The 288,358-nt window shown below is 42.9% G+C and overlaps 5 protein-coding genes and 3 long non-coding RNA genes across 11 annotated transcripts; 4 read left to right on the forward strand and 4 right to left on the reverse strand.

The window, feature by feature from the left end:
- Positions 1 to 8,642: 8,642 nt before the first annotated feature.
- On the forward strand, positions 8,643 to 18,370 carry LOC309339958. The gene is made up of 3 exons (XR_014155699.1): positions 8,643 to 8,715; positions 13,985 to 14,106; positions 17,586 to 18,370. It is a non-coding gene; the product is annotated as an uncharacterized lncRNA (long non-coding RNA).
- An 800-nt stretch (positions 18,371 to 19,170) lies between these two features.
- KLF5 (KLF transcription factor 5) lies at positions 19,171 to 52,583 on the reverse strand. 3 transcript variants are annotated; one of them, XM_081858217.1, is made up of 4 exons: positions 52,337 to 52,583; positions 47,713 to 48,580; positions 45,955 to 46,014; positions 19,171 to 24,500 (listed from the first exon to the last, which is right to left on the reverse strand). In XM_081858217.1, exons 1-4 carry the CDS (start codon positions 52,514 to 52,516, stop codon positions 24,322 to 24,324), a joined length of 1,287 nt encoding a protein of 428 aa, XP_081714343.1. In that variant the 5' UTR covers positions 52,517 to 52,583; the 3' UTR covers positions 19,171 to 24,321. The 3 variants fall into 3 exon arrangements, with proteins under 3 accessions (XP_081714343.1, XP_081714344.1, XP_081714345.1); XM_081858218.1 differs by lacking the exon at positions 52,337 to 52,583 and adding an exon at positions 50,532 to 50,654; XM_081858219.1 differs by lacking the exon at positions 52,337 to 52,583 and adding an exon at positions 50,435 to 50,458.
- Positions 52,584 to 75,142: 22,559 nt separating this feature from the next.
- PIBF1 (progesterone immunomodulatory binding factor 1) lies at positions 75,143 to 160,794 on the reverse strand. The gene is made up of 18 exons (XM_081858104.1): positions 160,428 to 160,794; positions 158,236 to 158,531; positions 157,878 to 157,978; positions 157,064 to 157,262; positions 155,112 to 155,231; positions 150,858 to 150,991; positions 150,266 to 150,374; positions 148,465 to 148,646; positions 147,182 to 147,307; positions 139,602 to 139,700; positions 116,336 to 116,501; positions 112,346 to 112,496; positions 106,604 to 106,694; positions 99,598 to 99,700; positions 97,422 to 97,552; positions 94,023 to 94,107; positions 79,677 to 79,850; positions 75,143 to 75,391 (listed from the first exon to the last, which is right to left on the reverse strand). The coding sequence occupies exons 2-18, from the start codon at positions 158,485 to 158,487 to the stop codon at positions 75,335 to 75,337; spliced, it is 2,280 nt and encodes a 759-aa protein (XP_081714230.1). The 5' UTR covers positions 158,488 to 158,531; positions 160,428 to 160,794; the 3' UTR covers positions 75,143 to 75,334.
- A 305-nt stretch (positions 160,795 to 161,099) lies between these two features.
- DIS3 (DIS3 homolog, exosome endoribonuclease and 3'-5' exoribonuclease) lies at positions 161,100 to 187,244 on the forward strand. The gene is made up of 21 exons (XM_081858398.1): positions 161,100 to 161,420; positions 163,694 to 163,851; positions 165,286 to 165,479; positions 166,252 to 166,325; positions 167,788 to 167,952; positions 168,684 to 168,854; positions 171,179 to 171,292; positions 171,377 to 171,514; positions 172,343 to 172,489; positions 173,702 to 173,818; positions 175,146 to 175,247; positions 175,924 to 175,988; positions 176,352 to 176,436; positions 177,142 to 177,269; positions 178,248 to 178,334; positions 178,979 to 179,135; positions 180,472 to 180,686; positions 182,812 to 182,980; positions 184,329 to 184,487; positions 185,030 to 185,152; positions 186,794 to 187,244. The coding sequence occupies exons 1-21, from the start codon at positions 161,160 to 161,162 to the stop codon at positions 186,878 to 186,880; spliced, it is 2,916 nt and encodes a 971-aa protein (XP_081714524.1). The 5' UTR covers positions 161,100 to 161,159; the 3' UTR covers positions 186,881 to 187,244.
- A 2,589-nt stretch (positions 187,245 to 189,833) lies between these two features.
- BORA (BORA aurora kinase A activator) lies at positions 189,834 to 206,473 on the reverse strand. 2 transcript variants are annotated; one of them, XM_081858158.1, is made up of 12 exons: positions 206,333 to 206,473; positions 204,215 to 204,385; positions 203,088 to 203,194; positions 202,850 to 202,895; positions 200,972 to 201,053; positions 199,943 to 200,008; positions 199,122 to 199,178; positions 197,771 to 197,994; positions 195,035 to 195,188; positions 194,039 to 194,616; positions 191,524 to 191,655; positions 189,834 to 190,357 (listed from the first exon to the last, which is right to left on the reverse strand). In XM_081858158.1, exons 2-12 carry the CDS (start codon positions 204,368 to 204,370, stop codon positions 190,268 to 190,270), a joined length of 1,692 nt encoding a protein of 563 aa, XP_081714284.1. In that variant the 5' UTR covers positions 204,371 to 204,385; positions 206,333 to 206,473; the 3' UTR covers positions 189,834 to 190,267. The 2 variants fall into 2 exon arrangements, with proteins under 2 accessions (XP_081714284.1, XP_081714285.1); XM_081858159.1 differs by lacking the exon at positions 199,122 to 199,178.
- Positions 206,474 to 207,635: 1,162 nt separating this feature from the next.
- MZT1 (mitotic spindle organizing protein 1) lies at positions 207,636 to 215,449 on the forward strand. The gene is made up of 3 exons (XM_081858391.1): positions 207,636 to 207,760; positions 211,613 to 211,758; positions 214,127 to 215,449. The coding sequence occupies exons 1-3, from the start codon at positions 207,706 to 207,708 to the stop codon at positions 214,148 to 214,150; spliced, it is 225 nt and encodes a 74-aa protein (XP_081714517.1). The 5' UTR covers positions 207,636 to 207,705; the 3' UTR covers positions 214,151 to 215,449.
- LOC309339891 lies at positions 211,765 to 214,064 on the reverse strand. The gene is made up of 3 exons (XR_014155620.1): positions 213,461 to 214,064; positions 212,550 to 213,130; positions 211,765 to 212,057 (listed from the first exon to the last, which is right to left on the reverse strand). It is a non-coding gene; the product is annotated as an uncharacterized lncRNA (long non-coding RNA).
- Positions 215,450 to 236,678: 21,229 nt separating the features above from the next.
- Positions 236,679 to 237,785, forward strand: LOC309339962. Its single transcript, XR_014155703.1, has 2 exons — positions 236,679 to 236,769; positions 237,382 to 237,785. It is a non-coding gene; the product is annotated as an uncharacterized lncRNA (long non-coding RNA).
- The last annotated feature ends 50,573 nt before the right edge of the window (positions 237,786 to 288,358 follow it).

The following is a 288,358-nucleotide window of genomic DNA, read 5'->3' on the forward strand; positions in this document are numbered from 1 at the left end:
CAATTGTGTGCTATGCGCACTTAGTGAGAATAGACCCCAATGAGGAAATTCCTGCTGGGCCCCCAATTGTGTGGGTGTCTCGATCACCCAAAGCAGGGGCTCGTGCATAGGCTTTGTTTTCATGCATCCAGAAGCAAGACACATTTGTGGGGGGAAAGAGAAGCTCACGTCCGCTCCTCGATGCACACTTATCCCTTACAAGTGAATAATGCATGTACAGGACTAAAATATGTCCGTGTTGTGCAGACATTTTCTACATTAATGAACAAGAGACATTGTAATTAGGAGCCTTGGTGTTTTAAGTAAAATTTTATGTTAGTGTTCAACAGTGGTGTAATTTGACGCCATAATCTCATTCCAGCCAATATTCAATCCCTTTGCCATATCTTTAGGAAAGTTTTTAATGTTTGATGCATTACTGTATTTTAATATTGTGTTGGAAGCCGCCCAGAGTGGCTGGGGAAGCCCAGCCAAATTGGTGGGGTATAAATAAATTATTATTATTCTAATTATTATTATCATCATCATCATCTTCATCATCATCTCTGTTTGTTCCTCTCCTTTAATGACCTACTTTATGGTTTGTTCCACCCACTCTGTATACTCAGTGGGAAAGCTTGTACCTACAGTGGTGCAGTGAATACATGATGCACTTGTGAAGTTGCATGTGTCACTGGTAGTACACATATCTCTGAGCAATCCTTGGCCCTTTTCAGGCATTGCAAAAGTCGAACCACCCTCTCTACCCTCCGAACTTCAGCAGTATGGTCTGAATCCATGGGGTCCCTGTGCAACTGGGGTTAAGTGTGTTCAAGAAAACATACAGTGGTACCTCGGATTACAGACGCTTCAGGTTACAGACTCCGCTAACCCAGAAATAGTACCTCAGGTTAAGAACTTTGCTTCAGGATGAGAACAGAAATCGTGCGGCGGTGGCGTGGCAGCAGCGGGAGGCCCCATTAGCTAAAGTGGTGCTTCAAGTTAAGAACAGTTTCAGGTTAGGAACAGACCTCCAGAACGAATTAAGTTCTTAACCCGAGATACCACTGTATTTGCAAATTCCTTTCAGATCTTGCCCCTGAATGCTGTAAAGTCAGGGGTGGAGGGGTAGCTCCAGTCCATGTGTCCCTGCACCTCCAACATCGTGTGACCTGTTTTCCCCTCTTCGCCTTCAGAAAAGGGGGGCAAATCAGATGAAGTTTCATTCTACCAGTGTCACCCATTACTTAATGCATACTGTGAGCGTTGCAAACTTGTCCTCAGCTTGGCCCATTGACAGATATGTGTGAGCTTTTTTAATCTACGCAAAATGCATGGCAGAACAGCAACAGCTGAGCAACACTACCCCAATGGTGTAGAGAGCTTGCTGGACCTGTCTGTTCATCCAAACATTGGAGGATTAGATCTGTCACAGCTTTTTATTCTGAAGTCACCATTACAATGCTGAGCGCAAGTTTCAAGTTCCCAAAGGAGCCATTATATCTCACAGACAGATCTTGCAAAGAAACCTAAACAGAAACTTAATTTCTTCAGTTCTTGTAACTGGATGTTTCGGCGGCACATAAAGACAAAGGACCTAAGTACACATTACAGTTAATTGCATGAATGCAATCAACCTCCAGGTTTTTGTAATGTAAATAGCAGTCACAGGGAAGCCTGTGCAACCTCTGGACTGGGGAATGGGGCAGGGAGCTAATCCCCTTTACTCCCTGCCATGGTCCCAATAAAAAAACCACACCTTTGAAGCTGTTATTTGCATTTCAGGGGAACCCTCTATTTAGCACCAATGCCAGCTTGAGAGAGTTGACTTTTGCCAGGATCATGGCAGAGAGAAATGGCCAGCCATAGCCCAAGACAGAGGAAATTGACCAAAGGATGCATCTGAGCTGTCTCAGCACTTGAAAGGTTGATAGCATAACAGCATAACAGTGACAGAATTGGCATTTGTACTCATACCATTTACTAGTTGAACACACAGGCTGAGAAAATGCCAACCTTTGTGTTGCCAGCATGACAACACAAGCAATTTATTTGAGGGCAGCAATGAGGCAACATGCGATCTGAGGAGCATCCCAGAATCCCTTGCTATACCCCACAGAATGCTAAGGTGTGCCTATAGTTCTTTAAGTGCATTTGGCTGTGCGTGAACTGAAATTCATGCCCTAGCGTTTTCCGCCATAGTGTTCTCTGTAACATTTTGGGACCCTGGGTTGAGTCTCTGGGATCACAGCCATGTAGGACAACAGGTTGTCTTGGCCCAGCCTTGCCATATATATTTGAGTGAAAATGTAGCTTTCCTTATTTTGAATGGCCCACAACATTGACATTTTAACATTAAGTGTAACTTTACCGAATCTGCATATGGGTGTTGTTGATGATGAAAAATTGGGAACGACAAAATGTCCCATTCCTTTGTGCTTAGATAGATGGATGATATTTGAAAGGAAAAAGCACGCAGTTTTCAGAAGGTCAACGTTGGCTCTCTAATGACCAAGATAAAAGCAAACAACCAATTTTGAACTTTATTACGGAACACATCACTGCTGTAATAAAGGATATGCTCTACTTTTTGCAGAGTTTGCAGAGCCATTTGGAAATGGAAGAAAATGGCACAATTAACCATGTCTGCTTTTAGACATGATGACGACCTTGTATTGCGGGAGCGCAAGCAAGCAAGGATCCAAATTGCAGGAAATCCACTAGGCTTCGCAATTCTTCTCTAAGGGTCAAACATAGAGGAAGCACTTCACTGATAGTGCAACTGTGCAAACAGTTATGTGCTAACATGTTGACATTTGCCAGTAAATCTACAGCAATTGTATCATTTCAGGATATAGCACACTTCTTAGCATACACTTGTGAATTAGTCATTCATTTTATCTGTAAAGAATGATTTGCCCGCCAGGTCTGCGTTACCTATCCTTGGTTATGGCATTTCTGAGGAATAAAAGAGGCAGCCTTGCTCATTTTCAAATATTTGCATTTCTCTCCCCTTTCTCCTTGCTGGTGAATCAGTTTGCAGACATTTCCAACGGCTGTTCGTCCAAGCAAGGACCAATCTACACACTCAGTAGACTCAAGTGGTAGATACAGTGGTACCTTGGGTTACATACGCTTCAGGTTACACACACTTCAGGTTACAGACTCCGCTAACCCAGAAATAGTGCTTCAAGTTAAGAACTTTGCTTCAGGACGAGAACAGAAATCGTGCTCCAGCGGCACGGCAGCAGCAGGAGGCCCCATTAGCTAAAGTGGTGATTCAGGTTAAGAACAATTTCAGGTTAAGTACAGACCTCCAGAACGAATTAAGTACTTAACCCGAGGTACCACTGTATTTTATTGGACTGTTCCATCTTGGGCTGCAGCTAGGAGATTGCAGAGTTCTTATAGTTCCTCCAAGAAGAACATTGCATGTAGGCAAGAAGCATATCGGGAAGGAGGCTAAGCAGCTTGCTTCTCCCTGACAAGCTAGTTTCCTGTGTGAAAGGTTTCTTCTTCGTGGAGAACATTAAAACATGCAATTCCCCTTCCACAGCACCAAGTGGTACGGCCCAGGAAAAGCTCACCATTTGAATTTGCTTTGGACCGCAGCCATGGCGTTTGTTTGTAGAATCTTACTGGCTTCAAGCAGCAAAATGCTACTTCTATATTTTCGATTTCAGCAGGGAAGTGGGATGTATAATTTGTTGTTTTGGATACATTTCTATAGCAACCTTTTGAGGTTTCTTCCAGATTGTTCCCCCCCCCCCCGGCTATTTTGCGGGCATGCCTGCTCTAAATGGCCCGGCACAAAAGGCATTTCAAGACAATATCCCGTTTTGTGTGCATGTATGCCTTCGAATGCTAATAGCGGTAGGTGTGTGTGCATGTGTGTTCAGCTCCCCAGTGTAAATATATACTTTTCTGAAACCTGTTTTGGACCTTTAAAAAGCTAAGAGCAGCTCTTAAGACCTCATGACAAGCAAAACATTTGTTAATCAGAAAAATTACAGCCTATTCATCCTTACTGTTTGATTTATTTCCATACAGGCCTCACTGATTTCCATTGTAAATTGAGCTCATAATAGTAACGTCTATTGATTCTTTTTCAGCCAGACCTTATGAGTGCAACTCTCCTTATCGTCTAGTGATTTATAGGCATAATAAGAAGCTGTTGAATGGGTTGCTAGGCTGGCAGAAATGCTCTGATCACGATTAGTTAGTCTTTATCTGCTAAGAGCTGAGACCCGGCTGAGATAAGCACGGGGTCCCTCATAATACTAAGTTTTGACTTCAAGCGCGTCACTGCTTTCTTTCCTGTAATAGCTAAGAAGTGGCTCAACATCTTTGCTTTTTTTCGGTGTATCTTATTTAGCAAACCCTTGCCCATTCTTTGAAAGTCAAGTTATCTTGTTAATACATTCAAAGTGTTTGAGAGAAACTTGCAGCAATCACATGGACCTGAACTCAAACTGCAGCCAGAGAGTCATTGGCTGGGTTAGCACACGAAACCTGAATTTTCACTCCCAGCCTCTGTGTACTGTTCTTAACCCTTGGAAGCACAGATTCTGAAAATGTGTATATTATTATAACCACCACTGTCATCCTTTTCTTCACCCTACACTGGTATTGAACAAATGTGTTGGAGATAAACCTCAATGTCCTCAGGATGATTGGAGATTATTTACTTTTTCTTTTTTAAGATTGGGCAATCGGAATGAAACACAATGTTCCAAATGTAACGATACCAGTGTTCTTGCATGCATGTGTAGATTTTATAATATTTCTCACTGCAGCCCACCACACACAGCCTTCAAGATTTCATTGAGCACATCCCCAAGATTTCTTCCTAGGTTCGTCACTGCCAGCTCAGTCTCTGTTAATTTACATGCAAAACTGGGATTTGTTGCTCCTTTACATCATTTATTGGCCTTGAATGCAGTTTGACATTTTGTTGTCCATTCACCCATCTAGGAAGATCTTTTTCTGAGATTATTCATATAACGCTTAGGTTTTTGCCATCCTGAACAACATTGTGACATCTGGTACCCCTTATCCCTGGAGCCTGATCATTTATGAATGGATTAAAAAGCACTGATCCCATTTCAGATCTCCAAGGGACCCTGTCACTTGCTTCTCTTCATTGTGAAAACTTTCCATTCAGATCCTCTGCTTCCTATTTTTTACTTGTTAGTGATCTGCTTAGCCATGGAATTTGTCAAATCCTTGTTGGCAGTCCCAAGTATAGAATTGGGCACCATATCACCTCATCTAGATGTTTGTGGACACTGTGGAAGAATTATAAAAGGCTGAGGGGGGTCAGGCTTTCCCTTTGCAGAAGCCCTGCTGATTTTTCTTCAGCAAAGCTTGTTCTATTATACGCTTAATAATTTTAGATTTAGTCATGCTTTCCACCCAGACAGACAATAGACCAAAAGGCCTATAATTTCCTGGTTCCTCCTTGGATACCTTTTTAAAGCTTGCCGTTGCATCACCTGTCTTTCAAATCCTCTGCTAAGTAGGCCATTTTTAGCCACATTTTTGTTAGACAAGGCACAATTTGACTTTAGCTGTTCCAGAACTCTTGAGGGTGCACCATGCAGATTCCCAGTTACAGGTGAACTTCTCTGTTTCTGAGCTGTTCGCTCCAGAAATGCTGGCAGATCACCATGTAAAACCCAAAGGCACAATATCTGCTGCTACAGCTGGATCTCGTTTGACAGTGAAGGCCTGAAACCAGCAGCTGAAATGGTTTCTGGGAAGGAATGATTATTTGAGGGTGTCAGCAGAGAGACATGATGGCTGTAACTACCTTCAGAATCAAAGGGGTTGTGCCTCTGAATACCTACCACTGGGAACATGTCCTGTTTGTGAGCACCCCAAACACATCTGGTTGGCCACTGTAGATTTATAAGCCTTTGGCCTGAATCCAGAAGGCTCTTCATGTATTTTCCCTCATCCTGCATGGAGCTTTCCATAAGAGCTTTCCAGTAGCTGCTTCCTGAGAGAGACTCTCCAACACTCAGAAGCCTGTATGACCAGATTCTTCCTCTGATCTCAGCCCCAAGCCATAGAAGAGCTAGCTTGAATTCAGTAATCAAAATCAGAAGCATTTATCTACATGCTTATCAATGACTGGCATAACGGCCAACCCTGAAAGTGCCTCCAAACGTAAGGTCAGTTGCTCAGGTTCTTAAGCTTGTTGCCCCAAGGGTGAGCTGATGCACAGTCCATCATCGAAAAAAGATGAGGCTACACCAGTCTTGCAGAATGTTATGGTATTGAAGAGAGTACAAGCATATTATGAGAGTACAAGCATAGGATTGAAGTATAGAGCTCTGCCTTCAAGACATCATGACACCCTGACTCAAAGCCCATAAAACAAGTAGTATATATATGGGGTGGAGGGGCAGAATCCATCATGACCCTTAGTATTAGGAACATAGGAAGTCCTCTTATACTGTGTCAGAACATTGGTCCATGAAGCTGAAAAGTGTCTCTACTGACTGGTAGTTTCTCTACTGACTTTCCAGGATTTCAGACACTGGTCTTTTCCAGTTCAACCTGGAAATGATGGATCCCGAAGCTGGAAAACAAGCAGATAATTTGCCACTAAGCCACATCCCTTACTCTAGTTGGAATCAAATGTGACCTTGCAGTCAAGCAGAACTTGGGGTTATTATCCCATGAACTTGACTAGTGGTGGGTTCAAAATAGGCAATCGCTCAGTCCATATAACTGATGGCCACTAAATTTTTAGGATTAAGCAAATGCATGGTGTGCATTTGTGGGTAGCTGTTGGCCTGAACACTTAAGTGGAATGCCTGTGTGCAGAATCAGTATGCTTTGCAGCACAGGGGAAAACAAGAGAGGATTGTTGTTGTTGTTGTTGTTGTTGTTGTTGTTGTTTAGTCGTTTAGTTGTGTCCCCATGGATCAGAGCACGCCAAGCACTCCTGTCTTCCACTGCCTCCCACAGTTTGGTCAAACTCATGCTGGTAGCTTCGAGAACACTGTCCAACCATCTTGTCCTCTGTCGTCCCCTTCTCCTTGTGCCCTCCATCTTTCCCAACATCAGGGTCTTTTCCAGGGAGTCTTCTCTTCTCATGAGGTGGCCAAAGTATTGGAGTCTGTCCTTCCAGTGAGCACTCAGGGCTGAGTTCCTTAAGAATGGATAGGTTTGATCTTCTTGCAGTCCATGCGACTCTCAAGAGTCTCCTCCAGCACCATAATTTGAAAGCATCAGTTCTTCGGCAATCAGCCTTTTTTATGGTCCAGCTCTCACTTCCATACATCACTACTGGGAAAACCATAGCTTTAACTATATGGACCTTTGTTGGCAAGGTGATGTCTCTACTTCTTAAGATGCTGTCTAGGTTTGTCATTGCCAGGAGAGGATAATCATCATTTATACCATTTGATTGTAAAAATGACAACAACAAAAACCAACCCTCAAAGTCAGTTTGTCGGTTTCCCATCGGTACCTGGTAGGCCACTGTTGGAGACTAGAAGTCTTCTGCAACAACAAATCTCATCAACCAGGGACCATGCTGGCTGGACCTGATGTTGTGGAGGACCACAACATCTGGAAAATACCAGGTTAGTGAAAGTTTCTGAGTTCTTACAATCCTATACAGTTGTTTTTGTACACATCACCCTTCCTGAGAATAGATTCCAGGGCAGTTTGCAATAATTAAAAGTACAGAGTTAGATGTTAAAAAAATTATACGAATTAAGTTGTACAAATTAGGTAAATGTTGTTGTTGTTTAGTCGTTTAGTCGTGTCCCCATGGACCAGAGCACGCCAGGCACTCCTGTCTTCCACTGCCTCCCGCAGTTTGGTCAAACTCATGCTGGTAGCTTCGAGAACACTGTCCAACCATCTCATCCTCTGTCGTCCCCTTCTCCTTGTGCCCTCCATCTTTCCCAACACCAGGGTCTTTTCCAGGGAGTTTTCTCTTCTCATGAGGTGGCCAAAGTCTTGGAGTCTCAGGTACAAATTAGGTAAATATTGGACTGCAAATGTTGGATTACAGTAAATGCATTTTATTTAGTACATTTCCACCCTGTTTTCTTCCATCAGAGAGGCATGCAACCTCCTGTTCAGGCGCAGGCCAGAAAAAAACTAATTTGTTCTATGTGGTTGCAAATGGTAATCTGAATCCCACTTTGCATTTTGTTGGTGGCAAACAGCAGATTGCCCAAAGTAATGTTCCTTTCAGGTGTTCTCCTTTAGCATAGATAAAACAGAGCCCAAATCAGCAACCCCTCTAGTGCAAATTAGGCTAAATATCAAAGAATAAATCAAAAGAAAACTTTGCACTGCCTAATCTTCTTTCCAATGAAGCCGCCATTACACTCAGATTAGAGGAGGGATTTCCAAACGGCATGCTGTGTGCGGTCTGCTAATATGCTGCAAGAAGTAAATTATATGATTAAAGGTTCCTCTGGGCCCCAAGTCCTAATAGAGGAGGTGCCCACAGCATCTCTGCATGATTAATTGCTCTGGCCTTGCCTGCTCTCAGTCAGCCTCCACTGAGGGCAGCTAATTCTGCTGTACCTTTCCTGCAGGTGTGATGGAATCATGTAATTACTCCCTTGCAGAGACATAACAGCATTACCTGTCCTCGGAGGAACAGACTTTGCATGTGTCTACACTGTGGGCATGCCTCTCAGACAGAAGCCACACCCACAACAGTGACTCGTGCAGACACAATAAGGATGGGCTACTGTCCAGGTAGGTACTTCTCGCTGTTACACATTGCTAAAGGGGGTAAAAAGGTAAAGGGACCCCTGACCATTAGGTCCAGTTGTGACTGACTCTGGGGTTGCGGCACTGATCTCGCTTTATTGGCCGAGGGAGCCGGCGTACAGCTTCCGGGTCATGGGGCCAGCATGACTGAGCCGCTTCTGGCGAACCAGAGCAGCGCACGGAAACGCCGTTGACCTTCCCGCCGGAGCGGTACCTATTTATCTACTTGTACTTTGATGTGCTTTTGAACTGCTAGGTTGGCAGGAGCAGGGACCGAGCAACAGGAGCTCACCCTGTCGCGGGGATTTGAACCGCCGACCTTCTGATTGGCAAGTCCTAGGCTCTGTGGTCTAACCCACAGCGTCACCCGCATCCTCTAAAGGGGGAAATACGTCCATAATTCCAGGGGAAAGCCTCAGAAGCTTTGGGAAATTTGGCCTAGAGAACTGGAACATAAGAACCAGGCAGGAATAATTTCAGGCCTGAGGAATCTCTCAGCAAAGTGGACCTCTCCTAAGTTGGTGGGCTTACCTGTCAGGGGAGGTAGAGACGCTGGCACCACCAGACGCCATTTAAATTTCCCATAATGCCCCAGTGTGATACCAAACTCTCCAACATTTTTCTGATGAAAATAGGGACATCCTATTCAATAATAATAATAATAATAATAATAATAATAATAATAATAATTTTATTTATATCCTACCCATCTGACTGGGTTGCCCCATCCCCTCTGGATAGCTTCCAAAACATAAAAAAAAATGTAATAAAACATTAATCCTTTAAAAAACACACATCCCTATACAGGTTACTTGTCTCCTTGACCAGGGGGTCGCATAACTCTATGCCCACCAACATGTCTACGATGAAAATAGGGGTGTCCTAAGGAAGAGTGGGACATTCCAGGATCAAATCAGAAACTGGGACGGCTTCTGTAAATCCAGGGTGGTCCCTGGAAAATAGGGGCACTTGGAGGGTCTGTGACAGTATTTTACTAAAAGGGAAAGCAGAGAAAACACCAATGGTTGTCCCTTCGAGAGAAGTGGGATCCTGGCAGTTGCAGAAGGAACTAAGGATTTGATTATATGCTGCAGAAGAAAACACTCTTAGTCCATTCGAAGGGTGGGGTTTTTTCGTGTTTTTTGTTTTTTGCTCTCTCACCTGCCTTTCCTCCGGACGGCTTTTCAAGGACAATAAGTAATGAAAACAACTGATCTCTCACGCTGCTGGGCTGGGAGGCCATCTCATAATACCCAAGACTTCACATTAATATCGCCCTGTTAACTTTTTCTAAGGACCCAAATCTTCCTATAATAAATATCCTTCACGGTGACAGGTAAAGCTCAAGTCACACACTGCCTTTGAAGTTTTAATGGCCACTCCAGCATCTCGATAAAGCTACTCAGCCTTTTCGTTGGTAGTAATTTTGCAAAGCCCGAAGCGGTGCGAGTCATCTTTACTGTTCAGCTCCCAAGGACGGAGATCTCATAAAACGCTGGGCTTCAAAGAGGCTGCTCCTTTCCTTGCCCCTTTTAAAAAGGAAATTCCTTCTATGTTCTACACGGAGTCTACACAATTTAATACACGCCTCCCATATTTCGCCCTGCTCTTCGAACCATCGTAAGTGTCAGCATCTACTTACCCAGCCAGCCACGGTCCTGGCAGTTAAAAGGGTTGCTTTCGCCTTCCTTTCTTTTTCCTGGCAGGAATCCAACCTTCAACACCCCTCTGAAATGCTTGGGGTAGAATTATCTGCCTTTTACCAAGTTATTTTTTAATTAGTTCAGGGGTGCTATGGCAACTTGGACAGGGATCTATCTGTTCTAGGAATCACTACTCTTTATGGCTGTCATCTACAACCCATTTACTTTATGGGATCCCTACTTGCCCTGCTCTGAACATATTCATAACTGGAGCAAGGTCAGAGAACGAGAGAGATAGGGGGTTGCTTGCAAACACAGCAAAGTTGCACTGCTTTCGAGCAAAGTTGACATTCTGTTAGGTGAGCTCCTCTGCATTTAAGGATGCGGCAAGAAGAAAGGCAGAGGCAGTGGTGTCCTTTGGCTGCTCAGGCCAGGAAGGAAGTCTCAAAGAGGAAGTCATTATGAGGTGGGGGTCAAGGATTATCAGCTGACCTGACCTATAGGTGCACCGTGGCTTCCTTGTCTGATGTGAGCAGTCTCCCTCCAGGTTCCCGCACAGGCTGGATAAAGTACCACCAGTTCAAGACCTGTCTTCCTCACACATTCCTTGGGTAGTGTCTTCACCTTCTGAGGTGGAGCCCTGACTGACCCACATTGTTAATTAACTCAAAGAGGCAAAGAGAGGTTTATATCTGCCAAGTGTTGGTTTATGTTTTTCACTGAGCACCATAATGACTTTTAGAAGACACCTGAAGGCAGCCCTTTTTAGGGACGTTTTTAATGTTTGATGTTTTTAATGTTCTGTTTGGAACCACCCAGAGTGGCTGGGGAAGCCCAGCCAGATGGGTGGGGTAGAAACAATAAATTATTATTATTATTATTATTATTATTATTATTATTACAGTCATACCTTGGAAGTTGGACAGAATCTATTCCGGAAGTCCCAGAAAGCAAAGCACGGCTTTTAATCGTGTGCAGGATGCTCCTGCAGCCAATCAGAAGCCAAGGAAGCCCCGTCGGACATTCGGCTTCCCAAAATAGTTTGCAAACCGGAACAGTCACTTCCGGGTTTGTGGTGTTCGGGAGCCAAAACGTTTGACAACTAAGCAGTGCAACTAAGGAAGGCTGCGGACGTGCATGAGAAATGCACACACACACACACACCCGTCATGATTCCAGACTTTCTGTTACCCACACTGTCCAGTGCGCATGTGAAACATCTCATCTCTTAATCATGGCTAAGAAATTGGAAGCAAGAGATTGGGAATGCGTGCTCCCTGCCTCTTTTCTCGTCTCCTGTGCAAAACCTTCCCTACTTATCCTTGTTAGCCTTACCCATAGCTGAGCATCACATCGTCGGTGTCAGAATATGACCTGTGAGCAATATGCACTCCGACAGCCATGATTAAAAGGCCTTTAGGGAGGACAGTACTGAACAGAACTAATCAGCTGCAATGAAGCCGGAGTTAATCATGGCCAAAGGTCTCTGAAAGAAACAGAATGGGACTAACTAAATTCTTACTGGTTGCCGTCAAGTAACCTTTACTTGGAGTAAGTAGACCCCTCAAAATTAACAGACCTAAGCTAGTTGTGGCGATTAAATTTCAATACGTCTAACAGAACTCAGGATAGCTCAGTCGGTAGAGCAGGCTGAGACCCTACCTGCCCGCGGACTGTCTCGCCAGAATGGTGCATGCTCTAGTTATCTCCCGCTTGGACAATGCACTCTACGTGGGGCTACCTTTGAAGGTGACTCGGAAACTACAACTAATCCAGAATGCGGCAGCTAGACTGGTGACTGGGGGCAGCCGCCGAGACCACATAACACCGGTCTTGAAAGACCTACATTAGCTCCCAGTATGTTTATGAGCACAATTCAAAGTGTTGGTGCTGACCTTGAAAGCCCTGGACAGCCTCGGCCCAGTATACCTGAAGGAGTGTCTCCACCCCCATCGTTCTGCCCGGACGCTGAGGTCCAGCGCCGAGGGCCTTCTGGCGGTTCCCTCATTGCAAGAAGCAAAGCTACAGGGAACCAGGCAGAGGGCCTTCTCGGTAGTGGCGCCTGCCCTGTGGAACGCCCTCCCATCAGATGTCAAATCGATAAATAACTACCTGACATTCAGAAGACATCTTAAGGCAGCCCTGTTCAGGGAAGTTTTTAATCTGTGATATTTTGGTGTATTTTTGGTTTCTATGGAAACCGCCCAGAGTGGCTGGGGAAACCCAGCCAGATGGGCAGGGTACAAATAAATTATTATTATTATTATTATTATTATTATTATTATTATTATGAGACTGTTCATCTCAGGGTCATGTGTTCTACGTAGGGCAAAAACTCTTGTATTGCAGGGGATTGCACTAGATGATCCTCTCTATGATCAACTGTATGATTCTACACACTGCCCAAGCTTGTGCCCCAGAGAGGTCACTTTGGTATCGCTAACGCAGCAAAAACAATGCAGGAGGCAGCAGTTATGAGTTGCTATTATTACTACTAATATTAGCTAGGCATGGCCAAACTCGGCCCTCCAGATTTTTTGGGACTACAGTTCCCATCATCCCTGACCACTAGTCCTGTTAGCTAGGGATGATAGGAGTTGTAGTCCCAAAACATCCGGAGGGCCGAGTTTGGCCATGCCTGCTATTAGCGGTCTCTGCAGCCACTGCAGGTGCTGTGATTCTCCAGTGGTTTGACCCCCACCTCCCCTGCCTGGAGGTGCACCCTATTGTCTCTTGAGACAGACAGATGCCAACAATTCTCTGAGTAAAAGTCAGTTTAAATGCCATGGTGAATTGGTTTGTATTTAATCACAGCTCACTTCGGTCTGGACTGTGTCCTTTGCCTTTTTATATCTGGTAGGCCAGTGCTTCCGAAATGTCTGCTAGCTGACACACTGTTTATTTTTGTATTAAAGTGGGGGTTTTACCTTTAGAATGAGCAAGAGTGGAGAATTATCTGTACTCGGCGGAGCTCGCCCCTTGTTCTCCTGTGCAAGTCAAGATGGGAAGAGTGAGTCACGCCAAGACACAAAAGGGAGCCTCCTCTCAAGGGTGAGACACAGACACGTGACAGAATTATCTGCCCCTCAGATGGTGTGACTGGACTGAAGCAAGGGCAGAACAGTGAATCATGCAGAGAGGGGCAGGCAGCTTTCTCTGAGGGTGCATATTTTGGGCTTGCAGGATCCTCCAGTGGCTTACGGTAAGGTTGCCATATTTCAAAAAGTGAAAATCCCAACAGAAAAGTTGTCGAACTCCAAAAATCTCCTATTTTTTCAGGAAAGTGAAACTTCCAACGTGGACTGCCATACTTCCAGACATTTCTACATTTTCGACAAATGAATCCCAGTTTATGTGCTTCATTGTGGCACACATTTGGAGAATTGTGGCTCTAAGGGTACTGAACATGCTCACAAAATCTCACCACAGCGAGGGGAACTCATGAGAGCTCTTGGTGTAAAAGACATTAAAGCCCAGTTTCAAAGCATATATGGAACAGGTTCGGGGGCTACACAGTTGTCAGGCATTGCCTTAAACCATAAGGGCGTGCATAGCCCCTTTCAGCTTAAACGAAATAACATTTGGAATCACTGTGACTAATGTATTTGCAGATGGTACAAGCTGACACCATTTGATAATCAGGTTTCTCTCGTCTTTATGAGGATTTGCTTCTTTGAGGTTACTGAAAAGCCCTTTTATATCACAGAAATTAGCTGAAACGTCCGGAGGCATGGTATGTACCCTTCAAAATGCTCACATTTCACTTGATTGCTGCTGTTAATATTTCAAAGATGGAGTAAATCTTCTCCCCCCCTCAGGCCATTTTAGCATGTGTGAACTTTTTGCAAGGACGAGTGGATCTCAGTTCCATCTTCATAACAGAAAGGCTGGGCGGGGGGGGGGGGGGTGCGAAGCATTGATATACCCACCGGAGTGTGGAAAATGATAACCATATGGGGAAAGACTTTTACTTATGTTCAATTTAATATTCTGAAGAGACTGAACTAAATGTGTCATTTCATGTAATGTACACTCTTTAAAAATGCAAATAGCATGCAAGGGTGGGGAGGGTTGATAATTATAGGGGTTGAAGCAGGTGGGTAGGAGGAGCTTAACCTTCTTCTCCCTTGATGGATTAAAGGACTAAAGTTCTCCTCTCAGACTTTTACAATCCCCAATAATTAACCCTCCCTCCCTCCCTCCCTCCAGAAGCTGCTATTTGCATATTTTTAAAAAATGCATCCTAAGTGCAAACATGCATATGATGTCTAGTTTGTCTCAGCGCCTGCAGCAAAATACAGCCAAAGGGAAGCACTTTTACAATCTATTGACTTCAAGGGGAGACAGCTAAGCACAGGTTTGGTTCACCTATTTGCTCCTTTGCAGCCACGGCTTTGATATCGGGTGCAGGGAAGGTGAGTTTGGCTGAGGGGTTGGGAGATCCCCCATGCCTGATCTCCTGAATTCAATGGGATGCCCATGTTTTAACTTTGGCTGAAGTGGATTTATTTATCCTGCAGAGGATTTGCTGCCTTATCTGTTATTCTGGGCGCACTTAAGCTACAATCTTTTATGCACTGAAGGAAAGAATGCTCAGGATTGCCCTGTGAGGAGTAAGAACTTTTGACCAAATGTTGGAGAAAGAGAAGGCCACCCACAAAAACAGCAACAGCCCACGTACTTTTACTATCACTGAATCCTTCAAACATACATGCAGAGCTGATTTGAATTACCTTGTAGTCCTAGAGGATTTATTTATATTTTTTTGCCAGCCCCGCAGACCCCTCAGCTTGCTGTTTCTGTGAGGTGGGAGCAATTGTGGTGGTTTCTGCTTTCCCAGGTTCATACAAACAGGCTCTGCAGCTGGGAAACCTGCTGGTACAGAATACATTTGAGCCCACCCATAAAACCTTGGCCAACATGGTCTGGGGTCAGAAGCAACACTTCCTACTGCCTTTTCTCTGCTCTTTATAAGTGAATGAACACTTTCACTCTGTTTACTCTTGTGGGTCATGGGGAAAGAGCTGCAACTGGAAAAATCCAGGACGACGCACCGGCACCTTTCACTCAAACCCTACTTTCTGGGGTGGGGGGCGCAATAGTGCTTCTCCTTGCAAGTTTCCCTAATTATCCTGGAGCCCGCAGAATCCTCATGCAGCCATGGTACTGCTTATTGGGTCACCCTACTCCTGTGGGTTAAACCACAGAGCCTAGGACATGCCGATCAGAAGGTTGGATGTTCGAATCCCCATGACGGGGTGAGCTCCCGTTCCTCGGTCCCAGCTCCTGCCAACCTAGCAGTTTGAAAGCACGTCAGAGTGCAAGTAGATAAATAGGTACTGCTCTGGCGGGAACATAAACGGCGTTTCCGTGCGCTGCTCTGGTTCGCAAGAAGCGGTTTAGTCATGCTGGGCACATGACCCAGAAGCTGTACGCTGGCTCCCTCAGCCAATAAAGTGAGATGAGCGCCGCAACCCCAGAGTCGATCATGACTGGACCTAATGGTCAGGGGTCCCTTTACCCTTTACTCCTGCATAACTGGGAATTTAAGGCCAGTGTCTATCTACCCTAATATGTCATTTCCAGAATTGGTCAGTAGGCTGCCACCAGGAAAGTCCACAGGCAGATATCAAGGCAGCAACCCTTCTCTGCTGTTTGGCCCTTGGCCGCTGGAGCCTTGCTGCTTCTGAGCCATGGCTAGTACCATTTGATACATATAATTATACATATAGAGTCTAAGCATTGCTTAATGCCTGTGGCCATTGCAACAGCCTAGAGCAGCTGATTCCGTAAGTTAGTAGGCTATGCATTATGTGAAGAAGTACCGTACTTTATTTCACGTCACCTCACCTAAATATTGTCATTTCCCACAAACTGGTGAAAATGGCCCATTCCTGCTTTTGTTTCCAGTTACAGGAATATATAGAGAAGTTTTTCGTGTTTGATGTTTTATTGCGTTTTTAATATTCTGTTCGGAGCCACACAGTGACTTTGGGGCACGTCAGTCAGGTGGGCAGCATATAAATAATAAAATTATTGTTACTTATTACTCCACCCCTGCATCCATGTTGTGTGTGTGTACACCTAAAATCACAGACCTGAGGGTCATCTAGTCCAATGCCCTGCAATGCAGAAATCTTGACTAAAGCATCCATGACATACGGCCAACCTCTTGTTTAAAAACCTCCAAGGGAGAAGAGTCCACCACCTTCTGAGGGAGCCCATTCCACAGCCAAACAACTATTACCGTCAGAAAGTTCTTCCTGTTTAGTTGGAATCTCCTTTCTTGTAACTTGAACCCCTTGGTTTGGGTCAGGGGTCGGCAAACTAAGGCCCGCAGGCCAGATGAGGCCCAATTGCCTTCAGGATCCGGCCCATGGACTGTCCGTGAATCGGCGTGGGGATTCTGTTCGTTCGTACTACGCTGTTTCCCCCCCCTGCGCCATTCCATCCCCCCTCCCTCTCACACACCGCCGCGGTGCCTCCTTCCTCCCTCCTTCTGGCTTCTCCCCGCCCTGCCTAGAGGAGGAAGGGGGCTGGGCTGAGCCAAGCGCCATTTTAAGCAGCCCCTCTCTGGAGCCAGCCCTTTCGTGTCGCTCATCTTCCCTCTGCCGCCCTGGTGCTCCTGTGGGCCAGAGAGCGGATGAGCTCACTCTGCCTACCCACAAGCAGCAGCGGCGGCGGTGGTGGCGGTGGCAGCCCCAGGGAAAGTAAGCACAGTGGTTGGGGCTGGGGAGGACTACTTCCCCCCTTGCCTCGTCTTCCAGCTCCGCCCCCCGGTGCCACTTCTCAGCCTGCCACAAGTTCTGAGGGACAGTGGATGGGCCCGCGGCTAAAAAAAAAATTGCCGACCCCTGGTTTGGGTCTTGCCGCCCTGGAGCAGGAGAAAACAAGCTTGCTCCATCTTCCATGTGACAGCCCTTTAGATATTGAATCATATCTCCTCAGTCTCCTTTTCCAGGCTGAACACACCCAACTCCCTCAACCATTCCTCATAAGGCTTGGTTTCCAGACCCTCAATGCCTTCTGCTGGAAACATAAGCTGGGGAATTCATAGGCAGCCTGTTATAGCTTCCATGTGTGCAGGATTTATGACAAAAGCCAAAAATCAAGTATGAATCTTGGCCAGTCTCTCTCTCTCTCTCTCTCTCTCTGGTCAAGAGATGAAGTTTGTGTTGCTCTAATAACTGTTCCGTTTCCACTAACATTTAGGAGAATCACATGGTTGTTTTCCTGATGCGTTAGAGCAGCCGAGATTTGGGAGCCGCCTGTTCTTTAGATGATAAAACCTATCTGGAAATGTCCCACTAGAGCTTTCCAAGAGAATGTATTAAAAACAAGCCAGAGCCCTTTACAGCATTCCTGAAAATGGAAAAATCCTTCATCTCTCTGAGGATTGCATTAAAACAACTGTTGGAAGGCCTGTTAAATATGAAAAAGCCGGAATCCCGTGACTCCACGCTGCCTCGGTGTATGGGAACCCCCCCGGATATGGTGTACCCTCTGCGGGTTGAGGAAAACTCAAGCTGTGTGGAATCCATGCCTGAAATGTACAATTTGATCCACCTTTAGCACAGCATTCCTATATGGAACGAATGGAAGACTGACCCACAGTCATTGTACTGTATGTGTTTGTGGAACAAAACGCTTGGAGAGTCAAGTGAGCAAATGGAGAGGCAGAGTTTAAGACGTCAGGGGGATGACTGCATTCAGTTAACATCCCTCACTCTTGCACCTGTTGCTTATCGTCGAGGCAGCTTGCCAATCTGCAGGTGGTGCTCCAGACCCAAAATCTCCAGTATTATTAACAAATTGAGCAGGCATATCTTAGCAGCACTATAAAACATGCAGCCAGGATACTTTCTGGAAATACCTTCTCCCACGTGATCTGAAAATTCCTGGGTTAAAGTTGAGATGTCCTTGGTCAAGTTCCATTTACTTGAGATATTAAATCCATGGGAATGTAATTCTGGACGTATTTTAACAGAATTGTGGAACTCTACCTCGGGGGACATGGGTGGCGCTGTGGGTTAAACCACAGAGCCTAGGACTTGCCAATAAGAAGGTCGGCGGTTCGAATCCCCATGATGGGGTGAGCTCCCGTTCCTCGGTCCCTGCTCCTGCCAACCTAGCAGTTTGAAAGCACCTCAAAGGACAAGTAGATAAATAGGTACCGCTCCGGCGGGAAGGTAAACTGCGTTTCCGTGCGCTGCTCTGGTTCGCCAGAAGCTGCTCAGTCATGCTAGCCACATGCCCCGGAAGCTGTACGCTGGCTCCCTCAGCCAATAAAGCGAGATGAGTGCTGCAACCCCAGAGTCGCCCATGACTGGACCTAATGGTCAGGGGTCCCTTTACCTTTACCTTACCTCAGGGGCAGTCCAGCCAAGCTAAGCTCCCTCTGTTCAGAAGCTGCTAATTTCAGAGATAGCTCTTGACTGGGCCTAGAGCAGAAACTCAGAGAGAGATGCAGGAAGTAGCCATCTGTCTGAGAACACAAAACTCTAACTCCCATCTTCCCTGGCCATTGATCATGTTTGCTGAAGTTGATGGAACTGTAATTCAGCAGCCAATTGGAGAGCCAAAGCTCCCCAATATCTGGTGTCTGCATTACTGAGGTTGATGGAGCTATAAGCCTAAAGAAAATCCAGTCCGGAATAATAAAACATGCAGAGAGGTGGACTCACAATAATTTTCTATTATTTCTTATGTGTACCCCAGCAATTTGAAAATTAAAATTAAGACAGGTTTTTAAAAATCAGGAGATCTGTTCTTGAACCCAGTTACACACACAAACAAATGCTTTTAGGCACTTTTTATTTCCAAAAAAGGGGGGTCATATATATATATATATATATAAAGCATCTCATTCTCTTTCAGTAACGATACAGCTGTTTGCTTGATCATTTGCATAGGATATATCGCCATACAAAAATAAGGACAGGGAGTGGGGCAGAGTAGCAGGCGAAAAGCAGCAAAACAATATGCTTGTGTTTTTCTTTTCCAGGATTAAACATCTGAAGCCTTACAAAAAAAATATGTACATCTTTTCCCATCATCTATTTACAATTAAGAGCAATGCTTTTTTTTTTTTTAGAAAAAAGCTATAAACAACTTTAATTTATCAAGTTTGTGGAAAATTTTCTAAAAAAAAAATCTCTACCATATACCACAAAAATAAATAAAAGACGCAAACAATAGTTTGAACAAAGTTCTGCTTCGAGGCCTTTCTCCCCTCCCCCCCCTTTTTTGGCATGTTGATTAGTTAACTTTAGTTTCTACCCTTTGGTTGACAGCATGACATTGCAGCTCAGCGGCTGTGATGCAGAGAAGCCCCAAAACCCCATGCGAGGGCTTCTGAGCCCACACTGGGGTGTCTTACCTCGTGCCAAAGGCAGCACTGTGCACAACTTCAGAACCCTCTACCCTCAGATCTCAGGCTCCAAGACATGCACAATGGGAAAGAACAAGGAAATAGGCTAAAAACTTATTAAAAACAAACCAGAGTTTCTAAAGCAGCTTGTTAATTAGCTGTTAGGAAGGGGGAAAGGCTCAGAACTCTGCTGCAAAGGAAAGCTTGCCTCGCAAATCACCTCCCCATGTAACTGAATTACTTATCGTGCAATCTGACCGTATCTTACAACTTAATCTCCTCCTCTGTTGCTCGGAGTCCAGCATTAAGGACCTGGTTAGCAATGAAGGATAAGGCTCGGAATAATTTGTGGTTTTCTGGGGAAACCTGGAAGTGTATCAGGGGCTCAATCAGGGTGGAGATCTGTCGTGGTCAACAAGCTTCCTTAGAAGGCAGCTCATCTGATCATTACTAATCTTCCCTTGGGAAACACAAGGAATATTGGCTGTGCTTCAGGGCATTCAGAATTCACTTGAGCAACCAAGAGGCCAGGACAACACTCCATGTAAATTGGCTATGATCCCTAAACCATGCCCCAGGCTCTGCAATGGAAGAGCAGGGCTTCTTCAGCAGAGAAGTCAATGTGGCAAAGATTCCCTGATTGCTGAAGTTCACATCTCTCCTCTTTTACACTTATTTCTACTCTTAAAAGACTTTAACCCAGTCTTCATGAAGGTCTTCAACATTCCTGCCAGAACACAAGTGGCTCAGATTCTGCCAAGCATACTCTCCAACACCCAAGCTGGCCGTGCTACTTCTGCACAACTTAGCAGTGAACCTCAATCTGGTGTCAAGTGGAGAACTGATGGAACTGAACAAGAAAAAGAAATGTTCCAACGGTGTGTCTCCAAGGGAAATAATTTAACACATTCTCCTGTTTTGAGAAAGCACTCCCAAGTACTGCTTCTTTCAAAAGTGTTGCCTAAGATGTCCACCAGGAATATATATTGGTCAAGCAGGACTATGCACTGAATAGGCCAACCTGTTGACAGGTGGGGTTAGGGAAGATGGAAAGCCCATGAGAGAGAGATTTGCCCTTCCTAAAGAGACTAGAGGCCATACCAATAACAGTAAGTTCTGGTGTGCATTATGATTTACTCAGTTTATATCAGGCATAGGCAAACTCGGCCCTCCAGATGTTTTGAGACTACCATTCCCATCATCCCTGACCACTGGGTCCTGTTAGCTAGGGATGGTGGGAGTTGTAGTCCTAAAACATCTGGAGGGCTGAGTTTGCCTATGCCTGCTTTATATCCTGCCCTTTCTCCTGAGCAAGAGGCGGCACAGCAAGAATTCATACAGGATTTGTCTATGTAAATGAGGACCTGAATAGCAATCTCAGCTACAATCTAGTAAAGATTTTAGGTCTCAGATTCCAGGAAGAGACCTCAGCTACAACTACATTCACTTGGGAGTAAGCCCCACAGAATGTAATAGAACCTACTTCCAAGTAACTATACATAAGCACTGTTAAGAGCACACATTACTTTGTCCCACTGAAGCCAATTAGACCTGGAAGTGCTCAGCTTTTGTCAGGATTCAACCCATTATAATGCCTGAGGCAGCGGTCTTCAAAGCTAAAGTGTAAGAAGTAAATAAACAGAGTGGAACTTATTTGCAAGCCAACATGCACAGAATTGTTCCATGGGCAAACTGCTTGTGCACAGTTTACTCTTGTGTATCTAACCGCCTTGTGCTGCTTGCTAGTACTATTTCCATTACTGCCTCTGAAACAGATTAACCTGTGAAATTTTGTGTTGAATTAAAATTAAGTTTGAAAGGGCACCACTTGATTATTAATTTTTAAGTGGAACTAGTCACAGATCATTTTCTGAAACCCATGAGAATGGACAGAACCATTACATTTGAAGACAGAACACTGTTGAAAGTTAACACACCAGACTTTCTTTTTCCTGTTCGGTTCCGACATTCAAAATTCACCCTCTTTTGTGGTTCAACTCGTCTTGCCTTCATTGTCATTCTGATCTAGATAAGATGGTGGAGCCGTTGGTGTGGCGAGATGCTAGGCAGAAAAGGGAATTTCAGCAGTGGGGGCTCGTCGCCCAAAGGGCCACACAACACGGATTTTTTGCTCTAGGCAACAGAATTCCGATTGATAGTTCCTTCTCCTCAATTTAAAATGGGATGAGGTTTGAGTACGAGCAGGAACATGGCCAGCTCCACTCTCATCCTGTCCTCAGCTATGGTATATTGAGCTAGATTCCAGCAGCAGAGAACATTCCCTCTCAGTGTTAGAACTCCAATTTTACAAAACGTGTTTATGCTTTAATAAGAAAGGGGTGCTTGTTTTTTTTGGGGGGGGGGATTACAGCATCGTTTACATTTTGACTAGCAAGCTTTGGGGGAGGAGAAACTGCAGTATCCTTTGCCTTTGCGAAAGCTACAAGTCGTGTCCCAGCCGCTGCCGTCCCCCAGATCCATATTACATAGACAAATACACAGAAAGTTTCAGTACACATTATCACTAGCTGCACCGGGAATGCCACACACAAACAGGTGGTGTGCATTTGATACCAGAACCTGAGCTGGGCCTGAACATATAGATCAAGGAGGCTACAAACCACACCAACATCAGATTCCCACAGACCCCTTTCCATTCTCCAGACAGCTGATCAATACAGCTTGTTTGAAAGGGCTACATGCACACTCAATACAGTTGAATCGGGGGCAAAAAAAAAATCCACACAGAATTAGATTGTACTGGTGTTGAACCAGCTTAGTGTTTTGATATTCTAAACCCACATTCTAAATCCTTCTTTTTAAAGCAATATTAAGTTTAGCTTATAGTAAGAGGTTTAACATTATGTATCAGATCCACCCTTGTTATTTAAGCTCCTGGCAGTTGCTTAACAGTTCATATTTTGCAAATATTTTGTACTTGTAAAACATTTTAGGGGAGGAAGCGTGATCTGTTTTGAATTCTCAGTGCATCACTTCTGTGTGAACAATAACAAAAGCGATTGAATGGCTAGCTCATTATGTGAAACCAAGGCGGCTAACTTTTTTTGAGAGGTATTTTAAAAAGATGGTTCAATTTTTAAATGTGCCATATTAAAACTGTCCAAAGTAAGATGGTTGCTACTTTTCCCAGCTGATTTCTAGAAAATCCTTTTGTAAGAAAACATTATAAGCTGATCTGCATATTTACAAAATCTTTGTCATAGCAAACATGCAACTTACAGAACATTTTGTTCTATGGCTATTTATGAATTTGTATATATATATATATTTCATCTCCACAGAAAAAAAAACTTTTTTATAAAATATAACAAGTAATAAAACATCCAGTAAAATTCTGACAGAAAATAAATGGTGGCTTGTCCTCTTAGATTCACTTAGCTGTAAATTAAATTAGTTTTCCTAAACACTGCTTACCAGAGCAAGAGTGTCTTGGTCAAGGCCCCAAAAACATAGATTCCAGAGCTTTTGAGACATAATACTTACATTTAGGGACACCTCGTCATGTTATATTTTGCAGATGTGAGCTGGGGCATTGCTATGCAACATACTGTAATCAGCTCCATACCAATTAACTGTCATTGCTTTTCTCCAAGGAATCCTGGGGAGCATAGTCCGATCTGTCACAGATTCCCCATCACAAAATACCAGTAGTACCCAAGAGTCCCCAGGAAAAAGGTTATTGGCATTAAATACCTGTGGTGCAGATACATCCATAGACACTTGTTTACATCCACAGACAAGAAGAGCTTGCCAGACTGCATTAGCTGTATTTGTACTTCACAGTAAGCCATAAATCACAGCTTATCCTGAATGAGCAGAGTCGTTGTGTGTGTTTGTTGACCACTCCTCAACTGGCGCATGTGGGAACAACACAAACCTTGCTTACTGTGCCACCTGAAGCTGAGACCATGGGTTTGCAGGAACAAACCACGGTTCTGGGTTTGGAAAACACGCTAAGCCATGGTTTGTGGTTTGTTTCTTCTGCTCACGCAAGCGGAGTAGTGAAGCAGCAGTAGCTGGGAAGCAGACATGGCCACATTGCTTGCTCACGGCTTACTGTGATGTATGAACATAAGTCGCCATGTGGTAAAACAGGTAACAGCAAAACCCTGGCTTCCCGACACGTGTTTAGCCAAAATCTGGGAAATGGCTCCCATGACTGCACAGAAACCACACGCTTGTACAACCTGTTCTGGCAAAATGTTTTTGCCTATGCATATATGAAACCGATTAATCCTATCTGCAAAATATATACCATGGTAGGGAGCCCTGAGATGACATCTGTGAGGGGCTGAAGTCAAATGCGTGAAGAGTAGGTCACGTGGCCGTAACATGGTGAAACCATCAGTATTGTGACACAGTGTCTTCCCTGTTTCCTCATAAATATACAAAATATACACTTCCAGTTTCTTTCACAATTTTTCCTCTTTTAAAAATGGAGAGCAGTTCATATGCAGTCAAAACACTTAAGCTAATTCTAACTGAACGTGTATATATACTTTAACCGAGTCACTAGGAAGTTGCATAGATACCAAGAGCCTCATGGAAAAGTCCAGCCTAGTTCTGATGTCTCTTCATGTGCAGAGCCAAGTGGTCAGACCGAGAAAAGCTGCGACTGCACACGGCACACTGGAAAGGTTTGGCCCCAGTGTGCTTTCTGTAGTGGCGGGTCAACTCGTCGGAGCGCGCAAATCTCCAGTCACATCCTTCCCATGTGCATTTGTATGGCTTCTCTCCTGGAAACAAGAAAAAGGAAAGCACACAAAAAAATTAGTCACCACTCAGTCAAATACCACTAGCCAAATTCCAATCCAACTGACAAGGTAATAAAATGCTCCCTGCATATAGCGAGCTAGCACATCAGTGAGAGAGCTACGGCAACCTGCTTCCTTATGTGTTAGGTTTCCAGGTGCTGGGATATATCTACGTGGCAGAGCAGTCAATAATCTGGCACTCCCACTTGCGGTGAAATGTGGGAAGGTCCACTACTCTGTTTTGCACCATGTGTGGATTGATGCTCAAGGCTCCTTTTGCAGCATGGGAGCTGCTGCAGTGCTCCCACTTCTCACATTGCTCGAGTCATATCAGAAGCCTCCAAGCTTGAAACTGGGACACCCCAAAAGTGTGAGAAAGAGAGGCAGAAAGGACTCCTCCTCCATGTTCAGGGACTTCTGGCATTCTTCAAGTAGCACGGGAAGGAAGCCTCAGCTTCCACACTACCAACCCACCCATAAATTTCTTGAAGTCCTCAAGTGTCTTTTCACAACTAGTCCTGTGCAATTATGAGTACATTTAGTCAGGCAGAGGGCAACACAAGAACCACCCCGCTGGATCAAACCAAAGGTCATAGAATCAGAGTTGGAAGAGACCCTAAGGAACATCTTGTCCAGGAAACGGCCTTGGTCCAGTATACCTGGAGCGTCTCCACCCCCGTTGTTCTGCCTGGAAACTGAGGTCCAGCTCCGAGGGCCTTTTGGTGGTTCCCTCCCTGTGAGAAGCCAAGTTACAGGGAACCAGGCAGAGTGCCTTCTTGATAATGGCACCCGCCCTGTGGAACGTCCTCCCATCAGATGTCAAAGAGAAAAACAACTACCAGACTTTTAGAAGGCATCTGAAGGCAGCCCTGTTTAGGGAAGCTTTTAATGTTTAAGAGGTTATTATATTTTAATATTCTGTTGGAAGCCGCCCAGAGTGGCTGGAGAAACCCAGCCAGATGGGCGGGGTATAAATAATAAAACTAATTACTTAATAATAATAAAAATAATAATAATTAAACTTCTGCTTAAAAACCTATCAAAGAAGGAGAGTCCACAACCTCCAGAGGCAGACTGTTCCACTGTCAAACAGCTCTTACTGAAAGAAAGTTTTTCCAGATGTTTATGTCTATGCCAAGCAGCCAATGAAATGCCTACGACGAGGCTGCAATGCAAGGTATCATGGCAACAGTCTTCCTTTACTGGCTCTCACCATCTCTATCAAGACATACACAAATGTACACATGGAATGCCTCTACAGCCACCAATTTTTAATCATTTCATTGTCTCCTGTGTAAATGAGAGAGCCATGAGTGACAACAGGCTTCAAATCTCATCTTCACTACGGACTCTGTGAAAGCAACATGACACCTGAGAAGCTGGGGTCCAGATGCCTTGAAGCTAACTCTTTCGCAGGGCTGCTTCAAAGGCAAGCAAGATTGTAAAAAAATGTGCTAAAACACTTCTTAGAAATATCTAGATGACAGCCTTACGACCTCAACATCAGGGGACAGGTGTACATTATTCCAGTTATGTATACAGACACCTGAGATGTCCATCATACAGTTTAGCCCAAAATGTACACTAGAATTGCAGGCATCAACCCAGAAGAAAGTTTGTTTACTGAACATTTCAAGGAAGACAGAAGAAAAGGACGGAGGGAGGAGAGAAAGAATGAAAGACATTAAAAGACAAGTGTTACCAAAAGAGAAGTATGCCTTCCAGAAAAGTAGACGTAAACACAAAGTCCACAATCCAGCTAAAATATGTTATGACTAAATCCAATTGAAACCAGTGAAACTAGTTAGTTTCATAAGCCCCATTGAAAGCAATGGGACTTAAGTTAGCTGCAACGTTTAAAAACTTGTTCCACCGGTTCAGTCACAGCAAATTCCAGCTGAATTGTGTGTTTTGCGTTTACATCCACTTTTCTGGCAGGTGTACCTTCTCTCTTGGTATTGTGTAGAAAGAAAGGATGCGATGAAGTGGAACAAGGAGACCAGAATTTGTTTAACTAGGAACCAAGGAAAAGGGCACAAAAACTATGTACTCATTAGTCAAAGGAAGGCCTTTGTCTGTAGGACTTTTCAAAGCTTTTTCTTCCCTCCTGCAATCTAGCGACTTGTCTCAGTATGTGAAAAGCCAGATTCTCAAGCAAACCAGTTCTGGGCCTGATTTGACGCCCAAAACTTTTCCTGCAGCAATAGATTAGAAAGTGGGATTCATCCAGCCAAAGTATACTTTTAACAGGAAGAATCCGCTCCAAAATGTTTCTGATTGATGGCCTACTGTTAGCAACGCAAGTAGCCGGCTATTCTGAGGTGACAAGTACCTGCAATTCCCAGTGACTTCAACTGGCACGTATGATACTTAACACCTCCAAAATTTTGACCACAGATTTATGTAAGTGCCCAATATAGATTTAATTGCACGGCTTTACACAGTCCCTTTGGAACATGTTGTCGCAGATAGCTAAATATATGGCCATTTAATTTAGTACCCTAAGTGGGGTATTTTTAAGCACACCTATAAAATTTGTAACTATTTTTGTTGAAATTATGAGAAGAGTATTCATAGAAAGTTAGGCCAGGGAAAAAGATTTTTCCTCCTAAGTATGAAGGAATCTGTTCCAGGGAAGTTTTATTTATGTGGCTAAACCTTAGTCATTTGAAGATCAGGATCTTTCTATAGCTTCTGTTGTACATTATACAAAAGTGAACAGAGATTGTGAAAGGCTTTTTCTACGATGCAATTATCATCTTAGGGTGTGATCTGACAGCAGTCTACAGTGTTTCTCAAACTTCCGAGTCTCCAGCTGCTGTTGGACTACAATTCCCATCATCCCTAGGCTAGCAGGACCAGTGGTCAGGGATGGGAGTTGTAGTCCAACCACCGCTGGAGACTCGAAGTTTGAGAAACACAGCAAGATCTGCCAAGGTGAGTGGGTTAGGATCCAGCAGATCACTGGCTGTGCGGGAGGTTCCTGACACAGGTGGGCTATGCTGGCATAACTCCCTTATCCTCAACTCAGTGGGAGATATACCAGTTTATTCCACCCATCCTGCCACAGCCAGCACCCAGCTGACCGAGCTGAACAGGGAGGGTCTGAAGTGAACATAAGCCAGAAAAATGGGGTGTTTTATGGATGGGATTGGGAATGGAGAGGAATAGGCTGGATCCTAAGTCTTGGATACGTGACCTGGTAACCCGGCGCAAGTTAAGCTGGCAAAAAGGATGGTGTAACTCCAACATTATTTCCAAGGTTCATTTCCCCTCTGCCAGGCTTGGGCCAGCTCAGACATCAGCGCTCGCTTTACCCCAGCTTCTTGTGTGTAGGACTGATCCCTCAGGTCTGGTTCTCACAACAGCGCAGGGAACAATAAATCTCTGTGAAAGTGCGAGAATCACAAGACTGCCGTTTTCCTCCAGCCAAATAACTGCCTCCACGCTGAAAGCGAGCATGCAAAGGCAACAGGAAGGAGGCCAGGCTAACACTGTGGATTTCCAAGTATGGGGAATGTTTTGGGAGAACTCAGCCGCAAGTAGCCACAGAAAGGACATTCCGCCAAGTTCCCTACTTTTTCAGGGTGGACTCCTTTTTTTGCCCTCACTGGCTATACCCTGCGTTCCTCAAACCAGATACAGGAGCCAGAGGGAGGCAAGGGTGGGAGGTGGTGGCGAAAGAGGTAATGGATATGCGCAAATGCAGTTACATGTACACACGTTAGTCCAACTTTGGTCAGTGGGACTTATTTCCATCTAACAGTGTTCAGGATTGCTGTCTTGGTTGGGGATGAAAAACTACAAGATAAAAACCTCAATTCTTATAGAAAAGGTAGTTTATTTATTTAGGGGTAGGAAACAGCAGGACGTCCATCGGACAAAGAAAAGCTGTCGCCCTGATTTTCTCTGTCCTGGATGACTCAACTAAAATTATTGTTCTTCAATATGGCGGCTGCTCACACTGGTGTCCTTGGACTCTGAAACACTCAATGATTCGTGGGTGTTCCCACCTGTGGAAAAACTGCTCCCACCATTCAGAGGCACAAGAGGAGTTTCTCTCATTCTTGCGGTAGGAACACCAGAGAAGCAGCCGAATCGAGTTCAAACATTTGCACCCTCCACACAAAGGCAACATGTTGCAATGTGAAATGCATTTCTCTATACGACGCGGCACAAAAAAATCTGAGGGCTTGAGCAAGATCGCCAATTAATATTCTGCAAGCAAATTACACCTCAGAGAAGCCACCAGCATTATGCAGCTGCTTCTGGACAAGGTGTCCTCCAGCATTTTCGGTGCTAGAACAGCATTTTCTCCAGCTGCCAGTAAGGGAGACACACTCTGAATAGTTAAAAGCAAACCTTGTCAGGTTTGGGAGTTTCGTATGCCTCTGATTTTGAGTGGGTAAGAAGGACTTTTCTTCAGAAAGGTCCAGCCTCTGTATCTGATTGTGACATTAATAAATTACTACTACTACTACACTGGATAGTCACATGCAGGCCAGAATCTACCCCCACCCCCCCAAAAAACCACACAAAGGCTGAAAGCAAGCAAGACCAGAGCAGTGAACTGTCCATAGGACATCACGGGCGCTTTAATTCTTAGAAAGGAAGAACATGATTTGGGGATTACTGCACTAAAGCCACATAAATTATAAAGGCAGCTAATGTTGGCATGCCGTACCAATAATTAAAACCTCCATTGCAGAATTACTTTTGCACCAAGCGGGGAAAATAGCAAAAGTATGTTTGTGAGCAGAGTCAACTGCAAAATGGCGTCCAACATGCGATGGAGAAGAGGGACTACAACACTGAACTACAAAATTCTAGACCTTTGAAAGGACTGTGGACCTCTGAGTATTGTTTTTAACTAGCCAGGGCTAGTTCTCACTGAGCTGCTCCACTTTAGAAAACAGGGGCAGGTTTGCAGAATTCAATGCTTCTTCATACAAGGAAATTCCCTCTAATGAGGAAACATGTTATGGAGAAGGGTTTTAGCCTTCTGGAAACCTGGTTTGTTATCTAAGTGGATTCTTTTTCCATTTTTAGGTGGAGTTGGGGGGTGGACATTCCGTCCTAGGGCACCCTAGCCCAGACATGGGTTTTTCAGCTCAGTGAAAGGTAGGCCTTAGTTTTTTCTGAATTCCCACTTATATGGTGACCACAGAAACAAGATCCCAGGGTATTGTGATGACTCATAGCAACTGCTTGTTTTTTTTTTTTTTGTGTGTGTGTGTGTGTGTGTGTGTGTGTGTGAATACCTACATACAAGCCTGCTATACATATAATACAAATGGTAATACTGTTTAAAGCTATGTATACAATACATATTGCCAGATAAGAGTCAGGTAAAATATGTATTACTTGACTCATGTAAGTAACAGCATTTTCCTAAAAGGAGGATGGAAAACACTATGAAAGATCAGGTGACTATTTAGGTAGGTGAAATGAAACATCTAAGAACTTTTGAAAAAGAGCAGAAGAACATCACTCACATATCTGCACATACTTCTTGGCCATTTAGCCAAGAGAAAAATTTGACCCAAGTTCCACACACAAAAACTGCTTCAAGTTATTTTAAAACTTATTCCATTTCTTTGCTGTGCTGAGCTATAAGGGGCAGAGGAATCCGAGGTTAACAAGATTTGTTTGCTTAAAAAGCAAAGAGACACTGAACCCTTTATTCACTATTTTTATGGGTTACGCAGTAATGCAAGCCTAATGACTGCACAAAATACAGAAGCTGCAAAGTTTCAGAAAAATAGTTGATTCTTCTCCAGAAAATTTAGAATGAACGTCGAGAGGCTGTGAAACCCAAGAATGCCATCAGTCATCAAATACAACTGTGCTGGAACATGGTCTCTGTATTAAAACAGCTATTTCACTGTAAAAAGGATTAAAAAAGAAAGAAAAAAGTCTCTAAAGTACCAGCAGAACTCCTCCACTTCAGAGCAGCTTCCACAGAATTTGTTAAAATGTCAACACTGCTCAACTAAAACAGCATGGAGGAAACTGGTACCAAGTTCTGGCGAAGCGGCAACACTCCAGCCCTTTCTTCCCAAGCCAGAAATATTATACACATCACTTCTGGGAAAACAGAACTGCTTTCCTTTTAAGTTATGTTTCAAACAGGAGGGTTTTTCCCCCTCTCTTGCTCTCTTCATAACTTTAATTGGATTTTTGCATCATCTCACAGATTTCAAATATTTTGTTAGGCGCGAGTTGATCACCCAGTGTATTTTAAGCCCTTGAAATTGCTCATGTGCAAGTAGATTTATTTACTTTTATTTTTTAAAGAATACAAAAAACACAGTTTGGAAGGCATGTGGAATACATTTATGTTAAACTGTTGGTTGAACACCAACATTTGGTTTGGAATCACTTTAGAACAAGACCGCACCGTACAAGATAAGAAAAGGAAACTCAGAAAAATAATAACCATCTACATTCTCCTTATTGAGGGACTACTGGTGCTACAAATAACACACATCTTTCTTTTGATGTACCCTGATGATGAATGCTGAAGACTGCAGTGTCCCACATCCAGATCTTCCATTTTCACGCAGTATCCAACCCTAAAGACCAAAAATATCTTCTTGGTGCCATAGAACTACCCGTGCTCAGTTTCAGCTACTGAACCATGCTGAGATAGACTAAAAATACGTTACATGCTTTTGCCCTGTAAATGATATCACAATTTCTGCTAGGATGTTGTTTTATCAACAATGGATGTTGTCATGGGTGCTAGAATTCAAAATTAGGAGAAGCAAGTTCTGCAACGGGAAATTCCAGCTTTGGGGTGAAATGTCAGGTGTTTCTGCGTTCTTCTGGTCCCAAGATTGCATTTCTAGGAAATTTCTGTTGTGTGGTTTTGGTCTTTGCATTTTTTGGCACAAACGAAAGATGGGAAATTGGAACACAGATAGTGGAAGTGGGGAAAATATCAGGTACTTCTGGGGTAAAGGAATGCAGAGGCCAGGAAAAGGTTCCAGCTCAGCTTCTCTTCTCCCAACTATGAGGGCTGACTTTTGAAATAAGGTGTGCTTCTAATCTAGATTTAGAGAGTGGCTTTGTGGGGAGCAGGCGGAAGAGGCAGAATTCTGGGAAAGAAAAGAGGGGTGATTGAGGTGCCAGCTTAAAGCGCACAGAAAACACATTTGGGAAGTGTCTGGTCAAGTCTCCTTATTTCAGATCCCAAGATCAACTTTTTAAAAGTAGGGCTGACAATTTCCCCTTCCCTTTTCAGTTAGATTACTGATCTTTAATTATTTACTCTAATCTAAAATCGTTCTAGCTAGGTGTCTGGAAACCCCCCGTTATTCCAAAAGCTAAAGAATGGATGAATAAAGCTTTGGCAATTTCAGGAATGGATTCACAAAATAATGTTGTACATAGGAGGGGGGACAGGAGAGGGCTCCTGTACTATTAATAGTTGCATAGAAGAGGCAATTTCAGGAGGTACCGCTTACACCTTCTGAAGTTCCCTATTTTATACAATAAATTAAAGATACAGGAGCCCTCCCTGTCTTTTTTCTTCTGGTCACCCTCAGGGAAATAATCCAAGCAAATCCAGCTGTAAAACTTGTAGACTGCTGCGGAAAGGGGGGGGGGAATAACCTTGTTCAAAAACGTTTTTAAGACAGGTGGACCAGATTTAAAGTCCCATCTTAATGCAGTACTAGAAACTCCCATGGCAACCTAATCTTTGAGACAGGTTGAACTGGAAGCCCAAAAGTTCTGGGTTCAAATCTAGCCAGAAAGTTACGAGTTCCAATTTCATCTCTGTCATGAGGGAATACCAAACCTCTGCGCCTTTCAGCTTCTATAGCATAGGGATAGTTCTGACTTTGTGTGGGTGACAGATGCATGTGAAGTACTTTAGAGAAGCACTATTTGAATGTTAAGCATTGTTCCCTCTATTTTACACCACACCTGTTACATATCAAGGTAGATTGTGGAGCGTAATCTTTCGAAACACCTGTTGGCACTCGATGGTCTGTCTACCTCTGCTGAACTGGACTCGCATTTTCATTTTGGGTGGGACAGAAGAGCAACAACTCTGGCAGAGATGACCGGCAGAATTCGTGACCAGAGGAGAGAGACAGTGGAAGAGGACTGGAAAAAATTTAAAACTTATCTTAAAAATTGTTGTAAAATTTCGGAATGTTAAGATGTCAAGGGATTTGATATAAAGAATTACAGCTGCAAAAATTTAAGTTTAAGAAAATTTTAAAGAGAATTAAATATAAAAATGGATGAAGGATTGCTAAAAAATTTTAAAACAAGGATGCAGTGAAGGGGAGGTATGGGGAAGTCGTGTTATGTTTGTTTGTTTTTTGTTTATGTTGTAAAATTAATAAAAATTATTTTTTTAAAAAAAAAAAAAAAAAGAAGAAGAGCAACAACTCTGCTTCAGTCTCCAATCAACTGCTGCACCGGGACTCAGCGCTCTTATTCCTAGGGCACGGCAAGTACAGTGTTTTCTTTTTAAATTTTAAAAAAAGGATCGTGCTTTAAAATAGATTCCACAGGGTGGAGTTTTGTTTTCTAGCGGATTGAGAAAGGGAGATTCAAGAATCCTAAAACAAAACATTTCGCTCGCACACACACAAAGCAGAGTTGTACAAACAGGACCAATAAAATAAGTTGCATGGGCAACAGGTAAAAAAAGGGAAGTTTATTCTGTTAATAAAGACCAGCTTGTCTCCCCCCACACACCTCACTGCAGTTGTGAATAAAGTGTGTGTTCTGCTGAGAGGAAGAGGCTTAGAATAACTGAGTCACTTGCGTGACTTCTCTCTATTCTCTTCCTTCATTGCTGTGTTTTTCTAGCTGCCTGTCACTCGTTCTACCTCTCTCTATTCCTCTATTTTGTGTCTTCATACGCATACCACAAAGATGCTGTCCTGTACCCACATACCTGGGCGTGTGGGATACATCTGAGCAGACATTTAGAGGACTACACCACTGACTCATTTGTTTCAGCCACCTCCTGCCCTTATTTTGCCTTCTCGTAGTCAAGTTGTTAGCTTTTCGTTTTCCTTCTAAACTAGACCGTGAGCCCACTGAACGTGGCCTAGTTTTTCCAAGCACTTCTGAAATAACCAACGTTCATTGTGTCTAGCGCAGAGTGTGGGCACGAAATGAGGTTAATCCAAAATAGCATTCTCTATTCATATATCCAACAGGAGGGAAGAGAAGAAATTGCCTGAAAAGCCCCAGTCATGCTTGAGAATGATAGGGATTATTCTAAGGGATTTTCCAACTCGTGTGCCAAAGAATGCCCCCACCACACAGATTATTCTAAGGAATACTAGGATGGAAAACCACTGGCCTGCTAGGTGTTCTTGCATCATCCCTAGCCACTGACCATGATGGCTGTGACCAGAAGAAGTTGTCTCCCAACTTCTTGAAAGCTACAGGTTCCATATTGCCTCTTGGCTTAAAGGCCTCTGACCCAGGACAGCAGAAACCCTCCCTTCTTTCCTTCCCCTCCATCTAGAATTCAGCTGGGAGAGATGTCAAGAAGACATCCTTTCTCCTTTCACAAAGAAGAGCCCCTGACCAGTGATGGGGGAGCCATCCAGTTACATAAATGTATGGGGAAACTGTGGCCCTCCGGAAGATATTGACCTACAAGCGCCATCTGTCCTAGCCAGCACGCCCAACAGCTAGAGGACCACAAGTCCACCCCACCCATGTTAGAAAATGTCTAAGAAGAAGTCAAGATCCAAGTCTTACTGAAAAAAATTGTTATGGCTCCTACTTGTGTCTGTGTGTGTTTTAACTGCAATGTATTATCAACTACTGCAGGGATTGGGGGGCCTATAACTTGCCCCAGATGTTATGCTGGCCACAGCTGATGGGATCTGGAATCCAATAACATCTGGAGGGCCAGGGTTCCCCATCCCACCCCCGAATTACCATAAAGGTAGCAAAGGCCTTCCTGTTTATCTACAAGATGCTAATCTAAATCCCCAAACTCGGCCCTCCAGATGTTTTGGGAGTACAACTCCCATCATCCCTAGCTAACGGGTCCAGTGGTCAGGGATGATGGGAATTGTATTCCCAAAACATCTGGAGGGCTGAGTTTGGGGGATGCCTGCTCTAAGGTAACAAAATGGATGCAGGAAGACGCATCTTCTCACGAGTTAGCAGATCTTGTTTCCATCCCACTCACCCTGTTATTGTGCTACGTAATAATCCTCATGAGGAAGACATTCCCAATGAAATTTCTCCTGGCTGAAGTGTACTCCTGAAGCCATGGAAAGCCATAAACCGAGATGTGTCACAAGAGGAAATCTGCCACTTAAAGAAAGGCAGTGTGGTATAGCGGGAAGAGTGTTCATTCAAATTCCCTCTCAGCCACAGAATGCACTAAGTGGCCTTGGGCATGCCATTATCTCTTGGCACAATCCGCCGCATAGGGTTATTGCAACTGTAAAGTGGGATAGCCCCACAAAAGCCAAACTGAATTCTTAACAGGAAGGTCAAGAGACAAGTGTGATAAATCTTTTACAGTAACCTGACGAACACTTAGGTTGTCAGTACAATGCATACAAGGCAAGGGAAAGGAGTCTTGCACACACTTCTTATCAAGGTTGTCCACACCCATAGAGGCAAACAGAAACATTTACTGCAGTTATTGGACAACTAAGACAACAGAAGCCTATGGGAAATACGTTAGCCCTGAATGGGATCAGAAGCACCCGTTTCACCCAATTTACAGTTCACTCACAACACACACAAACCAACAGTAACCCAAATCATTTAACATTGTTTTGGGTCAAAAAGCAAGGCATAACTTTCTTGCTACTGGTGCATATAAAGCTTGAAACTACCAACTTTTGAGAGTCAGGGCCGTTCACAGAGCATCTCACCTTCTAGAAAACTCTGAAAATGTATAGAAATATAGGATATAGAGGGCATTGTCTTCAATCTGGTCTTGTCCGGGAACGAGTTTTCCTCAATGTTGCTCCGATATTGGGAGGTCCCCCCCCCCTTCCCATACAGAAGCATGAAAATATGAACACATGTTTTTGAGAGGGAGAGCTATTTTGGTTCCAAGAAATGTATCAGGTACACATTGTGGGACTCACAAGTAGTGCACATGGGAACGTTATTTTGGATTGTATCAAAGTCATCTTCATCAGAGTGATCCCAGGTTGCTGCACCATATAACCAAAGAAAGGTATAGCTTTAGCAACCAAAGCTTTTTTTTTAACTAACCCCCCCCCCGTATGTTCTAACGATGACCCTTAGTTTTTATAGGCCCCAATAAGCAGGCAGACAAAATTTAAACTGTCTCAAAATGAGTGCACCATAGAGTATTTTCACCCAAAAAAGAAATAATGCCTTAACACTTAAATTAAACAACACTGTCTCTATCCAATGATATGAGCATCCAGAACCCAGTTAGGCCTTTTAGCAAACAACACTTTGGTCTTATGGTGCAGGTGGGCCCAGTACAACTGGAACTCTGACGTTCTTTCATTCTCAATCCTACAGTGGCCAAATGACCAGAAAATGTCAGCAAGGCCTGCTCCTGTGCCATTCAATGCAGCTCAATTTGCAGAAAGCAAGAGGTGGCACAATGCCCTGTTACCATCTGCAGATAAAACTGCTGTTAAAATGCACTGGCCAACCCAAACGTTGGCACAACTGCTTGACAAACCATCCCCATGAATAAAATACCTGCTTCTCCATCATTCGATCAGATATTTGAAATCAGTCTCCCCACCCCTTTGGGTTTTGCATGTCCATCCTTTTGGAGTCGATTATTATCTCCATTTTACAGAAGAGGAACTGAATGAGGACCAAGCGGGTGAGATGTTTTACCAGTTCCCTATTCCCACCCACGGGTTATTTCTGTTATCTCAAAAACACATGCAGGCATATTGTCCTAAGCAGCCGACGAGAAGCCTGTCCCACTCTGAAGTCCCTGTTGTATTGAGAGTTGCCTGGAGAAAGCCTGGGATTATTGGAGAATCCCAACTGGCAGAAATTCTTCCCAGCCTAACAGTATAGTAGAGGCAAGTCTCTTTCCACCAGGCATACAAACACACAAAAGAGACTTGTCAAATTTTAAAAAGAGGATCTGTAATAAATCCACACCATCTGGCATGTGTATTTATATGTTCTGTATACAGGGAGAAGGTTTGCTCGTCTTTGGTTTGGGTTCCACAGCTGCTCAGCTGTGCTCTGCCATTTTCACACTTCACACTTCAAAGATGGCACTTTTAGGCTGAACACCATCCCCTTTTCAATGGCAGTGTTTATATAGTTAAGATTCAGAGACCACCACTCACTCGGTTCGAAGCAATAAAAAGTTAAGTCGAAAAATCCCCCTCCGATCTAGGCAAATCAAGAGCCGTTTGAGCACAAGACGTGCTTTCAATCAGAGATCATGTTAAATGTATTTAGCCGTCTAGGAGAGGGTACTTTTTAAAACTGGAAGAATCTTCTATCATATGTAGATGAGACTTAACTTTAGGGCAGGGCATTAGATAACTGCCACCTACCAAATAATGCTATTCCTTCAACTTCAACTAATAAAAAGACTGCTTTCTCACAAGAGACCTGTGTGTATTTTCTTTGCAATCTAGCCTGATGAAGAATTCTGCAGAACTTGGAAGCTTGCAAACGGCTGACATTTTGGCCGATCCTAATAAAAGTATTTCAGTACTTTGCTACTTATAATTTGATGGCCCTAAATATTTCAAATCTCTCCTCATACAGAGATGCAAATCAGCAAGCAAGCAGCCTACAACATTTGCTTTAGAACAAATGAGGAGGTGGGTGGGCCTTTGGCTTTACAGGTTATAGGACTACAACTCCCATCATCCACAACCACTGGGCTGGGAGAAGTTGGAGTCCAACAACATCTGCTTCAGAATGCAGAGCTGATAACAACAGGATCCCAAGCGAATTTGTCGCAGTTAAGGAGCGTCTGAGCAAATAATTGTGATTCCTCTGACTCAGTCCCCATTTGTTTTCGTGAGGCGCTTTCAGAATTAACCGTGTTTACAGCTAGCAACAGCCTTCCTTATCAGGCATCAAATATCCTGGAACTGAAGCTTAATCCCTCTGAGAGAACAAGTGACATGCTTTCAGCAGACATTAGGCATTTAATTAAAAACAAAGTTTTGTTGGTGGTCAGAACTAAAAAAAAGCCTCGTTGGTGCTGGCACTGTTAAATCCATGATGGCAAATAAAAATGAGACACATGAGCAGTTCGCTAAGCCTCCTATCCCCTCCGCAAACCCCAAATCACACTGGTTTCTAAGGCAATAACTGGACATAAAATGAAGAGCTGAAGCAGACACAGGGTTCGTCAGCATCTGAATTCTTGAGAGCCACTTTATCTTCTAGGGGTCCAGAGGCTGACCTCTGCTGCACCAACCCATACCAGCAGCTGGGATTTTTTATTTACTTTGATTAAAAATTAGATCAACCACTAGGAATCATACAAAAGTTTTGGGGAGGGCAAATTTGGCTCAGATGTTCCTGATCTTGGACAGCAAAAACCTGCAACCACACAGGAAACACTTAAAAAAAAACCAAAGTACACTGTCTATCTCATGTGTGCTCTGCTATTTTTCTCCCAAGGAAGGAATGGGTTTATAGAGCTCGTAAACATGGATGCCAAACCATTTGCCATTGTTGCCCAATTACTTTGTGTTCATGCCTGTTGCACCCTGTGCTCCCCTGATGTTATTTCAACTTATACTCCATTTTCACCCTGTTTTTTTATGAGGCAACAGACAGAAGGCTAGAGAAGTCCTTGCCCGCACCCAAAGTACACAAACCAATTGCCAACTGAGAGGGGAGGGGTCCGGCTTCCAGGTAAGAACCAGTGAGTTAGCAGAGAACTTTCACAGCAAGACTGCACTGCAAACACTTATCCGCAGTGAAGGGATATAACATCGTATTACACATCTTGTGTTCGACCTGTTAGTACTGCATACTATTCATTAGTTATCAGAGGTAGCCTTACTCCGTTCAGGAATGCATATTCGTTCCTCAAGGAAGGAGCTGTTCGATCAAGAAGTCCACATGTATGTTATTACTAGGACCTAAAATGAAGGCAAAGGGATGCGGGTGGTGCTGTGGGTTAAACCACAGAGCCTAGGACTTGCTAATCAGAAGGTCGGCGGTTCGAATCCCCTCGACGGGATGAGATCCCGTTGCTCGGTCCCTGCTCCTGCCAACCTAGCAGTTCGAAAGCATGTCAAAGTGCAAGTAGATAAATAGGTACCGCTCCGGTGGGAAGGTAAATGGCGTTTCCGTGCACTGCTCTGGTTTCGCCAGAAGCGGCTTAGTCATGCTGGCCACATGACCTGGAAGCTGTACACTGGCTCCCTCGGCCAATAAAGCGAGATGAGCGCCACAACCCCAGAGTCGGCCACGACTGGACCTAATGGTCAGGGGTCCCTTTGTTTACTTAAAATGAAGGCATGGCTCTCTCCTATACAGAAATTGCATTTCTGCCAACAAGTGAAAAGCATGGCTACAGCCAGAGGCAATTCATACTTATGTTTTAAGGTTCCTTGTCCCAGCTCATGAAATTAGGCTCTTCAGCACATTCACACTAAAGATGGTTTTTACAAAAGATTGACAGATTCAACACCTTTTGCCCCTGTTCTCAACTTACTTCCTGGTAACAGCAGGAATCTTGAATTTGTTTATTTTCCTTGCATCCCATCCCTCTGAAGGAGAGCGCCAGAATCCGCAACAACCTCCCCTGATGTGTCACGCAAGCACCACTAAAAATCGTAAAATACAGTTAAAATAGCCAGCAATGAGAGAAGCAGGTGCCATGACTGTGCCATTCGATTGCCTAATTTCTTGCAGTGCGGAAAACTATAGGACAGAGAAACAATCTCGGGAGGAAGGAGGCTGTTGGGACTGGCCACAAAATAGGGCAATAGGCAGCAGGCTAGACACCCGTCATATCTGAATTCAAAGCCTTCCTCCATGACACACACAGACCTCTGTGATATTTACCCTAGTTCGACAGAGCTACTTGCAATGGTATAAGCTTCCGAAACACATATGAAGTGATTCTGACTTGGATTGGGGCGTATCAGCGTTCTAGTTGCCCACCAGCCTTAAGTCTTGGGCTGGCCAGTCACTTGTTCTCATTTCATCCTTCTTCCTACAAGGATAAAATGGAGGAAAGGCAGGCCCTCTGCCTTGAGCCGGTTGCAGGAACGGTGTGATAAAAATAAACTTAAAAAACAGGTTGGATTCTAGAGGCTGTCTGAATAGTCTCTCCCGTCTACACTGGTTCTCAGACAACAGTTTCCTTTTAAGGTTTTTAAGAGTGCCTGGCTAGAGAAATCAAAAACCAGAGTTGGGGCAGAGGCAGAGGTTTTAGATGGGCAAGCCTTAAAAACTTTGGTAACCGGGATTGTACGCATCTTGTTACAGAAGTGCCACTTGGAAGCATTGAGGGGGCTTCCATTTCCCGGCAGCATATACAAGCTATATCTATAGATAGATGAAATAGTTTCTAGCATTAAGTGCAGAACTATTAATGGCAAGGCAAGCATGTGATCAACGAACATGTCTGCCCAGAAACTCCCAACACAGAAAGACCCAGAGGCTGCTCAAAAACATCTTCCATACCAGATAGGGGAGCTAAGGAACGCAAATGGCAGCTTGCTCGCCCCGTTAAACAGGAGTTCACAGTGCAATCCTATGCATGTCTACTCAGAAGTAAGCCCCACTGAGTGCATTACGGCTCACCCCCAGGTAGGGGAGGTTGGGGAGGACAGGGGTGTTGCAGGATGACGTAGGGCTGCACGATTCCTCCTACACCAGCAAAAGATAAAAGAAAAAGCCTTGCATCCTTGCTAGAGAGGTTTGCTAAATTTCTTGCTTTTTTATGGCTATTTGGAACCTCCAAGAACAGGGAAGGGATATTTGGTGGCAGGCCACAATATGTGGTTGGGGGACTCCGCTCAGCTTTGTGGGTGACAAAGTTCAGGCCTGGGAGAGCAAGCAAGAGGGAGAGAGAGAGACAAACAAACCTCCAGGCAACTTGACCGATACACCTTCTTTACAGAAATTAACCAGAGTGCTTGCAAAAACACTGGAGAGCTATGGGGGGGGGGCGTCTTGACTTATTTAGAAAGCTGCAGTTGCATTTCTATGAAATCTCTCATGCGCAAATGCTACGGCAGAAAAGTTAACTATTTATTTTTGAAAACCAAAACACAATTTGAATCCTTTTATTGACTTCTGGCAAGCAAGTTCAAGTCGGTCACTCTGCCAATAGCACCAGTTGAGGGTTTACGGCACAGCGGCCTATAATAAGGATTTCTGTCCACGAGCGTGAGGGTTGCGTAACGTCAGTTATGAAACTAAAGTTATTGCCCACAGCCAATGGAGAAAGAAAGCCTTGTTCTGTGGCTTTGGAGAAAGTACTTTAGCACCAATTTCCCTCTGAAGCTGGGATGAGAACCTATGGCCTCACGTAAGATCATTTTATTCCAACTCCAATTGGAAAAGTTGCCCATTCCTGCTCTAGAAAGCGAGGACCAGATTTAGATTTAGATATCACCAGTAGTATCTCGGCATTAGCATTAGAGAGACCGGGCTCAGGTGTGTCCAGCAAGCCAGTGGTTGAATGAGGCTCTGGATCCCATACAGTCGTACCTTGGTTTTTGAACAGCTTAGTTCTCAAACATTTTGGTTCCTGAACGCTGCAAACCCAGAAGTGACTGTTCCTGTTTGTGAAGTATTTTTGGAAGCTGAATGCCCAACGGGGCTTCTGCGGCTTCCGATTTGCTGCTGGAGCTTCATGCAGCCAATCAGAAGCTGTGCTTTGGTTTCTGAACATTTTGGAAGTCGACTTCCGTTTGACTTCCAAGGTATGACTGTGTTCTCCAAATTCCTCTGGCCTCTCGCTCAGTTTCAGGCATCAAGGCAGGTTGCGGTTTTGAGTTTTGGCGATTTAAACCCCCAGATTTCTACAGCACGAGAAGAGTAAGGCTTGCTTTCACCAGGCCTCCTTAGGGCATCCCACATGCAGTTACCCTTTTCAGTTACTTTGAAATAAGTCCTGTTGTGTTTATGGGGAGGGAGGGAAACAGTATACACAGGGCAACAGCCTTAAGCCCAAGAAATGGTGACTGGGCCAAGGTAGCCCAGTGAAGGACATCGTTCAGAAGAGACATGGACCCAGGTATCGCTGATTCAAAACCAACACTCTAGGCACCCTGCCTCACTTTAAAACCTTCTCCATAACTGTCGATTCCAACAAACCTTTGAACAAGTTAACTACTTCAGGACTGAAATTTTTTTTTACAGCAAACCATTTTTTTAAAAAAGATGTTAAGTCACATCGCTGCTGAAATCTTTATGAGCGTTGCCAACTGACCAGGATAAAAGGGCTGGCCTGTTCTAGCGCCTTTAACACCTGTGTGTGTGTGAGCATGGTGATAAAACCCACCCGTGAATCTCTGCAGATGAAGCCTGTTAAAAAGGCACGGCGACAGAAATGGAAAGGTTAGCAGCGCTAGACCCTTATTTGCCAAACAGTTGCGTCTCAGAGCCTGTTCCTACCACTCCCACATAAGCTGTGTATTTGTTTATTTTTTTGGTCCCTTGCCCATTTGTTTTATTTCTTGCAGTTTATAAATCCTACAAGCTTGCTCCTCTCTGAGCTGAGCACCTCTCTCTCACCAACCGCTGCTGCCTTTAAGTTTGCTCTGAAAAGAATGCCATTAAAGCTCCTGAAAGCCGTTCAGGTGGAGACAGGTTGCTAAATAAATACTATGAAAAGGCACAGGGTTTCCAAATACAAAGGAAGAAAGCATACGCTCTGTTTTGACTTCTAAAAAAGCAAGATTGCTGCTGCTGCTGCAGGCTTTTTGTATTTTAAAGTGACAGATCACAGAGAGGGGTGGATGAGAGTCAGTTTAAAATGGATTGTTAGGAAGAGAGAGAGAGAAAAAACAAGCAGTGGTCCTTCATAGATACTACAGAACAAGTTGAGCCAGATAAACAGGTCTGTTAAACCCCTAAGGGGATTGGAAAGAGTATCACACAAAACTTTAATAACATGCATTTCATGACCTACATTTATTAAAGCTTTCATGCTACAGTGTTTTTATAAATAGCTTTCTTGGGGGGGAGGGGTGTTCCTAAGCCAAATGAGTACAAAGAATTTAAGGAAAACAGCTAAATTAAGCTTCATAATTTAATATGGGTTTTGTTTTGGGGTTTTTTGTTTTTTTTGTCAAAGGGCTCCCAAAATCTTCTGGGAAAACTCCTTTCAGAATACTCAGCGCGTTACATCGACCAGACATAAACATTGGCAGCCTTGTGGAAATAGATCGGTCACCTTTTATATGCTTCCATTAAAAGCCTTCAAAAAAAACAATACATTTCAAGTTGAGTGTGTCTATCTCACCACGAAAGGGGTGTTGCAGATCATTGAACAGCACACCATATATAAACTCCAGAATGTTAGTACATATTATCTCCATGTCAAAGTACAACACTGACTTGGATAAGTATGTAATGTACTTAAGACGACCAGATTTTATTCAGAGTGGACTTCTTTCTATTAGAGTCATTGACCTGTGATGAACAGGACTCTAATCTACAAAAACTTATGCCAACCATAATAAATGTGTTAATCTTTAGAGCACAACACACTTGTTTCTGTGCTGATTTTAAATTACCAAGTAGTTGTGAGCTTTAGAACACTTTAAATATCAAGTCTCCTTCCATCTATGCAGCAGGATATTTTACATTATTGAATGCACAAATAGAGACTTAAAAAAACAGCAACATATTTTAACATTTGTAGCTTTAAGTCTTTTACTGTCATTCTGTCTTTTTTTTTTTTTTTTTTTTTTTTAGGAGAGCAGTTAAAGCCATCCTAGAAATTTTGGCTGCTTGAGTTCTGTTATTGTTGTTCATCGAGGTTTTGCTGCTCTTAATGCACACTGCTCCACAACTGCCTCCAGCAGGAACAGTGGGATATAAATTATTTTCCATAAATACCGCTGCAGCAGTGACATATGTCACATTTATTTATTTACAGATTTATATCCTGCCCTTCAAACAACACGTTTCAGGGTGGCTTACACAATTTTCAAGCTAAAATAACTTGAAAGCTACTGGCTGCTAAATTTAGCCTTCGAGAACTGATGCTAAATCTTGGATTAGCAAAGGCCTGGTGGCTATTCTGCCTAAGAGTTTATGAATTCGTGGCATACGCAATGTGCAACTGGTTTAAACAGAGAAACACAAATGGTGGGGTTTCTAGTTTTTGTTGTAGAAGTAAACTCTCTACTTATCATCTTCTCCAATGGGTACAAACCTTAGAACAGGACCTCCCAAACATCATTTTACAGCGGAGGTCTGTAGGGTTCAGTGGCAGAAGATATGCTTTGCCCGTGAATGTCCCCGGTTCAGTCCCTGGCGGGGCTGGGAGGGATTTCCCCCCACACCCTGGCCCCCATCGGAAAACCCTGGAAGCTGCTGGTCCTCACTGGGAGAAGGTGGTCTGGATTAGGAAGAGGCAGCTTCCAAGGGCAGGAGGTACCTACTCAAGAGGAAGCTGCTCCCACATTTCTGCAGAAGTCACTCATTTGGGTGTGCCCTGCAAGTGGAAGGAACCAAACTCATGCAGAGATATAGAAGGAGTGTTTCTCCCACGGGAGGGCAATTCTGTTCTGCCTTGCTATTGGGAGCGACTGAGTCGGTCAGAGATACTCTGCGCAGCAGAAATGTACCACTCCAAGCAAAAGATGGCTTGCAAGGAGGCAATAACAGGTTGGTGGTTGTGAGAGACAGCAGGCACTCTCTTCGGGCGGGTATACTTTCCGGCAGCTTGGGAATTCTTGCCTTACAATTGCTTTTCCATTTTTTGTTTTTTGTTTTGTTTTTCAACTGTTCTTTTAACAGATAACAGCTTCGTTTATCAAAACCACATTTCCATAGTAACACTTTTGCCCGGAGGCAATTCAGTCTTTTGACAATGAGCAAACGCTGAATCCATGCCCTTGTTCTGCAGGCGAAATGAGCCTCAGATCTCTCTTCAGGGTTTTTTAAGGGTTTTTTTTTTTTTTAAAATACTTTTGAATTTTAGAAGTATGAAGAGGCCATTTGAACCACAATCTCAATGCAAATGAGCTAGCCACCCCTCACACACACAAAAGCCCCAAACAGCAATGTTCTTTTGAAAACTCAAAGTACTTTGATGCATCTGTATGTAGAATTTTAGTTTACTCCGCATATTCCAAATGCATGCTCAGGAAAGACTATAGCATTTATTCTACACTCAGGCTGCTTTAAAAAACATTTCATTTTAAGTGCTGTGCGTCTACTTTTACATAGGAAAACATCAGAACTCTCACACTGTTTTATATCATGCCAGACTGTTAGTGCATCTCTTTCATTACTGTCTACACTGATTGACAGCTGCTCCTCAGGGTTTCAGATGGGAATTTCCCCTAGCCCTACCAGGACTTCTCTAGGGCTGAAGCCGCTACCTTTTGAATTCCAAGGCCTGTGGCTCCACAACCGACCCAGCTACAAACCTACACCAAATGCACCAATTAAAAATATTTGCATAAGGAATTTTGTTATTGTTATGAGTTCAGCCAGCAGGACCCAAGAAAGCTAAACAGTCATCTGCTTAAGAAACTCTACAGCTTGGAAGAACTCCGAAAACTCAAGATAGCAAAACAATAATAATAATAATCTAGTAAGCAACATGATGAAAGCTTCTGTGCTAAGCACAAAAGTGAGCTAACTGTGCCTTGAATAATATACATCAGAACCAACTTGTTCAGTTTAATAAACACACAATGTATTCTCTCTTTTTCAAAAAAACACAGAGCACTTCTTATTTAAATAGAACTAGTTGTCTTAAGAGGATGAATGTCCCATTACTTTCAGGTAGGTTACAACAGTCATTTGGGGACCACTTGGAAGAAAACAACTGTGTGGTTTGGGTTTTTGTTTTGTTTTTTACAGACTGAAATAGTACGAAGATTTCAGTGTTTTATAACACAATCTGGTTTTTAATTCCAGGTAAGTGTTACAGGACTGCAGCCTTAATATAGTTGAGCCGAGATCGAAAAACGTTTTATGTCCACGAAACTGAAACGCACACACAATGTAGGGGAGAAACCTCCAACCAAATTGCATCATAATTCTGTCGGAAAATGTTTGGAGGGGGGGCAGGATGGAATGATAGAGCTTCAAAGAAGGTATTTATTCACTGCCCAAATTAAACCTCTTATTTTAAGAAGTTCAACAAGTGTCCGTTTTCATTTTATTAACTACTCTGTTTGGCTGATTTATAACTCTCTCAGCTTGAAGCAAACCAAATGAAACCTTTCAGCAAAGCAGAGAAAGAAAGAAGGGCAATTTATATTTAGAGGACATTTAAAACACAGTAAACACATACCAGTATGAGTTCGCAGGTGCGCTTTTAAGTGGGAAGACTTCGTATAGACTTTAGTGCAACCTAAGACAGAAAACAGAAGAGACGTAAGGCTCATCTAGAAACATTTAACATTCAGCGCCATCACCAACATGCTGATCTAACTATATATTAAGAAAGTTACTCAAACCTGCCATATGTCACTTAGCAAATATGCTGTTAGTGGAATATGCTAACAGCAAAAGGGCAGATCCCGACGCTGGTTTATAACAGTAAACCCACAAATAGCACAATCAGACACACCCAGAATGTCAACTCCAATATCTATATATTCCTAAACACGTCCATTAATCAGACAGCATTGTTATTTCGCCAAAATCTCACTGCCATTTTCAACATCTTATCTTTCACTTATATGCAGCGAGTTGATAAACTATACCTTTCAATGTGTAAATAAGACTTCTAGCAGTAACGTATAGCGTATTATTATATTAGGAACTATACTAGCAAGGAATTACACAAGTGTGTGCTACGTGGCCGGCTGTACAAGAGCATCAAGCTCTAGAGCAGTGTTTCCAGCTGTTTTTGGACTACAATTCCTATCAACCCTCACCACTGGTCCTGCTAGCTAGGGATGATAGGAGTTGTAGTCCAAAAAAAAGCTGGAGACCCAAGTTTGGGAGACACTGATCTATAGTGTCTTGCACACCAGTTCAGCACAAGTGTTGTCACCATGTCAGAAGACAATCCTGCAGGTGTGTGGATTCTCTACAGCAAGCGAGAAAAACCAATGCAATTTAAGGGCCTGCCCTAGTCTCAGAAGGTATCTAAAACTCAGGTATAGCCTAGCTCTCCCTCAGACCACTGCATTGTAAAGAAAACAGAGCCAATGTTAAGTGCCACATCTCATGTGCCACCACACCACGGCATGTCATGCCGGCTACTAGGAGTGGAACGGAACACGATCGCAATGAAAACGTTCCTTAAGGAGACATGCGTGTACGCACAGGACTTCCTGCTGAAAGCAAAAGGAAGGAGTTGGCAGCAGACAGCAGACAGCAACTACCAGTGAGCTGTATGCCCAGCTGCTCCTGACTTCAGCCTCCATCAGCCCCAGGCAGCATGGCCAAAATTATAAGGGATTGTGGGAGTTTTGGTTCAACAACGTCTAGAGGGCTACCATATCAGCGCTAGAACTGCAGTTCTAAGCCCACGTACTTGGAAGTTAAGCCCTACTGAATAGGACTTACTTCTGAGAAGTCATGGTTAAGACTGCACTGTATCAAGTTCAATTTAGTCAAGAATCTGACCCAAGGTTTACATCCAAGGCCCAGTTGCTGGTAGAACTTCCAACATGGTTCCTGGGTTGTTACCACCTCAGGTGCTGGTGCGAATATCTCCCCCATATCTAATAACTCCCTCATATAGAAAAAATGTCAGGGATAAGTTCTAACCTAGACCTTGCCCTCCTCCCCACCACCATGGAAGGTGGCAAACATGCAGTTCCCCACTTGTGTGAAGTCCAAGTCAAGTAAACCTATTTCCCCACCATGGCCCACTCTTTTGTAAAAAGTTTGGTCTTTTTTGGGTAGTCTACCATGTTTGTTCATCTGTCGTTTCCATACAGGGCAAAAGGAACAATGGCAAGTGTTCCTAGAAAGGTGCTCAAATTTTTAATTTTTGCTCTGATCCATGCTGACAATGGTTCATATTTAACGCACGGTGAAGAAGTCAAGGGAGAGCCTTCTGGTGGTTTTTCCACCCCACCCCTTCCCAGCTTACCAGGATAATCACAGTAATGAATACGCCTCTTCTCCAAGTCTGGGTTACTCCTCCTGTTGTACCTGGGCGCTGGGATGGCTGGCGAATTCATGGGGATGTTTGCAGGCACACTGGGATTGTGGATTGCCATCTTGGAGGCAATCGTAGCAGCGTAAGACGGAGGAGGGGTCAAATTCTGCAGCATTTCCGCTTGCCGGTCTGGGCTGCCAGGCTCCGAGCTTGGGGGCGAAGGCGGGAAGTAAGTGGCTTGTTGCTGGAGAAACTGGTTTGGCATGGTGTACGTGCAAGGGGGCATCGCGTGAAACTGCTTCATGGTCGTCTGCGGCATAGCGGAGGACAGGGTGTTAAGGCCCGCCATGGCAGAGGACATGGAGACATTACTGAAGGAGTCCATCACCGCCGCTTGCGTAGTCGGGTTGGGCATGTCTAAATCGGGAGAGCTCAGGAGCTGATACAGCTGACCTTGTTGGGGCACAGAGACGTGGATATCTGGAGTGGGAAGCTCCTGCTTGATGAAGAGGTTGTTCACGTCGGGTGTCTGGTGGGGGCTGAAGATGCTTGTGAACTCGGGGAGCGCCTGGGTGGGGTTGGGGACGGGAGCAACAGTTTCACTCTGGTGGCTGAAGGCTGTCACGGGCTCCGTCTTGATGTGGGTGACCGGTGGCCTCTGCGATTTGTACAAGCCCGTTCTCAGCTGTGTGATATCAGGAAGGTAGATGTTCATGTTGACGCTGTAAGGCACCCCTTCACTGTTGGTGAAGAACTGGTCAACCACGGAGGCACTCTCTCGGCGGTACTTTTTATGCTCAGGGAGAACTGGGGCAGGAGGGAGCTGAGGTGTCAGATATTTCTCCATTTCACAGCGGGCCTGAAGAACAAGAAGATAAAAAAATTAGCTATACTATACTGTACAAGGGAATGCTCCTCAAAAGAGATAACCGGACCAGTGGAACTTTCATCTATTCTCCTTTCGTATATTACAGGTTTTAAGTCTGGATAGCTCAGCTGGTTAGAGCGCGGTGCTGACAAGGCCGAGGTTGCAGGATTGATTCCCGTATGGGACAGCTGCATATTCCTGCATTGCAGGCAGTCGGACCTCAGGCTCCCTTCCAACTTTACAATTCTGTACAAGTCCTGGTACTGAAAACCTAACAGGGCCGTTCCCCAAAACAAACCAACCAAAAGCATTTATCCATTAAAAAGTGAAATGTTGCCATTCAGAATCCCGGCACACAATCCAGACAAAATCAAGTTCTTATGTCCTATTGAAAAAAACAAACAATTTAAGGATGAGCCTAACTCTCTCTCTTTGAAATTAGTGGGGATTGGAACTTTGGCTGGATCGTGTCAGTTGTATTTTTCACAGTAACTACTTAAAGAGAAGAAGAGTAGAAATAGCAGTTTGAATTTTATATGAGAGTTCCTTTAGGTGGGAAAAAATGCAAACAGGTAAAAGCTTTGACACCAGAAGTTCAAATTACAACATTTAATAAAATGCTGTTCTCACTCTTCAGGACTTCCTGACTACAATAAGGCAATTCCACTAAAAAGCGTTTAGATTTTATCAACTATCTCTTGTTATCAGGACTGCAATTAAAAGCTGGGTGGTGCAGTTTTAATACGTGCTTTCCTACACGCAAATCCTGTACTCAGTTTGGTTAATTAAAAATTAGCCTCTTAAGATACTCAGAGTTTGAAGAAATTCAAAGGTGCAAATTTTATGGAGGGAATCAAGAGACTGCAGCAGATGTGAAAAACATAGACCTGACTGCATCCATATAAAACTTTTTTCCCTGGGCCCTTATGAGGTTAGGAGCTTCACTTTCCATTTTGATTCCCTGCCACACCTGCAGGATGAGAACAGCAGTGTGTGTAAATGCACTGGAACAAGTTAATTAGGAGCCTCCAACCTCATGCTTTGGAAAACCAATCCCAGAAGAACCAATAGAAAGACTTGCATCTGATCCCAGAATGAACAAAGCTATTTCTGTGTAACAGCCACAATCTAGGAAAGTTGTGGGTGGGTGGCTGTACCACTTCATATTGCAGGGGCGCAGCTCACAAGATCAGAACACTTCCCCCAATTTGCTGGCACCCAAATTCTCCAGTTTGCAAGGCTTCTAGGTGCAAGGGAAGGGTTTGTATTGGGGGTGGCGCTATTCGAGCAAATGAGCCCCCATCTGCAGTCTGAAATACTACAGCCCTGTGTTATACCAACTCAGTGAAAAGCCGGCACTTAACCTAAATCCAAGTCCCTATTTTTCAATGAACGCTGCTGGGCTTCAAAACAGGACACACAGGGGAAGGGACCTTAAAACCTGAGCTAGCTACCTGATCTCAAGATTCAAATGCAAAACGAATGCCATTTACACCTCCCTAAAGACGCACATTTGTTACAGACCCCCTTCCTGCATATGCATTTGCCACCCAGCCTGACTGGAGAGCAAAGGTTTCCCAACCTGAGTCAGCCTATAAAACCATAACCAAACATCCCTGTCCTTGAGGAGATCTTTAATTACCAGCAGGGAGGGAGCGTGCAAGGGAAAGAGAAAGGGAATCTTTTGCCTAGTTTAGCGGTGTGAGGGGATCCGTGGGTGGACGCAGCCCGATACATTACAAGCAGAGTCACCAGTAAAACATTTATCATGTACCCTCCAGTGAGCAAATGCTGCATTCTCCCTTGCTCTGTAAGGAGTCCATTCATGCCAGAACACTTCCATACCTCCAAAGTGAGGGTCTGCTGACCAGAGGAAGATTGGGCAAACAAGTTTATTTTCAGAGCCTCTCTGAAGCCACAGTCACCACCAAAAAGCCCTCACCAGAAAGGAGAAACAGCAGCCCCCTTGTCTGCGTTCAAGATCTGCACCAACATGCCAGGCGACTTTTTCCAGCTCTTGTTTACAACCCCAACCGAGCTTGCTTTGATGACAGAAACACTATTCTTGGGGGGGGGGGGCGGGCGGGTAGAGAGGGAGTATCGCTGAAACCAGGCTGCCTTCATTGCGAGGTACTCTCCTCCATCGCTCCTCCCACCCACCTTTCGGGGATTGCGACATTCTAATACATAAGATCCTTGTGCAAATCAATTAAAACCAATATTCCAGCACACACTTGGGCTGGAGATTGGGGGGAGGGAAAGAGAGAAAGAGAGAAAGAAGAAACATCGCTTTGTTTAGACCCACTTGAGGCTTTTTCCACTCATTATATCCACTGACATTTGGGTTTCTTTTCTTTTTTTTTTAAAGAAAGCTTGCAAAAGGATAAAAACGTAGGAGAAAACGCTCAAATAAGAACAACCCAGGGCTAGAAATAGTTGCAAATTAAAACCGGTTGCGTTCCTACAAAAAAAAAAAATAATGCCAGCGGTTTTAGCTTTCCCGTTTTAGCTCGTCCAGCTGTTTGCATGTGGATCCGTTTCCAGCCGGTTTTCTGGGACGAGGAAAAAGTCCCAGAACTTCTCTCTTCCTTCTCTCTTTTCTCCCCCCCCCGCCCCCGCTGCCCTTTCTCCCTCTCGCCCCATCTAAAATGACCGTGCGTGGGCGAGAGGGACAGGCAGCGACTCCAATTCGGCTGCTGAGCAAGTGCGCTAAGGTGGCAGCTGTAGCTTTCAACACAACTGCCCAGGCCAGTTTCTCTCCCCCCCCCTCCGCCCCCCCCTCCACCCACTTGCTGCCTGGGCACTGGCTCAGCCCCAGGGCTCTCTGCTGCCCGGGGGTGGGTGGGTGGGTGCGTGGGTGCTGCGTAACTAACTCCCACTCCCTCTCAGGGCGAAACGTGGAGCCTGGCACCAACTGGCTCGCTAGGCGGGGCGGCAACCCGGATCCCAAGGGTGCCTGGGGAAGGAAGCGGGTGCCCTGGCCTGGAAAAGGGACGGGGCGTCCTCCTCGAAGGGCAGCTGGCTCTGTTTGGTGGAGATGGGTCAACACATCTGCTCCAGGGAGGAATGGCATGGGGAAACTGTGAAGTCCGCGAGTTCCTAAAGAACTGCCAAAGCCGCCGCCGCCGCCGTCTAGGCTTGGCGAAGTTGCCGCCTGACTTTCCCCGGCACCGCCCAGAGAAGCAGCGGCCCGTCGCCGACGCTGCAGAAAAGGCTCCGGAATAACTGGCTCCTCGCAACTTCCTCGCCTATGCGCACGTAAGAGAGAGATGCGTGTCTTGCGCCGCGCCTTCGAGCGCAGCGGCGTGGAAAGCCCCGCCGTCCACACCGAGGAAACCCGCGTTCAATAATCGCGGGTCGTTAACAAGCGGAGTTCTGGGGAACTACGCGCTGCCCGAGGTTTCGCCCTTAAACGCAAAGAGCCCCTAAGAAAGCCATAAAAAGGACCCGCGTCCACCTAGGACGGGGCAAAGGCGAGGCCAGGCGAGCGGCAGCCGCACCTCGGAGAGCCCGAGTTGGCTCCCTGCCCCAAACACACCCAAAGCGAGCCAGCGCCGAGGCGCACCCAGCGCGCTCCGAGCCGGGGCTCGAGAAAGCCCACGATCCGAGAAAGGCGTCGCCACGAGGTGCCCCCTGCCCGTGTTCAGAGGCAAAAGCATCTATATTGTAATGCCGGGGGGAAAAGATGCCCGAGGCTCCTCCACTCCTGCTTCCCAACGGAGCGCGAGAGGCGCGCCCTGCGCTTACCTGCGCCATCTCCTCGCTGGGGATCCTGGCTGCTGCGCCCGCTTGCTGCTGCTTGATCTCCTCGGGAGCCTGCCCCGGGAACTGCGCGGCTTCCCGGCCGCCCAGCACGGGCTTGAGCTGCGCGAAGACGGGCTCCTCGGGCCCCAGGCGGGCGCTCAGGCTCAGCACCCGCGTAGCCATGCGGAAGGCGCGCCTCGGCGCGAAAGCGGCAGGACGCACGGAATGGAGCCTCGCCTCGCCTCGCTCACTCCCGCCCGACAGCAGCGCGCATGAGGCTCCCAAGCTCGCTCTACCTGGCTGAGGTCGCGCCGCCGGGCCAGCCCCGTCCCTGGGCCCGCCCTCCCGCCTCTATTTCACCGCCTCCGCCCCGACGAGGGGCCGGCTCTGCCGGGCGGGAACGCCCACGGGCCCGGGCAGCGCGCTCCGCCCCTGCTCGCCAGGCCTGCAGGGCGCACGGCAGGAGGGGAGCGAAAGCAGCCGTCGAGCGCGGGGCACGTTTCCCGGGGCGCTGCCCCAAAGCACCCCACCCACTTTCTTACCCCCCCAGCCGCTTTCTTCTCCCCCCCCCCGCCCGCCTCTGTTTCCCCCAAGCGCTGCTGCTAACTGCTCCACTCCTTCCACCGATTCCCTTTCCAGACTCCGGAGCGCAATGGCCCCTGCGCGTAAAGGGGAACAGCTGGCCTGAAGAGGCCGGGGCGATGAAAGGCCAAATCCGAGCTGTTCTTTTTCGAAAATAGCAGCACTAAATTCTGGAATTGAGCGCAGGCAGCAAACAAGCAGGGAGCGTCGCCACGGGGGGAGTGCGCGCTCTTGGCGACGCAAGCCCCCCTCGGCTATGGAACGAGAGCCGGCCCGTGGCGATCCACAAAGGGCTTAAGCCGGAGTCTCTCTCGCCCCTCGGGTCTCTCTCGCCACCGTATTGTAACAGGAGCCCGACCCCGATGGGGCAAAAATCACATGCGTTTAATGGAAAGTTCCTAAACTAGGGTTAAATGGTGAGATGTTTGCTTTCAGTGTGAAATAACTCATATTTTTGAGTGGTTGCTGGAAGGCCAAGTGTCGGCTTGCGTAGAGGCTCAGTGGGGGCAGCACTATTGTGACTTTGTGTGTTTCCCCTGTTTCTGCAGCCTCGTGCATGAACCAGAACATTCAGCCTTGGGATAGGATTAATAAGGAAGGGTGCTATTAGAGCAGTGGCGCTCAGACTTTTTTCTCCTGGCCACACTTTCCGAATAAAAATTTGCTGGCACCACACCGAATGGTCTTATCAATAAGAAATACATTATATTGATAAGAAATACAACTAGGATTGTCCTCAGTATCACTTGCTGCTCTTGCTTCATTTTGAAAAAATGTCTGTTCATATTCTGCAAGTTTTAAAAAAATAAAATCACACTACACTAAAGTGTTTAAATGTTTCATTGATTGTCCTTGTTTCAGCCCACCACTCTTGCCACCCTCTCCTGCCACACCCATGTGGCATGCCACGCCCTTTTGAAAACCACTGTATTAAAAGGTAAAGGACCCCTGGACAGTTAAGTCCAGTCAAAGGCGGCTCTGGGGTTGCGGCACTCATCTCGCTTTCAGGCTGAGGGAGCAGGCGTTTGTCCACAGACAGCTTTCTGGGCCATGTGGCCAGCAGGACTAAACCGTTACTGGCACACGGAGGACCATATACCTTTATGGTCTCTCTGTCCAGGTTTTAGAGAGTTCTGCACTTCAGAAAATTGACAATTCCATTTAATCAGAGATGACAGCAGGGCAAAATAAATTAGTGCAATAAAAAAACCATATTATTATTATTGTTACCACTACTTCTTGCTACTATCTCTAATAATACATTTGGATGCTACTTTTCCTCCAAGGAGTTCAAGGTATTATTATTATTTCAATAAATTTGTTAGCTGCTTTACCTTGAAAACCAACTAAGTTTGTTCTAGGTATGAGCTTTCGTGTGCATGCACACTTCTTCAGATGCACACGAAAGCTCATACCTAGAACTAACTTAGTTGGTCTTTAAGGTGCTACTGGAAGGAATTTTTTTGTTTTGACTATGGCCGACCAACACGGCTACCTATCTGTAACTGCTTTACCTTGCCGAAGGCAATCCAAACAAAAACAAACACCACATAGTACATTAAAACCAAGTGTGGAGAAGCCCCTGTTTTACCCTCAAAACAATCCTGTAAAGTAGGCCAGGCTGAGATTGTTGGTCTCAAATATGACAGTGTTCAATGAATGTAATACAGCAGTTCACACTTTGGGAGCACCTCTCAAGTATCTGAAGCGATTCACATGTGTTATCACTCTTTTAAGAAGTGTGCAGAATACGTAGGGCTTGACAATCCTGTCCCACTGTGCTGTCTAGTTAGAGATAAAAGGAGCTGGGTTTATGGAGCTCCTTGAGGGGACACCATTCAATTAAAGTAGAAGGAGACAATTGAGGGGGGAGGAGGACAAGATTTTCAACAGGGCTTGCTTAAGGATACCTTCAAGATTAATCTGCAAAAGAAGAAAGACAAGGGAAATAAAAGAAAAAGCAGTTTTATAAGAAATAGAGAAACTCAGTCTTGCGGCAGCATAAAACTGGCTGGCTTAATTAAGCTTTCATCTATATATATGCATATAATGAAAAGGAGGGAGGGTGTTGTAAACATGGGATCTATGAAATGCAAGAAGTAGACAATTTTGCTTAAAGCTAAGATGTATGCAAGTTACAGATGCTTAACCCACAAAAGAGTTTGCAACTGATAATTTATCTTTTGTTATGCTAATTTAACACCTTTGCTATGGGACAAAAAGAAGCCTTGTAAGGACAGAAAAAAAAACCTAGCAGGGCCAAAAAGCCTTTGTTCCAGTTAAGCCCTAGATGAGCTCAGTCAAACCTGTTGATAATCTAGTCCAGCAGTTTTAACTGGAGTCTCCCTTTGTTGAAGAAGAAGAATAGCCAGTTTCTGATGTCCCAATTTCTGCCCCTTTATCCCTTTGCATGGAGACTGTTATGGCAGGCAATGGCCTAAGAAGTCATTTTGTAGCGGGGGGGGGGGGAGGCCCAGGTGAATGAGCCTCTGATATTAGGAGCTGCAATAGTATTACCAAAGTGGACTGGGGGTCGGGTGACAATTTCCGCATCTGCAACATGTTGGAGAGCTGGTACAGTGGTACCTCGGGTTACATACTCTTCAGGTTACAGACTCCGCTAATCCAGAAATAGTGCTTCAGGTTAAGAACTTTGCTTCAAGATGAGAACAGAAATTGTGCTCTGACGGTGCGGCAGCAGCAGGAGGCCCCATTAGCTAAAGTGCTTCAGTTAAGAACAGTTTCAGGTTAAGAACGGACCTCCGGAACGAATTAAGTACTTAACCTGAGGTACCACTGTATAGCATAGTGATTGGAGAGCTAGACTAGAAAAAAAGAGAGCGTTGGGAGGCGAGGGTTCACTGAGGCTCAGCCTGGCCTCAGCAGCAAGAGGAGGAAAGAAGGGTTTGCTCCAGTTAACGGGAAGCATTGCAATCTGAAACTGTGAGAAGGATGCCTGCCTGCTGGGTGCTTAGTCACTGATGGCCAAACACAAGACACTCCAATATTGGGGAGGAGAGAGAGGGAGAATCTGCAGGAGGAGGGGAAATGTTTGAAGATAGGTACATGTTTCAGGATGCATACAGTTACGTACTTGGAAATCTCTGGTCATTGCATTCCACAGACTCCTGATCTATGAGGTAAGGGTGGGGGTGTCACAAAAAAAGGCCAAGTTTAGCCTTGAGGTTCTCAGTTCTCTCTCAACGGAGCTCTCTCCCAATGTTAGTGAGCTCTCAAGAAAGGCCCTCGGTCTGTAAATGATTTACCTTTCAGATTTTGTTGTGAGAGGTCTTGCGATATGCTAGCCAAGAGTAAGCTGTACAGGCCCCACTTCAAACATCACTTCAGCGCAACTTGGCAACTTGAAAAAAAAGACAGTGCACGTATTTTTGTAAACTAAGAAATCTTTAATAAAAATATTATATGTATGGATGTATGTACCGGTATGTATATTTATCACCTCAACAAAAGGTTCTGTCTTGGCCTCAGTCCCCCATCTGCAAAATAGGACTATTATGGTTGTATAGCATTCAGGAGGTGTTTTATGTGCTTTTCATTTCCATCATAAATTCCAGTAATTATTATTGTGTCATGGAAGGGGAGACATTCTAGAAAAGCATAAATAAATGATGGAGGCAAGGAAATGGTCAGGAGCCTGGCAGTGCAGCCCTTTACACGACTACTCAAAAGTAAGTCCTGCTCAGTTCAATGGCCTTAAGGCTTGTGGCCTTAATTGATTAAATTGGTAGATTAATCAATGGAACCTTGATTCATCAGTTGGAAACTGATTGATCTGATTAACTGAAGTCTGATTGATGTAGCTTGTTAATCTACTGATCTTAACAATTTAATTAAAAGCTAGTTGGTTCATCAGTGGAAGTCAATCTTAATTGTAGACGCTTATAGCTTTAGGCCCTGTTGGTGGGAATGTACTTTAATATAGAATGAAAAAAGGAAATATGAAATATGTCTGTTTAAAGTGAATTGATGAGCTGGTTAAAATACTGGTGCTTAATCAGCTCAAAATCCTTTTATTGGCCATGCTTTAACATTTAGATGACTCTTAGGGTGCAAGCATGTACCCAGTTATCTGGGAGCAAGCCCTATTGAACTTAAGTGAACTTACTTCTGAGAAGACAAGTATAGGATTGTGCTGTTATTCATGGATCTGTATTGGGACTATTCAATCCTGCTGAGCCAAGCACTTCTGTGATCTAAAGAAATGGAAAAATGAATATCTCCCTTATGTAGTTTCAGTAGTCGGCCGGCTTCTGGCCTCCCGTTTGACTCCACTTGTTTTGTACATCTGTGGAAGGGAAGGCACTAATATGGATTCAAGGAGCTGAAGTGCAAAATTGCTAAAGCACAGATGTGCAATCTGGAACTGCCTTTTTAAAATGGTACCACTGGGAGAAGCATCTACAAATCACACTTATGAAAGGGATCCAAAGGGGGAACACCACGCTTTCATGAAAATACATTTTCCTTCCTCGACTGTGCAATAAAATTGTGTGTGGTAACATTATTTCCTATTAAAGGCAATATGTCTATTAAATGGTGAGATAGAAACAAACAAAATGAAAGGCTGCAATTCTGAGCACACTTGCAAGGCGAGTAAGATCCATTGAGCTCAATGGGACTTACAGCCAAGTTTTTTTTAAAAAAGGTAAGGGTTAAAGGACCCCTGGATGGTTAAGTCCAGTTAAAGTACATATGCATTGGATTGTGCTGAAAACTGTTTCTGAGAGGTTAAGAATGAGCTCATACACAAGTTTACTCAAAAGGGAATTCATTAAATTGAATAGGATTTGTGTCCTGGAAAACGGGTTTAGGGTTGCAGCTTGAAATTATTGTAAAATAAAATAAAATGAAGGGTGGAATATTGCGCCTTATGCCAACTTATCCCCCCCCCTTTCTGGTATAAAAATAGCAATTTTGTCAAGAGCGAATGGTATCAATACTCATTTCTTTGGACACCCAGAAATACCAATACCCTAGACGAATTTCAGGATAGGGGTGATCTCTTTGGGGGGGGGGGGGAGAGTCAAATCAAAATTAGATGAGGGTCAGAGCATAGAAACCAGGCATCTCAGCATCCTCCCCAATGGCTCATGCAAGCAAGCCAAACAACATTCTTTTCTAGAAAATTCACCATAAAATGCTCTGTGGTGCAACTAAGGAACAGCTCCATCATTTCCACATCTGTGAGGCCACTCCTAATCTCAATAGCATGGCTAGATCCATGCTTGCAATAACTAAAGGAGCTCAGAACACCTATGGTAAATCTTACTGAAGGGAAGAACAACCCGGAGGAAGTATTTTACATGCACCAAGGTCCCAAGTTAAGCCTCTGGCATCTTCAGGTAAGGCTGGCTGGGTAAGATTCCAGAGTTTCAGACAAGAGTTGGTGCCCATCTGTGTAGACAATACCAAATTAACTGGACCAGTGGGTCTGGGCTGCTTCCTATTTTCCTAAGGTCTGAAAGAACCCACACATGTACAGGGAACATTCTCCATGTCTACATTGGCTGCAATTCTTTACACACTTATCTGGAAGCGAATCTCATTGAATTGAATAGAACTTCCAAGAAGACATATATAGTAGATTGCAGTGTTGATAACTTTAATATAGATTATGAAGCATCTGACTGCACAATTTACTTAGTGCTGATTTGTAAAAGTTAATGTAAAGAACAACAAAGCAACCTTCAATGAAACATTTAATCTCACGATGGAACTGCTTGTGCAGAGGATTGTGATTCAAACAGATTCGACGGTAGCATTTATTACATGGGCTAGAGGAGGAAGCTAAAAAGCAGAGACATCACCTTGCCTACAAAGGTCCGGATAGTTAAAGCTATGGTTTTCCCAGTAGTGATGTATGGAAGTGAGAGCTGGATCATAAAGAAGGCTGATCGCAAAAGAATGGATGCTTTTGAATTATGGTGCTGGAGGAGACTCTTGAGAGTCCCATGGACTGCAAGAAGATCAAACTTATCCATTCTGAAGGAAATCAGCCCTGAGTGCTCACTGGAAGGACAGATTCGAAGCTGAGGCTCCAATACTTTGGCCACCTCATGAGAAGAGAAGACTCCCTGGAAAAGACCCTGATGCTGGGAAAGATGGAGGGCACAAGGAGAAGGGGACGACAGAGGACGAGATGGTTGGACAGTGTTCTCGAAGTTTCCAGCATGAGTTTGACCAAACTGCAGGAGGCAGTGGAAGACAGGAGTGCCTGGCGTGCTCTGGTCCATGGGGTCACGAAGAGTTGGACACGACTAAACGACTCAACAACAACAACAAAGAGGAAGAAGCGGAGAAAGGGAAGCAGAATTCCGACATTTTTTGCCAATAAATGTGTCCACCTAACAAGCATGCTTCATGAGATGCATCCATAGACCGATTTCCTAACAGTGGAATCCCTGCATGTGCTTTAATTGTACACAGCCCCCCCCCTTTCTCTTTCTGTCCCTCAAATACAAACACAGAGCAAGCTCAGTTACTAACAGTTCCCTGCCCTGTAAGAGTATCCCAAATCTCTTACCTGAGATGGCCAACTTGCTCAGTTGACACAGAAGACAAAAGGCCATGGTGAGATGTCAGGCTGTTCCCATTTTGTTGCAGTTCTCCTGTCCCTGTATTTTTGAAGGCTAGCCCAAATAGAAATGTTCCTTGGTGATGATGTGTAAGTAAAGGCAAAAGGGAAAGGACCCCTGGACGGTTAAGTCCAGTCAAAGGCTACTATGGGGTTGTGGCGCTCATCTCGCTTTGAGGCCGAGGGAGCTGGCGTTTGTCCACAGACAGCTTTCCGGGTCATGTGGCCAGCATGACTAAGCCGCTTCTAGCACAATGGAACACCGTGATGGAAACCAGAGCGCATGGAGACGCCATTTACCTTCCCACCACAGCGGTACCTATTTATCTACTCGCACTGGTGTGCTTTCAAACTGCTAAGTTGGCAGGAGCTGGGACAGAGCAATGGAAGCTCACTCCATGACAGGGAATCGAACCACTGACCTTCTGATCGGCAAGCCCAGGAGACTCAGTGGTTTAGACCACAGTGCCACCGCGTCCCTGATGTTTAAGTGTGAATGAACCACCACAGATGACACTTTCAGATCATATCAGGTCAAGCACCATATTTTTCCAAAGGGGACAGTTCCAGTGGTGTTGTCACGGTAGGACTTTGGAACTAAGGTCCTGAGCCCCACACAGCAAAATGAGTTGCAGCAGAGGCATTCTGTCCTGTTTTGCCTCCTGAGGCAACACGGGGACATGTTGCTGTATTGCCCTATCCCAACACCCTTACCTGGGAATCCAAAGAAGTGGCTAATTCACCCTGCCTTGAATAGGAGGCCCCTCCAGAATGCAGCGGGTTTGGCTTACCACAATCTGAAGTACTACATATTGCCATCTAAAGAGTCCCCCAGGTAAGACTCCTAAGTACAGAGGGAAAAATTATCTAACTGCACCATTGGACAGTTGCCCCATGTGGCAGAGAGTCATTACAGCCCTGCAATGAGAGTTCAGACGATGTGTCTGGAATGGGCGACCGAGCCCTAGGATGGATTTTTATGTGGTGGTTTTATTTTCAACCTTACCCAATCCATTCTGCCTTGCATAGGATATCCTTTAATAAAGTAGTATACAAAAGCCAGATGCCAATTACAAAGACCAAAAAAACAAAAACAAAAACAAACAAACCCACCCAGGATGAGGCTCTTATGCACAAACAGCTTCTTAGTATTCCTTTACAGCAGCAGGTAAAGATTTGTCTGACTCAAGCCAAAAATTCAGAAGGTACATCTTGCACTGTACATGACCCAAATACAGATTATTCACATAGACATGTCTTTGCAGAGGTCTGTGCATGCATTTTCTCTTGTGTCATAAATTCAAGCTGAGTACGCAAGCATATCCCCACATAATTCTTCCTAGTTTTCTGTGACTCAAAGGCAGTAAGTGGGACAGTTAAGTAACATTTCAGCTCTTACCCATATTCAGATTCTGGAAGGCCAAACCAGTTTGAACACAAGCAGCTGAACCAAATGGTTTCCCCCCTTCTCTCCCTCCCCTTTTTTTCTTTTTACATATCTGAGGAAGTTTCGATCATTTCGATATGAATGTATTATTTTGCCAATGATGCAAACCCTGCTTCTAGGGCTCATTGCAGCAGAAGAGCCAGTGTGGTGTAGTGGTTAAGAGCGGTGGACTCGTAATCTGGGGAACCGGGTTTGCGTCTCCACTCCTCCACATGCAGCTGCTGGGTGACCTTGGGCCAGTCACACTTCTCTGAAGTCTCTCCGCCCCACTCACCTCACAGAGTGTTTGTTGTGGGGGAGGAAGGGAAAGGAGAATGTTAGCTGCTTTGAGACTCCTTCGGGTAGTGATAAAGCAGGATATCAAATCCAAACTCCTCTTCTTCTTCATATCCTTCTCTGAGAGTTGTAAACAAAAGAGAGAGAAAAGGAGGGGAGATGAAGAAAGTGACTTCAGGGCCCAGATGTGGTCCAAGCAGCATATATCCTTGGGCATCAAAGGAGATCTGCGGTGCAGGTAGTCTAGCCAGAGAAGCTTGGGTCACACTCTGTCTTTCCCACATACAGTATGTGTAGATCACCAAGATGAGAGTGCCACCATCAATGGGAGTGCGTAAGGAAGCTTTGCTTATTGCTTTGTACCCACCTTGCTTGCCTCATCACTTTCTTTCATCACTGCTTGAAAAAAGTTACTTTGCAAAAACCAAATGTTTTTCTTATCTGTAAATATTTCCTTCTGTTTGTTTGTTAGAAAGTAGTTTGGGCAGTGTGCGTTCAGTCTTTCACAGACTTTTAAAGAACAATCAGCAGCAACAAACTTGAATCTAACAACACATACCCTCCAGCTGTGTTTGGGAGCAAGTGTTTTCTCACTGATGTGTACCAACTAATGATCATAATTGTATTTGATCTCCTTAGTCCTCCAGCCAGTTTTTTTTTAAGCACACTACAGCAAATCAGGGACACGGGTGGTGCTGTGGGTTAAACCACAGAGCCTAGGACTTGCCGATCAGAAGGTCGGCAGTTCAAATCCCCACGATGGGGTGAGCTCCCATTGTTCGGTCCCTGCTCCTGCCAACCTAGCAGTTCAAAAGCATGTCAAAGTGCAAGGAGATAAATAGGTACCACTCTGGCGGGAAGGTTAATGGCGTTTCCGTGCGCTGCTCTGGTTCACCAGAAGTGGCTTAGTCATGCTGGCCACATGATTCGGAAGCTGTACGCCGGCTCCCTCAGCCAATAAAGCGAGATGAGCGCCACAACTCCAGAGTGGGCCACGACTGGACCTAATGGTCAGGGGTCCCTTTACCTTTTTACAGCAAATCAGTTTAGGCTCAGCATAACTTAGAGACTGCTTTCTTCCTTATATCCTGTTATAACATCCCAAACTCACGAAGCATAAAAAATGTGAGTTAAAATACAGGCCACCAAGGTCACAAACCTATGCACACTTAACTATCAGTAAGGTGCATTTAACATAGCGTGACTTTATTGTGAGTAAGCGTGCAAAAGACAGGGCTGTTCATTGATTTGTCTTTGCACCTTTACATTATTGGCACAATAAAGAGAGTCAGAATTGTTGAAATGTACATTTGGAAAATGCACTCTGCTGTTGGTCCATGTCTGAAGCAGTTTTGCAAAGATTTTCTTTACCAAAAAAGTAAGGCTTATTAAGCAAAGGTTGTGCACGTAGCCACTATCTATCATGTATATTTCTCTTTAAAAGTGGGGCAGGAAATAGTGGCAGGCTTCCAATCCTCACAAAATAATGTCCCACCATTTCATTTTCTAAAGCCTATCTTTCTTTTAAGTCATTTTTCTTCCCTTCATCCACAGTGAAGTCACTGTGACAAAGTCTAGTCAATTGGGCTGTCCCTTAAGCAAAGGAATAGCTAAGAAAAGTGGCTGTAACTAGCATTAAAAGGGTTTTGTGTTTTGATTTTTTGCAACAAGCCTTTCCACTTCCATCCCCTTACTTCATCTGGACTAGTACCATAGTATTGATAACAGAGCTGCCTCTCTCATTGCTCTGCAGAAATGAAAGTTTATTCTGTTAACAGTAGGAATGTACTTGGCTTAGCAGTATGGAAGCAATTAGCCAGAAACCGCTAAGTTTTCTCTTCCAAAATCTGGTAAGTGGATATTAAGCTTTTCAAAAGTATGAAGCAGCAGCTGAGTGGAAACGTGGTTAAACTTAAATTAGATACTAGGGAAAAGATCAGGAAAAAGAAATCCATCTTTAATTCAAGAGCAGACTAATGTTGCCTCCCTCAGAATAAAGTGGGACCACAAACAAGCACTATGAAGCAGGCTGTTGGTCTGCTGATGGCGGACTGTAATTGAACCACTGGATTTTGTACAATCATTAAATAATTATGTATTTAATTAATGCACATACCACTTTGCCTTTCAACAGAAATCTCCAAGTGGTTTACACATCCTAACAAAAAGGAATTAATACAAGAAATACAATACAGGCGTACCTTGGTTTTCGAACAGAATGCATTCCGGAAGTACGTTCGACTTCCAAAATGTTTGGAAACCAAGGCACAGCTTCTGATTGGCTTCCGATTGCGCAGGCTTCCAAGAAAACGTTCGAAAACCGGAACACTCACTTCCGGGTGTCAATCGTTCGGGAGCCGAAATGTACAAGTACCAAGGCATTCGACAACCAAGGTACGACTGTACAGATTCCATCTGCTACTCAGAATTCCCCATTTTCTCTCTCTATACAGTAATAGCTTTGCAAGGGAAAATGTTGTTATGCTGCAGTTCACATAATCGCCAATAGGTTGTCTCTGTGGAAAGGAAATTATAGGGCTTGCCGATCAAAAGGTCAGTGGTTCGAATCCCAGCGACGGGGTGAGCTCCTGTTGCTTGGTCCCTGCTCCTGCCAACCTAGCAGTTCGAAAGCACGTCAAAGTGCAAGTAGATAAATAGGTACCGCTCTGGAAGGTAAACGGCGTTTCCATGCACTGCTCTGGTTCGCCAGAAGCGGCTTAGTCATGCTGGCCACATGACCCAGAAGCTGTATGCCGCCTCCCTCGGCCTATAGAGTGAGATGAGCGCCGCAACCCCAGAGTCGGCCACGACTGGACCTAATGGTCAGGGGTCCCTTTACCTTTACCAGCTGCCTGGAGTCCTCTCGACCAGCCCGTTCTGCCATGATTGGTAGAACTAAATGCTGCAGTGACAAGAAATATACACAGTAGTCCCAGTGTGGCGGCACCACAGGTTCGTGTACTATGTTGGCAATTTTATTTTCACTCCCCCCTCTAATTTTTCTGAACATGGAATTTGCCTTTTTACTGCTACTGCTCACTGGGTCAACATTTCCATCCAGTTATTCACCAGGACCCTAAGATCACTCTCTTTTGGTCAGTTACTACCAGTTTGGACCTGAATAACTGCATTTGACATTTTAGTGCCTGCTCCTCTAGTTAAAAGAAACCCTTTCGGAGCTCCTCGCAATCCCTTTTTTGCTTTTAATACTGTGAATAATTTGGCACCTTCCTGCTCCTGATCATGTATGAACAAGTTAGAAAACACTGGTCCTCATACAGATCCTTAGAAGATTGCACTTCTTACACTCCTCAATTGTGACAAAATTACAGGCTCTCACCAAACCAACAGAGAAATTTCCAGGACCCTTCATGATGCCACAATTCCTGGAATTCTTTGGAGACAGCAGTAGCAGCATGGTATGAAACCGATTCAGGTTTGTTGTCTCCATTTACTGTTCAGCAACAATACACAGGTTTGCATTTGCAGATCAGCAACTCGCCCAGCTCCTGTTCCACCTCCTCTAATCTTCTCTGTGTGTTGTCATATAAGCCTTCCAGGAAATAAAGTCCCACGATGAGTGCATGTTTAGATATTACATAGCACACTGGATGTATTAGTCCCTCTACTGTACAAATAAAACTGCATTTACAACAGTTGCTAGAAAACAAATGGCGTGCTGGTTGGCTTGTTTTTATTAGCTTCTTTCCCACACAGAATGGTATCACGCTGAGGATCCAGCTAGACAAACGGAAAACAAAGCCCTTGCTTGGAGAAGAATATGCCTGCAATCAAATGCACACAGTCTTAATTAATTGTGCCAATGCTAGAAACAGGCCTTAATCAGAGGAGTCTGTGCTAGTAGCGTGCAAGAATGTCCCCTCTCCCAATTTTGGTCTTTATTTCATTAAATTTTAAGAAATCCATTCGTTTTGCAATTTATTCATAGAAATAATATATTCGTTCTTAACATTTGCGCTGTGGTGAGCTATTGTATTTTGCTCTTTTTTGCTGACATTTGTGGTGGCAGCAGTGGTGGTGGCACAGTTTCCCAGAAGGCCCTGGAGGGACGTAACATACAACTATTTTGTATGGTTAAGTGGGAAGCGGAGCAGAGTGTCTTTTATAGGCTTGTTTGAAGAAAAAGAATGGTTTTCTGCTCTTTGAGTTGCACGTAAAAAGTTAAATAATGACTTTTATTTATTCTAAATTAAATAATAAATGCGATAACACAACTCCAGCTCGCAAGGTCAGATTTGCCTCTGCAGAGGCTCAAAGCATTCATGTTGGCAGGGGGGAGAGCAAGGAAGCTGTGTGAGTTTGGGGGCAAGGTCAGCAGCACTGTCACTCCCTGGTCATCATGTGAAGATCCCTAGAAAGACATTCTGAAGTGTGGTTCGGCCAATATGCTGATGAACACAGAGACGGATCAGGAATATCCCCGTTCAAATCTTTTCTGTGCATATTAAGAGAAAATTTGATAAAAATGATGTATAAATGGTATTTAAGACCAGTGAAGTTAGCAAAAATGTATCATACTCATGATAATAAATGCTGGAAATGTAAAGAGAAAGAAGGAACCTTTTACCACATGTGGTGGATGTGCCCCAAGGTAAAAGACTTCTGGGAAAGGATTTATAATGAACTGAAAAAAGTGTTGAAAAACACATATATTAAAAAACCAGAAGCCTTTTTACTTGGCATAGTGGGGGGTGAAATCCCCAAAAAGGATGTTACTTTTTTCTGTATGCCACAACAGCTGCGAGAATATTGCTAGCGAAGAATTGGAAGAAACAAGATTTACCAACTATCGAAGAATGGCAGATGAAGATGATGGACTATATGGAACTTGCCGAACTGACCGGGAGACTCCAAGACCAGAGAGAAGAGATGGTGGAAGAAGATTGGAAGAAGTTTAAGGAGTATTTGAAAAAATATGTTAATATTTAATCTTAGAATAGCTTTGGAAGTGGATTTAGGCGGTAGGTAGAAGACAGTGTATTTTAAAACAGTATTATTTGTAAGTGATAAAATGTGAATATTTTTATGGTTAAAGTAAGTGTGATTAAAAAAATGGTTAGAAATTATGATATATGTAAACTGCTAAAGATGAGGTACAATGAAAATCAGATAAAGGGGGACTTGGGGAAGCCCACCTAACAATGTTTAGAAAAAATAAGGATAAGACAAGAATCTGTTTGTATTGTTTGTTTTTCTGTTTGTGTTGTTTATTTGTGTTATAATATTTTTTTTTTTGGAAAAACAACAACAAATCTTTTCTGTGCCACAAACTCACTTGGGTAAGGAGGCAAGTGACCCTATCTCAGCCTCTGTTCCCCCATCTACACAATATGCAACATAAGAATACTAAGCAAGAATATGTACTACCGAAGTATACTCAGGCAAGCAGGCAGGCAAAAAAACCCTACAAGGTTTTTTAGATAATGCCTACTCAAAGGAATTCTTTTTGCTCATCAAGCTGTTGTTCAAGGTACTAAATCAAACTAGGCCTGGGTTTCTTTTTCTTGGCCAGTGGACAAGCCTAGCCAATACTATTAAACAAAAATCAGTATATTTATTTCCTCAGCTTCCTAGAGTCAACGTGAAAGGTGTGCTCCAACAATCCCTGTTCGGAAAGGTAATTTTGCTGTCCTGATCTTGGGAAGGTATTTTGTAGCTGCCTTTTTAACGTGGAGGTTTTATGTAATGTTCTTGCTTCTAGTCCGCCAGTCCATATAACTGCCTATCCATATAGAGATGTTCTTTAAGATGTGCAGGCAGGTGGATTTTGAGATGCAACGTTCTACGAAGCCTTTCTAAGCTTTAAAAGAGGAAATGAATGTGTGCAGAGGAAGGCAACCGAGCTGATCAAGGGTCTGGAAACCAAGCCTTATGAGGAACGGTTGAGGGAGTTGGGTGTGTTTAGCCTGGAAAAGAGACTGAGGAGATATGATTCAGATATCTCGAGGACTGTCACATGAAAGCTGGAGCAAGCTTGTTTTTTCCTGCTTCCGAGGGTACGATCTGAACCAACAGATTCAGGTTACATCAGGAGTCAGCAAACTTTTTCAGCAGGGGGCTGGTCCACCATCCATCAGACCTTGTGGGGAGCTGGACTATATTTTTTTTTGGGGGGGGAATGAACGAATCCCTATGCTCCACAAACAACCCAGAGATGCATTTTAAATAAAAGGACACATTCTACTCGTGTAAAAACACGCTGATTCCTGGACCGTTCGCGGGCCGGATTTGGAAGGCGATTGGGCCGGCTCCGGCTCCCAGGCCTTAAGTTTGCCTACCCACGGGTTACATAAATGAGATGGAACTGACTCCCTTGGAAGGTGGTGGACTCTCCTTCCTTGGAGGTTTTTAAGCAGAGGTTGGATGGCCGTCTGTCATGGATTATTTAGTTGAGGATCCTGCAATTCAGGGGGTTGGACTAGATGACCCTCAGGGTCTCTTCCCCACCTCTACAATTCTGATTCTATGACTGTGGTTTGTTTCCCAACAGACTTGGGCTGCAATCATTCACTCACTCACCTGAGAGCAAGCCCCACAGAACACATAGGGAAAGCTACTTCTAAGCAGATGTGCCAAGATTGTGCCAATGTTAGCAGCAGTTCTTACACTTATTCAGTGGCCATTAACACTGGGGAGTTCGTTTCTGAGCAGAGATGTGTGGCACTGGGCTGTTAACCCCAGAAGCCACTGCAGGACAAACTATTTCATTAATTAAAGCAGTCACAGGCCTTGTGCAGCATGTGCGTGACTGTCCATGATTGTGTAAAGACAATGTTCTCCAGTGTGTAAGGTGAAGTTGTCATAGTGTGTGAAAACCACGAAAATCAATGAGGATCAGTGATCCCCCCCAATATTTAAAATTCATTTTATAACACAAATAAAAAACACAGACAGAAAAGACAAACAATACGAACAAATTCTTGTCATATCCTTATTTTTCTAAACATTGTTAAGTTGGCTTCCCCAAGTCCCACCTAACTGATTTCCATTTTACTTCATCTTTAGCAGTTTACATATATCATAATTTCTAACCATCTTTTTTTATCATACTTAAAATAACTTCACATTTTATCACTTATAAATAATACTATTTTAAAATACCCTATCTTCTACTTCTAACCCTACAGCCTATATCCACTTCCAAAATATTAACATATTTTTTCAAATATTCCTTAAACTTCTTCCAGTCTTCTTCCACCGTCTCTTCTCTCTGGTCTCGGAGTCTCCCGGTCAGTTCAGCAAGTTCCATATAGTCCATCTTCATCATCTGCCATTCTTCGATAGTTGGTAAATCTTGTTTCTTCCAATGTAGGAGGATCAGTGTTTTGAGCTGCATGCAAGATGATCCCCACTTTTTCCCTGTGAAATGTTGGGGGCACATGTATTATGGCCTGGCACTGTGTGAATTATAGAGGAATGACTACTGTAACTCAGTCCCATTCACAGGCCTTTAATTAAAGCAACAGAAGGTGGCTTTAAAATTATTGTCCCAATTGCCTGAGGTTCTTTAAAAAAGACCTTACAGATTAGATTAGATGAGGGCAAGAAGTCCATATGTGGTGGGCATTTTCCACAGGAGATCTTAATCAGGTTGCCCTTAGGGGAGTTTCATTCTGTGCTCATTGTGCGAGAGTGGGGGCCTGGGCTGCATTTTGAAGACACAAAGAAAGGTAAGCCCCCTCCTGGGGTTGGTAAACACGGCCATTGTTCCCTTACCCCTGCTGGTTGGAATGAATGCTAAGCACTCGGATAATAAATGAAATTCCTCAAACCTGCAAGGAATGTGTCCATTCAGGCAGTGTGTCAGCCACCTGTCATTTCCCTTTATTGCCATTAAAGGCCCATCTCTGATCTAATCATAGGTTTGGGGGAGTCTGGCTTTTAGAGACTAGGAGGATGGAGTCTGGGTTAAAATCCTGGAGTTAGCCCTTCATTTGCAGAGGTGTGTGCCTAAGAACCCAGATCCTTTGCAGAAGAGGGCAGGAGGGGAACAGTGATGTTTAAATAAAAATTCAAAGGACCGAGGACCTGGAACTTTGGCTAGCCAAGGTACGATGCATTTGTAAACTAAAACTAGAGACACAATTTACTCTTGCACCACAAAGCAGGTGTCACCAACACTTTTGGGCCCATGGACATATTTTGAATTGCAAGAGAGGGTTGTGGCCCCCCCTTTCTCTTTGCTTCTCTCTTCCCAGTGAGTCTCCAGGCAGGCAGGCACAGACATAAAACACTTAACTTTTCCACAGGGTCTGTGGACAAAAGCTGGATCATGAAAAGCACCCACTTGCGTTTCACACATGGCCCCCCACAAAACGGCTGTCAAATCGCAGCTTACTATGGTAGGCTGTGTCAGTGCAAGTCACAAAAGCACAGATCCACAGCGTGGACCCTCATGGATGTTCATTATATTTTTTACATATTGTGACAACAAAATTACCCCCAACACATCTGCATGCACAGAGGTGACCTATGGTTTGATGATGGTTTGGAGGGGAATCAATCCCTTGTAAAATTTCTAAGGATCCGTGAGAATCTGTGCCTTTGATTCATGCTTTTGCACTAGATGTGATTGTCAGCGGACAAAGGTGTGATCAGTGATTTTTTTTTGGAGGTGGTGGGGTTTAAGGGGAGATGATTGTGGGCAAAAGTATGCCATTTCAGAGAATCTGTTTTATTGGACCCAATTTGTGTTTGTGCATTTTTCTGTGTTCCCTCTCCCGCTCCCTCTCCTTCACCATCCTTACTCCTGTGGCATCCTCCTTTCTCCTTCCTTCTCCCTTTTCTTTCCCCCAGTCACCCAAAATGCTCTCCTTTCTCACTTCAGCACAGCACAACACAGCACACTTCAACATTTGAAGTGGCCCTGAGATTGCTATGAGTGCATGCTGGATTAGCAGAATTACCTCTTTCTTCCAATGGATGAGTAAAAGTAGACAAGGACGTGTAATCATGCAGAGGCACAACAGGCAAACTCTTCCTTAGTTGATACTTGGTGCTCCTGGGTTCCATTAATTCCATTTCCTGTCATGCTGGTTGTTCACTTGCAGCATACAATGCGCTCTGGCACACAGTGTGGGAATTGCTGCCATAAGGAAGCAGAACACTGTCAAACTGTTGTGCAGAAAGAGCGTGTATCAATAACGGCTGATGGAACGCAGGACAGAAAATGAGTTCTAGCTGGTGTGCTGGATCGTTTTAAATGAATCCCGCATTGTATAATGAAAGGAAAAATGAAATGATCTTCAGTGAAATGTGGTCACAGATTCCATCCAAGACTTTTCCTGCAATTAAGTTACATTTGCTGATCCAAGATGCCTTTAAGTGAAGCATTAATATAAAGGCTCTGATTATTCACAGTCAAAGAAAGTTGATTCTTTTACTTGGAAATCAAAGCATTCTTTCACAGTGGTTCTTTTAGAGTTGTCTTCACACAGGGATTCATGCGCACAAGCTATGCTTGCTGTCTCTGGCAAGATCGTCTTTCTACACTCTAAACAACATGGTCAACATTCAGCCCTTTGGAGCAAAGTTTCGTTCCCTGCTCACTTCCTTACACAAAATGCAAATGGTTTTTAAATTAATTGAGTTTCTGCCAAGGCCCCCCCCCCCCGCAAACATCCCAGCCTTCAGTGACAATCAGAACAATGTTCAGGATTGCGTATGCAAAAGTAGCCGCTTCTTAGCATTTCTCACATTTTGAAGGGTTGCAGATTTTGCCATGATCAGAGAGCTAAGTTTGTGAAGCCAACTGTGAGCCCTTAGACTTGTTCAAGCTCAGAGAATGAAGGAATCTTTATTTGCGTCAGCCATAGCAATAAAACAACAATACAAAGAATAGAAATAAAAAGTCAATTATATAAAATACATTTTAGGGTTTTGAATCAATAGTCAAATAGTGGATCTTATTCTGATTGCCCCAGCTAAAAACCTTGCAGCCTCAGACAGCATCTCCTTATAATCAAGTAGACTCCAGACTTCCTGAATCCGCTTAGTTTCTCCCCCCTTTAACTAAGATCCCAAGATCTACCAACCAGAGCCAGGTGCAGAAGACACAGAATGAGAATGGAAGAGCCCAGTGGAGAAATTCTGAATCAAATATGTTTTCAGTAACAGCCGAATTGGGGTGGGAAAAGTAATCTTCTCATCTTTAGACAATTGATAGTCAGAAACCCATGCTGATTTGCTGTAGATAGCCTGATTTATCTTCTGCCCCTACTCAGCCTAGATCACATAACAAATTACCATTCAAAGTGGGTGGTGGGAGTAGCTTCAAAAGTACTTTGTGACGTAGTGCAGTTCAAAGAAGAGAAAGGCATTGGTTTAGCCTGAAGAAAAAAGTCCTCTGTGAGAACACTCTTAAAAATTCCTGAAGGAATGTCTCATAGAAGAGGGCAAAGGCATGTTCTGGCATAAGTCACAGGGCTAGGTGAACTGCAATATCTGGATCAGTCTCTATACTATTCCTGTTTCTAGGGCTCCTTCCAGGGTGGTTTTTTTTCTTGACTATGTAATTAAAGGGGGAATCCAGGTCTTTTTTTCAGATGGGAGACGCTAACTTTAACATCCTATACCCTTTTAAATGTATTTGTGGGAGGGGATGGGGGAGGGCAGCTTATTGGTTTGTGGTTTTTTGTTCTTGTTTTTATTATGTATTTTGTGTTTTTATCTTGTATTTTTATGTTGTGAACTGCCCTGAGATCTATGGATGAAGGGCAGTATGCAAATTTAATAAAAGAATTTGACTTATTAGTCAGGTATTCTTTCTTTTCTTTTTTTAAACAAAAAGCCAACTCAAAGCAATTTACAACAGAAGACAAAAATTAAAACAAATATAAAACTAAAACAAAACAAAAGCTACAAACATTGATATATCCCACTGAAAAGGGCTAAATCTCTCCCAAGTTAAAGGCCATAAGCCTGGCTGAAAATGAATGTTTTCCTGGTGCTGAAAGGTGGCTGGTTATGGTGCCAGGCATGCTTCCCTGGGAATTCCATAACTGGGAAGCCACCACTGAAAAGGCCCTGTTCTTGTATTGCCACTCTCTGAATCTACCTCACAGATGGTACATACATGGAGAAGAACCTCAAATGAATCCAGGTCTAGGTTGGTTCATGTAGGGAGAGGTAGTCCTTGAAGCTTTGGGTCCAGGTCTGCACACACCACACTTCAAACTGCAATAACTCAGGGTGCATTGACACTGACTGACTAGGGCTGGAGCTCAAGGGAACTTCTAGTCTCTGGGCTTTGAGGATATTTTTGGAGAAAGCACCTCTCTCCTGCTACGGCTACTCTTGTCCTATTGCTTGTCTGTCTACTGCACAACTGAAAGGGGGTGAGAGGATTTCCAACTTTGAGTGAAAATAGGTTTATAGCTATTAAAAGTCTCCAACTTTGTTTAAAAAGAAGTGCCCCAAATTGCACTGTGAATTCATAGCCTGACTCCAGTCTTCAGCTTCATTCCAAATTAAAATGATACAAATCTATTGTATGACTGTATCTGGAATACTGTGATGAGTTCTGGTTGCGGCGCCATCAAAAGGATGCTGTAGAGTTGGATAAGGTAATGAACCAAATAATCAAGGGCAGAGTTAAAGTGTGATAATAATAATAATAATAATAATAATAATAATAATAATAATAATAATAATTTATTATTTGTACCCCCGCCCATCTGACTGGGTTTCCCCAGCCACTCTGGGCGGCTTCCATAAAAACCAAAAATACACTAAAATATCACAGGTTAAAAACTTCCCTGAACAGGGCTGCCTTAAGATGTCTTCTGAATGTCAGGTAGTTATTTATCGCTTTGACATCTGATGGGAGGGCGTTCCACAGGGCAGGCGCCACTACCGAGAAGGCCCTCTGATGTATCCAGCAGAGATTTCCTGAGCTTCCTGCAGGTGAGTCATTACGTTGTTCCTTACTCCCAGTTAAAGATAAACCTTGCAAATTAGATTTCAAAAGAAGGGGCTCAGGGAACAGAGGCTAAGAGCCTGTGATGTACATATGCATTATCTATACATTTTGAGATTTGACTTTGATGCTTCCAACTGCTTTGAGAAGATCTGAATAACATATGGCCTTATAATGTAAATCATATTGTTGACTTTTAAATGACTTAATCAGATTACCTGGGGGATACGAAGTGTGTGCCAGACAAACGAAATGATCAATAACAATGAGAGAGAAATGGACAGATTAACAGAGCTGAGACATTCAGTGTGTATTTGATCATTCCTTTCACTGGAAACAGCACTTTGATCTGATCTCAGGGGAATAGCAAGGAGGGTCTGTAGGAGGCAAAAAAGAGTGTGTAACATGGCGCCTTAAAGACAAACCCATTTATTGTGACATAAGCGTCTGTGAGCTCCGGCCGCTATTTTAACATTGCTACTCCAGATGCATTAACTACACTCCCCAAATCAGAGGGTGGTTTACAGATGCTGGCATTTTGCTCTGAACTCCTTCCCACCCGTGATTACACTAGAGGTTCATCCACTGTGCTCAACATTCTGGCAGTGGTGTTATTGAACAGCAGCTTGGTTCGTAATTTTGATCCCTGGTCTCACCGTGAGTGAACAGGCTAGCCTAGCATGTTTAACGCATGGGGGACCTGATGCCTTGCTGTGTACTGTGTCCAATACTAATCCAGACTAGAGAGTTTGTAGGGAAAGCATTTCATAGTTCATTCTCCCTCACTGAGAAGCCTCTCCTCTTAGCAGCTGGAGTAGAGGGCCTGTGTCTGGTGTGGCTGTACTGCCCACCCTGCTGCCCCCAAACCTCTCTGACCAAGCTGGCTGATGTAGCCAAGGACTCCTCAGAGGCAGCTCAGGGTTTCATGGCTTCCAAGCAACTAAATGGAGCTGCCCCATGAGTGTCAGCAGCTCAACATAGACCAGAATATACACATCTGTAATGGCTATAAGGGGTTGCTTGTTCGTAAGTTACTGTCACTGCTGGCTAGATTGCCTGGTTAACCTTGTCTCGGCTGACAGCCCTTCACTCCCTGGCCGTTCAGTCGCTCGCAGAATCCGTCAGTGGGCGTTTCTTGAGCCTCTTCCAGCAAAGAAGCTGTTTGACGCCAAGTCTCCTCCTACTCTCCCTGCGCGGAAATCTTCTGCGCAGGGAAGGAGTGGGCAGAGGTGTGCCCGTGCTCTCCCCACTAGTTTCGGGCGAAGAGTCTTGGAGACCCCTCTCCGGATCCTGCATCTGCCTCCCTTCTCTACTGGTGTTGCGCTGATTTCCTTCCCCTCTGCTGGGCCCCTCTCCTGCATCGCTCGAGAGCCTTGCCTCCACCTCTCGCTCCGATGTCAGTTCCCTGACAACATGCAATGTTCATCTCCACATTCACAGAGATTCATGTGCTTTGCTCACATGAATGCAAAGCCATGGTTTATGGGTTACATGAGCCCATTCCGCCTTCTCCCTGTGTACACATCGTTTCATCTACCAACATTGGTTCAAACCATAGTTTCCAATCCTGGGTTGGAAGGCAACAGCAAACCAGGATATAAAAGAATTGGAGAACATGAGAGGAAGCACATGATTCTATGAATTACTTGTAATTTCCTCTTGGCCACCAAGTTGAGGTTATGTCTCAAGTAAACCATGGGAAACTGTACTGATTGAATTTCTACTTTCCACAGTGTGATCAAAGGCACAAAGCCTGTCTGGAAACATGTGCCATCCCAGACATATCCAAATCTGAGTAACAGAAAATGCTTTCCTTGCAGCTGAACATAATTGCTTCCCAACAGACGGATGCTTAAAAATGATCTTCTACAAGGATATTCTCATGTTCCTAGAAGTCAGAGGAACACAAAAATGGCTTAGTACATAAAATTATTTTCAAATATGAACTCTTAAAGAAACACCAGTTACAGATTAACAAATTCAAATGCCTTTAATAGTCAACCTTTCAGCACAAGGGCTGATATATGAATTTTGAAATTCACAAAAGTGATTCAGAAAGTTCTCTTTAAATTTGAAATAAAGGGAATGAAAATAGAGGTGTGTAATTAAGAAGTTTTTAGAACACGATTATAATTATCAACATTTATTTCTTGAAATAATAACCTAGGATGCTTTTTTCTGCTTTACCTTCTTCAAGTATTGTAGTGGAGCTTCGTTTGTCTGTGAAATAAAAGAAACACATTTGTGTAGTTGAAGGAAGCAATAATAAAGCAGAAGTGGTGCAGCACTCGCCTAACACTGAACCTGCAACCATTTTGGCAAGTTTCAGTCCTACTGCTATAATTTCATTAGAGCTGCACATTTAACATGAATCAGGCAAGCAAACAAAACACAACCACCAAAACAAACAAGTATGCAATTCAAGATCTACCTCCAGAAAACCAGAATTCTGTAATCTCTGAACATTATGAAAATGAAACACATTTGCATACATTTGCTCATGTTGTATAACCTAGTCTGTTTGTGCTGGGCACTGAAAGAGCCAAAGAACTATGCAAATCAATGAACACTTGTTCTCTGTGTTCAGCCTCACCTTTAAGACCTTATGTAAGGCCTGCCACTACATTTTTCAAACCTACCTTTACAGTTTTAGGGTGCTTCTGCACTCTCATTTTACAGGTGGTTGGCACCATCAATCAAGGTGCTGTCCACCTAAAAGCCAAATATTCAATTGGGGCAGGGAGCAGCAATCTGTGTTCCAACCACTGTTAAGTCCACATCAATGAACATACTCAGCAGTTGGGAATGTTACCAATATTATAAAAAAACCTGATGGGTCAAAACGTCCATAACAACAAGTACCTTGTTTCAGAAGCTGTCTTTCTGCTCTTATCAGGTCTAGAGGTACCCTCATTATCAAGATCAGGGGTCAGCAAGGTTTATCTTGTTGGGGCGGATCGGTCCTGCAGAGATCCCTCAGTGGGCCTGATCGCCCACCCGCCCATGATTTTTGGCATCTGTGCAGATGTGATTTTTGGGGCCACGGAAGCAAGTCTCCACACTGTGCCGTGCCGGTTTAGTGCAATGTGCGAGTGGGCAGCTCAGTTTGGGGGCGGCTCGGGGGCCGGTCAAACAACCTCTGCAGGCCGCTTCTGATCCATGGGCCCTAGGTTGCTGACCCCTGATCAAGATGCTAATTTCAACAGTTGGTTAGAGCATGGTGCTGATAATGCCAAGGTTGCAGGTTTGATCCCCATAAGGGACAGCTGCACATTCCCGCATTGCAGGGGGTTGGACTAGATGATCCTCAAGGCCCCTTCTAACTCTGATTCTATGACCTGTTGCCTGGACAATTTGATCTCCCCCAGACCCCACTGCTCTGGGGGTTCTCCCAACCCTCCAAGGTAGACTTGCAGAAGGTGCAGGGGGCATGCATGGGGAGGAAGCCCCACTGTGCTAGTGGGAGTCCTTCTGCTAGTGGAATGAGTTACAGTGGTGCCCCGCAAAACGAATGCCTCGCAAGACGGAAAACTCGCTAGACGAAAGAGTTTTCCGTTTTGGAGGTGCTTCGCAAAATGAATTTCCTATGGGCTTGCTTTATTCCTTCCCCCCCTTTTTCTAAGCCGCTAAGCCGCTTATCCGCTAAGCCGCTAAAAGCCGCTATACCGCTAAGAGCGCTAATCCGCTAAGCTGGGCTTGCTTCGCAAGACGAAAAAACCGCTAGACAAAGAGACTCGCGGAACGGATTCTTTTTGTCTTGCGAGGCACCACTGTAGTTTAATCCAGCCCCATACTTTGTGTATGCAATGTGACTGGAATAAATATAGCTCTCTTCAGTGAAAAATAATGGCATACTATATATATTAAGGTGTTAAAAAATCCTTTCAACTCATGAAGATGCTAAAGAAGAGCTAGGGGAAACAGCAGCTGCACTAAAATATGGAGATAAGGACAATTAATTTAGTATTAGAGATGTTTGGAAAATAATACTTGAAAGTAGCGGTGTCAATTACATAAGGTTAACATCATCTCACTTGCATTCTGTCTTTAAGGCCCACTGACCGTATCTTCTTTTGCAGAAGATACACAAAAGAGAGCTGCACCAAATTCAAACAGAAATCTTGTGTTCAGATTGTGATTAGCAGATACGATTTCTCCCGACCTCCCTGCACCCTCCTCTCAAACAACAGCAACAACAGTACAAGGTTCTGCAGTCAAATCTTTGGAATAACCACGGAACAAAGACATAGGATGGTGTGACATGGCATCCATTTAGATTAGTCATTGCTGAAATGGATGTATGCCTCAAAGAAGCATAATGAAGTTTATTATTTGGAATACCTTTTCTTTATCCAAGACACTGCTCCATTGAGCATATTTATTATTTCTCAATCACCTTTACTGTCAAACCTGGAAGGTAATTTTCTCCTATTTGCATTTGTTGCAAAGCCATTTCCCAGGATTTCCATAAAGTTCTGTGGGCGTCTGCTTATTGAGAGCTTGTGTAGTTTTTAAGTTAGTGTCGGACTTAAGACTGGAGGGGCCAAATCGCCACATAGAGGAAATGTGTGATTCATGGTGACACTTAAAGATGTGTCTTGAGCAGCTATGGGAGCAATCCAAATCCAAGATCTGGAATTGGGTACAGGTGGGGCTCTGGCTGAGCCTGGGCTCAGCTGTGGCGACACTGGCTGGAGTCCCCCATTCTGGCTCAGCCACAGATGCACTGCCTCAGTCCTCCATCCTGGCTCCGCTGGCATAAGTCTCGAAAAAGGGACATTCCAGGAACATGGCAGGGGGAGACATTTCCCTCTTCTAATCTCTGTTTAGTTCAGTCATGTGACCTAGCAACACAGTGGAAGTGACACTGGCAAATAGGGTGGTGTAAGTCTAATTCTATCTTAAAGGTTTGCTTATTATTTTCTTAATTTCTTAATTACGGTATATTTGTATACTGCCCTATACCCGTAGATCTGAGTGTGGTTTGTAACAGAAAATCACATATAAAAAACAGAAAATACAGAAAACAAAAATAAAGGCAACCCTCAATCAGCCAAAGGCCTGGTTAAAGAGGAATGTTTTTGCCTGGGGCCAGCTGAACCTCCCTGGGGAGAGCATTCCACAGACGGGGAGCCAATGCAGTAAAGGCCCATTCCCGTGTTGCCACCCTCTGGACCTGTCGTGGAGGAGGCACATGAAAAAGGACCTCAGAAGATAATATCAGGGTCTGAGTAGGTTTAAACGGAAAGCGGTGGTCCTTGTTTTCCCTCTGCGAGACTCAGACCAGCTCAGTTGGCAGTATCCTTGCTCCTGAATTTGGAACAGGAATAAATTGCCCCAGGATAATTTACCCTGGTGTAACATATGCTGACGTCTGATAGCTTGGATTGCTCTGCACCTTAGGAACTACAGTCATACTTGGGATGAAGTAGCTTCAGGTTGAGCGTTTTTGGGTTGTGCTCCGCGGCGACCCGTAAGTAACAGAACACGTTACTTCCGGGTTTCACCGCTCGCGCATGCGCAGATGCTCAAAATGACGCCACGCACATACGCGGAAGTGGCGAATCACAACCCGCGCAGATGCGGGTTGCGTTCACGTCAGGATGCAAACGGGGCTCTGTAACGGATCCCGTTTGCATCCAGAGGTACCGCTGTATTCACTTCTCTCTTTATTAGGAGCATTCTGGTATGGTGGTTAGAGTATTGGATCCTGGTTCAGATCCTGACAGAGCCATGAAGGTCACTAGGTGATCCTGAGTCACCACCTCACAGGGTTGTTGTGAGGATAAAATGATAAGAAGAGCATGTATGCTGCCTTGAACACTTAGGTGGAAGGGTGGACTAAACATTTACCGTATTTTTCGCTCTGTAGGACGCACTTTTCCCGCTCCAAAAATGAAGGGGAAATGTGTGTGCGTCCTATGGAGCAAATGCAGGCTTTCGCTGAAGTCTGGAGAGTGAGAGGGGTCAGTGCACACCGACCCCTCTTGCTCTCCAGGTTTCAGGAAGCTATCCGCAAGCCTTCGGAGCGCGGCGGGAGTGCCCGCCGGGCTCCAAAGGCTGGCGGATAACAGCCTGCAGCCCGAAGCCCGGGGAGCACAGCACTGCGCACCCTGGGCTTCGGGCAGATATCCGCAAGCCTTCGGATCCTGGCAGGAGTTCCCACCGGGCTGAGAAGGCTTGCGGATAGCAGGCAGCAGCCCAAAGCTGCTTTTCTGTTTTTTTTCCTGTTCTCCCCCTCCTATGGTCCGGTGCGTCCTATAGAGCGAAAAATACGGTAATTTGTTGTGAGGATAAAATGGGTAAGAAGACCATGTATGCTGCCTTGAACACTTTGGTGGAAGGGTGGACTAAAGATTTAATTAATGAAAATAAAATACACATATTTTTATTTGAGAGCTCATAGTTCCAACATTGTATCTACCACACTGATCTACCAAGATCTAATAAAAAGCATAAAAGTTGCTGTACCATGAAAATAAATAAAAACTGTTGCTGTACTTACAAATAATGTTGGTTTGGGTGCAAAGACATTTCCTTCCTCGTGTTCAAAAGGCAAACTGACTGCTGGACTTGTTACGGCTTTTGCATGCAGATTTTGACTCTGTTTCTGGGGCAAACTATCTCCTTGGGGTTTACCATGAAGACGAATCAACATCTGTTTCATCACAGCCAGTTCCTTAACAAAAAAGAAGTCAAACTATAAGCCTCCATTACTAGTTATAGAACACCCATTTTCTATTCACCAAAGCATGGAAATGGAATCATTACAGTACAATAAGGATGGTTATCTCCCTTTCTGGTCTGATTACTTATTTGAAACCACTTCATAAAGGAAGTAATAAAATAAAAAAAGGCACAAGATTTATATAAATAGGAGCTCATCATTTGTGAAATGCTGTGACAGAAAAAGATTTACAGAGCACAGTTAAGCATCCCACTGGCTCTTTTTCACTTAAACTGCCATTTATTTTAAAACGATTCTTTTTAAAGGTTTGTTTTGAAAAGGCAGAGCACTGGCTTAATCCAATCTGCATGCTTACAAATAAGAGGCAGATGGCTGGGATAAGAGACCATGTCTTACAAAGGCAGATATAAAAAACACTTATTACTCCCAGTAAAGCGAGAGGAGTGGGAACAACCAGGAGAAGACATGCACACTACAAAGATCACAGTAAATATAGGGAAAAAATGTTGTAAAGAGACAAGCTTCCCTCTCTGAAACTGAAAAGCCATTTTTTGCCTCTCTCAACAAGTCAGTGCTCTGGACCTGGCTCCCAATCAGGAGAGATGCTCACTAAAGTAATGAAGAGAGAGACATAGGCCATGCTTGCACACTACATGGTTGAGCATGAATGCGCCCCATCGGTGTGCACCTCTCCCTTCCCCATGGCTTCTGCCAAGGCAGTGTTTTGCTTGGCAGTTAAAACATTTCAACTTAGTGCTATGTTTGAAGTAGTTATATCGGTTTAAGAGAATTATGTTAAATTATGCAACAAGTCAATGTCAAACCAAAGGTTATGAAGCTGGTTTGCTAAACAAACCAAAGTTTGTTTTAAAAAAGGTAAAGGGACCCCTGACCATTAGGTCCAGTCGTGACCGACTCTGGGGTTGTGGCGCTCATCTTGCTTTATTGGCCGAGGGAACCGGCGTACAGCTTCCGGGTCATGTGGCCAGCATGACTAAGCCGCTTCTGGTGAACCAGAGCAGCGCACGGAAACGCCGTTTTACCTTCCCGCCGGAGCGGTATCTATTTATCTACTTGCACTTTGACGTGCTTTCGAACTGCTAGGTGGGAGGGAGCTGGGACCGAACAATGAGAGCTCACTCTGTTGCGGGGATTCGAACCGCCGACCTTCTGATTGGCAAGTCCTAGGCTCTGCGGTTTAACCCACAGCGCCACCCAGGATTTTCAAGTAGTGAAACTAAACTCTACTGAAGCTCTCTTCCCCATTGCATGGGAGGAGAGGGGATGTAGTAGACGTAGTGATAAACCATGGTTAAATGTTATGTTTGAATACAACCACAGAGAAAATTCCTTCCAGTAGCACCTTAAAGACCAACTAAGTCAGTTCTTGGTATGAGCTTTCGTGTGCATGCACACTTCTTCAGATACACTGAAACCAGTGTATCTGAAGAAGTGTGCATGCACACGAAAGCTCATACCAAGAACTGACTTAGTTGGTCTTTAAGGTGCTACTGGAAGGATTTTTTTATTTTATTTTTTTTGACTATGGCAGACCAACACGGCTACCTATCTGTAACTACAACCACAGAGCTTTGTTGAGGGTGGATTATTCTCCCTCTTTCATACTTCATACTTCAACCAACCAAAGCAAACACTTTTAAACACAAGAATGAAACAAGCATCCAGTTTCAGTTCTGAAAATAAGTCTTCTTCATTATCTGAAGTTGGAAAACAGTAAATTAACAGAACCATCCTGGCATGTAAATTCTAGTTTGGGGTTCCGTTTGTCACTTTTCATCTTGACAGATAACATTTATCTATTTCACAATGATTTGGGCTTCAGGGAAATGTAAGGAGGCCTGGATAAACTCATGCAACAATGGTGTAAAAAATGAATGCTTGCAGTTTAATGTCAGACAACAAGAAGCAAGTAGCAGTAGACTGTAAGTTAACAATAGATTTCTTAATTCACATTGATTCACAGTTTTGGTTACAATTATGAAAATGAGCCTTGGAGGATGAAAGCATGCCATTCCTCAGACACAATTACTTATAAGCAGCTCTATAATACCATAGGATGTAAATTCTTCTGCTCAAAAGGTAAAAATAGGCACACTTTGTTGTACTGACAGTTACATCTACTTAATAAATGCCCAATATTCCAGTTATGGGCTTCTCATAACACTACCGCAAACCCTTAAAGCACACCAAACCACTTTATCCACTGGGTGCATTCTTCTTATTGCTCAGTCATTTAATATTGCAAGTATTTGCATAATTCAGCCATGTGCAGTGGCATGTCAAAACAGCTCAACTGCAGAGCAGCTGTTTCAAAGGGCTGCATAACTGATACCAACATGTTGCTGAAAGTTGTAAACTCTGCAAAGATGTTGCCAAAGCAATGCATAGACCAAATTTCTCGATGAAAATAACTTGGACAATTATATTACAAGCACATGCTTCATCTTTAAAGTACTGAGGCTGCAATCCTAAGCATATCCACTGGGAAGCTAAGGAAATAAGTATCCAGGCAGGTTTAGGATTGAGATGCAAATCATGTTTTCATTTTAGCAACCACTGTGAATGAGTACTACTTTGCTGCACCATATTCTGATTGAAGAGATGTTGAAATTGTACTCCAAAACATGACAGTGGTAGGCAATTCTCAGGCTGATAGAGAGTTTACATTTCAGAGAACACAAAGCAATCTTTTAGTAGTTATTTGGCCATCATATCTCCTGGAGAGAGGCCAACTCTCAGGCGAGGGGGGAGGAGGGAGGGAGAGAGAACATGCCCTCTCCAAATATCTTCCCAACTCCTTGTAAACCAGCACAGCCTTGCAATGAGGTAAGTCATGGTCTTAATTTCCATCACAGAACATGAGTAAATCACATTTGAGAAAGCAAGAAAGCCTTCCATGCACTTTTTTTTAAATTAATATTTTATTAAGGGTTTTCTTGTTTTACAGTGTAAGTGTAATGCCTCGTATTTCCCCCCCCCCCCATGTAACATTTTTACAAATCCATTTCATTTGTTGAGGCATTAGGGGGAGAAGAAAAAAGAAAAAAAGGAAAAAAAAGAAAGGGGGTGGAGGGAGGGGAGATGGATGGCGGTGGGGTCGGGTAGCGGTGTTTCTATTATGCTTAATGTATGTAGTTTGGTGTCAGCGTGTTTGTGTTGTTCACTTGTGTTCCTTTGGTGGTGAGAGAGGTTGGGGTTGGCCTAGGGTGTGATTGTTTGTTTGTGATTGGCTGTGGTGATCTTTGTTTTCGTGTGTGAGTGGGGTGGGTGGGTGTTTTGGATCAGGTTAGCCATATTGATTTGTATGCTGTTGGTGGAGCCTTCCATGCACTTAAAAAAAAAAGTTTTTATGAAAACCTCTTCTAGCCAATATCTAGGTGTCTTCCAGAAGTGATGCGAGAACCTTTTATTTAAATGTAATCATTTTAAGTGGGGGCTTTGAAGATTAGCAAATTGCTACCCAGCCAAAGCTTCATGGAACACGATATAAATTGAGCAATACAATACAATACAAGCACAACATACAGTGGATGCTTGGGTTGCGAACCTGATCCGTGTGGGATGCACATTCACAACTCGGAGTCTTCGCAACCCACAGCGGCGCATCTGCGCATGCGTGGGTTGTAATTTGGTGCTTCTGCGCATACGCAACCGCCAAATCCCAGAAGTAACCCATTCTTGGCAGGGGGTTGGACTCGATGGCCCTTGTGGTCTCTTCCAACTCTATGATTCTATGGTACTTCCAGGTTTCGGAGGTCCGTAACTCTCCCTCTCCCCCCTGCATTCCCCTTAAATCTGCTTCGCCCCCCCCAAAACCTTCCAGAACAGATTTGGGGATGGCGCTGAGCACACATGGAGGGAGGAGAAATCCTCTTGCACCAGTTCTAATCCTTGCGCTAGCGCAATATGTAACTGAATACTGCTCAGTCTGTTATAGCTCTCTAGTGCCAGTCTTCCCAAATAAGAAGGGAAATCAGACAAGGCAGTCCTTAATGTATCCTGGTCCCAAACTATTTGCAACTTTAAGGGTCTTAAATGACACTCTGAATTGGGTTGGAAACTGGAAGCAGTCTGAGTGCATCCATTCCCAGAGAGCTTTTCAGCCTTATTCCAGCATCAGTCTATGAGCTGGTTCAAACCACAGAGCCCTTGACAATAGCTTTGAAAATAATTTAGCAGGTTTTTTTTGGGGGGGAAGGGATGTTATAGTGCCCCTGTCATGGCAGTTGTGTGCTGCCTTTGGTCCCTTTAAGAGAAGCAGAGTTTGACAACACTCTGGCACATGTATCACGACAATGCTTTGTGGAAGGAGATCACCACCCATAGTACTGTACACCCTTTGCAAACAAAACAAAGAACTTTTTTCCGTCTGCTGGAGCAAGGGATTTTTTTGGGTAAACTCTGAATGTATTGTAAAATTTGGTTGACACAATGAACATAACTTTCAGGCAAAGTACACAAAGGTAAAATTTAAAATGTAAAATGCCACAATTTCCGGCATCTGCACAGACACGATTTCCAGCGTCTGCACATGCGTAGACACGATTTATGGTGCCACGGAAGCGAGTCCCCGTGCAGTGCTGATTAACGCAGCATGCGGAGACTTGATGAGTGGGCGACTCGGTTCGGAAGTGACTCATGGGCGGGTTAAACGACCCCCGTGGGACGCTTGTGGCCCATGGGCCTTAGGTTGCTGACCCCTGCTCAATGACATAAAGTGTACTAGAGCTTGGATATAGTAGTTCTTGGGATCCCAAGCACTGAATGCATCCCAAATTACTTATGCGATCTCAATGGGTCTACTCTGAGGAAAACAACCCATTCCTTAAAAAACAAAACAAACGTACAGAATATCTGTAGGTGTTTCTGCTCCAGAGCTATCTCTTGCTGCTTTGGTGGTTCATAAGTATGTTTCTGTTCATTTGTTATATCTGAATAGAGAACTAGAAGGGTTTACACGGCTGGACAGCTACTGCAACATGATTGAAAGATTCATAGTCACCTGGGAAAATGAATTAAGGACTTTTTAAATATTTGGATGATCTTACTGGCAACTGTTTCTTGCTAAAACCCCTATCCTTAATAATAATAATAATAATAATAATAATAATAATAATAATAATAATAATAAAACTTGGCTCTCTCCAAAGTACGTTTTGTATAGCGTGCTTGCCAGTTTGATCTTGCAATCTAAACAAACACAATGAATTTTGCCTATATTTCGTGGAACATTTCCCCTCTAAATCAAAATCCGAGGCGCTTACATTGCGTTCCTATCAATTTACATTACAATAAGCCTTGCTTATTTTTGTAGCACATGGAAACTTTGTTTCCTGAAAGCCAGATTTTATTCAGCACAAGTTTACTTTATAGGACACAATAAATGAAAATACAATTCTCAGGTGGGGGGGGGGGGCGTCTAAGAAGGAGAAGCAAGTTACTGAAAGCTGCCCCTTCTCACCCAAAATTGTGTGCATTGCTAAAAAGCTTCCAGGTGTTCTAAATTCAGTAGCCTTTTTGTATTCATGTTTAAATAACACAATAACTCAATAGATAACATAAAATAAAAATGAGAAGTGCTGATAACAGCACAATAGGAACCAGAACTGTCTTGACAATCACTTAGCAGTTTAATTGTTGCTTGCTTTTCTAAACTGCAGTTGAGAATAGCTCCAGGGCTAACTTGGGATACAGAAATTTCCCTGTAATCTCTTGTCTCTCTGTGTATGTGTGTGCATACACAAACAGGACATTAATAGAAGCAAGGATCTCAGAACAGTAACTTAGTGGAAGAAAAATGATAATTACCTTGTGGCTGAATGTTTGAAGGAACTGAGCATTGTTCAAGAGCAAATTTTTATTTAGAAGGTTGTAGCACATATGCAAAAAGGAAGAATAAATTCTCCCTAGAAACATAATTCTGAAATTGCCTTTTATAAAAAAAGCAAAACAAGGAAGGAACTTGGCTAAAGGCAGTTTAACCAAAAAGCCTGCTTTCAACTTTTCAACTAGAAAGATGTTTGCTGTTCCCTGACAAAACAGAAAACCAATGTTAATAACCTCAGTGTTGTAGGAGAGCCAGAGGCCTTTTCAAGAATGCCTTCAGTCTACTGACTAACTCAGGTAAATAACCTTTAGAAAGGTTCAGTAGTTTAATCATGGTCGAGAACAACTCTAGTAAAAGGAGATGCAGCTATAGAAAAGCTGACAAACACCTTCACATGCCATGGGATTTCAGTATCAGAACAGATAAGCCTTTTTTAGGGAGGTGCACAGTTGATTAGATTAAATACAATGCAGTTTGACAGCTTTAGAATTTCACAGAACTCATGACGAGACTGGATATTCATTTTTTAAAACTATTTTTCTTTTTCAGTTAATACAAAACACAAAATGGAACAGAATAAAAAGGAAATCCCTCAACTGACCCATCTCCCCCACCCCCAATGGGCTGGATATTCATGACAAAAAAGGAAAATATTTCAGAGATGAAGTAGGTATTTTGAGCATTGGCAATATTTAGTCCTGTTTATTCTAGTCTCCATTTTCCTTTTTTAAAACTCCCAAATTTACATACCGCTTGGCTGTAATAAAAGTGACCTTTATTGATCATTTTTTAATATTTCTTATAAAGCTGAACAAGTAGCAAATACATTTAAAAGATAATTAAAAGTAACAAGTTTAAACACATCTGCATCTACATGTCTGGACCTACAGTGGACCCTCTAGTTATGTACCACTCTGTATATGTAACTTTTTGGTTACGAACGCCACAAACCCGGAAGTGCATAATTCTGAGTTTCACCGAATGCTTTGCACATGTGCAGAAGTGGCGCCTCTGACTACGGACTTTTCGGGTTGTGGACGGATCCCCGGAACGAATTTAATTCGTATCTGGAGAGTCTACTGTATATGTTTTAAGCAGGTTATGGAAAAGGTTTGTCCATAGACAGCTTTCTGGGTCACATGGCCAGCATGCCTTTGACAATCCAGGGGAAAAGGTACAGTGAAGATGAGATGCCTGTCTTATGTCAATAGGCAAGGAGTTCCAAACTTTTGGTGCTGTCACATTGAAAGACTGATTTCTTACATGTGCGGAATCAATATTAGGTGCTACCTCTAAGTAGGGTGTGCTGAATTTTTCAACTTTCAAATTCCAGAAATAAGTGTTGTTAAAAAGTTGTATCATTACTTGGAAATTCAAAAGATATTCAATATAATTTAGTTTTGTTTGGTAAGTAAAATGCATGCACAACTGCACAGAAATCATTAAAAAATGATTGCCAAGTTCTTCCAGTTATAAGGCTTTCCAGGACAGGCAACTGGCCACTTTTTCAGACATTCACCCACAGTGAGCTTCTATCTCCCCAATATTCAGGCTCAGCTTATTTTGCATTATCCATAACACCACTGAATCCAGGCACCAGTATTGGACGGCCTCTCCTGATTCAGATATTATCCAGCTATTTCTATAGGGCTTATTATGGGGGATGTTTTTGAGTGAGAGCACCTTTGTAGAGGGTGCAGGGGACAAATGCTGCCCCACTTTCCTCTTTGGTATCACTGGAACTGGCTGTATTGGCTTGGTGGCTAAAGAGAGAAAAACAAATGTTGATGAAAAATAGCCACAGCCCCTTTGCTGCTGAGGGAGTCCTCTAAAGGACATGTCTCCTGTGGGCAAGGAGCTGGGATGTCCTTGTTGCCATCAGCTGCTCTGAGAAGTGGCTTTTCTATTCCTTTCCTTGGGAATGTCTTTATGTCTTTAAGATTGTAAGTAGGTCTGACTACTGAATTTTGCAAGCCACTCTGGGAAGCTTTTTGGCTGAAGGGTTGGGTATTGTCAGGGAACTGCCATCGGAGCCAGAGGAGGAGGGAGGGCTCCGGAGGGATGCCGGAGAGCGTCCCAGGAGGGAGAGAGGCAGCCCATCTGCCGGGGAAGGAAATCAGCGTAGCACCAGTGGAGAAGGGGGGCAGATGGGGGAATCGGCGAGAAGGCTCCAGGACTCCTCGCCGGAGACCAGCGGGGAGAGCACGGGTCCTCCGCTGCCCATACCCTCCCTGCGCAGAAGACTTCCGCGCAGGGAGAGTAGGAGGAGACTAGGCGTCAAAGAGCTTCTTTGCTGGAAGAAGTTCAAGAGACGGATTCTGCCAGCGATTGAGACAGCCACGGATGGGTGGCTGTCCGGACAGAAAGGGTTCACCCAGGTAACCCAGCCAGGTGTGGCGACGACTTACGCACGAGCAACCCCTAGAACCATTACAGGTATAAATGCTTTAAACAAATAAGCAAATAAAGCAAGCTAGCACACCAGTCCTGGAAACTTCTTGTGCTGCTGCTGCCCATTCTCATTCTTCTCAGGAAGTATTTAATGGTGTGAGCAAGGGCGATGACAAGCACCCCCCACCCAGTGGCCTCCAGAGAATGAGAAAATTAGCAGAAACACCAGAAGCATCCAAACACTGTTGTACACAGATCCTCCAAATGAGAGCAGCAATTGCAGCAGGAAGAGAAAGAGGGGAAGGATGAAGTGCAAGGGTGATCATGAGTCTTAGAACATAGCATATCTGGGGGGCGAGGTAGAATGCTTTTTAGAATCGTCAAAATAAGGATCACAGAAACAGCAGGCTGCCCACTCCACTTTCCTTGAATATACAACCTGAGAAACACCTGGAAGCCCATATCCTACATTCTGAATGTGAGTCGGCCTAATAAAATGCATTATCTCACATTCCCTGTGTCTTTTGTGAAATGCAGAGTAGTCTGTCAGGAGTTCAATAAAAAGGAAATGTGTGACTGGAAACTTATCAGACCACACAAGCCTCGGAGAAAGAAAGAAACACTTTTCAAGGCCTGTGAAACATTCTTGGATCTCACACAAAGGTTTATTTTAATTCAATCTGAATCTGGCCCTAAATTGCCCATGTAGAACAATATAAAAACATATGTAATCTGTCAAGTGTATTCAAGCAAGTGTATTATCCACTGTGTAGCCAGACAACGGTTCAAAAAACAGTGTAGCTGTGACTCTAGTATAGAAAAGGAAAAAGTCAAGAGGCAAGAGGTTTGCTGAGTGCCGTGGAAGGTAAGCTTTTTCAGACTGAGACCTTTTGCCTTTTGGCATGTATTTTATGTAATAAATACTGTTATCTGCACAGAGCATCTGGGACAGAATGAGCTATTATTCTCTCCCCAACTCTGCCCTGCTTCACTCCAGGGTTTCCTCCAGGAAACATAAACCACCCCAGTTGTGCCGAGCTCTGATAAGGCAAGAAAGGGCCGCTGGCAGCCTTTCTTGACAGTTTACCCAAAGCACTTCTGAACTTGCTTCTGCTTATCTGCCCCTTAAAACTACCTGCCTGCTTCTTGCATCTTTCTCAGACTCTTAGGGGGCAATCCTATGGCAAGATCTGCTGGGATGAACAGCTTACGATGGCTTAGCTGGATGATTCCTGTCTCAGCTGGCATTAAGTCATCAACCCTGGCTCAGTCAGAGACACGCCAGTGCAACTTGCTCAGCCAGGCCATTCTTAGGCAGAGCAACAGCAGCAGCTACCCCACTGCCCCCCCTGCGGAAGCCTCGCTTACTGGGGTCGCACAGTGGAGGCTTCTGGGAAGATCTTGCTGGAATTCTCACGAGAGCTCATTGCTGCCATAGGAAAAAAATTGTGCAGTAGCACCTTAGAGACCAACTAGGTTTGTTCTTGGTATGAGCTTTCGTGTGCATGCACACTTCTTCAAAAACACTGAAACAGAAGTCACCAGACCTTTATATATAGTGAGAGGGTAGGGAGGGGTATTACTCACAAGGGTGGTGGGAATGGGTGATTGGCTGATAGGTGTGGTAGACCTGTTGACGACTGTTGTTGTTTAGTCATTTAGTCGTGTCCGACTCTTTGTGACCCCATGGACCAGAGCACGCCAGGTACTCCTGTCTTCCACTGCTTCCCGCAGTTTGGTCAAACTCATGCTGGTAGTTTCGAGAACACTGTCCAACCATCTCATCCTCTGTTGTCCCCTTCTCCTTGTGCCCTCCATCTTTCCCAACAACAGGGTCTTTTCCAGGGAGTCTTCTCTTCTCATGAGGTGGCCAAAGTGTTGGAGCCTCAGCTTCAGGATCTGTCCTTCTAGTGAGCCCTCAGGGCTGATTTCCTTCAGAATGGAGAGGTTTGATCTTCTTGCAGTCCATGGGACTCTCAAGAGTCTCTTCCAGCACCATAATTCAAAAGCATCCATTCTTCGGCGATCAGCCTTCTTTATGGTCCAGCTCTCACTTCCATACATCACTACTGGGAAAACCATTGCTTTTACTATATGGACCTTTGTTGGCAAGGTGATGTCTCTGCTTTTTAAGATGTTGTCGTTGATGACTGTTAACGACTGCAATTGGTCTTACAGGAAAAAGCAAGGGATGAGATGGCCAAAAATAGCTTTATCATGTAAAATGAGATAAGAATCCAATGTCTCTATTCAGACCAGGTCTCTCCATGGTTTTAAGTTTGGTAATGAGTTGTAATTCAGCAACTTAATTCAGTTGTAATTCATTGCTGCCATGTGACTCTAACACAGTGGAGGGATTTTTAAAAGCACTGGTGATACAACTGTTCCCTGCAGTGGTGGTAGTGGTGTTGTTGTTGTTATTATTAATTTCATTTCTATACCACTTCATATTTTAAAGGAAAAAAATCTCAAAGCAGTTTACAACAACATTAAAACATCAAATAAAAAAATCCAGAGTAAAACATTACTGAAGAAAGTCAAATATAAAGTATACATTCAAAGCAACATAATTACACTGGTACCTCAGGTTACATATGCTTCAGGTTACATACGCTTCAGGTTGCATACTCCGCTAACCCAGAAATAGTGCTTCAGGTTAAGAACTTTGCTTCAGGTTGAGAACAGAAATCGTGCTCCAGCGGCGCAGCAGCAGCAGGAGGCCCCATTAGTGGTGCTTCAGGTTAAGAACAGTTTCAGGTTAAGTACGGACCTTCGGAACGAATTAAGTACTTAACCTGAGGTACCACTGTAACGGGAAACTAAAATATTATCTTAAGCATTTCAAATGAAAACTTTACTAAAGGAAGTAAAATATAAAATGCACATTTAAAACAGCACAATTAACAAGAGGATAATCTATTATCAATAACATAGAACGTATCTGCTGCTCTGGCTGCCAATCCTGCCATGGTGGTTCATGGCAGGCGGCGGCTGTAGAAGCTCAAGCCTGATGACCTGGGTCTGCACTAAGTGACGGCCAAGATGGTACATCACAGCATAAACACAATGGGACCAAGAAGATACAAAATCTTACTGCTTCATTAACAGTGCAATCCTATATATGTCCACTCAAAAGTAGGCCCGACTGTGTTCAGTGGATGGCAACCTAAGTTACTTTCATATCCGTAAAGACTTGTATGGTAATGGTGTGATACATTTTTTTACTGTAAGTGGTTACGACACAGAGTTTTTCAGGAGTAATAAAGGAAGTTTAGCTCGACAGTGTCAACAATATGGACATTCAATAACCCCATTATAAGGTACAACCTAACAGGAGTGCCAACTTCGCCCTGCGACCATGGGTGCCATGCAGACTGCATGGCCCTGGCACTGAAAATTGTGGGTGCCCGGCCCCTTCATGGGGAATTTTGTGGGTGCTCAGGCACCCAGGGCCCCATGCAACCTAACATGGGAGTCATGTTCCTTCTTCTAGTTGAAGGCATATAAGAATAGTTGCTAAGATGGATTTTGTTAATTAAGTTTCACGAAATGCCGCCAGATAAAAGAAGCACATTTAGAATAGTTAACATCTTGTTGTGGGAGAATGTACAAAGTCTTCAACAGTTTATATAAAGCTGATAACTTTTGTCTTTGCATGTATTTAAAGCTCTCTTCTTGAGAAACATCCTTTTTCACAGAGGGTAAAATGAATGAGTCCTCTGTTAATACTGCATGACACTATGTGTCAAGGACATAATAAAATGCTCTAATACACCTAGTGTAAGTACTAAAATATTTTTAATAGCATGTGTATCACAACTTAACCATTCATTACACATGCAAGACAATGGTAGCCAATAAATGTATAAAGAAAACAGCTGGTGGCATTTATAGAAATTAATGTACAAAGAGTTCTTAACACAAACTAAAGCTCTTTGTAATTTAATAGAACTTTTCATTTTATCATCTGAAAGTACTTTGCCAATGGTTAAACCTAGAACACGTTTGTAAAGCAGAATAAGGGGTGATATAATGATTTAAAAGAGGAAGAAATTAAGCGCACAGATATTAACTTAATTGCTCAAGTGAAGTAATACCCAGAGTGGCACCAAGGTACTAAACAAAGAGTTTAAACATATATATAAAAAGCATATCTCTGTGTTCACAGTTGAGTACAATTTTTAAAAGTATTCTAGCAAGGAATGCAATGCATCAAGAGACACACCGCCTCTTTCCCCAACTCCTCCCAATCAAAGATAGATCTTTCAAGCTTTTCTGCAGAAATGTTCAAGATCTGCATGGGTTTTGAAGGACCAAGTGGTTCCATTTGCTTTTCAGTTTTCTACCTTGGTAATCTCAGGACATTTCCAGTGAGGGGGGGAGAGAACAGCCTTGTTTTGATGCAACACTAAACTAAAGTGAACAAAACCTGGGAAGCCTAGGGCTCATGCACTCCCCCACCACGGCCCCACCCTTGTCCACAAGAAGATTGGAAGCTTTACTCCGATTCTCTATTAACCTCAACTAATAAAGAAGCTGGAGGCATAAACCACAAATTGACATTAACTACATTTCACAGAAAGAAACTAAAACTAAACACAGTTTGTCCAGATTCAGACGTAACATTGAAAATGCCTGTATCTGGAAATGAAAAACTTCAATTACTTCTCTTGTGGTTGCAATAGAGGAGGTGGGGAGAGATGGAGGGTGACACAAGACTCAGGCTCACTTTGGCCTGCTTGTGTAATGCTAAACCATGGTTTCAGTGACAGCAGCCCTCCTTTGCAAGTTATGCTGAGAACAAACAGTGTACAGTGGTGCCCCGCAAGACGAACGCCTCGCAAGACGGAAAACCCGCTAGGCGAAAGGGTTTTCCGTTTTGGAGGCGCTTCGCAAAACGAATTTCCCTATGGGCTTGCTTCGCAAGACGAAAATGTCTTGCGAGTTCCTGCGGGGTTTTTTCCCTCCCCCCCCTTTTCCTAAGCCCTAAGCCGCTTATCAGCTGATCCGCTGATAAGCCGCTTATCAGCTGATCCGCTAAAAGCCGCTAAACCACTAATAGCGCTAATCCGCTAAGCTGTCAATTGGCTTGCTTCGCAAGACGAAAAAACCGCTATACGAAGAGCCTCACGGAACAGATTAATTTCGTCTTGCGAGGCACCACTGTATTCCCAGTGGCCCTGTGATTAGAAGTGTGAATATATACTTTCCAAATAAAAAACAAATTCCATATTTTTCCATGTATAAGACCAGGTTTTTTCCCTAAAAAATAATGTCCAAAATTAGGGGGCGTCTTATACACGGATAGTGCTGAGGGTACATTTTCTTAAATCTGAGACTCCCAAAATGTCTTATACATTGGGGCATCTTATAGATGGAAAAATACGATAAATGCCAAGCAAAGAAGTAACGTGGCATGGCCTAGGTCAGTGTTTCCCAACCTTGGGCCTCCAGCTGTTTTCGGACTACAATTCCCATCATCCCTGACCACTGGTCTTGCTAGCTAAGGTTGATGGGAGTTGTAGTCCAAAAACAGCTGGAGGCCCAAGGTTGGGAAACACTGGCCTAGGTCACCATGCTGGGCTTGGGAAGGTGCAGTTTGCTGAACAAAGCAAGTCACACTGGGATGTGGCAGTACATTCTGTGGCTGGCATGAGTTAATTTATCCATCGAAAAGCTACCATCACGCAAGTTAAATTTCAGCAGCGAGAGCAACCTTCAACAGCCAACCTTATGAGGCAACTGGAGGGGCAGAGGATAAAGGGAAACAGCCTGGGAAAAGTGGTGAGGGAGGTGCCTGGATGGGCATTTGCTTTCAGTATATTTAATAACATGAGCGGAGAGAAAAACAAAACAGCCCCATGACTAACATGTTGGGAAAAACCCAATATATGGTAATAGCAATGCTAAAACAAGAAGATTACCTCACGGTGATTTAGAAGTCTTTCTAAATCTGCTGCCATTTGATTCTTGACACGCAGCAAAGCCGCCTTTTCTTTATTTAAAAGACTGGTAGAAAAAGCGATAGTATTAGGAAACACAGTAATAGCAAGGGATGATCTTTTCTAATCTTTTATTCTGGTTACAACATGAATTTGTAAAGCAATTCTTGGCAACCATGAGCATATGCTGAAGCAACAGCACACAGAAAAACTTTGTCCTCGTTAAAACCTGTATATTTACATTCATTTTCAAAAGGAAAACATGAATGCTATCTTTAGGCTGTGAGCTATAGACCATTTTAACCAATATTCAAACCACCCCACGTACCACTGATTTCAATGGGACAAACCACTGTAAACATTAAATATACTAGTTTAAGTAGTTCAGGCTTTGTACTATTAATCAAATGAGAGAGCTTAGTCAGCTGAGCTAATTTTCTTTAATATTGCTCTATACCGAAAAGCACAATAAATTAAATTCTGGTTTGATTTATTAGCATTGTTCAAGCATAGCACAAGCCATCAAAGTTCAAGGAGGCTGTTGAAAAATTGGATGGGATTCAGATTAAAAAACAAAACAAAACGATGTTGATAAAAATGCTGTAGAAGACATATGAGGAAAACGCTGGAACAACTCTATGTCTTTGTTCAGGTTTACGAGAAAACGGTGGAGATGCATCGTTTGGGGGTACTTTAAATCAGGGGTCAGCAACCTTTTTCAGCCGTGGGCCGGTCCACCATCCACCAGACCATGTGGTGGGCCGGACTATATTTGGGAGGAAAAAATGAACGAATTCCTATGCCCCACAAATAACCTAGAGATGCATTTTAAACAAAAGCACACATTCTACTCATGTAAAAATACCAGGCAGGGCCCCAAAATAACCAAGAGATGTGTTTTAAATAAAAGGACACATTCTATTCATGTAAAAACACGCTGATTCCCAAACCATCCGCGGGCCAGATTGAGAAGGTGATTGGGCCAGATCCGGCCCACGGACCTTAGGTTGCCTACCCCTGCTTTAAATAAAGAGATGAAGTGTGTCACAATGAGCTTCTCCATGCTTTTCTGCTTAAATCACCTAGATGTAACTGAGATTAAAAAACAATCAACAAAAATAAAAGGATGGAGCAGCATTACCCTTGCTGGTTTTGAATTAAGGTGAGACAAATTAAGAAATGAGGTCACGTGACAAGACGGAAAGTTTTAAGTCCCAAGAACACTAATCCTGGGAAGTTAAAACTTTACGTTACTGTGCTGAACTGTAATTATTGTATGTTTTTCTTTAAAAATGTTTTATATACACTGTTTGGAAATTCTGAATTTGTTTTGTTTATTGGATTTGTATACTTCTTTTTTTGCCAAGGCGTTCAAAGTGGTTTACAATCTAACATTTCTACTATTTTTTTGGTGGTGGGTGGTGGGGGTTGGTTGGTGATTGTAAATTTCAATAAAAATCATAAAAAAACAAAAAAAAACATTTCTACTATTTTACAATAACGCAAACAACACCCTCCCCAAGACCCTCCTCTTCCTCCTTCTCACAGGGCAATGATGTCTGTTGGCCCTGTGGGGTGGAGAGGGGGCAGTCTTGACCGCCACAGGCCCTAATGGTGTCTGGATGACTTCCTTGCTCCCATCCTTCTCATAGGGCTGTTGGCCCTGGGCAGGGCGAGAGGGGACAGTCTGACTGGCCTGACATCAAAACCAGCCTTCCTTGTGGCACTCAAGACATATATAATAACTGATCCATAAGGAGCACACACATCCTATAATGACTGCTATTATAATCCAATACGAAAAGACTGTAATTAGCGGAACATGACGTGTTATCTGAGGGCAAAGATGACATTAGCAGTTCTCAAAATTTGTCCTGGGGTATAAAAATGTGCCATGAGAGAGAAACTAATTAAAAGCTGCAATTAGCACAAAGTCTCTACTGGCAAAGGAGGGGGCTTGTTGCATTTCTCCACGATTCTATGCTCTGGCTTTCCCTTTTTCCAATCAGTTCCCTGTCCTCCCTACCTCTCGCCTAGGTTAAAGTAACCCTGCCGTGAGTCTGCATCCACCAATTGCTTTTGAGACACAGAACAGAATTACTGTATTTTTTGCTCTATAAGACGCACCAGACCACAAGATGCACCTAGTTTTTGGAGGAGGAAAACAAGAAAAAAAAATTCTGAATCTCAGAAGCCAGAACAGCAAGAGGGATCGCTGCGCAGTGAAAGCAGCAATCCCTTTTGCTGTTCTGGCTTCTGGGATAGCTGCGCAGCCTACATTCTCTCCATAAGACGCACACACATTTCCCCTTACTTTTTAGGAGGGAAAAAGTGAGTCTTATAGAGCAAAAAATAGATGGGGCTGCCTGCCATCTCCCTATACAAGTTGTAGACTCAGCTACTTCCGATTAGGAGGCACATATCCACAGGGCACAGACTCCTCTGTGGGCAAGTAATTCTCATGCTTATGCACATGTTAAAAAAGAAGTGTGCCTACAATTTTACTACAGAAAAAGTTCCTCAGATAGAAACCTGGGAAATACTGCTTTGGAATGCATGACCTGTGAAACGTAAGATTCTGGGACAGTTCACTCTTCGGCCTTATAATGAAGAAATACATATTTGCTGCCTATAACTGACCTAAAGAGCAAAGGAGGAACACAGGTAGCACTCTACACCATAATTCCCTACAAATAAGAAGCCACACGCATTGTTTTAAGCATACATGTCTGGCTGTACAAATAATAATAAGCTTTATAACGTTTGAGAAATCATTTCTTACACTGAGAATTTAACCGTTGCCCTTGGAGAAAAGGGAATAAAATGTTGCAGAAGGACTAACCTCAGCATACTTTGCTTCCTAAGTCAATGATACTTCATGGGGAGGAGGGTGTGGTATTAAGAACTAAGAAATTGAGCCCATCATTCAGAGACAATGCAAAACTGACCGGTGAGATTGAATCTTCATGCAGGCTGCTGGCCTTGCAGGAAGGTAGCATGAGTAATTCATGCCCCTTGACTTTCAAGGAGGCAAGGAAGTCATGTGTGTGACTAAGATTACAGTACATCTTTTCAATGTCTGTGCTGATTGCCACTTTGAAATAGGTATTTAATAAAGAGCAGCAGTGTTGCAAAAATGGCTTCCTCAAAGGTTCAAGTAAAATAGTTAATGACGTGCAACCAACCAATAAAACATACCAAAGCACAAACAAATAATGCAGTAGATTTTTTAAAAAAACTGGCAGCCAGATAAAAACTTTCAACTAAACCGTCATCGTTTGGCATTGTTGTTTAATCTGTCCTGCCGTCAAACTGGTCTTAAAATGAAGTAAAAGAATCCAGAATCCAACTAAAATAATACAGTAAATTCTGAATACTTACCTAATATCCTTCTCAAGCTGTGCAATCTGTTCTTTCTGTAAAAGTATCTGAGAATCTCTTTGTTGTACAGACTCAATGAGATACCTGTAAGGCTGTTGTACTTGGTTCAGCAACGAATTACCTCTGTCCCGCTGTGGGGTGCAAAAAGTATCATTCTTTCAATTTCAGGAATGAGAACTGTATTCTCTTAATAAAAAAGGTAAAGGACCCCTGGATGGTTAAGTCTAGTCAAAGGCGAGGGGTTGTGGTGCTCATCTCCCTTTCAGGCTGAGGGAGCCGGCATTTGTCCACAGACAGCTTTCTGGGTCATGTGGCCAGCTTGACTAAACTGCTACTGGCGCACAGAGGAGCGTGATGAGTGCCAGAGCGCATGGAAACACTATTTACCTTCCCGCCAGAGCGGTACCTATTTATCTACTTGCACCGGCATGCTTTCGAACTGCTAGGTTGGCAGGAGCAGGGACTGAGCAACGGGAGCTCACCCCATCGCAGGGATTCGAATTGCCGACCTTCCGATTGGCAAGCCCAAGAGGCTCAGTGGTTTAGACCACAGCGCCACCCGCGTCCCGATACTCTCTTAATAACATCATCTTGTAAACTACACATGAATAAAACTGCAAAAGTTGCTGGACAACAGTTTAAACCCCATCAAGCTTAAATTTCAGTTGTAACTGCCTGAGAGTGAGCCACAACTGTCACACAATCTCAGACATACAGCCAAGATGTGCATTTAAAGACTTCTTTGTTTCCTTGTCAGCCTTGCCTTAGAACATACCACATCAAGAATCTGGCAATCATTTCAAATGTATAACATATATATAGCAAACACTTATATAATATAGCAAACACTTCCTAAGGCAAATCTAGAGAGATCAGTAAAATGGATGCTAACCTTGGAATTTTTAAAGTTTCATTTTTTAGAGTATTTAGCTCCCATACAGCTTGCTAACACTGTAAAAAGCCTTTAGGGAGCAATCCTATGCACAAGAAGCTGGCGTAAAGCAAGCTGGTGTAAATTAAATGGGTGTGTCAGATCCCAGATCTCAGTCTTACAGAGGGAAAACAAGCCTCTAAAATAGTATCTGAGTTACACCACCCTTTTGGCTAGCTTAATTTATGCCGGGCTGCCAGGTCATGTGACAGAGCTGACCAGTCTAAGCACCCACTCTCTGGCCACACCCCTGGACGCCCCTTTCTCAGGGCATACAACCCACCAGGCTTGGCTCAGTTGGCTGGGTCCTGGTTCAGCAGGGATGGGGGAGATATGCTAGTATAACTTGGTATAAGGTACCTTCTTTATGCAGCAAGCCTGCAACATATGCACATTTAACTTGCACACATTTAGCTTTATGTGCAAGGTAAAAAATTAAAATAAAATAGAAAGAGGTTGTGGGGTTCCATGAAAAATGACTTTGGCAAGACCACCCACTATGGAACCCAGTGTGTTTTGGCTATAGGCAATTTGCTCCCCACCCCCATGGCACAATGGGTTAGTGTGTCTGGCTGTTACTCAGATGGTTGGTGGTTCAAGTCCATCCAGGGCCAGCTGTGGGCAGGATTCCTGCATTGCAGGGGGTTGGACTAGATGATCCTCAGGGTCCCTTCCAATGCTACAATTCTATGATTTTTGCTTTAGGTGCAACAACCAGAGTATCAGTAAAAGAACACTCCATAAATTTCGGTTAAAAGCAGATTTTTAAAGACTGGTAAGTTCAGAAAGAATTTTGCTATTTTACCAGTTGCGTCAGAAGTTAACGAACATTGTATGCTAGAAATCTCAGGAGCCAGAGAAATCTGGGAAAGCTAGTGACTTCTCAGATATGTATGTTTTAGTGGATAAGGAATCTAAAAGAAACGATATAAAAACAGCAATATTACATGTGAGGGGAGGGAAACCTCCAGAACATTGAACCAGTTTTGCTAGTTCTTCCCCAGCTCAGAAAACAGAGACTTATCTGTCTAGTCTGCATTTTTGTTTAGTCTGCACACTAATCTGTATTTTGATCTCTGCTTTAATACAACATAAATTGCTCTGAAAAGGGTTAGTGTGCATGCTTTCTTCAGTTGGCTAATCATAACAAATGCAGTAAAAATGTTGCTTAAAAATGCCAATTCAAGATGTATGGAATACACACACACACACACACACACACACACATTGTTGAGAGTTGTGTACCTCTTCTGAAATTTGGGCAACTTGTTCCTTCTGATGCTCCAAATCTTTTACAAGCAACGTGTTTTGCTTTTCTAGCTGCAGCAATCTTCTTGCCAAATGAACACTGCGCCAAAACGGAGGGAAAGGACATTTCAGATCTGTCTTCCAAATATGACAAATGAAGCCACCTACTTTTATCCACACTTTCCACTAATACTTTAACATGCAAAACAAGACAATAAAATATGAGTTGCAAAGATATTTTGTTAATTCTGCTATAGAGACGTTTCTGGAACAACATATCAGCTCTCCATTTGTGCCACAACGGAACAACACAACAGTCACTCACCTGATGATAATAATCATGAATTAGATCTCTTACCCATCCTTCACCATGAAGTCCCAGGGCAGGTTACAACAATTTTAACAAACCAGTATTAAAAACAGTAAAAAGAGGCTGCAAATCATCTGCTTAGAGGCTATTTTTACAATTAAGTGGTACACAGTTTTTGTTAAATAAACTATTAGAATAGAATAGGCTATCTATCTATCTATCTATCTATCTATCTATCTAGGTAAAGGGACCCCTGACAGTTAAGTCCAGTCGTGAACGATTCTGGGGTTGCGGCGCTCATCTCACTTTACAGGCTGAGGGAGCCGGCGTGTGTCCGCTCCGCAGATAGTTTTTTTGGGTCACGTGGCCAGCATGACTAAGCCGCTTCTGGCACAACGGAACAGCAACACCAGAGCAGCGCAGAGAAACACTGTTTACCTTCCCACCGGAGCGGTACCTATTAATCTTCTTGCACTTTTTGGCATGCTTTCGAACTGCTAGGTTTGCAGGAGCTGGGACTGAGCAATGGGAGCTCACCCTGTCGCGGGGATTCGAACCGCCAACCTTTTGATCAGCAAGTCCTAGGCTCAGTGGTTTAGAGGAGACCACAGCACCACCTGCATCCCTATCTATCTATCTATCCATCTATCTATCTATCTACCTATCTATCCATCCATCCCAGGTATGAAAGGTCCGGGTAATGAGGTGCATCTTCAGGATATGGTGTGAACGACATTATGAAGTTGCCTCCTCTGTGGGGAGGGGATTCAGCAGCGGAGGAGCTGCCACAGAGAAGGCCCTCCCCAATGATCAAATTATGGGATGGTCGTAACACCTGAAAAGTGTGTAGGGAAGGAGGTGGGCTTTCAGATATTTGGGGCCTAAGTCAACCCACCTGTAAAAGGTAAAAAGCCTTCATACAAAAAGGCAAAGAAACTTCTGAAAACGTGCTGCCTCTTCCCTTTGTGGGCTGTATGTGAGAAGCTAGGTTAGTAAAGTATTTTGGTGGGCTTATTTTCAAGACTGCTTTAAAACATATTAGAAATGTTTGGGTGTGGAAGAACCTGCTTTAGTTTGGGGGCTGAACTGGATTCTTTCCCATCTCTACTGTTCGAAGCCCATAGGCCACACATGCAGCTTTAACTGGGTTAGAACAATAATATTCAATATTTCCCCTTCTTTCCCATAGCATAATCATATTACTTTGCTTACAACAGCAACTGCCTTTATCTGTTGCGTTTTAGATAATTATCAGAAAGCATCTATGGACCACAAAATTACCTTTAGGCAGTAATTACAGAAAAACATCTCTCCAGCTTGCACTTATCTAAGTCATAGTAAATTATAAAACCAATGAAGTAAACACATGAAGTAATGTATTTTTTTAAAAAAGTTAAGAAAAACATGAAACAAAATATTGAGCAATGCAAAGTTTGCTTATTTTATGTAGTTGATATGGTGTCCTGTGAGTGAACTATTATCAAATAAATGAAAATATTGATAGTATTTTCTATATTCAGGAAAAAAGGCAAATAGCTATATTCTTGTTGAAGCACCAGTAGTCTAGACACTTAAGCTGCACAATAAGAAATCTCTACAAATCTCTTTCTTGGGGTGTAACTTTATCATTTTTAGGTTTGGTGTTTTGAAGTGAAACAAAACTATCCTTTGGACAGATATAAAGTCCCATTAAATTTCAATGTAACTTCAAACATGATTAATTTACTTTGGCAGGAATGCAATGGCTTCAGTACTATTTTATGGGCAGAACTGGGGCTGAGTGGGCATTCCTGTTGTTTGAGATCATGCGCTGAGCACCCATAACCTATTTGGGTGCAGTAGCAGGGCATAATCCAGACCTTCCCCTCCAGCTACCTGTTTAGTTAATGTGCATGTGCAGCAAAATGGAATGATCTGTAGATCCAGGCTTGTTTACAAAATCTCTACATTCCTGAAATGAATTTCAAGATGATTCCACAATTACTCCATGAAAATTTGCCAGTTTTAAACTTTTTACTGTACTATGTAAAATGTTGATGTTTGAATACATTTTCCATACCTAGGGAAGTCTTTACCTTTTCCTCATTGAGTATATATTTAACATAATGATATATTAAACACCACTGTCTCAAATTGAGGATAATCAAAGTGGAATCCTACGTCACTGGGAGGGCATTTCACAGCCTTCAGAATAAAGTGGATCTCCCTCTCAGTTTATGGAAAGGGAGAGCTGTCTATCCAATCCTCTGTGTTACAAGCACTGAAACTTGCCACTATGCTGTTGGCAACTGAAAAAGGGGGTGTTCAATGGGGAGGCTTCAGATCCTCCGGATTTCCTAACATGTCCCCTTAATGAAGAAAAATATTTTGCAACAGGAAACTGGCACTGCAGCTGGCACTTTCTACCTGACATATACATTTGTTGCTGCAATAAGTGTCTCACGATTCATTTTTGCAAGCTACTGTGGGAACCTTTTGGCTAAGTGCTTCAAACAAATAATTAAAATTGGGTTCTAAAGGAAACTGAGTATATGCCTGAACGAGGTACTAGATGCTCTTATTCAGTTTCCAAATCCGCCAGTTATTTAATCCGTGGTGGTGGCAATTGATAATGTGAAGCAAGCTTTGATGATATATGGTTTAATGTAGACATGGGAACTTTGATAATGCATGGGAGAACATGCATTTCCCAGGCTAAGGCTCTGTTGTGTGGTCATGAGGTTGCTCAACTCCTCTGTCTTGTAAGATAATTTTCAATTTATGTGGCCAGGTGATATGGACAAGAAGCTTGTTGCTTTGCATCTAATACATCCTCTGGACCTCTGTCCATCATGGCTGATGGAAAGACAGCCAGCAGTGCTGACTGGTTGGGTACGGGGTGTGGTAAATCTGAGATGGGGTAGTGTGTGCCAGCTTGAAAGAAGCGGTAGAGTGTAGCGGTAGAGTGTCCACGCCTTTAGTAGCCAGCTTGAAGACCCAGATGTCACAAGAAGCTCTCTCTCTCTCTCTCTCTCTCCAGTTGTACCTTGGATCCCAAATGCCTTGAGTCTCAACCGTTTTGGCTCCTGAACGCCACAAACCTGGAAGTGAGTGCTCCAGTTTGCGAATGTTCTTTGGAACCCAAACATCCGATGGGGCTTCCGATTGGCTGCAGGAGCTTCCTGCAGTCAATCGGAGGCGGTGCCTTGGTTTCCAAATGTTTTAGAAGTCAAACGGACTTCCGGAACAGATTCTGTTTGACTTCCAAGGTACCACTGTATAAAATAAATGTGCCTGTTGTGTATAACGTGAATCAGCAATGTGACCAAGAATTATGCAAGCAATATACATACCATGCAGAAAACAATTACGTTTTCAAAACTTCTCTCATGCTGATTCAGATGTTTAAAGCTAATTTTTAATGGATAAAAATAAACATTTTGTGTTTTGCTTTTTCAGCTGGAGTTTATATACGAAACATCAAAAATGCACAGCCAGGAAGTCTTCTCTGCTGTTTTCAAACCAAATTTGACTGAAATGAACACTTTATATGCTCAAGTTCAGTCAAGCATAGGTAAATGGTTTTCTGTTTCAAACAAGCAGGCCTCTTGGAATGTGCACAATACTTCAGTGTGTCCAGGAAGAGAGAGTTTATAACAGTCATTACCTCTTTGGGAAATGTTTACTTGTACTTAGTGCAATAAAGAACAGTGTATGTAAGTAACGTGCATTTATTGCAGCATGAGCTGAAGTTGAAATGTGCTGTGTGAGACGTTAAGGGGAAAAACAGACAACTAGCCATAGACAGACATGTGGTGAAATTTGCTCTTGGTTTTATTTTCTAAACAAGCAGAGCTTTCAACAGCTTGAGAAATGCTGACTTACTACAGCAGAACAGATATGGTTTTGCTTTTCAGCATTGATTTGTATAGATGAATAATGCGGGAACTCCAGCCAAATCTATCAGTTTACCTTATGTCAGATATGCTTTCCTTCAAGTGGAATTGACTACAATGCCAGACATAGGTAGGTAGCCGTGTTGTTCTGCCGTAGTCGAAACAAAATGAAAAAATTCCTTCCAGTAGCACCTTAGAGACCAACTAAGTTTGTTACTGGTATGAGCTTTCGTGTGCATGTGTGCATCTGAAGAAGTGTGCATGCACACGAAAGCTCATACGAAGAACAAACTTAGTTGGTCTCTAAGGTGCTACTGGGATGTCAGACATGTTAGTTTTCCCCACACTGAGCCCAGCTAGGACCTTAAAAACAGTCCCACCACTCCCCTAGCACTAAGTCATTTCAGCGGAATGATACCGTCATGAAATGTAGAAGAGGAATAGGCTTGCTGCAACATGGGGGGCGGGGCGGGGGAAAGCAATTGCTGTTGGCCACCCTGGTGCGGTTTTTGGTTAATGAAACAGAAAAACCCTGCAATGCAAGGAAGACTTCAAACTTGCAGTGCAAAGAGAGATACAGCCCTGGTGACACATTTGGTTTTGTTTTACATGGGGGGGGGGGTTCGGGAAGTGCAAAAGTTGATCAGGAATGCCCCGTGGCCTTGGGGCGCCTTTCCTCTCCTTCTTTCCACCTGCTGTGTGCAAATTCCCTATTTCTTTTGCACTGTAACCACACGCCTATATTCTGTTTGTTTGTTGATTTATTTGCTAAGAGCACTGGGCACGCTTCTAAGCACGCAGGTGTAAAATACAGTGATTACCATAACCATGGTTCAAACTCTGGTTTGCAGTTTGTCACGGTTAGCATTTGGACTGGTAAAGGTGCACATATATTGCCAACCATGATCAACTCACCAGAAAAAGGGGATAATTCACATGCGAGGGGGGAGGACTGTGCAAGCCCAGTGGAAACTCACGATCTCTTAACGATGATTATTTAATCTATTTATTTATTTCATAAAATTCATACACCACCTTACGTGGTCAGGGAACATTACTTATATCTATACTGGGTCTATGAGCTCTGCAGTTTAGTTAGATCCTTAAAATGTTTAGCATCCCCACATAGGATAGGAGAACCCATTATTGTGGTACTAATACAGGTTGTGATTTTTCTCCTACACTGAAATAGGATTGAAGCCAGAACGGATAACAAACAAACCCTCTTTACTCCTAGAATTTGTTCCTCGGTGCTCTGGCTCCATTAAGGAGGGGGGGGGGAAGTACATGTGATGCATGGCACTCAAGCCAAATTTTATTTTCTGACTCATGCAGGAATTCTTGATTTTATGTGAACTGTGTAACAGTAATGAGTTATGTCTGCATTATTTTCGTTCACTGGGATTCACATTATAACCTGACATACAGCATTATATTTTCAATTTTTTAATGGTTGCTAAAACTACCGTATTTTTCGCCCTATAGGACGCACTTTTCCCCCTCCAAAAATGAAGGGGAAATGTCTGTGCGTCCTATGGGGCGAATGCAGGCTTTCGCTGAAGCCTGGAGAGCGAGAGGGGTCGGTGCGCACCAACCCCTCTCGCTCTCCAGGCTTCAGGAAGCTCTCCGCAAGCCTTGGGAGCCCGCGGGAGTTCCCGTTGGGCTCCCTAGGCTTGCAGATAGCAGCCTGCATCTCGAAGCCTGGGGCGCGCTGCACAGCGCACCCCGGGCTTCGGTTCCCCGACCTGGTTTGGAGGCTTGCGGCGGGGAGAAGCGCGCTTATCCCTGCCGCCAGCCGCACAAGCTCGGGGGACAGCAGGGAGGCGGAGCGCCGCCACCCCGCTGTTCCCCGACCTGGTTTGGGCTTCAGGCAGATAACCGCAAGCCGTGGGAGCCCGTCGGGCAGTCGCGCCAGTCTCCCAAGGCTTGCGGACAGCTGCCTGTTCTGGGGGCTGGGGTCGGGGGAAGCTCGGGCTTCCCCCGCCCTAGCCCTGTGCCTGGCGGGGAAATAATTTTTTTTTACTTTATTTCCCCCCCAAAAAACTAGGTGCGTCCTATGGGCCGGTGCGCCCTATGGGGCGAAAAATACGGTAATTTTATTTTTGTATGTTGCAATGCAAAACTATAACATATAACATTAGGCAGTATGCATCAACTATGAAGTAATAGGTTATATATAAGAAATTTCTTATACATTTTTTAAAAAATTGTATCCATTTTAGATGTTAATGCCCATGTGCTGACCTAAAAGTGTTGTCTACTTATATATATATATATTTAAAAACTACACATTTAAAAATTGAATCTCTCTCTCTCTCTCTCTCTCTCACTCACTCACTCACACACACACACACACACAGAGAGAGAGAGAGCCAATCACCATAGAGCTTTAGCTTTAGTAAGAATTAATGCACTAACAAAAGATATTTTAAATACTTTAATGTTTTTAAAGGCAGGAAGCATGCTAGAAAGGCAGCAAGTTGATTATGACGATTATGAAAGGGCCATTTACAACTGCTTAGCTGCACAAAATTATGAGCTTGGGAAAGGTGACAAGCTTATCAAGTCACATTTATCTCTCCATGACAACACCCTTCTCTACACATCAATACCCCCCCTTCCACATGTCCTGTATCACAGAGTGCAACAAGCAATGCAGACAAAGACCGAAAAGATGGTTAGTCAGTAACGCCATCCACTCACCAGAGGAAGAGACACAATTAGCAATTGTCTGCAGAATGGAGACACTTTTCCTTTCTTAAGAGGAAAAGAGAAAGGAAGTGGAGTTAACACATCTGCAAGTTCGTATTGTCCTTACCTCTGCTTCAACCGCCTTTTGGCTGTTGTGGGAACATTTGCACCATATCCATAAGAGAACATAACTCTTTCTGCCTCTTCTTCACTTTCAACTATAAAAATACAAAATAATCTTCAGTAGAACATATAGGAAAAAGAGAACAAGTCATACCTTTGAACAACTCTATAAATTATATGTACACATGTGGTGTAAGAAATATCAGGGGGCTTCAGGTTATGCTAATGGAATTGTTCATTTTAGTTTCTCCATAAGAATACTCCTTTTTTCAAATATTTTAAAATAAACAGTATACAGAAATGAAGGTTGAAGATACACAAGGGGCCCAGCTAGCTGATTTTTAACTAACAAGGATTAGGGTAAATAACAAATGGAAATAAATAAGATGACGAATCCAGGACTCAGTATATATTCAATCAATTAACTTAAAATAGTACGTAGGAAGCTATTGTACAGCTGACAGAAATGAGAGATTTGTTGCCCAGTGTATTCATGGCTTCATAGGATTTGAACTTTGGCCTTGCTGGTTTTATTGCGCCCCAACAATCTCTATTCTAATATGCTAATACTAATTATACAGTAATACTGTACTATATAATTATTATTTTACAAATATAGTAATATACGGTAACTTATTTTTCTTCATGATTATTTATGGTCTTGGCCTCTCCTTCAACTGTCACCTGATGGCAGCCGTTCAAAATGTCTTCCTGAACTTTCTCCGTTCCAGTTGGTTGGTTAACTTTAAATGTCTGGTGCCTGAGCTTGCTTTTTGCCTTTTCCCCCCCCATCCCTTTTCCCTTGTGTTATATTTTTTAAAAATAGGAAGCAGGGATCGTCTTACCTTGGATTTTCATAAGCCACTCTAAGAGCCTTTTTTGCTAAGGAGTGGATTCAAAATGCTTTAAATTAAACAAAAAGCCAATTATCCAATTGGTAAAGGTAAAGGTACCCCTGACCATTAGGTCCAGTCATGGACGACTCTGGGGTTGCGGCGCTCATCTCGCTTTACTGGCCGAGGGAGCCAGCGTTTGTCCACAGACACCTTCCAGGTCATGTGGCCAGCATGACTAAGCCACTTCTGGCGAACCAATGCAGCACACAAAAACGCCATTTACCTTCCCGCTGGAGCGGTACCTATTTATCTACTTGCACTTTGACGTGCTTTTGAACTGCTAGGTTGACAGGAGCTGGAACCGAGCAATTGGAGTTCACCCCGTCGCGGGGATTTGAACCGCCAACCTTCTGATTGGCAAGCCCTAGGCTCTGTGGCTTAGACCACAGCGCCACCAGCGTCCCTTATCCAATTGGTACTGTTTGGTAAATACTGAAATTTCACAGATGTTGTGAATCAAAAGAACCTCAAGAATTACACCAAAAACATGGAGGACAGAGTGGGATAGACAAGCCATGCTTGCAGCAATATACCAGGCTTTGGGTACAAAAGGAAGTTGGGAAATAATAATAATAATGATAATAATTTTTTATTTATACCCCGCCCTCCCTGGCCAAAGCTGGGCTCAGGGTGGCTAACACCAGTAAAATTACAATAAAAACTTAATGGGGGGCGGGAACCAATTTAAAATGCAGGTTGAAATACAATTTAAAATGCAGCCTCATTTTAATAGTAGCCCATAGATCAAAACCATAAGGGGAGGGAAACATAAGGGTCAGACTGAGACTAAGGCCCTGCAGAAAGATGTCAAGTCCTGCAGGGCCTTAGTCTCTTGTGACAGAGCGTTCCACCAAGTTGGGGCCAGCACTGAAAAGGCCCTGGCCCTAGTTGAGACCAATCTAACCTTCTTGAGACTTCCAAAGTGTTGTCATTTGTGGACCTTAAGGTCCTCCGCGTGGCATACAAGGAGAGGCGGTCCCGTAGGTACGTGGGTCCTAGGCCACATAGGGCTTTAAAGATCAAAACCAGCACCTTAAACCTGACCCTGTACTCCACCGGGAGCCAGTGCAGTTGGTAAAGCACTGGATGAATGTGGGGACATTGTTTGGCACATGTACTGAAAAAGATGTGTGCATTGTCCTCAAAGCCAAGCTCAGTTGGTAAGGGAGACATGGAATAGGCCAGGCCAGCTTTATTTCACGGGCACAACTTCTACACCCTGGCTTGCCAAAAGAGGTGAGTAGTATCATGCCCTTTGCAATAGTGGGCAAATGATAAAGACAGCAACGCTGAATGTTTACGTCTCACACCAATATCAATGTGTCATTTCTGAAGACTGTTAGTGTTGGTTCCCTTTAAAGAGCCATTCATTCGTGAAATACATTAATAATATCTCCCGCCCTGTTCTAAGATATAAAGGAGAAAACAAGCACTCTTCAGCTCTGGGAGTGAGTGTTCTTTTTCCTGGCAGCATATGCAACAGCATAATTATACATGGTAAGGGGAATAATTACGAGCACAAAATGTACAGGACAAAATATTTTTGGCAACAGTCTCTCAAATCTGAATGCATATATATATATATATATATATTCTCTGCAAGCTCTAGCGAACACTATAAAAACATACATGCAGTTTCTATCAATAGGCCTTTTGACAACAGAAAATATAGCAACGTGGATCTTAAACAGACCAAAGTGATATTTCTGAGTATTTTCAATCAAAATAGTACATATACATTAGCATTATAGTAAGACTTGTTCACACACATACTACTGAAATGTGAGCTATTATATTATCAAAACAAATGCCAAGCTTGCTTGGCAGAGTCTGATCTTGCCAAGTATAGACAATAAATAGAAGATTGTAAGGAGAGAGAAAAATTAGGCTGCACACATTGCTGTTGCTGCATATTTCTCTGGATTAAATTGGTATGCTTTAAAACCACAAGACAACTATTGTACAGTCATCATGCAAAGTGTATGTTTTAGTGTTATTAATAATGACGATAAGAAAGAGTAGATAGTCCATCTTGCAAAAACTTCAACTTGTGATATATGCTGCTTATTCTATTTTTTTCTCTTGTCAAAAGGCCACTGAATGGGCCATATGATGTTATATATTCCCTCAGTAAATTTTCTTCTTAAAGTATTTTCTTACACACAAAAAATAGCCTCTCACACCTGAAGTTTTTCTTATAATATTTCAAATTGTAACTTGAAATACCTCTGGACAAGAATGAAAGATGGGTATACGCTAGTATGAATATCAGAGAATGGAAACTGGAAAGAGATTCCAGAAAGTCTAAGCGTTTTGTTACTAACTGGATGATCTATGTGTTCAATGTCTGATTGATTTATTGTTATGACTGTTAAAAAATAAATGAATTATCTTTGCATTCTAAACTTATTAACACGAAAGTGGATAATTCACATTTACATTATGTTAAAGAGTTCTATCTAAAGTTCTCTACTTGATAATGCAAAGTCAAAATCATCTTTGGACCAGAGCTGCTACAATACAATACATAACTAATAAACCATTTATTTCCTTGGTCTGGATCCTAGGCCACCTTTAAAAGTAAACAGTCTCTCAGAACAGCTTACACAGGAAATGTAACGAAGTATAACTACGGCGATAAAATCATTAATAAAAACAACAAACATCCAGCACAACAAATAAATACTAAAACACTTTCCAAAACAGTCACTTTAGCAGAAGAATAAACAGCAGCTAAAGAAAAACTGGGATGCGAATGGCACTGTGGTCTAAAACACTGAGCCTCTTGGGCTTGCTGATCAGAAGGTCAGCAGTTCGAATCCCCGCGATGGGGTGAGCTCCCGTTGCTTGGTCCCTGCTCCTACCAACCTAGCAGTTTGAAAGCACATCAAAGTGCAAGTACATAAATAGGTACCGCTCCGGCAGGAAGGTAGATAGCGTTTCCGTGCGCTGCTCTGGTTTGCCAGAAGCAGCTTAGTCATGCTGGCCACATGACCCAGAAGCTCCCTCGGCCAATAAAGCGAGATGAGCACCGCAACCTCAGAATCGTCCGCGACTGGACCTAACGGTCTTTACCTTTTTTTAAAGAAAAACTGGACAAAAATAACTGGGGCTTTTCTGAAATGATGGGGTATGTTGGTGTGCAGCCCTGGTGTACAGAGAAGGCTCTCTCCCTGGTAAAAGAGGGGATACAGTGAGCAGTCTAAACGTACTTTGATTTGGGGCAATATATGCTCACTGGAAGGACAGATCCTGAAGCTGAGGCTCCAATACTTTGGCCACCTCATGAGAAGAGAAGACTCCCTGGAAAAGACCCTGATGTCGGGAAAGATGGAGGGCACAAGGAGAAGGGGACCACAGAGGACGAGATAGTTGGACAGTGATCTCGAAGCTTCTAAAATGAATATATAACGAACTAAAGAAAATGTTCAAAAATACATTTGTTAAAAAACCAGAAGTCGCTTTACTTGGTACAATAGGTGAAGAGTTACCAAGAGAAGATAAAAGATTTTTAATGTATGCAACAACGGCAGCGAGATTGCTACTAGCCCGTGCTAGTACATACACTACACTTCGGCAGCACATACACTAAAATTGAGAACGATACTAGCCCAGAGATGGAAGGAAGGAGAAATACCAACAAAAGAAAAATGACAGATGAAACTGATAGAGTATGAGGAGGTGGCAAAACTGATGGGGAAGATCCGAAACCAAGAAGATCAAGTATTTTCTAAAGACTGGAGTAAATTTGTAATTTATTTAAAAGACCACTGTAAGGTTAAAATCTTTGGCAGGGATGTAATGACACTTGTAATGTGGAATTATTTATGGTAATTATGGTTATATAATAGATGGATAATGGTAAAAGATGCAGCAAATTTAAACTTAAACATGGTACCCATGGAGGGAAAGGAGGTCTGAAGGTTCAAAAGAACCTTGTACAGTGGTGTCCCGCAAGACGAACGCCTCGCAAGACGGAAAATCCGCTAGACGAAAGGGTTTTCCGTTTTGGAGGCGCTTCGCTAAACGGATTTCTCTATGGGGTTGCTTCGCAAGAGAAAAAATCTTGCGAGTTCCCGCGGGGTTTTTCCCGCTTTTTCCGCCCTTTTCCTAAGCCGCTAAGCCGCTAATCAGCTGATCCGCTGATAAGCCGCTTCTCAGCTGATCGCTAAAAGCCGCTAGACCGCTAATAGCGCTAATCCGCTAAGCTATCAATGGGCTTGCTTCGCAAGATGAAAAAACCGCTAGACGAAGAGCCTCACGGAACGGATTCTTTTCGTCTTGCGAGGAACCACTGTATTTTAATGTTTGAAATGGTTATGTTTTATATGTATATCAAAAATCCAATAAAAATCCAATCCAATAAAAAATCATGTATAAAAAAGAAATTCTCCTCGCCCCCCCCCCCATCATCACCTTTGATAGATCATGGCGAATTGTTGTGACATAACAGAACTAAATAGATGAGCAATGGGGTGCTTCTCCCTGTTTTTCTCTTCAACAGCCTTTGTGCAAAATCTGCCCAGCAAATATGACAGGAAAGAAAAACAAAGCAAAACCATCTGCACATAGATCTGACATGCATGTCCCCGGGGGAATCTGAGCCAGTAAAAAGTATTTGCTATAAAGTAATTTAAGGAGATAATCAAAATGAAATAAATATTCTCACTGCCAATTAAAGCACAATAAAATATGTATTTGATGTTAAATATTACACTGCTGCATGTTCAACATCTACTAAAAATTCCTGGGATTTAAAATTTTCCAGATCTCATTAACAGCGATCAGATTATAAAAATATTCCAACACAGTGCACTACAGGAAGAACAGGGTAAATTAAAAGAACTTACGTTCTGCACTTTGCATGATTATCTCGTCAAGTTCTTTTTCCAGCTTTTCATACGTGTCAAGCCTTGCCTGGTACTCCGAGTTTTGTGCCTGAAGTTCTGAAATCCGTTTCTCGCTCAGTGCTTGAAGATTATAAAATTCTTTGGTTAAAACCTATATGAAAATTAAAATGAAAGTTAATTAACAGAAGGCTATAAATTATTTATGGTGGAGACAAAAGCCCAAACAGTTAAAATAATGAGTTGCACACAGTTCCATTGCTATTTAACTTATAATTAAGATAAGAATCCAATATGCTCTATTAAAAGCAGTACTACGTACAGATTTGTATTGCGATTCTCAAATCCCAAATCGTTAAACATGTTTCAGTTACAAAATGAATCCAACCTTAGTCCATGGTTTGGCAGTCTTTGCTGAATCCCTAAATTAACATCTAGAGTTGTTGGTACTCTAGTGTGTCAGAAATAAATAGTTGGCTATCTTTGCTTTGGGGTACAAATTTCAGATTCTATGCCACATGGAAACAGGTATACAGAAAGACATGCCAAGAAGCAAGGTTCCCATCTGTACAAATTTAAAGTAGTATTGTATCACTTTAAACAGTCATGGATTCCCCCCAAAGACCCCCGGGAGCTGTAGTTTGTTAAGAGTGCTGAGAAATGTTAGAGAAGCCCTTTGCCCACCCCTGTGGTTTAAAAATCAACTCTTCTTAAAGAATTCTGGGAATTGCAGGGGTCTCCTAACAACCTCCCTTTTCAGGTGACCATCTCCTGCTTCCTCCTGCAGTCCTCCAAGAAGCTGCTACAGAAAGTCAGAGAAAGGTAGCTTGAGGTACCAGGTGGGTGGAAATAATAGAATTATTTTTTGGAGGGGGAGAGGGGACCTCCTGTTTGTGCAAAAATCTGATTACACTGGATTACACTGAAAGAAACAAGTGCCGTAGACTGGATTACACTGAATTACACTGAAAGAAACAAGTGTCATAGAAGAAAAGATATAGTTTATTTGGAGAGAAAAACTTATTTTAAAATGGGGGGGGGGGGACTTAACCCAGCCCTAACAACTTAAAACGCAGCTGTGCTGGAAGCAAATGCATGCAAGTGTGAAAACAACACACATTATTAAAAAAAAAGTTTCTTGCCATGTCTATGACAGCTCTTTAAAGGTCCTGTGTGATTAACCATTTAACAAATTAGTAATACCAAAAGGTAAAACCCAATTAAATGTACGTAAATAAAAAACATAAAAATAAAAAATTATCCATACATGCTTAACCTTAGGTCCTAAACAAGAAAGTTCAATCCAAACAAGAAAGCCTTACAGTGGTACCTCGGGTTACATACGCTTCAGGTTACATATGCTTCAGGTTACAGACTCCGCTAACCCAGAAATAGTGCTTCAGGTTAAGAACTTTGCTTCAGGATGAGAACAGAAATTGTGCTCTGGCGGTGCAGCGGCAGCAGGAGGCCTCATTAGCTAAAGTGGTGCTTCAGGTTAAGAACAGTTTCAGGTTAAGTACGGACCTCCGGAATGAATTAAGTACTTAACCCGAGGTACCACTGTACAATGCTTCCAGAAGACATATATCAGGGGTAACCAACTATGAACTTCCTTGGGTGCCCACAACAGGTCTCAGTAAATATCCATTTTGTGTTTTTACCATGGCCCCACAGCAACCATTTCAAGTTATGCTGTGCCCCCATACTTCCAATTTGTGATATAACATGCCACCATAACAGCTATTCTGTGATTGGCACCAAAGGCCCTTCCTTAAAATTCTAAATGTGCCCACTGGCCCAGAAATGTTAGTGACCCCTAGCATATAGGCTTAGATATGCAAATGAAGTCAAAAATATTTAAATTATTAACCATCTAAAATGTACTATTAGACATTAGAAATGTTGTTGTTGTTTAGTCGTTTAGTTGTGTCCGACTCTTCATGACCCCATGGACCAGAGCACGCCAGGCACTCTTGTCTTCCACTGTCTCACGAAGTTTGGTCAAACTCCTGCTGGTAGCTTTGAGAACACTGTCCAACCATCTCGTCCTCTGTCATTCCCTTCTCCTTGTGCCCTCCATCTTTCCCAACATCAGGTTCTTTTCCAGGGAGTCTTCTCTTCTCATGAGGTGGCCAAAGTAACGGAGCCTCAGCTTCACGATCTGTCCTTCCAGTGAGCACTCAGGGCTGATTTCCTTCAGAATGGAGAGGTTTGATCTTCTTGCAGTCCATGGGACTCTCCATGGGACATTAGAAATATGTGATAATAATTTATTTTTATAACTGTTAGGAGAATGATGGCTAATTGGCTAGAACACTGAACAGGAAAATCTTGTTTGCAGGTCCTACTTGTCTCCTTTCTGCCAATATACTATGCTGGGAAGAACAGATGTTCTAAGTATTGCCACCTGTAATGTCAACAGAACACAGCTGCCCTCTTCTCCAAAATGACCTTTTAATGTCTGCTGACAAAATAATTAGTCTTCATTTGCTTAGAATGGTTTCAACAACAGTGCAGCACAATTATGATCAATACTTGCCTTAAGCAAATGCAGTCCTATTGTTCCTCTTTCAATTGTTTCATGTGGTACAAGCAGTTGCTCTTTAGCCCCCAATTGCAATGATGCAGTTCCTTACCAGCCAATCACCACTCTGATGGAAGGAGGGCTACGGCGATGAGGAGTCACACCATGGGACCTGCCCACACTGAAACAGCTTACGGAAGGTTTTCTTTCGTCTTCTTTTTTTAAAATAATTTTTATTCAATTTTTCGTTATACAAATTTACCATAACAAATCATTTTCACAGATTTCAACTTTTTGACTTCCATCAGCTTCTCTGTCAATCATCTATATTCTAATTTTTGTTACGCAATCCCTAAATTTAATATTGCCTTTTAATATACCCTTCCTATCCTGTTTTCCTTTTTTACAATATTCCTCTAACTTTCACAAAGCTTCTTTAAATCCCACTAGCGTTGTTTGTTCATCACATATACTTTCCAGATATTCTATAAATTTCCCCCAGTCCTCAGTGAACTTGTGATCTCGTTGATATCTGATCTTCCCAGTTAATTTGTCCAGTTCTGCATAGTCCATAAGTTTCATTCTCCATTCTCCCAGAGTTGGTAGATCCTCCTGCTTCCATTTTTGGGCCATTAATATTCTTGCCGCTGTTACAGCATATTGGAAAAGTTTACAGTCTCTTCTGTTTATCTCAGTTCCTGTTATTCCTAAAAGAAAGGCTTCTGGTTTCTTTACAAATGTATATTTCAACATCTTCTTCAGCTCATTATATATCATTTCCCAGAAACTCTTCACTTTCTTACATTCCCACCACATATGGTAAAATGTCCCTTCTTTTTCTTTACATTTCCAACACTTATTACATGTTTTATACATTTTCGCTAGTTTGACCGGTGTAATATACCATCTATATATCATTTTCATAACATTTTCTTTTAACGCAGTACATGCTGTAAATTTTATATTTTCCTTCCATATCTTTTCCCAATCCTCCAATTGTATATTATATCCAAAATCCCTGGCCCAGTGTATCATCACCGACTTAACTTCCTCATCAATCGTATGCCATTCCAACAATATTTTATACATTTTGACAATATCTTATAATCATTGTTTATTATTTCTGTTTGAAATTTTGATTCTTTTTCTGCATACCCACTATCTTTAAAATCCTTTTTAAACATTTCATTCACTTGAAAGTATTGCAACCAATCAAACACACATACTTTTACTTGTTCATATGGCTTCATTTTCCATTTTCCTCCTCCTTTAATTATCAGTTCTCCATATGTAATCCAACTGCCTCTCATATTGATTTTCTTTATACTCATAACCTCTAATGGGGACAACCAGTGTGGGACTCTTGGTTCTAATAGGTTTTTATACCTATCCCAGGGCAACGGCGATGAGGAGTCACACCATGGGACCTGCCCACACTGAAACAGCTTACGGAAGGTTTTCTTACGTACCTCTAGTTTTCGCTGATATTTTTCACATTCCAGCTGACACTGCGAAAGGTTCTTGGAGGTTTCTTCTTGCATCAGCTGTAGACGTTCGCTTTCAAACAACTTCAGTTTATTCTGATGGAAAAGTTCGGCTACTTTGCTTTCTGTGCTGATCTGCAGCTGTCTGTACCTGAAAACACCCAAGGGAATAAAATGCAAAACAGTCAAGAAGCTCAGCAAAGTCAATTAGACAGCAAACAATTTATATCCTTAATATTATGATGGTATGGTTTTGCTGCAAAGAGACAATGGGAAAGTGCACCACTGGGGGATAAAGTCAAACTGTTGGAGAGTCACAGCACCTGCTGTGGCTGCAGAGAACAAAATGGGAAAGACATGTTTTACTGCAGCTGGGGCAGATGATGGCATCCAGTTTCACTGGTGCAGATGCACCATAGTGTTTCTTCTGTCTGCGCTCCTCCTAGTGGTCATTCCTCCTCTGGCCATTGCTGTGTATACATGGCCTGACTGTCTTGTCTCCAGGCACAGGGTAGTGACCTCTACCCTGCCCTGTAAAAAGCATTATTCAGAATAGCAGTTTGCACAAACCACTAAAGACAATATTAACACAATTAATTTCACATTAATTCAAAATCCAATCAAAACCATTTAGTTTAATTAATTCAACAAAATGGATTAACATGATCCAGTGATACCAGCTTTTCAAATGCGTCTTAGATACGGCATTTAGTAATTACTTCACTTTTCAGTAACTTCTTAAAGTGATGGATGGGCTTGATGAAATGATGCCAGTTTCCCAATGTCTGGTTTAAAGTCACTTAAGCAGGAGTTTTAAATCGAAATGTTTAGCCACCTTGTAGTCGATTTCTTTGCTTGGAGAAAAGTTGGATGACCACACTAAAAGCACATTCCACCAAATACGATATTGGGAACGCAATAAGGAGCTTCTTAATCACTTTCCATAGTGCAGGATAGAGATAAGAAATTCCTCCTGTAACCAAAACTCCTGGTACGATTTCATAAACTTTGACTTCAGATCATTGTCTTTTTGTAGCTCAGTTAGTTCTTCCTTCCCTACCTCAATTTCCTCGGCATCTGAAAATAGATTTGTCACCCAATCTGGAATTACCATAAAAAGCCCTCTAATTGCTCAGCCATATCTTTATGTAGCATATCCAAACTGTCACAAAAAACTTACAGATCATCATACTGTATCCCATCTTTCTCTTCTGGCTCAGACTCTAGCCTGGTCAATTGTAAATAAGCAAGCAACATGCTCAGAGGGGTCCACCTTCAGGGACCCCTGCTACTCCCTTGTCCAGGGGTAGGCAACCTAAGGCTGGATCCGGTAGAATCACCTTCTCAATTTGGCCCACGGATGGTCTGGGAATCAGTGTGTTTTTACAAGAGTAGAATGTGTCCTTTTATTTAAAATGCATCTCTGGGTTATTTGTGGGACATGGGAATTCGTTCATATTTTTTTTTCAAAATATAGTCCGGCCCACCACATGGTCTGAGGGACAGTGGACTGGCCCACAGCTGAAAAAGGTTGCTGAGCCCTGCCCTTGCCTCTTAGTGCCCCCATGGTAATCCCACTGCCCCCTGGGGTGAGGTACCATCCACTTTGAGATCTGCTGAGTGAGACATCTATTAGAAGGTTGCCATAGGTACAGCTAACACAGTTTAAAATACTTGATTTTCCTAAACTTGGGGTTCTCACTCCAAGAAAAAATTAGGCTTTTTGTCTCCCCTCTTTGTGTTCTCTGGAAACTGCAAAGTTCTGCTAGAACTGCCAATTCTTAATTAAATATTTTCTAGCATTTCATGACTGGATTGTTTAAATGCAATAAAATTAATTACATTTAGAAACAGGAACCATCTTCCTAATCTTTCTCTCACACCCCCATAATCCAATGTAAAACCAGATTAAGAGATAAAGAACTCCACCTTTCTACAGTTTAAAACCCCAGGCAAAGATTGCCATCGAAAAAAAAAAGGGCTTTTGGTGCTTCAAAAGAGGTGCTATCAAGTACTGTGCAAAACATCAGTTTCACAATTTTTCCTGGGTGGAAGAAAACTGTATGAAATTAATGTGCATAGATTCACATGTATCCATTACACATACTTGCAGTCCAGAATTTCTGCATGTAGAATACACTTACTGGGAAAGCCACAGCCTTTCATAGCTTCTCAGTTATATATCCATCAAAAGCACGTCCTTGCTAAATGGGCTTCATTCAGAAATGATAACCTCAAAGTAGGATATATAATAGATATATTTAAAACATGCTTTAGTCATCTGTGCTGATGGAAATACTCTGGAGAGTTAAGGCTAATTGGAAAACATTTTCTAGACAAATAACAAAGTGAAGAAATAATCAATTTTGAATTGAGAGCTGAGAAGCAGAGCTCACTCCATTGGCTCGGCTGTGATAGGCCAGCTCTATCAGGAACCTTCTGCCTCTGAACTATGCCGGCCAGTCAATATGGGAACAACTGTCTAGAAATTGGTGTCTGAGTTTTGAGTTTTATTTTCCTCTCCTCTCATTGTCCCTTTTCCCTTTTGTGGAACGCGTTTCCTTCAGATGTCAAGGAGATAAGGAACTACATAACTTTTAGAAGACATCCTGTATCAGGAGGTTTTCAATGTTTGATGTTTTACTATGTTTCATATATGCTGTAAGCCGCTCAGAGTGGCTGGGGAAACCCAGCCAGATGGGTGGGATATAAATAATGCTTGTTTGTTTGAATGTAAGCTTGAGCATAGGGAGTGTCTTGTTTTGATTTCATCTGCAATGGGGGCCTTTTTTGGCTGGAAAGCAGAGTAAAGGTAAAGGTAAAGGGGCCCCTGACCATTAGGTCCAGTTGTGAACGACTCTGGGGTTGCGGTGCTCATCTCGCTTTACTGGCCGAGGGAGCCGGCGTACAGCTTCCGGGTCATGTGGCCAGCATGACTAAGCTGCTTCTGGCGAACCAGAGCAGCGCATGGAAACGCTGTTTACCTTCCCGCTGGAGCCGTACCTATTTATCTACTTACACTTTAATGTGCTTTTGAACTGCTAGGTTGGCAGGAGCAGGGACCAAGCAACGGGAGCTCACCCCGTCGCAGGGATTCAAACCGTTGACCTTCTGATCGGCAAGTCCTAGGCTCTGTGGTTTAACCCACAGCGCCACCCGTGTCCCTGGAGAGTGGAGTACAAATGCTCTAAATAAATAAAACAGAAAACTGGGAATCTCTTGCAGCAGAATGTACAACTTTAATCTAGTTTGAGAAATGCTGAATCAACCAACTAATGGAACATCCATAGAAGTCCATTTCAAGGGCATTGTTGTGGTTGTTTAGTCATTTAGTCATGTCCGACTCTTCGTGACCCCATGGACCAGTTTGATCAGAATCATGTCTGTAACTTCGAGAACACTGTCCAACCATCTCGTCCTCTGTCGTCCTCTTCTCCTTGTGCCCCCCATCTAAAATGTACTATTAAGACATTAGAAATGTTGTTGTTGTTTAGTCGTTTAGTCTAGTCCGACTCTTCGTGACCCCATGGACCAGAGAATGCCAGGCACTCCTGTCTTCCACTGCCCCCCGCAGTTTGGTCAAACTCCTGCTGGTAGCTTTGAGAACACTGTCCAACCATCTCGTCCTCTGTCATTCCCTTCTCCTTGTGCCCTCCATCTTTCCCAACATCAGGTTCTTTTCCAGGGAGTCTTCTCTTCTCATGAGGTGGCCAAAGTAATGGAGCCTCAGCTTCACGATCTGTCCTTCCAGTGAGCACTCAGGGCTGATTTCCTTAAGAATGGAGAGGTTTGATCTTCTTGCAGTCCATGGGACTCTCAAGAGTCTCCTCCAGCACCATAATTCTTTGGCGATCAGCCTTCTTGATGGTCCAGCTCTCACTTCCATACATCACTACTGGGAAAACCATGGCTTTAACTATACGGACCTTTGTTGGCAAGGTGATGTTGGCAAGGGCATTAGGTAACCTAAAGTTGACCCCCCCCCCCCGCCCACAAATCCTGCAATGAACTTTAACCCAGTAACCTGCTCTTAGATATCAGCTTCTATTGTCCAAATAAGCCATTTGCTTGGCCATACAATCTCATTTAGCATAAGAATTGTTTCTCGGTGTAAATGGAGTTTGTATTATGGCTCCTGTAGCAATATTCCATGTAAGTGAATACAGAAATAAGAGGAAGATTTATACTACTATTTTTTTTGGCAACTGCAGCTACAATTCCCAGTAGATGACAAACCCTTAGTGCATGTTATCTTCTTTTAAGTACTATTTCTGTTGTCCAAAACATTAAAAGTGATTTAAACTGAAGTTCTTGCCAGATGTTGCATTTGCTTCCCATCTAGTAATTAAACATACATAGCGTTTTGCATTTTGGTTTAGTAAAATCTCTCTTTTCGACAGACTGAGGAGAAGCTTACGGCTCTGTTAAAGCCTCTTGCTGTAAATGCTGTACCATAATCACTGCTTTAATGCCCTCTGCCCGACCACTACCAGGAGCTACTGGGCCAGAAACACGGAAATGCAGCAAAACAACATGCAGAATACAAAAGGAATCAAAATTAGAAATCCGTTTATCACCATCAACACAGCATCATTACGTAGAAAAGGAATGCAATTTTAGAATACCATTACTAGGCAAGGGCTCTTAGCCTGCACACAAATGTGCATGAAAGTCGCATTGAACATAATGGAAATTAAACTAAATGCGTACAGAACTAAAATCATGAAGTAAATTAAATTAAAATAAAGTAAAATAAATTTAAAATAAAATACATAGCAATGAGTAAAGTAAATAAAAAATGAAATTATTTATTCCCATTCATTGGTAACTTTGACCAGGGACAGAAAACATGACTGACTAGAAGCCACACAAACAAATGGGGTTTGGTAATAATAGTAACTTCTACAGAGCTGCTGTTACCTCAAAGACTGAACTATGATCTAATTTACCTCAAACATTTTTTGTCCTCTCTTACCATGTTGTAACACAGAACACTATTAAGCTTTGCTGATTACAATGGAGACTTTGCTCTTCAAGTGAAATAGCTGGGATTTATTTTCTTAACCTGAGCTTGATATGTCCAGTGTTCAGGCTGTTTTGTCACTGTGGTAATATTTTCAACTTTGTGCAAACATTTGTTAACAGAAGAACAGCATGTAATGATCTCCTTGGCGATGGCAAAAGGTTTTGAAGCAAGCTCACCAATAGCTTACAAGGTGGAGGAGCATTAGTCTGTCACCGCAAGCACAAAGAAATACTTCTTTATCTACATTTGGGATAAATCCTTTCAACGTGACAACAGTCAGAAGATCCATCAAAACAGCAGTCACATTCTAATGACTGCCTCTTAAACTTTTTGAATGCTGAGCAGCTCCGCTAGTAGCTAAATAGCAACCTACGTCATTGCCACTCTCCCAACATGGCAATAAACATTTGCAGTTTATTTTGGCATGTGATAAATACACAGAATTGAAGAAAGACTGTGTAAGTCTCATGCACAAAGAAAATCCACAAACCTAAATCTGTTTCTGAAGGAACTGGTGATAAAATAAACAATAACTAATATGCTAAATAGCATTTGTTTTTAATAGTAAGTGGTTTTCTATGATCCTTCCTCTACTGTGTATAGTGCATCACTGTACACTGATGGGCCAGGGTATAAACATATTATTATTATTATTATTATTATTATTATTATTATTAAACATGGGAATTAATGCTCATATGATCAAATATCAAATCAGTGAAGTGTTTCTCCAGGACACAATTTATGAATTTACACATGGCAAATATTAAATACTGCATACATACCTATGTATTTCCATATTATTATATACCACAGATCTAAATACGTTGAAGTAAAAATGTTGAGTGCTTAAAACTATTTCATGAATGTCTTTTCTTTTTATTAAAGGTGTTTCTACCAAGAGATTGCCCTTCACACTGGCTAAAAAGACTGGTTCATCCACATTTGCATGACTAAGTCACACGTTTGAAGGCTTCAGGTGTTCGTGTCGCAATGAAAATAAAACAGAAATATGTTGTTTTGACACTTCACCATGACCATCGCTGCCAGAGAAGTTTGGATTACAACAGAGGTATGAGACTTCTTGGAAACTGGCCATTTTATGTACACCTCCCTGTGTGGCTGGAAATCTGAGTGTCCATCAACATTCTTCCAGCACAGCTCCATCCATATTCAACAAGCACCTGCTTGCTTTGCAGAATGGAATGATGTTGCAGCGTAATGAAGCTGGGGAAAGCGGGAGAGGTTGTGGCAGATACAGTCTGCCAAGTATAAGACGACACAGGCTACATACAGTGGTGCCTCGCAAGACGAAATTAATCCGTTCCGTGAGGCTCTTCGTATAGCGGTTTTTTCGTCTTGCAAAGCAAGCCCATTGACAGCTTAGCGGATTAGCGCTATTAGCGGTTTAGCGGCTTTTAGCGGATCAGCTGATAAGCGGCTTAGGAAAGGGGGGGGGAGGGAAAAACCCCCACAGGAACTCGCAAGACATTTTCGTCTTGCGAAGCAAGCCCATAGGGAAATTCATTTTGCGAAGCGCCTCCAAAACGGAAAACCCTTTCGTCTAGCGGGTTTTCCGTCTTGCGAGGCGTTCGTCTTGTGGGGCACCACTGTACATTTCCAAAGTATTCCGCAGCACGCATAGATAGTTTACAGCAAGTTAGTAATGAGATCGGTCTTTCCTTGGACCTACATGCTGAGAGAGGCACCCACGTGGGTTCCTTTGCTGGGGGGGGGGGGGTTAAAATAAATAAATCAGATGCCAGTCTTTTGATCAGGATGGAAGACCTCTTTTCTTCCACTGTCATCTCATAACAACAACAACCAAAAACCTAACAAGATTAATCAGCTAAAGTGAACTTGTGAGTGAATAGAAATTATAAGCAATGCCACTTTTCCCAACAATTAAATGAGCTGGAAATACTACTCTTGGCAAGTTAATATTCCTCATGAAGCCCTTTATGTTTCTTTTTACCTCTAGAATTGGTAAGAAGAAGTCTTCTTTTGCCAAAATCAAGTACCACAATGTGGCTATGTCCGTCATAAAACATCTCAGCTGTAATATCATCTGTGGTCGTTGGCTGCAAAATGAACTACTGAATGAATGCAGTATTTTTATTTTTTTGCCTAAGCTGAAGGTGCTGAGTATGCCCAACAAATGGGCTGATAGGAATCCCAAGCATGCATTTAAAGAAATCCAATTCAACTCTCTCGTCATGATTTTTAAAAAAGGAATGCGATGTGAATTAAGCTTAAACACATTTACTGTTCTAGCACCCAACAAATTTCAATATCTGCTGTTGTGAATAAGCTCCCAACCGATTACTCCAATGCAAATGTGAACCTTAAAAAGATTCCCTATTACTGCCACACAGTATATATACTACAACAGGTCTATTTGTAGGGAAGGACATAAGTGAAATATCAATGTAGACTTCTAAATGAAAACAACCACCACCAAATACTCATGTTACAAAAGTATTTTTTGTTATGGACCAATATAGTTTGATCATAGATTATGTAACTACTCTAACTATATATTAGGTAAAGGTAAAGGTACCCCTGACTGTTAGGTCCAGTCACAGACGACTCTGGGGTTGCGACGCTCATCTCGCTTTACTGGCCGAAGGAGCCAACGTTTGTCCGCAGACAGTTTTTCTGGGTCATGTGGCCAGGATGACTAAGCCGCTTCTGGCAAAAACAGAGCAGCGCATAGAAACGCTGTTTACCTTCCCGCCAGAGTGGTACCTATTTATCTACTTGCACTTGACATGCTTTTGAACTGTTAGGTGGGCAGGAGCTGGGACCAAACAACGGGAGCTCACCCTCTCGTGGGGATTCAAACTGCTGACCTTCCAATCGGCAAGCCAAAGGCTCTGTGGTTTAGACCACAGCGCCACCCGAGTCCCTTTTAACTATGTATTAAGCTACACATAAAACAATCCTACTAATTTTAGCAAAGCCACATTTTCCCCTATTGTTTCCAATAAAAGGGCTGGAAGCCATGGATAAATAAATTTCAAAACTAACACGTCATGTTAAAATTAAAATGCTATACATACAAGAAGCTTACCGGGGGTGGGGGGGCAGAATTCTAAACAGAGCAATGCCTTTCAGGTCTCCATGTACAGTGGTACCTCAGGTTAAGTACTTAATTCGTTCCAGAGGTCCGTTCTTAACATGAAACTGTTCTTAACCTGAAGCACCACTTTAGCTAATGGGGCCTCCTGCTGCCGCTGCGCTGCCGGAACACTATTTCTGTTCTCATCCTAAAGCAAAGTTCTTAACCTGAAGCACTATTTCTGGGTTAGCGGAGTCTGTAACCTGAAGTGTATGTAACCTGAAGCGTATGTAACCTGAGGTACCACTGTAGATACAAGGTCAATTAACTTACAGGGCAAGGCTGTTCCTGACACTTTGTCCAACTTTGTTTGAAAATTGCTTCCTCTTTATTGTGAGATTTTAGGTATTTTTAATCTCTAATTTTTAGTGTGGGCATCTCTATTTGCCAGGCTTGTAGTCTTATCTAAAGCTTTAAATTTCAGATTTTTTTTTTTTAAAAAAACACATTTCTGCATGCTAACTATTCTAGTCTCATTTGTTTTTTCTATATTTAAGTCAACCAAGAGCCTCTGTATGAAATATTCTCCTGTGCATTCCCTGATGCCTCAGACGTTCAGCTTGCCAAAGAATTGAAGTCTAGTGCTCAAAAAAGAATAAGCAGATCTCCACTGCATATTTTTGGCTGAATGCGCTCTTGAAAGATAAACCTAGAAAGATTAAATTAGAGATTTCAGTTCCTAGTTAGACACACTGTGACCTTTCCATTCCGCCACACAATCTGTTATTGTGGTGATACATTTCTGTCATTCCTACCCCCCCTTCCCTGATGGCTGGGTAAGGAATCCCTGGACTGTGTGTACTATCCTGGATTCTTCCACCCAAGAGGCAGTTGTATTTGTTTTCCTCCAGCTTCTTTCCTTCAACTCCCACATTATATGACCCACATGAAATTCAGAGAACCCACAAGAGGGGATGGATGCAGTATGTGTGTGTGTGTCTGTGGGGGGGGAATATCTGTGTTTCAAGGTAGCCAGAAGCTAGGAAATGGAGCAAGATACAGCATTTGTAATTCAGGAAAAGATGTGAAAGAAAGAAAGAAAGAAAGAAAGAAAGGAAGGAAGGAAGGAAGGAAGGAAGGAAGGAAGGGAGGGAGGGAGGGGTTGCTTGAATCAGCTTTTGCAGCAAGTAAAACCTACTATTGTGCGGAACAGTTTCTTTTTCTTTTGCTGGGGATAGTGAAATACAAAATCTTAATTCAAAGTATATGCAAAATTTTAAAGAAAAATAAGGATAACGTGCAATGAATGCAGGGTATTATTGAGATGATTTTAAAAGTCTTTTGTCAAAGCACCACTCACAAACAGCATACTGAAAACACACACACACTCTCTTTCACACACTCTCTCTCAAATTCTGTGGGCCTCCAAGATCACCAAACCTAAAGAAAAAACCCCATGAAAACTTGTCACCAACAGACATCAAACCACACTTTCCTAGTTGTTACCTGATGGCATCCAATTCAGTTGCTGCCTTACACTCTCTGACACCACCACCGTACGATGTTGGTATCTGATACATGCTTAACACCTGCCCTACCAAAGCTGACCCTCAATGAACCTGCTATGTGATCCCAAGTCTCAGTTGCTTCATGCACCAAACTGGCACTTTACTGCAATCTTTTTCTGTTGAGCGTGTTCCTGTCCTATATTAACATGTAACTTCATTCATACTTGTTGTTCTCCTGGCCTTAATGCAGGGGGAGTTAACCAAGATCTGGCTATTTCTTTGAACGAGCTCAGACACTGGAAAGCGCTCATCTTTTACTTGGTGCATCCCTCTTCCCTATGAACACTAAAGTATTGAGAGTCAGAGTCACTTCACAGGGAGGCCCACAAACGGTTGTTGGGTTTGGATGGTTCTTCCTACTAAAAAATGGGACACAGTACGCAAATCAGGCTCTTTTGTATACATACGTGTAGATATCCACACATACAGATATCCACGCAAAGTGTTACTTTAGGTGTGTGCTGGCTGGGTGAACACTGACTGCTTCTCCATATAAGGACCAACATCACCCATTAACTATATATACAGTGGTGCCTCGCAAGACAAAAAGAATCTGTTCCGCGATTCTCTTCGTCTAGCGGTTTTTTCGTCTTGCGAAGCAAGCCCATTGACGGCTTAGTGGATTAGTGATATTAGTGGCTTAGCGGCTTTTAGCGGCTTATCGGATAAGCGGCTTAGAAAAAGGGGGGAAAAAGGGAAAAAAACTCGCAGGAACTCGCAAGACATTTTCGTCTTGCAAAGCAAGCCCATAGGAAATTCGTTTTGTGAAGCACCTCCAAAACGGAAAACTCTTTCGTCTAGCGAGTTTTCCGTCTTGCGAGGCATTCGTCTTGCGGGGCACCACTGTACTGGGCCAAAATTATTATCATTTCTATGCAAAGATCCAGCCATTGCTTATCGGATGGCTCTTTAATTTTTGACTGATTATGGGATCATGAGCATGATGAGACTAGATTCAAGCTAGGTAATTCAGAGACACATGCACTGTATTTGCCATTGGAGAGGATGGCTGTTTCCACCTGCTTAGCCCTGAGAGCCTCCATAAGGGAGCCGCTTGCAGAAGAACTCTGTGTAGACTTTCTAACCTTTTCAGGCATAAATGACAGGAGCGGAGGATGCTTGTCAGACACTAATGTCATCAGGTATGGGGCCGCTTTTGAACATGAAGTTATTTGATATTTTATTTGACCCATTGGTGGGCTTCATACTCCCTTAATTTTTTATCTCTGTTGATTTGTGTGTGTTAATGTTGTACTAAGGGCATTATGGACTGTTATTGTACTACAGTAGTGATACTGTTTTCTATGTGAAGTGATTTGCGCAAAGATGAATTTCTGGGAATATGTGGTATATTGACTCTGTCTAGTTAGAAGCCTGTTAAACTCATTGAACTGAGTTATTAGCATACAAAACCAACATTCATTGGCAATTCTGAAATAAAAACTAATAGGTGCTCAAAAATACTGATGACATCCAGATGCTAGAACAAATTGCCGATAAAAATCACAACATCTGGACCATCATTGAATCGGCAATGATCAATTAAGCAATGCAGAACGCTCAAATCCTGCACAGAACACATAGTACATTTTAGTTTAATAAGTGCAAAGTTGTAGTTAAATCCAGTGAGACCTAGGCACATTTATGTTATAAAATCAGTTCTGTTTAATCCTCATCCAGATTTTTATATCTAACAGCATCCTTTTAAACTGGGTGCGGATTGAAAGGATAAAGCCTAATTTCCAAAGGAGGTTCTGCATTGCTTCAAAAAGCCAGGGCAGAAAATACATTTGGGCAAGTTCTCTCTCTTCCTTCTCTGTCGGTCAAGATTATTTCCAGTTCTTTCTTTGGAACAACAACCTCTCTGCATCTTCTTCCATTTCCTCTAAAGCTTGCATCTTAACTACATATTGCAAAGCACAATAGAACTAGTCTGCTTTTATAGTTAAGGACTGCAACTTTATGATTGGCTTCACCATTAAAACGGCACACATCCCTACAGGAACAGATACAAAAATAAAGTATATAGAGATCTGACATTAACTTCCAAGAGATGACTGTAACAAATACAGGGTGTGTGTTGCGGCACAAGGGAGCCAAAATTAAGCCATCTCCCGTGTCCCTTCAAAGAACCATCATATAAAAAGGCAGACCAGGCAGTGAGGAAGGGAGAGAATTATTATTTTTTAAAGCCAATACAATTTTTGTCTATTACCACCGCTGGAGAAGAGAAGTGAGGTGCATTCAACATAGGAAGGACTGCAGCTCAGTGAAAGAACCTGCTTTATAGGCCAGCGGCAATACTTGATTCAACAGTACCTCAGGCTGGTTATGTACCTGAACAGGTAGAAGCCTACCTTCCTGGTCAAATGTACCACTTACCAACACAACTATCACCTTATACATGAAATAAATAAATAATCTGTACTGAGCTTCAGTTTACTGGCTTTCATTCAATACATCGCATGTTCTAAACAGAAGTTCAACGCTTCCCCAACCTCTCAATTTTGCATCCCAAAACTGTTTAGTATTTTCACCAGATTCTAATGGACAGGATCTAAAAGCCTCCTTTGCCTTCTGATGAAATCTGTGCAGTCTCAGAATGAAGGTTTGTATTGGTCCTGAAACCTGCACTATTCCGTTGCAGTAAACTTGGGGCATTTGTAAGCTTAAAGACTGCAAAACTGTCAAAATTAATCTGGGTAGAAGTCATTTAGTATAGAGATGAATTCACATGTGTTTATATACAAATTACAACATCGTGCATGTCCGAAAGCCATGATGAGTAAGATGAGCTTTCATGTGTCACCAGTGAAGGTTTGGAAGGATAGTAGTTAAAATGGCACAAAGCAGTTGTCATTTATCAGCTCAGGGAAAGCATATCCAGAGAAGATAAATTACCAAAAGGATTATGAACACAGGGGATGCCATCAGGCTTAGGAACATTTGAAAGAAAATAACGCCATGACAGAAAGTTGAGCTCCACTACGTGTAAGTCCTGGGTTAAACAATAAAAAAGTACAACTTGGCAACGTTCCCAATGGAAAAACCTGTTGAACAACAACAACAAAAACTTCACTTGAAAGAAAATGCCCTATATTGATTAATATGCTTACACAAGCAGATATTTCTATAAGCTCCAATTCTAAGCACTCTGAGATGCTTATAATAGCTCTAATCCATGGGAAGTAAATGTGCGTAGAATCAAGGTGCTAGCGGTAAAAACAATTGAAAGTAGACACATAAACAAAGATATCACCAGCATTACAGACCACCATGGAGATATTAAAACTTGTAAAGTGTCTCACAACTACGTCAGTCCCATAGTAGCAACTTTTCTAAACATTTTCTCATACAGGATTCCATTTTTCATTCCATTTACCAATTATCTGTAAGCATGCACAAGGAGTTAGCTAGCATAAATGAGGGAGGGCAACCGATAATACTGTTTCATTTTTTTCTGCGAGTCAACAAGCGCCCAGTTGTGACAGATCAGAGAACAGAATTACCACCACATCAAGTTCAGAAAACAACAAATGCACAATTCACAATTCTTTTAAATATTCTCATAATCACTCTATATAACCTGGAGACATCAACACCAGCAAACATTGGTTATTGCTGCAACTGACCATAAATTTTTAAGTTTCTACAGCAGGGTGCAACATCCCAGTACCACTGCCAAGATTTAAAACGTTTTTGGAGTTAAACTAAAACATGTATAAGATGAGTCATTGTGGCAGCAGAATATGTACTGTAGGAAATAAAAGCTCATTTACAAGTGGGAGAAACATACTCACACTTCATTGGCAGTAATTTATGGAACTTCCGCTCCAGTAAACATAATATTTAAAATTCTGGAAAATGTGTCTGTTTTCACTGCTGTTTTTATTCACAGATCTAGGATGACATTACAGAACAGTCCTTATGGTTGTAGCGTTTCTTTAAATTGTTTTTAAAATTATCATCCAGCTTTTATGAACTGCCATGGCTTTGCTTAAGATCAGAGTAAAGAGGGGAGCAAATTTTCCCAAGGAAGACTAAACTGAACAGGTTATACAAACACATGCACCATTACTTCAGTTAATTGGCCCAGAGTTTGTTTTTTCCAAATAGAATTCCAGCTTTTAATTCTTTGTAGGCTCTACAATTCACTTCCGGGGCTCCCATTTAGCTCTACAGGACAAAATAAATGGGCTGCAATTGGGAATGCTCTGGAGGAGAGACAATAACCCACTTCAGCAAGCACAGATTTAACCCTAATTCCAATGTTGTCCCCCAACTTGAGTACACATCTTTACTTGGTTTGTTATAGGTGCATTGCTGCCACTCACTGTCACACAAAAAGCCAGTGCGGTGTGTGGTGGCGAAAAAGGGCAGGGAGGGGAGAGGAAAGAAAACAGAGAAATAATGTGTGCCATCCTAAATTCCTTGAAGGAAAATCAAGATTAAAATGTAGTTTAAAACACACACACACACACACACACACACACACACACACACAGTGTTGTTATTGGAGATGCCTCTATGTTCTTGATACCAGGAGGGTGGAAGAGCCAACTCTATTCATAAAAAACCCATGTCCCTGCAATATACAGGAATTCACTCTGACCCTTTGTCTGTTCCACGTATCATAATGATGGACATGTTACTAGGGTAATATAAACACACAGCTAAAAGAGTAACATAAACATAGTTATTGAGAATAGACAAGGGTTAATCATGCTGCTATTATATACCATCAGAAGTTTCAAGTTTTGTTTTAAATAGCATTTCAAGGGCTATGAAAAGTAACTTAAATCACCACTAGGATGCATTGTATATACTGTATTTTTCGGCCCATAGGGCGCACCTAGTTTTTGGGGGGGGAAATAAAGAAAAAAAAATTTATTCCCCACCTAGCTAGAGCTTCCCCCGCGGGAGGGCTCCCGCGGCTTGCGCAGAGCTACCCGAAGCCCGGGCATGACTGCTCAGCGCGCCAGGGCTTCGGGGTGCAGGCAGCTCTCCGCAAGCCGTGGGAGCCCAGCAGGAACTCCCGCGGGCTCCCAAGGCTTGCGGATAGCGCACCAACCCCTCTCGCTCTCCAGGCTTCAGCGAAAGCCTGCATTCGCCCCTTAGGACGCATACACATTTCCCCTTCATTTTTGGAGGGGAAAAAGTGCGTCCCATAGGGCGAAAAATACGGTAATAGGGAATACTACATAAGAATATATAGAAATTGAGTGGTATCCAGTTAAATGGTTCCACTAGCACAAGGACTTTTAGTTGTATAATGGAATTTCTCTATCTTGTCTTCTTCTCATGTGCACCCCATAAATCTACTCCAGAAGGCTAGAAAACCCCCATAGCAGATTTAGAGGGTACACGGGGACATTCCATTGTGTAGCTAAAAGTCCTTGTGCTAGCAGAACTGTTTAGCTGTATACCGCCCTATGTTCAAAAATATATATGCTCACAACTTGAGGTTAACTTTTAAAATTTCAAGTGCTCCAGTTAGTTTTACCATGAGGGTAGTATATAACTGTCCTGTGTCTTTTACTGATTTATTATCTGAATCAATCAAAAATAAAATAAAGAAATCACCAAGACTAACTGTTTTTAACCAGCAGGTCACACACATTTCTGTGGCTGGACAGGGCATATTTCATCCATCTATGTCTCCTTAGGCTCAGAAGTAAACTGAGCTTCAACAGTCTTATCTTCAAACATATTATTATTTTTTTGGCAAAAGTTGAAGAAACAGGCACATTAGCTAGAAACATAGCTTGATGCTATTTTAAACACCATAACCGCCTTCTAATTTAGTCATTTTAAAATCATGGGATACTCACAGGTCCTGCAACATCACAAGACGTACAACCTGGTATCTACTGAAATCGTCTTGTTTCCACTCTGGTTAAGCAGGGAGCCATCCTAACTTTTTCTGAAGTCGTAAATTGTTAAGTTTTGAAATGTCCATCTGTCCACGTCAAAATATGTATTTTAAAATGAAGATAAAACACTTCAAGTCCAACTGTGTCTTTTGCCATTAGAAGAACAATTCATCACAGTTTATCCTAGATCAGAACACATTTTTCCTTAAAACATAAAAACAAAAAGCTCACTAATTAAGAATCTGTCTGTATGTAGTATGCAATGCTAGTACTATTCAGGAGTAGACCCACTGAAGTTAATGACATGGCTAACTTAGGTTCATTTAATTTCAATTGCTCTACTCTCGAGTAGGACTTAGCCGGATACAGCCAAATAACTCTGCCCTCCCTTTTTGCACCTCTGTTAAAATGGCTAATCTGTTTCAAGATTGCTCAGCCTGCCTATGCAGAAGCATGCCTCAGATTTAGAAGGTACAGTGGTACCTTGGGTTAAGTACTTAAATTCGTTCCGGAGGTCCGTACTTAACCTGAAACTGTTCTTAACCTGAAGCACCACTTTAGCTAATGGGGCCTCCTGCTGCCGCTGCGCAATTTCTGTTCTCATCCTGAAGCAAAGTTCTTAACCTGAAGCACTATTTCTGGGTTAGTGGAGTCTGTAACCTGAAGCGTATGTAACCTGAAGCGTATGTAACCCGAAGTGCCACTGTACTGGTTTTAACAATGTGTTTGGTGTTGGTGCCCAATTGATTAGCCACCAAAGATAATACAGTGGTGCCCCGCAAGACGAACGCCTCGCAAGACGGAAAACCCGCTAGACGAAAGGGTTTTCCGTTTGGAGGCGCTTCGCAAAACGAATTTCCCTATGGGCTTGCTTCGCAAGACGAAAATGTCTTGCGAGTTCCTGCGGTTTTCCCCCCCTCCCCCCTTTTTCTAAGCCGCTAAGCCGCTTATCAGCTGATCCGCTAAGCCGCTAAGCCATCAATGGGCTTGCTTCGCAAGATGAAAAAACCGCTAGACTAAGAGAATCGCGGAACGGATTCTTTTCGTCTTGCGAGGCACCACTGTATTGGCGAGTCTCCAACTTCTAAGTTAATATACAGTACATACATGAGGGGCATCTTTCCTGTGTAAAACATTCTGCAAAGGAGACCATTCTGCAGGTGCCATAGCAATCAGTTATCACCAGGAGAGAGCCCTCTCAATACAGACACCCCAATCACAGAACTCTCTCTCTAGAGCTGCTTATCTGGTGCCTAGAATGAAAAGTTTTAAGTGTCAGCCATTTGCACACACATTTAGTTGATTTTCGCCATTTGATGCCATGTTGATGCTGTTCCCTTCATTGTTTTATTATCTTTTTCTCTAAGCCACTTTGAAAACTGATTTGAAATTACAGGAGGGGAGGGGGTGAGTTAAATAAATATAATAAATAAATGCTTCCTTTTGTTTTTTGCAGGTCAAGTTTTTGCCCCACTGCTTTTTAATAAGCCTTTGTTTTCCTTTTTAAAATAGCAGTTGGTGAAGCTTGCCTTGGATTAAAGCCAGGGCCAAAAGCTCAACCCTCTGGATTCTAAGGTCATTCTTTAGAGAGGAAGCGTTAAACACCACTCTTTTAAAGAAGAGAGATGCAAAGACTTTATGCCAAATCCTGGTACTGTTGCATTTTGGGTTCTTTGTCCATCTGTATGCAAATGTGTTGCCAAAGTGGTAGCTACTCTGAGTCATAAGCCAGTGTGAAAGCAAGTCATCTTATACCTCTTAAGCAATAAAAAAACCCAAAACCACAGCAGTGCTAGGGAGTTCTGACTGCAGAATACACATCCTTGAATTTGTGACAGTGTGACTTCCAAGCCTCCCAAGATATACGCTTATAGACACAGTACTATAATATATTTTCTCAAGTCAGTTTTCCTTACTGTCAAGGGCAAAAAAACCCACAAAAGGAGGTAGGGACAGCTTTATTTGTGGAGATATTTTCCATAATTGTTGCCCAAAGAAATTGTTAAAGCAAAACCAAAGCAAAGCAAAGCGACAGGTTCCAGCTACAGACACTAGACATTATGGAACATTGAGGCAAAGCCAGGTCAGAGGTTTATGCTCCTTCTGCACTATTGCCGAAAATTTCTATGCTGCATTGATGTCCCATTAATAATAGTCGAAAGGGTCTCTTTTTGTCGAAAAGTCAAATGCCACTTTATTGTAGAATGAAGGTAGGATAGCCAGCAGGTATCACTATTTTCAGACTGCATGGATTTTTCTTTAACTTTTAGATTCAGGATCAGACTATTTCACAAATAAATGGAGGCTTATGGAGGCAGTTTAAGAGTATATCTCCTGCAATAGTTAGTATGCAGGCTGAGACCCTACCTGCCTGCGGACTGTCTCGCTAGAGTGGTGCATGCTCTGGTTATCTCCTGCTTGGACTACTGCAATGTGCTCTATGTGGGGCTACCTTTGAAGGTGACCCAGAAACTACAACTAATCCAGAATGTGGCAGCTATACTGGTGACTGGGAGCGGCCCACCAAGAACACATAACACCGGTCTTGGTACATTGGCTCCCAGTATGCTTCCAAGCACAATTCATAGTATTGGTGCTGACCTTTAAAGCCCTAAACGGCCTCGGCCCAGTATACCTGAAGGAGTGTCTCCATCCCCATCGTTCTGCCTGGACACTGAGGTCCAGCACTGAGGGCCTTCTGGCGGTTCCGTCACTGCGAGAAGCGGAGTTACAGGGAACCAGGCAGAGGGCCTTCTCAATAGTGGCGCCCACCCTGTGGAACGCCTTCCCATCAGATGTTAAGGAAATAAAGAACTATCTGACTTTTAGAAGACATCTGAAGGCAGCCTTGTTTAGGGAAGTTTTTAATGTCTGATATTTTATTGTATTTTTAATATTTTGCTGGAAGCTGCCCAGAGTGGCTGGGGAAACCCAGTCAGATGGGTGGGTTATAAATAAATAAATTGTTGTTGTTGTTGTTGTTGTTGTTGTTGTTGTTGTTGTTGTTGTTGTTGTTGTTGTTAACGATCTCCTATTTAAATTTTTATGTGGTTTTAATTGTATATATGTATAATTGTTGTAAACAGCTCTGATAATTTTAATGGAATTGTGGTATACTGGTATTTTAAAGAAATAAATAAATGTTAAGTACAGTAGTCCAGTGATAGTCCATAAGGCATACTATCCAAACAGGATTATAACAATTATAGATGCTTAGGAAGTTGAGGTAGTTTTAATCTCTTTTAGCATGTTAACTTTTGCCTGTTTTAAAATACTGTTGTAAATTTTTCTTGATTGTCTTCTTTTATTTTTGAAGGGTCCCCCCCATAAAGTGGTGTATAAATTTTATAAAATAAATAAATGAAGATAAAAAATAAACAGCATACTTAAAAGTCTGCCCACAGTTTCCAACATAGTTTTACAAGTACAGCGGACCGTTGTGTTACGTTACCTTTGGGTAACGTAACTTTCGGGTTGCGAACGTGGCAAACCCGTAAGTGTATACTTCCGGGTTTCGCCACACATGCATGTGCAGAAGTGCTTTCTGCGTGTCCGCAGAAACGGCGCCTAATGTTGTGGACTTTTGGGGGTACGTAAGGCACCCCGGAACGAATTAAGTTCATATCCGGTGGGTCCACTGTATTCTGAAGTTCTAAGAAAATATTCCATATGACAATGCTACCTCTTTTTGTTGGGGTCTGTGACACATTTGTAACCTATAAAGTATACATGTTTAAATGCACTGCTACAGCTGAACACACATTGTGGAGCTTGATAATTCATGAAGTGGTCAACAGCTTGGATTGAAACGTGTTTAGCGCATGCAGGACAGCACTTCCAGTTGCACAAAGGAGGAAGAGTCCCATGATTTACACCAGATCTCCCACCCATCTGCAGCCCTCTGTGCCATACCTTGCTCAAGCGTCTCCCAACCCCAGGATTGCCTTTTTGGGGTGGTTCTGGGGTAGTATGTTTCCTATTAATAATTTGCTGGCTAAGAATTTATTTTTCCTAATTAGTGTTTGCCTTACGTTGCCTTACACCTTACATCAACAGATATTTTCCTTTTCTGGAACTTGTGATTCACCTTAAGCAATAGTATTTGCAATTGCATAAACACAGAGAACACAGCTTTTCCGGCTGATGTAAGCGATCAATTGCTTCAGAAAAAGACAAGATTCTATAACTAAAAGGAGCAGATTTTAAAATCTATGTTTGAGTTTTAAAATATGCAGAGTTACTGTTCAATTATGATGCTAATTTTGTTTCTGTTTTATAAACAGGTATTGGACTAAGAAACTGATTTATTAGTCACCAGAATAAAGTTATAATAATTGCACTGACTAGAAAATTAGGTGTTAGTTACACTCTTCATCACACGGTTTGCCAGAGGCATTTCTTAACTGCCAGTCAGGCTAGGCAACATTCCATATACTTTGTATAAACAAATATGTTTGGAAGTTTCAGATTATACCAACATTGGTAACTAGGGCTTGGTTAGCAACAATACACTTTTGTTTTTTTGATCAGTCCTGAACATCCGAAGTACGTGCTCATACAAAGAAATGTTATTTATTGATTTGGCTGCATGTTACATCCAATCCCGTTGAATCAGGATGGCTTAAAATAATTAACACTTCCTTTCCCTGTGGTTCTGCCCTCTCCCCTCCATATCTTCCACAGATCAATTATCTTCATCAATGAAGCAAACTTGCAACAATATTTCATGCCTCCCGCTCCATTCTTTTAAATCGGGGGTGGGGAACCACCAGTCTGTGAGACTGTTTCAGAATGAAAAATTATAGTGTATTAAGATAGATTATAAGGATAAAATAAGGAGGGAAAGGATTTGCTGAAATATTTAACTGAATTAGAATACAAAAAAGGGAGGTGGGAGGAGGTCAAGGAAACAAGCAAATGAAAGATATATTATGTGTAGGTTTGATGTGTTTTTTTGCTTTTGTTTTTCCTTTTTCCTTGATCTTTTTTTCTTTGTATGGTATTCTTTTTTCCTATTGTGATAACTGTTTTGTTTTTTGTTTAAATTGGTGTTTTTCTGTTTTATCTGTAACCTTTAAAACCTTAATAAATATTATTATTTTTAAAAAAGAGACTGTTTCAGCCTAGTCACATCCACCTGTCCTATATTGGACATCCTACATGGGAGCAGGTTGGCTGAAAGGTGCACCACAGGCACTATTAATCGATAGTGCCTGAAAAGCCTCTTGCACGCTGCTCCCCAAGGGCTTTGTGAACGTGAAGTGCAGGGCTTGCAAAGCACTTTGAACTGCACTTCCCAAACACCTGACAGCTCGTTGATTGAGCAGTGCTTTGCAAATGCAAAACACTCAAGGAGCTACTGAGTGTTTGGGACTTGCTGTGCAAAGGGCTTTTATGCTCAGCACTTCCCAATCACCAAGCACAGGGCTTGAAAACCTCCTTCCACTGCGCCTCCCGAGTGCCCAGCAACCAGTGCATTGTTCGACATTTGGAAAGCGCTGTGCATAATGTCACCTGACATTATGATGATTGACAGGTGGTGATTTCACTCAGAGTAGGCCCATTGAAACGGACGTGGGTGGCACTGTGGGTTAAACCACAGAGCCTAGGACTTGCCGATCAGAAGGTTGGCGGTTCGAATCCCCGTGACGGGGTGAGCTCCCATTGCTTGGTCCCAGCTCCTGTCAACTTAGCAGTTCGAAAGCATGTCAAAAGTGCAAGTAGATAAATAGGTACCACTCTGGCGGGAAGGTAAATGGCGTTTCCGTGCGCTGCTCTGGTTCACCAGAAGCGGCTTAGTAATGCTGGCCACATGACCCGGAAGCTGTACGCCGGCTCCCTCGGCCAGTAAAGCGAGATGAGCGCCGCAACCCCAGAGTCGTTCACAACTGGACCTAATGGTCAGGGGCCCCTTTACCTTTAGGCCCACTGAAATTAATACGCATGATCTACTCTGAAGAAAATTTAATGGTATATACTCCCTTGTAAGCAGCAGGTGGCAGAAGCAGGAACCAGAGCAAAGTTTGCTTTTTTAAAAAAAATATTTGTTTCACTAATACCGGGTGGTTACTTTAACATTAGACATTCTCAGAATTTACCCATTTCAATAGGCCTACTCAAGAGTATGATTTTGATATCACCCACTGTAATTTTGAAGGCACCACATGCTTAAAATGTTTCCAAAGTGGTATTTGCTCATGCAGTGTGGCTTCTCCTTCTTCTTCGCTCCCCTGCAGCCAGCTCACCAGTCAGATTTGTTTGTCTGTGTGTGTGTGTGCTCGCGCCACAGGGGAAGGGTGCTGGAAGAGGGAAAGGAGAAAGTGGAAGTCGTGATGCGCCAGGGGATTTCTATTGTGCAACTGTGTAGTCATTGATGTCAGTCATTGTTTGCTAACTTGTTTCATTTTCCCCATACATTCATATCTTAAAATAATTTAGAGCATAGGTATCCCAAAGACCCATGGTCATGCGGGAGTGGGATATGTTTGATAAAAGTCAGCAAAAATACAAGGTTAATCCAGAAGTGCTTTGTTTAATGATAAAATGACTACAGATTTTTTTTTAATGGACAATTTGCTAAAAACCAAAGTACGTATAAGCATCTTTCCCAGAAATGCTGAATTCAAGTTTAATAATATATTAACAACCTTATATGCCATAATTTTATTTTGACCTAATTCAGTTGAGACATCCTAATCATTAATTTATACTCTTTACTGCTTTATATGCAAGAAAATCAAATAAGACATGTCACACTTTAGAAAGAGACCAGAGACCAAAAACATATTAGTATATATTCTTTAAAAAAGAAGCTTACTGATATAAAAAGCTTTCACATAAGCACAAAACTGTCATTAACATCTGTCATAAAATTTCAAAATGGATTTACTTTCACATCAAAAGCCAAGTGATGTTAGTCAGTAATAAAAGATGCTACACTTTTATGTCACCACTTGCAGTCTTATGAAAATCTCATGACAAATATGAAAATGACCGACAATAAACCAAGACTGTCTGCCAAGTTCTTTCTCAAGAGAAGAGAAGTGTTCAATAGCATGACTGCTGTGTCAAAAGCTGTAGCACATATTTTATCGTAACACTGATATAACAGCCTTATGAATGAAGCAATAAGTGACTTCTGACTTCCTATCTGGTAAGAATTTCCAGCTGGCAAGCTGAGTGAGAAAAGGGGCTCTAAGGTTGAAGGAGCTAAGAACAAGGAGCCATGAGGTTGAATGACTAAAAGAGTGGGACAGAGACAGCAGTTAACTACCTAAAAAAGGTTGTTATGCAGACAAATTAACAGAATGTCCATATTGCCAATAAACAGAATGTTCCACAGCTTAGCACGGAGAGCCAAAGGAAATCTCTAATCTTTGCTAATGGATTCAAGATGCCAATAAAGACAACAACTACCAAACTACAGTTCAGGCAAATATACATTCGTTGGGAAGTTTACTTTTTTCTGCTAACTTTTCAAATGGTTTACTAGAAACTTGGCTTTTCCAATTCTTCGCTCCCAATAACAATTTACACTAGTTAGCTTGTCAGAGATTTAAATATGACAGCCTGGACAGGATGAAAGGAAAAGCTCAAGCTGTCAAGCACAGTGACACCTCTGAACAAGTAGTTTGAAACCAGAAACCTCAACTTTATTTGTACAAATGTTTTAAGTCTCTTTTTAAATAAATGTGAAAGGAAAACGAAAGGTGAACGTACTTACTGTTCTAAAAGCTGCTCATGTTTTCCTAAAGCATCTTTTTCAGCTGCAATAGCTCTTTCTCTCTCAGTCACAGCATTATCTCTGGCTTCTCTTAAATTTCTGAAATTCAAAAGTGTTTCAGAGTAAATGTTCCTTTTATTCTCTAGTATATTTTCACAAGTTATGGTACTGATCTAGTTTTTCTGTAACTGAGCTCCAACAGGGGAAAATCTGGTTATGTGCATACATTTTTCTTTCCATTCTTCATCCACCAATTCCCTCAAAATTTCACAGAAACTTGTGTATGTATTTAGATAGAATACAGTGGTGCCTTGGGTTACATACGCTTCAGGATACATACACTTCAGGTTACAGACTCCGCTAACACAGAAATAGTACCTCAGGTTAAGAACTTTGCTTCAGGATGAGAACAGAAATCGCGTGGCGGCAGCATGAGGCCGCATTAGCTAAAGTGGTGCTTCAGGTTAAGAACAATTTCAGGTTAAGTACGGACCTCCGGAACGAATTAAGTACTTAACCTGAGGTACCACTGTACTAGCTTATTAATTCCATTTATGAATCACTTCCTATGAAATATCTCAAAAAGATTAACAACACCATCAACAATAAAAATCATACAACTTCATTACTTATATAAAAACCAATTCCAATCTAATGCAGATACAAACTGGGATTAAAGATCTCCACTTAGAAGGCTTGTTGAAAGGGTAGGTGCAATTGCAACAGATCTGTCAGAGAGCAGAACTTTGCAGGGGTGTAGGAAAGGAAACTCACAAGGAGCTCAGGGACAGGGAAGCAATGATATTTTGGTAGTAGTAACTGGAAAGACCTAGCATCTAAAAGCTGAGAAGCAGAATGGTAAGGTCTTCAAGATAAGACAAGTTAACATCAGGGAACTATAGCAATAAAGGATAGGGGATAGATAGGAAGTACCTGGAGGAAGGCTATATGAAAAAGGGAAATGGTAAAATAGTTGGAAACTGTGGACAAGAAGGGTGGAGAGAAACCACAAACAGGGTCTAGCAAGTGTACTGTGAAGCCACAAGTGGGCAAAGGAGGCCAAAGAGATGGATTTGGTCCCAAGTCACAATGTGGAATTGCTGTGCGGACCACATCCTTGTCCATCTAGGCTAGCATTTTCTTGCCAGGATAGGAAAGAAACCGCCCCCTCCTGTTTTCTGGAGTCAAATGTGTGTGCTTGTGTGTAATATATATGAAGGTTCCATTTACCTAACATAATTAGCATCAACTGATAATACACTGATATCATGTGCGAACATATCCAACATATTTTTTAAACCACCCAAGGCAGGGGCCATCACCACATTTTCCTCAAGTCCTTGCTGGAACAACTCTAACCAGGCAGGCAGACAACTTCAATCTATACAGTGGTACCTCAGGTTAAGTACTTAATTCATTCCGGAGGTCCGTTCTTAACCTGAAACTGTTCTTAACCTGAAGCACCACTTTAGCTAATGGGGCCTCCTGCTGCTGCCGCGCCACCGGAGCACGATTTCTGTCTCATCCTGAAGCAAAGTTCTGAACCTGAAGCACTATTTCTGGGTTAGCGGAGTCTGTAACCTGAAGCGTATGTAACCCGAGGTACCACTGTACTGTACAAAATATGTCATATGACCTATGATATAGAAATCCTTGTACAGGTAGACAATGTGTTTTTTTCCTTTAAACAAATCCACATATAACAGATACTTCCTTTTATATACTCTGTATTTACTAGGGCTGACTTGGAATTGGGGTGTGCGTGTGTGTGTGTGTGTGTGTGAATTTTAGACATTTTTTATAACTCTGTAGCGTCACTTGGACCTGAGATTCATTTTATGGTATTCTGGATTGCATATTTCAGTACAGTGGTGCCTCGCAAGACGAAATTAATCCGTTCCGTGAGGCTCTTCATATAGCGGTTTTTTCGTCTTGCGAAGCAAGCCCATTGACAGCTTAGCGGATTAGCGCTATTAGCGGTTTAGCGGCTTTTAGCGGATCAGCTGATAAGCGGCTTAAGGCTTAGGAAAAGGGGGGGGGAGGGAAAAAACCCCGCAGGAACTCGCAAGACATTTTCGTCTTGCGAAGCAAGCCCATAGGGAAATTCATTTTGCGAAGCGCCTCCAAAAAGGAAAACCCTTTCGTCTAGCGGGTTTTCCGTCTTGCGAGGCGTTCGTCTTGCGGGGCACCACTGTACAGTGGCCCCTGCCCTGTGGAGCACACTCACCACTGAGGTCAAATCGGCAACCAACATAGGTTGTCAAGCATCTAATAAAATATAAACAATTTTTCTAGACGGTATAAACAATTAGGCGTTTTTGCTTTGTTTAGGATTGTGGTACTTATTTTAATATATGCCACTGTGGTACCATTTTGGTGTTTAGTGGCTTATACCCTTGCCTGATAACTAAATACCCCCCCCCCCAAGAGTAGGTAATAATAATACAATTGCAATCCCCTTACTCACTCGGGTGCCAGCTAGACTAATATTCTGAGACTATAGTGCTGGTTGGTTGAAAGTGGCTACTAAACCTAATTCAGCGTGAGGGCAATGCAATTCAGGATGAATTACCCTCAATCAGAATAAACTTCACTTGTTTTCCGTGATGCCATCACACTGCCAAATTTGATTGGCTGATTGAAGAACATACTGTTCCCAGAATGAAGGCTGAAATGGTAAAGCTTATCAAAGCTACTGAAAAACCCCTTTCATGCTAAAATATTTGTATCACAGCCCTACTATTTTTAGTTCTTCCTAATTTGAGACCCAAGCTTTGTTAAGGCCTAGCTCCTATATTAAATTTATGCTCAGAATATCAAATATTCACCTATTTTATGAATATGTGTTTTAACGTGGCAGTTGTACAGAGATTTCAACTTTGAAGTTTCATTGTTTCTTTTGAGGAGGAGAAATGCTGCATTAACAATTGCTATTTTTAGATCAAAAAGCAGCTCTCATTTAGCTATAAGGCTTTTAAACTTGAAACACTAGGCTCAATTCTCACATTACTTTTTGATGTGGGTGCTGCTTCACAAAGTGACTTTACCATATCATTGTCATGTGGTAAATATTTCATGCGAATGCTGTTTATTCTGATGTGGTATGCTAGATGTCATCGTGTAAAATAATAATCAAATGAAACATTTCATGACAATTATGTTTTAGATCCACCTTCTCCATTCTGGCACCCCCCCAGATGTTTTATTGCATCATCCCTGACCACTGGCCATGATTGGGGGGATGTTCACCCTCATCCCAAACACCGCCTCACTGATTTTCACTTATTAACATCCCTTGCCTATAATACAGAAAATTTAAAGTGGTGCAGATTTATGAAACTACTACAAGATGAAAAAGTCAGACTCTGTTGCCTTATGTACAAATGTTGTACAGGCCTTCAAATACCATTTCATGAGGGGAATTTTCCTAACCATTTACCATTTTAAAATGGTCTGTATCTAAAAAATAAAATAAATTCTCAGAGGAAAACATTTTATGGTCAAAAGTTATAGATGGTTAGGTCTGTTTTTACTTTCTTTGAAAAATGGTGTGTGCTCATCTGCCAAATACGGTAATAATAATAATGGGAAAACTACAACTAAGCCAGTGAACAACAGCAACAAGAAACAGGGAAACTAAAAACAAAACACAAAGGGATTCAAAAATATCAAGTGAGATGCAACTGAGGAACACTTTCCATTGTGACAAGGCTGATTCGTATAGTTCCAGCAACAAATAAATAAATAGAACAGCAGAGCATTCAGTAAATGAACAATCAAATATGTATCCTTCAAGTCATTTCAGGTGCATTTGTGTAAATTTTTAGGTGTACACCCTACTCTGATTCTTAATCTTATTAGGACTGATTCACACATCACATTTTCTAAGTGTACACTTTAAAGTATTTTAAATGCAAAGTAAGTAACATTGAATGCAACAAACAGTTATTTGCAATCATGTAACACTCAGTAGGGTGCCAATAATGCCTTTGCACTCAGTGTCAATTCTAGGTTTGCTGTTTTGTAATGTGTAAAATGGCTCAATGCAACATTTATAAGCCCAGAGGCATCTTCAAGAACACTGCAAGGGATGTTACAACAATCCCTTGAGAGAAATTTGCTTTGCCTCAAACCAGAAAAAGGGATCTTATATTATCCTTGGAAAAGGATCTAATACATATGGCTTTATGTCAGCAAAACATTCTGTATCTTACACAAATATATGTAATGCTAAGATGCTAAACTTTCTGGGTTCCTCCTTCTTTCCTCAAAAAGCAGTGAGCTTTTTCTCTTGCCTTCCTTTAATCATTTTGCCCATTTTTCTGCAGCAGCATGATGTTGAGTGTTTTGCATATGTTTTATGAACATATGAAGCTGCCTTATACTGAGTTACGTCATTAGGTAATCTTGCCCAGTCAAGTCTACTTTAACTGACGACAGTATGATGGGTTGAGTGTAAATAAGGATTTTTCTATCTATTCATATTATATTAGATGCTGACTGTCCTGAGACTGGCTGAAAAGGTGTAACAGGCCTGTCAGAAAAGGCTTACAAAATGATACAAAGTGAAATATTACTTTAGCTGGGAATACTGTTTGCAAGGGATTTATTCTAGCTATTCTTGCAAAAGCTATAGTTGCAAAGAACCAAACACTTTTCTTTAAAGATCATGCACTGATAAAATGATTCCTGCAGCTTCTAAAGGAGTTGAAGACTCTTCTGCTACATCCTTGAACTGCTATGTAAAAATATTGATCCATAGCAGCTACTTTCTCAAGAGCATGTTCTTTTTTGGGGGACCAAAGTGCACCTCAGCTTATGTCACTAGATCTGTTGTTTTCAATGCAGAAAACTGTTGTTCCTTGAGTTGACTGACTTCGTCCTGCAAGCTCATGTATGTAATTTGAAAGTCTGTTTGTATGAAAGTCACCTCATTATTTCAAAACTGGTGCTGGAAATGGGACTGCTAGTCTTACCTGAAAGGCGTTTCTGACTGGGCGCTAAGATGCCTACAAGTGGGATTGTGTCCCCCCTAGCATTCAAAAGCGGGAAGCATTGTCACTCCAAAGGAGTTGTTCTGTCTCCCTCCTCTGGAGTCAGTTTCCTGCTTGAAGCAGATCTTTCAAACACCATATCCTGTTCTTTTGTCTGTGCATTGTGTCATTGTGTCTTCATGTGCCTTAGTCAGGGAGAAGAGACCTCCTGTGGTTTCTCCCTCCCCAGTTGTCTTAGTGCCTTTTCTTCTCCCCAGTTTTGCTTGCCTCTGTTTGTGCCAGAAGCACCTGTCTCCTCAGGGCCCTGTTACATCTCCACTGTACCTTGTGTGAATCATGCTCCACTCCTTCTCAATTAAATTTAACCTGCTGCCATCAACAAGGAAAACCATAGCCCTTGTTCAAAGTTAACCCAACCAAGAGTTCTGTCAGTATGCTTGTGTGATGGTCCTTCCAAGTGGAGGGAACCCAGCAGCTGTAGGCTAGGCAGCCCTAGAACTCTAGCCTGTAACAATGTGCCATTATTTCCTTCTGGTCCCATTAATGTAGCCTCCACCATTTTATTGCCATTGTATTTGTTGCCGTTGCTCTTGTTGAGATGGGGTGGTGGTGGTAGATGAAGTGTATAGAATGTTGCAAGTTGGGTTAAAAGCAAGTTCCAGTTCTGCAAAAGTTGACATTTGCCAAGCATCCGAACTTAATTATGTGGCCTAAGGATTGCATGTTGCAGCAGTGTACAGTGGTGCCCCGCAAGACGAACGCCTCGCAAGACGGAAAACCCGCTAGACGAAAGGGTTTTCCGTTTTGGAGGCGCTTCGCAAAACGAATTTCCCTATGGGCTTGCTTCGCAAGACGAAAATGTCTTGCGAGTTCCTGCGGGTCTTCCCCCCCTTTTCCCCCCTTTTCCTAAGCCGCTAAGCCGCTTATCAGCTGATCCGCTGATAAGCCGCTTAACAACTGATCGCTAAAAGTCGCTAAACCGCTAATAGCGCTAATCCGCTAAGCTGTCAATGGGCTTGCTTCGTAAGACGAAAAAACCGCTATACGAAGAGCCTCACGGAACAGATTAATTTCGTCTTGCGAGGCACCACTGTGTTGGGTTGTGGAAAAATAGAGTGAGTATTTTTCTAGAGAAGCACTATGTAGAGAAGTGCTGGAAATAAGCAGAGACAGAATGATTAACACCCCAATCTAGAATGCGTCTATGTAAATGTAACTCACAGTTTTCAATCACATTTGTTTTCCAGTTAGCAGGTTTAGGAATGGTGTGTAAGAGTTGAACAAGTATAGTGTGGCAGCTTTGATAGTCACTTCAGAGGCCTACAAGCACAACCTGCTTTGAGTTTCATAACACGATACAAATTTTCAAAGCACATAGCTACATTAAACAACAAAAAACGTGTGTGAGTTTAAGAACAGAAATATAATGATTCACTGGCTTACCACACCCTTTTTGTCCCAACAGGGATAAAAATAAAGCATTGTTTTCAAGATTCTTATTCACAAATGTTCTTTTATATCATAAAGACATTCAGGAATTGGCAGTAAAGAAACCATAACTTCAAGATGAAGAACAAAATTTCTGCCAACTGGTTCCAGACCAATATTTTTAGCTATTTTGCATGCAAACATTTTTACATCTGTCAAACCTCCATAAACAAACAGACCTTAAAGCTGTTTTATGTAACACAATACAAGTCTGTACATGGGAAGCAAAGCTTTCTGTTAACCCCAGTGATGCAATAAGTAGTTGGTATAGTTTACCTGACTGGTGGTAGAGAAGAAGGGAAATGAGGACTAAATACTATGTATCTGTTCTTTAGCTTTCACAAGTCAACATAAGGCTATTTAAAACCTAAAACTTCATTCCATGCAAATGCAGTTGATTGCACAAACCTGTTGCATTCTCTTTGCATTACTACCTGTCATAATTTGTATGTTCATATTTCAGTAACGATGCACACACGTAAGAACCTGATTATTATATAGAAGAGTTTGATCATATTCTCTCACACAGGCAGCATCGTGTTCTGAACTAAACTTCCATTAGCTCTGCCACCACTGTCAAAAAGAGGGATTTTAGAAAAAGGATTTTGAAGGTAACAAGGAGTGACAGAAAGTAAGACTTCTAAAAATGAGCCGAAGGCTCATTGTGGCTCATTAATGATACAGCATGATCTGTCTTACATGTGAATGAATCAGAAGGTTGCTTTTGCTATTCCAACCAAAAATATTTTGGTGTGGGAACTGTTGCAGTGTGCCTCATTAGAAACGAGGGTCACGGGAGACAAATACACAACATAGCCTCTTCTGGGTGCATTCTAGATCAATGCTGGCACAGAGAGAAGCCATGTTGTTGTTGTTTAGTCGTGTCTGACTCTTCATGATCCATGGACCAGAGCACACCAGGCACTCCTGTCTTCCACTGCCTCCCACAGTTTGGTCAAGCGCATGTTGGTAGCTTCGAGAAGCCACAGTAAAAATGAGGATCGAAAATGTGTTTCAGAATTATCAAGCACCAAATGCAAGGTATTTTCCTTCCTTATTTGTTTTTATGTTCCATTATTTCTAAAAGTAGTTACCCACCTGTTTTCACGTTCATACATTTCCTTTGTAGCTGTTCGAAGCTGTTGTATTTCTTGAGATGTCTTCTGCCTTATTTGTTCCAATTCATTATGCAGTTTGTTTTCATATTCTGTTTTGTAATGGTCTCTTTATTAAAAAAAAAAGCAAAGCAAGTTTTAAAAAAATCTGCAGCTTTCTTTGTATTATCCCTTTTGAGTTGCTTATCACCCAGTAAGATTTATCAAACAGTGGCATTCTGCTTGTGCAACCAATACTTCCCATTCTGCTTCCAAGGTTGGGCTGGGGGGGACCCTCTGAAGAAAATGTGATGTTGGATCTCACTGACTGAGAAGAATCATTGCTTTTTTACTCCTAGATAAAAAGAACTGCTCTGTTATATACGTCTTCCTTTTGGCCTATTGCCAACCTGAGCCTGAGCTCAGCTACTAGCTAAAATGATAAGAAGAGTTGCCATCCCTTAAGCAGTAGCAGATTCCTGCATATATGTTGTTACCAACTGAACCTATACTCGTTCAGAATTCACAAATATTCCCTTTCATATGTAAGTTATTTTGTATTGATGTTGGTGACATGCTATAGAACTGCAAATAAGTCCACAGGAGCTTTACTACTAACGATGCAAAATAAAACATTATAGTATCACTGATCTTAAGCTACTTGGAGATTTTTAAAACTAGACTGGATTGTTTAATCAAATATTAAAGGCATCATAATATAGTCATACCTTGGGTTGAAGTAGATTTGGGTTGAGCATTTTCGGGTTGCACTCCGCAATGACACGGAAGTAATTGAGTGCGTTACTTCCAGGTTTCACCGCTCGCGCATGCACAGACGCTCAAAATGACGTCATGCGCATGTGTGGAAGTGGTGAATCACGACCTGCACATGTGTGGACACGGTTTGCGTTTGCTTCAGGATGTAAACGGGGCTCCGGAACAGATCCCGTTCACATCTAGAGGTACCACTGTAGTCTTAGTTTTAGTAATATAGTGCAACCTGAGGAAAATATTAACAGGCTTAATTTCTGACTATAAATCCTCTAGTGATAATGTAAAATTATTGTTTTAAGTTTTATAAAGGTCTCACAGCTGCTTTAAGATTTTTCTGTATGTAGAAACTAAAACCTGAGAACACTACAACATAATTTGATTTCAACTGATTGTTTCTGGGGAAATCTGATCAACTGACCAAAAACATTATGTTTACTGTAAATAATTTTGTCCAACCCAACAATAGTCTACTGCCATGAATCATTTGTTGAATGAATTAACAGAACTGTGTACCTGGATGTGACATATTTCTCATAAATTTCTTCTCTGGCCTTCTTAGCATCTTCTAGCTGAACCTGAAGCCTTTCAAGGCGATCTTCTTCATGAGCACAGCGAACATTAAGCTCCATGTTTTGACGGTTGAGGTAATCCTTATCTTTTTGCAGTAAGGTAACAGACTGCTGTAGAGCTGCAACCTTTATATACAAAATAGCTACGATAAAATCAGGAAGTCTGCAGTACAACCCCCCCCTCCCAGGTTAGAGTTTTTTCTTATTTTATTTAAAAGATTTATAGATGTTAGTCACACTCAGGGTGGATCCACTGAAACTGTTGGATGCAAGGTCACTGAGTAGTATTCAACAAAGGTTTACTCAGAGTCGACTCTCTGAAATGAATGAGCACAACTAAATTATTCCATTAAATTTAACGGGTCTATTCTGAGTAAAACTTAGTTGACTACTACCCCCTGATTTCAATTGCTCAACTCTGTATGACTTAGCTGAGTACCACTGTGAATATTTATATTTAACAGAGCTTCCAGGGTGGTTTAAGAAAACAAGATGCAATTCTGAATCTCCTCATTGCAATGGATGACACACTTCTCTTAACTGAACAACCTAGATTTGCATTTGTACTCATTCCTTGCTCTTTAGGTATCTATATTGCTGTGGCAGCACACTGTTTATCCCTGCATGCAGTACAATGTAATTTATATATACAGTGGTACCTTGGTTTACGAACTTAATCCATTATGGAAGTCCATTCTTAAACCAAAGCGTTCTTAAACCAAAATGTGCTTTCCCATAGCAGCGGGGGACTCAGTTTACAAATGGAACACACTCAACAGGAAGCCGGAACATGTTCTGCTTCCAAGACAAAATTGACAAACCAAAACACCTACTTCCGGGTTTGCAGCGTTCTTAATCCAAGTTGTTCATAAACTAAGCTGTTCTTAAACCAAGGTACCACTGTATGACCCATTCCAAGTCTTAAAAAGTATCATTTATACACAAAATTATATACAAATAATTTGCCTATATACAAATTATAATCAAAATGTATAAATTTTATTATGTTTTGAGTTGAGTGTCTCTTTGTTCTTCCCCTCGCCCACATGCTTCCCCCCACTGATATCAGCAGTGAAATGATGGGATTCAAATAGATTCCTTTGCATCTCCCTTATCCATTCTATAGAAACAGCACTATTTGGTGAATCTCAGTTATTCAAGAAATACCAAAGAAGGAAACACATCATTCCACCCTCCTAGTTTCCCAAATGTGGTTCTGGGTAGGCACAGAACCTATTAAGTGTGACTGCAAAGAGGTGACAAAAGAAGGAGGTATCTAAATCATGAACAATGATAACACTGTTTAAATACAGATGATACTCCTAAAAGGCAGAATCAAAGAAAGCTACGTGCCAAAGGATGGCTGGTGGAGTTTCAGGCAGTTAATATTTGGAAAGAGATTGGCAAAGAAGGGATGCCTAGCTCATGAACTGGATTGACAAGCAGTTTGTTGTACCATAAAGATCCAAACTCCATAGACCAGGCACCCCCAAACTCGGCCCTCCAGATGTTTTGGGACTACAATTCCCATCATCCCAGACCACTGGTCCTGTTAGTGAGGGATGATGGGAGTTGTAGTCCCAAAAATCTGGAGGGCCAAGTTTGGGGGTGCCTGCAGTAAACTACTCCAGGTATATATCAAATATAAGTGTTTAAAAAAAGGGAGGAGAAAATTCTAATTTGGGCATTTGTACACTTTGAATAAATATTTCGGATAAAGGTCAAATTAGATATGAAGATCTCACCTCTTTTGATAAATCATTTCTTTCTTTGGTTAGTGCTTTGTGTGATACTTCCAATATTTCGTATTTTCTTCGAAGCTCTGAAAAATCATGTTCAAATGCATCACGCTCACTGTTGGGGGAAAAAATGAGAGTACTGTAAAATAATGTCCCCCTCAAACCCTTGACTGCTTCTGTAATCTATGCTTCCTGTGCAAATCTAACATCAACAGTCCTTCAGATATTCTTTCATCAGTGGAGCCCAAATTAAGTTACAGTAAGTCTTGTGTACATTAATTTGGACCCTGCTGAGTCCAAGAATCTCGTTTTTCCTGCGCTTTCATATCATTTCACATTGCAAAATGCAGTGTTATCACTTTCCCATGCTTGTGTAACGCAGCAACAATCTGCAAAAGCCCTGCAAAGCTCCCTGGTTGATACACTCATTCTCATGTTTTATAGTTCCAAACATGTTCGAAGTAGCCCCAGTACAAGACAAGACACTTATTGGAACATTCTCCTTATTCAAAGGCAACATTGGATATAACCCATTACCTTTGATCCAAGGCAATATGAGAGCTCCTTCTATAATTTTCTTTACTAAAGACACACTTACGCTTTTACTTTATCGTAATTCTCTTGTCTATAATCTCCTTGATGAATCATTTGCTTTGTATCAGCTAGTTCAAGTGTTAAACGTTGACATCTGACTTCTAGTTCTGACCGATTTCTTCGCTCTGCTTCATAGTTCTGCAAAATAAACACCACACCACTATTTAATGTGAAAATAGAGGCTGGGATTCAGAGAAATATACCACACACACAAAAGTGTTTGGCCACAGCCCTTGGCATTTTTAATTCCCCCTTTGATCAATTGTCTTACAAACTCTGTCAGTTTAAAAAGGGGGTTGCCATAGGGCATGATGGGGGAAGGCAGTGCAAGGAACATGAACATGCAGCCGCACTTGGTTCCAGAAGTTGATACATGGTTCTTCGCAGGGCTTTTTTTTCCCACAAAAAGAGGTGCCGGAACCAAAGTTGTTGAGCTTTGCAGAAACACACAAAAGATGTGCCGGAACTCTGGGCTGCAAAAAAGTCCTGGTTCTTCAGACATAGGTTAGAAAGACCATTTTGTTAATTACAAAGACAGGAGTGTATTACATTGGATTCCATCTTGAGATAAGGCAGCAGAAAAGCAAGTGGAAAGTGACTTTCCTGCTTTCCTCCCTTGGCCCCCCAAACCTGCTGAATGAGATATGTTGTGGCACAGGGGGCTGAGCAGGATGGAGAGAATCGGATGGAGGCACCTTCTGTGGTTGCCCCTTTTATTTCCTTTCTTCCTCAGCCATCTATGCTACAGCCGCCCCATTCTATTGGTTCTCGTGGCCTTGGGAGGAGGCAGGAAATCACCTTTTACCAACACCCTTCTGCCAGTGTTTCTCTGTATCTAATACCTTCTCACTAAGACAGAAGTCCTTTCTGAAAGTCTAAATAAGGAGACAACTAGCCACACCAAGTTTGCATCAGATATAACATCCATAAAAATACCTCCATTAGCATTACTGCTAACATAGTTTCTAGATCTTTATAGTTACGACAGGCACGCAGAGAGTTCATACCAATAATAATAAATAATAATAATAATATTTTTTTATTTATACCCCGCCCATCTACCAATGCAGACAAATCTATTACTATCCTAAATGAGGCAAGTGGAAATGCTACAGCACATTACCATGAACACAATCAACACATACCTTAAAAAATAGCTATACCTTTAAAAGACAGGTCTAGCAGATCCTGGCTTACCAAAAGAGACCACAAATACTTTAAAATATTTCAACCTAAAGGCCAAATGCCTCAGTAAAATGGTAAGTTTTTGCCTGGCACATTCCATTATAGAGATCAATATGAATTTCCCATTCTTTCACTAAATCCAGTTGTATGTTATTTCTGCTAAACATTACCACTCGAGTTTTTCACTGCACAATAAATACTTTCTTTGGAAGGATGTACAGTGATCCTGTACACTTGCTACAGGAGTTTGTAAAACGAGCTCTTATCAATTTCTTTATGTTGTCTTTGTATCATCCTTGCCATTTTTAAATTAATCGGATCTTATGAATATGGTTTAGCAACATCTAAAGTTGTTTAAATTATTGTGCTTTTTCTTGAATTTTTAGAGACATATCTCTATCATCTTCACAATGTCAACAACTCCCCATGCTACCAGCAAGGTGGTTTAAAAATATTTCTCCAACTATATCAAAAAGTTGGCTCTGTACATAGCATAGATCCACTGGGTGCTCCAGATTTCGATGTATTGTTTTCTTTGCACCCCATCATCACCATCAGTTCAGCTATCCTATGCATTCTTTTACCTTGTTCTGGGTAGTGATGGGGAATTGAATTGGACCACTAGTAGCTAATAGCTAAATCTTTTCTCTCTTCCCACTCCCCGTGAGGCAGTTTGAAATCCAACCATGTGGAGCACAGTCTCGAAAGCGCCTTTCAGAGCATTCTGCAAGACCAACTATTGGTTGACCGCCAGTCTTTCAGAGCCCCTTGTGGAGCATTTTTCAGGCACACACCTCTTTTACCTGAGACAAGTCTTTACGAGCCCTGCATTTGACGTCATATATGATGTCAGCTGTAGGGCAGGTGGGGGGTGGCTTGGTTGAAATGGTCTCACAAGCCAAATGCAGAGGACTAAATTTTAGTGATTTGGGGCAAGTGCGTGTGACAGTATTGAACTTAAAGTCTGCAACCAGCATTTTTAAAAAAATCCACTGGTGTCACAACACGCTATTTATGCTTATAGCTAAGTATACAATTTTCCACCTGTCGAGGTAGATGAATCACTACTAAAGCAGGTGGATTTATTAAGCCCTGAAAAACTAGTTGTTTTATACTTCTTTTTCATTTTCCTTATAAGGCAAGGTTCTCCAAATCCAAGTGCTGCAAAACTGGCTAGTCACAACAAGTTTGAACAAATGTGACAGGCTTGCAATACTTGAAAGACCCTTATAGTTTTTCTGATAGCTTCACAGGAGTTCCTTTAAGGATAATGAGATAATAGACAAGAGAGTCTATTCTGAAGTAGTGCTACGTGTGTATCTGTATGTACCAGTAATACATTTATCGGAACTGAACCCCCTGCAATTCAACTTAGATGAGAATTAGAGAGAGAAATTCCCTCCTCTTCTCTTGAGCCATTTACACTTTTACAAACCTACTGTGTTCCCAACTCAGCCTTTCTTCATAAGAAGATGCTCTAAGGCCTTGCTTAGAGGTTTAATAACCCCAAGAAAATAAAGAATGAAGCATAATAGCCCCAATGTATTTTGGGTATCACTTTTCTTCTGGGGATCAGCTATACCTATCTTCCTATTAAAATACAGGATAAAATAAACTTTCTCCTCAAATACTTCCAGAATCCTTTTTTTCTAGTTACCAGAGAGCCAGACTTAAAACTGTCTTATTTTCAATATTCAGGTTTCTTCTTTCAGGTTATGGATGAGCCCCAAAGAAGAAAAAACATTGAGGAGATCAACCTGGTTTTGTTGTTGTTTAGTCGTTTAGTCGCGTCCGACTCTTCGTGACCCCATGGACCAGAGCAATCTGGTTTAGTACATTCTTTTAACAGATACATAATCTAAGAAAATATATTTTAGGAGGGCGTGGTTGGCTAGAGCAAAGAATACTTTGGGAATTGGTCCTAATTCTCATCACTGTGAAAGCTGATTGATTTCATTTGTATTCTCTTGCCAGAGAAACCCAAACACTCAAATGCTCACTACCCTCTACTTTCTCTGATTAGCATTCTCAGGTATCAATTTCTTTAATCTCCAGGGATTGTTTACTGCTGAGTTGATACTGACACCAAGTGGTAAGAAATAGGAAATGTTCACATTTAATAATTTCTGCATCTCTCTCTCAAGACATTTTATTTATTGAAGATTCATCTTAGACACAGATCAGAAGTCTGCAGCAAGTTATGAGTTGCTTTGGAATTTCATGTTGTCATTTGTCATTGTGTGTGTTTGTACAATGTATTTATTGGCTCACGAAAGTGCTTATTACACTTTAAGTAGAATAAAGTACAGCCATTGTCATCCAACACTTAGAAACAGTTGTTGAGACAATGTTGAAATCTAGGGAGTTTCAGCCTGTTGTAATCCTCATGAAACCATTTCTGATCCCATCTTAGTGCAAAAGGGCTTTGTGTGACCTGAAACTTGACCGCTGAGCTTGGTTTAACAAACAACTCATTTTCTCCATCTTGAAACTAAACACAGCATACTACCATGTACTGGTAAAGAAATGTCTATTTTTAATTTTCCATGAGCATCTAACTTGAAGAATTCTGTATAACTTTCAAGTTCACATCCTGCATTTTGAACAACTGGCCCAAATGGAATCTTATTGCTTGGTCAATATTTCTTTTTTACTAAATGTTTTCCAGGAAGATACCTTACTGCATTATAAAGATATCATTAGATTTATGAAAGAGAGAGCAGCCATTCTACTAAACACTCACCTTTGCTCTAGTACCTGAGAAACTCTCCCTGAAAAGAGCTGCATCAGGCATTTTAAACCTGTAACACCCACTGGGAAAAACAGACCAACAGAGCCAGGTTTATACTGCAAGACAAGCCCAGGAGATTAAGCCTCCAGTCTTATGCACACAAAAAGTACAATCCTAGCCACGTTCACTCGCAAGTAAATCCTACTGAATTCAATGGGGCTAACTCCCAGGTAAGCAGGGTTAAGACTGCAGTCTTAGCTGGCAGTAAATCCCACTGAACATGTTGCTATTTCTGCTTTAGAACAAAATAGGTTTGTTTTTTTAAACACATGGCATACAAACCTCCATCAAGTGTTTCAACTGAGATTTGTAATCATTCAGTTCTTCAGATGCTGCATCCTTCTTTAGCTGTAGTTCATTTAGCTCCTTTTTTAAAGGATGTACTGCTTCGTAAAATATAATCTGAAATGCATGAAGCATAAACATAATTATTACTCTACAGTGTAAAAGAATATTTTATACCCACTTCCTTCTTCACCTTGACTTCATTTCAATTGTGAGCTTTTTGGCAAACAATTTTTTTAATCTGCATGAATAAAATAAAGTACACATTTAAAATACACTAAGCACTATACAACCACACAATTAATGCTGGTAAATTCACCTTCGAACTTCTAAATGCTTTTATTAAGTATAAAAATGCACAATAAAGCATTTCTATTCTATTCTTATCAAGGCCTCAGAATTGAGATCCTAAAAACATTTTCTTAAACCAGGGACTCCTAGATTAACTTAAAACATATACCCTTAGAATTCCATACGATATTTTATCAAACATCTACAGGACTATCTAGAGACAAAATGACAAAAGTTAGAATGAATTTCAGGCGCTTCTTACATCTACCTACTGATACAGTGGTGCCTCGCAAGACGAAATTAATCCGTTCCGCGATTCTCTTCGTCTAGCGGTTTTTTCGTCTTGCGAAACAAGCCCATTGACAGCTTAGCGGATTAGCGCTATTAGCGGTCTAGCGGCTTTTAGCGATCAGCTGAGAAGCGGCTTATCAGCGGATCAGCTGTTAAGCGGCTTAGCAGCTTAGGAACAGGGCGAAAAAAGCGGGGGGAAACCCGCGGGAACTCGCAAGATTTTTTCGTCTTGCGAAGCAACCCCATAGAGAAATTCGTTTAGCGAAGCGCCTCCAAAACGGAAAACCCTTTCGTCTAGCGGGTTTTCCGTCTTGCGAGGCGTTCGTCTTGCGGGGCACCACTGTAATAGGTGTCTATCATGAGGCGATAATTAATTAGGTGGCCCAAAGTTCAGAGGCAATATTTCAGCTCCCATGTTTCATCATGAGATCTTGGGTGTGAAAATATATTATACGCTGTGTCTATTTACTGTTGTGTTTACTGAAAAGAAGGGACAAAAGATCAACAATGCAGATTGGATGCTACCTTGTAAATTAAGCAAAAACACAGAATGTTTTATTTGGACAAGAGATGGGGAACCTTAGGTCAAGGGGTCAAATGTGGCCTTCCGGTCCTCGCTGTCTGGCTCTTGAAACCGCAAATTACACTCCCTCTCCGCAGATCACACCTTTCAGTGGCCCCCAAATGTTTTTTTCCTGGCTGAGCACATATCTGAACCCTGAAAATGGCTCTTGATGCCTAAATAGAGTGTGAGTGTGTGTGTGTGTGTGTGTGTGTGTGTGTGTGTGTGTGTGTGTGTGTAAAGCTAGCCTACCATACTTTTGCCTCTGGCACTGCCCACCACAAACAAGTCTCTCCTGGAAGGCTGCCCTCAAGCTGAAAAAGGCTGTAGACTGCCATATTATGAATACCAGTGAAAACCATTATTAAGTAGTGAAAACCATGTCAATGCTGGAAGAGCAGATGCTAAGAAATTACAGGTTGTATCCAATGCTGCCCATGAACTTTCACTTATGCCAAGAGGACTTCACCTTCCTCTTGGGAGGGTTCCGGGGGGGGGGCGTGTAAGAGGACAAGAGGAAAGTGAAGTTGTTTTGCAGGAACAGAAGTGCATTTGCACAACACCGGATTCTGCCCTAGGTGTGTTTTTTTTAAATGGAAACATTCAACTTCACATTCCATCCATCATCACATTTTTCCAGAACCTGCTGACATTTATACAGTGATCCTTGAAATTCATTCCTCCCACCCACAACATACATAGGAGTTTGCATCATTTATTTATTTTCTTGTCCTAACAGTTATCTCCATCTCCATTATCTCTAGCAGTGATAGATTTATACTTCTGATGGGGCACAAGTACTTACAGATACATATTCAGGAATTGAAAGTTCATCTTCTGGAAGAGATTTGAGTTTGGTGTAGCACTCATCAGTCAATTCAAGGTCACGCAAGCTGCGGCGAATATCTCCGGACCGCTCTCTCAACTGATGGTTATTCTTTTCTAGCTGCTTCTGGCGCAGCAAGATGGTTTCCATTTCCTGTTTCATTAGTTCTTGATGTTTTCTAAGAAAACACATCAATAAATTATTTGTGATTTACCCAAATAAATTTATCCTAGAAACACGATGTTTCAGTTCCTTTGAATTCAGTGTTTCAGAGACTGTACAGTGAATCTATGTAAGAATTTTCAAATGTTAAATAAATGGGTAGTTCAGAAATGCCAAACTAGAGTTTAGGGCTACATGCATGAAAACTGACTCAGAAGCTGCCTTGTCTCCAGACAGCAATTCCCCCCATCTTTTCCAGGTTTAAAGCAAACCATGGTTTGTTCAAACCAGTAAACTGTGGATTGTGTTCACTCTGCAAACTAAGATTGGAAATTAAGAGTTTCATCATTGCTTCCAAGCCTCATTTTCAGTTGAACAAAATTCTGATCTTCTTCAAACTGAGGAATGTGGAGGAGAAAATCTCTGCATGCAGGAGGAGAAGGTGGGAGCACACAGACCTGAAGAACTAGCCATTTATTTACAAAAATCAACCATGGTTTGGCATTATGTCTGTGCTCAAAGATCTGAAACACAAATGCATAGCGTAACAAAAAATTTGCAAAAGTATTTAACAGTCAATTATGACTTCTGTATTTAGAATACACTGATTCCGAATTCTTCCTTCTCATACCGAGCATCTTCTTGCTGTAACGCCAACTGGTTATCTAGTCGTAAAGATAGCAGCTGTTTCTCATGGAGAGCATCATTAAGTTTTTCTTCCAGTTCTTCAATCTAAAACAGATAATCAGGCAGCAGAAAAGAAATGAGAATTTAATTGAAGCCCAGAATTATATAAAAATGAGGGTAGTATCTTTCCAACAATACATATTATGAAGAGTATTTATCTACCCCACCTCCCCCCCCCAAAAAAACCCATCCTCAGTTTTTTAGTACAGTATGTCCCAAAACTCAGCCTATTTAAACCAAGAACATATTATTATATCTCCCAATAATTTGCAACCCTAAAACATGTAGGAATTAGATCATACTTTAGTCAGGTATTCCACCTTCAAGTTGTCTAACATCAAGTTCTTCTGGGAAAGTTCTATTTTCAGCAACTGCACATTATGAAGCAGCTCCTTCCTCTCAATCAGCTGTCTAGTAATTTTGACGGGACCTTCCCGATCTTCTGAGGAAGAAATGTCATCAGTGGGTACTGTAGTCTCCAAGCTTATATCTTCCAATTCCAAGGAGCTGGAAACATTAACTTTTTTGGATTCTCTGGAGCTTTTCCGTGACATTCTCCCGACAGTGCCCGAAGACTTTCTACTTGCAGTTCAAGTAACTTGGGGAAGAAAAAAGAAGAAGAAGTGAATGGTGGTAAGTAGGAGGATTTTTACAGAAGAATTCATCCTATCCTGTACTACATCTGAAACATATCAAGTGCATAAATTCTATACAAGACCAAGAACCCCATGCTGGCACATATCAGCTATTATTCATAAACCTATCTCGTCAGAAATAAAACATTAAGCCAACAGTTCTCATGTTTTTAACAACACCAGTATGTTGCATGATGCACTACCATACAGCTATCCACGATGCCCAACTCAAATATTCACCGGTTTGCCAACAACAACAACAATCGAAAGACCATATGAACAGCGTTGCGGATACACAATATAAAACAGGCCAGGGCATTCAAAAGAAGTTGACACATTCAGAACACCCAGTAAGAATAACAGAATCATAGAGTTGGAAGGGATTCCCCCAAGGTCATCTAGCCCAACCCCTTGCAATGCAGGAATCGTTCCCACAGCTCAAACCACCAACCTTCTGGTTAACAGACAGGTGCTCTGATCCTGAACCGCCCTGACATCTTCAGTTGAAGGGAGATATACAAATTAATTAAATGAATAAAATAAATGCAGGTTATCGTCTCATTTTTATTTTTACCCACTCAGCAGTTGTCTTAGTAAGCAGCTGCTTGCAGCGGTTCTCAACCTGTGGGTCCCTAGATGTTGCTGGACTAAAGGTAAAGGGTAAAGTGACCCCTGACCATTAGGTCCAGTCGTGGCCGACTCTGGGGTTGCGGCGCTCATCTCGCTTTATTGGCCGAGGGAGCCGGTGTACAGCTTCCGGGTCATGTGGCCAGCATGACTAAGCCACTTCTGGTGAAACCAGAGCAGCGCACGGAAACGCCGTTTACCTTCCCGCCGGACCGGTACCTATTTATCTACTTGCACTGGCGTGCTTTCGAACTGCTAGGTGGGCAGGAGCAGGGACTGAGCAACGGGAGCTCACCCCGTCGCGGGGATTCGAACCGCTGACCTTCTGATTGGCAAGTCCTAGGCTCTGTGATTTAACCCACAGCGCCACCCGCGTCCCATTGTTGTTGTTGGACTACAACTCCCATCATCCCTGAACTCTGGCCTGGCTAGCTAGGGATGATGGGAGTTGTAGTCCAACAACATCTGGGGACCCACAGGTTGAGAAAGGAGCACATTCCTAGCCGCCTTCTCTTTCTGCCAGAGGGGTTTTGGCAAGTGGCTGGTTTCTTTCTTCTTCTTTTTTTTTAAGATATTTATTAGGATTTTATATAATAACAATTCAACAAAACAATAAAAAGAAACATTATACAACAACACAATCCAACAAACCAAAAAAGTACAATAAAAAACCTAAGAAAACAATAAGAAAGAACAAAAAACAAAGAAAATCTAATTTTTTACTTATTATCTTTATACCCCTTTTTCCTGACTTCCTCACATCTCCCTTTTCTGTGTTCCCCTTTACACAATCAAATTCAGCAATTCCTTACCCTCTTTCAACTCTTAATCAATATCATACGTTTCAACCCATTATGTCTCCGATTTTCCTTTTCCTTTTAAATCCATTTTTGCATATTCTTTAAAGCTCATTCCCTTATATCATTTTGTTTAATTTCCACATAATTTTACTCTGGTCTTTTCACCCTTTTCTTTAAAAACAGTTTTGCATATTCCTTTTAACTATGTCACTGATGCTATATTAACTTTATATCCAACATCATTTTAACATTCAAACATTTTACAATGTTTTTGAAGGTAATCTTTGAACTTCTTCCAGTCCTCTTCCACCGACTCTTCTCCCAGGTCTCGGATTCTGCCGGTCATTTCTGCCAATTCCATATAGTCTATCGGCAAGTGGCTGGTTTCAAGGCCCTATGCCCCCCTCCCCCCCCCCAACGGTCCTGGCCTACCTTGCAGGGTTGTGGGTCCCCAAAGAGCTCTGACAACAGCCACACAGCCTCCACATGCCCACATTGACTCAGCTGCGCAACGAACAGATACACCGCCCTGAGGAGAAGGAGAAGAAGGCGGCGCCGGGGGAGAACTTCGCCCGCGCCGCTCCTCCACAACACCCCCGCCCCGTCAGCCGACGGACCGCGCATGCGCTCCTCTGGCGTGGCCCTCGCGCCGCCGAGGGAGGCCGCCCTGCTGCCATGGTAACGGGAGCGACGCTCCTCGGCCCCAGACGCTCCTTTCTCCCGCCGTTTCGCGCGGCATGACGGGAGCGGCGGTTGCAACGTAGAGATAGAAAAGTGAAGAGAAGGGACCGTGTGGGCGGAGCTTCAAGCCGCCCTAGAAGGGGGGGTCGCTTCTATTTTCACGCGATGCGCCTGACGTCACAGAACCAATCCGTTCGAATTTTATATTATTTTATTTTTAAAAAACCGGATTGGGGTAAGCGCAGCGTCGCCCCTTCCCGTGGCGGACAATTCTAACCCCGCCCCCCGGGGGAAAAAATTAGGCCCGTAAGAGCGGCGGCGACATAGAGCGAGGATTTGCCTAGAGCGGCTCCCTCGCTCGCTACGGTGGCCGACGCTGGGCGGAAGCGTGCTGGCGCGTCGCCGGATGCGAGGGCTGCGCGGTGCATTGTGGGAGCAGCGCCGAGGCCGGCGGTTCCCTCACGGTTCCCTCGGCGGCGCGAGATGCTGACCTCGCGCACGTTCCTCAAGCGCACGCGGGCCGGCGCCGTCCTGAAGGTGGTGCGCGAGCACTACCTGCGCGACGACATCTCGTGCGGGGCGGCCGCCTGCGCGCTCTGCGGCGGGGGAGGAGGAGGAGCGGAGGAGGCCGGCGGCGGCGGCGGCGACCAGCGGCCCCTGGAAGCTCAGCCGTGCGGGGCCGCCAGCAGCCTCTGCCCGGAGCCCCACTACCTGCTGCTCGACACCAACGTGCTGCTGCACCAGGTAAGGGGCTTCTCAGGCGCGGGGCCCCACCAGAGCGGGGCCGCTTGTCTCCGGAGTTAAGCCAATAAAACTTGAAGCATGAGGCGTTATGGGTGCACCGTTGTTCATTGCAAAGAAATACAGGGGTGCCTCGCAAGACGAAATTAATTCCTTCCGCAAGTTTTTTCGTCTTGCGAGTTTTTCGTCTTGCGAAGCACGGTTTCCCATAGGAATGCATTGAAAATCAATCAATGCGTAAGGGAAGGGGCAGCGGGGAGAATCGCTTCTCCCCGTTGCCGCCCCGTGATTCAAAAGAGGTCTGCGGACAGAGGGGAAGGCGCGCGCCTTCCCCTCTGTCCCCGGACCTGTTTTAAAGCAAGGGAAGGGGCAGCGGGGAGAAGCGATTCCCCCCGTTGCCGCCCCTTCCCTTGCTTCAAAAGCTTCACTGCATTCAAAAGGGGTCCGGGGACAGAGGGGAAGGCACGCGCCTTCCCCTCTGCCCCTGGACCCCTTTTGAAGCAAGGGGCGGCAACGGGGAGAATCGCTTCTCCCCGCTGCCCCTTCCCTTGCTTTAAAACAGGTCCAGGGACAGAGGGGAAGGTGCGCGCCTTCCCCTCTGTCCCCAGAGATTGCAGGGCTGGCAACGGGGAGAAGCGATCTTCTCCCCGCCGCCCCTTGCTTCAAAAGAGGTCCGGGGGCAGTGGGGAAGACGCGCTGCGCTTCCCCGCTATCCCCGGAGCTTGCGGGCAAGCTTCGTTTTGCGAAGCAAGCCCATAGGGAGATGAGTCTTGCGAAGCGGCTAAGAAAACGAAAAACTCCTTCGTCTAGCGGGTTTTTCGTCTTCCGAGGTGTTCGTCTTGCGGGGCACCACTGTAGGTTACAGTCGGATCCTTCCTGCCCGGTGGTACAGTGGTTTTGATAAAAAGTCAAACAAAGCATTTCAATTTTCACCAACCATATGCATTATTACCTCATTTCATGTTGAATACACATGCACAATAAGCACTGGCAATTTCTGCTGATTAAGTTCTGATTCCCGCCGTGTTCTGTTACATTGTTTTAGTATGCATGTTGGGAACCTGTGTACTATTACCTTTATTGTCAATGTACAACCTGTGAGGGACGCGGGTGGCGTTGTGGGTTAAACCACAGAGCCTAGGGCTTGCCATTCAGAAGGTCGGCGGTTCGAATCCCCGCGACAGGGTGAGCTCCCGTTGCTCGGTCTCTGCTCCTGCCCACCTAGCAGTTTGAAAGCAGGTCAAAGTGCAAGTAGATAAATAGGTACCGCTCCGGCGGGAAGGAGTTTCATAAAGTAACAGGCTACCATAACTTCTCTATTAGAAGCCCACATGGTGGAGCCATCCTGGCACCTTCACTCAGTCGCAAGGGGGCCGAGAGTCGGGATGCAGAATGAGACCACCTCACGTTTGGCCAGCTCTGCCAAGGCAGCACATCCCACCCTTGATGAGATCCCCCCCCCAGCTGTTGGTGTACTACAACTCCCATCACCCGACCCCAGCCAGCAAGGGACGATGGTGTGGCAGTGGCAGAAGGGCCACAATAAATGTGATAATGTGTACCCCTATAAAATTTGGCAGAGCTGGCCAAACGTGAGGTGGTCTCATTCTGCATCCCGACTCTCGGCCCCCTTGCGACTGAGTGAAGGTGCCAGGATGGCTCCACCATGTGGAGGTGAATGCCTCCCTGGGGATCCTCGGATCTGGACTGTTTCCACACACTAGCAATGCATCCCAGAGAATTCTAGCTGTCGTGTTTTATCTGCACGATGGGAACAAATTTCAGGTACCGTAAAGTCATATTGAAAAAACAGGACTTTCGAGCCAAAAAATTGCAACTACGCGTTCTGTTTTGTAATCTTGGTTTAAGGAGCCATTTGGCTCCTAGTTTATATACCTAAGTTTCTAACACTGCTTCTGGCAAGATCTTGGCCAGGCCAACCATCCTTCCGTGGGTTCTGCCATGCAGCCCAGGTAAAGGAGGGTGGGCAGCGGCTTCCCAGTTCACTTTAGCCAGTGAAACAGTACAGGCTGCCCTGGATGATTTCAACAGGTCTGCTCTTGAGCAGAAGTTATTTGGATGCAACCGCATTCTTGCCTCTTGATACAAAAGGGCAAGACCTGGGCTGAGTGGCCCATTAGTGTGCCTTGAGTTTACAGTTGTGTCCTTTGTGTTTTAAAGAAGTTCTTCTTCCAAGTGGCTGCAATCATGAAATATCTGTTGGTTGTTGCTAAATATTATGGCAATTTACTCACATTGGTATGTTTTCTTTCCAGATTGATATACTAGAAGATCCTGTTATTAGAAATGTGATCATTCCTCAGACGGTCTTGCAGGAAGTAAGAAGGCGGAGCGCTCCAGTATACAAACGAATAAGAGATGTGTTAGCAAATTCTGAAAAACATTTCTATTCTTTCACTAATGAGCATCATAAGTAAGCACGAGAAGTAGTAAGCTACGCCATTCTTCACTGCTTTATTCATTACTAACAGATACATTCAATATATACAAATAGTCTGTTAGGTGCTGTTTAGTTTCAGGTTGTATTTTTTGTGATATTGATTGTTTTTGTACTTGGAATTTTTAAAAATATTGAGGGATAGCTCTCATAGCAAGCTCTATCAAGATGAGTACTCTTAGGATCCAGAGGATTTCCAGCAGAACTGGGAGGCAGCTGGCACTGCTGGGCTATGCTGACTTAACTCTCTCATCCTTGGCTCAGCTGGAGAAATGCTGAAGTATCTCCCTCATCCTGGCTGAGCCAAGCTTGGCGGCTGTTAAAATGACATAAGCCCTGCAGCAAGAATTCTTTTGGCAAAGTATTGGAAGACTAAAGAACTACCTACTCTGGAAGAATGGCAGACCAAGGTGACTGAATTTATGGGACTGGCAGAGATGACCGGCAGAATTCGTGACCAGAGGAGAGAGACAGTGGAAGAGGACTGGAAAAAATTTAAAATCTATCTTAAAAATTGTTGTAAAATTTTGGAATGTTAAGATGTCAAGGGATTTCATATAAAGAATTACGGCTGAAAAAATTTAAGCTTAAGAAAATTTTAAAGAGAATTAAATATAAAAATGGATGAAGGATTGCTAAAAAATTTTAAAACAAGGATGCAGTGAAGGGGAGGTATGGGGAAGTCGTGTTATGTTTGTTTGTTTTTTGTTTATGTTGTAAAATTAATAAAAATTATTTAAAAAAAAAATAAAATGACATAAGCCCTGAAAAAGGGTGCAATGGGAGTGGGACCAGAGAGTGGATCAGCCACATTGTTAGTTAAGCTGGCAAAAAGGGTGCTGTAACTGAAACCCTATTTTAAAGGTTTGTTTTCCTTCCGCCAGCGTTAAGGTGGTTGAGCCAGCAGTAGCCCTGCTCCTAAATAGAGTTTGGACCTGGTGTAACTGGATGCTTGCTTGCTTTATGCTAGCTTAATGTGTATAAGATTGTTCCCTAAATAGTATAGAAATGCTTTAAAATAAATAGCTAATTTTAGATGAAGTTGCTGAAAACAGCACAGTGCATGATGGGATTGTGTGTGTTCTGTCTTTGCATTATTAACCCACCTCACCCCTAACTGTATATATAAAGTTAATTAATAGTAATAATGCATACCACCTTGTTTGGAGGACTGTTTTACAGATTCCATTTCAACTGGAATTTTTGTTAGATATGTATATATGTATATATACATATATATACGTGTGCCTCTTGTGCAAAGGCTTCATATATATTGCAGGCTCAGATATATAGTTAGCCCTACAATACACTGAGGGCCTGTAGGCGCCAGAGGATTTTGTGTGGTTTATACTGTAAATGGATAATTTTTAAATGAATAACTGGCTTGTTGGTTCGCTTTTTGGTCTACAGAGAAACATACATAGAACAAGAACAAGGAGAAAATGCTAATGACCGTAATGACAGAGCCATCAGAATAGCAGTGAAATGGTATAATGAGCATCTGAAGGGATTGCAGGACGAAGATAGGATAAGAGTTATCTTGCTCACCAATGACAGAAAAAATAAAGAGAAAGCTGTGGAAGAGGGAATTACTGCTTATACATGTAAGTCCAGGCCATACAGTTCTGCCATAAGAAAAGGAGCCTTGTGGTAAAACGTGCTGGTTGAAAACCTAGAATGGACTTATTCTGGAGGAAAGATGTCAGAAAACAGATTTCTCCTGGACTGTGCTCCAGCACATGAGATCAGTGGGCTTGGGAGTACTTCATTACTCTTAGCCTGGCAGATTTTTTTTTCCAGCCTGGTAGTTCTGCTTCTGTGAGTTTCTCAGCAAGTGATTTCCTCTGCAAAATACACTCCTAGCTTGCCCTGTCATCTGCACTTCTCATCTCAGAAAGGCAGAAGGAGACTTTTGCAACCACCTTGCTCAGTGTGTCCTCCCAACACTGGTTGAAGGGAGCTGGGGAGACCTGGTGGAGTTGTTGCTGGATAAAAATTATGGGGGAAAGTATTCCTTGTTATTAATGGAATGTTTGATACAGTAGTGGGGCGGTAATTAATTTCCAAAAAGAAGGAATGTGCAGGATTTTTGGTAAAACAGTTGTGGTTGGGGAGAACAGATTGTATTTAGTGGAAAGATTATTTGCATGCTTAGGAGCATTTATACCATATTCCATTCTGTTAGTAGAAATAATTCTTGCTATCAAGCCTAGACGTAATTTGTGGAGCCCACATGTCAGTCTCACCATCCAAACTGAAGATTTGCTGCTGTAGAAAACAATATTATGCACCAGTTTAATATTTAATAGTTTTGTAAATTAGTACTGCTTGTTTTATGATTATTGTTGCATAAATGTATTTTTATTTTATTGGTAGGTGAAGAGTACATAAAGAGCTTGATAGCCAATCCTGAACTTGTGGATCGACTTGCTTGCATAAATGATGAAGCGGTATGTTTCACTCTTCTGAGTAGATGTCTCTGGAACAAGAAAGATTTCTAATATAACTTTAGTATTGTAGAAAATATATCATTGAGTCTTGTGGAAATGTTTTCTTCTCAAGTTTATTCGAGAAATGCTGAATAGAATGTGGGATTCCATCATTCTTTGCGCTGTTCAGCAGTGGTCTCCATTTATGTTTGGTGTTCCTGTGATGTGGCAAGAAGCAGAAGAGAGGATTGGAAAGATTGCAAACTAAGGATAGATTGGCAAAGAACCACTTCCAAACTCATGGCAACAACAAAACTATAGTTGCACCATAAATATCACCACCAGGCTTGCCCATGAAGATCCAGCCCTAAAATCATCAGCTTAGGCCAGGGGTCTGCAACCCGCGGCTCCGGAGCCGCATGTGGCTCTTTTACACCTTTGCCGCGGCTCCGGGGCGGATACTAGCGAGGGGAGCAGGCGCATTGTGCGCCCCGACACTCCCCACTGTGGGGGGCGCTGTACTGGCTGTGACGTCGCATGGGGGCGGTGCGTGCGTTAGTCACGCACCGTCCCGACGTCACCTTCCCACCCGCCCACCCGCCCGCTACATTGTAAGGGGCATGTACGCTGGTCACTGCATTGAAAGGGGGCATGTACGCTGGTCACTGTTTTGAAGGGGAGTGAAGAACACACACACAAAAAAAGGTAACTTGTTAATTTAACGTTTATTTCTATGAGGAGGAGTAATTCTGAGGGGTCAAACAAAGAAATAATAAAAAAGTGACAAAAAAGTTATTTTTATAATGACAAGTTTGCGGCTCCCAGTTGTTTTTTCTTCGGAAACGGGTCCAAGTGGCTCTTTTTGTCTTAAAGGTTGCAGACCCCTGGCTTAGGCGAATCGCTCATATTTGGTATTTGAGGGGGCTGAGAAGGGCAGCTTCATTCTATGGAAACAAGTTGAGGGTCAGGGATCTGGTGAAACATCCAGCTGGTTCAGATGTAGTGTTAGGTGCACGAGTTGTGACAAGCCTTTGGCTCACGTACTCTCCTGTCCTTTCACATGTAAGAGGAAGAGATTGACAACTTCCACTTTCAGTTTTAAAATACAGTGGACGCTTGGGTTGCGAACGTGATCCGTGCAGGATGCACGTTCGCAACCCGCAGCGTTCACAACCCGCGTCTGCGCATGTGCGGGTTGCTATTCGGCGCTTCTGCGCATGTGCAGAGAGCAATTTAGCTATGACTGTAACCCAAATTCTCCTTTATGCCTAACAGCAGGGAACTCTGTATGTTTAGCTCTGTAAAATCAAACCATTTTTTATTATTGCTTTATGGAGAAGTTCAGTGGTTTAAAAAATTGAAGAAGATGCTTCTTGTAACCTACTCTTGGTGCATGGAGTAACACTAAACCATGGTTTAGATTATGTCCAAAGCAGCCTACTGACTCTTAACTGTTTCTTGTATCTGCATCTGGCTCTTACAGAATGAAATAGAAAATGGAAGGATCATTTTCTCTGAGCATCTTCCACTCAGCAAACTGCAGCAGGGTATCAAGTCTGGCCTTTACCTTCAAGGAACCTTCAGAGCTAACAGAGATAATTACCTTGAAGCTACAGTTTGGGTTCACGGTGATGGGGATGAGAGAGAGGTTTGTTTGATGCATATTGCCTGTGAAATCCTTTATTGGGAAAAGGTGCAATTGTTTTATATATGAATACTCTTTCGATTTTTTGCATAATTTAAATGAAGGTGGGTTGATAGGGTGAGGTAAGGGATCATTTTTAAACTCTTGTGAATTTACCTGTCAGCTGCAATTCGAGAATTGTCTACTAGACACTGATTCACACTAAAATCAGCGGGGCTTCAAAATAAGCTCATTCAGGCTCATGCTGAAATGCTACATCAAAACTGTTTAAGTTTTATAGGTAAGTGTTGCATCTGCATAGAGAAGAATGTTGTAAAAACAGATTTCCCACTTCTGGTTTGCAAGGCAATCAGCGGGTCGTACCGACATTTTTCTATTGAAGCTTAACCATGGTTGAAGCTCAACCATGGCTTCACTGTACATTTGGGATCTTAATCCTAAATGAGCTTTGTTCACTTAATTCTGGTTAATTGTTAAATTTGCACTGAGCCACTGAAGAAAGCTAGAAGATGTAACTCTTGACTGTAGTGGCCAGTAGCAATTAGCAGACATTGCCCTCTCACTTCAGGCCTTTTCTGGAACTCATCCAGTCCCTCTCTTGGGAAGCAATACTCCCAAGGCACATGGATAACCAAGTTTACGGCTGGGAATCCCTCTACTATTTTATGGGATAATACGTGATTTCATAAGGCGACTATTATAATTGAAACTGAATGTTTGCTTGATGCTTACAGGTATTAATACAAGGGCTTAGAAATTTAAATCGCGCAGTGCATGAAGACATCGTAGCTGTGGAGCTGTTATCAAAAGATGCCTGGGTTGCACCCTCCTCTGTGGTCTTGCTTGATGAGGCGGGTCAGGATGAAGAGGATGATGTGGAAAAAGAAGAACAGAAGGAAAACAGTGTATGACATGAACATGCCAGGTTTCTCTATTCTTCCGCACTTGGCTCTTCTTATTATTGCAATGACGTCTGACTGTTTTCATCAGTGTGTACATCTTAATTGATTTGGATGCATGTGTCCTGTGACTCCATGCATGCATTGGGGGAAAAGGTGCAAAAGTTTCCATTCTCAGAATTCCATCTTGAATTTTCAAAAGCAGCATTCTAGCTAGAAAAATTAGGGCTGCCATATGTCTGGGAATCAAACTGTCAAAATGTCGTCCAGGCGGATTTTCTCCGAATTGGCAAATGTAGGGTTGCGATATTCCCAAAAGTGAAAATCAGCCAAAGTTGTTGACCTTCCCCCCGCCCCACACTTTTGGGAATATGGCAACCCTAGAAGAATGGTCTTGAAAACCTGGGCAGTGCTTGATGAAATATTCAAATTTAGCTGGCGTTTCAGAAGATTTTTCTGAGGCCAAGGGGTGGGGCCTTTGCATAGACAGTGGTCTAACTTTTGAAGTGCCCCCCTTCATGGTGCCCCCCCATAGCCACATCTCCATGGAGTGTCCAAAAATGACAAGCCAACATACAAAAACAAAAGAAGGTGTATGCGTGCGCGCACACACACACACACACACACACAAGCATACAACTCCCTATTCCTTGACCAGAAGCTATTACCTTCCTTGATTCAAACTCAGAGCAAGAAATAAAAGTGATGCATACAAGAACATGTCTTGAAACTGAACGTACAGATTGAATGGGAGAATGCCCCTGCTCAGAAAAAAAGTCTTAAGAGTTCCCCTTCTCTGAGTTTCCTCTTCCCTTCCCCACAGTATAATTCATAGAACTCCCTAGGACTGGTAGGTGCTGAGTTAATGAGAAAAAAATGAGAGTACTTTTGGATATTTTATTTATTTCCATAGTTTTTTAGTTGCAGAATACAGTTTTTCATGGTATAGATTTTGGTCTAGATTAGTGCAGAATGTTATTGGTCTAGAATGTTTTGGTCTAGATTAGTGCAGAATGTTATGAATGAATTCTTCTTCTGCTAGTCTTGGAAAGGCAGAAGGAGCTCCATGAGCTGCAAAAGCTCATGGGAAATCTTAAACTTCTTTTGACGTCTTAAATTTCCATCCACACACTTTCAAGGGATCTCTGTGGCTATAAATGCTAGAAACTTGCCTTTTACAGTGGTGCCTCGCAAGACGAAATTAATTCGTTCCGCAAGTTTTTTCTTCTTGCGAGTTTTTTGTCTTGCGAAGCACGGTTTCCCATAGGAATGCATTGAAAATCAATCAATGCATTCCTATGGAAACCGCCTTCAGACCAGGTCCGGGGACAGTCTGTCCCCCGACCTCTTCTGAAGGCTGGGGGGGGGGGACAAGGGCTTTTCTTCCCACCGCCAGCCTTTAGAAGGCTGTTCTGAAGGCTGGCGGTGGGAAGAAAAGCCCTTCTCCCCACCTCCAGCCCCGCAAGCTCCGGGGACAGGAGGGCTTTGCTGCCGACCACCAGCATTTTAAAAGCCCCCGGGACAGCGGAGACTTCGCTGCCGTCCCCCAGCGTTTTAAGATCGCCCCGGGACAGCGGAGGTCTTCTGAAGGCAGGCGGTGGGCGAAAGTCTTTGCTCCCCCCCGCCTGCCTTCAAAAGCCATCCGGGATAGCGGAGAAACGCGCTGCGCTTCTCCGCTATCCCGGGAAGGCAGGCGGGGGGGAGCAAAGACTCCCACCGCCGGCCTTCAGAAGAGGTCCTGAAGCGCGCTTGCCTGCTATCCCGGACCGCTTTTAAAATGCTGGCGGTGGGGAGCAAAGCCTTTTGGCCCCCGCCGGCCTTCCTGGACCTCTTCTGAAGGCCAGAGGGGGGCGAAAGGCTTTGCTCCCCACCGCCAGCATTTAAAAGAGGTCCCCGGAGATTTCCCTATGGGCTTTCTTCTTGCGAAGCAAGCCCATAGGGAAATTCGTCTTGCGGAACGACTCAAAAACGGAAAACGCTTTCGTCTTGCGAGTTTTTCGGTTTGCGAGGCGTTCGTCTTGCGAGGCACCACTGTATTTTATTGTAATTTGTTTTCCTGATTGAAATGCAAGTTATCAGAATACTTAAGTGAACAAAACCAAATCCTGTGCTTGTATAGAATTACACAAGCCAGCCTGGCTTATAAACGAATCGTTACAGTATTCTATTCGGAATGCTTTAAGGGAAGTTTATGTCAAAGAGTAGTTCAAATGATGTCATAATATGGGGTGTGACCTGGAACATTCTTACCACTAAAGTATGGCAGGTTGGGGAACCTGGTTGTTTATATAATTGCAGTTTATATTTATTATATATGTTTTTAAACCTAGCTGAAGACCTCTGGGAACAAGAGTATGCTGCGCCCGACCGGCAGAGTTGTGGGCATCATAAAAAGAAACTGGAGGCCTTTTTGTGGCATGCTTTCTAAGTCCCAAATAAAAGAGGTAAGAGCAACGGTTGTGGAATGCTTTCTTCACTACCTGAATTCCCTAATTTCAATAAAAGCCATTCCCCCTGCTTCCTAACAGGCAAGGAGACATTTATTTACACCAGCTGATCGCAGAATCCCTCGAATCCGAATAGAAACAAGACAGGCTTCAACACTTGAAGGGCAAAGAATTATCGTTGCTATTGATGGCTGGCCTAGGACTTCGAGATATCCTAATGTAAGTCTGAAAGGAAACTAACTGCTTCTGAAGATTTAACCAATCAACCTGATAATCAAACTGTTACAAAGGAAGACACAAGAGGTTAACTTGAACTACTTTTGTTGTATATACTGGTAGGCAAAGTGTGGCCTGAAAGGCATTTATCATAACTTATCATCCTGTTACGGGACGCGGGTGGTGCTGTGGGTTAAACCACAGAGCCTAGGACTTGCCGATCAGAAGGTCGGCGGTTCGAATCCCCTCGACGGGGTGAGCTCCCGTTGCTCGGTCCCTGCTCTTGCCAACCTAGCAGTTCGAAAGCATGTCAAAATGCAAGTAGATAAATAGGTACCGCTCTGGCGGGAAGGTAAACGGCGTTTCCGTGTGCTGCTCTGGTTCGCCAGAAGCGGCTTAGTCATACTGGCCACATGACCCGGAAGCTGTACGCCGGCTCCCTCGGCCAATAAAGCGAGATGAGCGCTGCAACCCCAGAGTTGGCCACGACTGGACCTAATGGTCAGGGGTCCCTTTACCCTTCACCTATCATCCTGTTTACAAAATTATTTAAGCCTTGTGACTGTGGTCACCAAGTCTGTGATGAAACCTGTTTATGCTCATATCCTGATTCAGAAACACAGCAGCTGATATACTTAAATAAGTGCTTGATCCGATGTATGCCTACTTGGGAATAATTCTTACTGAATGTAGTGAGAATTTCACATCCCAAGTAAGTTCCACATAGGATTGCTACGTACAATAATATTTATTTTTAATTGTCTTTAATATTAATATTTTTTTCAAAACGGCATTGTTTCATAATATTAATGAAGACGTGTATTGGTTTAGGGTCATTTTGTAAAGAATTTAGGAACAGCTGGAGATAAAGAGACTGAGACTGAAGTCCTGTTGCTTGAACATGATGTTCCCCACCAAGCTTTCTCCCAAGCGGTTCTTAGCTTCCTACCCAAGATGCCCTGGAGCATTACTGACCAGGTACAGTAAGCACTGATAACGTTCAGAGGTACTAATTGGTTAACATCACCATAGGTTTGCAATGCAGTTTGTGCTGCAGCGGGAACAATGATTAATAATGGAAATAGAAAAGTGATTATTCAGATTCACTTCCATAATAATGAGGGATTTTAAACTCTTGGGTTTTTTAAAAACCTCTGCCTCCCTGCAAACATTGATTCTACTCATTTCACTTTAATTGTCTCAACCTGACAGAAATTAGCAGCTAAGTTTCTCCAAGGTGATTGAAACCTCATCAAAGTCAATTTCAGACTGTTTCTTTTATGTGCAGAGTATCCTTAACTATGGTATCAATTGTCCACAGCTTTCCCACAAATTTATTGCAAACCAGTTGTCATTTCAGGAGGCAGTTCTCCCTTTTAAAACAGTTTCTTTAAACTGTTAATCTTCCAAGTAGCATTGGATTGCATTGCACCTTTCTGATTCAATTTTGCATCATTTTTATTAGAAATTGTATTTATTTGTACTCTTCATACAGTGGTGCCTCGCAAGACGAAATTAATCCGTTCCGTGAGGCTCTTCATCTAGCAGTTTTTTCGTCTTGCGAAGCAAGCCCATTGACAGTTTAGCGGATTAGTGCTATTAGCGGTTTAGCGGCTTTTAGCGATCAGCTGTTAAGTGGCTTATCAGCGGATCAGCTGATAAGTGGCTTAGCAGCTTAGGAAAAGGGGGGAAAAGGGGAAAAAACCCGCAGGAACTCGCAAGACATTTTCGTCTTGCGAAGCAAGCCCATAGGGAAATTCGTTTTGCAAAGCGCCTCCAAAACGGAAAACCCTTTCGTCTAGCGGGTTTGCCGTCTTGCGAGACACCACTGTAGTAAGATGGCATATTTCCTACTCTCTCTTGCATTGATTGGCCTTTCATCTTCAGGTGTTTTTTTTTAAGTATGCTCTTCTCTTTCTAGTCACATCCTGTATACCTGCTTGCTTAAGTTTTTGCTTCTGAAAAACTGAATGTGGCTTATGTATGCCAAAATAAGTTCATGGTCTTTTGTGCTGCAAGCTTCCATGCTGTTTTTGCTGCATCACAAAAGGGCTCATTCCAAGGTTACTTGTCTTACTTACCAAGTTTTATAATTAAGCAGTTTCTTCAGTATGGTGAACTTTTTTTTTCTATAATTATTATAACGGCCTGCAGTAGTTATAAAATGTTTTTTGGAAAACAAAATTTCAGGATATGAAGTTGAGAGAGGACTTGAGGCATTTGTGTGTATGCAGCGTGGATCCCCCTGGCTGTACTGATATTGACGATGCATTGCACTGTAGAAAGCTGGAAAATGGAAATCTTGAGGTAAGTCAAATGTCAGGTGAAGGCTGACATGCATTTTCGCCTGTATATCTAAGTCATCCTTTAGGTCTTGAACATATTGTTTTCTGCATGTGAGGGTGGGAGAATAAAAGAACCCAAAGCAAGAGGAAAAGGCTTATTGCTCTATAAGAAGCAGTTACACAAACAGTTTTTTCCATTATAAATCTATTTATTATGCTCAGGTTTGTGGATTGCATTCAGGTATGCTTTCATTCTGTTCTATGAACTATGAGCACTCTTCAGCTGCAGTACAGTGGTGCCCCGCAAGATGAATGCCTCGCAAGACAGAAAACTCGCTAGACGAAAGAGTTTTCTGTTTTGGAGGTGCTTGCGAGTTCCTGCCGGTTTTTTCCCCTCCCCCCCTTTTTCTAAGCCGCTAAACCGCTAATAGCGCTAATCCGCTAAGCCATCAATGGGCTTGCTTCTCAAGACGAAAAAACCACTAGACGAAGAGACTCGTGGAACGGATTCTTTTCGTCTTGCGAGGCACCACTGTACTACAGCCAGTTACACACATAGTGTATTTGAAGGCAGGCTTGTGTGAATACATGTAGGGATGCTGCTGTGGCTTAATATATATTCACTGTGCTTGTGCCCAGTGTGTTTCAGTTCCTGGTTTTCTAATTCCACACTTAAATTGTTCTATGCACAATTAAAGTATATTTACTTCCGAGTAGATAATGCATAAGCTTATACTGTTTGATTTATAAGGGCATGGGTGGCGCTGTGGTCTAAACCACTGAGCCTCTTGGGCTTGCCGATCGGAAGGTCGGCCGTACGAATCACTGCAATAGGGTGAGCTCCCGTTGCTCTGTCCCAGCTCCTGCCAAATTAGCAGTTTGAATGCACACCAGTGCAAGTAGATAAATAGGTACCGCTGTGGCAGGAAGGTAAACGGTGTTTCCATGCACTCTGGCTTCCATCATGGTGTTCCATTGTGCCAAAGTGGTTTAGTCATGCTGGCCACATGACCCGGAAAGCTGTCCGTGAACAAACGCTGGCTCCCTCGGCCTGAAGCGAGATGAATGCCACACCCCATAGTCGCCTTTGACTGGACTTAACCATCCAGGGGTTCTTTACCTTTACTTTTTTTACTGTATGATTTCATCTGAAGTATGTGGTGCTGCACTGTTACTGACAAGTTTAGCAACAAAACATCTCCCTAATGACTTCAAGAAACATGGAAAGTTAGAAGTAAAGGGATATATGCAGCAGAGCTATTTATGTTTTTGATTGATGGCTTGAGGTAGTGAGAAGTTTCATAAAATGCCTACTTTTGAAAATTCTGAATAACCTGTTTATTTACTAGGTTGGTGTACACATAGCAGATGTCAGCCATTTTATTCGTCCGGGAAATGCCCTGGACCAGGAATCTGCAAAAAGGGGCACAACTGTGTATCTGTGTGAAAAGGTATATTTTCCTGTTTGTATTTATTTACCTTCGGGTGGCATTTTAATTCCCTTTATTGGTTTCTTCCAGACATGAAATGCATTATATTTCTGAAGCTAACCAATCATACTATTGAATAACAGTTTCCCAGTAAAGGAATTAACCAAAAATCAACAGTTGCTGGGATCCCAAGGGTAGAGAACTGACCAAAACACAACCTTGGTTGAGTCAAAATTGTGTGAGAAGCATTGTCTATTGTACTTTCATCACGATAAGACTTTCCTTTTGACTGGATTTTAACCTGACCTTGGGTGATCCTTTTTGCCTACAGAAGCTCATTTCAAAGTCTATTTTTTCAGGCTTTGATGTCATTCAGAAGCGCCATTCAGAGCACAGGGCAAGAGAGGGCTTTTTTGAGAGGAGCTTCCAATGGCTTCTTCATAACCTCCTCTCGTTCTCTTTTGCCCTGCACTTTGAAAGGGGCTTTGAAGGCACCATACCCAGGGCTTGGTTGAAAAATAGGAACTGTAATGTGAGAAAGGTAGCGTTTGATTATCAACATATCCTTGATCAAATTAACAACATGAGTACAGTTCTATAGATGTACACTATGTCTATATATATATATATATATATATATATATATATATATATAGGTCATAAATAACCATAGTCATCTTTTTGTGTGTTTTTGCAGAGGATTGATATGGTTCCAGAGCTGCTCAGTTCAAACTTGTGTTCGTTGAGATCCAATGTTGACAGGTAATTGTGTGGATACAGTTTTTAGATATTTAAGAATAACTTCTCCTCTGTAAACAGAAAACAATTCTGTTTGCAGAACGGGTTTTTCCACGTCTCTGTTCTCACTGTGATGTCCTGCACTCTCCAAGGATCCATTTCACGAGGGTTGTGGGATCCTCCTAAACTGGATGGCATGGGGTGCCAGGGTTGGGGGGCTGCAGCAAGAAGCGGGGGGCGGGGAGGAGTGTTTCATGGAAACTGCAGAGGAGGGAGCAGGCTTCCCTGAGCAGAAGTGTCGTCTTCTCAGGCAAGAGCACCCTAGGATCAAGGACAGCTGCAAGTAAATTTTCCTGTTTCATCAGCAACTTCTTACTCCTTTCCTAGGCTTGCATTTTCCTGTATATGGGAAATGAATCACAATGCTGAAATCTTGAAAACTAGATTTACAAAAAGTGTAATTAATTCCAAGGTAAGGTTCACATTTATTTGGAATATTTAACAACACATGCTGATTTGTGCCATTTTGAACTCCTGCTTTATATTGGGGCATTGAATATGTTTACACATAAGACACTAAAAATGGGTGAGTTCCAAGTTTATTTACCTGATATATATACTGTCCAGTCCAGATAATGTGAGTGGCTGAAGTCACATTGGTTGTTTCTTCAGCAATAGATCTGGACAAAGTTAAATCATACTTAGAGTAGACTTAAATGGATTTAAGTTGACTGATTTCAGTGGGTCTACTTGAGTGTGACTTAACATTGGATGTTACTTACAATCTAAACTACATTTTGCTATGTTTGGCACCCTGAAAAATATTCTTTATTTACTTATTTGTATATTGAAATGTGTGTGTTACTTTTACATCCAGAGGTGGTGAACAAAAAAGCAGTGAAAATACAATTACGATTCAGTAAAGGAAATATAAATGAGCTTGATACATGCCACAAAAAGACAAGAGTAGCAGACAAGATGGATCAAAATCAACAGCAAAGCCTGTTGTCTATGCATTTAGAGTTAGTGCTGTAAAACCACTGAAGATTGCCCAGTTCAAACTTTCATCAGAAATTGATTTTTGAATTCTGTCACATTGAGATGGGGTTCTCTTAAGAATTGTAACTGCTGCCCTTATATTGATTGCGTCTCTTTTATTATATATTTCTGTCCAAAGGCTTCCCTTACATATGCTGAGGCACAAATGAAAATAGATTCTTCCAGCCTGAATGATGACATTACTTCTAGTCTGCGTGGACTAAATAAACTAGCCAAAATTCTTAAGAAGCGTCGGATAGATAACGGGTAAGTAGTTCTTACTGTGGGTCTTCTTCTGCACAGCTTTTCATTCATGTGGAGTCACTATGGCCCAATACAGCCACTTAGCATTTGCTGGAGTGGATCTTCCAGTTGTCTGCCCTAAAGAAAACAGTAGCAGGTAAGATAGCACAGTAGTTTTCATACTGTTCTGAAATTCCACAGAAACATGTGTTTCTTAATAACAAGATCAAGTTTATTTGAAAGACTGGTTAACCATGACCACCACTGCACCCTGCAACTTGCAGCAGTCCCAAATGTGGGTGTTTGGTGCATTTATAAAGCCAATTTCAGATGGGCCTCAGGGTTCCCATCTCCTACACCCCTGAGCTGTGTCATAGCCTGTTTGTTGGACCCATCCCAGTGCCAGGAACTCCTTGCATGCTGAATAAAGATGACCAAGAAACAAAAGAAGTTTGGCGTGAGCGAGGTGGGAAAGAATGCCTCCCTTCTCTGAGGGGAAAGGGACGGAGAAGGTGTTGAAGGAAATTAGAAAGTGAAGTGAAAGATTAATGATAACAACAACAGCAACTACAACAACAACAACAACAACCACAACAACAACAACAACAATTCTGTGTGGTATCCAGTGCTGTCATTCCACTTGCCAGCTGGCCCCTACATACCTTCAAAATCTGCAGAGGGTTGGAGGATCTTCTGGATAATATTTTTGAGGAGCGCAAGGAGAGGAGAGGAAGGGGACATCCCACTGACTAATACAGAGATGCTGAGACACAAAACATCCAGAACAAATGGCTGAATTTAGCATGAAGAAAAGTGAGCTCTGGAACTCCTTGCCACAAGGAGAATGTTGCAACGAATATAGCAATTTCCAAAGATGGATTAAATATCAGTAGAAAATTGTAATTATTGCCATCATTTTCTACCGGTACCTTCAGATACTTGTTTGTATGATGTATAGGCTCTGTAAAATATTTTACTATTCTCACATCTATTACTTTCTAGGGCTTTAACTCTCTCTTCACCTGAAGTTCGTTTCCACATGGATAGTGAAACCCACGATCCTATTGATTTACAGACAAAGGAGCTCAAGTATGTTTTATCTCCTGTTTTCACTGCAGTCCAATTATTTGTTCACAAGTGCGCCATAATGGAAGTATGATGTGCACAGTGCCGCTCTCCACACCAGAGGCCACTTCAAAATATCAAAGCAGTCGACAGTATATGTTGCATACCATCAAGAATATGGACTGCTTATGAATATATTATGTACACTTCTGTTTAGAACATTCAGAAAAAAGGTTGTTCTGTGGAAAAGTCAGGACGGTTGGAAAATTGTGAACATGGACTTAATGATAATGTTATTATTTTTGTTTAGTTACAGAGAACCATTAGTGTGTGTGGCACTTTACAATATAACCAAGCAATAAATCTAAATTTTATAAGCTATAGTCTGCAACTTCAAAATGTGCACATGTAATTTTGGCTACACAAGCAATGTGCTGAACAGAGCTGGTAGCTGAGCCTGTCCACTAGAACAAACACACTCCAGAGTGCATCAGAACTGACATTAGGTCACAGGGACAGGGAACAGTGTCTAAAGGGCATTTGTGTATCATGTATAAAATATGCAAGAGTGAATTCTTTGTGCTTCTCCAGAACAAACATATCAAATTTTAGCTATCGCTTTCCATGACGGCATCTCTTCTTATAAGTGTAACATTTCCTGTTGATAGAGAAACCAACTCCATGGTTGAAGAGTTCATGTTGCTTGCTAACATCTCTGTGGCACAAAAGATCTACGATGAATTCTCAGAGCATGCCTTGCTAAGAAAGCATCCTGCTCCGCCTCCATCAAATTATGACATCCTTGTGAAGGCTGCAAAGTTTAAGGCAAGTTATCAATGCTTGGAATTAAAGTGGATAAAGGATCAGGTTCCTAACTGGGATCAGAATACCGCACGTGGAGTTGTATTCAGCGTAGTGCGAAGGAAATTGTTCCATTGGCACACACATTTCTATTTTCCCTTCCCTTCCCCACAAGCTGTTCTTGGGATTCTTCTGCTCCTTCAGAGCAGATCTGAGGAGGTCATGGAAAGAGGGGAGGTCTCACTATACACCCGGGCTTTTTTTGTGAGACTTTGCAAAAAACAACAACTTTTGTGTCTAGATTTTCACTTTTTGAAATATGGCAATTTAAATGAGTTATTTAAAGGTGGCCCATGCTGATTCACACATGTACTAGGGCAACTTTGCAGACCCAAGAGCCGCCTCACATGCATTTGGGAACCCACTTAATTGTTTTACTGCATGGTTGTGCTGCTGTCTTGCAACCCTGTAAGGGGTTCTGACCATCTTACTGAAGATCATTGTATTCTGGCTTTTCAAACCAGAAAGTGTTTGTGCACTTCAATCCCAGGGCCACTCCTAAATATCCAGCCCATGGGTCAGTTCAGTCTTGACCCACCAGAGTTACCCATATGGCCCATTAGACCTAATTTGGGGGCAAGCCACGCTAACCCACTCTACACCTGAAGTCATTCAGATAAAGGGCAGGGCTTCGCCAAAAGGGTGGGGCTTCACCAAAGCCCACTTAAGCAACTTCCAAAGCACTCAAAAACAGTTGTCTAGAACCTTTGAAGTAATGTGCAAAACAAGTAAGAAGGATTTCCGCCCCCTCTCCACATTGGCAGCAAATCTTCTGACACCATTTGTTGCATCAGGTGATTGATAGATGGGCAGCCCCGCCCACCTGTCGAATTTGGCTTGGGAGACAGATCCTGATAAAGATTAGCCCACAGAGTGGAAAACCATTCCCTGTCTGTTCTAGAATTTGGAGGTAGTAAAAGGAGTTTGCTCCCTGTGTGCACAAGACCGTGCTTTGTATACTTGTGTAGGCCTCAGAGTCCTTGTCCTTTTGACATCTAAATTAAGTTCATGAGCACTTGATTTGTGTACAACAAAAGGATATGGCTTGGCCATCTGTTATTTCCCTTGGCTTTGAACCCCTGTTGAGGGCAGCCATATTGATTCTTAAGTTTGTGAGTTGAACAGATGCTATTGCGGTTTATTTTTCATCTTGCATGTAGTCCTTTCCCTGAGGAGCTCAGGGTGTCATATGTCAGTTCCTTGGCCTGCATCAGCAAATGTGTTCAATAATGCATATTTAAACCATGGCAAAGTGTTGGGAAATATTGAAAGCGACTCCCCCCCCTTCCTTTTTCTTTAGGGTTTGGACATCAAAACTGACTCAGCAAAAGCCCTGGCTGATTCTCTTGACAGTGCCGAATCACCTTCTTTTCCTTACCTGAACACTCTGTTACGTATCTTGGCTACTCGCTGCATGATGCAAGCAGTTTACTTTTGCTCTGGAATGGACACCGATTTTCGTCACTATGGCTTAGCCTCTCCTATTTATACACATTTTACTTCACCCATCAGAAGGTACTCTCCATGAAATTTTGAAAGGGAAAAAATGTGTGTGCTGCAGCCTGTTAAAAATATAGTTCGACAGTTGCTGCATTCTACCAAATCACCCTAGGATAAATTACTTTCAGTGTTGCTTTCGTTAATTCAAATACTAAAGTTTTATTACAAATTGTGCAAATATGGCAAACTTGCCTACTGTCTTCTTGCTTTCTATGCATACTTTGGGACTGTCTTGCAGAATTTTGAACTGTTTACGCTTTTTGATTTTGTGCAGGAACTAGTTGATAAAGCATAGAATAAATATTGGCGAGGGAATCTTGATTGATGCAAAGTCCTTAAGAGCCTTTGAGCCTCCGGGGCTTATTGAATGCTGAGTATATCAGCTGAGGGGGAGCAGAAGGAAGGAAGAAAGAATGGAGAGGAAAGAGAGGGGATTGTCCTACTCAGTTCCCATACCCTTTAAATTTATATTGAGCAACCATTTCTACAATACTGATAGCAGTAGGATGAAAGCATAGGGAAACGCCGTCCAAATGTCTGGACGACTGTTGCATGAAGCATCTGCAATACAAGCAGAAATATGACAAGATGTATTAGGATGAAAAGAGCTTCATTGGTTCCGTACTGCCTGTGTCATTTATACACACACACAAACGCTTACCCTATCAGACTTCAGGAAAAGACACATGTGACTATCTAATTCACATTCAACCTCCAGCCACGTAGGACTGGATCATGCAGAAATAGCCCCATCCCATAGCTGTAACTGCTTTCAAGGGGGACCTGTGTAACACACAAAGGACAGCCACAGAATGTAGTTTATAAAAAGGCTAGACTTTCCGCAACAGTCTTTTAGGAGAACAGGCCAGAAACCTTTGAAGTCCTGTTTCATATACTGAAACGACATGGCATGCTTTATCGGAAAAATAGATGTAAGCAAGTTCTTCAAATCTGAAACTGCTTTGGTATTTATACCTTTGGATTTTAACCTTCCACAAAATACAGAAATCAAATGTGCCATGTACTTTAAGCTTGCACTATCAGATTTTTGCCAAGAGGTTAAGAAAGTGCTCATCCTTGCACTAAATGGAGAGTTTTTTGGGAGAAATGAATCTGGAAGTAAGATTTGAGTTGAGTGGACATGTTTCACGATCTGTTTCCAGGGGAAACTTATGAATAGGAAGAGGGAAAATACTATTCCTCTTTTCACACTTCAGTACAGTGATACCTCAGGTTAAGTACTTAATTCGTTCCAGAGGTCCGATCTTAACCTGACACTGTTGTTAACCTGAAGCACCACTTTAGCTAATGGGGCTTCCTGCTGCCGCCGCGCCGCTGGAGCACGATTCCTGTTCTCATCCTGAAGCAAAGTTCTTAGCCTGAAGCACTATTTCTGGGTTAGCAGAGTCTGTAACCTGAATTGTATGTAACCTGAAGCATATGTTACCTGAAGCGTATGTAACCCGAGGTACCACTGTATCTCTCCCCCCCCCCAAATAAAGCAATATAGTACTCAGGTTTGGGATTGGCAGCTGGCCTCAAACCTCAGCATATTGCATAACAGAGGAAGATTTCAGTATAGCGAGAAAGGAAAAAGTCCTCTCCACCAGCCCTATCACAAGCCCTGAACATAACTACAGGGTTTCTTTTCCAGGCAAGCTTAAGCCCTGAAGAGAGACACTCCTGTGAGGAGCAACTGTCACTCTGCAAGGTTTTTATTTGCACACCTTTGCTCTTCCTTCATTGCTTATACAGTGGTGCCTCGCAAGACGAAATTAATTCGTTCCGCGAGTTGCTTCGTCTTGCGATTTTTTTCGTCTTGCGGAGCGCGGATTCCCTGGGTATTAACGGTTTTACGAAAAAGGAAGCAAACCCGCAAGACGTTTTCGTCTTGCGAAGCAAGCCCATAGGGAAATTCGTCTTGCGAAGCACCTCGAAAAACGGAAAACCCTTTCGTCTAGCGAGTTTTTTGTCTTGCGAGGCGTTCGTCTTGCGGGGCACCACTGTAGTTTACAAGTGAACTGCTGCATAAGATGCGAGCTGCAAAACCTGAATGTTTAACAAGGGTTTCTGTGCACCTGAAACAAACTGTGGTTGACTCTCACTTGTCAGTGATGAATGTTTTCTTCTTTCATTGCAGGTATGCTGATATTATAGTACATCGGCTGCTGGCTGTGGCCATAGGGGCAGACAGCACTTATCCTGACCTCACGGATAAGCATAAATTGGCAGATTTGTGCAAGAATCTAAATTACAGGCATAAAATGGCTCAGTATGCCCAGAGAGCTTCGGTTGCCTTCCACACTCAGGTGAATGTTTGTCTTTTTCTTCCACAAAGCATTTGGGAACAAAGGAGTTCTGGAGCAATGGCAGCTTCACCTTGATGTTGTGATTTTTAAATGGCTTTATATTGTTTGCAGTCTTGGGGGATTCTTGAGTCAAAAGATGAGGCAAAATGAACCCCAACCCCCAAAGAACTATATCCTCTTCTTCCCCTTGATCATACCTGCTTAGTTTCAGCAAAGTGCCGGCAATTGGGGGATGGGTCGTTTGGAAGCTCTCTCGTTGCGACAGTTTAGGCAGTGCATCATAATGAATAATATTGTGTTGTGAACAAACAGGAAACTTGGGAATTTGAAGCTGCTGTTGGTCTGATGGCTATACAGTGGTACCTCGGGTTAAGTACTTAATTCGTTCCGGAAGTCCGTACTTAACCTGAAACTGTTCTTAACCTGAAGCACCACTTTAGCTAATGGGGCCTCCTGCTGCCGCCGGAGCATGAGTTCTGTTCTCATCCTGAAGCAAAGTTCTAAACCTGAAGTACTATTTCTGGGTTAGCGGAGTCTGTAACCTGAAGCGTATGTAACCCGAGGTACCACTGTATTTACATCATTAATCTCTAGAACTTTGGAGAAGCATACTTTTAAAGAATGATCCAGCCCAAGTCAAGAGCATTTGTTCTCTTAATTTTGGCAGAGGAGAGAATTAAGCATGCATTTAACTCTGCCATAGATATCTGTGGAACTGAAATGTTCTTAAATTTGAATAGATTATATTTTCCATAGTGCCTGCAATATTCTATCTGTCCCCCCCTCCCTGAAAACTTAAGTGTTGTGTAAAAAGACGGTTCATTTCTATTTCGTATACATATTCAAAACTGCCCAAAGTCCCCACCTTTCTGTGTAGGACTCTGCAGTCGTGTTGGTTGTTTCAGAAGTGAGTGGAAGGACAGTGTGGTCAGTCATTTGCTAGAGAAAGAAGAGCTGCTAGGAAGTGCATACATTTGCATCCATATCCCCCCCCCCCCAACATCTCAGCGTATTCAATGCCAGGAAGGAAAACACCACTGGTTTATCTATTCAATATAAAATTCAAAGTATTTGTCTAAGCACTTTGGAAAGGAGTGGGATTAATTAATGACTTCATCTGGGTGCTGCCTTTAACTGTAGAGGAAACATGTACCTGTTTCTTTTCTTCTAGGGTTTCAGTGAAGATAATCATTTATTATCATTATTATTGTTAAGTATCATTTATTTATTAATTATATTTATACAAATTAAGTAAACAAATATAATTATTTTGCCTGGCACCTAAAATGCATTATTATATTTATTATAGTTAAACATCAAAAATGGTTTCAATTTCTCCCTACCACAGTTGTTTTTCAAAAACAAAGGCGTGGTGAATGAAGAGGCGTATATCCTGTTTGTACGGAAAAACGCAATTGTCGTTCTGATTCCCAAATATGGCTTGGAAGGCACCGTCTTCTTTGAAGAAAAAGACAAGCCAAAACCAACCCTTCTGTACAATGAGGAGGTAAGGTGTCTTAGTTTTTGTATGGGGTCTTTTTAGTTAGGACATCACACAAAGCCCAGCTGCCACTTATGCAAAGCATGTTCAGAGTTTTAGACTGAATGTCTAAAACGAATGTGGCATCAAAGTTGAAGCTGTTTTTGAGAAACAGCAAAATCCAGAAACATGCAGTTGGAACAACTCCCCACCACTAAGAAGCATTTCAAACTTACTAAGGTTAATGTGTGTTTTTGTAAGTTTAGCATTAGATACGTCACAAGGGAAACTGGTTTCAGGGCTGTGTGCATGCTATTTGTGTGTGTTTCATTTTATGCATGCTTTGTTAAGGAACGTAGGTAGATTACTCTTGTTAGAAGTGCAAATTACTTATATGCAGCTGGTGCTTTCCTTAGGGGCTTGGTATAGTTTGCATATTACCTGAAAGCCAAAGCTTTAAATACTTTTAATGTTATGCTTTAAATACTTTAGATGTTATTACTAATTTTTTTTCCTTCAGTGTATCAATTCTGTATTGAACTAGGGGGGGAAATATGTTCTTTTCTTAGATTCCCTCTCTCACTGTGGAAGGCACGCCTTTCTATACGTTCGACAAGGTTATAGTGAACATCATGTTAGATGCTTCCAATATTCAGCACCAGAAAATCCGTATGGCCCTGGTGGAGCCCAAGGTAGGTTACTGGCGTAGTAGCTGAAAGCAGTGGGGTGACAGGGAGAAATCAAAACATTGCATATTGGTTTGAAGTCGATCTGAAAGCAAACTTTGAGACAGATTTGGAGGTTCCTTCTTGGATAAAAACACCTAGGAATACGTTATCTATTACTTTTCTTAAATGGGTTGGCATGGAGGAAGTATGGCACAAGCTGCCTTTTATTATTTTGACCTGGTGGGAAGGAACTAAGTTCCCATTGGAATTAAAAGGGGACTTGGGAAAAACACGGGGGGGGGGTGGTTCAGGGTGATTTAAATCCAGCTGCTGCTGCTTCACTCACCAGCAAAATACCCATCAAATTGCTGGCTCAGACATAAGTAGCAAGGATTTTTATATTTGAATGGCTGCTTGAAGGTATAGGATGTATCTGCATAGGAAAAACCACATTGTACAGTGGTGCCCCGCAAGACGAATGCCTCGCAAGATGAAAAACTCGCTAGACGAAAGAGTTTTCCGTTTTTAGAGGTGCTTCGCAAGACGAATTTCCCTATGGGCTTGCTTCGCAAGACGAAATGTCTTGCGAGTTCTTGCGAGTTTTTTTCCTTTTTCTTAAAGCTGCTAAGCCGTTAATAGCCGCTAAGCCGCTAATAGCCGTGCTTCGCAAGATGAAAAAACCGCAAGACGAAGAGACTCGCGGAATGGATTAATTTCGTCTTGCGAGGCACCACTGTACTCCTATATAAAAAGACCTGTTGATAAGGGTCAGATGAGGCCACACAATTTTATCTCTGTGCAACAGCACTTTGCTTTCTCTAGTATAAGTGCAAATAGGTAAAATAAGTAAAGGACCCCTGACAGTTAAGTGGATATAGTGTTGTTCATTACTTTTTCCCATAGGAAAAAGGTGTACTGGGGGTGAAAACATACTGCCAGTCTCTTGTGACTCCCATTAAGAATCAAGCCGGTTCCTATCTGTATTGTGGGTTCTGTTTGTTGGTCACTAGAACAAGGCAGTCCAACTTTTCATACCAAGTGGATTTCAAGAGTACTTCAACATTGAACCCGTGGGGTGCACACTGCCTTGTCAGGCGGGGGGGCAGGCTTTGGGAATGAGGATGGAGGACTCTAGGATCCTGACGGAGCCCTCATGACTCCTTCCCAAACCCAGTGTCTCCCCCAGCTTTGGGAAGGCAAGGGCTTACAATAAAGCCCTTTAGGGCCACATACTGGACCCCTCTTTTCTCGAGTGTGACTTTGTTGGGGAGGAGTGGGAGAACTGTTGTCTAGTTTTTCTTTACTGAATTGTGAATTATCCTACAGCAACTCTCCCCCTGGGGGGGCTTCTCAAAGAACATCTCTGTTTAGGATTTTAGAATATACATGTCGTGAAGCTGAGTGACAAGACTATTTTATTTTAAAAACTGATAGTGTTAGGCTGGCATTCAGCTAAACGGTTCTGCAAGCACGACTACTTTTCACTGTGCCATGTAACCTCTCCACTTTGATGCCCCCTAAATCTGCTCCGGAGGCTTAGGGAAACCCCAAAACACATTTTGAAGGTGTGCAAAACAAAGTCGTTCCATTGCACAGCTAAAAGTCCTACGCTAGTGGGGAATGGCTTGTGCTTTTCACATTGTTAACCTTTTCCTTTTCTGTCAGGTACAAGGCATTAGTATTCCAAGCCAGGCCAAGCAACTGAGCGGCAAGAATGAACCAGAGAAAAAGAAGACAAAATTGGGAAAATAGCTTCATTTAGCCAAAAATAGTTAATTTTACATCATATTGGATGTTTAAGACAAATGATATTTTATATACATTTACAAGCCACTTTTAAATAACTTTGTATCGTTTAAACTTTTATTTTTATATGTTCCTGTTCCTGTATTGTATTTAAAAGCACCACTTAAAAAACGAAGCTAAGCTTCTGTACATCTTTAGGTGATTCTACAGAAGCAGCAAAGAAAAGAATATCTTCACAAGTTCCTGATTTAGAATTGTCTATATATGCTGTGGTGTTTCAGACTTTTCAAAATAACATTTGCTAAAACTGTTCATGTACAAAAAAATAATAATTAAAAGAGGAAGTAATGAACTATCTTTTGAACCTCAAGTGCATATAGTATTTATTTTGGAAGAAACATTTGCTGAGGGAGATCCTGCTGGAGGAATGTACATCACTTGTCCACATATTAAATACTGCCTCTGAATTACATACCTTGGTATTTCCTGTAAGTTGGAAAAATGTAGAGGTCTCTTCAGAATTGATTTAAGCTTCTAGCAGTGATTAGGGGAGCTGCCCTATTATCACAGAGGGCTGGTTCAGGAAGCAGTGCATATTGCTTCCATTTGCTAAGGCAGAACTCATAAAGAGGACTGGAGATGGTAAAATTTGTATCTGGCTTGCACAGCCTGTAGCATAAATGTAGCAGTCAAACAGAAATTTCCTGCACATAGAAGCGAGTGTGTTATGGAGAAGGCTGTGCCACAAGAGAAAAAATCTGGAAGGCATTTGCCAGTGACAGATACTTATCGAATTCTGCTAAAAGTGTTTACAAATGTGGTTGCAGAAGAACAGTAAATGGAAGGAACCTAATTTAGAACTAGGAAATGGAACCTTAGATCAAGCATGTTAGAGAACGATTTAAAAAGAATATGTAAAATTGGGGCGTTAGTCTGAGAAGGAATAGAAATAAAAATCTACTGAGTAGGAGAATTTAATGTTGGATGTCAGTAGATCATTTACTGCTGAGATTCTGATCCATTTGAGTGTACATCTTTATCAGACAACAGGGTCGTCAGCTGATAAAGTTCTTTTTAAAAGCAACATTTGTTGTCCACAGAGTTCTGCACTGGGTTAAGTTAAATGTTTGTCCCTATCGCCATCTTGTGTCTCTGGAAAGTTGAAACAAATAAATGGAGGCCACAGGTGGCTCTTGCCTAGTGTTTATCTCAAAAATTCCTACTGTGAATTCTGTGACATTTGAATAAGCTAGTGTTGCCAAAGCTGCTCAGGAATACACTCATTTTAAGTTAGAGGTTGCCCTCTCCTCCCTGCCCCACTCCATGAAATTAAGATTATAAGCCAAGCAGTTATGGGGCAGGATGTCCAGGGTGGCTTACCTGGTTTGCAAATGTGCCTACAGGCCCAAAATGATTTGTGATCCCTGTTAAATTTTTTACAGGAGACCAAGATTTACTGTGAATGTATCGAAGAGAAAATTATCTACAGCCAAAGGTGACTAGGGCAGACAATTTTGCTGCAGAAACACCAAAATTATTCATCTCTGAACAAGAGGCTAGTTAGCACAATGGGAGTGCCCAAGCTCATTAATCACGTTGAGATGCATCTCCTCTTTGAAGAGCCACAGGGAACTTTATTGGTTTGGTTTTTATAGTACACTTACACCAGGGGTCAGCAAACTTTTTTAGCAGGGGGCCGGTCCTTAGATCTTGGGGGGAGGGCGGACTATATTTTGAAAAAATAAATAAATGAACCAATTCCTATGTCCCACAAATAACCCAGAAATGCATTTTAAATAAAAGCACACATTCTACTCATGTAAAAACACGCTTATTCCCAGACCATCCGTGGGCCAGATTGAGAAGGCGATTGGGCCAGATCTAGCCCCTAGTTTGCCTACCCATGACTTACGCCATCCATGTGCAATAAAGGTGGAGGAACTTACTGAGCAAGGGCTTCCATGCAGTCAAGTAACTGGTCCCGCTTACAATCCAGCCAAGCTGCTTAAAGCCGTTGCTAGGCTTGCAAGGTGAAATAATTAGCCATTTGCAAACTGTATCACCCAGCAGGGAGTGTGTGCATGCACAGCAGCAGCTAGGAGAGAAGCAGAGAAAGCTCATCCGCACTTGTAGCCATTAGGTATGTGGGGTAAGAACCTCATTCCCAACCCCAGAAAGAGCAGACATAGAAGGCTGTACAGGCAACCTGCCTTTAGCTGCCAAGGAATCTTAGTAGTAGTGTGCAGTGGGGCCATGAGGCCTGAAATTTGATAGGATTGTGCTTCTGGAGTGTAAGGGGTGGCACTTTTCCACCAGGGTTCCCTTCAGAGCTCATTCTTTGCTAAAAGGATTGGGGGGGGGGGAGTGGTTCCTCACAGGAGACAACATCTAATCCCTTGATCCTTCCACGCAGCAGAAGGGAATTCCCCCCTGACACGGACATTCGCAGGCTCCTATTTTTGAGCTGTACTAAAATTAATTGTGATTTCTCGCTAAACCCTACTGACACGTTATCAGAGGGGTGCAGAGCTTACACTGCCAAGGTAGTTCACCATTCTTGTTTTTCTTCCCATGCCGAGTTTCCCTTCACAGCTAAAAGGAAGTTAGAGGAGGGGAATGCATGCAAAGGTGACAAAAAAATCCAGTGCTCAGGTACTTTGAAGGTATTAAATAAAGATCCAACTTATGAAACAGATTGTTATCCCAGGTGCACCAGTACTGAGCACCAGAAATTGCAGATACAACTTTCAACCTGGGTGTGAAGACTTTATTACATTTGATTAACAATTCATTCCAAAATTGGAGGGGGCAGGGAGAGAATAAAATACGCAATTGGTGTTCACTAATATGTAAAAAAACCAACACCCAATGACCATTAGGAAACAATGCACTGTATTATAGTGGATACGATACACTTCTGACAAGATTTTAAAAGTGCAATCATTATGAATGAAATAATGAAAATGCAATCATTATCTACAACTACAACTCATTTTCATAGCAAGCAAACAACGCAGGGAAATTTCTACTGTTGGTGCTTATCATTTTTCATTGCACGATTCTGTATGTTTTTTTCCTGAAGTGCCTTTTGCAAGAACTGAATCTCCACATGGAGGATATGTGCATGTCTCTGGTGTGGTAAACCTTTTCTTGTGGAAATCATGAACAGGCACCACAAAGCAGCATCTCTATTCAGTTCTGCCGACACCCCAGCTACCAGGGGCCTGTATGATCAGGCCTTAGGGTTATCAGGAGTCATTTTCACATGCTCTGTGCTCAACAATCCTTCTGATAGTGGAAAGCAGTTGTGCCAGTCAAGTCATCTCAAAAACCCCACTTAAGCGTCACGGTGAACAGTTGCTCCGCAGAAAGCATATAAGCGGATGTTGCAAATCACTTTGACCGTGGCATTTCTACAAGATGGTTTCTGGATTGAGTAACAGGCTCATTTTCAGTCCAAAAGTTAGGAGAGGCTTTTCCTTGCTTGAGAAGGAGAGAGAAAATACAAGGGCACACAATTAGATTTATTCCAGGAAGCCAAAAGGAATTGGCTCTCTGCAACATTTAAAGCAGCAGCTGTCCTGACCATTCCCTTTCAACCAGTTTAATCAGGGAAGAACGCAGCAGCTAACTAAGGACCAAGCCAATAGACCTTTGCTTCTCTGTGAAGTTTATCAAGGTGGAAAGTACGGGAGAACTTCAGTGCTGCTTCAGAGTCACATCACGTGAAACAGCTCCAGTATCCCTGAAGGAGCGTCTCCACCCCATCGTTCTGCCCGGACACTGAGGTCCAACACCAAGGGCCTTCTGGCGGTTCCCTCACTGCGAGAAGCAAAGTTACAGGAAAGCAGGCAGAGGGCCTTCTCGGTAGTGGCACCCGCCCTGTGGAACGCCCTCCCACCAGATGTCAGAGACATAAACAACTACTGTGGTACCTCGGGTTACATACGCTTCAGGTTACAGACTCCGCTAACCCAGAAATAGTACATCAGGTTAAGAACTTTGCTTCAGGATGAGAACAGAAATCGTGCTCTGGCAGCAGCGGGAGGCCCCATTAGCTAAAGTGGTGCTTCAGGCTAAGAACAGATCTCCAGAACGAATTAAGTTCTTAACCCGAGGTACCACTGTACCAGACTTTCAGAAGACATCTGAAGGCAGCCCTGTTTAGGGAAGCTTTTAATGTTTAATAGACTACTGTATTTTAATATTTTGTTGGAAGCCGCCCAGAGTGGCTGGGGAAACCCAGCCAGATGGGTGGGGTATTATTATTATTAATGAATGTGAAGGTGCTGGGGGCAGAGTGCAGCTACACTAACTGCAAGGATAAAACTGGGAGGAACAAAAATAATTCAGAACTGTTAAGAATGTTACTAACACAGGTGGGCAGTATTAATATTTTTACAGTTTTTTAAATCCACTAGATGTCTCAGGCTGAAAAATCCTATACTCCACAGGGAGTTAAATTCTCATATACTTTTCTAGGACTGCCAAATAGACATGCACAGAATTTATTTGCCATCGGTCTGGCTTCAGAGATTTCAAGAGGCCCCTCTCACACACTTGCAGTCGTGTCTCTGGAAGCGTAAGAGCAAGAAACCTACACAAAAAACACATTCGAAACCAGATGCTTTAGCTAATACCACTCCTACCTTTGTTTTGTAAACATTAAATTTCTTCCGAGTCTCACAAACGTGAGTGTCGTTGTCTCGGCAACTCGTCTCCGATGCAGCTGTGTCCATCAGACTGCTAGTACAAGTCTGAGTGCTGTAACCACTGTCCGCCTGGCAAAAAGAAATGAGAGAAGAGAAGTGATATTCATCAGTTTCTAAAAAGCAGTGAGAAGATGGAGAAATTGCAGCATACCAAAAGACAAAAACCTAGCATTGCCATCACCCTGATAAGACAAGATGGCTTGGCAGAACAGAAGTCCATCGCCTTCGCCGATCCAAACCAAGCCACAAATGGGAAGCTCAAGAAGAGGAAAGCTTGTTTTCTTCCATTTCATACAGAACAAGCCACAACAAACTGTCCATTGATGTACTGGAAGCCCACAACTTACTGTATTTTTCGCTCCATAGGGCGCACCGGACCATAAGGTGCACCTAGTTTTTAAGGGGTGGGGAAATAAAGGGAAAAAAAATTATTCCCCCCCTCAGGTGTGGGGCTGGGGCTGGGGACGCCCGAGCTTCCCCTGAACCCAGCCGCCAGAACAGGTCCAGGAGCGGCGGCAAGATTGCGCGCAACCTTGCCACTGCTCCCAGAGCTTGCGGGGCTGGGGACGGGGGAAGTCCGAGCTTCCCCCGACCCCAGCCCCCAGAACAGGCTGCTATCCGCAAGCCTTCAGAGCCCGGCGGGAACTCCCGCCGGGCTCCGAAGGCTTGCAGATAGCTGCCTGAAGCCTGGAGAGCGAGGGGGTCGGTGCGCACCGACTCCTCTCACTCTCCAGGCTTCAGCGAAAGCCTGCATTCGCTCCATAGGACGCACACACATTTCCCCTTCATTTTTGGAGGGGGAAAAGTGTGTCCTATGGAGCGAAAAATATGGTATGTGGGGGTTACGTTCCGGGGATTGCACCTAAAGCCAAAACTGCTTATAGCCAAAACACATTGGGTTTGATAGTGGGTGGGATTGCCAAAGTCATTTCCCCCAGAACCTTGCCTCCTTTCAATTCCACTTTTATTTTTAGCCACACACATAAACCTGAATGTGCACAAGTTAAATGTGCAAACGTTGTGGGCTTAGTGTACATGGAAGCGTCCCTAGGAGAAATATTCTTGGCTAAAGGATTTCCTCCAGTGTTTCTGCCTAAGCACAGCACAGCCACTGTAAAGGGTCACCCAAGAAACTATGGATACAGCCATAGCTAAGGAGACATTTTGCTTGTATTTTTAACATAACCTTACAACTACTTCAGGTATAAGGATGCAGTGTTCTCCAGCAGTTCAGATTTTGTCTTCCTCCCTCCCTTGAACCGGGTGTTACAAGAATAATTTAACTTTTAGAACTGGTGTCCTAAGTTTGCTTGTTTTCCACCTCTATGCCCTCTCCCATTTCTTCGTGTCCTCACAAACACACCAACACTCTCCACCTCATTCATATCTTTTGCGTAGAGGGGTTCCTGAGATCAAGGAACATGATTCTGTTTATGCGTGGATACAACAGGACTCCATTTTGAATCAAGATGGCTGACGGGATTCCTGAGTAATGCCAGGTACAAGGCTGCTAGTTTCCTACAGGGAATGTGTGTCTTTTCCTATGCGTACATACACACCTCTTTCAACACATCTAGAAAAATACATGGATCCCAGCAAGTCTCCAGGGGAAAAGATTACTAAAAATAATAATTCTGCTGAATAACAACAGCACTGTTTCCAGCAGCCAGCCACCTCCAAGCATCACAAGCAGAGCATGAAAAATAAGGACTTCCCCCCTTTGGCTAAAGGTATACTGTAGCTGAACATGGGAGTTTCCATTTAGATGTAGCACGAACAGCAGCTGCTGGAAGGCTGGACATGGGGAACCTGTGGCAACTCAAGATGTTGCTGGGAATTGATGGGAATTGAGAGTCCAGCAACATTTGGAGGGCCACAGGTTCCCATCCCCTAGTCGTACAGACATGGTTTCCAGCATATACCGTATTTTTCGCTCTATAGGACTCACCTGACCAGAGGACGCATCTTGTTTTAGAGGGGGAGAACAAGAAAAAAAAAAATTCTCCCCCTCTCTACTCAGCGCCCCTTCAGCGAAGTGGCAGGAGAAACGGAGCCCCTTCCATTTCTCCTCCCGCTTTGCTGAAGGGGCGCTGCGCAGCTCTCCCTCTCTGCTGAAGCCAGCAGTCTTGCTCTCTTGGCTTCAGCAAAAGGAACCCGAAGCCTCTGGAGCGCAGCGGGAGTTCCTGCTGCGCTCCGGAGGCTTCAGGTTCCTTTCGCTGAAGCCAGGACCATGTTGCTATCGCTGAAGCCAAGGAGCCTGCATTCGCTCCATAAGACGCACACACATTTCCCCTTAATTTTTGGAGGGGGGAAAGTGCGTCTTATAGAGCGAAAAAATACGGTATTCAAGATGGCACCCTCATTAAATTTGAGAGACCACAATGGACCCAAGGTATGAAGACACAGTTCCAAGTGTGCAGGGCCCAGAATGCCTAAAAAAATCAAGCCTTACCTGCATGCTACTGCTCTCGCAGGGACTGGCGCTGCTTTCAGCTAGAGGCGACATGCACATGCAAGAATTTTCAATACTGAAGCCAGCCATTGGCGCGCCACTATTCTCCGCCAATCCCTTTACCAAGTTCTCGTCCAACATTTCCGGATCAACCATATCCACCGTATAGTTTTCCTTGAAACTGCCCGGGTCGTGGAGAAATGTCAACCCTTCCTTGCGGGCTTCAGGCATGTCTGGTGAGATCAACACCCGGGCAACCACCAAATGGGTGCTATGCGCAAACGCATCCCCGTTCAACGGGTGCAGGTTGACCTTTGATTCTGTTGGCAAGGACGTTTCTGCGGGCAAAGCCTTGGCTCCCTCCTCCTGCCCTTCGCTCAAACTTTCAGGCGCCAAAGGCAGACAAACGAGGGAGCTCTGATAAAATGTCGTTCCTCTGCGAGCCAGAAGTCTCATGGGGGAACAACTTTTTAATGGAGAGCATTCTGTGTAGGAATTCCTGGTCGCGGCAGGAGTTAGTCGGCAGGAGTTAGAAACAGAAGGAATGTCTGGGGAGCGAAAAGTAAATTGTCTTTGATCTGCATTTGGGGAAAGGAGGTGGGGGGGAGAAACATGAACAGATAATAAGTGAAACTGCTTCAAAACAGTAAATTCCTAAAGGAGACGCGGGGGGGGGGGGGGGAAGGGTTACAAATATTCTGGGATGCAAAATGCAAGACAAAACAGCAACCACCTTATTGTAGATTTCAGGCTTCTTAGGACAGAAAAATCATAGGAGAACGGGAAAGCTTTCGGACGCTCAGGACTGCATTAGGGAAGTTTTCTTGGCTCGGTTCCAGTTCAAAGATGAAATGGGCCAATCAAATGCATATGTATTATTAGGGTTTATTTCTACACCACTTCTTTTGTCCCAAAGCGCCCTCCACCCTCAAGTGATTAAAAGCATGCAACAGCAAATCAGTCTGGTCAACCACTTAAGCAAAATTGCAAAAATACCTGACAGTGGTGTCTTTCTTATCTGAATGCCAATCGGGGAAAAAGCTGGAGAAGGAATATTTGCAGGACTCCTCTCTGGAAACGAAGGACTCGGCAGGCTCCCCAGACTGCAGGTCCTGGAGCCTCCCTGAATCGGGCTGGAGGAAAACTGGCCCTTTCAACATGTAAGAAAAGTTCCAAAGAAGGTTAAACAACAGTTGCACACCTAGAATGGCTCGCTTTCTTCTATTTCTATACTGCCCTTCATCCAAGGAGCAGAGCATTGTTTACAATATAAAAACACAAAAATGCACCACATGGTAACAAACAAAAGGAAATCCCGCCCCCTCCACCAGTTTAAAAGTCCAAAGATTGGCTCATTAGCCAAAGGCCTGGGAGAAGGGGAATGTTTCTGCCTGGCACCTAAAGATATGTAATGAAGGTGCCTGGAGAGTCTCCTTAGGGAGAGCATTCCACAAGGGCCTAAACGCCAGTGAAATCTGAAACATTCCTAGCGTGCCACAGCCCAGCTCTTTCAATTATTGCCACCAAATAAGGCCACCACCCTTCTTTTCAAAGTCTTGAGCTCAAAATTAAGCACGCTGGCTTGATTCAAATAGGGCCTCCAACTCAGCAGTGTGTCAGAAATATGGCAAGAACCACAGTTCATCAGAATACAAGGCAGACACAGAAGACCTCTTCCTAGCTGTGAGAATCCCTGCTCAAAATTCTATTTGGATTCCAAGGGTTCACACACTGGACCCGATTCAGCAAACTGATCCTGCTAGTGGAAGCCCATGCAAGGACCCTTGACTAGTGCAGCAAGGGTGCTGCCCAAAATGTCTCAGGATGAGGGTAAGATAACCCCCAGAGCAGCATGTGGCGGGAGCAGAGTTGCTTGCTATGACAGAATGTTTGTAGTCACTCTGAACTGAATTCCTCAGTGTGTCTATGCACATTCCAAACTCATGGCTGGTGCCTGAATTTCTGAAAGTCGACTTCTCCTATGGTGTGACCAAACAATGTGTACCAAAAAGCAGTTTGATGCACAAGTTTTCCAGAGGGATACAACAGCCACGTGATGTTGGTTCAGCAAGGTAGAAACTAAATCCTCTAATGCAAGGCTAGTGAACTTGTGGCCCTCTGGATATTCCTGGTCTCCAGCACCAACCATGCCTGACCACTGGCTGGAGCTGAAAGGAGTCAAAGCAAGGATAGGAAAAGCTGTTGGGATTCCTAATGAACCACAGTGATTAGTTTTTTCCTTCCTACAAATAGGAACGGTAAGCATTGCGAGCTAGCAGTAAACCACACAAAGGAAGTGAAGCTAGCTCTTTATTAGCAAAAATAAAGGATCTGCACAGGAGCATTGGGGTAATGAGCGCGGCAACACATCTCCAACAGGTCTTGCCCCACGAAGCAGCTGCCGGGACTGAAGGACCCTGCTGCCCCACAGCTACCTAACTCCCCTCTTCACCAGGGTTTTTCCAAAGCAATCTGAGACTGCACCTGTATGTCACTAATCTCTCCTCCGTCCTTTTTACGCCTCTCCTGGTTCTGGGAGACCGAGGCGGGGGAAGCTTGTAGCAGGAGGAGAAATATTCATGCCTTTTCACCAGCCTGATGCATCTCTGCCTCTTTGCCTTCCTCCTCTCCTGTTTTAAGCTTCTGCCTCTAATTCTGAACTTTCTCTGTCACAGACTCTCCCAGCTCACTAAGTCCTGTTACCTCTTCTGCTTCTGACACCACCTCCTCCCAGTCTGCTCCTTGTTTTGTTTTTCAAACAATTTTCATTCATTTTATAACACAAATAAAAAACACAGACAGGAAAAAAACACACAATACAAACAAATTCTTGTCATATCCTTATTTCTCTAAACATTGTTAAGTGGGCTTCCCCAAGTCCCACCTATCTGATTTTCATTTTACTTCATCTTTAGCAGTTTACATATATCATAAGTTCTAACCATATTCCCTCCCCCACACTTACTTTAACCATAAAAAACTTCACATTTTATCACTTATAAAATACATTACCTTCTACTTCTAATCCTACCGCCTATATCCACTTCCAAAGCTATTCTAAGATTTAAATATTAACATTTTTTTTTTCAAATATTCCTTAAACTTCTTCCAATCTTCTTCCACCATCTCTTCTCTCTGGTCTCGGAGTCTCCCGGTCAGTTCGGCAAGTTCCATACAGTGGTGCCTCGCAAGACGAAATTAATTCGTTCCGCGAGTTGCTTCGTCTTGCGATTTTTTCGTCTTGCGGAGCGTGGATTCCCCTGGTATTAACGGCTTTAAGAAAAAGGAAGCAAACCCGCAAGACGTTTTCGTCTTGCGAAGCAAGCCCATAGGGAAATTCGTCTTGCGAAGCACCTCGAAAAACGGAAAACCCTTTCGTCTAGCGAGTTTTTCGTCTTGCAAGGCATTCGTCTTGCGGGCCCCACTGTATAGTCCCAGTCTGCTCCTTCTGACCACCATTTCCCAGGCTCTGAGCCTTCTTCCCTTGGCGGTTCTCCAGCTACTTCCTCCCACCATTTCTCGGCATTCAACCAGCCAATGACACTAAACACAACTCAGCTGAAGACCACCACCAGCAAACACCTGTGTACCTGGATCAGCAGCACTGGCCAGGAGCTGTCCTCTGCAACATCTAAAGGGCACCAGCCCACCAATATGCTTGTTTCATAGGCATGCTACCATACTGAAAGCGTCTGGCTTGTAGGAGCAAGATGCCAAGCGCAAACTCCTTACCGAGCTGGATGTATTTAGAGGGCTTCTACAGCGGACTGGAGAGATGTCAATTGAGCACAGTACTCCAAGAGAGGCTGGGACATTGTGTGGACTCTGAGGAGAAGGGGAGAAGCTCTCCGACGAGAGGCTTCCGTTCTCGTCTAAAAAAAGCTTTCTCCTCAACGAGGAAGTGCTCAAGCTTTCCTGAGACTGGTCGGCCAATTCATCGGGTTTAAAATATTCACCTGAGGAACGCAAGAATCACAGCTGTCAAGGAAACCATTTCCACACAGATGCTGCAAGTCAAGTTGTTATTCCTTACATAGCTAGCATTAAATAAGTACAGTGGTACCTCGGGTTACAGACGCTGCTAACCCAGAAATAGTACCTCAGGTTAAGAACTTTACCTCAGGATGAGAACAGAAATCGTGCGGCGGGAGGCCCCATTAGCTAAAGTGGTATCTCAGGTTAAGAACGGTTTCAGGTTAAGAACAGACCTCCAGAACAAATTAAGTTCTTAACCCCATATACCACTGTAAATCTAATAAAGCACGAAGGAAAAGCTATTACAAAATCCAGCAGCCGGCTTAGCACAGCCCTTTGAAGCCCTTAGGAGTGCACTTAGGGCTACTTAAAACCCATGGGGTATGAGTACACACACAGGATTGCAGTCGAATCTCCCACCCACAGAGTGCTGCAGCATCGCCACAGAGACAGTTGATGATCTGCATAGGGCAGAGCAGGCATTGCCACAAGTCTAGTTGAACTCTTCCTTCAGTCGCGAGCTGGCCGTGTGGCACCAGATAAACTCACAGCCTTAGAACTCTGTGCTATGGGGGGAAAGGAAGAACGGCAAGCTTTCCTTACACAGTTGTGGTGATTTCATGGAGATCGGAAATATGAAGTGTTCAAGGAAGGTTCAAAATTATGGCTTGCATCTAACCAAGTGTTAATCAGACCCACTGGATGCAACCTATATATAAACAACTAGAACCTATGAAAAAGGTGTTGCAGCATGGAGAGCTCTGGCTCATCGTTTCTACCATATTTCATTCATTTCTCCCTCTCACCTGGTTTCTGTCTCCCCTTCCCCAAAACCACTCAGCACTTCATGGCCATGAATTAGACTCAGAGCTCACTGAGTTTTGCGTCCCCTTCTTATTTCCTTAAGATGTTTTGTAGTTCCTCAAAACTTGGGGCTTCCCCTGAGTGTGCCAGTACCTTCCTCATAAGCAATGGCGCCCAAGACTAGACAGCAGGAACAGAGGGAACGATGGCATTACCATTCCCACCATCACCTCACGAAAACTCCCATTGTACCCATTTCTACAGAGACCGGATCTAGATGAGCAGTTCTCCCCACATTACATACCTAGTATTTTTTCTATGTCAAAATCAACAGGCAGAGATAATACTGTCTGACAAGCAGCTGCAGAGAACAAACAGAATGTTTAGGGCAAAGTCATCAGGGTCAAAGCTTGAAAAAAGAAACCACCCGAAACATCATGACCATGATTTGTTAAGAATAACTGCATTTGGACATCACAACAAACTACAGCGGTGCCTCGCAAGACGAAATTAATCCGTTCCGCGAGTCTCTTCATCTAGCGGTTTTTTCGTCTTGCGAAGCATCCCTATTAGCGGCTTAGTGGATTAGCGCTATTAGCGGCTTAGAAAAGGGGGGGGGGACTCGCAAGACGTTTTCCTCTTGCGAAGCAAGCCCATAGGGAAATTTGTCTTGCGAAGCAAGCCCATAGGGAAATTTGTCTTGCGAAGCGCCTTGAAAAACGGAAAACCCTTTCGTCTAGCGGGTTTTTCGTATTGCGAGGCATTCATCTTGCGGGGCACCACTGTATAATGTGTCCCGATGAAAGCAAGCCAAGCACTGCACAGCACCCCCCACCTCCTGCACAACCACAAGGAAATTGAAACTCTTCATCTCCTTTTCTATTGACTGTCATTTGGCAAGTCGTCTGAACCCTAAACTTTGGCTACGAGTAGTTGGAGCACACCAGTTTTAAACTCTACGGTTTGAAGTTGTCTTTTTCCAAACGGGCCAGTTTAATATTAATCACAGGTTCTCAGGTTTGGATGGAATGAGAAGCTGTGCTCTGCGTGCAGTTAGATTGAGGCACAATAGACAACACATTGCACTGAGCAAGTTTCCCCTTCCTCATCTCGTTTCATACAAACCATTGTTTCTCCCAGGTTGCACAGTGATTTCTCTGCTAACTGGCGAAGCGTTACTTAGATCGATACCTGCAAGATATCAAGTTCCCAGTTAAAAGCTGGTGTAACATTAACGCAGAAACAATAGAAGAATCATTTAACATATCCAGCACCACCCCAAGGTTCTGCTGGTGCAGACTTCCACTCGGCACAACAGGACTTCTCCTCTCTCCTTGCACAACTCCTGCCAGCAAATCTGTTCCACAGGTTCATCGATGGTGGGGGGGCTTAGGAGAGCACAAGGAAAGAAAGTCCCAATATGCTTGTGCTAATGGGACAATATTTCCAATACAGTCATATCTCTTGTTACATCTGCTTCAGGTTGCGCGCTTTCAGGTTGTGTCCTGCGGCGACCCGGAAATAACGGAAAGGGTTACTTCCGGGTTTCACCGCTTGCACACGCACAGACGTGCAAAATGACGTCACATACATGCACAGAAGCTGCAAATAGCGACCCGTGCGTGCGCAGATGTGCAGATGCGGGTTGCATTCTGTTCAGGTTGCGAATGGAGCTCCGGAACGGATCCTGTTCGCAACCTGAGGTACCACTGTACATTGAAAGTGGCCTGCCACATTTTACATTTGGCTGCAGTTCAAATCAGTCAATGTGGCAGTTCCAAAAAGCTGCTCAGCTTGGTACATTTAGACTTTTCCAGCAGGTGGGAAATTGCATAATAGGCATCAGTTCCCAAGGACTTTGGGCACTCTCAGTAAGAGGGCTTAGTACACAGGTGGAGTTGGAGAATCCTTGGTCCCGCAGTCCCGCCTTGACAGCTTCAATCGGAGGAAGAAGTCATGTTCCATGTCTCTCCTCCAGCCAAATGTCACCTGGCAGGACATGGTTCAGTGTCGCACAATTCACTTGTTTTATTAGAATCTCATAGTGCAGGCCACACAAAACCATGCCCAATGTGACCCATGGAGGGTTCCCACCCCGATCTAAGCGGTTTGCATGCGAACCTTTCCCATTTTGATACAAGAGACAATACTTACATCGAGTGGAGTTAAACTGAGAAACCTGTTTCTCACTGTGATCAGTCCAAGGAGATGGAACAATGACGCTTTTGGTGAAGAACTAAAAAAAGGAAAATGTTGTTATGTGTTTACCATGACATTGTGGGCGACAGTCAGTTTAGAGCACAAAGGAGTAGTTTACTCCTCACCATACCACAATCCCTAGGAACTACAATTCCCATGGTTTTTTGGGGGAAGCCATCTATGGTGTGGGTTTGACTGGAGTGCAGCTTGCCACGTTGTCTAGATCTGATGATAGTTCTAGTTACAAGTAGGTAGCCGTATTGGTCTGCCGTAGTCAGAACAAACAAACCAAAAAATTCCTTCCAGTAGCACCTTAGAGACCAACTAAGTTTGTTAATGGTATGAGCTTTCATGCGCATGCACACTTCTTCAGATACCAGAAGATTCTTCAGATATCTGAAGTGTGCTTGCACACGAAAGCTCAATAACAAACTTAGTCGCTCTCTAAGGTGCTACTGGAAGGAATTTTGTTTGTTTGTTAGATCTGATGATGTGATTCATCTTAACTACGGTTAGCTAATAAAGCCAGCTTTGGTAACTATGGCTCAAAGATGGCTTGTTTGAAACAAGTCACACTTCATGCTAACCACAGTTTCTTGATCTAGGTAACGTAAGCTGCAGTTCAGCAGAAGCAAAACCTTCCAGACTCCTCCGCTCCCCGGCACCCCCAGTTGTGACATGCGAGAGAGGATTGCAGGAGCCGAAGGCTCACTGAGGCCAATTCCTGCTTATTCACGTTAGACTAAAGTTTGAGAGTTGCCACCATCTGCGTACCAAAAAACATTTAATACAACCTCCCCGTTTATTGTGAATGCATGCACAGCTACCTTAGCACAGGTTCAATGTACCCCACTCCAAACACTAGCGAATCAAAACAACTCATCACATAACTCCCACATTGCAGGGGGTTGGACTAAATGACCCCCTGGGTCCCTTCAACTACAATTCTGTGACAGAGTTCTTCCTGGATGCTCTCACATCAAACTATTTGGTGGACTGTGTGCTGCAAAGTTCCTAGACAACAGGAAGAACATGCCAAACTAAATGACATAATTGTGTTTTGTTTTAACAAACTTAGTTGTGTCAGGGAGAAGAGTAGCCTAGAGCCCTTTTCTCTGATAGTGCCCTTTACTACTACTACTGCTATTATTATTATTATTATTATTATTATTATTATTATTATTATTACTGAATTTATATACTGCCCTATACCCGGAGGTCTCAGGGCAGTTCATAGAACCAAAAGTGCATTCTAAGTGCAAGATGCTTTTGTTTTAACTATAGAGGAATATTATAGTGCTACTAATAATTATTAATATTTATCCAAAGCACCCAGCAATATATTACAACAAAACATACTCTCAAGTACAATAAAATGCCATAAAAACAAACAAACAATATAGGATAGCAAAACCACATTTTCAGTCTTCACCTGAGTCCCTCCTCTGACTGCTCCAGCTTTTATTGTAATGCACTGTTCTTTTTCTGATTTTATGTAATGCCCTTAAAAGTTTGTAATTTGCCTGGAGAATCCTTATGTGGCAATTGACTAATGAATTGATTATTGAATAACGAAGACCAGGAAAAACGCTTTCCGGGTTAAAAGGCTAAAGAGTGATCTCAACCAACTCTACGTCCCACATGATTGTTCTACCTTTTCCACATGCACACCCCAGCAGAAAGAACTGATACACTCCTGGGACAGCTTCACTGTGTGATGAACTATCTGTGGAGACTAGGATTCAGGCACCAAATACCTACACATACAGGTTAAAATATATTCCATGTATCGTTAAGATCTCTAACTCAAGAAACGATAGTACTGATGGTTACCTCTTCAATGGCTTTTTGTCTTTTTTCTTCCATCTCTTTATCTATTCTACAAAGTGAATTAAAAAAACGAAAACAGTACTGTTACTTTACTGCAGATAAATAAACCGACTCCAAGAAACAGAATAATCAGAGTAGCAAGCCAGGTATGTGGTTGCAACTTTTCAACAGGTCAAAGGAAAAAGACTTATTAAACTTGAGAATCAGTTCTGTTGGCTGAATGCAGTAGAAGAAAACTGACCTGGCTTGGCTTAGATACAATGCTTGACGTCGTATGTCTTCTGAGTCTATTTCCACAGGGTTTATTAAAGCTAGTTCATCTATAGACCATCGAAATTTTGCAGGCGTCTAAAAGAAGGAAAAAAACACTACAATAACATATGCCACAATCACCTTCTTGTTTCAAGATAAAGAAGCAATCATACATCCCCAGGAACATCTCAACCCTTTCTCAACCTGGGGGTCCCCAGATGTTGTTGGATTACAACTCCTATCACCCCTAGCTAGCAAGGCCAGAGCTCAGGGATGATGGGAGTTGTAGTCCGATGAAGGAAAGTTTTGCTTCTGCACATCACCCTAGAATGTTCAGTTCACCATGAGTTCATGAAAACATTGCATTCTGACCTGTTCTTAGTGCTTGGTTGACCACATCTACGGATGAATGCTATATATTAATCATTAGTAATTGTTTAAGTCTTGCTATATTAATCACTAGTTATAATTTAATAAGGAGGCTTTCATGCCTGTCCAATTCTGTGTTCCCTTTCCCACCCTTTAATCTATTGATGATTAATGTCTATATGTAACCTTTGCTTTGTACTTGTGTTAACCAATCAGCAACAAGCACATATGTGGGAATGCTGTAATATTCAATAAAAGGGACTCCCCGAGACATGCTCGAGAGATGCCTCCCATATGACACCCACCACTTGTCTGTCGTTTATTTCAACCCAACATCTGGTGACCCAACAGTCCAACAACACCTGGGGACCCACAGGTTGAGAACCACTGATCTAGTTGGACAAAAGTTTCCCTTAGAGTAGTTTTCAAGTGGTATTCCGAGGAACCCTCAGATTCCCCTGAAGCCAAATGGAGATTCCCATACAAAAAGATCAGTAACGGTGAGCGAAGTTCCATGACACCCAGCTCTGCAATATTAATCTTAGATGTTAAGACATCCATTCAGGCTCCATTTTAGCTCCGAAGATGCAAGGTCTATTTCTCCCAAACATCTCTCCTCGACCTTGAAGGGAAAGAGCAAACTGGTCAGGTGTGCATCAGAGATCTAATTTGGACAACCTTGGACACACAAATGCATGAAAATAAACAGAATACACATGACAACATGTGGCAAATCACAAGTCTTACCACAGAGGATATTGTGGATTTAAACACTGTTGGACTTGACACAATCTGCTCCTGCAGGTGGCTATAATCACTTGGGCTTTCAAAGGGGTTCTGGACTGCGAGCTGCCCAGGTGACTCTGGTGTAATCTGCATCTTGACTTCTTTTGCATCACCCATAACTGTCAGCTGAACCTAAGAAACAGTCAAAGAAAGTACTTGCATTAGACATATCAGCACCCTACAGATTAAAAGTAAGTGTGCCTCTTTACGGCAGGGATGGGCACCTGTTGGTCCTCCAATGCCCATCAGCTCCAGGAAAATCACATTAAAGAGCCAACCCGGACACTGAGGTCCAGCACCGAGGGCCTTCTGGCGGTTCCCTCGCTGCGAGAAGCCACATTACAGGGAACCAGGCAGAGGGCCTCCTCAGTAGTGGCACCTGCCCTGTGGAACGCCCTCCCACCAGAGAAAAACGACTACCAGACTTTCAGAAGACATCTGAAGGCAGCCCTGTTTAGGGAAGCTTTTAATGTTTAACAGACTATTGTATTTTAATATTTTGTCGGAAGCTGCCCAGAGTGGCTGGGGTAACCCAGCCAGGTGGGCGGGGTATAATTAATTATTATTATTATTATTACCCTCGTTGCAAAGATGCCCCAGAAGCACAAGGTAGAGGCTGGTGGGGCATCCAGTTCCTAATTTGCATTGGCTCAAAAGCTAGGAGGGCTGCCACAGTTCACAACTCCTTGGCCTTTTATATGAAACAGCTTGCCCAAATACGCAGAGCTTGCAGTGGAAGACTGCTATTATGATTATTATGATTAGAATTTATATACCTATACCTATAGGTCTCAAGGCGGTTCACAGGATAAAATCAGAATATAAAACCACAAAGTACATTATGCTAGGTGTCTGTCCCATTCTAGCATGGCTGGTCAGTGATGTTTCTGCCAGTGGTGGTGCAATGGTTAGTATAGTGAACCCTTGGAGGCCACGGTTTGATTCTCTACGAAGCTCACTTGGTGACCTTGAGGAGCCAGTCAAAGTCTCTCAGCCTAACCTACCTCTCAGGGTTGCTGAGGGGGATTTAAATGAGGAGCGTGAGAAGAACCACATAAGGCACCTTGAGCTCCATGGAGAAAAAGGTGGGATATGAACACATCAAATAATAAGTAAATAAAAACAACAACGTGGCAAACGTGAAAGAATTTTTACAATGCGCCAACGGGCTTTGTCTCTTGGCCTTGGGTAGCAGCTAGTTCCTTGTTTCTCTCCCCAAGAAAGAATCCCAAGACTTCAGTTCTCAACAGCTGAAATGTGAACAACTCCCAAGAGATGTGTGCTCAAGCAGTTAAATTTAATTTATTGATTGATCCAATTCCTGTACTGCCCTATTTCTATACAGTTTTTTCATTAAAAACAAAACAAAACTCCACAAACATATATAGCAGAATACAGTGGTACCTCGGGTTAAGTACTTAATTCATTCTGGAGGTCCGTTCTTAACCTGAAACTGTTCTTAACCTGAAGCATCACTTTAGCTAATGGGGCCTCCTGCTGCTGCCGCGCTGCCAGAGCACGATTTCTGTTCTCATCCTGAAGCAAAGTTCTTAACCTGAAGCACTATTTCTGGGTTAGTGGAGTCTGTAACCTGAACTGTATGTAACCTGAAGCGTATGTAACCCGAGGTACCACTGTAATGAAGGCAACAATATAGATGTGGCAAGCTGTATTTAATGCCGTATTGTTTTTAACACTCGACTTGGAAGCCGCCCAGAGTGGCTGGGGAAACTCAGCCAGATGGGCGGGGTATAAATAATAAATAATAATAATAATAATAATAATAATAATAATAATAATAATAATTAGCTGGGAAGCAAATAGCTGCAGGCACAAAGGCTGGGGAAACCAACGCGGATCTCTGGCTACGGATAAGATTCCCCCTCCTACTTTTGCAGGAGCAGCTCCTTGATCGCAGCTCTGCAAAAAAGGATATATTGAAGCATGATTAATTAATTAATTAATCAATCAATCAATTAATTAAAACCAAGCCTCTATATAAATGGCCATATTGGCACCAGGCGGGCAAAGCCCTTCCAGGAGGAGGCAGCCCTTTCCGAAGCCCCAGGAGCATCTTACCTGCCGCTAATTCGGATTCGCCCTCCTTCTGACTCTTACAAAGTTGCTCAAGGTCTTTAACTTCTCTTTCCCTGCCGGCCAATCAGCGCGAGAGACCTCGGCGGGCGCAGCCAATCACAGCTCAGAGCGGGAGCTCGCCCCGCCCCCCGCCAGCATCTCTTGCTGTCTGATATATATTTGAATCGCTTCCCTGGTTTAACCGGCTCGCGTGGGCGAAAGGAACGCAGGGCGACGCGGGGGCGGGGCTTCAATTCAAAACGGACGGACGCTCCCATTGGCGGGGAGGGGAAGGAGGAGGCGGGGCCGCGAGCGAGGGAGCGGATCAATGGAGCCGCGGAGATCCAAGCTCACGCAGGCGCCCTCCGTCAGGCCGCGCCTCGTTCGCACTAGCAGCGGGAAAGAGGCAAGGAAAGCCATAGAGGTAAGGGGACGTGGCAGAGAGCAAAAACTTCCGGTACTGAATTGAAAACGGTCCTCTCTGAGCCATTGAAACATTTCTTTCTCGTCTTTTATACACACTCGTAATATATTGAGCATTATATATCTATAACACACACACACACACATATATATACAGCATATCTGTATAGAAAAACACATAATAGATATAATAGATATCTATATTTCTATATGTATTCTATATGTGATATACACAAACAGACACATATATATTATACATGTTTTATGTAGATAGATCCGTTATATATCTGTGTTTTATATAGATAAATATGGTCTATATAGATATCATATAGATATATATATAATATAACCACACGCACACGCTTAATACACCCATATATATGATGTGTGTGTGTGTGTTAAGGGTGTGCGTGTGGTTATATATAGACATCTATAATACAGTATATATAATTTTATATATATACTGTATATATAATATGCACAATAATACACACACAGCATATCTGCATATAAAAACACATACATATTATAAACGGGGGTATATCTATATCTATACATTTATATACTTTATACGTTTTATATAGTTAGATCCGTTATATATGTTATAGAACTGTGTTTCATATAGATATAGGTGTGTTATGTTCGCGCGTGTGGTTATATATAGATATCTTTAATATATATAGGGGTTTTTTTATATGTCGTATATATCTGCTGTGCTAGGCTATGAATGAATTATTAGAGGAGCGCCTTGGGCGAGCAAGCTGGGCTTCGGCGCAATACCCGGACGTGGGGGGTGAACACCTGAAGAGGGAGACGGCCGTTGCCTCTTCGGTTCGCGCACGCGCACACCAACTCCTCCTCCTGGAACCTACGTCTGCGTCGGGGTGAGGGAGAAGAAGGAGAAGGGGAAACCCGGCGCGGGCTCCTTTGTTTGGCCTTTGCCCTTCTCCATCATGGCGAATCCCGCCGCCGCCGCCAACTTGAACGCCGTGAGGGAGACCATGGAGGGTGAGGGTCTCGCGGGCCGGGCGCGCGCACTGCGCTGACCGTTCATCCCTCCCCTCACACGCCCCCGCTCGCTCCCTATTATTATTATTACTATTTATTATTATTATTATTATTAACGCTGACCATTAATCCCTCCCCTCACACGCCCCCGCTCGCTCCCTATTATTATTATTACTATTTATTATTATTATTATTATTAACGCTGACCATTAATCCCTCCCCTCACACGCCCCCGCTCGCTCCCTATTATTATTATTACTATTTATTATTATTATTATTATTAACGCTGACCATTAATCCCTCACACGCCCCTGCTCGCTCCCTATTATTATTATTATTAATATTAATATTAATGCTGACCCGTTTATCCCTCCCCTCACACGCCCTTGCTCGCTCCCTATTATTATTATTATTATTATTATTTATTATTATTATTATTAACGCTGACCATTAATCCCTCCCCTCACACGCCCCTGCTCGCTCCCTATTATTATTATTATTATTATTATTATTATTATTATTAACGCTGACCATTAATCCCTCCCCTCACACGCCCCTGCTCGCTCCCTATTATTATTATTATTAACGCTGACCGTTCATCCCTCCCCTCATACGCCCCCGCTCGCTCCCTATTATTTATTATTATTATTATTATTATTATTATTATTATTAACGCTGACCATTAATCCCTCCCCTCACACGCCCCTGCTCGCTCCCTATTATTTATTATTATTATTATTATTATTATTATTATTATTAACGCTGACCATTAATCCCTCCCCTCACACGCCCCTGCTCGCTCCCTATTATTTTTTATTATTATTATTATTATTATTATTATTATTAACGCTGACCATTAATCCCTCCCCTCACACACCCCTGCTCGCTCCCTATTATTATTATTATTTATTATTATTATTATTATTATTATTAACGCTGACCGTTCATCCCTCCCCTCACACGCCCCCGCTCGCTCCCTATTATTATTATTATTATTATTATTAACGCTGACCATTAATCCCTCCCCTCACACGCCCCTGCTCGCTCCCTATTATTATTATTATTATTATTATTAACGCTGACCATTAATCCCTCCCCTCACACACCCCTGCTCGCTCCCTATTATTATTATTATTTATTATTATTATTATTATTATTATTAACGCTGACCGTTCATCCCTCCCCTCACACGCCCCCGCTCGCTCCCTATTATTATTATTATTATTATTATTAACGCTGACCATTTCTCCCTCCCCTCACACGCCCCTGCTCGCTCCCTATTATTATTATTATTATTATTATTATTATTATTAACGCTGACCGTTCATCCCTCCCCTCACACGCCCCCGCTCGCTCCCTATTATTATTATTATTATTATTATTAACGCTGACCATTTCTCCCTCCCCTCACACGCCCCTGCTCGCTCCCTATTATTATTATTATTATTTATTATTATTATTATTAACGCTGACCGTTTCTCCCTCCCCTCACACACCCCTGCTCGCTCCCTATTATTATTATTATTATTATTTATTATTATTAACGCTGACCATTTCTCCCTCCCCTCACACGCCCCTGCTCGCTCCCTATTATTATTATTATTATTATTAATTATTATTATTAACGCTGACCATTTCTCCCTCCCCTCACACGCCCCTGCTCGCTCCCTATTATTATTATTATTATTATTATTAACGCTGACCATTTCTCCCTCCCCTCACACGCCCCTGCTCGCTCCCTATTATTATTATTATTATTTATTATTATTATTATTAACGCTGACCGTTTCTCCCTCCCCTCACACACCCCTGCTCGCTCCCTATTATTATTATTATTATTATTTATTATTATTAACGCTGACCATTTCTCCCTCCCCTCACACGCCCCTGCTCGCTCCCTATTATTATTATTATTATTATTATTAACGCTGACCATTTCTCCCTCCCCTCACACGCCCCTGCTCGCTCCCTATTATTATTATTATTATTTATTATTATTATTATTATTAACGCTGACCGTTTCTCCCTCCCCTCACACACCCCTGCTCGCTCCCTATTATTATTATTATTATTATTTATTATTATTAACGCTGACCATTTCTCCCTCCCCTCACACGCCCCTGCTCGCTCCCTATTATTATTATTATTATTATTATTAACGCTGACCATTTCTCCCTCCCCTCACACGCCCCTGCTCGCTCCCTATTATTATATTATTATTATTTATTATTATTATTATTATTAACGCTGACCGTTTCTCCCTCCCCTCACACGCTCCTGCTCGCTCCCTATTATTATTATTATTATTATTATTATTTATTATTATTATTAACGCTGACCGTTTCTCCCTCCCCTCACACACCCCTGCTCGCTCCCTATTATTATTATTTAGGCTCATCGCAGCTATCTGCCAATCACCCATTCCCACCACCCTTCTGAGTAATACCCCTCCCCACCTTCTCACTATATAGAAAGGTCCGGTGACTTCTGTTTCAGTGTATCTGAAGAAGTGTGCATGCACACGAAAGCTCATACCTAGAACTAACTCAGTTGGTCTTTAAGGTGCTACTGGAAGGATTTTTTTATATTATTATTTATTATTATTACTGCTACGACTATTATCAGTGCCGGATTTACGTATAAGCTAAACAAGCAGAAACTTAGGGCCCAACTCTCTTGGGCCCCCCCAAAATGTTTAAAGAAAACAAAAACCCTGGATGTCCATTTCCAAAATATAAGATAAAAAACAAATAAAATAAAACCTACATACAGTTAGAGCTTAATAATCATTTCACTATTAATATACTTCTTAATTTTATTTCAGTTCAACTTTGACAAAATACATATTTTGTTATGTGCAAATGGCTTTAGATACCTATTAGGTCCCTAAATTACCATATAGCATATATTCAACACAAGAAACAGCGACAATTTGTTGTTGACAAAGGACAGCTGGACATGTAAAGGGCCCCATTGCCTTCAGTAGCTTAGGGCCTCATCAAACCTAAATCCGGCTCTGGTTACTATTATTATTATTATTATTAACCCAGCCAGATAGGTGGGGTATTATTATTATTAATAAATAATACTACAAAACTAGGCTGAGGAGAAAAAGAGAGAGTGCTCCAACCAGGGGCAGCCCAAGCCATTTTGCTGCCTGAGGCAAGATGACCACTTGGCCCAACAGTCTGACCACGCTGGTGGGGTGAATCTTCTTTCGGCACTTCCATGGCACCCCATAATAGGCCAGACAAGCTAGATTGGAGGGGGATGTTGCTGCAGGGCAGGTCCACTGCCCCATGCTTCTAGCCACTTTACATACACACGCACCAGAATTTGCCGCCCGAGGCAGCTGCCTCACTCCGCCTGGTGGGAGGGCCGGCCCTGGCTCCAACTCGGAGTCAGGGCGTATTCGGTTAGAAAGAACGCTGGAAACAAATCATACAGAAAGCCAGACTTGTCCCAACACTCATCCAGGAACGAAAGCTAACCTTAGGGGTTTCCACCACAACCTCTGCAGAGGATTGAATCTTAAGTCCTCCCCCGTTAACTAGGCTAATCATAGAAGTTGGAAGGGACCGCGAGGGTCATCTAGTCTAAACCCCCTGCCATGCACAAATCTTTTGCCCACCATGGGGCTTGAACCCAGCAAAATATTCCATTAAAATTAAAATTCAATTTAATTCAAATTACTAAGGAAAAAATAGCTCTTATATTTGGTATTTTACTGGTGGCAGTGAAATCACGCTCCTCACTTTATGAACATGCATTGAAAACAGCATATTTTTATGTGTACAAGAAATTGCTAGCCCAGTACAGCCACACAATGTTAATTTGAAAATATTTTTTCAGTCCTGCTGGAGATATCTAGAATTCTAAACACTGGTTTAGATATGGAAACCCTCTCTATTTGTGTGCGACTTTGTGAACAAGGGATAAATCCAGAGGCACTGTCTGCTGTCATCAAGGAACTGCGCAAAGCCACGGAAGCCCTAAAGGTATGATTAGTTTTTGGAAAACCAAAATGATCTGTTCAGAGCTCTCAGAATGTTACAACATAAGCTCAAAAACACCCGTGCACTAAATCTGCAGAAATCTGCTTTACTTTCCGACACTGCACATACTTATCTTACTTTCCAAAACCACAACTTTCTTAACCTTTGAGACTTCATCAAATGATGTCTTCTTAAAAATAAATCAGTTTGTAGTTTTCTGCTATCATTCATGCGAGAACAGGCTTTTTCTCTCACTTTTTCTATAGGTACGCACAGATAGCATGAATGTAATTCATAGGCTCCTGTAGGAGGAGGAAAGGTGGGATATAAATTCAATAAATAAAAATATATTATTAGGGCCTTAATAATTGGAGAAGATATTGCAGTACTATTCAATTAAAAATAATTTCCTTTTAAGTAGCCTGATCTGCATACTTCCTCAGAAGCAGGTACAACATTTTAGTGGAGTGTACATCCAAACGTGTAAAGTTGCAGTTTTATAATATGTTTTTAGTTCTGGAAGACAACTGGCCTTAAGGCCAGGGAAGCTATTTGATTATCAGATTTGTTTTGAACTTACGGCACCATCACGCAAAATGGTTGCCGCATGCAGCAGGGATATAGTGGTGGACTTGCCCCATCTGCAGAATGGAGATGTTTGGATTGCAGCCTAAGCCTTATAAAGTTAGGTTCTGTTGTGCCTCAGAACATAAGTCTCTTGGAAGAAGTACTACCCATCAGAAGTTTAACAAACAGAATAGAAAAATAAGCAGCACTGGAATAAATGTTAATACCTTATTTGACATTTTGATTGAATTGTCTATATGCTGCTGTAATTTATGCATATCCTGTGTTCCAGGTTCAAAAGAAATCTGTAAATAGAAGAATAAAAATTGGTGACAGTTGACATTCTTTTGTTTAGAAGTTGGCAGTTTTGAGTTTATAGCTTTGCCTTAATACAGACTCCATAATACATGGTGTCTACTTGCAAATCAGTTAGATTTGTGCATGCCATACACTTATGCACATTTTGCTGTGGCATTTGTGGATAGACAATTTGATACCTTAGTTTTGATCACAGCAAAGCTGGAGTTACTGGATAGCTTCAGTCACCAGATACAGACTTGTCAGGAAGAGCAAGATTGGGATTGTTGAACACACTGTACAGTAAAATGTTGTTTAGGAAGGAAAGAAAGGAATAATAGGGTTCTGAAACACTGAAAACAGTTATTACCCTTAAGAGTCTCGTTGATAAAATCTACCTACTAACACAAATCCTTGCTGCAGCTCACCCTTGAATGGATGCCCTTGTTCCTTATTCCACCTGCCTACAAACAGTTCAAGATAGTTTTCAGAATTGCTGATACAGTGGTGCCTCGCAAGACAAAATTAATCCATTCCGTGAGGCTCTTCGTATAGCGGTTTTTTCGTCTTGCGAAGCAAGCCCATTGACAGCTTAGCGGATTAGCACTATTAGCGGTTTAGCGGCTTTTAGCGGATCAGCTGATAAGAGGCTTAGTGGCTTAGGAAAAGGGGGGGAAAGGGGGAAAAACCCGCAGGAACTCGCAAGACATTTCGTCTTGCGAAGCAAGCCCATAGGGAAATTCGTTTTGCGAAGCGCCTCCAAAACGGAAAACCCTTTCGTCTAGCGGGTTTTCCGTCTTGCGAGGCGTTCGTCTTGCGGGGCACCACTGTATAGTTTAACAAAGCAATTGATTTAAAACTAGTTAACCTCTGAACTTAATCACCTTCCACACACATGTACAAAGAAATAATAATCAGCCTTCAAGCAAGAAAGGTTTTGCCCTGGCTTTTGTGAACAGAAGCAAGCACTTGCAGACAAAGCACCTGTAAACTGGTGATGAATGTACCTGCTAAACCCTGTCATCTGTGGTAGATAGGGAAGAGTGCCAAGACTTGGTTCAGACTCCCCTTGAATTTCTCTTCCACCCCCCAGAAGATTGACACACCGATAATACTCCTCCTAAACAGAGCTGCTATAGCAGTGATCACAAAAGGTTGATGGGTTAGGAAGAAGTGCTGTTGTTTCTGTCATTTCAGCACAGGTTGCTTTGTGTCCAGGCTGCAAGAGCAGTCTTTCAGTTACCGTTGGTTCATCTGAGAGGTAGTGAGTTGTTCATGGATTTAGTCCAGGGTACCTACCTTGGCAAACACACAACCAGCTGCTTAGGGCAGCTCAGTTGCAGTGGCTCCAGGACAGCGATTCCATCAACATCCTTTCAGCATCGGGTGAAAAATAAAAAGCAACACATTTTATGCAGCTACAAGCTGCCGTGATACAGGTCCATAATGTTGGTAATCTTCATTTTTGTTTTTCACAAATTTGCTAAAATCAAGTTACTTTTTCTAGGCAGCTGAAAACATGCCAAGCTGAGTCTCTGGGACAGCATCTTTGAATTGAGGCAAAGCTTGATGTGGGAGGCTAACAGATGATTTCAAGGTCGTGTGCTGTTTAGGACTGCAGACATTATTGGTTGTGTTGGTTTCTGAAGTCTTCACTGAGGAAGAAATATCATGTAAAGGTGTATAAAAATGTTAAATATGCTTATTAACCAATGATGTATCTTTATTGCACATGATGTTTTGAAAATATTGTAAATATGTATTCAACAAATATTTTTTTTGGCAGTCTTTCAAATATTTCTCATCTCTGAAATAGTGAAACTGTACTAAAAATAATCATATGATATACTACCTTCATGTTGCAAAACACTATTGGATGTGGGGTATGATTGACTTTCTTTTTTAAAGGTACACAAAACTTTGCATAAGTTTAAATAATATTTTCCATTCAGATTACTTCACTAAATTAAAAGCCACTTGCCATCCTGTGAAGAAAGTTACCATTGGGCACCTTTGCTTTGTTTAAATATATGCATATTTAAACAATATGTTTCATGTATATAATGGGGCTTTTTACTGGCGCAGTGTCACTGGTGCAATATGGTTAAAATTAAACACTGCTTGATTTCAGCGGAAGAGGTATGCACATGCTTAACCACGATCCATTGAAATTAATAGTAACTAAAAGTGCTTAATGTTGACCGACTGAATTATACATTACTATTATGTCATCTTTCTTATTTGTTATTACATACTATACAAACAATAATAGAATGTTATTATATAAAGTCCCTTGGAAAGGTTATCAAACTTAGTTGGGGAATATCAAATTACATTTTTATTTATGGGGACAGGTTGATCCTTCAGTTTCACAGTGGAATGTTCATTTAATGACCATGGGAAGATTGAACATAAATCAGGGGTGGAAAATGTGTGAACTCCAGCGGTCTTGGTCATCACAAGAACAGTTTTATGTGTTTAGTGATAAAAGATGTTTGCCTTAAGGATTACCTACACATTGTTTTTCTCTGTTCATTTTACAAATTCTGTTTTCTAAGTATTCTGCTTGTATTCTGGATATTTAAAAGACTATCAAGGAAATAGTCAATGTTGATGTCTAAAATAGAGTAATTGGGTTTTATACTATCATGAAGGAGGATATTTTAAGTTGTGAAATGGCTATAGGAAAATAACTTTTATTTAGCGAGAAGAGATGTTTCACAGACCAGTTCTTTGAATTTATATTAGTAACATGATTTACTTTATTGTTAAAGCTTCATGAACTTTCTGTTGCTTTATAAGAAATAAAACCATTCTTTGCCAACCGTGACATTTGCTTGCAGATTACTGTAGTCAAAAGAGTGCTTGGAAAGTAGGCAGTGGCAATAAGAAATTAATCTAAAGAAAATGGGTGGTGGAGACATGGAGTTGAAGAAAGGAAGAACCAGGGATTAAGTCACACTTTGGTGTGGCTAGCCTGTAACCATTCAGAGGTCAGTTTATACAATAATTCATAAAAAATAAAAATTTCCAAGTGTTCGTAGGTGCCAGGATATGGTGAATCCAGACCATGATGCTTAGACCTATCACACTTTGGTGGGAGTTGTGCAAACTCCTGGCTAAGATTTTCTAAAGCTACAATTTTTGGGTAGTTTGAAGATCATCAGCTACTCTCTACAGGCTGTATTCACAACAATAAATAATAATTTTATTATTTATACCCCACCCATCTGGCTGGATTTCCCCAACCACTCCAGTGGCTGCTTTGCACTAATGAAAGTGCTGTTGCTTATGCAAGAACGGGCATCTGATTTTTGGTGAGCACTCCCTACCTAGTGCAGTATCCTGTGTCCCTCCCAAGGGTTGGGGGACCCTCGGGAACAATTGGAATATATCATGGAGGTCTATAATAGAGGTCAATATGGAATATAAGATAGGAAGAGGGTTGGTGAAAATGGGTGCTCCACCCTGTACCACTTCCACTAGTACAAAACCACCATTGGATACCACCCTTAGTTCATAATTCTGCAGTGAAAATGCTTGTTCAGGCATGTCTTGTGTGTTGTTCCCCGTGGCTCTACACTTTCAGATTAACATGTCTAGTTGTTTGTGCTGTCTGCTAAAAACTGAAGGGAAATCCTTTGCCTGCTATTTCCCCTTGCAAATGGCATCTTTGTGTGGTATTTAATTGCCGTCGAACAAGTCCTTGCTGGCTGTAAAGTGTAACAAATCCCCTTTCACTCGCTGAATCTGGCAGTTATCTTCAATAGAACAGAGTTTTTGGTGTGGCTAATCCACTTCTTCAAAATCACAACTTTATCCCTTAATATCAATAAATGGTTCATCATCAAAATCTGAGTCTGAAAACTCAGAAAGTTTGAAATTCTATTTACAATAAATTCTGAATTATTAACTACACTAGCATCCCATTTTCACCTTACCCTGCTACCAGAAGGGCTGGAAATGATTAGAGAGAGAGAGTGAGAGATGCCATTATCCCCAAAGTGTCAAGACCTGCTGGTGTGATCTACAACCCACCCCAAGAGTAGAACAGGTGAAATTTGACACACACATCCTTAAATGCTGCTTATGAAGAGCCTTAAATAGTGACACCACTAGATAAAACTCAGAAGAGGCAAAGACAATTTATGGGGAAGCAAGTTTGTTAGATTTTTAGAGAAATGGGTATTTTTCACAATAACAACCACAAATAACTGCACCACCCTGAGTTCGTTGGAGAAAAAGGTGATATATAAATGTAATAAATAAAAAATAAAATTTTTCTCTGAAATAAAGTCCTACTGTGTTAGATGCCACTAACTTTCAAATAACTTCCTTTTCCTCTCCATTCCTTTGGACTGTGAGCCTGTGGCAGGGGCTTGTGTATAACACTTAGAATTTTGCAGGTGATTGATTTATAGTTGATTTTAAGCATGCTTAGGGTTGAACCCCTATTTCAACTTCCAGTTTCTGATACATTATAATTTGCATGTGAAATGTGCATTTCTTGCAAAATTTCCAGAGAGTTTTCTTTTTGAATAATGGGGAGAAAATCAGTCGCTCATTTCTGGGGATAAATACACTATATAAGTTCTCTATGTTCCTCTTAGCAGCTGTGTGTTGTGGGCAGCCCATGCTAAAATGTACTTCTTTACATTTTTTCTGATGACCAGTGGTTTGTAACAAATAAATGTGAGTGGCTGGCCTTGCCTTGAAGTTATCACAGGGAGGAACATGTGGCGCAGGATGAGCTAATTGTCTGGAAGGAGCTCTACACCCCATTACACCCCAAAATCTGGAGCTTCCTGTCTCTTGGTATTGCGGTCATGCAGTATTACTTGTTTTGTTAAAATCGGAACGTCCAGAATAAATGATAAATTATACAAAGAATGGTCTTTATACATTCTGAGCATCCAATTCAATTTCAAGGCCTAGGAGCTGTGTGTGTGAGAGAGAGATTCAAATCCCCATATTCCCATCTACAGCACTTCAAAAGGATTAGTATATTTTAAAAATAAATCACTTTAGCAATTAATTGCCTAATTCTTCCCCAATTTAACAGAGGCACCTGAGGAGAAAAGGTTAATACTATGTTCGGTAAATGTTTTCTTTTTTAAAAAGGATAGGCAAGCAGAAAGAGTTGACTGTTCTATTCCACTAGATGGCAGCCAAACATTGACATCCAGGCTGGGGGCGGGAGGGGGGGGGCTGCGCTAATGTAATCCTCTGCAAGTGTATGAAGAACGCTGCATGGTTTTATTTGTTGTACTTAATATTTATTTTTCTTTTCAGTGGATTAAAGAAAAGGCTGCAATGGCTTACCATGTGAAGGGGGAATGTAGGAGACCACCAAACTGATTTATAATTTGTCCATAAATGATCTAGAGTTAAAGGTGAGCTACGAGGCTGGCAAGTTTGCTGATGATTCCAAATTGCTTAGGGTAAAATTAAAAGAGAAAGGGATTGTGAGAGGCTCCAGAAAAATCTCTCCAAACAGAATGGGCAAATGTAATTCAATGCAAATGTAAAGCGATGCACACTGGGGCAAAAAAATCTTAATTGCACATTTATGCTGAGTTTGTGTGTGTGTGTGTGTGTGTGTGTGTGTGCGCGTGCATTTATATGGTCTGAACTATCAGTGACTGAACAGAAATGAGACTTTGGTGAATAACTTGATGAAGATGTCAACCCAGTGTGTGGCACCTGTGAAACAGCAATTCCATGCTTGGGAACCTTAGGAACAGGACAGAAAATAAAACTGCCACTTTCATAATGCCATCATAGAAATATTTGATGTGACTGCACTTGGAATACCATGTTCAGCTCTGGTCATCTCCCCTCAAAGAGTGATATTGTAGACTTAAAAAGATTCAGAAACAGACAACCAAAATAAACAGGGGTTGGAACATTCCCCTGTGAGGAAAGCTTGCAGCATTTGAGGCCTTTTAATTTAGAGAAAAGGTGAGTACGAAGGGACATGATAGACATTTCTAAAATTACGCAGGACATGAAGAAAGTGGACAGTTTTTCTCCCCTCTCTCACACGAATGCCGGAAAATTCAAGAGCGTGAAAAGCAAGCACTGAGGGCCACCAACTTGAATGGCTTTCAGAGAGGATCAGACTGGCTTCCATGGAGGATAAGCTGTTCCACTTTCACTGTCAGTGACAATGATTCTGCTGAGAATCACAGGTAGGGGAGAGAAATGATGTCGTCAGGTGCTTCTTGGCCACTGAAAACAGCATGCTGGACTAAACACAGGACTTTGTATTTAAATTTAAAATAATAATAATGAACGACCATCACCCCCAGAACTCATTCATTTGCACTCCCATTTTCATAGCCAGAGCAAATGAAACAAATGGGGTTCATTCATTTCCTTTTCCGTGCGTATTAAAAATGAATGCACACCACCACCAGGGAAATCCTACTGCATCCTTCCTCCATGAATTGGCCATATATTGACAGATGGAACGGGAGGGGGGGATCGTTGTTGCACCCCTCTTCCAATGCACGCAGTTATGGATACCTCCACCACGGTGTCTCAATTCTCCAAGGCACACTTCAGGCCCTTAATAGCATAGTAATGGGCTTGGGCATACAGTCTGGGAATCACTGCCATAGCCTTTTGCGTTCGTTATTCTTGGTCAATCACAATTTGCTTGCCATTCTCGCAACTGCTGCGTTTCGTCTTTCATGAGAAACGGATGGGCTGAGGATAAGGTTTCCTCAAGCCACAGCCAAAACGCTAATCCGTGTAATGCTTCTGTCATCTCCCAGGTGGATTACGATAGCTCCTTTTCGGGTGTCTTTGCCGGCTCTGGTTTACGTAAAAAGCTGCCGTAGATGAGCTTATAACATTTGAAAGCAAATTAGCATGTGGCACTGGTCTTTTGATCTGAGCAGTGCCGTCTTTCACAACGATGCTTTCTTCCTGTAACAAATGCACAAATGTTCAGGTGCCTCAAGGCTGAGCGCTTACAGGCTCATCCTGTCTTCTCCTCCCCTTTTGCAGGTGAGCTTCTGCGCATGTCTATAGCATCACCTTTGCAGCACATCTTCAAACTTCAGGTTTGTTGTGTTGCGAAAGCTAAAGGATGTCTGTGGGTTAAACCACAGAGCCTAGGACTTGCCGATCAGAAGGTTGGCAGTTTGAATCCCCGTGACGGGGTGAGCTCCCGTTGCTCGGTCCCTGCTCCTGCCAACCTAGCAGTTCGAAAGCACAAAGTGCAAGTAGATCAATAGGTACCGCTCTGGTAAACGGCGTTTCTGTGTGCTGCTCTGGTTTGCCAGAAGCGGCTTCATCATGCTGGCCACAACCCGGAAGCTGTCTGCGGACAAACGCCGGCTCCCTCGGCCTATAGAGTGAGATGAGTGCACAACTCCAGAGTCGGTCACGACTGGACCTAATGGTCAGGGGTACCTTTACCTTTACCTATACAAACCAGAAACAACTAAAATATCAACATTAGAGCACAATCCTACATGTTTTGTCCTCATGTTTCTGAGCAACAGGAAACTCCAAATGCCACCCTTTTCCATGGTTTGTTACCTTACGAGGGAAGAGCACTGGACTTCTTCTGGTGCTTCTGTTACAGAAGCACCTGAGCAAGCACGCAGGCAGTGCTAGTCTTTAAAGCGGCATCTGTTCCCCTAAAAGCAACAGCATGCATTCACAGCTCTCTCTTCTTTCCAGCTCTCTCTTCTTCCCTGGCTGCATTCCAGCTGCCAACCTCTTTCTTCCAGCCTCCTCCCAAGGAGGTGAAGTGTGTCCAGCAACTGGCACTCACCAGCCATCAAGACAATTAATGATCATTTCAGAAGCATCTTTAAGCCAGCTGTTACGACACCTAGAAGGAAAGCCATTTCCCACACCCAAAGACAGTGCTTCCAGTACTGAACATATATGATGTTCAATGTCTTTGTGCTGAAAAACTTCACACTAGAACGGCCAGATAAAATAAAGTTTAATTATTGGCTTTGCCTAAATTTAAACCCCACCGGTCTACCACCCTTAGTATCGCAAGATTGCCATGAGAGCGCTTGGACTAAAATTGTTGACCAAAAGCTTTACTTTTCTGGTTTATCACCACTATAGTTATTAACACTAGGCTTCAGTAAAGCAAATAATTTAATTAGATGACACCTATATGATATCAAGCGACAGAATAATTGTCCACAATAAGGAAATTCTGTCCATAGCATGATTACTTTCCACCTATTCATTTTGACACTTTGGCACCCTATTTGCAAAATTTAACAGTTCCAAAATACAGATGCACTTTCACTTTCACAAGATTGAATAGGCTGCCTTCGGCTGTAGGGTCAATTTCAAAAAATTCCACTGGAAAAAACAGTTACGTCCATGTGAAGATGGCAGTGTTGAGTCAGTGGCTCATGTGCTTCTGGCTTGCACTCTATTTTATAAAGATTTAAGGAGTGAGGTTATTAGGTAAAGGGACCCCTGACCCTTAGGTCCAGTCGTGGCCGACTCTGGGGTTGCGGCGCTCATCTTGCTTTACTGGCCGAGGGAGCCGGCGTACAGCTTCCAGGTCATGTGGCCAGCATGACTTCTGGCGAACCAGAGCAGTGCACGGAAATGCCATTTACCTTCCCGCTGGAGCGGTACCTATTTATCTACTTGCACTTTGACGTGCTTTCGAACTGCTAGGTTGGCAGGAGCAGGGACCGAGCCAGGGGAGCTCACCTCGTCGCGGGGATTCGAACCGCCAACCCACAGCGCCACCTGTGTCCCGAGTGATGTTATTACCCTCATGCCGGGTTGCTCAACCTACTGTGTCCTTTCATTTAGCAGATCAAGATGATCAGGGGACAGCAAAAACTGCAAGAAGAAGAAGAAGAAGAAGAAGCAGGAGGAGGAGGAGGAGGGGGCAATTAGAATAAGATCTATTATTTGATTATTGATGTAAACCTCCAAAATGTATTTTGTATAATTAAGTTTTTACCTCTATCTTCAGTATATTTTTTATTTTATTTATTTTATTTTATTTTATTTTATTTTATTGCTATGGCTAGTGGCTGATGCAAATACAGTGGTACCTCAGGTTAAGAACTTAATTTGTTCTGGAGGTCCATTCTTAACCTGAAACTGTTCTTAACCTGAGGTACCACTTTAGCTAATGGGGCCTCCCGCTGCTGCCACACCGCTGCCGCACGATTTCTGTTCTCATCCTGAAACAAAGTTCTTAACCTGAGGTACTATTTCTGCATTAGCGGAGTCTGTAACCTGAAGCATCTGTAACCCGAGGTACCGCTGTAAAGACTCTTCTGATTCTGATTCAGCATCTTCTGGCTGCTAAGGCAGAGTTATACCAAAGAAAGAAAGGAAATAAACGAGATCAGCCACCCCCCCTAGACCAGGCTTCTTCAAACAGGGCCCCCCAGATGTTTGGAGACTACAATTCCCATCATCCCTGACCACTGCTAGCTAGGGATCATGGAAGTTGTATGCCAAAAACATCTGGAGGGCCGAGGTTGAGGAAGCTTGCCCTAGACTAGCTGCTGCAACCACAAACAAGAATTTGTAATTCACATGGTTGGATCATTGATATGGTTTGCTCAACCTTTTTCTCTCGGAAATACTCTTGGGCAGAGGTTGACCTGAGAACTGGGACTGACAGACCCATTGCTATGGTAGTGGCACTTGTGGTGGGGCAGGTGAGCTGGTTGGAAAGACAAGGCTGCACTATCGCACCTCTGGGAGCAATGGATTGGCTGGTGGCGCTCCTGACAACGCAGGTACATAGCTCCATCTTTTCACCACCACCCTGGCCCAGTTCCATTCAGATAAGCTGGTGTCTAGAGGGCGGCTCTGCCTCACCACACAGCCTGCCACTGCTTTGGTTGTTGCTGTTGTTTAGTTGTTTAGTCGTGTCCGATTCTTCGTGACTCCATGGACCAGAGCACGCCAGGCACTCCTTTCTTCCACTGCCTCCCGCAGATTGGTCAAACTCATGCTGGTAGCTTCGAGAACACTGTCCAACCATCTCGTCCTCTGTCATCCCCTTCTCCTTGTGCCCTCAATCTTTCCCAACATCAGGGTCTTTTCCAGGGACTCTTCTCTTCTCATGAGGTGGCCAAAGTCTTGGAGCCTCAGCTTCAGGATCTGTCCTTCCAGTGAGCACTCAGGGCTGATTTCCTTCAGAATGAATCGGTTTGATCTTCTTGCAGTCCATGGGACTCTCAAGAGTCTCCTCCAGCACCAGAATTCAAAAGCATCAATTCTTCGGCGATCAGCCTTCTTTATGGTCCAGCTCTCACTTCCAAATATCACTACTGGGAAAACCATAGCTTTAACTATACAGACCTTTGTTGGCAAGGTGATGTCTCTGCCACTGCTTTTACAAAGCATGTTACTGATGGGCAGTCATGTCCATTGAAGAGACACTAATAATAATCTCTATAACCTATTACAACAAAGGCTCTGAAATTTTTTGGCGAGGATTGATGGGAGATGTTTATCTGGACAACACCAAGTTAGCTAACTCTGGTCTGGCCAGTAATTCAGGTCCGTTACAGGCTTAGATTACAGTCAATTTAAGTTTTAGCTCAAATCTCTCATGTCTTATTTCAAACTGAAGATGAAAAACATGTTTATTAAGACTGGGTTATGTAACAAATGAAATGGAAGCAATATTTGTTTCTATAAGACTTGGAAGGAAAATAACCCCTGGATTTCTACCAAAGCAATTAGAAAGATGTTTGCATTAAAGTATGAAGCGTGCTTTATAATATGCTGAAAGCTCTTAGGTATTTAAGAAGAATTTGCCCAAAGCTGCAATTAATGCTTCTCCACTAAAAAATTTTTGGAGAATGGAGACATCAGCTCATTTTTTCTCCTCCCCACCCCATTTTTATTACATTCATCTTTTAATTAATTTGTGAAGGCTTTTTGTTTTGTTTTTAATCTGTCTGTTGCGGAGTAGTAGAAACAGGAATTTGTACTGACCTGAAGTGTCTTGCAAGTAGTCAGTCATTCTTGGCTACAATTTTGCAGCTGGAAGAATTTAGCAATATGGACATTTTTGGAGGTCTGTCATGTGAGAGAATTGGGCAGCCTTCATCTAAACAGATGAGGGAGTAACCCTGTTTCAGTGTATTGCATCTAGAATAACACATGGTTGAATGTTTCTTATGGAAATATCCCTTTCTGCATAAAGCTAGCATATCAGGGCGTGAGCTAGAACTCTTATCTCTGACATCTTAGCTTTCCAGGTGTGGAGAGTTTTGTTGTATTGTTTTTAATATGGAGAATCACTCAACCAATCAATCCTCCCATTTGTAGTCTGAAGTGGTAAAATGTAGGAACAGCCTTCCTAGCTCATAACCTGTATTAAGACCCCACACTGTGATATTACTTGGAAATACAGTGGTACCTCAGGTTAAGAACTTAATTCATTCCGAAGGTCGTTCTTAACATGAAACTCTTCTTAACCTGAGGTACCACTTTAGCTAATGGGGCCTCCTGCTGCCGGAGCATGATTTCTGTTCTCATCCTGAAGCAAAGTTCTTAACCCGAGGTACTACCTCCAGGTTAGCGGAGTCTGTAACCTGAAGCGTCTGTAACCGGAAGTGTCTGTAACCCGAGGTACACTAGTGTGACTAGCATATGCTCATAATACCATTAATCAGACTTGTTGGAGAATATGTGATGCTGTTGGCACATATTACCCACATGAGGTGGGTCCCCCCCCCCCGTGTGGCTACCGGTACTTTCTGAGCACAAAATCTTAAGGAAATTGGAATCATTATTGGCTGTTCAGCAGTCCTAGACACCAAATTGTTTCTTCTTTTTTGTAGCACGGCCCTCCTCTGTCAAAATACTATTTCTTTGTGCATCTTCTGTTGTTTCCAGGAACTTCTGTATGCATCTTTTAAGAATGCAAGTAAAGAAAAGATTAGTAAAATGTATATTTGTTCCTAGATCAGTCTATACCAAAGTTTTATCTCCATGGAATTGCTCTGAATCATGCTTCCTTTCTACATTGACATGTTCAGATCCTCCTTGTAGTTATCTATAGACAATATGTTCAGCATCATGTTCAGCATCATCATTGGCTACAAGCAGATATTTTGTAATCCTTTCAACAGCAGAGGTTCAAACCTCCTACTAGCCAGTATTTCAAAACACTTTGAATGGTGGCATTGAAGGTATAATCAGTACAATTCACATTACAGTGGTACCTCGGGTTAAAAACTTAATTCGTTCTGGAGGTCCATTCTTAACCTGACACTGTTCTTAACCTGAGGTACCACTTTAGCTAATGGGGCCTCCTGCTGCCGCCGTGCTGCTGGAGCACGATTTCTGTTCTCATCCTGAAGCAAAGTTCTTAACCTGAAGCACTATTTCTGGGTTAGCGGAGTCTGTAACCTGAAGCGTATGTAACCTGAAGCGTCTGTAACCCGAGGTACCACTGTACATTCATTTGAAGCAAAGAGGCCTCCCACATCAGGATTTGGTCTTTATAAAACCTCCAAGCTGCTTTATTGCACATGAGGCAAAAATATGGTAGGGAAGGTACCTGTTTGTTTGCAAATGCATGTGGGGATTGGCAAGCAAAGTTTGCCCTAGGATTTCTCTTGTTCCAGCCAGTCTCTGGCTCATGTTTTGTGCCAACCAGCACAGCAGCAACAAGCTGTTGCAGAATTTTGCCAGCTGTGGAGGAATCTACTTATGTGTTTTGTCTGGTTGCTATGCCCCCATAGGAAGAAATCTTCAGCAACTTCTGAGAAGCAGGTTTCATTGGAAAATCTTCTAGAGCTGGGATGGGTTTTTATGGGCAGGAGAGGATATATTGTAATTGCAATTTATTCCTCCAGGCCCCCATGTGTGTGGGTTAAACAGAGTTTTAAAATCCCATGCTTGGCAGCAAAATTAAAAGCATTGGAATTAGGCTGTAAAACCTTGGTTTGAGCGAGTCCAGCTATGAAATCGACTAGCTTCCCCCCACTCATCCCACTTAACAAAAAAATCAGGCAACAATCTAAGAAGTAAGTTCAAAAATAAGATGCACTTACTTTATAATCATGCACTGGTTCACAACAATATCAGCAGTAAAAACTATGCAGGCGGAATACTTATATTTACAATATAACCAGTTTCAGGGACATGCTTAAAGCTGGAGCCAGTGGAGCTATGTCTGCATCCATCACTGGTCAGAGGAAGAGAGAGGGGAACAGGAAGTACTATGTGCTCCATCTTCTCCAGATGAGGCGGAGGAAATGACATCACACAGAGCCCTCTCTACCAATTGTCATTCTATGGTCTGAGTATCTGCCAATCAGCATAACAGCTCTGTGGACTTAACCTCTTCTCATGCCAACTAGCATGAATATGCACTTGTTAGGTTTGGCTGCTAATCTCCCACAAATCCTGACTGTTAAAATGAGCAGACGAGAATGCAAATTTTGAGGGCACAGGTAAGTGTGATTCATGGAGGCATATTGTCCAGCATTTAATGGGAAAGAAGTTGCATTTGTTTTCTGTTAAGTGAACCAGGAATGGATGATATGTCAATAAGCAAGCAAAATGAGCAAACTCTATCCATATGATCTCCAGAAAATATATTTTCTACTATCCTCTACATTTTATTTTTATTTTTATTCATTTACTTACTGACATTATTTGTATGCTATTTGGTAATGGTATTCTCTGGGTGGCTTACCACAATAAAACATTAAAATACAATTACAATCAATAAAACAATAAAAAAGCAACTTTAAAATTTCAGCAGCTGCAAGGAAGGCATATGAAGAAAGTAGAATGTATTTCATATCTTTAGGGTAATGTTAATATGAATGTTTTTTTGTTAAGCTTGCTAATGTGGACTTCCAGTACTATATTTATGAAATGGCGTTTGATATTTTATTTATTTCACAAGATTTATATACCACTTCATTGTAATAAAACCTCATTTTTATGATGATTTTGTTGTGCCTAGATATTGGTTTATTTGCTGTTCTCGTAAGCAGTTTTGATAAAAGTGGCATATAAACAGGATAACATAGGCAGCATCACCAAAAGACTGCGGCAAATTTAATTTTACAAGAGCTGACATAGATCCTATGAGCTTTTCCCCCAACAGAAGGGTTCCTTCCCCAAGTCCAACCCTCTAAAAACTTAGGTATGTAAGTCAATATCCTGGTCTGGATGATCATATCTCACCTTAGTAAACCAATATGTGATGGCACATGCAGCCCTATGATGGTACCTCCTCAGTAAGCCAGAAAGTATCAGATTAACCATAGTTTCCGTCCAACCTGAGAAACTGTGGTTATCAGCTTTGGAGGAGGCCAGGATCTTAAACCACAGCTTGTAGTTGGTTTATGATTCTGGCTTGTTCAGAAGTTGATAATCATAGGCTCCTGGTTCAGACAGAACAGAGAACTACAGTTAACTAGAGACTACGTGACTTTTAAAGGCCGGCTGCAAAGGAAGGAACAAAGGGACTGAGTGCATGGGCAAAAGGCTCATTCGTCTTATTAAGCTGAGATACATTTGTCCAAATGCACCCATTGTCTCGTTTAGATGCGATACATTTATACATTTTAATTACCACATATCTGCAGTGGCGTAGCGTGGGTTGTCAGCACCCAGGGCAAGGCAAGTAATTTGCGCCCCCTAACCTGTGGATTTGCACCCCCTAACCCTAACCCCCAGATGTTGCGCCCGGTGCGGCCGGGCCCCCCTGCACCCCCCACGCTACGCCACTGCATATCTGAAGTGTTTCTGGTTCGGAATTTCAAGACCGAGCCAGAGCACACACAGGAAAATTGTGCTATCTTGTTCCTAAGTAAGATACGCACTGAACAAAAGAGTTGCTGTTACGGGACTTTTTATTCTATCATACAAAGGGAAGAACACCTTCTTTTTCATGGATGATGCCAGAGGAGAAGAAGGAGCAAGGTCTCCCCCTAAACAAGGAACTCAGCCCCCTCCACTTGCCCCCTGCCCCCCCCCCCCCGGACTCCTGTCATTAACAAATATTGTGGGGTCTCCCAGAGATCTTAACACATGGCACACAATTTGCCCACTTCGAAATATTCATTGTCTCCTTTGTGCGCCCAATACCAAATTTGCTGGCACCACCACTACTACTTTTCTACCCAAAGATGACCGGTTGATGTTTATAGAACTAGAATGCAGCCTTCTCTTCCTGCTGGTGGAAGTGGGGAAGGCTGAGACCAGTGTTCTTACTGGGAGGGGATTTGACGGGGAACAGTTTGAATCTTGCCAGAGTAGAGAGAAAAACAGTCTACAGCAGGCATAGGCAAACTCGGCCCTCCAGATGTTTTGGGACTACAATTTCCATCATCCCTGGTCCTGTTAGCTAGGGCAGTGTTTCCCAACCTTGGGCCTCCAGCTGTTTTTGAACTACAATTCCCATCATCCCTGACCACTGGTCCTGCTAGCTAGGGATGATGGGAGTTGTAGGCCAAAAACATCTGGAGGCCCAAGGTTGGGAAACACTGAGCTAGGGATCATGGGAGCTGGTCCTGTTAGCTAGGGATCATGGGAGCTGTAGTCCCAAAACATCTGGAGGGCCAAGTTTGCCTATGCCTGGTCTACAGTTGCTGGCGCTGGGTAGCAAGAAGTGGCCTTAAGAACATAGGAAGCTGCCCATGTGGCTCTCCAGAGGTTCGGTTCATCCCTAGCTGGCCATGCCAGGGATTGAACTCAGGATCTTCTGCGTTACTCACCCTATAGTCTTTCAGTAGCTGCAAGGCCATTCAGTTGCTTTTGGAGAACTGATGTTGCTTCCAGACCAGCACTGTCCATGTCTTTCCCAGGATCCTCCTACCCAATGTTTCTATTTGCAAATAAACAGATACTACAAACAAATATTAGGGACGCGGGTGGCGCTGTGGGTTAAACCACAGAGTCTAGGACTTGCTGATCAGAAGGTTGGCGGTTCAAATCCCCACGGCGGGGTGAGCTCCTGTTGCTCGGTCCCTGCTCCTGCCAACCTAGCAGTTTGAAAGCACGTCAAAGTGCAAGTAGATAAATAGGTACCACTCCGGCGGCAAGGTAAACGGTGTTTTCGTGCGCTGCTCTGGTTCACCAGAAGCGGCTTAGTCATGCTGGCCACATGACCCGGAAGCTGTATGCCGGCTCCCTCAGCCAATAAAGCGAGATGAGCGCCGCAACCCCAGAGTCGGTCACGACTGGAGCTAATGGTCAGGGGTCCCTTTACTTTTACTTTTACAAACAAATATTACAGCTTTCCAGTACTTCCTGCTTCTGAACAGAGGGGAGCACTCCAGTAGTACAACCTAAAGGACCAGGTGTGCAGCCTTGGGGTCATTCTGGAATTACAGCTGTCTATGGCGGTGCAGGTAAGTTCTGTGTCCAGGGCAGTTATCTACCAGCTCCATCAGGTACGCTGGCTGAGGCCCTACCTGTACCCTGTTTTGCCAGCGTGGAACATACCCTGGTTATCTCCTGCTTGGACTACTGCAGTGTGCTCTATGTCGGCTACCTTTGAAAGTGACTCAGAAACTACAACTAACCCAGACTGGTGACTGGGAGTGGCTGCTGGGACCATATAACACTGATCCTAAAAGAGCTACATGGGCTCTCAGTATGTTTCCAAGCACAATTCAAAGTGTTGGTGCTGACCTTTAAAGTCCTCATCAACCTCAGCCCTGTATACCTGAAGGAGCGTCTCCACTTCCATTGTTCAGCCTGGACACTGAGGTCCAGCTCCGAGAGCCTTCTGGCGAGAAGTAAGGTTACAGAAAACCAGACAGAGGGCCTTCTCGGTAACGGTGCCCTCCCTGTGGAACACCCTCTCGTCAAGTGTCAGACAGATAAACAACCACACAACTTTCCAAAGACATCTGATGGCAGCCCTTTATTGGGAAGTTTTTAATGTCTGACGTTTTGCTATGCTTTTATTATGTTGAAAGCCATCCAGAGTGGCTGGCGCAATCCAGTCAGATGGGTGGAGTATAAGTTGTTCTTGTTGCTGTTTTGTTGTTGTTTACATCTGACAGATTTTTAAGTCCAGCATTGGTACAAATTCAGTGCAAATCAAGCAACCTGCATGCCCAGTTAGGGAAATGGGCACTGCCTCTTTTGAAAAGCTACAGCTGGAAGCAGAAGTTGGTGCATTAAACCTGCCCTGCCACACAACATGATCATCTGAAACCAAGTGTGTGTTTGCTTCAGTGTCCTGTAGTCAGCGGAGAAGTTACAAAGCCCTGGGGCGCTCTCTTGCTCTCCCCCTCTCTGATCTTTGAAGTGTGTCCCTCTTTCATTTCGCCATTCAACAGGCTGACATGCAAAAGCTTTGTTCAGACAGTTTAATTTAAGCCCTGCCACTGGTTCAACAACATCCAGCATGCAGCTCCCTGTTATCTGATACCGTTTGAAGCCCCTCTCATGAATCCGCCCGATAGTGCAAGCACTCCAGACATGTCATAAACAATGTATTAATACCCTTGATTGAATTCCATTAGACTAAGAACTAGATGAAGTTTAGGCCAGCAGAGCAGGCCACTGCAATAAAATATAATTTGGACTAATCTTCCTGAGGAATGTCTCAGGCTTAAACCTGACAGTCGGCTATCGCAAGCAAAAGTAATTGCTTGTTGCCTACACCGGAGACTCTCTTCAATCCTAGTCTTTGTAAGCTCTGCACCTTCCTGCAGGTGTCCCATGCAGTAGACAATCTGCCCCTTTGTTTCAAGGGGAAAATGTCAGAAGCCCAAATAATGAAACAGACTGTGGGGGGAGTTTAATGAACATGACTGATCCAGAGTGGAATTTGCAGAATCCTGAGACAAACAGAGATGTTAAGGCAAAGGCGAAATACAAAGAATCCCATCAGGTGAAATGTTAATTCAGGTGATCAGATTTTGAAAGCTGTGCCAGATTTAAATACCTCTACATCATCCTCCAGTGTACATTTTGACAGCTCCTTGCTATTGTCCATCCTTGCTAATGGGAAGAGCCGTACATTTGCTGCCCCAGGTTAGAGTGTCAGGCTGAGAACCCCATACACGACCAAGCCAGCTACAACAGCTGGTGTTCTCATTGTGTTTTGAGATTACTTTGAAATCTCAAAATCTCCCTCTGAGATTACTGCTGAATGCGGCCTCATGTCGCAGTCTTCTTGAAGAGTCATGGATATTTTCCATTGATGAAGATATCAAAATGTGTTGGGAATATCAATCCTTGCACATGTCCATTTGCATGTGCTTCACACAATTCTGCATTTGTCTTTGATACACCATTTTTGCCCAGAGACCCACATGAACTGTGTGAACATGCCTTCCAATCCCCCGCCATGTGCCCTGGTTCTGCAAAAGACGTCTGGATATTCCCTCGGTGGAGAAGTCAAATGTGAAAATGGTTTAATAGAGGTAGAAAGCTCAAAAAGTACTGCATTACAACAAAACCCATTGCTTACGGATGCTTCTTTCAGAATTGCTCTGTGTATCATCTCTTCTGAATGATAAACCAAATGGAGCCTACTCGTAAGTGTGTATTATCTGCTGAGCTGACCATTCCCACTTTAGGAAATCAAGGGGTAGAGTCTAAATGCAAAGCCCTAATATCCTGCTCTTTTTTGGAGAGCTATTCCCAAGGGAAACATGTCATAGAGGTCAGGAAATGAATGTTTGGCTTCCTTCCATCTTCTGAGCCCTTCTGGCACTATTGTTTCTTGTAACCCCCAGGGCATTAGGGTGGAGAAAAAATCCATTGCAAGCAATGTTGGGTTTTGTGAAGTCAGTGAATGCTTGACACACATTTCCAAAGGCCAGGATTCATGGGCTAGGTATCGATTTATTGCGGGGAAACAGATTTTATGCAATGTTGAGTCCATGGCAATGAAACGTACATTGAGGCAATCTTTGGCTGTAGAGGTTTTACAAGAATGCTTTGTATGTTTGTCGATCTAGGACTAGCTGTGTAAACATCAAGTATCATTCCTTTCCTGAGATTCACAGCAATTATCAACTGACTAGAGAAGTGCATTTTGGGAAAAGAATTCCAGCAATCAATTATTTCTTTTTAAAGTGACTTTAAAATCAATCAGAATTCTTTTACAAATATGCCTTGTATGCACAGTGTTCTGGCGAGTTTGGGGGATAGGGGTTGTCTGTGTGTGTTTTTGTGTTTGTGTGTTGGCTTTTTTCATTTTTTACAAACAACGTGTATCAATCTTTTAAGAAGCAGACAAGTAAACAAAATGAATTTTCATTTGTGTTATTTCATTAGTGTCATATGGCATTACAACCTATTATTGACTTCTTTGAGAATATTTTTACCCAAGGAGCCACAGTTTAACATGCACAAATCAAGATCAATATTGGTTATGCATTCATTTTTGCAAAAATGCTATGAGGCAATTTTCTATACAAATCCCATGGCCGTATTTATGTGGGGGTTTTCCCCCTCTTTTAATTCTCAGTGTGGCCAAATTATGGCTTAGCTTAGATTTAATTACAAAAAAATGGATTGTTATTTGCATTGTTGCTTACCATCCCAGGTGTGTTATTTATGGACTAAATTTAATTTATTTACTCACCCTTTTACAATGAGAACGTAGCGGGGTCTGTGCCATTTCTGCTGACTTCACTTGCTTGCTTTAACCATCCTTTCCCATTAGAGATCACCGTTGAGTTTAAAGGCTGTAATCTGAAACCTTATGGCTTTAGTGGATACTTAAGAGGAGTCATTGATACACTTTGAAGCCAAGATATTTGAACAGCATTAGCAATAGCAGCATCCAGCCATTAGACCATTAGGGTCGTTTGTCAAGGCACTAAAATTAAATATAGGGTCCCTGGCAATACCTCGGTTCGATTCTGCAAGTTTAATGGCAGTGCAAGATTCTCTCTTCAATCAGCCTCTTCCATATATCATAACATCACTTGTTCTACATATCACTCAGGCGCAGAAGAGAAACTAGGGTGGAGATAACTTAAAAATTTAGGTGGGAGAAAGGTTATTATTTCCCCCTGCTTAGAGCCGAAGGTTACATGATACAGCCATTATTGCCCTTGGTGTGTTATACTTTGTGTTTTATCCTCTCACTATTGAGGGTGTTCATATTGTTATAAGTTTGGGGAGGAGACCCCCCCCAAAAAAACCCCCAAGAAATTAATAAATGGTAGGGTTTTGATTAGTTGGAGTATTGAAGGGATGATTGCAGGCCAGTTGAACTTCTTTTCCAAGCCAAGGCCTCACCTGGGATAGAGGTGCTACCATGACAAAAGGTGTTGAGGGCCCATCTAAGAGGAATCTTGGGTTTGGGCAGGCAGAGGTTGCCAAGGTGATAGGGTGTGTGTGAGAGAGGTGACAAGACAAGAGTGTCTACGGCAAGGTGTGCTGGGAAGAAGAAGGGGAAGAACAAAGAGAGAGATCCATCTTGGGCAGGCTGGCTGAAGGTAGTCTGGGAGAGATGCCTTAGACCCAATGCTGCACCGCTGTGGGGAACAAGCCCCTCTTGAGAGGATGATGCTGTAAGATCTGGACTCCCTCCATCCAAACCATATTTCTTAAAGTTATGGCAGCCTCCCTCCCATTTTCAATCCTTCAAAGAAGCAGAGACCCTGGGTGAGGGCAAAACTCCTGGAATCCGATGCACAGTTTGGCAGGGATTGGGGTGACCGGTAACAATATGATGACCCTTACAATGTAAATCTTACATGTTCAAAGGATAACGAAGGAGGAAGTGGGATTTTGCCTTATATTCCTACTCCTCATCCATGCACTTCCTCGCAGTAGTCATGCATTCAGCATCAGGATGTAAATCTGAATTATTTTATTTCTACAAAAATAAACATGCTTTCTCCTGCGCTGCTCTCCTCTTGCTCTAACTCCTTATTCCCCGGGGCTGTGTCACCTCTTGGTTGAGGGCGTGTTCCCTCAAACTGTCTCTTCTCTCTGTTACTGACTTTCTCCTTCTGCTTGCTCTCCCATCTCAGTTCTCCTATTGATACAGCTGGTGACTTCATGCCACTGTTGACAAGCAAAGCTTGAATTATGGGGAAGAGGAAGGTAGAGGTGGTTCAACATGAGCTACCTTTTTGGATGGCCTCATCCAGTGCTTTTCTTCTAGAAAAAAAGGTGCCCTTGAGTACCCCCAGGAAAAAAAAAACCACTGATCCCAATGGCTACTATATGTAGAAGGTGGCTTAAGTTGAGATGTTTGATGAATTAGGTTTGTAGACTTCATAAGACTTCCCTCCTTTTTCTCCCAAAATTCAAGCACTTACCGTAGTTCATGCACTTAGCCACAACTAGGGATGGAAGGATCAGTCAATTTTGGTTCTTTCGACTTTTCCAATTTTAAATCTGGTTCTCCACATTTCTGGAACAATTTATGAATATTATTTTACAAAATCCTCATGAAAATTCCTCAATGAGCATGACTTTCTCCTAATAAACACATTTTGGTATGCAGTTTTGACCAATGTACACATTTCTGCAAGAAGTTCTCCTTGTATTGTGCATTTTTGTGTGTTATTCTCATTGCTATGCATACTTTCCTCAATATATGCATTTTTGTAAACATTCTTTATTTGTAGAGCTACATGGCAAATATTATAAAGGTGTGAATGTCGAAGGATGTAAAGGTAAAGGTAAAGGTACCCCTGCCCGAAGGCCAGTCGTGACCGACTCTAGGGTTGCGCGCTCATCTCGCTCAAGAGGCTGGGAGCCAGCGCTGTCCGAAGTCACTTCCGGGTCACGTGGCCAGTGTGACGAAGCTGCTCTGGCGAGCCAGCGCTGCACACGGAAACGCCGTTTACCTTCCCGCTTTTAAAGCGGTCCCTATTTATCTACTTGCACTCTGACATGCTTTCGAACTGCTAGGTTGGCAGGAGCTGGGACCGAAAGACGGGAACTCACCCCGCCGCGGGGATTTGAACCGCCGACCTTACGATCAGCAAGTCCTAGGCACTGAGGTTTTACCCACAGCGCCACCCACATCCCGCGCCACCCTCGTCCCAAAGAATGTCGAAGGATGGCTGCTTTGTAAAGTGCAAAATTGATAGATTCAGCTTTAAATCAATTTTCTTCCCAATCCCTTGCCACAACAGTTCTCTACCTGGTAAGCACTTCTCCACCAGGGACCTTCTTTGTTTGTGTTCTCTCTGTGGTGATGCGAAGATGAGCATCTTTCAGATCCGTCTAGGAGATATAATATGGGTCAAGCTCTTTCAGACTCAAAAAATAAATAAATACAAATCTAGTTATCATCATTGTCACGTTAGCAGGTGCAATACTGAACACCTGCTAATCTGAGTTAGCGGATTTTCAGTGTGACATAAAAGTAAGGAAAGGCAGGGATACAAAAGGGCCGTGGTTTCTACATAACGTCTCTTCATAAATATGAGGAAAGCCAAAAGTATTGGAGGGAACTTTGTGATCAAGGATTTGTCAACTATGAACTAGAGAAAAACCATCACTGTTATGCAGGTAGGAAAAATGACTTTGGTTTTTTAATATATATACCTTTGCAGCTGCTGCAGACTTCCCCTGGAAAGAGTCCCAGGTGCAGAGTCCTTTGCCACTGTCAACACTTTGTCTCTAGTGACAGCACCAGTCCTTCCTTTGCACTCCAGATGGGCCTCCAGGCATACTTCAGCAGTGGACAAGCTATCAAAAACACAACGCCCTGGCCCATAGATCATATCATGGTGGCAGGTGGCCACCGTGCATGGGCACTGGGCTTGGTTCCCAATTAAAAACAGCACTAGCACCTGCCACTGAGAAGCATCTGTGGACCCAGAGGTAAGGTGGTGGTGGTTGAGTTTGGGTTAGTGATAGAGAATATGCAGTTCTCCATATGTTGGAATCCAACTCCCATCAGCCCCAGCCAACATGGCCAGTGGTAAGGAATTGTTTAATAATAATAATAATAATAATAATAATAATAATAATAATAATTTATTAGATCATAAGATCTCAGAGCAGTTCATAGAGTGATGGGAGTCGCAGCTCAACATCTGGAGAGCCAGAGTTTCCCCATCCCTTGTCAATGGGTAGAGTCCACCAACACTGACTACTTTTATGGCCCACTCACTCCAACATGAAAGTGTTAAGCGTGTACTTAAGGCTGTGTACATCTAAAGCCCATTTGAAGGACATTTCTCCCCTCAGAGAATTTTGGGCACTGTGATTTGTTAAGTGTTGCTGGGAATTCTAATTCTGTGAAGGGGGGACTACAGTGCCCAAAATTCTTTGAGGGAAGAATGTGCTTTGAATGTGCTTTAAAGGGACAGCGTGTCTAGATTTGCCGTTGAAATCAGTCAAACTGGTCAGTAGACACTACAACCTTCTGCGAGCATCTCCTCTGAGACTTCACTGCTCCAACAAGCAGACCACTCAAGCAAGCAGTTATTTATGCTACTGAACCCTGAAAAACAATATATTCACTGTCTTCATGAAACTCATGTAGCATCATTCCACAGTCTCCATTGCAGTCTCCACTGCAATGGAAACGCGTGGAAGTTGGGGTGAGAGGAGGGGGGAGAGAATTGCAATTAAAGTGTTGGGAATGTGTTGTTGCTGCTTCTTCTTCTTCTTCTTCTTCTTCTTCTTCTTCTTCTTCTTCTTCTTCTATATATCTCTCTCAGAGAGGCTTACAGCAGTTTCTCTAAATGGCATCAGTCCCTTCCCCTAGAGCTTTCATTCTACTAAATTATTTTTATTCATTTGAAGCATTCCTCTACTGCTGCCCTTGAACGTATTGGATATCAGGGCAGTGTAGTGAAATATGGAAAGGCTGATAGGAATGCTTCAAGGAGATATAGTTGAAGAAGAACCAACCTTTCAAAGTCATGAAGAATACATTCCTCCCTAAATGTGGCTTCTTCCTATAACTGCATCCTTATTGACATTGTAAGCAGAGCTGGGTGCAGAGAGAGGCCTGGTGTAACAGCCTCCACCCCCAGCCTGGGCGCATCTGATGCGCTCAGTGTCCTGTTGTCACAATGAGCTCTGTCTCCTGACAAGTCCACCTCCTGTAAATGGAGACTCTCTTCTGTCCCATTAAAGCCTGCTCCTCTGGATATGTAACCCCTGACTACAAATCCCATCACCCCTGAACCTTGGCCATGGTGACTGGGGTTGAAGGAAGTTGAACAGCCAGGGCTAGTCTACCCATGAGGCAAGGTGAAATGACCGCCTCAGGTGGCAGGATCCACAGGGGCAGCAGATCCTGATGTAGATGTTTCTATTATTATTATTATTATTATTATTATTATTATTATTATTATTATTATTATTTTATTTGTACCCCACCCATCTGGCTGGGTTTCCCCAGCCACTCTGGGCGGCTTCCACAAAGACCAAAAATACACTAATATGTCATACATTAAAAACTTCCCTGAACAGGGGCTGCCTTAAGATGTCTTCTGAATGTCAGGTAATTGTTTATTTCCTTGACATCTGATGGGAGGGCATTCCACAGGGCGGGCGCCACTACCAAGAAGGCCCTCTGCCTGGTTCCCTGTAGCTATGCCTCTCGCAGGGAGGGAACCATGAGAAGGCCCTCAGCGCTGGACCTCAGCGTCTGAGCAGAACAATGGGGGTGAAGACGCTCCTTCAGGTATACTGGTCCGAGGCCTTTTAGGGCTTTAAAGGTCAACACCAACACCAGCATTATTGGTACTTGGTGGGAGTGAAGAGGCTACACTAGTTCCTTATGAGAGATAATAGAATCATAAAGTTGGAAGGCAGCTTGAGGATCATCTAATCCAACCCCCTTCTCCCTCTGTCGCACAGGATGAAAGAGTCCATCCTTTGTTCATCAACAATACTAGAGTTACAAGGAACATGGATGTTTTGATTCTGAACTACATGGAAAGCTACACACTTGCAGCCTTTGGACTTCACTCAATGAAGCTGCTTGGCATGTATGCTGGCAGCAGCCATGATGAGATAATGAATGATTCCTCTCAGCTTGACTGAATGAGCAGAGGCCAAAGCTTTGGTGCTGCTTGTAGGTGGACAGGCAGGGACAGGTTGTGTGAATCCTTTATAACTAGTTCAGGCCCATCAAGAAACGGAGCTGGCAGTTCCAGCCTGGTTCTTTTTTAATGTCACAGTTCATTTGCAGAACCATAACTGGAATCAAGAATTAAAAAGCCCTGTGTAAAAGTCAGTAACATTAAACCTTTAAGACTTGTGTTTCATGTGTCATAAAAAGCCCATGAAAGGATTTTATATTCTGTACAGTGTTTTAGCGCTTTCAATCATTTCTCCCCTCCCCACCCCAACATAACTTTTGTGAACACTTTAATAGCCTCTAAATGAAAAACTAAACTATGTGTCATTCAAAATGGAAAAAAAAAGTTTTATGGATCACAGAATTTAATACAAGTTCTGGACCATAACAAGGAACTGATAAACGTATAACTGAAATTAATTCTAAATGCTGAAAAAAATATATTTTAGGAGTATATGTGCTCCACGTTGGAACAATGTAGGAGTGAAAGCATTTGCCCTATAGAGATTTTCTACAGTGGTAAAAAGAGCGCATTTGAACAGTCATTCCCATTAAGTGAGGTTTGTTCTTGTTTACGGTCCATCTGTTCCAACTCCTGACCTTCACCATTTGCATCCCATTATTGTTTCCAGTGCCCACCGCCAGCCTGGTGACTTATCCAGTGAACTCTTGCTACCCACAGATGGCTCCCTCTAATAGTGGATATTAGAATATTTCTGTCAAACCCTACCCTAACTTCACAGCTAAATCTGGAAGCTTTCTTCCACAGCTATGTCTTTAGTCACCATATTTCAAATGGCAGAGCAAATCAATGGCTACATTTTGTCACACTTTTGTGCTGTGTGGCCATCAAAGACCATGGCGTCAGCAGTCTAGCCAACATGGCACCCCCAGATGTTGTTGGAGTCTAATTCCAACCATCCACCTCTTTGACCATGCTGGCTGGGGCTGCTAGGAGGTTGGGTTAGGGTCCCCAAAAAAATCTGTAGAGCACCACATTGGCTATGCCTGCCTTAAGTTATCCTTTCTCTGGTTACATTCCATTTAGATCCCTGTTATGCGTTGTACACGAGGCTGCCAACTTGCAATGTGAAATCACAACGGACACCTTCAAGGCATTTTCAGCAGACCTGGTCCTATCAGGCAGCTGATTTGGGGTGCCCTGACAGGGCAACACATTCCTCATTTATTATCACTGTATTTTTTTTATTGTTGAGGCAGTGATATTTTTTACCTCAAGATGCTGAATAATTCAACCAGCTTCATCTACAATCAGCTTTGACATGGTGTTGGGGAGGGGGTATCAATTAATTGCCTAGTTTTATGTTTCACTCTTAGTTCATGTGTGCATGCAGGAAGGCCAACAGGCCTGGCTAGCGTCAGAATAAACTGAGTGCGCACCTTGAACATGTCCCAGAATCCTTTGCGACACTATAGGTTCCATGACAACTTTTAAGGGGTTTCTTGGCAGAGACATTGATGTGGAAACTAGCTTCCCATGAAACTGAAAAGTTTGAAAGCCACTGCTTTATAACAATACAAATACAAACACTTACGAGAGGCTCTCAAAGCTGAGTTCTTTTAATGGCCTGTATCTGGGTTATGTCTGAATTTCTTTTGCATACATAATTTATTCTTTTCTTTGTTCTTTAATCTCCTGCATGTACAGCATCATTTCCTTTGCTGTAAAAATAATATATAGAGAGAGTGAATAATTATTGCAACATGCACACACCCTCAGACACCCACATCTTAATATAGGGGTGACATTCACTGATCCTTTGGTGTCACTCTGGAAGTCTTAATGTATTTTAAAAGTACTCAATCCGTGAGCGGAGAAGACTTTGTAGTTGATGTACTAAATAGATAAATAAAGGTACAGAGGGTATGTATATATTTTCAGCTAAGTTCTGAGCCAAATCAGGCCTATCTGGAGGGATCCAAACGGGCATCGGTTGAGTCGGGTTGAGACAGACCTGGATCACTATGGGGTGGACAGCTCAGAAAGATCCAGGACTCGCATGGGGTGGTGCGTCAGCCAGGAAGGATAGGGCAGGAAGGTGACACAATGAAAGAAGAGTCCTACTGGGTGGCTGCATCTTCACTGGAGAAGTTGGAGTGCCTTTTCTAGCTGACCTTTCCTTCTCCCCACCAAGCTTATCCTTCTTCCGGCCTCCTGAATCAGCACCACACAGGATTGAATCCTCTGCTTACTAGTCTTGGTCTGTGAGGAGCTCTACTGGATAAGCCTGGTGGCTACTAAGGTGTGGCAATAGAGGAGGTAGGGCCATCCCATTCCTACTTTGCCACCTTGGAAGATGGCAGCGGAGGTGAGGAGTTCTGTTGCCACCACTGTGCTGCTGAACGGATAGCCACCTCACTACAGGGGTAACCTGCATCAGGACATCCATCCTCCCAGAAACCATGTGTTTCCACTGCTGCTGCCTCCTAATGTGGAGAAGGAAGAGGAGGAATGGCCTCACCCCTTAAGAACCTAGGAAGAGTTCTGCTGGAGAAGACCAATGGCCCAACTAGTCTAACGTCTTTTTCTCACAGTGGCCTATACTAAGCTCACAAGCAGGGCCTGAATGCAACAGCCATCTTCTCATCATCTCCAAGCAAGTGGCATTTCTGAGGCATAGCGTCTCCAACGGTGGAGGTCAAACACCGCCTTCTCTCAGCAACCAATTGCCTTTCCGGCAGCCATTGTTCTCTCCCATTCCTTTCCAGGTGGTATTTAACACCTGTCAAACTGGTCAAAATGTTCAGATCTAGGCCAAACACCTGTTGGAAATGCAGGGAGGCAGAAGGCACATTGATCCACATATGGTGGAACTGTAAAACGATCAGAGAATTTTGGGAGATGATCTATAACGAACTTTTAAAAATGTTTAAATGCTCTTTCCCCCAAGAAGCTCAAAGCCTTCCTGCTAGGAATAATGAGTAATGAAATCTCAAAGAAATTCGGGAGAATTTTCATGTATGCTACAGTCGCAGGCAGAATTGCAAAGGGTTGGATAAGAGAAGCTATCCCATCCAAATTAAACTGGCAAAACAAATTGCGAGAATATGCAGAACTAGCCAGATTATCAGCAAGATTCCGAGATGTTACTGACGGAAAATTCAATAGAGAGCGGGATGTATACAGAGTTTATTTAAAAGAACCTTTGCAAAAATATAAATCCATTGGCAGGTCTGGATTGACTTTCTGCGTGTAATAGGAGAATCTTATAAAATGAATGTAATTGAAACAACCTAGAGAAGACAAAGTTTAGTGTGCAGATAAAGAATGCAATCTGGGAATCACAATGGGGGGACGGGGACCGGAGGTCATGTTGAACCCGACTACAAATTGTTATATACAACAAGCATCAACTATGGAATAAATGTTTGTTTACTTTTCTTTTTGTATTTCTTTTCTGTTGATTCCTTATGTTACACAGTTTTAAAAACCAATAAAGCATATAAAAATCCTCTCCAGGTCTGCTGCCTCAAACTTCTCTCTCAGATTCTGGTTGTGCGCACCGCACACATTTAAAGCCCATAACTTCCCCAAAGAATTCTGGGAACTGTCAAGAGTGCTGGGAATCGTAGCCCCATAAGGGTACACTACAGTTCCCATGATTCTTTGGGAAGGGGGAAATGTGCTTTAAGTGTTTGGTGCATAAACAGCCGCTGCCTACTTTCCTACCTTGGACTCCTCCTCCCCTTTGTCTCTGCCTCATGTAAATAACAACGTTAAGTTTGCTACTTGCAAAGTTGGAGCCCTGTAGCTTTTGATGAGTAGCTTGGCTCCACCTCAGCGCCATGCATCTCTTGAAGGCTAACCCCATATTATTTGCAGATTATTCACAGCCATTATACGTTAACGGAGCCTGCCTTAACCTTCGCCACACTTTCAAAGTTTCTTGTACACATGCCAGTTTCCCCTGCATGTTTTGACAAATGAGATATTCCCTCTGGTGCTTCCTTGTGGGTAACAGCGTGTGAGGATGTGTGGTGGCGGCAGCCGCAAAATTTATTACAGTTATTTTGTAGTTTGATATTAAAGAACATGATGTATTATATCAGGTGTCTGACCTTTAAAGATCTTAGGACCCAATTCATTACAACATAAAATTTACATATTATTCAACGGCCTCGCGGACCTTTTATGAAGAAATTGTAGCGCAGATGTACATGAGATTTAAGGCAGAAAAAGTAGCCCTGCAAATGAAGAATGGGGAACTGCATGAAATACTAGGCTGCCGGGAAGGTGGGAGGGGAGAGAAAGCCTGTAACCTCTTGAAATCATTACTCTCAGGAATAAAGTTTGCTTCCCTTTCTTCAGAAATATCCTGGAAAATAAGGAGCAGGCAAGGAAGGAAACGTCAAATGAGATTCAAGCAATTTCCCTCTTTCTTGCATAGCATTAATTAGAAATGCTACAAGTTGGTACATAGGACGTTTCCAATAGTCGCTTTTGCCTTAGTAGAAAAGAGCTTCCGCTTGTGCAGCCCAGTTTTTGTTGACCCCCTTGTTCCTTCTGCAGCCCCCCGTGCCATACCTTGTGACCTTAACAGATTGGAGAACTGGGACCAAACAAACAAATTAAATTTCAAAAGGGAGACCACAAACTTAACATGAGACACCAGTGTGATGCAGCAGCAAAAAAAGCTAATGCTATTCCAGGCTGCATCAGCAGAACTCTAGCGTCCCGATCAAGGGAAGTAATAGTCACACTCTATTCTGCCTTGGTCAGACCACACCTCAAACAGGGTGTCCAGTTCTGGTTGTTGTTTGAAACTGTTACCACCTTTTGTTTTAAGCTGTCATGCTGATTTAACTGTTCAGCCTCAGTTGTTTGTCTGGATTAGGTACTGGTTGACGGTGTTCTTTTTATGCTACTGGTTTTATTTTTAAATGTTTGGTCACAGTGATTTTGTAAGCCACTTTTGGGAGACCTTTTGTTCTGAAAAGAAGCATACAAATCCTTTACATGTTTTTAATTGCGTGGACAGGCGGAGTCCCCAGATCCCGCGCGGTCCCCCCCCCCCGTCATGTGGAATAACGACTCAAGACAACGTGCTATGGGATTAAATTGGCCACAACTTTATTAAATTTCAAATGTGGGTAGACCTTGGCTCAGGCACTGGGCGTTCTCCCTCCCCAGTCCCCAGCCGGGGACCGAGGGAGCATCAGGGTTATCCAGTGTGTGTGGGGGGGGATGGGCTGGCTCTGGAGAACATATGTTCAAGCAGAGATAGCCGCCCCCATTACGCCGCCGCCGCAGGGGAGAGCAATGACGACCTTTCGGCGTACGGCCAAAGCCTCCCTTCAAAAACCCCTTTAACGGGGAACCCTGGTATCGCCGCCGCAAAGAGGAAGATGGACTAAAGGATTCTGCCCAAGGCCTGATACCACCCTCTATTGTGTGGGCAGGTAATCCCTCCCCTACCTGGCCTGGTCTCCTTGGCAACACTTCCCCCAGGCGGGATTGGACAACTGACTGAGGTAGGCGGAGACCTCCAGGTATCCCACCTGAGGGAAGGCAAATCCAAGCCTATGCTGTTGGAGCCGCTCCAGATCTAGGGGCTGCACGCGCCCACGCAAAGGGTGCCCCCCGTTTTAGGCGGGGAGCGGTCATTGTGTCACCAGTCCTGAAAGCATTGCATACTGGGCCCAGGTGACGGTACTATTAGTACAGTGGTACCTCTGGTTGAGGGGCTTAGTCCATTTCGGGGTGCCATTCGCACCCTGAAAAGTCCGCAATTGGAGTGCCTCTTCTGCGCATGTGTGCAGCACGATTGAGCACTTTTGTACATGTGCGAAGCGCGCAGATCGCTTCTGTGCATGCGCGGGTGGCGAACCCGGAAGTAAACCGTTCTGGGTTTGCTGCATTTATAAGCTGAAAGTCTGTAACAAGAGCGGAAAGCAACACAAGGTATGACAGTACTAGCATATACAGTGGTACCTCAGGTGACATACGCTTCAGGTTACAGACTCCACTAATCCAGAAATAGTACCTCAGGTTAAGAACTTTGCTTCAGGATGAGAACAGAAATCGTGCTCTCGCGGCGCAGTGGCAGCAGGAGGCCCCATTAGCTAAAGTGGTGCTTCAGGTTAAGAACAGTTTCAGGTTAAGAATGGACCTCCAGAATGAATTAAGTACTTAACCAGAGGTACCATTGTAAAGCCCTAGATGGCTTGAGACCCAACTACCTAAAACAGCATCTTCCCCAGTAATCTCAGATCCTATAAGGGTCAGGTGAGGCCTTGTTGGTCTCTGCAGGGGTTGCCCACTTGGCATTGACCCATGATGGGACCATTTCAGGGGCAGTGCCCCATTGAAGAACGTTGAAAATACCCAAAAGTATTGCTCTGGCTCAATCAAACTACGCCAGAGACCACCTCTGCCAGCTCAGTCAGGAATGCAGCTGGAAAGCAGAGTGAGTGGAACACTCACGTTCTATACCAGAAGCAGTCCTCATATCCTCCAACATTTCTCTGATGAAAACAGGGACTTCCCATCCCATAATGATAATTTTACTGTTTATACCCCACGCATCTTACTGGGTTGCCCCAGCCACTCTGGGCAGCTTCCAACACATATAAAAACATAATAAAACATTAAACATTTTTTTTTTAAAAAAAAACTTCCCTTCAGACGGCTCAGGGGTCGATACCCTCCAACATTTCTCCAAGGAAAATAGGACCATCCTAAGGAAAAGCAGGACATTTTGGGATCAAAACAGAAACTGGGACAGCTTCTCTAAATCAGGGACATCCCTGGAAAATAGGGAAACTTGGAGGTTCTGGTCCCTTTTATCCTAGTCCTAGTGATGGAGAAAGAATCCTTATGAGATTGCACCATAGTTTTAAAACTTTTTTTTCCTATATATAATATTTATTCAAAATTTAAGAACAACAAACAAAAGAAAAGAAAAATACAAAATACAAAATACAAAATACAAAATACAACAAGAAACAACAACACCAAAAAAGAAAAAACACATCCGCTTAAAAAAATAAAAAGAACTGATTAAACCTTTACATAACTTTCTTCCTTTACTTATTTCCTTGACTTCCTCTCACCTCCCAATTTTGTATTCTAATTCAAATCGTTATTTCAGCAAGTCCTTCCAACCTTATTTTCATTTAAGTAGTTTAACATAATATATTACAATTTAACGTCCTCTCTTTTCGTCAATTTCATCAATTCGTCTTTACTTAGTCCTTTATGTCATTTCAACCAAAACCATCTAATTTTCTTTTTCCAACATCTTTCTAACAGTCCTTAATTTTACAATATTTCTGAAGATAGACTTTAAATTTTTTCCAATCTTCTTCCACTGACTCTTCTCCCTGGTCCCGGATTCTGCCAGTCATCTCAGCCAACTCCATATAGTCCATCACTTTCGTCTGCCATTCTTCTCGGGTGGGTAATTCCTGTGTCTTCCAATTTTGCCTTACTGCTGATGCAGGATGGTTCAGGTTTGCAGCCTGCAGAAGTTTTATCATTTATGTGCTGACACTGGATAATTTCGTTTAATTTGATTAGGGCTTGATCCAATCAAAGTAAAGCATTTTAAGTCCCACTGATTTCAGTGACAAACCCAATCCTATAAGTTTGGGGAAACTGCAACCTTGAACACTGAGCTTAAATCCATCTCCCCATTTAAACGACTAAGAAGTACTTACTGGATTATCAAGTTATTTTTTTTTTTTTTAGCTTGCAGTCTTCTACCTGCTCACCTGGGACTGACTTCAGTGGGACTTACTTCTGAGTAGACATGCATAGGAGTGGACTGTAAATGCCTTTAATTAAATCCTTTTAATATCTAAGGGAAATGAGAGCGTGGGATGCCATTTGCTCAAGGAGGTTAGAAAATTCTTGGTGAAACTATCTAGTGACCTTTGTAGGATAAGATCTCGAGGGGTGGGGAGAAGCAGGACTCTGCTCTCTTCCATAATAACCATGACGAGTACTTCAAAATGATTAGTTGGTCTTAGGTTTGGTTTTCAAACATAGACGACCCCATTAAAGTTCACCAGTCTAATATATAGCTTTAAGACCAATTGAAATGACAGAAATGTAAACAAAGCCCTGGATTTTATTGCTGGATGTAGCACAGTCTCTACAAAATAATAGCAATTATTGTTGAATGGCTAAGAATGAGAGCTGCAAGCCAGGAAGCTAGGCGTTCAAATTTCACCTTTCCTGCTACTCAAGAAGAGGCAATTTCAGGCAAGCTACTCCCTCTCAGCCTCAGCTTCACAGTTTACAAGATGCAGAGAACGATTATCTACCATGATTTTTTCCACCACGATCTGTTAGTCCTGCGGAAGGGAAAATAGAAGACTCTAAATGTAGTACAGGGATATCATTTGAATTTGGAGTTTGCAGGGTGGAGTGGGATGGTGGAGAATCACAGCTATTCCCCCTCCATGTATAGCCCCCATAAAATTATTCCCCAAGAGGATCTATATTTCTGGCCAGCTCATACACTGAGTCCCTATTGTTATAAACTATGATAGGAGCACATGCTCTAAATACACATACAATTCTTCCTATGCTGAGCTGGATCCAGACTTGGAACTGCATCCATTGGGTTAGATGCAGACCAATTCATGGCTTCGAGTAGACCCTCTTGAAAACAATGGGACCTAAGTTAGTTATGGCTATCTTGAGACTCACATACTTCATGCTGTTTTGCTTTTTTAATGTGATAAACCAATGCTGGAGAAAATGTGGGCTAGTGCACAGAGCATTATCTAAAACCAGACTTTGCAAAACAATACACTCCTGGTGAAATAAAATATGACCGTTTATATAGGCTCAAGAAATCTGATCTTTGTGAATTCTGATACAAATGACCTGCTCTGCACCTCCCAGACTAATGTGCAGATTGGAACTTATTTATTCATTGGATTTTTCTCTTCTCCAAATGTTGCAGCGCAGGTCTTAGCCAAAAAGACATGCGTTTTGTCAACATGCATTAAGAAAAGCCATGTTTAGAAGTGCCTATTTTGAGATAGACAGCGTTAGGAAATGTTTTTTTAAAGAGAAAATATATTCAAAAGCCTGTATGTACATAAGTATTTAAATGTATACTTTAGTACAGTTTAAACAAATATTATTGCAAATTTCATATTTTCAAAGGGAGAACGGGGGGTGCCTGCACCATTTCAGCCAGCCACTTACCCAATTTCTGAGATTCAAATTTGTCCTATAACTGTTTGCAACATTTCCAACCTTTTTTCTTTATGTTTTGGGGGTAATCATCCAATAGCACTTTAATTTGTGAGAGTGCTTTGGTGCAAAATAAAAATTGTTTTTAAAAATTGTTTTTAAAATGTATGTTCACAAGAATTGTGCCTTCCCTGTCTATATGGCTGTGTCACACCATTAATGTGAAAGGAACATAATAGAATGTACAATGGTTTCAATGAATACTCTGAGAATGACTAACATTGGCTGTCACCCTGTGATTGGCAATATTGTCTTACTATTTGGGCAGGTGCTGCTTTAATCTTTTTAAATTTAAATATCTCCAGACTGTGACTATTTTCTGGTAAGGGTTAAAGCACATGTCAGAACTTTTGGTTTGAGCAATTAAAATGGACTCAAACACCCTAAAGTAGCAAATCCATTTTGAAAAAGAATCAGATTCTGTGGTTGGCAAAGTGACCATGAAATGCACTGCAAAGTGTGAGGTGAACAATGATTCACAGGAAGATGCATTAACGCCCTGCAGGCAAATCAGGATTAATGCCTATTGTCATAGAACATCCCCGTCAGAAAAAATGCTCAATAAAGACTGGATATAATCTAACCTCCATGTAAGCAAATCAGAATGAATGCTCAATGAACAGGTAAGCTGGAGGAGCCCGTAGTGTTTTGCGTTTTTGATATTTCATTGTCATTTTGTGTTCAGTGCTTTGATGGCCTGACTCAAAATACGGATACAAACATCCTGTGCGTGGCATCAGGTTCTCTAAACTGACCTGCCACTAGCTGGGGGGCCACCACTCAGGCTTTGCAAAGGCTCTGCCCTGCCACCCTCGAAGGCTCATCTCGCACCCCTTGTACTAGAGCTTAATAAAAAGCTTGCAGCTCACAACTTTCTCTGTCTTTCACAAAAGGTGTCCCACTTTTGCAGATGAAGGGTTGGAAGGAAATCCACTCAGTGGTCGCTCAGTTTGTTCTTGCGTCAAATTCTCGCTCGGCCTGACGCTCACCAGACAATCTTGCGCCAATTGCAATCTCTGAAGCTGGGCTGGCACTTTTCCCAGGGACCCGAATTTCTGCCAAACAGCTGCAAAGCTTAGGCAGGAGAGATGTGATTTGGAGCAGATAGGTGATGGGCAGAGGGGTGCTAAATTGCTCCCAGGTCCTCCGCTTTCCCTTTGCAAGCTCCTTTCCCACCCAGTTTTCGCCGCAATAGAGAAAAACAGGGCGGACAGAAGCAAAAGGAGACAGGGATTCTGCACCTTTAACAGTTAATGCAGAAGAAGGCATTTTGGCAGGTGTTGCTTAGTATGCAAGCTATAGCTGCCAAGTGTTCCTTTTCTATTCACCTATTAATGGTGCAGGATCCTGTCCCCTTCTCCACCTGGACACCCTATGAAAAAAGCTCCATCAGATATACTCAGCTACTTAATCTTTCTCTTTATGCTGATGTGTGGATAAAATACAGGCATGCAGTGTTAGAGTGAGGATCCTATGCATTCTGCCTTGAGCTTCTTGGAGGAAGGAGGACTGAGATATGACAGACAGGAAGAAAAGAGCCGCTAGTCATGAGGACATTTTTAAAACAGGAGCCGGGGCAGAGTGCATCAGGCTGTGAGTTTGTTTGTGGAAGTGCAGCATGCCTTCACTAGAGGGCGCTCTTTCCATGCTCTATTGCGAGCTGACACAGAAGGTCATTTCAGCGTATTGATAAATCACACTGCCGTGATTTCTAACTGACAGCTCAAACTAACATCAAGCTGGATGAGAGAGAACAAAAGGCTATCAAGCAGCCATTTTCTTGACACTTTTATTCAATCACCAGCAGATTGCTTACGACAGCAATAGCAGCTGTTTTGTCTTCATCTTTCCACATTTGATAAAAGGTGTCAACTCAAATTTTTGCAAATAATTCACTTACCCCTGCAGCTCTCTCGCACACCAGCTCTGCTCAGCATACGTACCCGACGTGAGCGGATCGCGCCGAGGCAGGTCAGGGCCCGGCGATATCAGCTGAAGGTCATCTCTGATCTCAGAGGATGTGCCAACGAAGCTCCAGCCCTCTCAAGGTCAAAGATAAGAACTACAGGGAGAGATTTGCAAGGCGGACAGGAGGCCAAACAACAGAGAGATGGGGACACGCAGCATTGTTTCACTTAACACACTTAATGATTTGCCGCTCCCTCCTTCCCCGTATTGTTCCCTCGGAAAGGTGTTTTCCTGCCTGCTGATTCAGCTGCTTAACGCTTTCAAAGAGCAAATGACTTTGAAAATTGTAGATGCAAATGGGACTCCTCTTCCCCCGAGTTCTTAAATGAGTACCAATCCCTAAAGGAGTGTTTCCCAAACTTTAGCTGGATGCAGGTCCCTTCGCCTCCCTCTAACTGGGAGCATAGGTGAAGGTGAAGGTACCCCTGGCCATTAGGTCCAGTCGTGGATGACTCTGTAGTTGTGTGCTCATCTCACTCTAAGGCACTTCTGGCGAACCAGAGCAGTGCACGGAAACGCCATTTACCTTCCTGTCAGAGCGGTACCTATTTATCTACTTGCACTTTGATGTGCTTTTGAACTGCTAGGTGGGCAGGAGCAGGGACCGAGCAACAGGAGCTCACCCCGTCGCGGGGATTCAACCGCCGACCTTTTTTTTTAAAAAAATAAGTTTTTATTAAGATTTTAAAGATTACAGAAAAAACAAGAAAAAATAATATCAAAGAAAAAACGAAAAAACAATACATATAAAAAAGAAGAAAACATCATCAAAAAACAAAAACAAAAACAAAAAACAAATCAAACATCACTTGCTTATATTCACTTATTTCCTTGACCTCCTCACGCCTCCCATTTTTGTATTCTAATTCAATTTGTTATTTCAGCAAATCCTTCCAACCCTATTTTTATCTTAATAATTTATCTTAATGTACTATAATTTAACATTCTCTCTTTCACCAACTCATTTTTACTTAATCCTTTATATCCTTTCCACTAAAACCACATAATTTTCTTTTCCCAACATCTTTCTAACAGTCCTTAATTTTACAATATTTTTGAAGATAAACTTTAAATTTTTTCCAATCTTCATCCACCGACTCTTCTCCTTGGTCCCGGATTCTGCCAGTCATCTCAGCCCGTTCCATGTACTCCATTACCTTCATCTGCCATTCTTCCCGACCTTCTGATCAGCCAGTCCTAGGCTCTGTGGTTTAACCCACAGCACCACCCGCTGTCCCTAACTGGGAGCATAAAGGTAAAGGTAAAGGGACCCCTGACCCTTAGGTCCAGTTGTGGCCGACTCTGGGGTTGTGGTGCTCATCTCGCTTTATTGGCCGAGGGAACCGGCGTACAGCTTCGGGGTCATGTGGCCAGCATGACTAAGCCACTTCTGGCAAACCAGAGCAGCGCATGGCAACGCCATTTACCTTCCTGTCAGAGCGGTACCTATTTATCTACTTGCACTTTGGTGTGCTTTCGAACTGCTAGGTTGGCAGGAGCTGGGACCGAGCAACGGGAGCTCACCCCGTCGCGGGGATTCGAACCACCGACCTTCTGATCAGCAAGCCCTAGGCTCAGTGGTTTAGACCACAGTGCCACCTGTGTCCCTAACTGGGAGCATAGACTCAAATAAATTAAAGGGTTTGCTTTTAGAATCCGAAAGAGCAAGAATTACCTGCTCCAGTATTTCTGGTTTTGGGGGGTGTTGGGCAAGGTGCCCCCAGCGGCCTCTGTTCCCTGACCTGGTCCACCAGCCCCTCACTGCTGTTACTGCGGCCCATTTGCTTGTCCTCTTTCTCTAGGTCCAGTCCTGCTCCCAGCCCAGAAAGAAAGAGAAAAACAAGTGGTGGGGAGTGCTTGTTCTGCTTGCTCTTATTACTGCTCAGGCGCTTGGGGAAGGCAGGTGAAAAGTCAGCAGCAGCAAGGAATCATAGAATTGTAGAGTTGGAAGGGAGAGTGAGGATCATCTAGTCTAACCCCCTGCAATGCAGGAATACGCAACTGTCCCATATGGGGATTGAACCTGCAACCTCGATGTTACCAGCACCATGCTGAGCTATCAAGGAGGAGGAGTGGGGTTTAGGGGGCTCTGGGGTTGGCAGCATGTAATGCCAACCTCTCATCTCAGTCCTGATCTCAAGGTAGCCCAGGGCCCATGTGTGTAGCATGAGGCACCAATTTGGGTGTGCCTCCTGTTTGAAAGGAAGCGAATCCAGAGCAGTGACTCATGCAGAGGTAGAACAGACAATATCTGCTGGTGGCAGCTAATTCTGCCCTGCCTGTATCAGGCAGCCTCCTCTGGGCAAGGGTGGCTATGTTTTAGTCCCAGTAGTGTTCGTTTATTTGATTCTTTTATTTCCCACTGTGTGATCAAAGTACATAGATATCACAGTGGGAGATCTGCAACGGGGGAGAAATTTGGTTCAGTTTCCAGGTTAATGCAGATCCGCATAATTTGCACTTCCTGAAACAATATGTGAATCGAAGTGCCTCTCTCCTTCAAAATTCACACCTCCCCGAATTTTGCAGTTCTTCAAGCAAGTAATGTGCACAAAAATTACACATTATATTAGGAGGAAAGATGTTTGCATAAAAAATATTGGGGAAAGACTTTGCATAAAAAGACATACATCGTTTACAAAATCCATTACATATGGGGAAATTGCATGCAAAAAATGTTTATTTTGCGAGAAATCCAGGAGTCCCTCACTTAGGAGGGGCTTCATTTTTATTTTTGTGTGGCAAACAGCAGCCTGGGGAGTGCATTTCAAATGGGAAAATGATATAAGGTGTTGGTCTGTGTGTGTGTGTGTGTGTGTGTGTGTGCGCAGAATAAAACCCCTTCCTTCATACTGAGGCCCAAATACAACCCCCCCCTTACCTGCATTTGCCACTGACCATCTGTTATAGCTGAACTCTAAGTTCCTTAATGTTTTAAAAATAATGAAAGGGGACCCTTGCAGGATTGCATTCAGGGATCATCTCAGCAGCCTTCTAGGATGTATCTAATATAGCACTAAGTTAGTACACTGGTTGCACTGGTGGAAAGTTGTTACACTTGAGGGGAAACACGAGTACATTACCAAAGATTGTTGCACAAGAGATTGCACAACAAGGAGCACGTTTCTGTGAGAGAAAACAGTTGCATTGGGTTCCTTTGTTGCGCAGCCTTTAAACTCTGCTGTCCACTGGCCCAAGCGCTTTTGCAAGAAAAGACAGAAAATGTTGGAGTGACACACAAGCAAGATGTTGTTAAGTTGTGGGTGAACATATCAGATGACACAGCGATTCTTCAAACAGCTCTTCTTTATTCAAAGGCCAGAACAGAACTGAACTGAAGGGCTCAGTCAGCCTGCTTATATAGAACTCCAGTACAACGTTACTGTAGCAACTTTCTGAAACTATCCAATCACTGAATGTCACTTTCGATCCTTCATTTGCATAACTATCTACAGTATCCATCCAATCACTGAACGTCACTGTCGATCCTTCATTTGCACAACTATCTACAGTATCCCCCTGCTGGCCCAGGGTGAGAACTTCAGTACATAACAGATGTGAGGGTGACAACCATCCCAAGTTGCTTCTCCCAACAGCTGGTGTTGGGAGACACACTGCCTCTGAGTGTGGAAGGCCCATTAGCTTCGATGGTTAATAGCTCTTTGTACTTTTCGAAGTGGAAATGAACACAGCCTTTTATTTACCACTAGTGCGGGGGTTGGGGGTGGGGAATAGCAGTAGTCGCACAGAGAAGTAATAGATTAAGAAAGGGGAAAAAAGGGGGAGAGACTAATGTTGTTAAGTGAAAAAAACCAGCTCATTTTCTGTTCTTTCGTGAAATATGTTTAGGTCTCAGCCTGGAGGACAATTAGAGAACACTTCTAATGTTGTCCTGTTGTAACAGCTTCATTTACTTTTGAGAGCAGAGAGAAACTAATAGAGAGGCCTTTGAATTATTGCAATATGATGCTGTATCTGGTCTTGGCAGTAGCCAAAGCACTGAGATTAAAAATGATCCATCTTCCATTGCTGCCCCTCCAGCTGTATTACAAAATATATCTAAGCAACAAATAGTCACTGTTTATCACTACTTGGTTTATACTTTCTAATAGCTACAGCAACTGCGGGTGCATTTGAGATCCTGTCTCTTCTCCTGCAGCAGATAATTTATAGTAGTTAATTGATGCACATGAAAATGGGAGAGCAGTTGCCTTGCATTTCTGTCTCCTGTTTTCCCCTAGTGACATGGTGGCAACAACCCTTATAATGCAGAACCCTGCAAAATTTGTGACGTACCAAAGTGAAAGCAGCTCCAAGCTGCCATGTATGCTTGGCTTCCGATACAGGGCGTTGTGATTGTATGACACATCCCATGATTCTGATGCCTGAAGACAGGAGAAGCACCTGGCAGAGGGATATACAAAGCACTTGTTGTCTTCCTTCACTGCAAGCTGCCTTGTGTGGCCCTGAAGCACTTACACAGGGCAGCATTCAAGAAAGCAAGAAGAAAAGTTTGAAATGCAGAACCATCCAAACCCAATCACTTGGGCTGATGGACCACACCAAAACTGATTCATTTCAGCTTGGCTGAATAAAAAGCTTAAAGGAAACAAAACAAAGTTTGTGTAGTGTTCTTGCAAATGGAAAGGAAGGGATCTGAACCTCTATCAGGAAGAAGTTTCATAATTATGGTGGCGCCACGGAAAAGGCCCTGCTCTGTGGGGCTGCCACTCTAAACCTCCATCACAGAAGGTACATAATAATTATAATTGTGTCCCAGCTACCCTGATTGGGTTTGAATCAAGGCCCTTTTGACTAAATTGCCTGACATCCCTTATGACTTGTGTATAGTCCTCGCCCTTGCTGCATGGAACAATTTATGCACAATTTATTGTGTAGTGCAAAGTACTTGTGTTTATTCAGGAATTCATATGTGTGAATTCTTCTCCCCGCACTCAGGGGTGGCCTTGGGTAGTCTTTGGTAATATGGCACCCTGAGCGAGGCCAAAATTTGGTGCCCCAAAATGGATATTCTCAGTTATGGATCTTCTCAATTTTGTGACCCTTCAGTTCGGAGTCCAGTGTGGGGGAACCCCCTGCACCACTCTAAACCTGGCGCTGCTACCCTAAACCTGATCCCCCAAATTAAGATGGCCTAAGAAGTTGGCATTTTTGTGAAGCCTCACTAAGGCAACGGAATGTCATCAGGCAGGATTGCAACCTAGCGTTATGGGAAGAAAATCCCATGACTTGTTTCTATGGGACATCTTTCATCCTAAGGGGCAGGATGCTAGACACTGCCTTTTGTTTATTTCTGTTGCCTTTGGTAGGCATGTTAGGGAATAAGCTGTGTGTCCTGCAATGCCAGAATTCTCTGATCATGAGCATTTCAGTATAATGACAGAGATATGATATATGCAAAACTGCTCCTACAGTGTAAGTTTCTGAATATCAGGCAGCCAATTAAATGTGAAATGAGAACTAATTTTGCAACAATAGTGGGATTTGTAAAAGCAAGAATCTGCGATGTTAAGCTATGCAAATATTGCTCTTTGGTGCTTATTGAATATTCGCTGTGGTAGAAATGACAGGTTTTGGGAACGTAACTGGCAGAAACAGATTTTTAGACCTATTGTTCCAACTGGAATAGACCATAGGACATTCAGTAATCAGTTCTGTGGCACCTTTAAGTACTGTACTGTAATTAGATGTGCAATTAGATGCCCAGTCCAACGCCTCCACAAAACAACATTTGGTCACATCCCAAATATTCCTTCTGGATTATCCCATCTTGTTTTATAAAACGTAGTAGGATGAGTTGCTTGTAAGGACTGGAAGGGGTTGAGGGAAAGAAACAAAGGGAGTTCATACAAGTGGGTAACGTAACACTGGCATTGTGATATGATATGTACCTGCATTGATTATTCAGGAAGATGCTATCAAATTAGCAGATTTTTGAATTAGCAGATCCGTTTTGAATATTAGGTATCCACATTGGATGCAAACTTCAGAGGTTAAGAGTGCATACACAAGTATGTAATTTTAGGAGCGTGCTTGCTGCAAATGCATCTTTGCCATGTTGGGGGCGGGGATGTAGATTTCCCCCCAATTAGAGGAAAATTGTTCTACTGATTTGCAGCTGAGAGACCTGCACATAGCACCTTTATCTTTATTTTATTTGAGGTATTTCTATACTGCTTAATTACTGAAGTTTCTATGTGGTATTGGCTGACCTCTGTGCCAATCACAAAGCCCTCTCCACCCCACCATTCCTGGAAAAGTTTTGTCAGTGTGAAAAAACTGAATTTTTTAAAAAAATAATCATTGTGAGGGACAACAAAAGGATGTCCTATTCAGCATTTGATTCCAAAGGTGTGTGTACCTCATTGAATCTGCTCCTGTTTGCAGCAATGACTCCACACACCATGAAGAATAGTGTATTCCAGATGTTGATTCAAACTAATCTCCATGTCAGTATTACGAGGAGAACAGGATGGATTGTCCTAATCAGATTTTCTCACCATTTCACAGTCATCTGCTGAAACTGAACATTGTTTACGGGGCTGCTATTTCCTTAACATGCAAGAGCTTTCCTCCCTTTTATGTTTGTGTATCAAATGACGCTATTTCTTGATACCTGAGTGGTCGGTTGTGCATTATCTACATTACATTTCCAGAGGCATGAAGTCAGGACCTCACTATATATTATGGGGGGCACTATATATTACGGGGGAGCAATGACCTTCAGTAACATCTCAGTAAACGAAACCCACATGGGCCCTTGTATTCAGCTTATTCAGCCCCTGCAAGTAGCCAACAAGGAGGAGAGGAATGGGTAGATACTGAATATGATGTTATCACAGCATCCATTTCTTTTTATGAAACATTAGCGTGTGGGGAAATGCTGTACATGTAGTTGGGTATAGAGAAACATGTTATTAGCAGCCATATGTCCTCCACAACATGTAGTTAGGCTGACAGTGTAAACTGAGTAAACACAGTAGGCAGGGAATGAGGCTTCATGTGATGAAAAGCCTCCAGGTGCCTGTAGTATGTATGTGGCAAATTCTATAACTCTCTGTGGAAACTCCAACCTATTCTTAGTTCTTACATGCTTCACTTTCTCATTGAAATCAATGAGGTTAACTTGGGCTGGAACAAGTTTGCTTTGGTCGGATCACACCGATTATAAGCATGCTTTGATTCTGATTTCTTTAGAAAAGCATGTGCACCAAGCCCCTGTTTCAGTAATGTAACGAAAACTGAAATGGTAAATGTGCATGTTTTCACAAACTGGAATACAGTATGAAACTGCCATGCTGTTTATATCTGTAGTAACATGAAAGCCTGCTCGGGAAAAAACATTAAAACAACAAACGTGATTCATGTAAAACAATTCTTTCTTCTTTGGTTGTTTCCTTCCTGATTTCAATAACCGATGCAAGCCTGCCCATAAAGAACTGAAAATTGTATGAGCTGTGAGAAGAATTGCATGTATTTCTCTAAACAAAAGAGGTTGGATCTAAATCTCCTTTCACGATGTTTAGCAATGAACCTGACCTGAAATTGAGAATGAAAAGGGCAAGGAAACGCTTAAGCACCACCCCACTTTTTCTCTGTTCTAAACAGCGGCTATCAAGGTGTAAATATAATGCCTGGGAAGAAATCTTTAACAGGGATTAACTTGTTATAAATTTATTTTGTCATCTGAGTTGCAATGCCCAGCAATCCTGCCAAGTTTGGGTTGTCTTATATAAGAAATAAACCTATTAATAAATGAGAAATTAATTTATGTACCACTTACTTTCCAAAATGACTTTTCAGCGGTTAAGAATAAATACAGGTTGAATATTCTGGCGATCGCTTCTTATGGACATTTAGAAATACTTTGCTGACTGCTACAAAATATTTGTCCTTACAGGAGAAAGTCCTGTATGAGTGGATGGTTGAAATGTGCGACTGGCATATTGCACATTTACATTTTTAATTATTATTGATATTGGGCAATGTGCAACACACCTCTTGCTGCCCTTCCTAGCAGAAATAGACACAATTTCTAGAGTTCCATGGATGTGTATTTGCTTTTTTTAAAAAATATTAACTTGTGATTTGGTCAAGAAAGCTTACTGTTGTGTAACTTGGGCGAAATTTTCTGTCACTGGTCCCTATCATGAATATTTATTTACATCCCAACAGAAATCATTGCTCATCTGAAGGGGAGTTAACAATCCTTAATAGCCTCTTCTGATATGATTGATGCTTTTGTCACTTTCTCCAGTAAATAGGTTTATATTAGCATACAAAATATGCTTTCTGTCCTTTTTACCTCTGCAGGCATTTAACTGACCACTCACTTAAGATGTAATCTTCCACATGAGGCTTTGCTATCATTTCAGGGTCAATTTTTCCAACTACAGTGGTACCTCAGGTTACAGACGCTTCAGGTTACAGACGCTTCAGGTTACAGACACCACTAACCCAGAAATAGTACCTCAGGTTAAGAACTTTGCTTCAGGATGAGAACAGAAATCGTGCTCTCGCGGCGCAGTGGCAGCAGGAGGCCCCATTAGCTAAAGTGGTGCTTCAGGTTAAAAACAGTTTCAGGTTAAGAACGGACCTCCAGAATGAATTAAGTTCTTAACCCGAGGTACCACTGTACTCGGTGGAAACCTCATCCCATTAAAAACATCTACAGTTTATTAACCCTGGGTTTTTCTCAGCCTATAATGTTGCTTCTGTTTGGGGTGCCTTTTAAGTCATGCCCCACTACCAGTGTTCCAGGCCATGTATGGATTATTCACCAGGAGTACCTACATATTTTGCTAGAATTTGTGTTCTGGTTGGAATGAAAACTGGATCCTATTTGTCATGTAATAAGAATGTTACTGCAGTGATGTATGGATGTGAGAGCTGGACCATAAAGAAGGCTGATCGCCTAAGAATTGATGCTTTTGAATTATGGTGCTGGAGGAGACTCTTGAGAGTCCCATGGACTGCAAGAAGATCAAACCTATCATTCTGAAGGAAATCAGCCCTGAGTGCTCATTGGAGGGACAGATCCTGAAGCTGAGGCTCCAATACTTTGGCCACCTCATGAGAAGAGAAGACTCCCTGGAAAAGACCCTGATGTTGGGAAAGATGAAGGAGAAGGGGACGACAGAGGACGAGATGGTTGGATAGTGTTCTCGAAGCTACCAGCATGAGTTTGACCAAACTGCAGGAGGCAGTGGAAGACAGGAGTGCCTGGCGTGCTCTGGTCCAGGGGGTCACGGAGAGTCGGACATGACTAAGCAACTAAAACAACAGCAAAAGAATGTTACTGCCGTTATTAGCCAGTATATAACTGCATGGTGGCATGAACTTGGATCAGGGCCCTACAGCTGGTATGAGTACCGGCACATTTTTTCCTAGAGAAAAAAGCACTGAGTAAGAGGGAAAATAACTGTTCACGAGCCTGACCCTCAACCCAATGGAGTATTCAACATGCATGTGGAACTCCAGAGGGAGGAAGCCACTGGGTGACTTGGAGCTGCAAAATGGGGGTCAAGGGAAGGGCGAAGTATTATCCCCCTAGTTCTCTGATTATTTCTCCAGAAGCAGGTTTTTTTTTTGTTTGTTTGTTTTTTTGGTTTTTAAAAGGGCCATTTTAACAATGTTAAATGCAGGGTGTGTGTTATCTAGTTTAGCACAGATCCTTCAGTGTAGGTGGTAGAAAAATTAAAACAAAATAAAATGTGCTCAGCTTCATATCTTTATATCGTTCCAGTATAAAAATAGATAGATCCGATGACCCTTTGCTGAATTATACAGCCTGGTGCTATTTAAGGATTTCCCATCTAGTTCTTATTTTTCAGCTGGAGTCACCCCTCCTCTTTCCCTCCGTAATTGGTGCTTAGTCTAAATGATAATCTTATAATTTTTACATATTGATAAGAAATAAAACACAGCCTCCCTGTTGCGAATGCACTGGACTTCACAAAACACTAATATATGGATTAAGGAAAGTTAACATAATCCTTTTATGGAAACTAAAATCAATTACATGTCAGCTTTGTAGCATTATAAATGTATTTAGTCAGCACACATTTATTTTTCCAGCAATATGCCTTTCCAAGTGACTCGCCAGATGTTAAATATTAAATAGAACTAATCAAAATATGGTTGGGAAGATTTTTTTTTTTTTAGGAAAAAACAATGATCAAAGAGAGCTATTTATTACCTGATCTGTGTTTCTATTGAAATGCTGTTTCCTGTGATGTTCGAGTTAATTTAGCTTAGTTCTTGAATTTGGTTTAGTGTGAACTCTTAGAAAAAATATATATACTATGAATGAAAAGCTTCAGTACCAGTACCTGGTTCACACAATGCACTAAGCCAAAGTTTGGCTTAGGCGTAATGTGGAAATGTGTGGCTTGCATTTATTCTCTCTTTCTCTGGTCCTTTTTGCCGCTGCGCAAGTCTGGGTGGGGAGGCCCAGAGGCCCCACCCGCCCGCGGACTGCTTCCCCACCCTTGATGAACTTGATCATCCTCTCTGCCAATTTTATCTGCCCAACAAACCTATGAGGTGGGTCAAACAAAGAGATGGGTGACTGGCCCAAGGGCACCCAGTGAACTTTATGGCTATTTGAACCCAAGACTCCCTAGTCTTATTCCAACACTCTAACCACACTGTGGCCTTTTAGACTGCAGTCCCTCAGACCAGGAGCATGCGTTAACTTGCCACACATTGAGTCCACTGGAAACAGTACCTGGAAGCCTAATAACTTCTCCATTTCAGCTCCATGATGTGCATAGTGATATTTGTTACTGGTGATGCTATCTGTGAAGGACTCAGATTGTCACCACACATTATGGATTTGGTGGTGGTACATTACCAAGAAGCCAGAAACCAATAAAAAGCTGGTTTTGTATGATTCAGGGCTTGGACCTGATCCACAGAACCAGCTCATCATTACAACATTCTTCCATAACTTGTATGATGAGATTGGCAGCAGGAAAGGGGATGGTTGCCCACAGGAGTCCACCTGAAAATGAAGCCATTGAAGAGGTCTATCAACTTCGATTGATTTCATAGAGGTTTCCCAGTGGATTGGCTTTAATGTCTTAAGTTACAATGTGCACGGCAGTATATGAATTATACCTCATGAAATCTCTGTTGAAGCTTCACAAAGTGCAATGGGAGAGACCGTGACACTTGAAAAAGTCTACCTGTGTAGTCGTCACATGTCAGTCCTGGATGATATTCAAAGTTCTGTGTGCAGTGCGGGATGGTGCATCCCTGACCTTTGGTCAGGCACAAAGGACAGGTCGAGCAAAATATGAGACAGGAATGGCAGGGCTGAGCTAAAAATTACTTCAGCTGGTGCTGAAATGACATTGCCTAAAGCTATGTGGGCCTGAACTAAACATTTAAAATGGCTGCCACTTGCTTAGTCTTACCCTTGACTGGTGGTGGAAGGTAGCAGCAGCAGCAACTACTACTACAAGCTGCCTGTTTTTGCCCACCTGGCTCTGGGTTCAGTCCCAACTTAATCCCCACTGAGGTAATGGGAAGAGCAGCAGTGAGGAAGCGAAGAAAAACCACCACGGTGGATATTCTTATATTTATATGATTGCCGATTGAGAAAATTCTCTAAATGGTTGCTAAATGGGCAGTGGGAAAGTCCCTCAAAACTCCAGAGCCCTGTACACAATTGTCTGTGTTTATTTCTCTTGTGCAGTGATGCTTCAAGTCTCAGAGCTAAGACTCTCCAAATCACTGCCTTCTAAGCTTGACTGATGGATTTAAAAGCTTGAAGGAGGTTTGTGATTCACTGAGTAAGCTGCCGATTTCATGTTCAGAGTCAGAAGGTGGCTTTTAAATGACAGAAAACTTTAGACTAGCATCAGACTCAGCAGGTGACCCGCTGTTTGCTTAGATTTAAAATGGCAGCTTTTCTCTGACAGAGTGTTCAAAGTGGATTTTTTTTTGTTCTATGCACACACAACATGCATTCCCCCCCCACGCCCTGCCCCCTGGAAAAAATATAGAAGAAACAGAATTCAAATTTTCAAAACATTCTGGTTTCGGCTCCAAGCCTAAACTGGTACCAAGTAAGTCCTTTCATTATGAAGAACTGACAGACACAAAGAAGCGGGGAAAACAAACGGTTGCCATCCACTTTCCCAGGAAAAGTCTGGACAGGGAAGGGTTGTAACTCAGTTAACAGAGTACATGCATTGCATACAAATAGTTGCAAATTCGGTTCCCAGTGGCTCCAGCAAGGCCTGGGAAAAAGACTCCAGACTGAAACCCTGGAGAGTTGCACCCAGTCAGTGTGTAGACAATGCTGAACTGGATGGGTGGATAGTCTGGCTTGCTAGAAGACAGCTTCCTAAATCTCTGCCAGATAAAAAATATATATGCACCAATAGCCATATTTTGTTTCTAAATTAATTCCTATGAACAGCACATTATGAACACCATAACCCCACATACACTTGTTGGACAATGTATAAAACGCAGAGCCATAGGAATGTCACCACATATTTCACCACCACAAAACTAATAAAAAGTGCCAGGACATTTTTTTGTATGGCTTGATTCTGTTTTAAAATATAAAAGAAGCTTGACGTTTTTCACCCAGTGTAAGACAAATTGAAAATGTTTTCTGCTCTCCCATATATGTCTAAAATAAGGAACTTCATTCATTAGTGTAAATTTGCTAGTATCGATTTCTAGTTTCTTTTGAGAAGGCTGTAATGATATAGCTGCAATTAATACATTTCCAACATGTACTCTTTGCTTATTTGTAGCATTGGATTTCAGATACCTCAACAGAATTACTTGATTGCTAATTGGAATTTCACAACTGATTATTCATTCGATACTCTAAACCATGGGTAGGCAAACTAAGGCCTGGGGGCTGGATCCCACCCAATCGCCTTCTAAATCCAGCCTGTGGACAGTAAAGGAATCAGCATGTTTTTACATGAATAGAATGTGTCCTTTTATTTAAAATGCACCTCTGGGTTATTTGTGGGGCATAGGAATTCATTCATCCCCCCCCCAAAAAAATAGACTGCCCCCCCCCAGGCCTGAGGGACAGTAGACCAGCCCCCTGCTGAAAAAGTTTGCTGACTCCTACTATAAACCATTTCCTGCCAATATTTTCTTATATCTGAATATGTATAAAACGTGTTCCTCCTATGAATAGCCTGTAGCCGCCTTCTTATTTGTATGCCTCTTTTCCTCAAAAATATGCCCAAAGTGGCTCATAACATATCAAATGGGCAACTATAAAGATCGCACTTCAAAAAACCTATCATGAACAACTAAAAATAACCAGGAGGTCCGTAGATGCAGAAAATAAATCCATACATTGTATAAATCAATACAAATAAGCTAACCAAATTTAATGTCTTAAAATGAAGCAGGACAGAGAATAATGCCTAACACAGAAATAAAATGGCAATATACAAAATGGGAGGCGGGTCACTATTCGCAAAGGACATTCTGCAGAAGCTCATCACAATGAATGTGTTGGGTGATGGTTGCACCTCTCACTTGTGACATCCTTCTTTCTGAGCTCTTTCCTCTGGCTCTCCTCTCTCAATCACGTCTCCATCTCTCACCCGGCGAGGTACAGATTACCAGGCATTCTCCAAGTCCCAAATTCCCTCACAGGGTAGATATTTTTCACATGGTTTCTGAACATAGCTTCCAGACTCTTCTTTAGGTACTTAGAAATCACAAGCCAAGTTCTGGGACATGGGGGGGACAGGACGACAAATACGATTCACTTCTCATTTAAAGGTGAACCTACGCAAATTTGCACTTTCCAGAACAATGCATGAACCAAAGCATAGCTGTTCTTTGAAATTTGCACTTTGCGATACAGTGAAGCAACATGTCCAAAAATGCACACACTGGAGTCAAGTGTACATCAAATGCATTATTTTAGGGGACATCGCTTTGGGGGGAAAATGTGTATCTTAGAAAAATTGCATACCAATATGCAGTGCTTTATATCTTTAAAAAATATTCAGGGGTACTCTCATTTTTCTACTCGTATTGAAATACTGCCGCTCAATAAGGCCACACTTAGATTCACAAAATGTTTAATAATAATAATAATAATAATAATAATAATAATAATAATAATAAATTTTATTTATATCCCGCCCTCCCCAGACGGGGTATGCGTACCCCTGCGCCCCCTCAGAAAAAAAGCACTGCTAATATGTATATATTAGGAGAATTTCACACTAAGATGCTGACGAATTTTCATGAGTACTTAAAAAAATATTTACAAACTGATGTGGAAATGTGAGGAACTAAATTTAAGATTGGAAAAATAGGCAAGTGAGAGAAACCAAAATTGCCACATTCGCCCACCCATAGCCAGATTTGATCCCTAGAGTACTATGAATCAGTATCAAGGTACAGGGTATTTGATCCCTAGAGTACTATGAATCAGTATCAAGGTACAGGGTATTGTTGTTGTTTGTTACACATACAATGGGGCCAACAGGTCTGGAGGACTAAAACGGAGCACTAATCTTAGTCCATGTTACCATATTCTACTTTTCAGGCACCAATAGATCAATTCTCTTCAGTGTAAGCAGCCAGGCATTTTTTCACACTCGCCACTACAAAAATCAAGGCACTACTTCAGCTATGGTTGATTGCTGTGACCAAACCCCACTGTAAGTGGTGGGGTCTGGGTTAGTCATAGGCCTGGCTTGTTTCATCAGATGCAGTGGGACTTAGAACCAACTACTAGCTGAAATGGGGTCCAAGTGTCCAGGTGGCCCCTAAGCGTGTTACAGTTTAACGTAAAACAACCCAAGCCTGGATTTTAAGACTTTACCAAACATTTTTAATGATGTCACCAAGACCCTCTAGATGGTGATCAAACTTTACATATCAAACTCCTGTATTATTCATTATAATGTGTTTTGCCTTTGATATGTAGTGCAATTTTCAAAGATTAAAATGGTGTGCTCTTAATTCTTGGATGTTCTTTGATCCTGTTTATTCCTTTTCTCCTTTAAACATGTGCATTCAGAACCTGACAGCATATATTCCATTTGAAGAGATAATTACGGAAAGAAGCTAGCCTCTTCCTAGTTAAACTTGTATCTAGTCTGAGTTACAAGGTGAGTTTTTATCCGTGTTCCATATTTACCCAAATCATATGGATTCCGAAACACAATGAAGGATTATTATTTTCATGAAGGATAAAAGGTTGCTTTAATGAGTGCTTTTGAAAAAGAGAGAGAGCCTTTTACATTTGAAAAACTATCCACTCACGCCAGAAAAAAACAAAAAACAGCCTTGGTTGAAATTCCATGTTTTGTTGCCCTAGGTAAGAATAAGAGATCCCATTTTGGGAGGATGTTAGGTGTTAAAATGGATAACAACATGGTAGTTCATTGTCCCAGTCCACAGACTCCCAAGTCCTGTAGAGCCACTGCCACCTTCACTGAACAGATTATCAATGGGAGGGTCAAAAGTGTGCTTACTCTGAGTTCACCTCCCCACCGTGAGGAGTAAGGGCTTCATATGGGAGGAGTGGCATACATCCTCATTGGCATGCATTTGTCTTGAGAGAGAGACAATAGGAGAGTACACCATAGAGGGTAAAGGCAAACCGTTGGAGAGTTACAGCACCTGGCATGGCTGTAGAGACCAGGGCCGGATTTCGGTTTGATGAGGCCCATAGCTACTGAAGGTAATGGGGCCCTTTATATGTCTAGCTGTCCTTTGTCAGCAACAAATTGTCGCTGTTTTTTGAGTTGAGTATATGCTATATGGTAATTTATGGGCACCCTATATATGAAAGGTAAAGGTAAAGGACCCTTGACAGCTAAGTCCAGTCGCAGACGACTCTGGGGTTGCGGCGCTCATCTCACTTTACTGGCCGATGGAGCCAATGTTTGTCCGCAGACAGTTTTTCTGGGTCATGTGGCCAGCATGACTAAACCACTTCTGGCGAAACCAGAGCAGCACACAGAAATGCCATTTACCTTCCTGCCAGAGTAGTACCTATCTATCTACTTGCACTTTTTGGCGTGCTTTCAAACTGCTAGGTTGGCAGGAGGTGGGGCCGAACAATGGGAGCTCACCCTGCTGTGGGGATTCGAACCACCAATCTTCTGATTGGCAAGCCCTAGGTTCTGTGGTTTAGACCACAGCGCCACCCGCATCCCACTCTATATATAGAAATGAGCAAACCAGTGATATTTTAGGGAACAGGCATGCAGGTGGGGGCCATTACTTACATCATAGGAGCCTACACAACACAAAGCACTGTTGCTGTATGTAGGTTTTATTTTATTTGTTTTTTATCTTATATTTTGGAAATGTACACCCAGGGTTTTTTCCCCTTTAATCCCCCCCCCCGAGAGTGGAGCCCTAAGCTATAGCTTGTTTAGCTTATACATAAATTCGGCACTGGTAGACACCAATGCAGGAGGGACACGTTTTGTTGCAGCCAAGGCAGATGGAGGCTATGGATCTCAGTGCAGAATCCAGAAGAGTACAATGGGATTGCTTGGGAGGCAGCCTCTTATGCATGCATTTAGGGAATTGTACCTTGGGTGCCTGTTGAAGACGATGGAATAAAGCTCTTAATAACTATTTCAATAGGATTTATTCAGCCCTAACTTTTCCTGGATCTTTCCCATGGCGTGTACAAATAATATGGGTAGTAGACTAGAATAATTATGGCTTCCTAATGCTCCCATCCAGCAAATAATTGCTTAATGTGCACGGTATACTGAATGTTGCATTAGCATAATACTGGGCGTGTAGGCAGATGTGACTCTATTGCATGTGTCCTGGTATTTATGGAGCAAAGCAACATGTACTTAAGGAAGGCTGATGTTTCTGTACATTATTGGTGTCGCTGGAGTGCTACACCATATTGCTCTGACAAGAAATTACACCACATTAACCAAATGTTATTTAGCCAGCGATTATATAATGGATTTGAGATTTCAGAATAATCCACACTAACTTAGGCATCTCTGACCCAACCCACAAAAAGAAAAGAAAGTTTCCTTAATATAGCAATTTCTCCCCCCCTTGTTTGCAGTTCCCCCCCGTTTCTAAATCATGTAGTGTTCATTTAAGAATATAATGTTGCTATCTAAATCCCGATGGCATATCTTGTCATCAGAATGGTACCATCTTTTCTTTCATCTCAGATAACAAAATGTATTGGACCAAGCCTAATTGCATGATTATTTTTTAAAAAAATTAAAAATTGTACTACAGTTTAATGAAGGTCTTATCATAGCAAAATGCAAAGGCAGCATTTTTTCCTGTTACATTTACATGGAATTAATTTTTTGGCCTAAGCCCAATGTTACAAAACAAGCCATACACTCCAATGCCTGGACTCAGCTTTTCTGTTCTGTGAAAAACTTCAAACAACTTAAACATGCTTATTTTAACAATATTCACTGATAGTTGTGATAATTGTAAATAATGTAATCTAAGACTAAAATCCAAATGAGTTTTTTCCCCCTTGCTAGCCAACCTTTGCTAACAAAATAGTAATAATAAGTGCAAGCTACCAACTGGATCTCAAATTCTCAGCATATGTAACATGTAAGTTGTGTGACCTGTCAGAATGGGATGATGGACCTCTTTGGTGCTGGAAATGGCCACCCACTTTTTGGCGCAACTCTTTTGGCAAGGACGTTGCTTGAAATGTCTTCAACATTTCATCTTCCCTTGGGAAGCTACTGTCATGGCAATTGAAAAAGAGACAAAAGCTGAATACGGTGACATCACTCGAAGTAGATGGGAAGTATATTAATAAACCAAATGAGATAAGTAATTGTTTTCAAAGTTTTTTCAAGAAACTGTATAAACAAGGGCCAAAAAATGAACAAGAGATAGAAGAATTTATTGAAAAATACGGCCTGCCAAAAATTTCGGAAAAAAACAGAAGGAGTTTGAATGAGAAAATTACAGATCAAGAAATAGAGAGTGCCATTCAGGATATGCAACTAGGGAAATCACCAGGACCAGATGGACTAACTGCGAGATACTATAAAGCATTAAAGGAATGGTTAGTACAACCATTGAAAGAAGTTTGCAACCAAATCTTGGAGGGGAAAAAGGCTCCCGAATCGTGGAAGGAAGCATTCATCTCACTTATACCGAAGACAGAAACTGAGAAACATCAAGTTAAGAACTACCGCCCTATATCACTTCTGAATGTGGATTATAAAATTTTTGCAGACATTTTAGCAAAAAGATTTAAAAAAGTTTTGTTAGAGGAGATTCACAGGGACCAAACAGGCTTTCTACCAGGTAGACAATTGTCAGACAATGTGAGGAACATCATAGACATTTTGGAACTTCTGGAAACTGACATAAATAGAAAAGCTGTGTTGATTTTTGTGGATGCAGAGAAAGCCTTTGACAATATTTGCTGGAGCTTTATGAAGAGGAATCTCCAAGGGATGGGGGTAGGCAAAAACTTTGAAAACGGTATAGGTGCAATATATTCTGAGCAAAAGGCTAAACTAATTGTAAATGGTATGGTCATGGACGAGATTCCAATAGAGAAAGGGACACGACAGGGATGCCCAATATCCCCCCTATTGTTTATATCGGTACTGGAGGTTCTCCTGAACATGATTAGAAGGGACCAGCTGGTTAAAGGAATACAGGTCGGAACTAAACATTATAAGTTAAGAGCATTTGCAGATGATCTAGTTTTGACATTGCAACAGCCAGAAGCCAGTACAAAAAGAGTTTTGGAATTAATTGAAATATTTGGTCAAGTAGCAGGTTTCAAATTAAATAAACATAAGACAAAGGTGTTGGAAAAAAAACTAACGATGGGGGAAAAAGATAGTTTCCAAAGAGAAACCAGTTTGGAAATTGCAAAAAGAGTAAAATATCTGGGGGTGAATTTAACATCTAAGAATGTGAATTTATTTAAAGATAATTATGAGAAATGTTGGTTGGAAGTGAAGAAAGATTTCGATATATGGTCTAGGCTGAGACTTTCCTTGTTAGGCCGAATTGCTGTTATCAAGATGAATGTATTGCCGAGATTGTTATTTTTGTTCCAGACATTGCAAATTTTAGACAAGATGGACTGTTTCAAGAAGTGGCAGAAAGACATATCTAAATTTGTCTGGCAGGGCAAAAAACCCAGAATAAAATTTAAGATTTTGACTGATGCAAAGGATAGAGGGGGCTTTGCCCTGCCGGACTTAAAACTTTACTATGAAGCAGCAGCTTTTTGCTGGCTGAAACCATGGCTACTTCTTGAGAATACAGATATTCTGGATCTGGAAGGTTATGATAACAACTTTGGTTGGCATGCATATTTATGGTATGACAAGGTAAAGGTACATAGAAACTTTAAAAACCATATTGTCAGGAAAGCACTGTATAATGTATGGAACCGATATAAAGATTTGTTAGAGAGTAAAAACCCCAGGTGGTTGTCACCAATGGAAGCCAAGGCGGTAAAAAGACTGAACATGGATTCAGACTGGCCAAAATATTGTGAAATTATAGAATATGATGGTGAAAAGTTGAAACTACAGAGTTTTGAGAAATTGAAACCTAAAGTCCGAGACTGGTTACATTATTACCAGATTAATGAGACCTTTAAGCAGGACAGGAAACTAGGATTCCAGAAGGAGAGGTCAAAGTTAGAAACAGAATTGCTAGAACCCAATACTAAGAATTTGTCTAGGATGTATAATTTGCTGCTAAAATGGAACACACAGGATGAAACGGTTAAATCAGCCATGATTAAGTGGGCACAAGATATTGGTCATGATATTATGTTTGCTGACTGGGAGCAGTTATGGACCACAGGTATTAAATTTACGGCATGTAGTGCCTTAAAAGAGAATATAATGAAAATGATCTATAGGTGGTACATGACCCCAGTCAAGCTTGCAAAGATATATCATTTGCCCAATAACAATTGTTGGAAGTGTAATGAATGCGAAGGAACTTTTTATCATCTTTGGTGGACCTGCCCGAAGATTAAGGCCTACTGGGAAATGATCTATAATGAAATTAAGAAAATCCTTAAATGGACATTTGTAAAGAAACCGGAGGCTTTTCTCTTGGGCATGGTAGGCCAAATGGTTCCAAAGAAAGATAGAACATTTTTTATGTACGCAACAACAGCAGCAAGAATTCTTTTGGCAAAGTATTGGAAGACTAAAGAATTACCTACTCTGGAAGAATGGCAGACCAAGGTGACTGAATTTATGGGACTGGCAGAGATGACCGGCAGAATCCGTGACCAGAGGAGAGAGACAGTGGAAGAAGACTGGAAAAAATTCAAAATCTATCTTAAAAATTGTTGTAAAATTTCGGAATGTTAAGATGTCAAGGGATTGGATATAAAGAATTACAGCTGTAAAAATTGAAACTTAAAAAACTTTAAAGAGAATTAAATATAAAAAGGGATGAAGGATTGCTAAAAAATTTTAAAACAAGGATGCAGTGAAGGGGAGGTTTGGGGAAGTCGTGTTATGTTTGTTTGTTTTTTGTTTATGTTGTAAAATTAATAAAAATTATTTTTTAAAAAAAACAACATTTCATCTTCCCTGTTCATGAAGACCACTCTTATATCATTTGTTGACAAACGTGTGTGATTTTACAGAATTATTTTTTCACTGTGTGTGGCATATAATGTACATGAAGAATGAGAAGGAAACAAATTTAAAAGCAAGCTGAAAACAGCAACACCTTTTGAAGATGGTGGGTGCAAGGATACTTTTATTTTGATTGTGACTTGATGGTGGCTTGACTTCATGTTTTGCTTAAAATAGCAAAATGCATGTCTAAGTGGAAATCCCACTATATAGTATGTGAAATTAGGATGGTAACCCTACAGGTATGCAAATGTAATCCACTCAGCATTGGCGCTGCCCAAATGATATACGCCCAAAGATGGAAAGAAGAAGCAGTTACAACAAAAGACGCGTGGCAACTAAAGTTGATGGTATACGTAGAAATGGCGAAACTTACCTGCACAATAAGAGATCAAGATAGAGACTTCTTTTAACAGAATGGGGAAAATTAGTTGAATATATGAAAACATAATGCAAACAATTAAAAACGTTAGCAGGATTGACATAAACATGAGCAGTAAGAAATAGAACTTAAAGGTAATATAAAGGATAAACTTGTAAATAGGTTTGAATTGGTTATGCAGTAAGAATAAGATATAAAATAAGGAACCGCGGGGGGCGGGGAGTTGCAGAAAATGTAGGTGGGCTTTGTTTACACTTAATTTCTATTGTCAAAACATTGTAAAATGCAAAAATGCAAAATAAAATTTAAAAAAGTAATTCAGAAAGCATTGGATTCTACTACACTTGTGTGACCAAGAAAGTGGACCCAAGAATCAGACCATCCTTAACAGCATTGATCTCTACTCTGTGAACCAGCCTGAGATCTTGTGTTGAAAGGTGGTATATAAATTCAGTCAGTACTCATTTATACCACAGCTTACTTTATTGGTTTATTACGTTTATATCCCACCAATTGGATACATTTATCCAATAAACTCAATGGACAGTCTGACCCTCATTTGTCCTCAGTCTGTGAGGCATCCCTGTACCCGCACATATGGCTGAACAACTGCCTTTCATTTCTATGGAGAAATGGAAGCATTTTAATTGAGGGCACAGTTGAAATGGAAGCAAAATCTTTCATTTTGCTGGATGCATGGCCTCCATTCTTCCACGGACAGCAACCTTGAAGTGGGTGGGGTTGCCATGCGTCAATAAACAAAATAAGAACCACTTCTATACACAGTAGCAAATGGCTTGAGAAGTCAAATTGCACAAAGTTGACTTCTTTCATCACATACATGGAAGGGTTTTATGAAAGGAACATTTTAATTGTCCACTAGTGCACCTGTTGCAGCATCAAAGAGTCTATTATTTCTACTTGAAGTCCATTCAGGATTACATCAGAGGCAGCTGGGATGTTTCAAAGCATGGCACAACTTAATAGGGAAGTTCACACAGCACTTCATTAAATTCCCTGCTAACTTTGACAGAAGGACAATGTCAACTTGATGCCTCTATTTTTTATTTTTTTAAAAATTAAGAATACAACAAGCATGCCACAAAAATAGTGTTAGGTTGCAAAAACGATATTCCAAAGATTATAAAATAAACAGCTTCCAAATTATGAAACTGCTTTCAGAACCAACCAAATTGGTGCTCTCTAGTTATGCTGATCAGTACTGGTGGAAGTTGAAGTCCAAAGAAGGCTGAGAGCATTTAATTAGTTTGCAACTTATTTTTTTATGTCGCACGGTTTCAGATGTGCCTGTTTCAAAGCATTTTTCAAAGTTCGCACTTTCAACTCCCAGGGAAATAAGTACCTTTTCCCTGCTCCCTCCCCCCTCCTGGTTTCTGCCACCCCTCTCATGTCATGAACTTTGCAAAATGATTGATCCCTTCCTTGGTATCTAAAATTGCTGCCCTCATTGATATTATTTTGACTGCTTTTCTATCCCTCTAACCCCACCCCGGAGAACTCGCTGCTTATGGGGAAGAGAGGGCAACCTAGTTCTGGGCAAAGAGAAGATCCTTTCCCTGCCTCTTTCTTTCCCTCCTCTCCTCCCAGAAGCAACAAAACTAGTAACTGGAAAAGTTGTCTGCCATCTTAATGTCATCTGAATGGGAGGCTTTGGCAGGAGGGGCAACAGTGTAAGACCTCCCTGGAGGGAAACGAGTCTTTTCCCCAGTGGTTCCCCTGCTCCTCACCTGCAATCCATCTGCACATCCTGCCTGAAGCAGGGTGAGCAAAAAGGCAGAGAAGAGGGAGGAGACTTTGTGTGGCAAGTTCCTGCCTCCCCCAGTAAAAATAAAGACACATGACACCATTGATTAAGGTTAATGGGCTAAAATTGGCCACAAGGTACAGGTAAGAGCGGTATTGGCTTTGGCATTGGTCCTATCCGACTATCCGGCTTCAGCCTGTTTGCTTGAAGACCAGGAAGGGTTAACACCAGCAGGGGGAGCCCTGCTGATGCACATCAACTAGGTAATCCCCCGGGGTCACCACTCAGGGGCGCTCTTTAGGCCCTGGCCTCCATAGGCTTCGGATGAGGTCACGCCCCTCGGAATCCTTTAACGGACTACCCTTCAATATTTTGGGGAGGTGATGGCACTCCCCCCCAACACATCTAAATAACAATACCCCTACCAATGCGCCGGTCAAAGAGGGAGATCCCGGGGCCGCGATCGTCTTAAATGAGGCAAGCCACACACACACCCCGAGCCAGCCAATTGGCTGGCCCTGGAGATGACGCAGCCCGAGGATTCCCCTGATCACGCAGGGGCTGGAAGCCAGCCCCCACGCTCATGTTGGGGGCGTGAAGCCCGCAACACCACCTCCTCCTGATGTCGGAAGTGGCTTTGTGCTTCACAGCTGTGCAGCAACCTGGAGACTTTGTGGAGAGCAGTTATCCTGCCCCCTCTCCCCATAACTTGCCCCAGCAGCCTGGAGACTTTGTGGAGAGCAGTTATCCTGCCCCCTCTCCCCATAACTCGCCCCAGCACAGCACAGCACAGCACAGGCATCCTGGCACTGGTGATGCTCTGGCTCAACCACTGGAGTTCTGTTGCGCCTGTGCACAATAGCAACTGGGGCTGAATAGGAGCAGGCAGATCTGGCCTCCAACGAGCAGTGGCTGCAAGTGATGCCTGGATCCAAGGCATCTCTCCCAGTTAGCCTTCAGCCAGCCTGCCAAAGATGGATTCTGCATTTTTGTTCTCCTCCTCCTCCTTCCCAGCACACCTTGCTAAAGACACTCTTTTATTGTCACTTCACAGGCACACCCCATCACCGTGGCAACCTCTGTCTGCCCAGGCCCAAGGATTCCTCTTAGATGAGCAATCAACACCCGTTGTCATGTTAACACCTCTATCCCAGGTGAGGGTCCTGACTTGGAAAGGAAGCTTAGCCTGTATTTTTTCCACTGGCCTCCAATCTTCCTTTCACTCAGTGCCGGATTTACGTATAAGCTAAACAAGCTATAGCTTAGGGCCCCAATTCTTAATTGCATTTCACTTTTAATATACTTCTTCTTAATTGTATTTCATTTCAACAATTACTTTGATAAAATACGTATTTTGTTATGTGCAAATGTCTTTAGATACCTATTTTTGTTTAGTCATCTTAGTCGTGTTCGACTCTCCATGACCCATGAACCAGAGCATGCCTTGGAAACTCGCACTTTCTTCTCAAAGCTTCTCCTTTTTTATGTCCATGGAGTTTTCTTGGCAAAATACTGGAGTGGATTGCCAGTTCCTTCTCCAGGTGGATCAAATTTAGTCTAAACTCTTGGCTATCACCTGTCCGTCTTGGGTGGCCCTGCACGGCATAGCTCATCGCTTCTTGGAGTTATTCAAGCCCCTTCATCACAACAAGGCAGTGATCTATGAAGGGGAGATACCTATGAGGTCCATAAATTACCATATAGCATATATTCAACACAAAAGACAGTGACAATTTGTTGTTGACAAAGGACAGCTGGACACATAAAGGGCCCCATTACCTTCAGTAGCTTAGGGCCTCATCAAACCGAAATCCGACCCTGCTTTCACTACTCCCAAATAATCAAAACCCTACCGTGTACTAATTTCCAGAGTTTAGTGTGGTCCCACCCAAATATATAACAATACTTCATAAATCTTGCCATGGATAATATTTGGGAGCAAATTAGTTTCAGCTGCATTTCTTCAAGATGCTTAGCTAATAGCAGAAGAATTCCATTTCACTCTTCTGCTAATGGGGGAACAGTTTAAACACCTCAAACAAATTCTTCTAGCCAACACATTCACATACCTCTGATAGGATAAAGGTAAAGGTAAAGGTACCCCTGCCCGTACGGGCCAGTCTTGCCAGACTCTAGGGTTGTGTGCTCATCTCACTCTATAGGCCGGGAACCAGCGCTGTCCGGAGACACTTCCGGGTCATGTGGCCAGCGTGACGAAGCTGCTCTGACGAGCTGGCACCAGTGCAGCACACAGAAACGCTGTTTACCTTCCCGCTAGAAAGCGGTACCTATTTATCTACTTGCACCCGGGGGTGCTTTCAAACTGCTAGGTTGGCAGGCGCTGGGACCAAGCAACGGGAGCGCACCCCGCCGCGGGGATTCAAACCGCCAACCATGCGATCGGCAAGTCCTAGGCGCTGAGGTTTTACCCACAGCGCCACCCGCGTCCTCTGATAGGATGGGGAACATTATGTCCAAGAGGGTTCTGTTTGTGCCTTTAGTGGCACATATATATCCTGGAAATTTCTCTATTTGAGTGGGGATGTTGGAGGATGCATTTAGTGTCTTGCCCCCCCCCCCACTCCCAGGTAGTGAAATTGATGTTTCTGATCTATAAACAGCGCTGGTTGGGCTGTCTTTGAAGGGTGAGGCACACTGCCTTGGTAAGTTGCTTTTGTGCGGAGGGAGGGCCAGGCAACAATTGTGAACCATTTTCAGATAAAACACCAATCCTCTGTTTTTGACTTTGCCCTTCTTCTAAGAGATGTAAAATGATCTTTTTGTCCTATGTGTTTTTATAGTAAACTTGTTCAAAAGGCAAGTGCTACTGCATTACGAGGTATCCGCTTTCCCCGTGGGATCTTGCCTTCTGATCCTTGTAAGGATGTTGTGTTTCCTAATGCAAAGACCTAGAGGCATTTTAGTGCTTCAAAAGAGCAGAGAGAAGCTTTAATGCTTTTGGTTTTACTTGTACACGGCATAAGGAAATGAACAACCCCCCCCCCAAAAAACCCCTTTCCATTTCTGCATTCCCTTGATTCATGATTGTAGTAGATGCCGTCGCAAAGTTTCTGCCTCAAACACGAGAGTAATTTTGATTCCAGCACCATCTTTTTCGCCTCGTACAAAACCAGTGCTTAGCGTAGGTAGATGTGAAGGAGGACACAACTTCGGCATCTTTTAATAGCCGTGTTGGGCAGGAAAGTCAAGTGTCTGTTGGATGTACAGCTTGTCACGCAGAAATTCCCTCTTGCTGTAAGGAAGGCTTTGGGAGACTTGTCTGTCTTCTGCATTTGGCTGCCCCCAATAATTCTGAATAGGTGTTTATACATTTGCACTAAACTAACAAATAAACAAAACACAGACTTTTGCTTACTCCAGAGTAGCTTTTTGTGCCTCAGGTGTTTTTGCCTGTCTTGGGTGTATCCTTGAACTCTGCCTCTTTGCTTGCTTAGATGTGTGCCTGATGCACAAAGGTAAAAAATGACATTTGTTGTTCTGTCCACTTTTGCTTCTGGCTCCACTCATCACCAGCATGTGCCCCACTGGGCTGCATTTTCCTCAGGCTCCAACTGCTCTACACAGTTAAAGCAGTATCACACTAATTTAAATGATCACGTCTTCCCCCAGAGAATCCTGGGAACTGTAGTTTGTGAAGGGTACTTAGAGTGGTTAGGAGACATCTATTTATTTCAAAGAGCTACAAATTTCAGGTGGGGGGGGGGGACAGCCAAGTCCTCTTCCCTCTGGCAGAGGGATAGAGATGTCCTACCAACTCAGCACCCTTAAAAAACTACAAGTCTTAGGATTCTTTTACAGAAGCCGCAGCTGTTTAAAGTGGCCTGAAGTTCAGTGTAGAGGGGGCCTCAATCTTTGTGGCTTCCCAGGAGATGGGAGCTCTGCCCCCAATTCTATCCATGCACCTCATGATTTACTGGACAGTTTCATGCATCTCCAGCCATTGTGAATTCTAGACACGGAAGCTATACTTTATTCATGTTTTACTAAAGACCATAGAGCTATTGTTTTTGCTACAACAAAGTAATATGGCTACCCTTCGGATAAAAAGTCCATTTTCTCCTTTGCGTCTCAATCACAACCTCACTTGCTGGATCATCACCTTGTTGTGGTGAGTAGACTTGCACGTTCCTATGATCCTTGCATGCGAAGCCGTCAAGAGTCTCTCAGTAGGGTCACCCAAGGCGGTGAGGACAAGGAGAAGGAGCTAGACAAAGAATGATCCAATAAGTCCTCAATGGCAGAACAGGTAGAAGATAACAAGCAGGTCCATCTTTAGCAGATGCGGTGCTGGGGTGCAAATATCTGCCCAGCGCCCCCAAATTACCACAGCTAGTGTTGGGGTGGCCGTAGCTGCGCCCTGCCATCCTAAGCCTCTGCAATGATCACTATCCTCCTGAGAAGGCTTCGGAGGGAAGCGGCACACCCGCCAGCCTTATGATTGGCAGGGCGGAGCTGGTAGGCGTGCACGGAAAGGGGAGGACGCCGGCAAAGCCGAGCAGCTCCCTCACTTGCTGGGGCGCCCCTGAGAGGCCGGTGCCCTGGCGCCGGCCTCTATGGGAAAGACGGCTCTGATAACAAGTGGTATGCTACAATGGCTGTGAATGCAGAAGAAAGCTGCAACAGATAACAAACTATTGGTCATCGTGATACTGATGCCACAGGAAGAGAGCCTTCTGCAAAGATTATGTGTTGATCACTATGCAGTGATCTCTGCACATAAAACAAATTCACACACAGGCTTCGTCTTCTGAATATATGCGAATTTGGGGAAGTAGTCAAAGACCGTTCTAGCCCCTGGATGGAGCAAGTATTAACATATAAACCAGACTAGCTTCCTGATGAGGTGATCGCCTGAGGGACGGAACACGAAGAGAACAAAGGAAAGGAGCACTGTGTGAGCGGCAAATTGGTGGGGCCCTTCCTGCAACTCCACCCGCAGTTAGAAGGAAAAGCTAGAGTTGAGTTGCAGTGATGTGACCTAGAGGTAAATCAGCCAGCTGGAGAGAGTCAGAGCAACGTTCCATCTCTGTTTGAATCCAAGGCTGCGGCTATGGAAGAAACAAGACCCTTTTGGTGTGAACTCCTCCACTGTAGGCTCAAGTTGTATATATGTGCAAATAAACCATATATCATAAAGACACCGGAGTCTCTGCTATTCCTCATTTCTAAAGGAAACCCAAACCCTGCTTGAGTGCCTGGAACTCCAGGAATCTCACACCGCTCAGAGATTCGGGTGGTGTGCAACAGCTATCCTTCTGATTAAAAGTCATTTTCGGCTATGCTCCTTCTTTCCTTCTCTATCTCTTGTGAAAACATATATCTATATATATCCTGGAATCATTATTATCATTGACATTTTATCCGCTTTCATTTGTTTCTGTAGCACCGGCTGTTTGCTCAGTTTCATTATTATCAAACAGCTCTTCAGTGATAGACTGCTGTTCTTCATCTTCATATTGATTAATTCCATTTCCACAGGCATCATTCTGTTTTCAGCATCTTCAGGCCGGTCTTCAGAAGGAGAGTCATTTGCAAAAGAATGACTTTCATTACCGGAGCCATCTTCAGAGGCACTCTCTCTTGGTCTATTCTTGGGATATTGTTTGGGCCTCTTTGCCTTTCATTATTATCTCTAGGAGCGAGATGAGCCTGATGTACTCGCTTGGTCATTATCCAAGCAATTAAAATCAAATGTATTTATTTTGCAGATTAAACATGATCATTTTTTGTTGTAAATGTTTGCCTTTGAAGCTGAAAAACAGTTTGTGGAAAATGTTGAGTGTCACATTGTTTGGTGCTCAAATTACACATTTAATGTAAGGAACATTTTCATTTGGAATGCAAAATGTTCCATTAATACTGCGCCACAGTCCCTGTGTGTTGTTGACATAATGTTATTTTTGTAAAGGTGAAATAAAATACATAAAAACCAGGCCTGCTCAAGTTGAATGTCCTTGACTAGTTGTCTATGGCAGTATAACAAGGGCAACAATGTAGAATTTTTTGTCCTCCAGGTCAACAAAAATAGGACATATGTCTTTGTAAAACACTATGGCTCCTTCCCCACATGCACCGAAATCACTATGATACCACTTTAACACAGTCATGGCTCCCCTCAAAGAATCCTGGGAATTGTAGTCTGTTAAGGGTGCTGAGAATTGTTGTTGTTTAGTCATTTAGTCATGTCCGACTCTTCATGACCCCATGGACCAGAGCACGCCAGGCACTCCTGTCTTCCACTGCCTCCTGCAGTTTGGTCAAACTCATGTTAGTAGCTTCGAGAACGCTGTCCAACCATCTCATCCTCTGCCGTCCCCTTCTCCTTGTGCCCTCAATCTTTCCCAACATCAGGGTTTTTTCCAGGGAGTCTTCTCTTCTCATGAGGTGGCCAAAGTATTGGAGCCTCAGCTTCAGGATCTGTCCCTCCAATGAGCACTCAGGGCTGATTTCCTTCAGAATGGATAGGTTTGATCTTCTTGCAGTCCATGGGACTCTCAAGAGTCTCCTTCAGCACCATAATTCAAAAGCATCAATTCTTCGGCGATCAGCCTTCTTCATGGTCCAGCTCTCACTTCCATACATCACTACTGGGAAAACCTTAGCTTTAACTATACGGACCTTTGTCGGCAAGGTGATGTCTTTGCTTTTTAAGATGCTGTCTAGGTTTGTCATTGCTTTTCTCCCAAGAAGCAGGCATCTTTAAATTTCATGACTACTGTCTCCATCTGCAGTGATCATGGAACTCAAGAAAGATAACTCAGAGAAGCTATGAGCTATGCCATGCAGGGCCACTCAAGATGGACAGGTCATAGTGGAGAGTTTTGACTAATTGTGATCCACCTGAAGCAGGAACCGGCAAGCCACTCCAGTATCCCTGCCAAGAAAACTCCATGGACAAAGACAACAGGCTGAGAATTGTTAGAGGATTCCTATTCCCCTCACAGAGCTATAATTCCCAAAGTTCACTGGGCAGAGGGGCTGCTTACTGAGAGAACCATGGCTCTGGGTGGGGATAAGGGCCTTCTAACCACTCTCAGTGCCCTTAGCAAACCAGAGCTCCCAGGATTCTTTGGGGGAAGCCATGACTACGAAAGTGGTATTATAGTGCTTTAAATATATGGTATGGATGTAGCCCACAACACTAAACCAAACCGTGACATGGCATGAATGAACAAATGTGGGGGTTTCTGGAGGTAAGATCACAACCACCTTACTCTTCCCCCAGTTCTGCTGCCTCTGCACTACCCAGAGCTAAGCTATAGTTTGCCTAAGCACAAACTACCCAAGCTTGTGGTTTGTTTCCCCCCAGACATCTAGCGCAATCTTCCTCTCCTTTCTTTATTTGTTGGCCCTTGTCCTTCAGTTTCCTCCCCTCTCATTAGATCCTGGTTACCTAGTTCTATATTTCTAAAAATAATTTATGCCACCCTGGAGTTGCTTGTGAATATTGCTATTTTAAATAAGCTTGTATCCAAAACACCTTTCTTTGCTGGCAGATGGATTGATATGCACTCTGTTTTACTGTTCTTGATGCGTGTTCAACTTTTCAAAAAGTCTCGATTCCCTTTGGCCCAAGAAATAGTGCAGATGCTATTCCTATTTGGCTGAGTTGCAGGATCATATGGAACTTTTGGCAGAGGTTATTGGTTATGAAATTTCCCGCTAGTGTTTCTATGAGGATATAATAAGCGCACAGAGATGTTGTGGATAATTTATGAATTTCAGTAAGTGTAAGACTGGCCCAAAATTAGAGGAATTAGGAAGTCTCAGCAGTAGAAGCCTGAAGGAGAACTTAAGAATTTTTCCCTGCTTCACTGATTTTTTTTGCAATTTTTAAAAATAAAATATAAAAACAAACAAGGACATATATAGTACAGCAGCTGAAACAAAACGTAAACTGGAAATCATACTACATATTCACAATAAAAATTAATAGTACACTATGATCTTCATGTATTGTTTTTGTCTCAGCATCTATAGTTTTAAGCCGGGAACCAATAACGTATGGGAATTGTATCTAATCCGCTGCACCAAGGATTCCCTGCCCGAGCTGCTTCAGGTCGTGGCGGATGTTCTCCTGGAGACACCTAGCTTGGTCGTCCTAGGGGATTTTAACTTCCATGCCGACACGACCTTACAAGGGGCCGCTCGGGACTTCGTGGAAAGCATGGCCTCCATGGGCTGTCCCTGAATAAGTCTGGCCCAACCCATAGCCGCGGACATGCCTTGGACCTGGTGTTTACCTCTACGGATGTTGGTGATCTGACACTAAGTAAAAGCGAAACGAAAGAAGTGCCATGGTCAGATCACTTCCTGGTGCAACTGGACTTCTCCGCGACCCATCCCCTCTGCAGGGAGGTGGGACCGATTCGGATGGTCCGCCCCCGCCACTTAATGGATCCAAATGGTTTCCAGAGAGTGGTTGGGGATGCTTTATCCCATGTTGATGGCCTTTCAGCCGATTCCTTGGTGGCCCGCTGGAATGTGGAGTTAACCAGGGCTATTGACTGTTTGGCTCCGAAGCGCCCTCTCCGATTGCATGAAGCCCGGAGAGCCCCGTGGTTTTCCACGGATCTGAGGGCAATGAAACAATCGTTGAGACGGCTAGAGCGCCGGTGGCGGATAACTCATTCTGAATCTGACCAGACACGGGTTAGAGCTCAACGTCGAGCCTACCAAGTGGCGATAGCGACGGCGAAGAAGACTTTCTTCACTGCCTCTATTGCATCTGCAGAAAACAGCAGCAGGAGACTCTTTCAGGTGGTTCGCAATTTAGTGGAACCACCTGTAACATCGGGGCCCAGTACGGGCCACATGTTCTCCTGCAATGATTTTGCAAATTTTTTTGCTGATAAAATCGCTCAGATTCGGGAAGAAGTAGACTCCACCGTGGGAGCAGGGCCGGGGCGGGAGAGTGCTAGAGTCCTGTCTGGTCAAGTTGTGTGGGATCAATTTCAATCTGTTACCTCCGAGGATGTGGACAGGCTGCTTGGACGAGTGAAGCCAACCACCTGTCTCCTGGATCCTTGCCCATCCTGGCTTATAAAAGCTAGCCGGGAAGGACTGGGCAATGGGCTTCGTGGGGTGGTGAATGCTTCCCTCCGTGAGGGAGCCTTCCCAGACCCGCTGAAAGAGGCGGTTATTAAACCGCTTCTTAAAAAACCATCTTTAGATGCGGCCACGATGGCCAATTATCGCCCAGTCTCAAACCTCCCATTCTTGGGCAAGGTGATTGAGCGAGTGGTTGCTGAACAACTCCAGGCACGCCTGGAAGAAGCGGACCATTTGGATCCCTTCCAGTCGGGATTCAGGCCTCATCATGGGACTGAAACTGCCTTGGTCGCACTGGTTGATGATCTCCGGCGGGCTAGGGACAAAGGTGAGAGCTGTTTCCTAGTTCTGCTGGATCTCTCAGCGGCGTTTGATACCATCGACCATGACATCCTTCTGGACCGTCTTGAGGGGCTGGGAGCTGGGGGCACTGTCATACAGTGGTTCCGCTCCTTCCTCCTGGGCCGTGTTCAGAAAGTGGTGGTGGGGGATGAGTGTTCAGACCCCTGGCTTGTGGGGTGCCTCAGGGTTCTGTCCTCTCCCCCATGCTTTTTAACATCTACATGCAGCCTCTGGGAGGGATCATCAGGAGGTTTGGGCTGGGTGTTCATCAGTATGCAGATGATACCCAGCTCTACCTCTCTTTTAAATCAGAACCAGTGAAGGCGGTAAAGGTCCTGTGTGAGTGTCTGGAAGCGGTTGGAGGATGGATGGCGGCTAACAGATTGAGGTTGAATCCTGACAAGACAGAAGTACTGTTTTTGGGGGGCAGGAGGCGGGCAGGTGTGGAGGATTCCCTGGTCCTGAATGGGGTAACTGTGCCCCTGAAGGACCAGGTGCGCAGCCTGGGAGTCATTTTGGACTCACAGCTGTCCATGGAGGCACAGGTCAAATCTGTATCCAGGGCAGCTGTTTACCAGCTCCATCTGGTACGTAGGCTGAGACCCTATCTGCCTGCGGACTGTCTCGCCAGAGTGGTACATGCTCTGGTTATCTCCCACTTGGACTACTGCAATGCGCTCTACGTGGGGCTACCTTTGAAGGTGACCCGGAAACTACAACTAATACAGAATGCGGCAGCTAGACTGGTGACTGGGAGCGGCCACCGAGACCATATAACACCTGTGTTGAAAGACCTACATTGGCTCCCAGTACGTTTCCGAGCACAATTCAAAGTGTTGGTGCTGACCTTTAAAGCCCTAAATGGCCTCGGTCCAGTATATCTGAAGGAGCGTCTCCTCCCCCATCGTTCTGCCCGGACACTGAGGTCCAGCTCCGAGGGCCTTCTGGCGGTTCCCTCACTGCGAGAGGCCAAGTTGCAGGGAACCAGGCAGAGGGCCTTCTTGGTGGTGGCGCCCGCCCTGTGGAATGCCCTCCCATCGGATGTCAAGGCGATGGACAACTACCTGACATTCAGAAGACATCTGAAGGCAGCCCTGTTCAGGGAAGTTTTTAATATGTGACATTTTAGTGTATTTTTTATCTCTGTTGGAAGCCGCCCAGAGTGGCTGGGGAAACCCAGCCAGATGGGCGGGGTACAAATAATAAATTATTATTATTATTATTATTATGTATTGTTTTTGTCTCAGCATCTATAGTTTTAAGCCGGGAACCAATAACGTATGGGAATTGTATCTAATCCTATAGATTTTTGAGAGGCAGGTGGAAGAATCTGACCCTGTTGTTGTTCACTTAAATTATGAGAGTGTACCATGCGCCATGAAATGTACTTTTCAGTTTGACTCCCGTCGAATGTCCCCCCCAGTTCCCTTTTTCACTACAGGCAACCTCCAAATTTTGGCCTACCAGCCTCTGAAAAAAAATTGCATATGGTATCTCCAGCAATGCACACTTTCTAATTTGGCTAAATTTGAGAATTTGAGAGTTGTTGATGAACAAGGTTACTTGTCAAGCTTCGGGGACTCGGCTTCCTCCCCCCTCCCTTTGGCATTAGATAAGCAGAACAAAGCGAAAGGAGTCTCTTACCAGTTAGAGATTTTAATGATCACAGCGAGAGAACAAAGAATCCATTCCTGGGAATGAACGTGCTCCCAATTAAGGGTTCCACCCATTTCCCCTCTAGTCACCCACGTCTTGCAACCTAATCTCGCGACCACTGTGCTTTCTGTGCTCCACCTTATTTGTTCTCCTTGGGCTGAGCGGAGAGACACTTTCCAGTAACAGTGAGTCTGTCAACTCTCTCTCCCAGTTCTTCTAGCTGTTCACCACCCAGTACTTCCCAACTTCTGCCTTCTGAACTATATCCCTCTGCAAACCACTGTTCCAAATCTATACGGTCCCACTGCTCCTGGGAAGATTCAGGATCCTGATCAGGACCAGGAGGAGGGGGAGGGGGAGGCTCCCACCATTCCTCCTCAGTGCAGCCCTCCTCACCACGGTCTCTGACATTACTTAGGTTTCACTCTTGGCATACTTACCAGGAGTAAGGCCCACTGAACACAGGAGAACTTACATTTAAGCAATCATGCACAGGATTCTGCTGTTATTTATGAATATTTATGGGAATGTCTGTACATCAAGATCTTTCATGGATAAATGGCAGCCATAATGAAGTTTTGGCACCAGGAAGAATGTTAGGTAGAAAGTATCCACTTGGTTGTTGAAGTATGCAGATCAGTGGTGTGGGGTGAATTTTTTTGTAGGGGAATAGTTAGAGCCAGAGGCGTCAGCCTGCAAGGGCAACTGTGTGTGTGTGTGATGTCATGTGTGTGACCACATGATGTTCCGCTATCCTGTGTATGAGCCCTGTGCCCCCATCCCTAAGCCGGGCAGAAGCTTCCCAGGCTTTGGGAAGGAGGTGCCAGGGTTTAATACTTTAATCCTCTAATTCACTGGGAACATTTAGGAGACTAGCCTAGCCCCCATTCCACTGACCACACACCACTGGTGCAGAATGTTATTGGGTGGCAGTGTCTTATGGGCAAGAAAGACATGGAGTCTGCTTAATTTTTTTGGGCAAATGCAAACTGGGGAGATGTGCATGGTAGCTCCGCCCTGAGTGTCCTCTTCTGTCGCCACATTGAGTGGGAAGATCTGAAGAGGGCACTTTGCACTTTCAGACGAGAACACAAGGAGAATCTACTGGACCAGGCAATGACTCATTGTCAGACCTTGGGAATTCTATCCTTCCCCTGGTAGCATCAAGAAGCAGAGGAAACAAGGTAGAGTCCTTTTTAATGAGTGTATTCCTTCATAATAGCGAGAGACAAAAGAATGCCGTGTGCCCCAATAATGGCATTGCTCCAACTGAGCTCCTCCTCCCTCCTCCCTAGCAACAGCATTTTCCCTTACGGTGGACACTTGGGGCCAACTGCTTCTGAGTCCTTTGTTCCTGCATCCTTAACGAACGCCGAGTTCTGGAAGAAGGGGGGGTCAGAAATACTCTCCAGTGACAACATGTCAGCTGGCCACTCTGGCTCTCCGGGCTCTGCTTCCTCTTCTCCTAACACCTCCCAACTCTTCTGTTTGTCTGTTTCAGCGCTGTGACCTTCCTCGAACCCCTGCTGTAAATCAATACTGCTTCCCTCTCCTCTGGAAGCGTCAGGAGAAGGGAAGGGGGTGATCTCCACCATTCCTTCTCTTCTCCATCCTCCTTTAGTCTAGTCCCTGACACTCATCTAGTGCAGCACCCTGTTCTCACAGTGGCCAACTAGATGGGAAACCCGCAAATCTGCACTCTGCCCACCCATGACTCCCAGCAGCTGGAATTCAGAGGCACACTGGAGGCAGAGCATAACCATCCTCCATGAATTTGTCTAATCCTCTTTTAAAGTTGGTGGCTATCACTCCTTCCTGTGGAATCGAGTTTCATCGTTTATCTATTCCCTGTGCGAAGAAGCCCAAACTGAATTTTCCAACATTCAACTTCAATCGATGCCCACAAGGTCTAATATTAAGAACGAAGGAGAAAAACCTTTCTCTATACAATTACAGTGGTGCCTCGCAAGACTAAATTAATCCGTTCCGTGAGTCTCTTCATATAGCGGTTTTTTCGTCTTGCAAAGCAAGCCCATTGACAGCTTAGCGGATTAGCGCTATTAGCGGTTTAGTGGCTTTTAGTGGCTTTTAGCGGCTTATCAGCTTAGCGGATCAGCTGATAAGTGGCTTAGCTGCTTAGAAAAACGGGGGTAAAGGGGGAAAAACCCGCAGGAACTTGCAAGACATTTTCGTCTTGCGAAGCTAGCCCATAGGGAAATTCGTTTTGCAAAGCGCCTCCAAAACGGAAAACCCTTTCGTCTAGCGGGTTTTCCGTCTTGCGAGGCGTTCGTCTTGCGGGGCACCACTGTAATCCATGTGGTGTATAATTTTATGAGCTTCTGTCATGACACCTCTTACTTGCCTTGTCTCTGAATGAAAAACGCTGCGGCCTTTTCTCACAGGGCACTTGCACCATCCCTTGGTCATTTCGGTTGCCCTTTCCTGAACCTTTCCCAAAGAAATGCACAAAGGTACCTCCATACATTCTGGAATCCCAATAAGGCAAGTTTTCCAATTGTTCAGAGGCTTTTAAGCATGAAAGTGCTTAGAAGCTTCCCATAGGCCTTTCCACTCAATATGAGAAGGTTGAGGGTGGAGTTTGTAGGGCCAGGTCATGCAGTGATGTTGGGGGTGGGGCAGAAAGCTCAGCCCATTGTCCCCCTGTTTGTGTTTATATTCTGTATCCGGGCATAATGCCCAGATAGGGCTAGTGATCTGTACAATTCACTTTTATTCTGTCCATATAAACCCTGAGTTTTGATCCCCACTGAAAGCCTGTGCTTGAAGCATCTTCAGTAGAAGTTCTAGAAGTCCACATCGTTATTGTGCTGAGCTCTACAACTGTCAGAAAACTCCTACCTCTCTAGAATAAGTTTTTAGAAGCTTGTTTTTCAGTGTATATGGATTAGTCTCATAATTCTGCTTAATTATTCTCCCTGAATATAGAGCTCTGAGCCCATTTCACTGTGATTGATATGCTTGTTCCATCTAAATTACCACCATTTGGTACATTATGCCTTTTATTAGCAATTCTACAAATTTAACAAGTAAGGATGGCTTACCAAGTTGCAAAGTTAGATCAAAAGACAGATGTTCCAATCTGTTTCCTACCCCCCCAGAGATGGTATCATTTTTGTTTTTGTAATTCAAAAAGAAGATGCTCAAAGTGTCAAAAAAGAGACAAAGAGTGTATTAAGACTGAAATTCACTCTCTTGGGTTGGAGGAAAAGGTACATATTAGTTCACAGATTCAACTCAAATAGAAGGTTCTACAATTAACCACCAGGATGGCATTTTGACATCCATTGTGTATGAAAAATGGTACCACCATTTAACAACTGGTGCTACCTATTATTGTTAGTCAAATGGGATGAAAAATATATGTAGTAATTGCCCAAAGAGTGGGAAATATGTGACAAGAGTAGATTAGAGTCACTGCAGTGTGTAATGAATGATTCCTAGCTGAGACTCTTATCAGCTTTCCTGGGTGTTTTTATTTCATTTTAGAGGTTCCTTTGGGCAACCCAGGCAATATAATTCAGATCTCAGTGGAGAGCATCTTTAGGCTCGTAAGATGGAAACAAACCTGAGAACTCCAATTGGCCAAGTCTATAATTCTAAAAGTCACCTCACCAGAGGTGTTCCATTAGAAGAAACCAATGGTGGTCCTCAGCCACAAAGGAAAGGAGACAAAGGAAGGAATTAAATGAGCTGCAAGTCTTTTCTTTTAATAGGGATGGGCAACTGGTAAGCCTTGGGTCACATCTGGCCCCTATGCCGTGCACACTAATTAAGGACTGGTCTCTATATGCATGTACATGACTTGATTTTTATGTATTTGATTACTGATGACTGGCTGCTGAATATGTGAACTGATTCCATTAAAGACCATTGTGTCTCGCCGAAGAATTGATGCTTTTGAATTATGGTGCTGGAGGAGACTCTTGAGAGTCCCATGGACTGCAAGAAGATCAGACTTATCCATTCTGAAGGAAATCAGCCCTGAGTGCTCACTGGAAGGACAGATCCTGAAGCTGAGGCTCCAATACTTTGGCCACCTCATGAGAAGAGAAGACCCCCTGGAAAAGACACTAATGTTGGGAAACATTGAGGGCACAAGGAAAAGGGGATGACAGAGGACGAGATGGTTTGACAGTGTTCTCGAAGTTACTAAGTTTGACCAAACTGTGGGAGGCAGTGGAAGACAGGAGTGCCTGGCGTGCTCTAGTCCATAGGGTCACAAAGGGTTGGTCACGACTAAACAACAACAAGTTTTTCATCAAGTGATGATCGTGCATGTGTAAACTTACATACAGTAATCAAATAAGTCAAGTGCAAGCATATGTGAACTGTCATCCATGGCCACTTTCTGAACAAAACCTGCAATGTACAATGCCCATAAGCATGAATGCTTAGGCCCTTTTCACAAGTTTGGAATGTGTCAATTGTGTCAATGTAACATGAGTTTCTAGGGATGCGGGTGGCGCTGTGGGTTAAACCACAGAGCCTAGGACTTGCCGATCAGAAGGTCGGTGGTTCAAATCCCCGCAACGGGGGTTGCTTGGTCCCTGCTCCTGCCAACCTAGCTGTTCGAAAGCACTTCAGAATGCAAGTAGATAAATAGGTACCGCTCTGGTGGGAAGGTAAATGGTGTTTCCATGTGCTGCTCTGGTTCTCCAGAAGCGGCTTAGTCATGCTGGCCACATGACCCGGAAGCTGTACCAATAAAGCCAATAAAGCGAGATGAGCGCCACAACCCCAGAGTCGTCCACGACTGGACCTAATGGTCAGGGGTCCCTTTACCTTTTTAACATGAGTTTCTACTAGTCATTATATCTCTCACTTGAAAACGTTGCCAAAGGAAAAAAAATATAGGTGATTATAACCTAAAGTTTGTTTAACCTTATTATATGTCTTTATTTTACCCACTAAAAGCATGTTCTTTGTTTCAATTACAGTGGTACCTCGAGTTACAAACGCCTCAGGTTACAAATGCTTCAGGTTACAAACTCTGCTAACCTGGAAGAGTTACTTCGAGTTGAGAACTTTGCCCCAGGATGAGAATGGAAATTGTGTGCTGGTGGCACAGTGGCAGCATTAGCGAAAGCACACCTCTAGTAAAGAACAATTTCAGGTTAAGAACGGACCTCCGGAAAGAATTAAGTTTGTAACTAGAGGTACCACTGTAAACTGCATTCCTCCCAGTGAACCATATTTCTCAGTATATCTTTAGTTCTACACTCAAAATTCTTCTAAAAATTGTGGTAAATGGCAATAATGCTTTTGAATTTCCTCCATATTGAGTAAATATATTAATTCATCGCACAAAAAACATACTATAATATAATTATCAGGGAAGATTGCTTTCAAAAAAATGTGTGCATTAGTAAAATATTTTGAATACTTTGAATAATCTGAATATACATAATTGGCAGATGCAGAACTGGAAGTCCTCTTTCTTTCTCTTATCTCTGTTTTTCTTTTTCTATGATATTTAGCTTTTGTCTTTTATTAATTCTATTCTTGCTCATGTTTTATTTCATTATTTGATGTCCTCTACTCTGTGTTGATGAGGATATTTACAGGGAGGTGATGAAGGAACCTGCATGAAATGCAGGGAAGGAAAGATATCCCTGGGTGGGAGGCTGGGAAAAGAAAGCTAAGCTCCACCCTGTTTGTGTGACATAAAATATACCCCTGA

This window comes from Podarcis erhardii, assembly GCF_964252035.2.
Source record: "Podarcis erhardii genome assembly, chromosome: 4".
Classification (NCBI taxonomy): Eukaryota; Metazoa; Chordata; class Lepidosauria; order Squamata; family Lacertidae; genus Podarcis; species Podarcis erhardii.

Bases quoted from the DNA above. Each gene is read 5' to 3' on its own strand.
- KLF5 (XM_081858217.1), bottom strand. From the start codon at position 52,516: ATGGCTACGCGGGTGCTGAGCCTGAGCGCCCGCCTGGGGCCCGAGGAG. The intron at 48,581-52,336 runs GTAAGCGCAGGG...CTTGTTCTTCAG, and splicing joins CCAGCGAGGAGATGGCGCAG to GCCCGCTGTGAAATGGAGAA. The intron at 46,015-47,712 runs GTAAGCTGGGAA...TTTCTGTCTTAG, and splicing joins TCATTACTGTGATTATCCTG to GTTGCACTAAAGTCTATACG.
- PIBF1 (XM_081858104.1), bottom strand. From the start codon at position 158,487: ATGTCACGGAAAAGCTCCAGAGAATCCAAAAAAGTTAATGTTTCCAGC. The intron at 116,502-139,601 runs GTAAGTACGTTC...GGGTGTTTTCAG, and splicing joins CATGAGCAGCTTTTAGAACA to GTACAGACAGCTGCAGATCA. The intron at 112,497-116,335 runs GTACGTAAGAAA...ATTTTCATATAG, and splicing joins AATATCAGCGAAAACTAGAG to GTTTTAACCAAAGAATTTTA.
- DIS3 (XM_081858398.1), top strand. From the start codon at position 161,160: ATGCTGACCTCGCGCACGTTCCTCAAGCGCACGCGGGCCGGCGCCGTC. The intron at 175,989-176,351 runs GTAATTGTGTGG...CTCCTTTCCTAG, and splicing joins TTGAGATCCAATGTTGACAG to GCTTGCATTTTCCTGTATAT. The intron at 176,437-177,141 runs GTAAGGTTCACA...TTCTGTCCAAAG, and splicing joins AAAGTGTAATTAATTCCAAG to GCTTCCCTTACATATGCTGA.
- BORA (XM_081858158.1), bottom strand. From the start codon at position 204,370: ATGGGTGATGCAAAAGAAGTCAAGATGCAGATTACACCAGAGTCACCT. The intron at 200,009-200,971 runs GTAAGTATTGTC...GATATCTTGCAG, and splicing joins TCAGTTTAACTCCACTCGAT to GTATCGATCTAAGTAACGCT. The intron at 194,617-195,034 runs GTATTTTTGCAA...CCCCAAATGCAG, and splicing joins AAGAAAGACACCACTGTCAG to ATCAAAGACAATTTACTTTT.
- MZT1 (XM_081858391.1), top strand. From the start codon at position 207,706: ATGGCGAATCCCGCCGCCGCCGCCAACTTGAACGCCGTGAGGGAGACC. The intron at 207,761-211,612 runs GTGAGGGTCTCG...ATATTTTTTCAG, and splicing joins CGTGAGGGAGACCATGGAGG to TCCTGCTGGAGATATCTAGA. The intron at 211,759-214,126 runs GTATGATTAGTT...TACTTTTTCTAG, and splicing joins AAGCCACGGAAGCCCTAAAG to GCAGCTGAAAACATGCCAAG.